General features: G+C 41.9%; 9 protein-coding genes across 10 annotated transcripts; 3 read left to right on the top strand and 6 right to left on the bottom strand.

Moving 5' to 3' along the window:
* Positions 1-55612: 55612 nt before the first annotated feature.
* On the bottom strand, positions 55613-100802 carry LOC120031864 (protein mono-ADP-ribosyltransferase PARP12-like). The gene is made up of 7 exons (XM_038977677.1): positions 100764-100802; positions 100226-100581; positions 63307-63379; positions 62958-63088; positions 62443-62588; positions 58599-58865; positions 55613-55716 (listed from the first exon to the last, which is right to left on the bottom strand). Exons 1-7 carry the CDS (start codon positions 100800-100802, stop codon positions 55613-55615), a joined length of 1116 nt encoding a protein of 371 aa, XP_038833605.1.
* A 34578-nt stretch (positions 100803-135380) lies between these two features.
* LOC120032224 (aryl hydrocarbon receptor nuclear translocator-like protein 2) lies at positions 135381-155844 on the bottom strand. The gene is made up of 17 exons (XM_038978213.1): positions 154160-155844; positions 148878-149040; positions 148735-148773; positions 148567-148608; positions 147723-147880; positions 147302-147390; positions 146493-146585; positions 145615-145732; positions 145123-145269; positions 144693-144924; positions 141566-141672; positions 141191-141338; positions 140907-140959; positions 140700-140811; positions 140425-140509; positions 139955-140060; positions 135381-136630 (listed from the first exon to the last, which is right to left on the bottom strand). Exons 1-17 carry the CDS (start codon positions 154215-154217, stop codon positions 136458-136460), a joined length of 1923 nt encoding a protein of 640 aa, XP_038834141.1. The 5' UTR covers positions 154218-155844; the 3' UTR covers positions 135381-136457.
* Positions 155845-158747: 2903 nt separating this feature from the next.
* LOC120032041 (serine/threonine-protein kinase 38-like) lies at positions 158748-166671 on the bottom strand. Its single transcript, XM_038977966.1, has 13 exons — positions 166323-166671; positions 164628-164767; positions 164209-164260; positions 163926-164048; positions 163499-163706; positions 162592-162746; positions 162339-162441; positions 162151-162212; positions 161808-161925; positions 161533-161656; positions 160951-161046; positions 160651-160742; positions 158748-160296 (listed from the first exon to the last, which is right to left on the bottom strand). The coding sequence occupies exons 2-13, from the start codon at positions 164759-164761 to the stop codon at positions 160172-160174; spliced, it is 1392 nt and encodes a 463-aa protein (XP_038833894.1). The 5' UTR covers positions 164762-164767; positions 166323-166671; the 3' UTR covers positions 158748-160171.
* An 868-nt stretch (positions 166672-167539) lies between these two features.
* On the bottom strand, positions 167540-170728 carry LOC120031989 (mediator of RNA polymerase II transcription subunit 21). The gene is made up of 4 exons (XM_038977883.1): positions 169896-170728; positions 169488-169602; positions 168797-168897; positions 167540-168307 (listed from the first exon to the last, which is right to left on the bottom strand). The coding sequence occupies exons 1-4, from the start codon at positions 169935-169937 to the stop codon at positions 168128-168130; spliced, it is 438 nt and encodes a 145-aa protein (XP_038833811.1). The 5' UTR covers positions 169938-170728; the 3' UTR covers positions 167540-168127.
* On the top strand, positions 170243-172832 carry LOC120031988 (FGFR1 oncogene partner 2 homolog). Its single transcript, XM_038977882.1, has 6 exons — positions 170243-170331; positions 171299-171452; positions 171572-171689; positions 171857-171999; positions 172112-172225; positions 172342-172832. Exons 2-6 carry the CDS (start codon positions 171318-171320, stop codon positions 172477-172479), a joined length of 648 nt encoding a protein of 215 aa, XP_038833810.1. The 5' UTR covers positions 170243-170331; positions 171299-171317; the 3' UTR covers positions 172480-172832.
* A 160-nt stretch (positions 172833-172992) lies between these two features.
* On the bottom strand, positions 172993-185796 carry LOC120031987 (transmembrane 7 superfamily member 3-like). Its single transcript, XM_038977881.1, has 11 exons — positions 185546-185796; positions 183570-183724; positions 182538-182688; positions 181907-182027; positions 180497-180668; positions 180185-180362; positions 179356-179442; positions 176045-176197; positions 175803-175900; positions 175464-175626; positions 172993-175347 (listed from the first exon to the last, which is right to left on the bottom strand). The coding sequence occupies exons 1-11, from the start codon at positions 185616-185618 to the stop codon at positions 175094-175096; spliced, it is 1605 nt and encodes a 534-aa protein (XP_038833809.1). The 5' UTR covers positions 185619-185796; the 3' UTR covers positions 172993-175093.
* Positions 185797-192365: 6569 nt separating this feature from the next.
* On the bottom strand, positions 192366-222382 carry LOC120032067 (GAS2-like protein 3). The gene is made up of 9 exons (XM_038978010.1): positions 222264-222382; positions 203161-203216; positions 199010-199187; positions 198654-198772; positions 198254-198395; positions 197530-197593; positions 196770-196911; positions 196053-196157; positions 192366-194956 (listed from the first exon to the last, which is right to left on the bottom strand). The coding sequence occupies exons 2-9, from the start codon at positions 203182-203184 to the stop codon at positions 193742-193744; spliced, it is 1989 nt and encodes a 662-aa protein (XP_038833938.1). The 5' UTR covers positions 203185-203216; positions 222264-222382; the 3' UTR covers positions 192366-193741.
* A 5328-nt stretch (positions 222383-227710) lies between these two features.
* Positions 227711-252388, top strand: LOC120031995 (AT-rich interactive domain-containing protein 2-like). The gene is made up of 21 exons (XM_038977895.1): positions 227711-228186; positions 228298-228391; positions 229249-229346; positions 237032-237165; positions 239727-239945; positions 240390-240457; positions 240700-240769; positions 241012-241268; positions 241435-241531; positions 241734-241943; positions 242322-242489; positions 243118-243196; positions 243394-243528; positions 243798-243988; positions 244240-246575; positions 249022-249167; positions 249435-249573; positions 249656-249747; positions 250396-250519; positions 250730-250821; positions 250981-252388. The coding sequence occupies exons 1-21, from the start codon at positions 228095-228097 to the stop codon at positions 251090-251092; spliced, it is 4953 nt and encodes a 1650-aa protein (XP_038833823.1). The 5' UTR covers positions 227711-228094; the 3' UTR covers positions 251093-252388.
* Positions 252389-252972: 584 nt separating this feature from the next.
* On the top strand, positions 252973-281283 carry LOC120031895 (protein SCAF11-like). Of its 2 annotated transcripts, none has more exons than XM_038977721.1 (15): positions 252973-253178; positions 261121-261184; positions 261320-261465; positions 261646-261729; positions 261868-261950; positions 273062-273138; positions 273218-273255; positions 275566-275636; positions 275871-275996; positions 276220-276320; positions 276703-278877; positions 279074-279366; positions 279577-279735; positions 279947-280057; positions 280319-281283. In XM_038977721.1, exons 2-15 carry the CDS (start codon positions 261163-261165, stop codon positions 280412-280414), a joined length of 3582 nt encoding a protein of 1193 aa, XP_038833649.1. In that variant the 5' UTR covers positions 252973-253178; positions 261121-261162; the 3' UTR covers positions 280415-281283. The 2 variants fall into 2 exon arrangements, with proteins under 2 accessions (XP_038833649.1, XP_038833648.1); XM_038977720.1 differs by having other exon boundaries at positions 279938-280057.
* Positions 281284-288358: the final 7075 nt, after the last annotated feature.

Below are 288358 nucleotides of genomic sequence, written 5' to 3'. Positions count from 1 at the left end.
AACATGACACAATCAATGAGTCTTTTCAATATTTCCCTTCACCTTTTCATTGTGCAGCTCCGTTGCCCTGTGCGCTTGTTTTTTGAGCTGTAGATCCACTCCGGTGTCCCCAAAAGTTTTCAAAAGCACAATTGCTTGTAAGTGCCCAGCCGTACTTTGGAGTCTCGTTGCTGCCTTGGTTAGACAACTCAAGTTTGCAAAGCCAGTGTGGCTCCAAACACCAAATCGATCACTTGCAAATAATAGGCATTCCCAGCAGTACAGTTTGCAGTGCTTCTCGGAGCCTGTGAGCCATTGACAGCGCTCGTAGTTGAAACTTTGAAAGTGGCTTTCCCGCCTGTGACAGGCTTTGTGGCGTCGGGCGACCTCTCCTTACAATATCTAACTTTTCTTGAAAAGTTCGTCTTGAGAATGGCGTTATAATTATATCCTCGACCAAATCGATATCTTCTCCTCCTTCCGCCATTGTGGGTTGAAAAAACAGCTTAGTAGTACGTGAATTAATTCGTTTATCAAATTCAGTTTCCTAGATCTGCATAGACCTGCCCATAGGACCTGCCTCTCAATATTGGTAATCCAATCAAAAGACGTGCACCCACTACGCCTGCTAGCTGGCTCCTGTGTAACACTGGAGCCAGCTAGCAGGCGTACAATAGCCAACTCTAAAGCTGATTGGTTGACACTAAATTTTCATTTCCATTCACTATAAGCTACAAGCGCCCGCACTGTTGATTCTGAAGGCCTGAGGGCAGATTTTAGACCCCTGGCAACACATGATGGCTGAATATGATTGGATAAAAGATCTAACATAAAGACCAGCCCTCCAAATCTCAACCTGGGGCTGGAAGCAGTGCAACCAAGAGGAAAGCTATGAAATGAAGAGTATAACTCTTACTCTGGGGAATAATTTAATACATATTTGTGGGAAAATATATTTAAAATTTTTTTTATATTCTGATGATGTTTAGGCCAGCAGAGAAGGCCTTGCAGGCCCTGACGGCCCACCACTGGGTAAAGAAAAATAAACACTCGTCTTCTTCTAACGTTTGCTAGACTACATACGGGGTCTTCTTCTTTGATACTATGGCAGTCTGCAAACAAGTGCATGCCCCCACCCACTGCCCTGGCTGTATATCAGCCCAAATAATTAACAAAATACAAATGAACAAAACCTAATGTACTCCTTTATTCAGATTCAACTGCCAATGCCCATCCTACAGTCTCTGGGGCCTGAGAAAGTAGAGCATCTTCAGACCAAATCAAATCATCAAATCAAGTTTATTTTATATAGCCCTTCGTACATCAGCTAATATCTCGAAGTGCTGTACAGAAACCCAGCCTAAAACCCCAAACAGCAAGCAATGCAGGTGTAGAAGCACGGTGGCTAGGAAAAACTCCCTAGAAAGGCCAAAACCTAGGAAGAAACCTAGAGAGGAACCAGGCTATGAGGTGTGGCCAGTCCTCTTCTGGCTGTGCCGGGTGGAGATTATAACAGAACTATGCCAAGATGTTCAAAATGTTCATAAGTGACAAGCATGGTCAAATAATAATCATGAATAATTTTCAGTTGGCTTTTCATAGCCGATCATTAAGAGTTGAAAATAGCAGGTCTGGGACAGGTGGCGGTTCCATAACCGCAGGCAGAACAGTTGAAACTGGAATAGCAGCAAGGCCAGGTGGACTGGGGACAGCAAGGAGTCATCATGCCCGGTAGTCCTGACGTATGGTCCTAGGGCTCAGGTCCTCCGAGAGAGAGAAAGAAAGAGAGAAGGAGAGAATTAGAGAGAGCCAAGATTTTCAAAATGTTCATAAATGACAAGCATGGTCAAATAATAATCAGGAATAAATGTCAGTTGGCTTTTCATAGCCGATCATTAAGAGTTGAAAACAGCAGGTCTGGGACAGGTAGGGGTTCCATAACCGCAGGCAGAACAGTTGAAACTGGAATAGCAGCAAGGCCAGGCGGACTGGGGACAGCAAGGAGTCATCATGCCCGGTTTGCCGTGACGTATGGTCCTAGGGCTCAGGTTCTTCGAGAGAGAAGAAAGAAAGAGAGAACGAGAGAATTAGAGAGAGCATACTTAAATTCACACAGGACACTGGATAAGATAGGAGAAGTACTCCAGGTATAACCAACTGACCCTAGCCCCCCGACACATAAACTACTGCAGCATAAATACTGGAGGCTGAGACAGGAGGGGTCAGGAGACACTGTGGCCCCATCAGAAGAAACCCCCGGACAGGGCCAAACAGGAAGGATATAACCCCACCCACTTTGCCGAAGCACAGCCCCCACACCACTAGAGGGATATCTTCAACCACCAACTTACAATCCTGAGACAAGGCCGAGTATAGCCCACAAAGATCTCCACCACAGCACAAACCAAGGGGGGGCGCCAACCCAGACAGGAAGATCACGTCAGTAACTCAACCCACTCAAGTGACGCACCCCTCCCAGGGACGGCATGAAAGAGCACCAGTAAGCCAGTGACTCAGCCCCTGTAATAGGGTTAGAGGCAGAGAATCCCAGTGGAGAGAGGGGAACCGGCCAGGCAGAGACAGCAAGGGCGGTATTCTTTAAAGTGTTTCGGCAGTCCTGTAAACCACCCCCTGTAAACCTAAAAACCTAAAAACATTTTTTGCAGGGGGACACTATTTGGCATGACAGGCTCTTTGATTTTTCATTTGTTTTCCATAAATGACTACTGTAGTGGAAGGATGAGAAGGTGATAATACTCCTGATTGGCTGGCGTTCCCATGGAAGTCCTGGGGTCACTGACGACAGATGAAAATGTGAATCAACAAAATGAACTGTGTGAATTAAATTGTCATGTTTGGATTGTTCAAGAGTTCGTAAAGAGCTATGAATATTGATATATTTTATTGCACTGTTCAGAGGGAATGACACAAGGGTGCGCTCCTATCATTTAAATATAGTTGATTAGATTAGAATCTGGTTGTATTTTCCTTTCTTTGACTTTTCCCTGCGCCATATGTGTACCCAATTCGGCTAAATGTAATGCTATTAATAAGCTTGAAATGTATTCCTATTATTTTGCATAGGTTAACCATTGTGATTAATAATATTCACTATCTTCTGCTTTTCATGAATAAACAGGCATTGGTAAAAACAACAAAAAGGCCCTTAGATGTTTTATTTGTTTCCCATGAATAACGACTGTAGTGGAAGAATGAGAGAAGGTGACTGGCTGGCATGCAAATCTCAGCATGATGATTCAATCACGATTTATTACATTGTCTGGATGGCAGACCATCTGTGGGCTATCACAAGGTTCAACCACTCGATTTCGTCTCTGCATTATATTGGCATCGAACATGTCACCCTCCCTAGGAGAGGGGGTGACCTTGATAATTTATTGTTAAAACGAGAGGCTGCCTGGAACTTTAATTTAAAGACCCTTGCTCCCTTCGGTCTCAACGTAGACTTTGATCTGAAGCCATTCTTGTGATTATTGTGAATTTGCCATTGTAATTGTTTGTAGGCTTATGTAGTCTAAATTGAATCTATGATCGTATGCTATCCATTTGTTTTTTGTATATTGTTCTTTGTATGTCATTTTAATATTTGAGAATTAACCAATGATATATTACATGATTACAGACACCTGTGTGTGTGTCATTTGACACTTTAAACGAGTCACCCTGCAGTGTTTGTGATTATAACATGATGAAGACAGCTTGCCTGTCGAAACGTTGGACATTACATTTTTGCATCTGAGCTCTTAAGAGCTCTCCTTTATTTTCAATTATCACGAGGTTCAAACATACCGTATCTGTGGCGATCTCTAAGAAGAGACGTTCTCACGGAAGTCCTTGGGTCACTGACGCCAGGGGAGGTGTGAGGATAGATTGAAAGGAGGTGTGAGGATAGAAAATGTGAATAAACGAAATTAATGTTACTGTGTAAATTACATTTTCATGTTGGAATTTTTCAAGAGTTCACAAAGAGCTACGAATTTGTATATATTGTATTTTACTGTAAGTGCTATGGATTTATTGTTACACAGTGTTATTTTGTTCGTCGGGAAGCCGATAGTTCAAAGAGGGAGAGACACAAGGATGCGCGCCTATCATTTACATAGAGCTGATTAGATTCGAATCTGGCTGTTTTCCTGTCTTTTGTTATAACTAGCAAAGTGCCAAGAAATGTTAATTCAGGTTGGGCGTCAGTTTCTGCTTGAATTTGGTTAAAAGGACAGTGAATTTGTTCATACTTTGAGAACTTGCTACCAAGCTCATTTTTTTATTTTTTTTATTTAATTCTACTTGCTACTCATCCCGGATCCGGGAGCACCCCCGTCAGTAAAAAAGCTGACTAGCATAGCCTAGCATAGCGTCACAAGTAAATACTAGCATCTAAATATCATTAAATCACAAGTCCAAGACACCAGATGAAAGATACAGATCTTGTGAATCCAGCCATCATTTCAGATTTTTTTAAATGTTTTACAGGGAAGACACAATATGTAAATCTATTAGCTAACCACGATAGCAAAAGACACAACTTTTTTTTTCCACCATTTTTTTCCTGCATGGGCAGCTATCACAATTTCGACCAAATAAAGATATATATAGCCACTAACCAAGAAAAAACTTCATAAGATGACAGTCTGATAACATATTTATTGTATAGCATATGTTTTTTTAGAAAAATGTGCATATTTCAGGTATAAATCACAGTTCTACATTGCAGCTGCAATCTGAAATAGCGTTGGAAGCAGCCGGAATAATTACAGAGACCGACGTCAATTACCTAAATACTCATCCTAAAACATTTCTGAAAAATACACAGCATACAGCAAATGAAAGACCAACATCTTGTGAATCCAGCCAATATTTCAGATTTTTCAAGTGTTTTACAGCGAAAACACAATATAGCATTATATTAGCTTACCACCATAGCCAGAAACACAAGCAATTTACCAGCAGCACAGGTTAGCGATCGTAACAATACAGCAAAAGATATATAATTTTGGACTAACCTTGATATACTTCATCAGATGACAGTCCTGTAACATCATATTACACAATGCATATAGGTTTTGTTCGAAAATGTGCATATTTAGCAGCACAAATCGTTGTTATTCAATGTGATCAGTGGCAACAGGTCATGCATTCTGGCCGGCGCCATCTTGGAAAGGCACCCTAATCTAATCAATAAATAATCGTAAACTTGACTAAAAAATACAGGTTGGACAGCAAATGAAAGATGCATTAGTTATTAATGCAACCGCTGAGTTAGATTTTTAAAATTAACGTTACTAGACATACAGTGTGCGTTACAGCCAGACTAGTGCCGCAATAATGGCGGACAAATGCGTTTACATTTTTCCACATAAATACGGAATAACATCATAAATAGCTCTTACTTTTGGACGAGCTTCCATCAGAATCTTGGGCAAGGTGTCCTTTGTCCAAAAGAATCGTTGCTTGGTTGTAAAACGTCATCTTCAACTTCGGAATTAGCAGCTAACAATAGCCATGTGGAGCAGACATGCCCAAATCCTCAAAAGGCAATACTAAGGAAATTCCGAAAATAGCAATATACTCGCATAAACTGATATAACTCGGTTTAAAATAACTTCTTTATGATGTTTCTAACACCTATATCGAATTAAATTACAGACGGATACATCTAAGGCCGATAACTGAGCGTTCCAAAATTTCATCCTGAGGTCTTGCTTCGCGTCATGACGAACGACAAAAAGAGAGGTCCCTTCGTTCCTTGGAGCTTTATAACCTCTGAGATCTACGTAGACACTCCATTCCAATTCTCATTGGTTACTGACATCCAGGGGAAGGCGGGTGCAGTTCATGTCGACCCATAGGATACATACAGAGTTTTAAACTGATCTGAGAACAGAGCCTCGTTTTCAGACCTTCGCAGTTCCTGTCATGATTTTCGCTGCAGAACGAGTTCTGTTTCACCCACAGACATAATTCAAACGGTTTTAGAAACTAGAGATTGTTTTCTATCCAATAGTAATAATAATATGCATATTGTACGAGCAAGAATTGAGTACGAGGCAGTTTAATTTGGGAACGCTAAATGTCGAAGTTGAAACAGCAACCCCTGTAGTGACAAAAGGTTAATTAACCAGGTAGGCTAGATGAGAACAACTTCTCATTTACAACTGCGACCTGGCCAAGATAAAGCAAAGCAGTGTGACACAAACAACAACACAGAGTTACACATGGAATAAACAAACACAGCCAATAATACAATAGAAAAATGATATATAGTGTGTGCAAATGAGGTAAGATAAGGGAGATAAGACAATAAATAGGCCATAGTGGCGAAATAATTACAATATAGCAATTAAACACTGGAGTGATAGATGTGCAGAAGATGAATGTGCAAGTAGAGATACTGGGGTGCAAAGGAGCAAAATAAATAAATAAATAACAGTGTGGGGATGAGGTAGTTGGATGGGCTATTTACAGATGGGCTATGTACAGGTGCAGTGATCTGTGAGCTGCTCTGACAGCTGGTGCTTAAAGTTAGTAAGGGAGATATGAGTCTCCAGCTTCAATGATTTTTGCAGTTCGTTCCAGTCATTGGCAGCAGAGAACTGTAAGGAAAGGTGGCCAAAGGAGGAATTGGCTTTGGGGGTGACCAGTGAAATATACCTTCGTGCTACGGGTGGAAGCTGCTATGGTGACCAGTGAGCTGAGATAAGGCAGGGCTTTACCTAGCAAAACTTATAGATGACCTGATGACCTGAGAATCGTCTCAGAAATATAACACTCTTACAAGAACTTGTGAATTCAATATACACTTTAATACAAAGTAGCAAAACTGAGCCCTTCCATGGAAGGACCCTATCACAAACGTAACAGAGCCGAGCCCCTCCATGGAAAGAGACTAAATTCTCATATTACAGAGTCCTGCCTTTATAGGATTCTGTCTTTGCATAACGTATAGAGTCCCCTCCCTCTATATGAAAATAGCTTCCCTTGACTTTTCTCCATCATTAATCTTTCCATCTCAGAGCTTGCTTGTTCACGCCCACTAACGCTCATATCTGCTTTTGGTTAGGTTATAATGATGGTAGAACCCTTTTCACGTCCTAAAAATAATTTATGCATTGCATGCTTATGTTTTACGTGTTAGTCATCAGTTATCTTGCTTCCATCTTTCTTCCTGTATCCTGCTGACCATAGTATGTCCAGCTGTCATAAATGTACGTATGGCCTTGGTTAATGTACTCTTTCAAAAATAGAGTATAGCCTGGGTGTCATATGGCCTGGGTGTCATCTTCTCTTAATGTGCATGTCCTTGCTACTTTAGCCTGGCAACTAGACCTATTTATATTTAATGCTCAGCTCTCCTTAATGGTTTGCTCCAACATAATCCCTCCTCTGAGACTAAATGGTCTCACACAAAAACACTTTAAAGAACACCAAGAAGGATAGAGGCAAAATTAACATCAACTATATACATACAAATAGAAGATGAAATGAATGTGAATATGGTACACAACCCAACTGAACCAAACATCTCCAATCAATAACACAGATAGGGGTAAAAGATCCAGTCTGAAACAAAAATAAAACACTTACAATAATCCAATATACTGTGAAGAATCAATGAGCATGTAGTATGCCCACACATCCAGAAACTATCAGCTATACCTTAATCCTGATTCTTTAACATTTCAAGAGATAATGTTACTTGAGTTATATTACCACATGTACCTTTGTGATTCACAATCATTCCTTTATCAAATGTACTAACTCCTGCAGTTTCTAACACCCAAATAGTTTAACAATTAACTATAGTGTTTCCCACATCCATCCCATTATCTCCATAGCTGTAGAAACATTTATATTTACATTTTACAATAGTAAACCTTGTAACGGCAGATTTCCTCCTCTTCGTCTGAAGAGGAGGTGTAGCAGGGATCGGACCAAGACGCAGCGTAGTTAGTGTCCATGTTTTAATAATAAACAACTGAACAAGACACCATACAAAATAACAAAAGTGAATCTAACCGAAACAGTCCTATCTGGTGCAATGAACACAAAGACAGAAGACAACCACCCACAAACACCAACACAAAACAAGCTACCTAAATATGGTTCCCAATCAGAGACAATGACAAACACCTGCCTCTGATTGAGAACCATATTAGGCCAAACAACAAACACAACATAGAAACACAACATATAGATAACCCACCCAACTCACGCCCTGACCACACTAAAACAAAGACAAAACAGAGGAAAATAAAGGTCAGAACGTGACAAACCTATCATTATGAGGACCATTCAATTTAGTTCTTATGTCATATGTTGCACATTAATGTTCTCCCAACATATTTTTATTTAATTCACTTCTGCCTTTAGTGTTACCTAATGCCAACCTGCATCTATGTTACACAAAGGAATGTAGTATGTTCTCTGAATACATTGAACATTTTACATTTAACACATTCTTCAAATGATGCAAGTTCAGGTACTATCAAAAGATCAGACAAAGGTGATTTGCTACACAAAATGCAATTGTCCATCCTATGTTTAACTGTTGTGTACTTAGCCCACTTATACAAGTCATTCTTTACTGCTTTTCTACATTTTTGGTCAATGTTTGATTCTGGGGTAGTTTCTTCATTATGGCTACCCCAGTTGTTAACAAATGTCCAGATTTTCTGCTTCAACCCACCTTCCTGTGGTCTTGCTATTGTCTTAGTTGGTGTACTAGTCTCTAGTGATAGGTGATTTTACAATTTCTTCTCTTCCTGCTTTCACCATACTGCTTGATTGTGCGTGAGTCTGTTGTTTCTGTACCAGTGTTCACTGTTGCTCTTGTCATGTCAATGTCATTATTATTTTGTTGTTCTAACTTTAATTGTCTGTAAAGGAGACCATTCAAGAGCTGAAATCCCCATTTTCTTCAGCTTGTGGGACTTTTCCTCCTCTTTGTGGGGTCTCTCCTTCTGTTCCTTGTGAGGCCTCTCCTCCTCTTTCTTCCCCTGAGGCTCCCTCCTCAGGCCGGACTGGGCTTCCGTCTGGAAAGGTATCAATTTCATTGAAGAGATGTTCCCATTCTGTAGGTGGTACTTCGGGGTCCCACTGTGGAGGGCTTCTGTCAAAGAGGTCTGCCACAACAGGTATGTCGTCAGGAGTAGCAGGCATGTTACTCCCCCCCCCCCCTCCCTGGACTCTCTGGCCCCACAGGAGAGAATACTGGTTGTTCGCAGGTTCTCTCCAGTGTTGTCTCTCCTTCGTCTTCTTCTGGGTGCATTAGGCGATGCACCTGTCGTATTTTGGCTTTCACTTGGTCTGCTGTTCTTTTGGCTCCTCCCTGGCGTCTCGATTGCTTCCTTTCCCGTTCCCTTTGGACACCCACCTGGTGTATCACCATTCTCTGCGTCTTCATGACCTAGTGGTTGTCTCTTCCTTTCCAACGGGACTTTGGTACAGTGGTTTAGATAGTACCAAGTGTTGCTTCCTTTCAGAACGTTGTTCTGGCCACCTCGTAGGGTCCTTCTCTCCTCGGTTGATCCCACTTCCTCCGGAACACTCGAACGTAGACTAGATCTCCTGATATCATTGGGAGAGGTCCTTCTGGTCCCCTTGGATCATCAGACGTGGAACCTCTCGTCCTGGTTCAGGTTTCTGCCTTCTTTCTGTGAGGCATTCAGACTTAGAGACTTATGGCCTCTGTTCTATGATTACACCATACATCCTCTTACTTCCATCACTCATCACACAACAAACTGACATTCCAGCTGAAGCTGGCGAACCCCTCTCCTTCTTGTTTCCTAACGTAAGACTTGGAAAGCAAAAGACAAAACATAACAGTATTGACAATGTTATGTGTTATGCATGAATATATTCATGAAAACTGAAATCTGAGACCATGACAATTCCCACTCTCTCTTCACCTGACTCTATGCCTCCAGGATACTTTTCTGCTGGACTTCCACAAAAATAAAAGCCCTAAAAAGCTTCCTCATGCTTCCACCCAGTCTTCCCCTTTCGGCCCCAGGTTCTAAGAGGTGTTCCCAAATCATGTCATTTTTTACTTAGTTTCCCATCTGCTCCATTTCAACTGATAAGCATGTGCATAACCTTAATCAACATTATCTCTTCTTGAAGTAATTCAACACTGTATATACTTTCACATCAATGCCTTCAACATGTTGTTTAGAGTACAATTACCCTAACATCTATCCTTTTTCACATGATGCATTAACAAATAAAACAAGTAGCCCCCAAACTCAACCCAGTATGTCTACAGTGGAATCTAGTCTTTCTCTCTCTCTCTCTCTCTCTCTCTCTGGTTCCACGTCCTCTGTCATGGTGTTGTCAAGCTCACCCATTATTCAGCTGGACCTTACTTCTTGTGAGAATTATGCACCCACCAAAGAGAGACATGACGATCTTTACCACTGCAGGTGCTGTAAGAATTATACCCCCAGCCTGGTGTATCTTGATGTACACTCAGTCTCCAGAATTCAGCCCATGCCCATCCATTTGTGGCCTCTTATGTGTTGTTTTTTCCTGAGGACATACACACTAACACATGGGTTATTTCCTGACAACAGACTTTCTTCTTATAGCAAGATCACTAATTCTTAATCTTTAAATAACAGCCCTATGTAAACATTCTGTCTCAAATACCTGGCCTCCTGCCACAGAAATATTCATAATGATAGCCAAATTATGGTCCCTACAGCAACTGCTGTAAGAATAACATGTAATCAGTCAAGTGTCTTCCAGTTGGAAGAATATCCAATCCTAACAAAACTAAGTCATAAGTTTCTTAAACTTTTGCTCTAGTGTTCAAAATGCCAACACTTATTACTTTTACCATAATCTAGTTGTGTAATGTTTAATTTACTTTAGAATTGTCCCTGTATTTTATATCCCTATATTTTACAAGGCCAACTGTCCTTCCTTTTCTGTGAGTTATCTCCTCTAATAATATACATTGTTTCTAGAAATAACACCCCTCCACTACCATAACCTTCATTTATGAGCCCCCTCATATCCCCAATGTAGTTACAGTTTTTCTAACCCATAACACATGAGTCACTACTCCTAATTTCCTTCCATAGTTTGATACATACTTAAACATTCTCAAATCAATTTTAGTCAATTTATTACAGTCCCTCCTCAGGAACAATATACATACTTATGTTCCTCAAAACAAAAACAAATTGACCAAACAAGAAAAAAGAGAAAAATAAATGATAATAACTGTATATTTGCAATAAATTACCACTATTTGTAATGTAATTAAACCTGGGGAAAACGTCCATCCGTTTCATTCTATGCCCATGTTATGTTGGTGTCACGTTCCTGACCTGTTTTCTCTTATTTTTGTATGTGTTTAGTTGGTCAGGGCGTGAGTTGGGGTGAGCATTCTATGTTATGTGTTTCTATGTTTGTTTAAATGGGTTGCCTGATATGGTTCTCAATTAGAGGCAGGTGTTTGACATTTCCTCTGATTGAGAACCATATTAAGGTAGGATGTTCTCACTGTTTGTTTGTGGGTGATTGTCTTCCGTGTCTGTGTTTGTCGCGCTACACGGGACTGTTTCGGTTTGTGTAGTCTATTCCTGTTCTGCGTGTTCATGTAAGTTTTCCAGTTCAGGTCTGTCTACGTCGTTTTGTTGTTTTGTAATATTCACAAGTGTATTTCGTGTTTCGTCTTTTACTTTAATAAATTCATTATGTCCTATAACCACGCTGCACTTTGGTCCAATCCCTACTCCTCCTCTTCAAGCGAAGAGGAGGAGAAAGACCGTTACAGTTGGTCTCTTTCTTCTTCATCCTTGGGTGTTATCGCACAACAGACTATACCTTTTATTCAATTACTTATAACATTCCAATTTATCATTACAATTCTAATGACATTATAAAAAAAAAAGAAACAAAAACCTTTAATCTAATATTCTGTAAATTCTGTCAATCATCCTGTCTCAGGATTAGTTTCCAGAGCTTCCCTAGGCCTAGTAAATTTAAACAGTTCTATATCCAAATCATAACTAAATGTTGTTTATAAATTGTCCAACCCAATATTCAGGATAACAGTCCTTAGTGCTTACTTTAACTCAAATTTGACCTTATCTATTCAATACACATCATCCTTTTAATAATTAACATTTATACTAAAAACTTTTAGTACCAGTAATATCTATTTTCCAAATAGCCCTTTTGTCTCTGTTTTTCTGTCATGAGTGGCCTGGTAATAAAAGGTCAGTACCACAATCCCCTTTAGTCTTTCTTCTCCCAGCACATATCATTCCCGCATGTCTATTTTAGATACAGTTCACAGGTCATCAGACACAGTTGTCCCTCACTATTCAGTTGGTTAGGGTGGGTTTGAGCTCCACACACACTTGTTGTGGTGATAATCTCTCCCATGCATTAAAGCATTCTGACGTCACCTTCCATGATAACTCCCTTATTCTACTGATGATCTCTCAGACGAGTTACAGATTATGTAGTTATCAACATAACCCTCGCAGAGACCCACACTCCAATAAACCATTTGGAGTAACTGTCATCCCTTTTTAAACATATATTTCCCTTTTACATGCAAAATGAACAAAGCACATTTGTGTATTTACCCAAAGACCATAACCCCAGGGAACTGATCATTTTACCTATGAACCCATGTTAAATCAAAAAATAAACCTATTTGAGTAACTAGTCAATTTAAGGTTACAACTCTACATAATTTTCCCAGGGTAATAATAGAATTTCAAAGTAATTATACACTTTGAATAGAGACTGGTGTTTCTTAATCATTTTATAATTAAATCCCACCTGTTCCAACAATTTCTAGTGAAGGTGATCAATCTTCACGGGAAATTCTTAGGATCCAGGGCATTTTGACACCATTAAAATGTTTCCACTCCCCTTTCTTTAGAAACAACTTAAATACATTTTCAAAAACATTTCCATCCTTCTGCATATCCAATTTGAAACTGAATTGGAAAAAATACCTTCCAAAATAAATCCACTAACGCATAGTCATTCCCGGTATATGGTGTGTACTTACTAGTGAACCATAGGCCAAGAACACACAGGAACTGGCCTCACTTATCTGGAATTCCATTTTTAGCCTTATCCAGATATTTTTATTTTTAAAGCGGCTGACTTTCTCTAACTGCTTTCCCCAGTATCGCAGTCTCCAATAACATTTTGACCAGAGAAAATTAAACCCCTTTTTTCTGGAAAAGAAATTGTACATTTCGTTAACATTCACAATGTTACCTTTTAGTCAGCAAGTCAATAGTTTTACTTATATATTGATTTTATTCTATAAGCGTCTTAGCAGTTTCAGAGAATGACGGTATAGAATGTCTAACACAATTCAAATCCCCTTACTTTTACTTTTTTTTATTTTTATCATGCGATAAAAGTTTTAGCCATGCCACAAAACGCATAGTTTCTTCCTGGTTGGTTATCTGTATCTTGCCCTTAGAAATTGAAAACACCAATATGTTACATTTTGCTTTTCCTCCAACTAATTTTACCAAGGTGGTGATTTCTCATATATGTTTATTTTCCATCTTTTGACGCTAATAACAAATTATCCACAGATTTATCACCACTGAAACTATTGTTTCAAAGCAAAAAGATTCCAAGTTTGACTATTTGTAAATCCCATCAGTACTCTACTAGAAGTTAGGTAAAACGTGATCTAATATTTCTTTCATCACATATAAACTGTAATCTCTATGAACCACTCATTGATCGATCAGAGACTATACACCGCCAGGTGAAAATTCCATTCTTACTAACCTCAAAACGATTAGTTGTTGTTCTTTTGATAAAGATGCAAACTCTTGTATAGCGGCATTTCCTGCTACCGTACTAAGTTCCAGTGTCACCTTACACTCATTTTTCCCATACCCATATTCCCATATCTAAAACAGGGCGCTATCTTCTTACATTTAGATATTTTCTATAGCTCTTCTAACCACTCGCACATCTGCGAGGACGAGCAGAGTCATATTTGTCCCCCATCGTAATGTATTTTCTGATGATAGAATGTTGACATCAGAACGCTTGTAAATTGAGCTTCTTATTATGGTTTTATGTGATTGTTCCAATTCCTAATTGCCTCCCTGAATTGTTTATTTTATTTATCCTGTTTACCGGGTAATGTTGTCCTACATTATCCAGTTTGCTCTTTCATATTTAATCCGAATTCGGTAGAATTAACGTGCGCTTCTTTCAGCGACTCCATGGCTTTATTAAATCCGCTATCTCTCTATGCTAGGGAGAAACAGTCATTTTGTTTTCATGCCACTATTATATATATTTTTTTCCTAAACACTCCCATCGCAATATACACCTTTTATTTACTATTTCCCAAGGTAGAGCTACCCACTTTCCCAGATAATAATTAATTAGTCACATCCCTTAATTCCTCATATTAAAGCCTACTTTATAGTGTCTGCAGCTGTATTTCTGAATACTATGGATTACTTAATGTCTTATTCTAGTACAGTACCTCAAATATCACTGTGTTTTTTCCCTTTCACAGATATCATTACTATTCATTTTATTAGTTTGCTTATTCTATTACTTTAACTTTATTCAGTGTATTAAATCCAATTTAATACATTTTTCCTTCTAATTCAGCTATTTATAACATCTACACTTTTTTACTTATTATATTCTATTCTACTGTTACTTATTGTTTTTATTCCTAATTTATCCTATCTTGTAGATTTTCTCCAGTCCCACTCTCTTCTGGCTTCTGTAACCTGACCCCTCTGCATTTCCTTCAGGCTATAATTATCCTGCGGGCTCTCCTGCTACAGAGCACTGTTTCCTCCTACCGTCCTTCACGGTGCTGTAATGTCTCCAGTATATACTCTAGGCTATACCACGTTGCTATTTTTATGCATTGGTTTTCATTATTTATTCTAGACAGCCTAGGTTTATTTTAACCACATAGTATAATTTGTGCTTATCTGTATGTTTATTCTACTTCGCATCCGTTATATACTATCTGTGCCCTGTTTAATACCTCTTTTAACACCTATTGTATTTTTACAATGGTCGTTTAACACATTATCACGTCAATGTTTTATCCTTATTTATAACTTATTTTGCCCAATTTCTATCGATTTCGTTCCTCTTTTCAGTAAGTTAAATGCACTCTCCTTCTCAAATTACACTCAGTTAACTGTCAGAGAGGCTTGCGCATTCCTCTTCCTACCAGTTGGTCACAGACACACACACACAACATGTTCTTCCTCTCTGCTCCTTATGTTCTAGCTTATTCTGATCTACTCATTTCATCACAGAGAATTCTCATTAATTCGTTTATTTTTCATTCGTTCAGTCTCTTTATTTCACATTCGTTCATACATGCCCTTCGTTTTACCTAAAACGACCTATAGTTTTTCTCCCACTAAACTTAATTCACTTCCACGACATAAGCCGGAATTATTCTATAGGATTTTTCACGGTATGACGAGACTACTGCCTAACCGGGTCAGCCTGTCTTCATACCCTATTCACCCACCCAATACTGGCCTCTATTCCGTATTAGAGCAATATCGGGGCGTGACCTACCGATTTACAGACCCCCGTTTAGCTAGACGGAGCGTTTTTATCCGCAGGATTTATTTTGCAGTTGAACCCAGCCAAATCGGGCCAGCATTCTTCCACTTCCTATTTATTCACCCGAGCAGACTCTCCTGCCGTGAATATCCCACCCAAGCAGACCCCTTTCTAATTTTCCTTTTTAAAGGGCGGTATCGTGGGCTTTCTAACTACTTATTTATGCCGCCCTCTATTCTTTAGAGCTGTATTCATAAGTAACCTGTCCAAGCTTTCCTTCTACTAATTTTATCGAAGAGGTATTACAGGATTTTCTACCTACTTTATCTGTTTTGACCGTATGGGCAGACAGCCGCAGCCCCACACCGGGCCAGGCATCTCAGCCAGAGAGCGCAAACAACTGCACCAGTCAGGCCACACATTCGAACGGTCCGATCAGAACGAGTGCAAGCCCCCTCCGCTAAACGCCCGACACGTTGTTCTGGCCACCTCGTAGGGTCCTTCTCTCCTCGGTTGATCCCACTTCCTCCGGAACACTCGAACGTAGACTAGATCTCCTGATATCATTGGGAGAGGTCCTTCTGGTCCCCTTGGATCATCAGACGTGGAACCTCTCGTCCTGGTTCAGGTTTCTGCCTTCTTTCTGTGAGGCATTCAGACTTAGAGACTTATGGCCTCTGTTCTATGATTACACCATACATCCTCTTACTTCCATCACTCATCACACAACAAACTGACATTCCAGCTGAAGCTGGCGAACCCCTCTCCTTCTTGTTTCCTAACATAAGACTTGGAAAGCAAAAGACAAAACATAACAGTATTGACAATGTTATGTGTTATGCATGAATATATTCATGAAAACTGAAATCTGAGACCATGACAATTCCCACTCTCTCTTCACCTGACTCTATGCCTCCAGGATACTTTTCTGCTGGACTTCCACAAAAATAAAAGCCCTAAAAAGCTTCCTCATGCTTCCACCCAGTCTTCCCCTTTCGGCCCCAGGTTCTAAGAGGTGTTCCCAAATCATGTCATTTTTTACTTAGTTTCCCATCTGCTCCATTTCAACTGATAAGCATGTGCATAACCTTAATCAACATTATCTCTTCTTGAAGTAATTCAACACTGTATATACTTTCACATCAATGCCTTCAACATGTTGTTTAGAGTACAATTACCCTAACATCTATCCTTTTTCACATGATGCATTAACAAATAAAACAAGTAGCCCCCAAACTCAACCCAGTATGTCTACAGTGGAATCTAGTCTTTCTCTCTCTCTCTCTCTCTCTCTCTCTGGTTCCACGTCCTCTGTCATGGTGTTGTCAAGCTCACCCATTATTCAGCTGGACCTTACTTCTTGTGAGAATTATGCACCCACCAAAGAGAGACATGACGATCTTTACCACTGCAGGTGCTGTAAGAATTATACCCCCAGCCTGGTGTATCTTGATGTACACTCAGTCTCCAGAATTCAGCCCATGCCCATCCATTTGTGGCCTCTTATGTGTTGTTTTTTCCTGAGGACATACACACTAACACATGGGTTATTTCCTGACAACAGACTTTCTTCTTATAGCAAGATCACTAATTCTTAATCTTTAAATAACAGCCCTATGTAAACATTCTGTCTCAAATACCTGGCCTCCTGCCACAGAAATATTCATAATGATAGCCAAATTATGGTCCCTACAGCAACTGCTGTAAGAATAACATGTAATCAGTCAAGTGTCTTCCAGTTGGAAGAATATCCAATCCTAACAAAACTAAGTCATAAGTTTCTTAAACATTTGCTCTAGTGTTCAAAATGCCACCACTTATTACTTTTACCATAATCTAGTTGTGTAATGTTCAATTTACTTTAGAATTGTCCCTATATTTTATATCCCTATATTTTACAAGGCCAACTGTCCTTCCTTTTCTGTGAGTTATCTCCTCTAATAATATACATTGTTTCTAGAAATAACACCCCTCCACTACCATAACCTTCATTTATGAGCCCCCTCATATCCCCAATGTAGTTACAGTTTTTCTAACCCATAACACATGAGTCACTACTCCTAATTTCCTTCCATAGTTTGATACATACTTAAACATTCTCAAATCAATTTTAGTCAATTTATTACAGTCCCTCCTCAGGAACAATATACATACTTATGTTCCTCAAAACAAAAACAAATTGACCAAACAAGAAAAAAGAGAAAAATAAATGATAATAACTGTATATTTGCAATAAATTACCACTATTTGTAATGTAATTAAACCTGGGGAAAACGTCCATCCGTTTCATTCTATGCCCATGTTATGTTGGTGTCACGTTCCTGACCTGTTTTCTCTTATTTTTGTATGTGTTTAGTTGGTCAGGGCGTGAGTTGGGGTGAGCATTCTATGTTATGTGTTTCTATGTTTGTTTAAATGGGTTGCCTGATATGGTTCTCAATTAGAGGCAGGTGTTTGACATTTCCTCTGATTGAGAACCATATTAAGGTAGGATGTTCTCACTGTTTGTTTGTGGGTGATTGTCTTCCGTGTCTGTGTTTGTCGCGCTACACGGGACTGTTTCGGTTTGTGTAGTCTATTCCTGTTCTGCGTGTTCATGTAAGTTTTCCAGTTCAGGTCTGTCTACGTCGTTTTGTTGTTTTGTAATATTCACAAGTGTATTTCGTGTTTCGTCTTTTACTTTAATAAATTCATTATGTCCTATAACCACGCTGCACTTTGGTCCAATCCCTACTCCTCCTCTTCAAGCGAAGAGGAGGAGAAAGACCGTTACAGTTGGTCTCTTTCTTCTTCATCCTTGGGTGTTATCGCACAACAGACTATACCTTTTATTCAATTACTTATAACATTCCAATTTATCATTACAATTCTAATGACATTATAAAAAAAAAAGAAACAAAAACCTTTAATCTAATATTCTGTAAATTCTGTCAATCATCCTGTCTCAGGATTAGTTTCCAGAGCTTCCCTAGGCCTAGTAAATTTAAACAGTTCTATATCCAAATCATAACTAAATGTTGTTTATAAATTGTCCAACCCAATATTCAGGATAACAGTCCTTAGTGCTTACTTTAACTCAAATTTGACCTTATCTATTCAATACACATCATCCTTTTAATAATTAACATTTATACTAAAAACTTTTAGTACCAGTAATATCTATTTTCCAAATAGCCCTTTTGTCTCTGTTTTTCTGTCATGAGTGGCCTGGTAATAAAAGGTCAGTACCACAATCCCCTTTAGTCTTTCTTCTCCCAGCACATATCATTCCCGCATGTCTATTTTAGATACAGTTCACAGGTCATCAGACACAGTTGTCCCTCACTATTCAGTTGGTTAGGGTGGGTTTGAGCTCCACACACACTTGTTGTGGTGATAATCTCTCCCATGCATTAAAGCATTCTGACGTCACCTTCCATGATAACTCCCTTATTCTACTGATGATCTCTCAGACGAGTTACAGATTATGTAGTTATCAACATAACCCTCGCAGAGACCCACACTCCAATAAACCATTTGGAGTAACTGTCATCCCTTTTTAAACATATATTTCCCTTTTACATGCAAAATGAACAAAGCACATTTGTGTATTTACCCAAAGACCATAACCCCAGGGAACTGATCATTTTACCTATGAACCCATGTTAAATCAAAAAATAAACCTATTTGAGTAACTAGTCAATTTAAGGTTACAACTCTACATAATTTTCCCAGGGTAATAATAGAATTTCAAAGTAATTATACACTTTGAATAGAGACTGGTGTTTCTTAATCATTTTATAATTAAATCCCACCTGTTCCAACAATTTCTAGTGAAGGTGATCAATCTTCACGGGAAATTCTTAGGATCCAGGGCATTTTGACACCATTAAAATGTTTCCACTCCCCTTTCTTTAGAAACAACTTAAATACATTTTCAAAAACATTTCCATCCTTCTGCATATCCAATTTGAAACTGAATTGGAAAAAATACCTTCCAAAATAAATCCACTAACGCATAGTCATTCCCGGTATATGGTGTGTACTTACTAGTGAACCATAGGCCAAGAACACACAGGAACTGGCCTCACTTATCTGGAATTCCATTTTTAGCCTTATCCAGATATTTTTATTTTTAAAGCGGCTGACTTTCTCTAACTGCTTTCCCCAGTATCGCAGTCTCCAATAACATTTTGACCAGAGAAAATTAAACCCCTTTTTTCTGGAAAAGAAATTGTACATTTCGTTAACATTCACAATGTTACCTTTTAGTCAGCAAGTCAATAGTTTTACTTATATATTGATTTTATTCTATAAGCGTCTTAGCAGTTTCAGAGAATGACGGTATAGAATGTCTAACACAATTCAAATCCCCTTACTTTTACTTTTTTTTATTTTTATCATGCGATAAAAGTTTTAGCCATGCCACAAAACGCATAGTTTCTTCCTGGTTGGTTATCTGTATCTTGCCCTTAGAAATTGAAAACACCAATATGTTACATTTTGCTTTTCCTCCAACTAATTTTACCAAGGTGGTGATTTCTCATATATGTTTATTTTCCATCTTTTGACGCTAATAACAAATTATCCACAGATTTATCACCACTGAAACTATTGTTTCAAAGCAAAAAGATTCCAAGTTTGACTATTTGTAAATCCCATCAGTACTCTACTAGAAGTTAGGTAAAACGTGATCTAATATTTCTTTCATCACATATAAACTGTAATCTCTATGAACCACTCATTGATCGATCAGAGACTATACACCGCCAGGTGAAAATTCCATTCTTACTAACCTCAAAACGATTAGTTGTTGTTCTTTTGATAAAGATGCAAACTCTTGTATAGCGGCATTTCCTGCTACCGTACTAAGTTCCAGTGTCACCTTACACTCATTTTTCCCATACCCATATTCCCATATCTAAAACAGGGCGCTATCTTCTTACATTTAGATATTTTCTATAGCTCTTCTAACCACTCGCACATCTGCGAGGACGAGCAGAGTCATATTTGTCCCCCATCGTAATGTATTTTCTGATGATAGAATGTTGACATCAGAACGCTTGTAAATTGAGCTTCTTATTATGGTTTTATGTGATTGTTCCAATTCCTAATTGCCTCCCTGAATTGTTTATTTTATTTATCCTGTTTACCGGGTAATGTTGTCCTACATTATCCAGTTTGCTCTTTCATATTTAATCCGAATTCGGTAGAATTAACGTGCGCTTCTTTCAGCGACTCCATGGCTTTATTAAATCCGCTATCTCTCTATGCTAGGGAGAAACAGTCATTTTGTTTTCATGCCACTATTATATATATTTTTTTCCTAAACACTCCTATCGCAATATACACCTTTTATTTACTATTTCCCAAGGTAGAGCTACCCACTTTCCCAGATAATAATTAATTAGTCACATCCCTTAATTCCTCATATTAAAGCCTACTTTATAGTGTCTGCAGCTGTATTTCTGAATACTATGGATTACTTAATGTCTTATTCTAGTACAGTACCTCAAATATCACTGTGTTTTTTCCCTTTCACAGATATCATTACTATTCATTTTATTAGTTTGCTTATTCTATTACTTTAACTTTATTCAGTGTATTAAATCCAATTTAATACATTTTTCCTTCTAATTCAGCTATTTATAACATCTACACTTTTTTACTTATTATATTCTATTCTACTGTTACTTATTGTTTTTATTCCTAATTTATCCTATCTTGTAGATTTTCTCCAGTCCCACTCTCTTCTGGCTTCTGTAACCTGACCCCTCTGCATTTCCTTCAGGCTATAATTATCCTGCGGGCTCTCCTGCTACAGAGCACTGTTTCCTCCTACCGTCCTTCACGGTGCTGTAATGTCTCCAGTATATACTCTAGGCTATACCACGTTGCTATTTTTATGCATTGGTTTTCATTATTTATTCTAGACAGCCTAGGTTTATTTTAACCACATAGTATAATTTGTGCTTATCTGTATGTTTATTCTACTTCGCATCCGTTATATACTATCTGTGCCCTGTTTAATACCTCTTTCAACACCTATTGTATTTTTACAATGGTCGTTTAACACATTATCACGTCAATGTTTTATCCTTATTTATAACTTATTTTGCCCAATTTCTATCGATTTCGTTCCTCTTTTCAGTAAGTTAAATGCACTCTCCTTCTCAAATTACACTCAGTTAACTGTCAGAGAGGCTTGCACATTCCTCTTCCTACCAGTTGGTCACAGACACACACACACAACATGTTCTTCCTCTCTGCTCCTTATGTTCTAGCTTATTCTGATCTACTCATTTCATCACAGAGAATTCTCATTAATTCGTTTATTTTTCATTCGTTCAGTCTCTTTATTTCACATTCGTTCATACATGCCCTTCGTTTTACCTAAAACGACCTATAGTTTTTCTCCCACTAAACTTAATTCACTTCCACGACATAAGCCGGAATTATTCTATAGGATTTTTCACGGTATGACGAGACTACTGCCTAACCGGGTCAGCCTGTCTTCATACCCTATTCACCCACCCAATACTGGCCTCTATTCCGTATTAGAGCAATATCGGGGCGTGACCTACCGATTTACAGACCCCCGTTTAGCTAGACGGAGCGTTTTTATCCGCAGGATTTATTTTGCAGTTGAACCCAGCCAAATCGGGCCAGCGTTCTTCCACTTCCTATTTATTCACCCGAGCAGACTCTCCTGCCGTGAATATCCCACCCAAGCAGACCCCTTTCTAATTTTCCTTTTTAAAGGGCGGTATCGTGGGCTTTCTAACTACTTATTTATGCCGCCCTCTATTCTTTAGAGCTGTATTCATAAGTAACCTGTCCAAGCTTTCCTTCTACTAATTTTATCGAAGAGGTATTACAGGATTTTCTACCTACTTTATCTGTTTTGACCGTATGGGCAGACAGCCGCAGCCCCACACCGGGCCAGGCATCTCAGCCAGAGAGCGCAAACAACTGCACCAGTCAGGCCACACATTCGAACGGTCCGATCAGAACGAGTGCAAGCCCCCTCCGCTAAACGCCCGACACCCGCAAGGTTCACAGCCCCTACTCACTTAGTTCCTACACATGCACATATATATTTACATTTCACAACCCCCAAAATCACACATGTATGCAGTTCATTGAATTCAAAAGCTCTTAGCATTTACTGGGTTTCTAGGAAATTTAAAGAGAGACCTACGTGACGCCCTTCTCGCTGAGACAGTATCTGTGAAGCAGCTTATACAACATTCAACTATGTAAGAGCAAGCTTACCTTTTTTATAGTTAGGTGGCCACCCATTTGCAAGATTGTCCAAAGAAACTGTCACCAGCCCGAAACGTCACTCTCTGTGGCCCCTTGATCTCCTGGCAAAGCTCGCCAAATATGTTGTGGAGAATCGTCTCAGAAATATAACACTCTTACAAGAACTTGTGAATTCAATATACACTTTAATACAAAGTAGCAAAACTGAGCCCTTCCATGGAAAGACCCTATCACAAACGTAACAGAGCCGAGCCCCTCCATGGAAAGAGACTAAATTCTCATATTACAGAGTCCTGCCGTTATAGGATTCTGTCTTTGCATAACGTATAGAGTCCCCTCCCTCTATATGAAAATAGCTTCCCTTGACTTTTCTCCATCATTAATCTTTCCATCTCAGAGCTTGTTTGTTCACGCCCACTAACGCTCATATCTGCTTTTGGTTAGGTTATAATGATGGTAGAACCCTTTTCACGTCCTAAAAATAATCTATGCATTGCATGCTTATGTTTTACGTGTTAGTCATCAGTTATCTTGCTTTCATATTTCTTCCTGTATCCTGCTGACCATAGTATGTCCAGCTGTCATAAATGTACGTATGGCCTTGGTTAATGTACTCTTTCAAAAATAGAGTATAGCCTGGGTGTCATATGGCCTGGGTGTCATCTTCTCTTAATGTGCATGTCCTTGCTACTTTAGCCTGGCAACTAGACCTATTTATATTTAATGCTCAGCTCTCCTTAATGGTTTGCTCCAACACCTGGAGCCAGTGGGTTTGGCAAAGAATATGTAATGAGGGCCAGCCAACGAGAGCATACAGGTCGCAGTGGTGGGTAATACAGTATATGGGGCTTTGGTGACAAAACGGATGGCACTGTGATAGACTGCATCCAATTTGCTGAGTAGAGTGTTGGAGGCTATTTTGTAAATGACACCGCCGAAGTCAAGGATCGGTAGGATAGTCAGTTTCACGAGGGTATGTTTGGCAGCATGAGTGAAGGATGCTTTGTTGCGAAATAGGAAGCCAATTCTAGATTTAATTTTGGATTGAAGATGCTTAATGTGAGTCTGGAAGGAGAGTTTACAGTCTAACCAGACACCTAGGTATTTGTAGTTGTCAACATATTCTAAGTCAGAACCGTCCAGAGTAGTGATGCTGGACATGCGGGCAGGTGCGGGCAACGATCGGTTGAAGAGCATGCATTTAGTTTTACTTGCATTTAAGAGCAGTTGGAGGCCACGGAAGGAGAGTTGTATGGCATTGAAGCTCGTCTGGAGGTTAGTTAACACAGTGTCCAAAGAAGGGCCAGAAGTAAACAAAATGGTGTCATCTGCGTAGAGGTGGATCAGAGAATAACCAGCAGCAAGAGCGACATCATTGATGAATACAGAGAAGAGAGTCGGCCCGAGAATTGAACCCTGTGGCACCCTCATAGAGACTGCCAGAGGTCCGGACAACAGGCCCTCCGACTTGACACACTGAACTCTGTCTGAGAAGTAGTTGGTGAACCAGGCGAGGCAGTCATTTGAGAAACCAAGGCTGTTGAGTCTGTCGATAAGAATGTGGTGATTGACAGAGTCGAAAGCCTTAACCATGTCGATGAATACAGCTGCACAGTATTGTCTCTTATCGATGGCGGTTATGATATCGTTTAGGACCTTGAGCGTGGCTGAGGTGCACCCATGACCAGCTCGGAATCCAGATCGCATAGCGGAGAAGGTATGGTGGGATTCGAAATGGTCGATGATCTGTTTGTTAACTTGGCTTTCGAAGACCTTAGAAAGGCAAGGTAGGATAGATATAGGTCTGTAGCAGTTTGGGTCTAGAGTGTCTCCCCCTTTGAAGAGGGGGATGACCGCGGCAGCTTTCCAATCTATGGGGATCTCAGACGATATGAAAGAGTGGTTTAACAGGCTAGTAATATGGGTTGCAACAATTTTGGCAGATAATTTTAGAGAGGGTCCAGATTGTCCATCCCGGCTGATTTGAAGGGGTACAGATTTAGCAGCTCTTTCAGAACATCAGATATCTGGATTTGGGTGAAGGGGAAATGGGGGAGGCTTGGGCAAGTTGCTGTGGGGGGTGCAGGGCTGTTGACCGGGCTAGGAGTAGCCAGGTGGAAAGCATGGCCAGCTGTAGAAAAATGCTTATTGAAATTCTCAATTATCCTGGATTTATCGGTGGTAACAGTGTTTCCTAGCCTCAGTGCAGCTGGGAGGAGGTGCTCTTATTCTCCATGGACTTTACAGTGTCCCAGAACTTTTTTGAGTTTGTGCTACAGGATGCAAATTTCTGTTTGAAAAAGCTAGCCTTCGCTTTCCTAACTGCCTGTGTATTTTGGTTCCTAACTTCCCTGAAAAGTTGCATATCGCGGGGGCTATTCGATGCTAATGCAGTACGCCACAGCATGTTTTTGTGCTGGTCAAGGGCAGTCAGGTCTGGAGTGAACCAAGCGCTACATCTGTTCCTGGTTCTCAATTTTTTGAATGGGGCATGCTTATTTAAGATGGTGAGGAAGGCACTTTTAAAGAATATCAAGGCATCCTCTACTGACGGGAAGAGGTCAATATCCTTTCAGGATACATGGGCCAGGTCGATTAGAAAGGCCTGATTGCTGAAGTGTTTTGGAGAGCGTTTGACAGTGATGAGGGGTGGTCGTTTGACCGCAGACCCATTACGGATGCAGGCAATGAGGCAGTGATCTCTGAGATCCTGGTTGAAGATAGCAGAGGTGTATTTGGAGGGCAGGTTGGTTAGGATGATATCTATGAGGGTGCCCGTGTTTACGGATTTAGGGTTGTACCTGGTAGGTTCATTGATCATTTGTGTGAGATTGAGGGCATCAAGCTTAGATTGTAGGATGGCCGGGGTGTTAAGGTATGTCCCAGTTGAGGTCACCTAACAGAATGAGCTCTGAAGATAGATGGGGGGCAATCAATTCACATATGGTGTCCAGGGCACAGCTGGGGGCAGATGGTGGTCTATAGCAATCTGCAACGGTGAGAGACATGTTTCCGGAAAGGTGGATTTTTATGCCATGAGGTGTTGAGGGAAAGACAGATTATCTATAGATTGGACTTTTCTAGGCCTTTAGCGATAACAGGAAATACACAAGCCGTAGGCTACACTATAGTTCAAGGTGGCTACATCGGTAGGTGGTTTGTTATGAAAAAGAATGCTATTAAACATCTGCATTTAAAGTATAACCTTTAAATGTATATAAACAAAGTGCATATAAATCTATCCATTCAAAACGAACACAATCTGAACAGCATAATAGAATATTGCACCATATCAAAGAAAAATAAATAACAATTTGCAAAACTGCAACATTCCACAAATGTAAATATATGTAAAAAAGAAGGATGCTCTTACACATGTGCATTTAAAGTACAACTATTTTAATGTATATAAACAAATTGCATATAAATGTAACAATTCAAAACGAATACAATCTGAACAGCATAATAATAGAATATTGCACCATGTCAAAGAAAAATAAATAACAATGTGCAAAACTGCAGCATCTCACTTAAAACATTAAATTGGTCCCTCTTTTCTCTCTTCTTTATTGCCATGTTATAACCAGCAGCACACAGCAATGCTGACCATATTTTGCTTTTATGAGAGATGTGCATTTATAAATGCAAGCTGCCTCACTTTCAAGGGGCTGATGCGGTTTCTTCTCTCAGTAATTATTTGTCCTGTTTTCGAGAAGACCCTCTCAGAGGGAACGGATGTGGCCACTATGCAGTCTCCCTGTCATGACTTTAGTAAGCCATGGGTAGACAGAGGCCTTGTTCTTCCACCAGCTCAGAGGATCTGCAGATCTTTGGCTCCTCCAAATAGGATCGGACCTCCATTATGGCATCTGCTGAGGGATTCCTTCATGCTGCATCCCAAGTTGCTCTCTCGTCAAACAGCATCCAAACAGCAGACGTTTGTGGCACTACTGCTGGTGTTTCTGTTCCATCTGATCCCTCTTCTTCCTGTTGCCCTGGTGCCTGAGCCAGCTGACTGCTGGGGTTGTCCCTCCCTGCTGCTGAGGTTATTCTTTGAAGAGCCTCATGAATCGCTCTGGCATCACTGAAGGCTAACTTCTTAAACCTGGGGTCAAGTTCAGCGGTTTCTGATAGCACGTGATTATATTCCATTCTGTGGAACTTTCTGTCCATTGATGAACATAGGGTGTCCATCAACTCTGTCACAAGTCCTGTGGTTACATTTGCTTCTCTCTGGCGGCTGGCTGTGATTCGCCGCAGACCCTTACACAGGAGTATCATTTCTGAGGCTGTCACATAGCTGAAAAGAGAGAACAGTAACTTATTATTTCAGGTTTATGTTTTGTCTACTGATACTACATTCTCATCTACTGCTCATATACATATATAATACTGGATTAAATAATTATGTAGTAATAATTGCTTACTGTACCTCTCTCCACTGATCTCCACAGTGACCTGCTCAAAGGGTTCTAGGACTCTGCACACCTCCTCCACCACCTCCCATTCTTCTTGGGTCAGAGCATCAACAGGTGCATTCACAATGGCCAGGGTAGAGATAATGTCATCCTTTGACTTAAGAAACCGCTTCAACATATAAAATGTTGAATTCCAGCTTGTAGTGCAGTCTTGTTTAGGCCTCAGCTCAGGCATCCCCATCTGGCGTTGTGTAGACTTTAGTTGTTCAGCACCTACTGTGCTCCTGTGGAAGTATTCCACAAATGCTTTCACTTTGTCCACAGTGGGCTTCGTCACCTCAAAGCATCTCTTACAATCAGGTTGATTGTGTGGGCACGACATGGATGATGGGTCCATTTAAAAATGTTAATGGCTTTGGTTATGTTAGCTGCATTGTCGGTAACACAACAGACCACTTTTCCATCTACATGCCATTCTCTGGCCACGCACAACAGTTCCTTTGCCAATTTCTCGGAGGTGTGTCTGTCACTGAACTCAAAGCAGTCCAGAAGACAGCTAGACATCGAAAAATCTTCAATTAAGTGACATGTAACCGACATGTAAGAAATGGCTACCCTTGATGTTCAGTAGTCATTGTTAATGCAAACTGCAATAGCTTTTTGGACTCTTCCCCGCACTGAAGCCTGTGTGCTCTCGTACAGTTGTGGAATAAGTGATTTTGAAAGGGTTTTCCTGCTTGGAATTGTGTACATTGGATTTAGACTATTGCTATAATTTCTAAAACCTCTGTCCTCCACGATCGAAAATGGCTGGAAATTGGTGGCAATCATTTTAGCCAATACAATATCAATTTGACTTTGTTTTGCTACAGACATAGACTTTGGCATAAACTGGTCCATAGAAGACTGCGTTGCTGTGGGTCGCGGAGTAGGCCTACTTGACTGAGTGGATCTCCACGTGTGGAGGTGCTGGCTCCACCACTTTCACAAGCAGGCCCGCTAGCTCCTCGAAGCTCCGCTACAGCTAGCTTCACAGTTGGGTGCACAGTTCGCATATGTCGGTGTAGGTTGGGCGTAGAACTGGCTTTATATGAGATTTTGTTTTGGCAAATTCTACACTGTGCTCTAACATTGTCTACATTAATAAAATGCATCTAAATGCTACTGTGCCTCTGACTCGTTTTCCAGCTGTTGTTTCACAGCTGTCCTTCCTCTCTCTCCTCGGTTGCTAAGTGTGTGACGGAGTGAGTTTGCTCGGCCCTCACTCACGCATCTTTGGTTCATTGGTTGACACTGCGTGTCTGATTGACAGGAACAACAGGTGAGGCTGTTAGTCTGAGCAGACAGTCAGAATGAATGTATGTGCTTGAGCATTTAGGACTATATTATTATATATATTTTTTCGTTCTTTGAATTAGTTAACTTTTACCGAACCTCAACCCCGGATCCGGGATCACCCCCCACCCCCCCCACACTGATTAGCATCGCTAGCATAGCGTCACAATTAAATAGTAGCATCTAAATATCATTAAATCACAAGTCCAAGACACCAAATGAAAGATACAGATCTTGTGAATAAAGCCACCATTTCAGATTTTTAAAATGTTTTACAGGGAAGACAAAATATGTAAATCTATTAGCTAACCCCGTTAGCAAAAGACACCACTTTTCTAACTCCATCAGTTTCTTACTCCATCAGGTGCTATCACCAATTCGGCCAAATAAAGATATTGATAGCCACTAACCAAGAAAAAACCTCATCAGATGACAGTCTGATAACATATTTATTGTATAGGATAGGTTTTGTTAGAAAAATGTGCATATTTCAGGTATAAATCATAGTTTACAATTGCACCCACCATCACAACTCGACTAGAATAAATACACAGAGCAACGTGTATTACCTAATTACTAATCATAAAACATTTCTTAAAAATACACAGCTCACAGCAATGGAAAGACACAGATCTTGTGAATTCAGACAATATTTCAGATGTTCTAAGTGTTTTACAGCGGAAACACAATAAATCGTTATATTAGCATACCACATGTGCAAACGTTACCAGAGCATTGATTCAAGCCAAAGAGAGCGATAACGTAATCATCGCCAAAATATATTAATTTTTTCACTAACCTTCTCAGAATTCTTCCGATGACACTCCTGTAACATCATATTACAACATACATATAGAGTTTGTTCGAAAATGTGCATATTTAGCCATAAAAAAACGTGGTTATACAATGACAATACTAGCAAAACTAGCCTGAAAATGTCGGGCGCCATATTTGACAGTGATCTTGTCTCATGAAAAACTATTCATAAACTTGACTAAAAAAATATAAGTTGGACAGCTATCGAAAGACAAATTAGTTCTTAATGCAATCGCTGAATTACATTTCTAAAATTATCCTTACTGTGCAATACAGGGTTCGCCAAGCGAAGCTATACCAAACAAAATGGCGGAATATGCGTTTAACATTTTTCGACAGAACAACGATTTATCATCTTAAATATTTCTTACTATGAGGTGATCTTCCATCAGAATCTTGGGCAATGTATCCTTTCTTGGGTCTAATCTTCTTTTGGTCGAAAGATGTCCTCTTGTCCGTCGAAATGCCCACTAACGTTCGACCGGTACTGGAAACGTGCCCATCGCTTCAAAGTGCACCACAAAGAAATTCCTCAAAATCGCACTAAACGGATATAAATTGCTATAAAACGGTTCAAATTAACTACCTTATGATGTTTTTAACACCTATAACGAGTAAAAACATGACCGGAGAAATATTACTGGCTAAACAACAGCTTGGAAGGAGGCAAGTCCGATGTCCATCTTGCGTCAGGCGCAGGCAGGAAAAGAAAGCTACTTCCGGTCTTTGGTGTTTTATAGAGGCTCTGATTGCGCAATCGACTCCATTCAAAGCGTCACCACGTACTGACGTCCAGAGGAAGACGTAGGCAGTGTTTGTTTCTCCATAGCATTTACAGGGACTTTACAACCGACCTGGGAACAGGGGCCAAGATTTCTGAAATCTCACTCCCTGTCATGAAAAGTGCTGTAGAAGGAGTTCTGTTTCACTCAGACAAAATTCCAACGGCTATAGAAACTAGAGAGTGTTTTCTATCCAATAATAACAATAATATGCATATTGTACGAGCAAGAATTGAGTACTAGGCAGTTTAATCTGTAGAGCAAATTATGCTAATGCGAAACAGCACCCCCTATAGTGGCAAGAAGTTAATTATATTCATTTAAATCTTTTGATTATTAATATCTTATTTTTTTTAAACATATTTGGCTCTTCTGATATGCGAGCCGGCTCCCAACGTTCACCTACAAGAGCTCTTAGAGCCGACTCATTCGCAAACGACCCATCACTAGCTTATATGTCTCTTATCACCCCCCATACATAACAGAATGCAGCGCAAGACTGAAGAGACAACCAATTTGCTATTTACAAATTGCGCTCTGGAAAGAGTGGAGAGTGGAATGGCAGTTGTAGGAGTTATTACTTAGACATATAGAGGCTTCAACAAAGTACTGAGTAAAGGGTCTGAATACTTATGAAAATTGGATATTTCAGTTTTTATTTTTAATACATTTGCAAAAATGTCTAAAAAACAGTTTTTGCCTTGCCATTATGGGGTATTGTGTGTAGATTGAGGGGGAAAAAACAATTTAATCCATTTTAGAATAAGGCTCTAAGGTACATGGATGCAAACTGGGGAGGGGACAAAAGGGTAATGTTTTTTTTTTTCACTGAAACATGTAAATAAAATCCCTGCTCGGGGGAAATGCAGGTTTTAACTAATTAAACAACAAAGAATATGATCTACATGATCAGTTTCTGTGTGTAAAATGAAGTGGTTAATGTGAACCTAACTCACAGCTAAAAAATGTAAAGTAACCAATCCAATGTAATTTGTTGCCAAGACTTTACTGCAAATTACACTTAAGTCTTGAAAAAACAATACACTAATATTGCAGTTAGCCATGACAGCCTTCATAATATAACGCTTGTGACCACACACACATCTAAATATTGCACTTGGGAAAAAAAACATATTAAAATTTAGAAATGGAATGAAACAAACAGGCTCTATTTTATGCTCTATTATAGTGGCCACTATAGTAGACATTGATCAGGTGCAAAAAGGCTACATGTGCAAAAATAACATTCACTGAGTAAAAAAAAATATAATCCCTCCTCACTCACACACAAGTGTTACTGTCAAGTTCAACACAACAAAAACAATATTTTGGCTACACTGCACAGTATTACATGATACACTTTCTGCCTGTGGACATCTGTTCTACAATGTGCCAGCAGAACATGATACCCTTTGTTGGCATAATTGATCTCTTTCAGGCAGAGTACACTTGGCATACCCCTATTTATCAACTGTATTGAGAATGAGGGAAAGTGTGTGGTGTTCCTTTCAACTCTATAGTGGCATCCAGCTTAAGCCAAAGCCAGGCCCAGCTACACTTGAATCCACTTGTTTAAAACAAGCAACGCCTCATTTTCACATTTTCACTAATTCTCTCATTCTGAAATTGACCCACATATAGTACTGTAGAGGGAAAACATTAGTTCACAGATAGTAGGTAGTTCATTAGCTAGTTAACTCGTTAACATTTCACAGATTGCCAGGGTCCAGTAAGCAACTAACGCATTATAACTTGAGGAACGGCAAGGAGTCGTAATTGGTACCATTGGATAGAAAACACTCTGAAGTTTCTAAAACTGTTAAAATAATGTCTGTGAGTATAACAGAACTGATATGGCAGGCGAAAACCTGAGGGAAATCATTCCGGAACTTTTTTTTTTGAGGTCACAGGCCTTTTCAATGCTAGCGTATGGGATATACAAAAAAATAGGCCACAGATTGCAGTTCCTATGGCTTCCACTACGTTCAACTGGCTTCACAACCGCAGACCACGTTTACCCAAGCCAGCCCAGGCTTCTTCACCTGAGGGATCATCTGAGACCAGCTACCCGGACAGCTGATGAACCTGTGGGTTTGCACAACCGAAGAATCTCTGTACAAACTGTCAGAAACCATCTCGGGGAATCTGATTTGCGTGCTTGTCGTCCTCACCAGGGTCTTGACCTGACTGCAGTTATGTTTCGTAAACCGACTTCAGTAAGCAAATGCTCACCTTCGATGGTCACTGGCACACTGGAGAAGTATGCTCTTCACAGATGATTCTCGGGTTTCAACTGTAGTGGCCAGATTGCAGACAGGGTGTATGGCATCGTGTGGGCGAGCTGTTTTCTGTTGTCAACGTTGTGAACAAAGTGCCCCATGGTGGCGGTGGGGTTATGGTATGGGCAGGCATAAGCTATGGACAACAAACCCAATTTCATTTTATCGATGGCAATTTGAATGCACAGAGATACCGTGACAAGATCCTGAGGCCCATTATCATGCCATCCATCACCTCATGTTTCAGCATGATAATGTATGGCCTCACGTCTCTAGGATCTGTACACAATTCCTGGAAGCTGAAAATATCCCAGTTCTTCCATGGCCTGCATACTCAGCAGACATGTCACCCATTGAGCATGTTTGGGATGCTCTGGATTAACATGTACGACACCGTGTTCCAGTTCCGGCCAATATCCAGCAACTTTGCACAGCCATTGAATAGGAGTGGGACAACTTTGCACAGGTCATAAACAACAGCCGGATCAACTCTATGCGAAGGAGATGTTTCGCGCCACAAGAGGCGAATGGTGGTCACACCAGATACTGACTGGTTTTCTGATTCATGCTCCTACCTTTTTTTCAAGGTACCTGTGACCAACAGATGCATATCTGTATTCCCAGTCATGTGAAATCCATAGATTAGGGCCAAATGAATGTATTTCAATTGACTGATTTCCTTAAATGAACGGTAACTCAGGAAAATAGTTGAATTTGTTGCACGTTGTATTTATATTTTTGTTCAGTTTAGTTGTTTTTAAAACCAAAAATAACCGTCATTTCGGTTCATCGCTCAGCACTATTAGAAAAGCAAGCAATAACTAAATGTACTGAATATGACTCACATTCCTTTCTGGATAACCTTCCTCAGGAGCGTCGGCACCCCCGTGCCGGAAGTTGGAGTAACAGTGGTCGAGTGCTTTAGCAGCACGAGTAGTACAGTCGATATGTTGATAGAAATTTGGCAGCCTTTTCTTCAAATTTTCTATGTTAAAATCCCCAGCTACAATAAATGCAGCCTCAGGATATGTGGTTTCCAATTTGCATAAAGTCCAGTAAAGTTCTTTGAGGGCCGTAGTGGTATCGGCTTGAGGGGGGATATACATGGCCGTGACTATAACCAAATAAAAATCTCCTGCGAGATAATACGGTAAGCATTTGATTGTGAGGTATTCTAGGTCAGGTGAACAAAAGGACTTGAGTTCCTGTATGTTATAACAATTACAATTACAATTACATGAGTCGTTAATCATGAAACATACACCCCCGTCCTTCTTACATTTACATTTTACATTTAAGTCATTTAGCAGACGCTCTTATCCAGAGCGACTTACAAGTTGGTGCATTCACCTTATGATATCCAGTGGAACAACCACTTTACAATAGTGCATCTAACTCTTTTAAGGGGGGGGGGGGGGGGTTAGAAGGATTACTTTATCCTATCCTAGGTATTCCTTAAAGAGGTGGTGTTTCAGGTGTTTCCGGAAGGTGGTGATTGACTCCGCTGACCTGGCGTCGTGGGGGAGTTTGTTCCACCATTGGGGTGCCAGAGCAGCGAACAGTTTTGACTGGGCTGAGCGGGAGCTGTACTTCCTCAGAGGTAGGGAGGCGAGCAGGCCAAAGGTGGATGAACGCAGTGCCCTTGTTTGGGTGTAGGGCCTGATCAGAGCCTGAAGGTACGGAGGTGCCGTTCCCCTCACAGCTCCGTAGGCAAGCACCATGGTCTTGTAGCGGATGCGAGCTTCAACTGGAAGCCAGTGGAGAGAGCGGAGGAGCGGGGTGACGTGAGAGAACTTGGGAAGGTTGAACACCAGACGGGCTGCGGCGTTCTGGATGAGTTGTAGGGGTTTAATGGCACAGGCAGGGAGCCCAGCCAACAGCGAGTTGCAGTAGTCCAGACGGGAGATGACAAGTGCCTGGATTAGGACCTGCGCCGCTTCCTGTGTGAGGCAGGGTCGTACTCTGCGAATGTTGTAGAGCATGAACCTACAGGAACGGGTCACCGCCTTGATGTTAGTTGAGAACGACAGCGTGTTGTCCAGGATCACGCCAAGGTTCTTAGCACTCTGGGAGGAGGACACAATGGAGTTGTCAACCGTGATGGCGAGATCATGGAACGGGCAGTCCTTCCCCGGGAGGAAGAGCAGCTCCGTCTTGCCGAGGTTCAGCTTGAGGTGGTGATCCGTCATCCACACTGATATGTCTGCCAGACATGCAGAGATGCGATTCGCCACCTGGTTATCAGAAGGGGGAAAGGAGAAGATTAATTGTGTGTCGTCTGCATAGCAATGATAGGAGAGACCATGTGAGGATATGACAGAGCCAAGTGACTTGGTGTATAGCGAGAATAGGAGAGGGCCTAGAACAGAGCCCTGGGGGACACCAGTGGTGAGAGCACGTGGTGCGGAGACAGATTCTCGCCACGCCACCTGGTAGGAGCGACCTGTCAGGTAGGACGCAATCCAAGCGTGGGCCGCGCCGGAGATGCCCAACTCGGAGAGGGTGGAGAGGAGGATCTGATGGTTCACTGTATCAAAGGCAGCCGATAGGTCTAGAAGGATGAGAGCAGAGGAGAGAGAGTTAGCTTTAGCAGTGCGGAGCGCCTCCGTGACACAGAGAAGAGCAGTCTCAGTTGAATGACTAGTCTTGAAACCTGACTGATTTGGATCAAGAAGGTCATTCTGAGAGAGATAGCAGGAGAGCTGGCCAAGGACGGCACGTTCAAGAGTTTTGGAGAGAAAAGAAAGAAGGGATACTGGTCTGTTCCCGGAGAGATATTTATTCCTGTCTGGGCAATGAACTGAGAACCCAGTTGGCTGGACCAACTCAGACAGTATATCCCGAGAGAGACATGTTTCCGTGAAACAGAGTATGTTACAGTCCCTGATGTCTCGATGGAAAGAAGCCCTCGCCCTGAGCTCGTCAACTTTATTATCCAAAGACTGGACATTTGTAAGTAATATACTCGGAAGCGGTGGGTGGTGTGCGCGCCTCCTAAGTCAGACTAGAAGACCACTCTGAGTACCTCTCCTCCACCGGCGTTGTTTTGGGTTGGCTTCTGATATTAGTTCAATCGCCATGGGGTGGCGAACAAAGGATCCGATTTGGAAAAGTCGTATTCCTGGTCGTAATGCTGGTAGTGCTGGTGAGTTACCGTCGCTCTGATATCCAATAGTGTCTTCCCGGCTGTATGTAATAACACACAAATATTTTATGGGCTAACAGTGTAAGAAATAATACATTAAAAAAATCCTAAGATTGAGAAGCGAGGCAGCCCTCTCTGTTGGCGCCATTTTAAAGAACATCTAGTCGCTTGAAAACACCCTTACCTGCAGATCTATAAATTACGTCTCCGTAATCTAGCACAGGTAGGATGGTCATCTGAATCAGGGTTAGTTTGGCAGCTGGGGTGGAAGAAGAGCAATTAGGATAGTGGAAACCAAGTCTAGATTGAACTTTAGCCTGCAGCTTTGATATGTGCTGAGAGAAGGACAGTGTACCGTCTAGCCATACTCCCAAGTACTTGTATGAGGTGGCTACCTCAAGCTCTAAACCCTCAAAGGTATTAATCACACCTGTTGGTAGAGGTGCATTCTTCTTACTAAACCACATTACCTTTGTTTTTGAGGTGTTAAGAACAAGGTTAAGGGTAGAGAAAGCTTGTTGGACACTAAGAAAGTTTTGTTGTAGAGCATTTAACACAAATTCCGGGGTGGGGCCAGCTGAGTATAAGACTGTATCATCTGCATATACATGAATGAGAGAGCTTCCTACTGCGTGAGCTATGTTGTTGATGTAAATTGAGAAGAGCGTGGGGCCTAGGATCGACCCTTGGTGACAGGAAGTGGCTGAGACAGGAGATGTTCTGACTTTATACACTGCACTCTTTGAGAGAGGAAGTTAGCAAACCAGGCCAAGACAAACAAGACCCCTCAGAGACATCAATACTCCTTAGCCGGCCCACAAGAATGGAATGGTCTACCGCAGTGGTCACCAACCTTTTCAAGCCCAAATGTAAACCAAGATCAACCACATGCAAAAAATGACCCAAAAAAACAAGGCCACAATGTAGTTTCACTTTGACATTCTTTATTTTGTTACCTGTCAGTCACAAGCAAAGTATTAATTTAATTATACAAATACTATAATCAGAAGTAAGTGCAACTATCATTCAACATTTTAGAACAGTCATATTACATTTTTCTATATTTCTACAGGCCTATTACTCATTCACCATTCATATATAACCTCAATCATCAGTCAATTACAGGCCTAAACCAATCATGTACAGTACTGTTTCACTTTCCCGTTATAAACATATTTCAAGACACTTCAAAATGACAATACTCAAGTAAGTGCAACTAGCATTCAAAATATTATGACAACAGTCACATCATTCAATTGTTAAAAAATATTTTCACACAAATTACAGCCCTACTACCATTCATTACCTCAATAATCAGTCAATTACAGGCCTAAGCCAATCATGTACAGTACTGTTTTATTTTCCATTTTTGAACAACATACAACACAGATCATATCCTTTTGTAAACAATATAGCCTACAACAGATTTCAAACTGGCAATACTCACTCACCGTGATGGCTGTGGATGAGATCCCCTCCCCACACATACTTATTCAATGTGATGGCTGTGATTGCACACTATCAGCAAGTGCTCTGTAGTCTGGCTCATAGTTTGACACAGTAAGTCTGACACTGTCTGTGAGATGTCTATTAGTTAGACAAGACCTGTTCTTTGACATTATTATTTTCAACTGTGAAAAGGCCATCTCACAGAGATATGTTGATCCAAAGTAGGCCTTCGCCTTAAGTGCGCAGGATGAAAGGAGGGGAAACATTTCAGTATTTACAAGACCCCAAAAGTCACTGTCTCTTGATCTTGCTTTTCAACTCGATGTCATTTTGCAATTCAATTATCTTCATGTCAACTACGATTGGTAAAGCAAATACTTGCTGGAATTTGGCTGACACCTCCTCAATCTCAATGGGGAGGAAAGGGTTTGAGATAAATGCAACAACCTCCCCTATGTCATTTAACTCCTGAAAACACCTGTTGAATTCGTATGCCAGTTTCTCCAGGTGGGCACAGAATTCTTGCGGGAGAAAAGCATCTTTATTTCCGATGTTTTGCAACATTTTCTCCGGGTTTGGGAAGTGCAGCAGCCTTCCATTTCTCAGCTGAGAGGCCCACACACCCACACACCGCCTTAAAGGCATTGAAAGCGCTGATCATGTGTGCCACGTCTTTGTCTTTTCCCTGAAACTCATAGTTGAGCTTGTTTAGTTTTGCTGTTACGTCTGTGAGGAAAGTCTAGCAGCCATGCATCATCACACAGTTTCTCATGCTCCTCATTTCGTGACTCCAGAAATGATTTGATCTTGGGCAGCAAGTCAACATATCGCTGCAGTACTTTCCCGCGACTCAACCACCTTACGCAAGCGTGGAGAATAGAGTCACCGTATGCGGCATCAAGCTCATCTAATAAAGATTTAATAAGCAAGCGGTGCTGAAGTCCTTTTGCGCATATCGAATTAACAATCATAACGACAAGTGTCATGACATGAGACAAGTCCACTGCTTTACTAGCTAGTGCTTGCTGATGGATCACACAGTGATAGTTCAAAAACTCGGGGAAATCGGGATCACAATGGCACAGTGCAACAAAGCCCGAATGCACCCCACGCATTGCTGGGGCCCCGTCTGTAGTGATCGTTACCAGATTATGAATGGGAATGCTGTTATCATGCACATAACGTTTAAAGTCGTTGTAAATGTCCTCACTTCTTGTCCTCCCTTTTAATGTTAAAATGGTGAGAAAAGCCTCCTTAGTAGTTGAATCCTTAAAAGCCATGCGAACAAACACCATCAGCTGTGCAGTGTCTGTCATATCCTGGGATTCGTCAAATTGCAGCGAAAAGCACTCACAAAGTGATAAATCCTTGAGCACTTGTTGATTCACATCCTCCAATAACGACTCTACCCTTCTTGTCACAGTGTCTGGGCCAAGTGGCTCACTTCTGGTAGCATTTTTAATGTCCTCTTTGTTTTTGAATTCTTTGAATAACGTCTCGGCGGCAACGGCCATTGTCTCCTTGTATAGCTCTCCATCGGTGAACGGTATCTTATGTTTAGCCAAGAGATGGCTGACGCGGAAGGATGCTTCTGTTGCAGCCTTACTTTTAGCTGTCGGTTTGGTAAAAAGCTACTGCTGTGCTTTCAATACAGACTTGAGCTCGTCAACTTTCTTTGAACGAAGCATGCTCTCCAACTTGGGGTGGATGGTGTTGTGGTGCCACTCCACGTTACCCCTTTTTTGCGAGCGCTACAGCCTTGTGACAAAACAGGCAAATCTTTTTGTCCTTAACTACAGTGAACAGAAAATCGTGTTCACATTCTACATGAAAATTATACATTTTTTGCTTTTTCCGTTGTGCCTCTGCCATCGTTTCATTAGCTTGCATATCGTTATCTTAATAGCTCGTGAGTGTTACAACAAGTGCCTGAGCTAGTGAAGGCGGGAGTCAGGGATGTAATTTGTCAGACGTTAAACCTAGAAACCGTATATGATTGGCCAGATATACCCCTCCCGCGCCCCTCATCACTACACACTCGGCTCACACATGGCGCATTTAAAATTAAATTCATAAATAATAATAAATAAATTAAAACATTTAGACATTCATGCAATCGACGGATTGGTGACTCCTGGTCTACCGTTTCAGTCAATAAAAATACCAACACAACATTGCTTAGAATCAAGGGCAATGGTGACATCATTGAGGACTTTTAAGGTTGCAGTGGCACATCCATAACCTCAGCGAAAACCAGATTGCATACCAGAGAGAATACTATAGACATCAAGAAAGCCAGTCAGTTGATTAGACAAGTTTTTCTAACACTTTTGATGAACAGGGCAAAATGGAAATAGGCCTATAACAGTTAGGATCAGCTTGATCTTTCCCTTTAAATAAAGGATGAACTGTGGTTGCCTTCCAAGCAATGGGAACCTCCCCAGAGAGGAGAGACAGGTTAAAAAGGTCAGAGATAGTCTTGGTGATGATAGGGTTCAGCAACCTTAAAGAAGAAATGGTTTAAACCATCTGACCCAGATTTTTTTGGGGGGGTAAAGTTTAAGGAGCTCCTTTAGCACCTCAGATTCAGTGACCAGCTGCAGGATGAAACTTCGTAGCGGGGCAGGGGAAAAGAGGGAGGAGCATCAGGGCTAGTCGCATTAGAAGGGGTGGGAGATGAGGAAATGTTGGATGGGCAAGGAGGCATGGCTGAGTCAAATAGGAATCCTGACTTAATGAAGTGGTGATTAATGAGCTCAGCTATGTGCTTCTTGTCAGTAACAACGACATCATCAACATTAAGGGACATGGGCAGCTGTGAGGAGGAGAAGGGTTTATTCTCCAGGTCTTTAACCATTTTCCAGAACTTCTTGGGGTTAGACCCAAAGAGAGAGAACTGCTCCTTAAAGTAACTAACTTTGGCCTTCCGGATAGACGGAGTGCACTTATTTCTGATTTGCCTGAACAAGAGCCAGTTAGCCTGAGTATGCGTGTGCCAAGCCATTTGCCAAATGCTATTCTTGAGGTGGAGTAACTCTGCAAGATCACAGTCGAACCAGGGGCTGAACCTGTTTTTATTTCTAATTTTCTTTATGGGGGCGTGTTTGTTAACAATACCACTGAAAATGTAAATAAAGAAGGTCTGGGCGTCTTCGACAGAGGGGATCAAGATGCTTCTATACCATTTTACAGATGCCAGTTCATGAAGGAAGGCTTGCTCATTAAAGTTTTTTAGCAAGTGTCTATGACAAATCAGGACAGGTAATTTCCCTGAGCAGCCATTACAAACACAGGCTGTAAAACAGTGATCAATAAGGTCATTACAGAAAACACCAGACTGATACCTATCAGGATTATTTATGAGGATAACATCGAGGATAATAGCCTTTTCTGGGTGTTTGGAGTCATACCTTGTGGGATTGGTAATAATCTGGAAAAGATTTAGGGAGTCCCATTGCTTTAGGACTTGGTCATGTGGTTTAAGCATGTCCCAGTGTAGGTTACCTAGCAGGACAAATTCGGACTTAGTGTAAGGGGCCAGGTGAGAGTTTAGGGCAGGTAGGGTACAGGCCGGTGCTGATGGAGGACAATAGCACATAGCAACAGTCAACAAAGAGCTATTTGAAAGTGTAATGCTTAAACCCAGTGTGGTGGCATATTTCTTCTTTACCAAATGTGGAGAGTTACAAACTTCACACACCAGTCAGAGTTATACTTAAACTACATCTTTAATAATAAGAGCTTTGCAATAGCCTTTGACTTTCAATGATGCGCTATCTCTAATGAACCATTGAAAGTGTCAACAGAAAAGTACAAAGATCTTTTATAGCCAAGATACACCCCTGTCAACTTACATGACAAACCACAGATCTTAGTAACTGTTCACAAAGAAAGACTTTTACTTGAGAGAGAGGAGTATCCCATAGCCAGATAGCATTCGCTTTAAATTATCGTTCAGTTTGGTCCCTAAGACGAGGTTTTAATCTTGTTCCTGGTACTTCATAGCACAAAAACATTACCTCATGTTATCTGGAATGCTCTTTAGGTTTTATCACCCAAAGACATCGTACATCTCCTCTGTCAATGCTATCTCATAGAGGCCCATCCTCAATGGAACACACACACAATAGTTAACAGAATGCTCTATTCTGTCGAATAAAACAACCATTATAATGCAATAAAAGCATTATAACATAATCTTGCAATTTTCCACGACACCAGCAAATCAAATTGTTTGGGGACAGACCGAGCACTGAAGGTGATCCTTGGTAAAGATTGCCACTCCCCCACCTTTGGAAAATCTGTATTGCTGAAAAAGGTTACATCTAGAAAGGTTAACATCAGTAATCAAAACACTCTTCCTTAACCATGTCTCAGTAATGACCAACACATCTGGATTGGAGCTGTGAACCCACACTTTCAATTGATCCATTTTAGGTAATACGGTTCTAGTGTTAATGTGCAGAAAACCCATGCTTTTACGAGAGTAGAAAGCAAATATCATAGCACAAGTCAGAATTGGGGCTAGCAACAGTAGATGGGCCAGGGTGTACATGCACATTTCCAGATATCATCAGCAGTAATACAATCAAGTCAAGGCAGAGGACAGGAAGAGCTCTGCAGTGTTAATTTATGACATTTGAATGTCCATTAGATGGCAACAAGATCATATTGTAAAGCAATTTCATCAGATAACATGAATACAAAGCCGGCGAGAGGTGGTTAGAATAGAATAGGATGGGAGGCCAAAAGTCTGTGTAACCAATAGAGAGTCAGAGTCCTGAGTGTGGGAACAAAAATAGTCTGTCCCTCTGTTGGGTAAACAAGAAAGTTCATAATCAACAAAGTATGCAGGAGTCATGAGGCAAATAGCAAATGCACAAGAAAAAAAATATATATATAACAACTTGGGACTAGCCATTGTAAGTTCAGAGTCACTCACTGTGCTGGAGGCGAGTGACAGCTAAGGAGAGAGGGGGGAGTGTGGTGGGGGTACCTGTACCAGACAGGGGAGACAGCCCAGAGCAGACAGTGAAGAGATCGCCAAGGGGAATCCAAACAGCAGTGCAGCAGGCAACGGGAGTCTGTGTCACACCCACCTGGGAGAAGCTTTTATTTCTGGAGGCAGATTTCTTGTAGAAAATGCCAGTGGATGGTCTCTGAACAGTGGGAGTGGGCTTCAAAGGCCTCTGAATTTGGGTGGGGCAGGCTGCGAGGGACTCCTGCCACTTGGTGGGCCCAAAAGCCTCGATACTTCTCACTTTACACCTCAGTGATAATTGAAGTTGTATCTGGTCTTTCCTAGCAAGCCTGGCAGCCTTAACTCAGCATTCAGTTCCCATAAAGTAAAATATGTAATTGTAATGTACTTTATTTTTAATTTTTCTTCTTCTTGTCTTTCAAAATAGCATCAGAACAAACACTACTCACTCAGTTCCAATTTGGACGGTGTCATCAGGTCTCTGTGTAACGCTCGTCGTTAGGTGGAAGAGAGGAGGACCAAGGCGCAGCGTGGTAAATGTTCATGATGATGAATTTTAATGCTAATCCAACAAACAGAACACTAACAAAATACAAAACAACAAACGAAGTGAACAAACGAAACAGTACTGTGTGGCGAACAAACACTGACACGGCAACAAACACCCACAAACCAAAAGTGAAACCCAGGCTGCCTAAGTATGATTCTCAATCAGGGACAACGATTGACAGCTGCCTCTGATTGAGAATCATACCAGGCCGAACACAAAAACCCCAACATAGAAAAACACACATAGACAGCCCACCCCAACTCATGCCCTGACCATACTAAATAAAGACAAAACAAAGGAAATAAAGGTCAGAACGTGACACTCTGCTGTTTGTTTGCCAGGGCACCAGAGCACCCTCTGTATAGCGTGGAAAAAGGAATCCTTGGTAGCAGTAATCCCTCCAGGTAATTTTGGTTAGGAGGTTTGGAGTTTTGATCTGGAGTAAAGGCCATGCTGTGGAGGGTAGCATCCTGCATATGTCCCTGCCGAAAAATGTAAGTTTATCTAACTCCAAATCTATCTTTTTGTAAAAAACATGTTGGTAGCTGAAGGCTGGGGCTAAAAACAAACACAAGATAACTAATGTAAAATATACTGTCCGTAAAATGAGGATGGAGGTAGAAGCCTAAGTATTGTTGTACATTAGTTTACTCCAATTAGGGGAGGGGTGGTAGGGTTAGGGTAAAATATTAAATAAGGAAAATAAACTAGGCAAAAAAAGAAATGTTTCTTTTTCAGGACCCTGTCTTTCGAAGATAATTCGTTAAAAAAAACAAATAACTTCACAGATCTTCATTGTAAAGGGTTTAAACACTGTTTTTCCCATGCTTGTTCAATGAACCATAAACAACAAGTCCGAACATGCCCCTGTGGAACGGTCGTTAAGACACTTACAGACGGTAGGCAATTAAGGTCACAGTTATGAAAACTTAGGACACTAAAGAGGCCTTTCTACTGACTCTGAAAAACACCAAAAGAAATATGTCCAGGGTCCCTGCTCATCTGCGTGAACGTGCTTTAGTCATGTTGCAGGAGGCATGAGGACCGCAGATGTGGCCAGGGAAATAAATTGCAATGTCCATACTGTGAGATGCCTAAGACAGCGCTACAGGGAGACAGGAAGGACAGCTGATCGTCCTCGCAGTGGCAGACCACGTGTAACAACACCTGCACAGGATCGGTACATCCGAACATCACACCTGCGGGAAAGGTACAGGATGGCAACAACAACTGCCCAAGTTACACCAGGAACGCACAATCCCTCCATCAGTGCTCAGACTGGCTGGACTGAGGACTTGTAGGCTCCCCAGGTGCTCTCATTTGTTGACTTCTGTAAACGTAAAAGCCCTGGTTTCATGATTGTTAACATTAGAAGCCTCCTCTCTAAGTTTGTTTTATTCACTGCTTTAGCACAATCTGCCAACCCGGATGTCCTAGCCGTGTCTGAATCCTGGCTTAGGAAAACCACCAAAAACCCTGAAATCTCCATCCCTAACTATAACATTTTTCGACAAGATAGAACTGCAAAAGTGGGCGGTTTTGCAATCTACTGCAGAGATCTCCTGCAGAGTTCGGTCTTACTATCCCGGTTTGTACCAGCGTGCCCTCCAAATAGACGTCTGCTGTTTCCAACCAAGATCTCAGCAATCACTGCCTCATTGCCTGCATCCGTAATGGGTCTGCGGTCAAACGACCACCCCTCATCACTGTCAAACACTCCCTAAAACACTTCAGCGAGCAGGCCTTTCTAATCGACCTGGCCCGGGTATCCTGGAAGGATATTGACCTCATCCCGTCAGTAGAGGATGCCTGGTTATTCTTTAAAAGTGCTTTCCTCACCATCTTAAATAAGCACGCCCCATTCAAAAACATGTAGAACCAGGAACAGATATAGCCCTTGGTTCTCTCCAGACCTGACTGCCCTTGACCAGCACAAAAACATCCTGTGGCGTACTGCATTAGCATCGAATAGCCTCCGTGATATGCAACTTTTCAGGGAAGTTAGGAACCAATATATACAGGCAGTTAGGAAAGCTACGGCTAGCTTTTTCAAGCAGAAATTTGCATCCTGTAGCACAAACTCAAAAAAGTTCTGGGACACTGTAAAGTCCATGGAAAATAAGAGCACCTCCTCCCAGCTGCCCACTGCACTGAGGCTAGGAAACACTGTCACCACTGATAAATCCACTATAATTGAGAATTTCAATAAGCATTTCTCTACGGCTGGCCATGCTTTCCACCTGGCTACCCCTAGCCCGATCAACAGCCCTCCACCCCCCCACAGCAACTCACCCAAGCCTCCCCATTTCTCCTTCACCAATATCCAGATAGCTGATGTTCTGAAAGAGCTGCAAAATCTGAACCCCTACAAATCAGCCGGGCCAGACAATCTGTACCCTCTCTTTCTAAAATTATCTGCCGAAATTGTTGCAACCCCTATTACTAGCCTGTTCAACCTCTCTTTCGTATCGTCTGAGATTCCCATAGATTGGAAAGCTGCCACGGTCATCCGTCTCTTCAAAGGGGGAGACACTCTAGACCCAAACTGCTACAGACCTATATCTATCCTACCCTGCCTTTCTAAGGTCTTCGAAAGCCAAGTTAACAAACAGATTACTGACCATTTCGAATCCCATCGTACCCTTCTCCGCTATGCAATCTGGTTTCTGAGCTGGTCATGGGTGCACCTCAGCCATGCTCAAGATCCTAAACGATATCATAACCGCCATCGATACGAGACATTACTGTGCAGCCGTATTCATCGACCTGGCTAAGGCTTTCGATTCTGTCACTCACAACATTCTTATTGGCAGACTCAACAGACTGGGTCTCTCAAATGATTGCCTCGCCTGGTTTACCAACTACTTCTCTGATAGAGTTCAGTGTGTCAAATCGGAGGGTCTGTTGTCCGGACCTCTGGCAGTCTCTATGGGGGTGCCATAGGGTTCAATTCTCGGGCCGACTCTCTTCTCTGTATACATCAATGATGTCGCTCTTGCTGCGGGTGATTCTTTGATCCACCTCTACGCAGACGACACCATTCTGTATACCTCTGGCCCTTCTTTGGACACTGTGTTAACTAACCTCCAGACGAGCTTCAATGCCATATAACTCTCCTTCCGTGGACTCCAACTGTTCTTAACTTCTTCGGGCTAGGGGGCAGTATTAGTGTGTTTGGATGAATGAGGTGCCCAAAGTAAACTGTCTGTTACTCAGGCCCAGAAGCTAGGATACGCATGGTATTATTAATAGCAGTATTGGATAGAAAGCACTCTAAAGTTTCCAAAACGGTTAAAATAATGTCTGTGAGTATAACAGAACTGATGTGGCAGGCGAAAACCCGAGGACAATCCATCCAGATTTTTTTTTTTTCAGCTCACAACTGATTGCTATGGCTGGGAATGGGAATATTAACTTCTTTGGGCTGCAGGGGCAGTATTGAGTAACTTGGATGAAAGGTGCCCATTTCAAACGGCCTCGTACTCAATTCTTGCTCGTACAATATGCATATTATTATTACTATTGGATAGAAAACACTCTAGTTTCTAAAACCGTTTGAATTATATCTGTGAGTAAAACAGAACTCATTTTGCAGCAAACTTCCTGTCATAAAGTGAAAAATCTCAAATCGAGGCTCTGTTCCAGGCCCTCCCTATCATTTTGCTTGAGATTTATGACTATACATGCACTTCATACGCCTTCCACTAGATGTCAATAGGCAGTGAGAGAAGAAATGGAGTGTATAGCTTGAACTGAGGTCGAATAAGAGCTCTTGGCATGACGTGACACCAATTTCCTGTTTTCAGGAAGACGCGAGAAGGAACCTGGGATTGCCTTCTGAAAAGCTGTCGTTATAGACGGCTATTATCTCCGGCTTTGATTTTATTTGATAAATGTGACAATATCATCGTAAAGTATGTTTTTTCAATATAGTTTAATCAGATTATTGAAATTTTTCGGGAGTTTTGCCGTGTTCCGTTCTCTGAGTTTGTTGACGATGGAGAGATTCGCGCCACTTGGCAAGTGTGCTTGTTAAATCGAGAGGGAAAAAGGCCGTTCTAAAACCAAACAACGATTGTTCCCGACAAAGGACCCCTTGTACAACATTCTGATGGAAGATCATCAAAAGTAGGACCCATTTATGATGTTATTCCATATATCTGTCGAACATGTGTACTATTAGTTTGCGCCCAGATTTTGGGGGCTCTCTCGCCATAACGTAAGCTGGATGTCGTAATGAAGTTATTTTTAGAATTCTAACACGGCGATTGCATTAAGAACTAAGCTATCTTTAATTTGCTGTCCAACATGTATTTTTTAGTAACGTTTATGATTAGTTATTGATTAGATTAGGTGCCTCTCCAAGATTTCTCCGGACATTGTTATTGCATTTTGCCTAGTATTCACATTGTATAACCACGATTTGTGCCGCTAAATATGCACATTTTCGAACAAACAATATATGTATTGTGTAATATGATGTTATAGGACTGTCATCTGATGAATTTTGAGAAGATTAGTGAAAAAATGTATATCTTTTGCTGGTTTATTCGTTATCACTACTGTTGGCTTGAATCAATGCTGTTGTGTTTTTGGCTATTGTGGTAAGCTAATATAATGCTATATTGTGTTTTCGCTGTAAAACACTTAAAGAATCGGAAATATTGGCTGGATTCACAAGATGTTTGTCTTTAATTTGCTGTACACCATGTATTTTTCATAAATGTTTTATGATGAGTATTTAAGTATTTCAATTTGGTCTCTGTAATTGTTCTAGCTGCTTCGGTGCTATTTCCGATTGTAGCTGCAATGTAAAACTATGATTTATACCTCAAATATGCACATTTTTCGAACAAAACATAGATTTATTGTATAACTTGCTATAAGACTGTCATCTGATGAAGTTGTTTCTTGGTTAGTTTGGTTGGTTCTTGGTTAGTAAGGTTGGTTTTGTGCAAGCTACCTGTGCTGTGAAAAATGTCTGTGCTTTTTTGTATTTGGTGGTGAGCTAACATAAATATACGTGGTGTTTTCGCTGTAAAACATTTTAAAAATCGGACATGTTGGCTGGATTCACAAGATGTGTATCTTTCATTTGCTGTATTGGACTTGTTAATGTGTGAAAGTTAAATATTTCTAAAAAATATATTTTGAATTTCGCGCCCTGCACTTGGACGGGCTGTTGTCATAAGTGTACCGGCACCGCCCTGCAGCCATAAAAGGTTAAAGGAATACCTCCCATATTGCAGTTCCTAGGGCTTCCACTAGATGTCACCAGTCTTCAGAAAGAGTTTCAGGCTTGTTTTTTGTAAAATGAGCTAGAATTTGTAGTTTTTCTAAGTGGCTCCCATTTTGGCTGTAGTGTTTGTTGGCCGTCCCGGTGAGGGAGCGCACTTTGTTATTTATCTTCGGTAATGGTTTCAGGTATTCTCCGTCTTAAATTTCATAGTTTATTTACATATTAGGGTACCTGAGGATTTATTAGGAACATTGTTTGATATGTTTGGAAGAAGTTTATTGGTAACCTACGGGATTCATTTGTATGCATTTTGAATGAGGGAAACCGGTGGATTACTGAGTCAAGCGCACCAATGAAACTGACTTTTTTGGGATATAAAGGACTTCATCGAACAAAAGGACTATTTGTTATGTAGCTGGGACCCTTGTGATTGCAACCAGATGAAGATCTTCAAAGGTAAGTGATTTATTTTATCGCTATTTCTGACTTTCGTGACGCCTCTGCTTGGTTGGAAATGTATGGAATGACCACTACCAAGTTTTCTGATGAGTATGACTGTCTAAAGGGTCTGGGAAATAAAGCCTCGGACAAAGATTGGCGCATTTCTATGCTTTTAAAACAGCTTCCAATGCAAAATATCATCACCATGCCAAATCAGAGGCTTCGTCAAGAATTAAATGAAGTTAACCAGCCATAATAGGGATGCCTCTCAGGGGAGACAACATCTTTAATACAGCAATACCCACAGATAAAGTAGACCAATCTGGCCCAAACATTATGGTAAAATTACAAGGGAAAGAAATTCCTATGTTGGTGGATACGGGTGCTACTACCTCCACTTTTGGTAAAGGTACGGGACTTGACTTACCCCTAACCAATAAAACTATAAACGCTTATGGGTTTTCCTCCAACCCAGTAAAACATTGTGAAATAAAACCTATGTCCTATTCCATAGGATCAATGAATGTTGAACATGATTTTCTGTATTCACCCACCCAACCGTAACTTGTTAGGTAGAGAATTGTTAACTAAACTTATTGCTACAATTTATTGTACCCCAGATTAAGTTTTCGTTGATATCCCAAATGATGAGTTATTAAACCAATGAGTAAGCAGGCAAATTGAACCACTCCCACAGGAGGAGTGTGGGTCTGACACTGCTTCCCAATATATTTTGTCTCAGGTGCCAGAAACCTTACGGACAGAACATTCCAATGACAGTGCTAGACCAGTTATAATAACTGTTTATCTCTCCCCTTCTGAATTGGCCGATGTATTTAATTCATCTCAAAATAATAGACATTTAATGAGTGTGAAGCAGAAAGTGAATATCAAACAGAAATTGGTAATAAACACTAAGAGTAACATTGTTAGGGTAGACTAAAATGCAAACAATGCCTTCCAATAAGGAGGTTATCATGTTTGTTTTGTTTGTTTTTTATATCTTACAATAGGGGTAAAAGCAAAACATAGTTTGAGAGTTATCGGTGTGCATTAGCAGTAGTGATTGAGAGGGTTTTTCCTATTGGGAAGAGTAGAGGGGTCCTAGTTAAAGGAAACCGATATGGAGACTAGTGAAAGTAAACAAAGACAGTGATAAAGACAGTAAAATGAAAAGATTCATGGTACTCATGGTCTGTCAGTCGTTGTCAAATTTAATGAGTGTTGACAGTATGTGAATGGTAATATTAGTGGCTTTCAGATAGCACTCTAATAATGCAATATCTTAGTAATTTGAAGAAGTAAATGTTTCAATATAAGGTCACATGATGGGATTGAGTTTTGGGGCGGATATTATATTAGAGGCTGCCGTCTGGTATTTGGGTTAAAGATAAGCTTCCTATGGACTCAGATAAGCTTCTAGTGAAAGTGAATGGTACTCACTGAACTCAGGCTGTAAGGAACACGGTGGGAAAATTTGGAACAGAGGTATGAATAATTGAATAAGATAAGTTTTTGATGATTTCCAAATGTTATTTCTCAATTCAATAGTTTGAATATACCAGTGATTTAAATAAGAAGGTAATGTAATCTAAAACAATCATCTGTTTACATTACGTGGAACAGTGTCCAAAATTGAAGTAGATCCAAATAAATGTTTCAGTACCGAATACTGAGCTGATTAGTCAGCACCAACTTTTTGAAGGCCCTATTGTATTTGATAAACAACAGGTTTAATATTTGACTAGTACAGAACAAGTCAATGCAACCCAGTTGTGGTAAGAACTATGGAAACAATCTGAGTCTACAGATCCCTTGAGTATGTGTGTGTATTTTAGATTGTAGAACCCAGAGTGAAGGGTTTGAAACGATAGAGTCTGGTTTTATATGTTGATTTTGTTTACTTTAATAGAAGTATAAAACCACCTTTGATAGAAGCTGTAATCTAATGCTTGCCTTAAAATTTAACGATAATTATCATAGAGTGATAAAAGGAGGGAATGTGAGGGAAAATGTTGTTGTCTGAAGAGATAGCATTGAATTGTAAACATCATCTCCTCTCACGCTATCTTGGTTCGTGCAGGTGACTGTGACCTCCTCCTCAGACCAATTGGCAGAATGCCCAGAACATTGGGAACCAAAAGGAGTGTCATGCCTTTCCCTCCTGGGTGAGGATCAAAGAGAGCCTCCCCCACCAGAGAAGAAGGGGGCTGTTTGATTACTTTTAATCGTAAACTTTCTCTCTCTGGCCCGGCGGTATGGAGAATGGAATGTCTGAGTGTTACAACAGAGAGACTTTGCAGTACTTTACCATCAAAAGATTGGACATTGAAACAATATTTCTAACATAAATAATGTGGGAAAGGGTTGGTGGGGATCCAAACAATAAATCCTGTCCAAAGTGTGTTGTTTTGCGATATCATTAAGGACGGTATAACTAAATAACTGTAACTCTACAAATGTATACATCCCAGTTATCAGATTTACATCTAAATGTTGTCGAACTTATATGATTAAATATTAAACTATTTGTGAGAAGATGAAATGTGATTTTAGTCCTCTAAATTAGAAAATTGTTTTTCATATAGACTTTTGCCAAGTCAGTAACCACGCGAGCACAGACATTGTGGCAACGTGATGGAACCACCCTCCAAGGCGAGTGCATAAAAGGGACTGCTCACAAAAATATACATTAGACCAAAACATGCCAGGTTGCTGCCGGTGTGTAAAGTGGCCCTAGCTGTACCCTGAATAATCAACCATTGAGACCAAGCAGGCGGACGGTGTTGAGCCAGACATCATGAATGGTTCAACTCTACCAGACCAGAATACGTACAGAGCGAGCTGAATATGTTACAAATGGTAAGACCCTCAAACTCCCTACAAGTGAAGGCGAAGACTATACCAAACATTCTCAGTCTGCTGCTGGGTAATGTAAAATAGTCTAGAACTTTGACCAAAGACACAAGGAAGATCTCATCAAATGACCATTGATGTATCCATTCTGACGAACACTTCCAGAACAAAGAAAGCCTACTACTACAACTGAGGACATTGTGACCTCTGGTGGACAACCAGAAACTTACACAACCAGAGACTTTCTGTCGAACTATTCGTCACCGACGGATCGAGTGGTTTCAACAGAGAGACGACAGACAAAGACATATACGCATAACAAGAAACTTTCCCAGGACATAAACATATCTGATTTGGGCAGAAAGCTTAAATTCTTGTTAATCTAACTGCACTGTCCAATTTACAGTAGCTATTGTTTGAGGAGAGTGCACAGCTATGAACTTGAAAGTGTATCAATAAGACAATTAGGCACATTTGGGCAGACTTGATATAACATTTTGAACAGAAACGCAATGGTTCATTGGATCAGTCTAAAACGTTGCACATACACTGCTGCCATCTAGTGGCCAAAATCGAAATTATGCCTAACCTGGAATAATATATTGTAACCTTTCTCTTGCATTTCAAAGATGATGGAAAAAACGCATGTTTTTTTCTTTGTATTATCTTTTACCAGATCTAATGTGTTATATTCTCAAACATTAATTTCACATTTCTACAAACTTCAAAGTGTTTCCTTTCAAATGGTATCAAGAATATGCATATCCTTGCTTCAGGTCCTGAGCTACAGGCAGGTAGATTTGGGTATGTCATTTTAGACAAAAATGTTAAAAAGGGTCCGATCCTTAAACCATGTCAGGGACAGGGTGACAGCTTTAAGTAGCAGTAAGACTAGCATTTAAAGCCATCTCTCTGAGACAGAAGATGGACTGATGGACAACAGCATTATCCGCACACCACTGATTTAATTACCTCAGCTAATTCATTATATTTAAACCATTGTTTTCTGGCTAACACAGCTATACATACAGTGCCTTGCAAAAGTATTCATCCCCCTTGGCGTTTTTCCTATTTTGTTGCATTACAACTTGTAATTGAAATGGATTTTTATTTGAATTTCATGTTATCGGCATACACCAAATAGTCCAAATTGGTGAAGTGAAATTTAAAAAATATATAAAAAATGGAAAAGTGGTGCGTGCATATGTATTCACCCCCTTTGCTATAAAGCACCTAAATAAGATCTGGTGCAACCAATTACCTTCAGAAGTCACATAATTAGTGAAATAAATAAAGTGCAATCTATGTGTCACATGATCTGTCACATGATTTCAGTATATATACACCTGTTCTGAAAGGCCCCAGAGTCTGCAACACCACTAAGCAAGGAGCACCACCAAGCAAGTGGCACCATGAAGACCAAGGAGCTCTCCAAACAGGTCAGGGACAAAGTTGTGGAGAAGTACAGATCAGGGTATAAACAATATCCGTAACTTTGAACATCCTACGGAGCACCATTAAATCCATTATTAAAGAAATTAAAGAATATGGCACCACAACAAACCTGCCAAGAGAGGGCCGCACACCAAAACTCACGGACCAGGCAAGGCGGGCATTAATCAGAGAGGCAACAAAGAGACCAAAGATAAGATTGTAGTATCTGTCCATAGGACCACTTTAAAACCTCTCTGGGATATTCGGGACGGTAGCGTCCCACCTCAACAACAGCCAGTGAAAGTGCAGGGCGCCAAATTCAAAACAACAGAAATCCCATAATAAAAATTCCTCAAACATACAAGTATTTCACACCATTTTAAAGATAAACTTGTTGTAAATCCAGCCACAGTGTCCGATTTCAAAAAGGCTTTACGATGAAAGCACACCAAACGATTATGTTAGATCAGCACCTAGTCACAGAAAAACACAGCCATTTTTCCAGCCAAAGAGAGGAGTCACAAAAAGCAGAAATAGAGATAAAATTAATCACTAACCTTTGATGATCTTCATCAGATGACACTCATAGGACTTCATGTTACACAATACATGTATGTTTTGTTCGATAAAGTTCATATTTATATCCAAAAAGCTCAGTTTACATTGGCGCGTTACGTTCAGTAGTTCCAAAACATCCGTTGATTTTGCAGAGAGCCACATCAATTTACAGAAATACTCATAATAAACATTGCAAAAAGATATAAGTGTTATGCATGAATGTTAGATCCACTTCTCCTTAATGCAACCGCTGTGTCAGATTTCAAAAAAGCTTTACCGAAAAAGCACACCATGCAATAATCTGAGTACAGCGCTCAGACAACAAAGCAAGCCATACAGATATCCGCCATGTTGTGGAGTCAACAAAGTCAGAAATAGCATTATAAATATTCACTTACCTTTGATGATCTTCATCAGAATGCACTCCCAGGAATCCCAGTTCCACAATAAATGTTTGATTTGTTCGATAAAGTCCATAATTTATGTCCAAATACCTCCTTTTTGTTCACGCATTTAGTACACAATCCAAACTCACGACGCGCGGGCAAGTCCAGGCGAAAGTTCAGAAGAAAAGTCATATTACAGTTTGTAGAAACATGTCAAACGAAGTATAGAATCAATCTTTAGGATGTTTTTAACATAAATCTTCAATAATGTTTCAACCGGAGAATTCCTTTGTCTGTAGAAATGCGATGGAATGCAGCTAACTCTCACGTGAGCGCGCATGACCAGCTCATGCCAGACACCTGACTAATTTATCTCCCATTCCCCCCTCCTTCACAGTAGAATCATCAAACAAGGTTCTAAAGACTGTTGAGATCTAGTGGAAGCCTTAGGAAGTGCAATATGACCCCATTTCCACTGTATCTTGGAAAGGCAAAGAGTTGAAAACTACAAACCTCAGATTTCCCACTTCCTGGTTGGATTTTTTCTCAGGTTTTTGCCTGCCATATGAGTTCTGTTATACTCACAGACATCATTCAAACAGTTTTAGAAACTTCAGAGTGTTTTCTATCCAAATCTACTAATTATATGCATATTCTAGCTTTTAGGACTGAGTAGCAGGCAGTTTACTCTGGGCACCTTTTTATCCAAGCTACTCAATACTGCCCCCCTGTCCCAAAGAAGTTAAGCGGTACACTCCACAGAGCTGGGCTTTACGGAAGTGTGGCCAGAAAAAAAGCCATTGTTTAAAGAAAAAAATAAGCAAACACGTTTGGCGTTCGCCAAAATGCACGTGGGAGACTCCCCAACATATGGAAGAAAGTACTCTGGTCAGATGAGACTAAAATTGAGCTTTTTGGCTATCAAGGAAAACGCCATGTCTGGTGCAAACCCCACACCTCTCATCACCCTGAGAACACCATCCCCACATTAAAGCATAGTGGCGGCAGCATCATGCTGTGGGGATGGTTTTCATCGGCAGGGCTTGGGAAACTGGTCAGAATTGAAGGAATGATGGATGGCGCTAAATACAGGGCAATTCTTGAGGGAAACCTGTTTCAGTCTTCCAGAGATTTGAGACTGGGACGGAGGTTCACCTTCCAGCAGGGCAATAACTCTAAGCATACTGCTAAAGCAACACTCGAGTGGTTTAAGGGGAAACATTTAAATGTCTTGGAACGGCCTAGTCAAAGCCCAGACCTCAATCCAATTGAGAATCTGTGGTTTGACTTAAAGATTGCTGTACACCAGGCAGTTCTGCCTTGAATGGGCAAAAATCCCAGTGGCTAGATGTGCCAAGCTTATAGAGACATTCCCCAAGAGACTTGCAATTGTAATTGCTACAAAAGGTGGCTATATAAATTATTGATTTTGCGGGGGTGAATAGTTATACACGCTGAAGTTTTCAGTTTGTTTTGTCTTATTTCGTGTTTGTTTTTATCTTCAAAGTGGTAGGCATGTTGTGTAAATCAAATGATACAAACCCCAAAATATATTTTAATTCCAGGTTGTAAGGCAACAAAATAGGAAAAATGCCAAGGGGGTGAGTACTTTCGCAAGCTACTGTATGTAGGAGTAGAATTTGAACCCTTGGAGGAAGGAGAGAACTGTGACTGTTTGACAGGAGCACTATCCCTCTGTGCCACACCAAAGCTTTGCTTGTTAGATTTTTGTGATTACTGTTACATGTGATTCCTATATCACAAATGAGAAGTTCAGACCCAGGATCAATACCATTGTTACACATGGGCAGTGTTTTTGTCACAGTTTTGGAATATATTGATTGTGCAGTCCAATCAAATTAATAGGCTGAGGAGAACCGTTGAATCTAAAAGACTTTAGAGCCGGGATCATCAATTAGATTCAGCCGTGGGCCAATTTTGTCCTTGAGAGGATGGTCGGGGGGCCGGAACATAATTACAAATAATTAGTAGACAGCAAATTGAGCACAAGAAGCCCAAACACTCTTTCTCTCCCACTACTCTGTCCTCTTATATCATCTCTCCCTTCTGCTAAATCTTTCTCTCTTCTGTCTCCTGATTCTACCTCTTCGACCCTACACTCCTCCCTTTCCGCATCCTATGATTCGCACTGTCCTCTTTCCTCCAGGCCAGCTCGGCCCTCCCCTCCTGCTCCGTGGCTGAGTGACTCATTGCGAGCTAACAGAGCAGGACTGTGGGCAGCTGAGCAAAAATTGAGGAAAACTAAACTTCCGGAGGACCTATCATCCTATCATCCTTTCACCAGCTTTTGCTCTGTATCCGCTGCTAAAGCCACTTTCTACCACTCTAAATGTCAAGCTTCTGTCTCTAACCCTAGGAAACTCTTTTCCATCTTCTCATCCCTCCTTCATCCTCCACCCCCCCGCTCCCTCCTCCCTCTGTGAAAACGACTTTGTCAACCACTTCGAAAAAAAGGTTGACGATATCCGCTACTCATTCACTCAGCCTATCGAGTCCACTGGTCTCACTCACACAGAACTACCCTACATCTTGACCTCTTTCTGCCGCCTGACAACCTGCCCACTCAACCCCATCCCCTCCTCCCTTCTCCAGACCATCTCTGGAGACCTTCTCCCATTCCTCATTCCTCATCAACTCATCCCTGACTACTAGCTGCGTCCCCTCTCACTTCAAAATGGCCCAAGTTGCTCCCCTCCTGAAGAAACCAACAGTCGACTCATCTGACGTCAAAAACTATAGACCTGTATCCCTTCTTTTATTTCTTTCCAAAACACTTGAGCGTGCTGTCTCTGATCAACTTTATTGTTATCTCAGAACAATATTCTTGACCCTAACCAGTCAGGCTTCAAGATGGGTCACTCAACCGAGACTGCTCTTCTCTGTGTCACTTCTCTGCCAAAGCTGACGCTCTCTCCTCTGTTCTCATCCTCCTAGATCTATCTGCTGCCTTTGACACTGTGAACCATCAGATCCTCCTCTCCACCCTCTTAGTGCTGGGCGTCTCAGGCTATGCACACTCTTGGATTGTATCCTACCTGGCAGGCCGCTCCTACCAGGTGACAGGGAGAGGATCTGTGTCTGCACCACATACTCTCACTACTGGTGTCCCCCAGCGCTCGGTTCTAGGCCCTCTCCTCTTCTCTCTATACACCAAGTCACTCGGCTCCGTCATATCCTCACATGGTCTTTTCTATGCGGATGACACTCAACTACTTTTCTCCTTCCTCCCTTCTGACACCAAGGTGGCGACACGCATCTCTGGCAGATATCTCAACCTGAATGTCAGCCCACCACCTCTAGCTCAACCTCAACAAGACAGAACTGCTCTTCCTCCCGGGGAAGGCCTGCCCACTCAATGACCTCTCCATCACGGTTGACAACTCCAGTGTCGCCCTCCCAGAGTGCAAAGAACCTTGGCGTGACCCTGGACAACACCCTGTTGATCTCTGCAAACATCAAAGCAGTGACCCGCTCTTGCAGGTTCATGCTTTACAACATCCGAAGAGTACACAGGAAGTGGAGCAGGTCTACTTTCCTCTCCCGTCTGGATTACTGCAACTCACTGTTGGCCGGGCTCAACGCTTGTGCCATCAAACCCCTGCAATTTATCCAGAACGCTGCAGCCCGCCTGGTTTTCAACCTTCCCAAGTTCTCTCATGTCACCCCACTCCTCCACACATTCGACTGGCTTCCAGTCAAAACTCACATCCACTACAAGACCATGGTGCTTACCGACAGAACAGCAAGAGGAACTTCCCCTCCCTACCTTCAGGCTATGCTCAAACTCTACACCTCAACCTGAGCACTCCATTCTGCCACCTCAGGTCTCGACCCTCCCACCCCTCCAGGAGGGCAGTTCCCGCTCAGCCCAGTCCAAGCTCTTCTCTGTCCTGGCACCACAATGGTGGAACCAGCTTCCCCCTGAAGCTAGGACAGCAGAGTCCCTGCCCATCTTCTAAAAACATCTGAAACCCTACCTCTTCAAAGAGTATCTTTAATAATCCTCCTCCTCACATCGAGCCCCCCAAACATTTTTTTAAATAATAATAATAAATGACAAAAATGCTAAGTGACTAAAATGTAAATGTAAATTAATATTTGACTAAAACATACTGTAACATTTGTATACGATCACATGTTTCTCTCTATTATGCGTGTGAATACTTGGAAACAGATTTCTTCAATTAAAATCACTTGGGAATGATGTCCTGTTGTTTTTAGTCTATTATGTCCAACAATAAAAAGTATTATTATTTTTTGCTCAGAAAACGTGGGGGGCCAAATTGGGCCCGTGGGCCGCCAGTTGGGGAACCCTGCTTTAGAGCATATAGATTTCAATCCTACAGTACCCTGCTCTTATTATACTTGAAATTACAATATGTTTTGAAAGGGTTTGAACCTAACACCTTCAAGTCTGGAAACCAAAGAGAACTCCATTGCTCCACAATAGAGACCAATTTTCAAAACTCAGATTAAGCCTAGTCATAGATGAAAAAGCATTTTCAACGGAAAGTCTCCTTTGAACATGCTTTTTACTTTTTAGTCAGGAAACAAGATGTCTTCAGACTGGTTTTGATCCTCTCACCATTTTGAGAAATAACTGGTCAGTCATGGAAAAGCAGGTGGACTTAATGTTATGTACACACAGTGTAAATAAAAAAATACATAGCAATAGGGGTGTTAGTAAGTTGACTTTTTTATTGAACTTGATAATTGATATATTACAAATGGAGAACACGAATTGTTACAAATGACAATAACAAATGAAGACAATGAGTTTGAAGGCAGATGACACAAACTAGGAGTGTTTTGTAAAATCCCTCGATCCCCGCCCCCACTGTATTCACTAAGGCCTGGTCAATCATCACAGCAGCGAACACAAATGTATAATGGCCAACGGAAAGTCCTTAACAAGCACTGAACACAACAATTAAATTCAGGTTCATCTGAATCAGAGGGATATGGCTGGGGAGCAGGGTTTGGTGGGGGAGCAGGGCCAGGCTGAGGAGCAGGGTTTGGTGGAGGAGCAGGGCCAGGCTGAGGAGCAGGGTTTGGTGGAGGAGCAGGGCCAGGCTGGGGAACAGGGTTTTGCTGAGTGTTACCAGTGGAGTTACCATCACAGTACTGTATGAGGTACTCGGGGTAAACCTGATGCGTTTCAAAAACTACAAACACTCTGGGGTCTTGAATGTTGTCCACACAGCTGTCATAGAAGCTGGATCCTCCGGTTTCTTTAGGAGGTGGTTTCTCATATCTGGAGTTTCCCACAGTGTAGTCTCCCACCAGCACCTGACAAACAAACATGGACCTCAATCCTGACTGGCTGGTGAATCTGTGTGAGTACTGAGCATCCCTAGCAAAGTAACTTCCTGAAAATAAGATATATTAGACAACGTTTAGCCCAGTGTTTAAAAACAATCTGCTTTTTATATATAGCTTTTGTCCACACTGACAGTAAGGAAAAATAAAATTACAACATTTATTAAACCAGTTGTGTTCAGAGACATTTCATTATGTAAGAATGTGTGACTTCACTTTTAGAGAAAACATTTTGAATTATATTATTTATCCCATAATGATATTCAATACACACAGACATAGAAAAGCAAATTGTCAATACAACATTTATTTAGTCTCTCTGGATTTATTGAAACTGTCACGTTCCTGACCTGTTTTCTCTTGTTTTGTATGTGTTTAGTTGGTCAGGGTGTGAGTTGGGATGGGCAGTCTGTGTTGTTTGTTCTATGTGGGAGTGTGTTGGTTAATTAGCCTTATATGGTTCTCAATCAGGGACAGGTGTTATTCATTTCCTCTGATTGAGAATCATATATAGGTAGGCTGTTTTACACTGTTAGTTTGTGGGTGATTGTCTCCTGTGTCAGTGTCTGTATGTTACGCCACACGGGACTGTTTCGGTATCGTTCGTTCGTTCGTTTTGTATGTAGTCTGTTTCCTGTTCATGCGTTCTTCACGTTATATGTAAGTTCGTGTCCAGGTCTGTCTACATCGTTTATTTGTTTTGTAGTTTATCAAGTGTATTTCGTTTCGTCTTCGTCTTGTTTAATAAATCATTATGTCTACATACCTCGCTGCGTGTTGGTCTAATCCATGCTCCTCCTCATCCGAGGAGGAGGAATATGATGACGATCGTTACAGAATCACCCACCAACAAAAGATCAAGCAGCGGTGTAACGGGAGTAAGGGACAGCGCAAGAAGGAGGAATGGACATGGGAGGATATTTTGGACGGAAAGGGTTGCTACACATGGGAGGAGATTCTGGCTGGTAAGGATCGCCTCCCATGGGAACAGCTGGAGGCAGCTCGGAGAGCGGAGGAAACCGGAGAGAGGAACCGGCGTTATGAGGGGACGCGTCTAGCACGGAAGCCCCGAAAAGCCCGTGAGTACTACCCAAAAATTTCTTGGGGGGGGGGCTAAGAGGTAGTGGGCCGAGGGCAGGTAGGAGACCTGCGCCCACTTCCCAGGCTAACCGTGGAGAGCGGGAGTACGGGCGGACACCCTGTTACGCAGTAGAGCGCACGGTGTCTCCTGTATGTGTGCATAGCCCGGTGCGGGTTATTCCACCTCCCCGCACTGGTAGGGCTAGATTGAGCGTTGAGCCGGATGTCATGAAGCCGGCCCTACATATCTGGCCACCAGTACGTCTCCTCGGGCCGGCTTACATGGCACCAGCCTTACGCATGGTGTCCCCGGTTCGCCTACATAGCCCGGTGCGGGTTATTCCACCTCCCCGCACTGGTCGGGCGACGGGGAGCATTCAACCAGGTAAGGTTGGGCAGGCTCAATGCTCAAGGGAGCCAGTACGCTTGCACGGTCCGGTATTTCCGGCGCTACCTCCCCGCCCCAGCCCAGTACCACCAGTGCCTACACCACGCACCAGGCTTCCAGTGCGTTTTCAGAGCCCTGTTCCTCCTCCACGCACTTTTCCTATGGTGCGTGTCTCCAGCCCAGTGCCTCCAGTTCCGGCACCACGCACTAAGCCACCTGTGCGTCTCCAGAGCCCTGTACACACTGTTCCTTCTCCCCGTACTCGTCCTGATGTGCGTGCCCTCAGCCCGGTGCCACCAGTGCCGGTACCACGCACCAGGCAAATAGTACGCTTTGAGAGTCCAGTGTGCTCTGTCCCTGCTCCCCGCACTAGCATGAAGGTGCGTGTCCTTAGCCCGGTGCCTCCAGTTCCGGCACCACGCACCAGGTCTACAGTGCGTCTCAGCCGGCCAGAGTCTGCCGTCTGCCCAACGGCGCCTGAACTGTCCGTCTGCCAAGCGCCGCATGAACTGCCCGTCTGCCATGAGCCTGCAAAGCCGCCCGTCTGCCATGAGCCTACAGAGCCTTCCGCCAGACTGGAGCCGCTAGAGCCTTCCGCCAGACAGGAGCAGCCAAAGCCTTCCGCCAGACAGGATCAGTCTGAGCCATCCGTCTCCGCAGCGCCATCTGAGCCATCCGTCTCCTCAGCGCCATCTGAGCCATCCGTCTCCCCAGCGCCGTCTGAGCCATCCGTCTCCCCAGCGCCGTCTGAGCCATCCGTCTCCCCAGCGCCGTCTGAGCCATCCGTCTCCCCAGCGCCGTCTGAGCCATCCGTCTCCCCAGCGCCGTCTGAGCCATCCGTCTCCCCAGCGCCGTCTGAGCCATCCGTCTCCCCAGCGCCGTCTGAGCCATCCGTCTCCCCAGCGCCGTCTGAGCCATCCGTCTCCCCAGCGCCGTCTGAGCCATCCGTCTGTCCCGAGCCATTAGAGCCGCCCGTCTGTCCCGAGCCGTCAGAGCCGTTAGTCAGTCAGGAGCCGCTAGAGCCATTCGTCAGTCAGGATCTGCCAGAGCCGCCAACCAGACAGGATCTGCCAGAGCCGCCAACCAGACAGGATCTGCCAGAGCCGCCAACCAGACAGGATCTGCCAGAGCCGTCAGCCAGCCATGAGCGTCCAGAGCCGTCAGCCAGCCATGAGCGTCCAGAGCCGTCAGCCAGCCATGAGCGTCCAGAGCCGTCAGCCAGCCATGAGCGTCCAGAGCCGTCAGCCAGCCATGAGCTACCCCTCAGCCCAGAGCTGCCATTAATCCTGAACTGCCCCTCAGTCCAGAGCTGTCTCTCTGTCCGGAGCTGCCCTTCAGTCCGGAGTTGCCCCTCTATCCTGAGCTATCTCTCTATCCTGACCTACCTCTCTGTCCTGAGCTACCTTATCCCGGTGCTGCCCCTTATCTCAACGGTACCCTTTAAATTAAGTGGGTGGAATAGGAGGGTGGTCATTCAGAGGGGAATACGGAAGCTGGGATTGACTATGGTGGGGTGGGGACCTCGCCCAGAGCCTGAGCCACCACCGTGGTCAGATGCCCACCCAGACCCTCCCCTAGACTTTGTGCTGGTGCGCCCGGAGTTCGCACCTTAAGGGGGGGGGGTTATGTCACGTTCCTGACCTGTTTTCTCTTGTTTTGTATGTGTTTAGTTGGTCAGGGTGTGAGTTGGGATGGGCAGTCTGTGTTGTTTGTTCTATGTGGGAGTGTGTTGGTTAATTAGCCTTATATGGTTCTCAATCAGGGACAGGTGTTATTCATTTCCTCTGATTGAGAATCATATATAGGTAGGCTGTTTTACACTGTTAGTTTGTGGGTGATTGTCTCCTGTGTCAGTGTCTGTATGTTAAGCCACACGGGACTGTTTCGGTATCGTTCGTTCGTTCGTTTTGTATGTAGTCTGTTTCCTGTTCATGCGTTCTTCACGTTATATGTAAGTTCGTGTCCAGGTCTGTCTACATCGTTTATTTGTTTTGTAGTTTATCAAGTGTATTTCGTTTCGTCTTCGTCTTGTTTAATAAATCATTATGTCTACATACCTCGCTGCGTGTTGGTCTGATCCATGCTCCTCCTCATCCGAGGAGGAGGAATATGACGACGATCGTTACAGAAACATTGCATACATAGTACTGGCATCCTACCTTTTCCGTAGGAAGTTCCATTTTTTCCACATATTCTCCAGTCAAAGTTGTCTCTGCAAATACTGTCAAAGTATTTGGAGTCAGTACCATGGAAAAGCTGCTTCTCATTGATGCTTGTCAAGGAGGATTTCATTTGATCTCTTTGTCTAAAAAGGAATATTCGTGAATCAACCTATTTTAGTGTGCCATTATTTACATTTAATAAGACTAACAAATGTGTAATTAAAATGGTAAATGCAGAATCACTGTACAGTTGCATAAATCAAGGCTAACATCATAAAATAACTCATTAGAAGCTGTATAGTGTTGAAAATCACTTTGTTCATTAACTGTGTTATTTCTATTTTGAATTGAGATCAGCTTCAGTAAATATCATCCACATATTTTCATAATACCAAAATGTTAGCATGATTATCAAAATATGCACTTAAAAACTGTCAATCAGAGACGTCCACAGTAAGAAGAAAAATGAATAGATTTGTATTTTGAGTGAACTATTTTTTAAAGAAACATACAGCACATAGAACTTCCACAGGGCTGGGTTTTGTACTCTCTCAATGGTGTGTATGTGAAACCCCACCACAGTTTTCTCAAAATGGGCCTTGATGTCTTCGTATTCACCTGTTGAGCTTGACAACATAACTCTCTGTGAAGAAAAACCCTTCGTAAGCTCATTCATACACAATCATACATGCTTTTAGAAGACACCGTGTGGTACTGCATGCTATACAATTTGTTCAGAACAATATGATGCTGGTTTGTATTCAAACAAGTTAATCTGATAATTTAATCTAACATCCCATCCACAGTGAACATTAACACAATGCATGTATGTTTTATGCTTTTTGGATGTTTTTCCATTACCTCAAAGCCGATTCCAGGCAATCGAGACTGGTCCCAGTAAGGTGGCACAATCGAAGAGTTGGTATTAGATGTGCTTAAGGAAGAAGTTAGGGGATACAAAGGGGTAATTTACACCTTGCATTATCCTTATACGAACAGCTGTGATAGGATTACATTCCGAACAAGGCCTTCACATTTACACCTGGGGAGCTATTTTCGGCTGGCGGTAATGAGGCGCAAGTGTCAAACGCACGTTAGATTGCAATTTTGTCATGTCAAATCTCTCACTGGCACTTTCTAGCCTTTACGCCAGGTTCTGCGATTTACCTGCCTAACATCAACGGGCTTGCGCTGAATTTCAGTGAGGGCAACTACGGATATTTAAGACTGGTCTTAGTGGTAAAGCAATTGGTTATGGCATTGATTTTGCTAACGGAGGCTGACAAAGTAGCCTTATGTGCATCATCAAAATACCACAATAGCCAAAAAGTCAGACATTCCCCTTTTTATTTATATTGAACACTATTTTTGTCCAGGTTCTGTGAAACGTTTGGACTCATTAAGTGTGATGCCCTTGAAAGGTGTCAGTAGCCATGTTTCCATTAAATTGTTCAGTGATCATTTTTTTTACATTTAGAAAGTAATTTTTACATTTTACAGTAGGCTTACACCGACTGTACAAAACATTAGGAACACCTTCCTAATATTGAGTTGCACCCTCTTTTGCCCTCAGAACAGCCTAAATTCGTCGCAGCATGGACTCCACAGAAATGCTGACCCATGTTGACTCCAATGCTGCTCACATTTGTGTCAAATTAGCTGGATGTCCTTTTTGTGGTGGACCATTCTTGATTCACACCGGAAACTGTTGAGTGTGAAAAACTCAGTAGGGTTGCAGTTCTTGACACACTCAAACCGGTGTGCCTGGCACCGACTACCATGTTATTAAAATAGAGCCCCTCGTATTAAAATGTGTGCACATCGGCCAGATTGTTTCTGCATACAAGCCACTAGGGGCAACATGAGTGCCTATGTTGTGGATGGGTTAAGGAGAGGAATAAACTGGGAGGATTGGGGGTTCAACCCCAGTGATAGGCACTCATTTAGTAATTTTACTTTTTCTGTTTTAACACTATGCCAAACCTTAACCCTTAACCACTCAAGAATGAATGCCTAAATATACTTTTTTTCTCTTCCCTTTTGTGTAGTCTGACTGGCAGCTAAAATACGTCAAAATGTGATGTAATTAAAGCAGAAACATGCCATAATCTACAGACTGCACCACAGACGGCACCACACGCCGTAATTAAAGCGTAATTAAAATGGGCAGCCATAATTCTGTTGCTGCAGTTACGGATGGTGTTTCATTTGGAGCTTGAGTTGATCATTTCCCTTCATCGCGAGAACCAATAATGATTTCAGAACTGCAATGTATTTTTACTGAAGGTTTGTATAAAAATGAAGTGTCATTGGAGTGCACTTTCCTTTTTTCACGTTAATCGTTTTCCCTTTTCCATTGACCATATCTATGCCTGTCATGTTTCTAATACATTGATATATTGTCACTCAATTAATCAAGGAAATGTTATGATCCAAAAACATATCATGGGAAAACGTCATTCTGTCACATTTTTTCAAAAAGTTAGGCATCAACCAATTGACGGTTATGTTAATTGGTCATGCTCCCAGTAGGCTTTGTGGTGCCAATGGGAAAATAAAATTGTCACAGAATTGATACTTATATGTGCAGTCAATGGGAAAAGATGAGCATCAATGAATTGATGCTTCAACACTGTGACACTTATCTTTACCCATTGACTGGAATGTCTTTAACCACCCCCTTTATTAGAATTGATTAACCACTGATCCTTATTTAGGCTATATTACAGGCAGCATATCATTTTTGATGATGTCTTCATCATCACTATCACATGCCTGTCTCTCGCTCCCCTTTAGACTTTCCCTATCAATTCATTTGATACATTGTGTCTTTGTCACGGATCCCCTGGTACTGCTGCTCATTCTGTGTACCAGTTTCGGAGGTCTACGTCACCAGTCTCTAGGCGTCACTGAACTGTCTCATTATGCACGCCTGGTTCCCGGTCCCCCTGATTAGTAATTGTATATATGTCCCCTCTGTTCACCATTGTCTTGGTCGGTTATTATTCCCGTCCGTTGGTCTTGTGAGTACCTGTGCTTTGTTGTCTCGGCTTTTGTGCTGCGTGTATTGAGTACTCATTATTACGGGCCTCGTCCCGTGTATTGTTGTGCACTTGTTATTACAGGTATGGTCCCGTGTATTGTATTTATGGGTCTCATGTTGTATTATTGGGTGGAGTATTAAAACACCCTATTACGTATTCCTGCGCCTGTCTTCAATAATTTATACAACGTGACGGTCTTGGCATTATCCTGTTAACAAAAAGCAAAGTTGTCATTGATATTTTGCTGAGACTTTTTAAAACAGTAAATACATAAATGTACTTGTCATAGCGCAGCCCCATGCAGGCTAGGCTTCCAGTCCACTGTTAAAAGCTTGAAACTCTCCGCTATTGATTAGAATACAATGCAATGAAGAATTCTATTATTGTTTTCAACTGAGTACAAAACTCTAATCTTGGCTGAAAACGGCAGTGAATAATGTAATTTGAATAACCAATCAAAAGCCTCAACGTCGTCCTGTCATGTTTTTGCAATGAGTTAGATTTAAACCCATTGAGACTAATGCCAATTGGTCATGCTTCCAGCAGGATTTGCGGTGTCAATAGGAAAAGATGAGGGTCAACCAATTGATGCTTATATCAATACATTGCAGTCAATGGCAAAGATGAGTGTCACTGGGTTGACGATCGTGTCAGTACATTACAATCAATGGGAAAATATGAGTGTTACAGGAACGACGCTGACATGTATCTTGTGTCCTGATTGTGCCCACATTTAAAGACAGGTGTAGAAGATCTAAATTATGAACTGATTGTGATAGGATCTTCCTGGCGGATTTGGATGGACAAACCATTTCAATTATCATTATCCATCCTCTAAAATCATTGACAGGTGGAAACATTGACCATAATTATTTTAAAATGAATACATTCAATAAAAAAAGCATATTAAGGAACATTAAATCTGGTCAGAATGAAGACACTGTGAATAGACAAGAGACATTAATACCATGTGTAGATGTGACACCTTGTTCAGATAGTGATTTGATCCTCTTGATCAGATGTGGAAAACCACATGTTAGTGCAAGGTATAAACAGGGCTAAAGGTACACTACCGTTCAAAAGTTTGGGGTCACTTCTAAATGTCCTTGTTTGAAATTAAATGAGTTGCAAAATGAATATGAAATAGTTACAACGTTGACAAGGTTATAAATAATGATTTTTAATTGAAATAATAATTGTGTCCTTCAAACTTTGCTTTCGTCAAACAATCCTCCATTTGCAGCAATTACAGCCTTGCAGACCTTTGCCATTCTAGTTATCAATTTGTTGAGGTAATCTGAAGAGATTTCACCCCATGCTTCCTGAAGCATCTCCCACAAATTGGATTGGCTTGATGGGCACTTCTTACGTACCATACGGTCAAGCTGCTCCCACAACAGCTCAATAGGGTTGAGATCTGGTGACTGTGCTTGCCACTCCATTATATATACCAGCTGACTGCTTCTTCCCTAAATAGTTCTTGCATAATTTGGAGCTCTGATTTGGGTCATTGTCCTGTTGCAGGAGGAAATTGGCTCCAATTAAGCGCCGTCCACAAGGTATGGCATGGCGTTGCAAAATGGAGTGATAGCCTTCCTTCTTCAAGATCCCTTTTATCCTGTACAAATCTCCCACTTTACCACCACCAAAGCATCCCCAGACCATCACATTGCCGACACCATGCTTGACAGTTGGTGTCAAGCACTCCTCCAGCATCTTTTCATTTTTTCTGTATCTCACGAATGTTCTTCTTTGTGATTCGAACACCTCAAACTTAGATTTGTCTGTCCAGTGTCTGTTCTTTTGCCCATCTTAATATTTTATTTTTATTGGCCAGTCTGAGATACGGCTTTTTCTTTGCAACTCTGCCTAGAAGGCCGGCATCCCGGAGTCACCTCTTCACTGTTGACGTTGAGACTGGTGTTTTGCGTGTACTATTTCATGAAGCTGCCAGTTGAGGACTTGTGAGGCGTCTGTTTGTCAAACTAGACACTCTAATGTAATTCTAATGTACTTGTCCTCTTGTGCACCGGGGCCTCCCACTCCTCTTTCTATTCTGTTTAGAGCCAGTTTGCGCTGTTCTGTGAAGGGACTAGTACACAGCGTTGTACCAGATCTTCAGTTTCTTGGCAATTTCTCACATTGAATAGCCTTCATTTCTCAGAACAAGAATAGACTGACGAGTTTCAGAAGAAAGTTCTTTGTTTCTGTCCATTTTGAGCCTGTATTCGAACCCACAAATGCTGATGCTCCAGATACTCAACTAGTCTAAAGAAGGCCAGTTGTAATGCTTCATTAATCAGAACAACAGTTTTCAGCTGTGCTAACATAATTGCAAAAGGGTTTTCTAATCATCAATTAGCCTTTTAAAATTATAAACTTGGATTAAGCTAACACAACGTGCCATTGGAACACAGGAGTGATGGTTGCTGATAATGGGCCTCTGTACGCCTATGTAGATATTCCCTAAAATAAAATCTGCTGTTGTCACGTTCGTTGGAATGAATGTTGAACCAAGGCGCAGCGTATGTTGAGTTCCACATATTTTAATGAAAGTGAAACTAAGCAACGACAAAAAACAAATAAACAATAAACTAACAACGAACCGTGACTACCGATATGCTATGTGCACTAACTCAAAACACATACATTCAAACAATATCCCATAACCCACAGGTGGAAAAATACAACTTAAGTATGATCCCCAATTAGAGACAATGATTATCAGCTGCCTCTAATTGGGAATCATACACAAACCCCAACATAGAAAATTAAACCTAGAACCCCACATAGAAAATATTAAACTAGACTAAAACCCCTAGTCACGCCCTGACCTACTCTACCATAGAAAATACAGGCTTTCTATGGTCAGGACGTGACAGACGTTTCCAGTCATTTACAACATTAACAATGTCTACACTGTATTTCTGATTAATTTGATGTTATTTTAAAATGGACAAAAAATGTGCTTTTCTTTCAAAAACAAGGACATTTCTAAGTGACTCCAAACGTTTGAACGGTAGTGTAGCTATTACAAATTTGGAGGCATAAACATCCCAGACCATATATTCCCCCGGCAACGGGAGGTCAAGTGTCACCTTGGTCTCTCCTGTCTGTGATCTAACATTTCCTTACTGTTTGTCCCTCTTCATATCCTCCCGATCTACTACATCTCACTACTGTACTACTACTAATGTACTACTATAAAAAAATGTATATAGGCTTATATATATTTTTATTTATTAAATTAATTAATTAAATGATCTTGCCTAGATTATTTGAATGTGTTATTAATTACATTTGCTGTATTTCACTCTTACCAAATTGCTCTCTGAACATCTATGGGAGATTTGAAGATCGGACGTCTTCTTACCCATCTTAGGGTGTGTGAGCTCTTGTTACTCTGGATCATATCTAAAAAATAATATATTTCTCAGTTCAGAAAGTAAAGCAGGTAGATACTAAAGCAGGTAGATAATATCAGCCTACCTTCCAAATTGACTTCATAGGTGTGTCGTCCAGCAGTGAACTCATACACTGAGCCAAGAGAGGGATCACTGTACACCCTCTCTAGTTCCTCCACAGTCTTAGGACACACACAAACGCACGCACGCACGCACGCACGCACGCACGCACGCACGCACGCACGCGCACACACACACACATTAGGGATACTTTCATTCTTCTTTTCTTTGTGCCATATTAGAGGGTGAAATTAGGTATCACTACATACTGATGACCAAAATGCGTTCCAGCATTCATCCTTTTCTTCCCAGTACCAAGCCCACTCGGTAGCAAGGACAGCTTCTGGTTGGTCCAGGGAGGAAACTGTAGCAAGTCGCCGAACTTTGCTGTGACCGCGGATCATGAGGATAAAGTTCACTGGTGGTATTCCATGGCTAGGGCATAAAAACACCTTTTACTTCATTTTAAACATTTTGTAATTGTCTCTCAGTTTAAAATAGATGATTTTTTGGGCATACATACCTCTCTGTCTTTGCTGGGTCACAGTAGTCTCTCTCAATGCCCTCATTATCTGGGATACGTGACCAGCCACATCCATTCTCCACCTCCCATTGATATGGCATAGTAGAATGGATGCCCATACATTTATCTTAAATATAAATCAATATCAGTGCAATAAACCCGTACCGATTAAGTCAGGGAAATTAGAACACCAATGTGAACTGATAATACCTCCAGTGTTATACTGTACCTCCTTTAAAGCAACATCCAAAAATGTAGTCATGACAAATTTCATTTTTTTCTGGAAAAAAATGTAAGATTTCACATTTCAATTTCTGATTAGTTTGCAAAGTAAGCTTGGAAGTTATTTGAAGAACACACGATGCCAAAATTCAGTTAAATAAAGTTAAATAAACAAGACATGACATTCTAGACTCTCATAATTGTGAGTTTCTCTCTGTTCTGGACAGTAGTCTCAAAATACATGTTTTTATTTACCATTAATACAAATGATTCAAGATTCTGTAATTATGTGTCAATTTATTAGCTACGGGAAAGTTATAATAAGTTATAATATGTAGATAAAGTTTGGCACATTTGCTGCACCTTTCATGATTTTATGAAATTGGGAGGTCTGTAGGAAAGTCTCAGCAAGTCCCATGGATTCATTGATAGGCCCAACGATCTCAATCTCTCGTTTATCCGCATCCTCACATATACGAACAAAACGTACAGACATACTGTGTGCAGAGATACAATAATAAGAAGAAGAACAACCACAACAACTACAAAAATTACAACAGGTCATTCAGTCAGTTTACAGGGGTCGGTATAGGTTTAGGGTATAACAGTAAACATATCAGAGGTCTAGCAATTATTATTATATACCTAATATAATATTAATATAATAATAATGTAATACATTTATAATGATGTATATATAATTATGTCATATTTTATTTATGCATAATATCAGTTACTTATGAGATCTGTGTACAGGTGTTTGCTTCAGCTGCATAATGATCATTCTTTGAGAGGGCATTGTACTCTTACTTAAATGTACATCAAATCTACCAAACAAATCTTGTCTATATATACAAGTTAAAGAAAGCCAAAACCTTGGAGAAACTGCATCTGAGCCATTAGGAGCCTAAAAACAGGAAGAAGTGAGAATGCTTACCTTGTAGTAGTAAGATACAGCCTCAAGTGTGCTCTGAGATTGTCACTAAGATAAATGCTGTTTATAGTCTATCATACAAGGAAATGGCAAATGGCTTACTGTAAATTACTATGATAAGCCAAATCATACTTTGCCCTTTGATGGTAGTAAATTAAAAAATACCTGACTCAGCCCCCTGACCTCTGACTTTATGGTTGGTTATATGCCGCGTTCACGCAGTAGTCAGAATGTAACGGGTGTCATAATCCTCCTCCTCCTCGGACGAGGAGAGGCGAGACGGATCGGACCAAAACGCAGAGTGGTTAGTGTTCATGATGATTTATTATAACGAAACTGAAACTGACTTACAAAACAAATAAACGATGTGCAGAAACCTATACAGTACCGTGTGGTGAAAACACAAACACGGAAACAAACACCCACAAAAACCACGTGAAACCCCGGCAGGGACAACGATTGACAGCTGCCTCTGATTGAGAATCATACCAGGCCGAACACAAAATCCCAACATAGAAAATCACACATAGACAAACCCACCCAACTCACGCCCTGACCAACTAAATAAATACAAAACAAAGGAAAACAGGTCAGGAACGTGACACAGAACTAGGAAACTCTGACATTTCCGACTTGCTACAACTACTGGTTGTAGTTATACACAACACGTTCAACGAATCAGCATGTCAGAAATGTCAGAGTACCGACTAGCGTGTGAAAGCGCCAATAGTCGGATGGCGCTGCTGGGAGATCGTGGAAATTGTTTCCCATTAGTACAGATGCAGAGATTTGACTGTCCGTATGCTTCCCATCCGAAACAGTTTGTGCACATTATGACATTTTGTGACGTTTTTGCTCATTTTGGTCTTCGGTGTGGGTTTTTACGGCTCTTTGTGCACAAGGCATTTTTTCTTGAGGCAAGCCGAAGTCGGTAGCCAAAGTCTACGCCCCTTCTTCAATAATTGCTCGTCAGTAAGGATTCTTAAATTGTGTTTTTGGCATTCAACGACAAGTATTCATGCACATTTTTTCACTTGAGAAATACTGCACCAAACATCTTAGATGTAAAATTGCGCAACTAAGATCTCCCGTGCAAAAACGACAAAGTTTACGACAGATTTCTTGAGTTATCTGTATAAAGAGTAAAGTGTAGGGCTGCCCAGCCCCCGAAGTGACTATTATCAACTGTGTAGATGGGTGAAATCCACATTGACTGAGGATGACAGAGAGTGAAGGCATTACCATGCTTGAATTTGGCTGGTGCCTAGTGACCTCAGCTTGGAGAACCGAACACGTGCTATAGCGTGCAATTGCAGCCCTGTATGCAGGAATCTCCCCCCCCCCCGAGTATCCCATTGGTTCCTCCATGAACCCTCCCCAACGCCCGAGCATCCCATTGGTTCCTGCATCAACGCCGCCCCTCCATCACCCCAATGGTTCCTGCATGAACGCACCCCCCAGCGCAATTATGAAGAGGCTAAGTGACAAAGAGCTAATGTTCTTGCAATCAATGTCCCAGCATTAAATTATTGAGAACCTTAGCTCAGAGCTGCACAGTTAGAGGCCACGCATTTATGCTATGTATAGTGTGAATAACATTTACCATTAGACCATTCACCAAATAATAATTCAAGAATCATTACAGTTTGCATCCATTTAAAGGTAATCAGATTTATTAGTTATGCAATAAGAATACCATTTTGAAATGGTACATAACATAATTGTTCAAAAGATGTCAAAAGATACAAATATCTAAAAGTCTATAGGCTAAATTTAAAACACACTATAGTGTAAAATAACGCTAAACCAGGAGATTGGTTTCCAAATCTGAGTGCCATATCCCAGTATCGCCTTTCATCTAATTATCATCAATTTGCATGGCACAAAACAATAAAACAAAAGGCATAAAACTTCACTCAGTCTCTAATCTAATCACCACATCTAAATGATCTGTGTCGCTCCTCTGGGAACTGACCGCCGCCCGTTGAACAGAATAACATGGTTTCTCTGTAACAATAAATGAATAGCATTTAGAGTACAATAAAATATACACAAATGAATAGCTCTTCATGAACTCTTGAAACAATCCGAACTTGACAATTTAATTCACACCGTTACATTCATTTCGGCGATTAAGGTTTTCATCAGTGTTCACACCTCTAATGGCGTCAGAGACCCCAAGACTTCCATGGGAACATCTCATCCCAGAAATTACCACGGATAAGGTGCATTTGACCCATGTGATAGCCCACAGATGGTCAGCCATCCAAACAATGTCATAAATCGTGATTGAGTCATCACTCTGTTCCTCGGCATCAGCAAGTCGCTGGAAGCATCTGCCTCTACTGGCCTACAGCACCTTTGGAAAGTATTCACACCCCTTTACTGTCTGTCACATCCTGATCTGTTTCACCTGTGCTTGTCTCCACCCCCTCCAGGTGTCGCCCATCTTCCCCAATTATCCTCTGGGAATTTATACCTGTGTTTTCTGTCAGTCTGTACCAGTTTATCTTGTTTGTCAAGCTTACCAGCGTTTGTCCTGTCAGCTCCTGTCTTTTCCCAGCCTCTCTTTTTCTCGTCCTCCTGGTTTTTGACCCTTGCCTGTCCTGACCCTGTACCCACCCGCCTGACCACTCTGCCTGTCCCTGACCCTGAGCCTGCCTGCCGTCCTGTTCCTTTGCTCCTACTCTGTATTATCGACCCCTGCCTGCCTTGACCTGTCGTTTGCCTGCCCCTGTTGTTACAATAAACATTGTTACTTCATACAGTCTGCACTTGGGTCTTACCTTGATACCTGATAAAGTCACTGCAAAGATACAGGCATCCTTCCAAAATCAGTTGCCGGAGAGGAAGTAAACCGCTCAGGGTTTTCACCATGAGACCAATGGTGACTTTAAAACAGTTAGAGTTTAATGGCTGTGATAGGAGAAAACTGAGGATGGATCGACAATATTGTAGTTACTCCACAATACTGGCATAATTGACAGAGCGAAAACATGGAAGCTTGTACATAATAAAAATATATATTTTTTAATAGTAGTAAAAAAATGGTACTTTTTTTGACCCATCTACCAATGGGTTCCCTTCTTTGAAAGGGATTGGAAAAACTCCCTCGTCTTTGTGGTTGAATCTGTGTTTGAAATTCACTGCTCAACCGAGGGACCTTACAGATGTGGGCTACAGAGATGAGGTAGTCATTCAAAAATCATGTTCAACACTATTATTGCACACAGAGTGAGTCCATGCAATTTATTATGTGACTTGTTAAGCAGATTTTTACTCCTGAACATATTTAGGCATGCCATAACAAAGGGGTTGAATAATTGTTGATACAAGATATTTCAGCTTTTCATTTCTAATTCATTTGCACACATTTTGAAAAACATAATTCAGATATGAAAAACATATCAGGTATTCTGTGGTAAGGCCAGTAACAAACAATCTGAATTTAATCCATTTGTAATTCAAGCTGTAACCAAACAAAATGTGAAAAAAGTCAAGGGGTTTGAATACTTTCTGAAGGCACTGTATGTTTTAATATTCAAATTCAGAGTTGAAATGCAGATGTTAAATATTAGTCATTGCCTGTAAATGACGTTTACAAACTTTCAAGATAAAAACATCAGTTTCATATTGTGGCAAGTTTCTAGTACAGAAGCTCGTGAGACAGTAAAATTCAAACAAAAGTGCTTTTATTACCTATTCAAGGTCAAACTTGCAAACACAGCTATCTGCTCTCTCAGGTCTCTCCTCATTAGGGAAAAACAGCAGTCGATAACTGTGGTAGCAGATTGAGTAGCTAGCCACACTGTTAACTAGCCTATGGAGGTCATCTGTATTAATTTTCAAGCCAGTGGGCGCTTTCCAGGCTGACTACATGGCTTGTGGTGCTGGTGAGGGCATGGAAATTAGAGTAACTGTCCAGTGAAAATCACACGTTTAAAAGTTAATATTCAGTTAACTCATACCCAAATATTGTTGTTGACTTGTTCTATACTTGTATTTGTAGCCGAAGCATAAAAAACACTTTAAAAAAAAACACCTGAAACTTGTATCTCAAATAGACCGTTTAAAAAATGCTTGCTATTTCTTCATGGAACACAATGCAATTTTTTGGCTCATTGGCTGAGCTGGCCAATCAGTGATCACATGAATATTTTTAATGACTGGTATCTTCCAACACTATTATGTTGTTGGGGTACGTAATTGTTTTAAGATGGTCATACTATGGATCATTTAGTTTTTTAATTTAGAATTTTAGGATCCCTTTAAGTTTAAAAAAGTATAAGTATAAAAAAAATGTAATCTTAAATTAGGCCTTCACTACTATAGCCCAGAAAAAGCATTGAATAACACGTTCATAAATGGAAAAAAAGACAGTCCAAAAACAAATAATAAGAAATAAGGTTTTGAAGTGTCTGTCCTAAATCTAGGAGATATTTAAATAAAACTCAGGAAATACATATATTTCTTTACACATATTTAACCCCTGTTTTGGCTCAAAACTACCTTCATACTTCCATTATTATTTTTAAACCGGTACCGGTTACCTTCAGACAAGTCCTGTGACACCTGTGGGGGTCGTAGAGTCTCCCCTTTCCATATAGTGGTCATAGTAGTTTTTAGGTCAAACCGTTTGGACACTACAGACATTTTAATTTTCATGAGAAGACCCAATTTTCAGGATGTCTCATGGTCTAACAAACCCTGCTCTAGCTCTGCCACCTTTCACCGCAGATGCGGAAGTGCGACACCCTGTAGGTGGATTGAGACTGACAGATTTTGATGGGGATTTTTTTCTTATGTTACTTAGATTGAATCGACTCTTGTTAATATACTTAATGACCATTTTTTGGACGGAAAACTATTTCACTCATATTGTAATTAATTATAGGTCATATTTAATAGAAATCTGGAAACACTGCACAGTTACTTTAAGTGGCTACCCCTCGAGGCTCCACACACATTCAATTTAATTGATGGATTATTTAAAACCATTAAAACAATGGAGGCAAACAATCCCAGAGGGCTTATTTCCATTTTTGTTTTAGGGTGGGGAATACAAACAATGTACATTTTTCGTAAATAAGTGCGTATATGCTATTCACAAAATAAAAGGTGTTTCTGTGCGTTTAGCCTCCACTACATCCCTGCAGGTGCACCTTAAGGGTGTTCTGTTACAGTGTAAATAAAACATTTCAAGAGAAGCTGCTCTACTGCTGTGAGTGACATCGGAAAAAGATATGCCTCTCTGTCTATGCAATAGACATGGCAGCAATAATGATTCACCAATACTACACAAAAGCCTACAAGAAACAGGAAAAGAGACAGAACAAGTGCTGTAATGTACAATTTTACTTTGTGGACAATTACAATTTGAGTGAAGTCACGGTTGTAATGTTGCAATCAATGAAAAGGTTAACAGTAGGGTTTGTTTGGACTAAAGGAGCTTGCAGGCGGAGAGCGGCAGGCGGCGCCATCGACCAGAGGCCCATCGATTTTCAATTAAGCTAAGTGGCAGGGGGAGAAACGTTCTAGGCTATCCAGGGGGTGCAGCGGCATTTCATGTGAAAACCACTGATGTTCGCCTTTGTTGACCAATCACAGTAGATTACGAAGCCTGCATGGTGATAGCCTAGTGATATAGTCAAGTCACTCAACCTCGAGTCCAAATACAAGTCTGAGTATTTTATAGTCGAGTCCCAAGTCGAGTCACGGCTCCCTTGGTACTGCACCTTCAGTCCGAACAAACCCTACTGTTAACCTGCAAAAGGCTGTGGTCCAACATTTTTTACCTATATTACGTGAACTAATATGTAGAGTCTTGCACATTAGACAGGATAGCTTGCAAAAAAAAATTATATAAAAAAAATTACACCCTTGCTTTCTTGCACTAAAACTCGCACTTGCCTTTTCTTACTTACACTGACTTTGCTGGTTGTTGCTTTATTGGGAAAAAGTTTAACTTACTATGATTGTGTTATGTGGTTGTCTCACCTAGCTACCTTAAGATGAATGCTCAGTTAGTGAGTAAGTCGCTCTGGATAAGAGCATCTACTAAATTACTAAATGCAAATGTAATTGTAATGTAATGTAATTCAGTAGCTATTGTACCTGCGAGCATGTTGAATTAGCAAGGGAGAGAGACACAACAGAGACACAACAACCTCACCATTGTTAGAGTGTAAGTCCGAGTCATCACTCGAGTCTGAGTCGTGTAACAAAGGTCTGAGACAAGTTCAAGTCCTGGACTTGAATACTACAATGTGATGAAACAACAGACCAGCTATTTTGCCCCTCAGTTAGTTGGCTAACATGACCAGTTTACAGAGTCATGTCTGACAATCAGAAATCATTGTTTTCTAATCTATTTTTGGGTAAATCATTTTTTGTTGACTGTAAATACTTTTTATACATACTTGTGTGGTTATAGCGATTCATTTTTTGCATGTCAATATTACAGTAAATGTTTACTTGCTTATGGTCACCGGCAGCCGTCGCCCTCCATGTAAAAGGCCTGTAAGGCCTGTAATAAGATGCTAATATTTGTGTAAACTCTTCAGAATTGTGTTCTGTGGGTGTCACTAAGTAGGCAGATACCCCATGTCATCAGTGCACAATCCATAGGTATGGTTGTATAGTGCATATATACACTGAGTATACAAAATATTACGATCAAATCAAATTTTATTTGTCACATGCGCTGAATACAACAGGTCAAATACTTACAGTCAAATGCTTACTTACAAGTCCTAACCAACACCTGCTCTTTCCATGACATAGACTGACCAGGTAAATCCAGGTGAAAACTATGATCCCTTATTGATGTCACTTGTTAAATCCACTTCAATCAGTGTAGATGAAGGGGAGGAGACTGGTTAAATAAGAACTGAGACATGGATTGTGTATGTGTACCATTCAGAGGTTGAATGGGCAATCCAAAATATGTAAGTGCCTTTGAACGGGGTATGTTAGTAGGTGCCAGGTGCACCTGTTTGTGTCATGAACTGCAACGCTGCTGGGTTTTTCACGCTCAACAGTTTTCCGTGTGTATCAAGAAAGGTCCACCACCCAAAGGACATCCAGCCAACTTGACATAACTGTGGGAAGCATTGGAGTCAACATGAGCCAGCTTCCCTGTGGAACGCTTTCGACACCTTGTAATGTCCATGACCTGGCAAATTGAGGCTGTTCTGAGGGCAAAAGTGGGGAGGGTGGTGCTAGATCGAATCCCTGAGATGACAAGGTAAAAATCTGTCATCTGCCCCTGAACAAGGCAGTTAACTCACTGTTCCTAGGCCGTCATTGTAAATAAGAATTTGTTCTTAACTGACTTGCCTAGTTAAATCAAGGTAAAATAAAAATATATATAATGTGGGACTTTTATATTGAAGGGGAACTGCCGATTCCACTATTGTGGCTAATTGTAATTGTGGCTCAGTTCACATACTGTAGGTCCAGCCAGGGCGTCATGCACCCCAAAAATTGGAGGTGGCACAAAGTATGTGAGGTTGGCTGGGGGGTGAAATTGGAGAATTTAGCATTTTTCAAACACCTGAAACAGCTTTTTCCTGCAAACTAGAGACATAATCATTATGCTTAATTCTATGTCAAAAATATGTTTATTTTTCTGCATATGTCTTGAGCTGTCTGTATCCTCCTCACTGGTGGTTATTTTTTTAAGGAAAGGCTTCTCTGCATCTCTGCTAAAATCTTGGTAAAAGATTTAATGGAATTTGAATCTTATTCAGTGCATCTAGTAATTGCTTGCTTTTGTAGAGTCATGCCAGCTAAGATAGCTACTCTAACTTGATTGATAGCCTGAAATAGCTTCTTGGTGGCTAGTTGAGGTTGCGAGATTGGGAACCTATCTTGGCTAGCTTAAGCCAACTTCATAAAATTGTTAGGTGGCTAGTATTACAGAGAAACAACAAAAACAAAAACACAGTCAGGTCCGTAAGTATTTGGCCAGTGACAGAATTTGCATAATTTTGGCTCTGTACGCCACCAAAATGGATTGGAAAATAAATAATCAAGATGTGCTTTAAGTGTAGACTTTCATCTATAATTTAATGGTTTTGTCAAAATTATTGTATGAACCGTGTAGGAATTACAAACATCTTTATACATAGCCCCCCCCCCCCCCCCCCCCAATTTTAGGGGCTCAAAAGTAATTGGACAAACTAACATAATCATAAATTAAATTGTTAGTTTTAATACTTGTTTGCAATTTATTCGTGGTCAATGATTGCCTGAAGTCTAGAACCCATAGACATCACCAGATGTTGGGTTTCTTCCCTGGTGATGCTCTGCCAGGCCTTTACTGAATCTGTCTTCAGTTCCTGCTTGTTCTTGGGCATTTTGCCTTCAGTAAGTGAAATGCATGCTCAATTGGATTCAGGTCTGGTGATTGACTTGGCCATTGCAGAACATTCCACTTCTTTGCCTTAAAAAAGTATCGTGTTGCTTTCACAGTATGCGTTGGGACATTGTCGATCTGCACTGTGAAGCTCCATCCAATGAGTTTTGAAGCATTTCGCTGAATCTGAGAGTGTGCAAAGCTGTCATTAAGGCGAGGAATGATTACTTTGAAGAATCTAAAATCTAAAATATATTTTTATTTGTTTAACACTTTTTTGGTTCCTACATGATTCCATATGTGTTATTTCCTATTTTTGATGTCTTCACTATTATTCTACAATCGTATGAAAAAGTTTGGGCACCCCTGACAATTTCCATGATTTCCATTTATAAATAATTGGGTGTTTGGATCAGCAATTTCATTTTGATCTATCAAATAACTGATGGACACAGTAATATTTCAGTAGTGAAATTAGGTTTATTGGATTAACAGAAAATGTGCAATATGCATCAAAACAAAATTAGACAGGTGCATAAATTTGGGCACCCCAATAGAAAAATCACATCAATATTTATTAGAGCCTCCTTTTGCTAAAATAACAGCCTCTAGACGCTTCCCATAGCCTCTAATGAGTGTCTGGATTCTGGATGATGGTATTTTGGACCATTCTTCCTTACAAAACATCTCCAGTTTAGTTAGGTTTGATGGTTGCCAAGCATGGACAGCCCGCTTCAAATCATCCCACATATTCTCAATGATATTCAGGTCTGGGGACTGGGATGGCCATTCCAGAACATTGTACTTGTTCCTCTGCATAAATGCCCGGGTAGATTTTGAGCAGTGTTTTGGGTCGTTGTCTTGTTGAAATATCCAGCGCCGGCGTAACTTCAACTTTGTGACTGATTCTTCAACATTATTCCCAAGAATCTGCTGATATTGAGTGGAATCCATGCGACCCTCAACTTTAACAAGATTCCCACTACCGGCACTGGCCACACAGCCCCACAGCATGATGGAACCCCCACCAAATTTTACTGTGGGTAGCAAGTGTTTTTCTTGGAACGCTGTGTTCTTTTGCCGCCATGCATAACGTCCCTTGTTATGACCAAATAACTCAATCTTTGTTTCATCAGTCCACAGCACCTTATTCCAAAATGAAGCTGGCTTGTCCAAATGTGCGTTTGCATACCTCAAGTGACTCTGTTTGTGGCGTGTGTGCAGAAAAGGCTTCTTCCGCATCACTTTCCCATACAGCTTCTCCTTGTGCAAAGTGAGCTGAATTGTTGAACGATGCACAGTGACACCATCTGCAGCAAGATGATGTTGTAGGTCTTTGGAGGTGGTCTGTGGGCTGTTTTCGACCGTTCTCACCAGCCTTCGCCTTTGCCTCTCCGATATTTTACTTGGCCTGCCACTTCTGGCCTTAACAAGAACTGTGCCTGTGGTCTTCCATTTCCTCACTATGTTCCTCACAGTGGACACTGACAGCTTAAATCTCTGCGATAGCTTTTTGTAGCCTTCCTCTAAACCATAATGTTGAACAATCTTTTTCAGGTCATTTGAGAGTTGTTTTGAGGCCCCCATGTTGGCACTCTTCAGAGGAGAGTCAAAGAGAACAACAACTTGCAATTGGCCATCTTAAATACCTTTTCTCATGATTGGATGCACTTGTCTATGAAGTTCAAGGCTTAATGAGCTCACCAAACCAATTGTGTGTTCCAATTAATCAATGCTAAGTAGTTACAGGTATTCAAATCAACAGAATGACATGCCCACATTTTTGCATATCCTATTTTTCACATCTGATTTAATTTCATACAACTTAATATTGCTACACTAAAAATCTTTGTCTGGACAATACCCCAGTATTCAGCTTTTATTAGAAAATGAATGGCATGCCACTGTGATCATTTTCTGTGACGACAGAGTAAATTATTATGCAGCCTCAGAGGGGTGCCCAAACTTTTTCATACGACTGTATATACACTACCATTCAAATGTTTGGGGTCACTTAGAAATGTCCTTGTTTTTGAAAGAAAAGCACATTTTTTGTCCATTAAAATAACATAAAATTGATCAGAAATACAGTGTAGACATTGTTAATGTTGTAAATGACTGTTGCAGCTGGAAACAGCTGATTTTTAATGGAATATCTACATAGGCGTACAGAGGCCCATTATCAGCAACCATCACTCCTGTGTTCCAATGGCACGTTGTGCTAGCTAATCCAAATTTAGCATTTTAAAAGGCTAACTGATCATTAGAAAACCATATGTTAGCACAGCTGAAACTGTTGTTTGAATTAATGAAGCAAAAACACTGGCCTTCTTTAGACTAGTTGAGTATCTGGAGCATCAGCATTTGTAGTGTATATTGAACATATCTGAGGGGACACGTGCCCATGGAAATGATGCCTCTGGGTCGAGCCGCCATGCAGGTGAGCATTTTTTGTCATGAATCTTGTTCTGTAGGCAGCTCTGCAGAGTGTTAACTAGCTGACACATACACAAAGTCATAAAATCTGATTTTAAATTTAACCCTAACCTTAACCACACTGGTAACCATTATACCTAACCCTACCAAAAAGCTACTTTTTATTTTCATGAATTATAATATAGCCAATTTTCACTTTGCAGCTGGCCCAGTGGAAATTGCTCAGTTCTGCCTCAAGGACAAGACTCATCCTTATAAATCCTGTGCTCCCCCTGTCATTGTAGTTTTGGCAATTAAGCAGGATTTGGCTTGGCAGTAGGGTTTGGTTAAACCAAGGGATTTGGGGTGGGAGCATAGTTTTAAAACTTTATAAGGTATTCAGGGTAAACCTGAGACTTTTTAAAAACCACGAACACATGCGGCTCTTGGATGTTGTCCACACAGCTGTCATAGGCGATGGATCCTCCTGTTTCTTTAAGAGGTGGTGTCAGACAGCTGGAGTTTCCCACAGTGTAGTCTCCAACCAGCACACGACAAACAAACATGGACCTCACTCCTGACTGGCTGGTATAGTAACTAGCATCCCTGGCAAAGTAATTTCCTGAAATAAATGAATAATGTTTAGCTTAGATTTTCTTTTACAAAAAATTTACTTTATAAAACCAGTTTTGTTGCTTGGAATATATGACTGCGTATTTGGAGAATTTATTGTTTAATTATACTATTGCTGCATTCACGTGCCCGTCGGAAGGGGGAAACTTCCCAATAAGGAAGTTGTAAATCTGACATGATTGTGTTTAATGCAGCTAGTCAGAACTTGTCAGAAATGTTCGACTTACTAGTATGATATGTTATGTTTGGTGGGGTTACATAAAACAGAGGTCACTTAAGGCAAAAATCAAGGGTGGTTGGTCCGGGTGGATGGGTAGGCTTATAATGCGAATGTCTAGCAACCCAAAGGTTGTATGTTCGAATCTCATCATGGACAACTTTAGCTAATTAGCAACTTTGCACTACTTGCTTCTTTGCAACTACTTAGCATATTAGCTAACCCTAACCTTAACCCTAACCTTGGCCCTAACCCCTAGCCTAGCTAAAGTTAGCCACAGCAAATTGTAATTTGTGACATATTTTACGTATGCAAATACGGATTATATTGTACGAATTGCAATTCGTAACATATTGTACGAATTGAAATTCTTAACATATCATACTAATTGTAATTTGTAACATATCATACTATATGGAGTGTCTCGGATTTATGTACAGCACAATATGAAATGCTTACTTAATAATTAATTTTGTGAATGTGGTGTAAGTGCTTAAGTCAGAGCAATTCTTCAACCAATAAGATTTTAGCTAGCTAGATAGAATTAGCTAGCTATATAGCATTATCTAGCTTGCTTAACATTGACTATATGGTCAACTAGCTACATTATCAACATTAATAAGTTGTAATTGTCAAACTGATTTTGTGTCATCTTTTGGTTGAAAAGGTAAAAGGTCAGCGATGAAACGTCACAAATCGGAAACTTTCTCCCACATTTTCACTTTAAGTGTTGGGGTAATTAAGAGTTGGGGTGTCATTCAAGTGAAACATACAAGTTGGAAACGTATATTTACAAAAATTCAGATAGCACGTGAACGGACCAGATTTTGCGATTTATCCATAATAATCTATATTCACAGGCATAGACAATCAAATTGTGTCAATACAACAGTTATTAATTTGGGTATTGCATATACACAGTACTGGCATCATACCTTTTCCATAGGGAATGTCATTGTTTCTGCATACTCTCCAGTCAAAGTTGTCTTTGCAAATGCTGTCAACATGTTTGGAGTCAGTTCCATGGAAAAGCTGTTTCTCCATGATGTTTGTCCCTGAGGATTTCATCTGATCTCTTTGCCTAAAAAGGAATATGTTGGAATTGATTTATTACAGTAGGCAATCATATACATTTTAGTAAGACTAACAAAGGTGCCATTCAAATGTTCAAATGCAGAATCACTGTATATCTACTGTACAGTATTTGAATACTGATATATAGAAAATCACTTTGTTCATAAAAGGGAAAGTTCACCCAAATTACAGTTTACCCTATAGTTTTTCGCACTTTATGTCCGAATCATCCTAAAGTATCTCAAATTGATTGTGCAGCTCAATTAAGTTACTTATAGATGTGGGCATGAAGCGCAAAAAAATCTAAAATTGGTACCATTGACCTGAATGGAATGCTGTCATACCTTATCCATGGACTTCATTCAGGGTAAGGAAACCACAATGTAATTTGGGTGAACTATCCTTTCAACTGTATGATTTTATTTTGCATAGAGATCAGCTTCCATCAGTTTTAGTAAATATGATCCATATCTTACATTATTTTCTAAATGTTGATAGCATAAAAATAAAAATATGAGTAAATCTGAACCAGCTAAAAAACTAAATAGAGTTGTATTTTGAGTGAACTATCTCTTCAAGAAACATACAGCTCATAGAAGTTCCATTGGTAAAGGTTTTGTACTCTCTCAATGGTGAGTATGTGAAACCCCACCGCGGTTTTCTCAAAATGGGCCTTAATGTCTTTGTATTCAGCTGTTGAGCTTGGCAACAAAACTATCTGTGAAGACATAGAAAACCCCCTCATAAGCTCATTCATAATAATACATGCTTCTAGACAACACAGAATGGTTTTGCATGCTACACCATCTTTCCTGAAGGATATAATTGCTGGTCTTATTTAAACAAGTTTATCTGATCATTCAATGTAACATCACATCCACAGTGAACATTGACACAATGCATGTATGTTTTATGCTTTTTGGATGTTTTTACATTACCTCAAAGCCGATCCCAGGCAATCGAGACTGGTCCCAGTAAGGTGGCACAATCAAAGTGTTGGTATTAGACATGCTTAAGGAAGAAGTGAGGGGATACAAATTGTCATCAATGATCATATTGTCCTCATCATGCCACAAAGGTAGCTAATACCAATCTGGAGACTCACTCAATATCACCCTTGGTGAACCAAAATCTAATTACATAATCTTGCCCAGATTATTTAAATGTAGTATTTTTTTTTAGAAAATCAATAATTCAGTTTGCCGTATTTCACTCTTACCAAATTGCTCTCTGAACATCTATGGGAGATTTGAAGATCGGACGTCTTCTTACCAGTCTTTGGGTGTGTGAGCTCTTGTTACTCTGGATCATGTCTAAAAAATAATATATTTCTCAGTTCAGAAAGTAAAGCAGGTAGATACTAAAGCAGGTAGATAATATCAGCCTACCTTCCAAATTGACTTCATAGGTGTGTCGTCCAGCAGTGAACTCATACACTGAGCCAAGAGAGGGATCACTGTACACCCTCTCTAGTTCCTCCACAGTCTTAGGACACACACACACACACACACACACACACACATACACACATTAGGGATACTTTCGTCTTTTCTTTGTGCCATATTAGAGGGTGAAATTAGGTATCACTACATACTGATGACCAAAATACGTTCCAGCATTCATCCTTTTCTTCCCAGTACCAAGCCCACTCGGTAGCAAGGACAGCTTCTGGTTGGTCCAGGGAGGAAACTGTAGCAAGTCGCCGAACTTTGCTGTGACCGCGGATCATGAGGATAAAGTTCACTGGTGGTATTCCATGGCTAGGGCATAAAAACACTTTCAAGGCTTTTACTTCATTTTTACACATTTTGTAATTGTCTCACAGTTTAAAATAGATACATACCTCTCGGTCTTTGCTGGGTCACAGTAGTCTCTCTCAATGCCCTCATTGTCTGGGATACATGACCAACCAAGTCCATTCTCCACCTCCCATTGATATGGCATAGTAGAATGGACACCCATACACCTATCTTAAATATAAATCAATATCAGTGCAATAAACCTTGCTGATTAAGTTTGGGAAATTATAACATACATTTTTGTCAAGACTGTAAAGAAGAATTTATATCACAAATGGTGCATTTCCACTGATAATACCGCAGTGTTATACTGTACCTCCTTGAAAGCAACGTCCAAAAATGAAGCCATGACAAATTTCTTTTTTTTCTGTGAAAAATTTAAGATTTCACATTTCAATATCAGATTAGGTTGCAAAGCTTGCAAGTTTTTTAAAGACTATATGAAGTTAAAGTGCAGAAATACAGTAACATAAACAATGCATTACATTCTAGAATCTCAATAATTATGTAAGTAGACCTTCAGAAAGTATTCATACCCTTCGACTTGTTCAACAATTTGTTGTTACAGCCTGAATTCAAATGTATCTAACTTACACAGTAGTGTAATTTATCTAACTTACACAGTAGTGTAATTTATCTAACTTACACAGTAGTGTAATTTATCTAACTTACACAGTAGTGTAATTTATCTAACTTACACAGTAGTGTAATTTATCTAACTTACACAGTAGTGTAATTTATCTAACTTACACAGTAGTGTAATTTATCTAACTTACACAGTAGTGTAATTTATCTAACTTACACAGTAGTGTAATTAACTAACTTACACAGTAGTGTAATTTATCTAACTTACACAGTAGTGTAATTAACTAACTTACACAGTAGTGTAATTTATCTAACTTACACAGTAGTGTAATTTATCTAACTTACACAGTAGTGTAATTTAACTAACTTACACAGTAGTGTAATTAACTAACTTACACAGTAGTGTAATTTATCTAACTTACACAGTAGTGTAATTTATCTAACTTACACAGTAGTGTAATTTATCTAACTTACACAGTAGTGTAATTTATCTAACTTACACAGTAGTGTAATTAACTAACTTACACAGTAGTGTAATTTATCTAACTTACACAGTAGTGTAATTTATCTAACTTACACAGTAGTGTAATTTATCTAACTTACACAGTAGTGTAATTTATCTAACTTACACAGTAGTCACACCCCTGAGTCTATACCTTGTAGAAGCACCTTTGGCAGCGATTACAGCTTTGAGCCTCTCTGGGTCTCTAAGAGTGTGCAACATTTGCCCATTATTCTTTTCAAAATTCTTAAAGTTCTGTCAAATTGGTTGTTGATCACTGGGTGTATTGATACACCGTCCAAAATGTAATTAATACCACACTCAAAGGTATATTCAATGTCTATCTACCAATAGGTTCCCTTCTTTGCGTGGCATTGGAAAACCTCCCTCGTCTTTGTGGTTGAATCTGTATTTGAAATTCACTGCTCGACTGAGGGACCTTACAGATAATTGTATGTGTGGGGTACAGAGATGAGGTAGTCATTCAAAAATCATGTTCAACACTATTATTGCACACAGAGTGAGTCCATGCAATTTATGAAAAATTGTACTCTTAAACTTATTTGGGCTTACCATAACAACGGGGTTGAATACATATTGACTCAAGATTTTGAATTTGTAAAATTTTATAAAAACATAATCCCACTTTGACATTATGGGTTATTGTGTGTAGGCCAGTGACAAAAACATCTAAATGTAATCAATTTTAAATGCAGGCTGTAACACAACAAAATGTGGAAAAAGTCAAGGGGCTTGAATACTTTCTGAAGGCACTGTGTATCCGTTGTGGCAAGTAGGCTCAAAATAAATGGGTCATTCGACAAATAGTGACTTTAATGTCATTTAGACAATACGTCTGTAAATAAACCACTCAATTTAACAGTTGGATCACATACATCTACACTCTAACTAAACTAAACCATGTTAAAATTCCAATAGCAGTGTTTTTTTTCTGAAAATCTCTATTTTAACCCACTTGACCCCAAGATCTACCCATGTTTTCACCATCATTGTAAAGCCCTAGTTATTTTGTCATTTTTGGGAAAGTAAAAACGGAAGATTTGAGCTTATTTAATGTGATTAGTAAATAATTTACTAGGTTTAAATTCAACCTTGTAATGCGAACTGGACTCTCGTTTTAATATGGTAAAACTATTCCTTTAAAAATATGTTTTTCAAAACAAACACTGAATATTAATAGTTAAATCATAGTTAAAAATCTGGTTCTACGCTTTGGCTATTTTCTGGTGTTTTGAAGTGGAAAACTGAGCATGTAATACGTCAACCCTGTTACCCATAGATAGATAGGCTTAACAAGTTCAAATATTGTTGTTAAGCTTGCATTCAATTTCCCCTCACTGTTACATAGAACAAGCTTCCAATCCCCCAGTCACAAAGTTAATTATGGCTGATTTAAAATTAAATTGTCAACCTTGTTGACTTGCCTAGTTAAATAGAGGTTACATTTAAAAAATTAAATTAAATAAAAATTGTAATGGTCAATCCTGTCACTTTTATTGAAATATATTTGACAGATTACACTACCCAAAACACACTCTAATCTAGGAATGAACCAAATATTTATATTTAGCATTACTAATAATGTAATGAATGATTTTGTAATTATGTGTAAATGCATTAGCTAGGGGGAAAATGAAACAATATTTTGATAATGTCCCAAATTGGGCTCATTTGCAGCACCTTTCATGATTTTACGAAATGGGTAGGTCTGTAGCAAAGTCTCAGCATATCCCATGGCATCATTGGTATTCCCAGTGATCTCAATCTCTCTTTTGTCCGCATCCTCACGTATATGAATATGGCAAGCCATACTGTGTGTAAAGAGACAATAAGAAGAGAAATAACAACAACAACAACAGGTCATTTACTCACCTGTTTTTTTGCCATTACATTTTTTTTTTTGCATGCGCTACAAAAGTCTATATGTGTTCGCTAATACAGGGCTAGTAATGTGTGTATGTGTAGGACCCTCGGCTATGTGTAGAACCCTCTGTAAAACCCCAAAAGGGTTTTGCATGGAACACAAAAAGGTTCTACCTGGAACCAAAAGGGTTCTACCTGGAACAAAAAAAATGTATCCTATGGGGACAGCCAAATAATTGTTTTAAGGTTCTAGATATCACTCTTTTTGTGTACAAGATAAAGTAATATAAAGTAAGCCTCAAAACAAGAAGTGAGAATGCTTACCTTGTAGTAGCTAGTAAATTAGTGTGCTCTGAGACTATGACACTTAGAATATGCTGTTTATATCGTACAAGGAAATGGCAAAGGGTTTACCGTAAATTACCATGATAAGCCAAAGCATAATTAACTATCAATAAAGGGGCAATGTCCCTGCACTTTGCCCTTTGATGGAAGGAAATAACGAAATACCTGACTCATCCCTCTGACTCCTGACTCTATAGTTTGTCAATTTCTTCAAATGTAGGTGCCACATATATACAGTATTGGCTAAGGTAGTCACAGGGACCTGGGTTTGAGTCCAGGTCAGTACCCTCTGAATTAGTTACAATGTGTACCAGAAGTGGGATGGAGCTGCTGGGAGGACATGAACATTGTTTCCCATCAGTACATGCACAATAGACTTAAGAGTAAAGCGCAGGCACTCACTGTCCAAAGGAAGACCGTAGTGTAAGCAGCGACAATTAAACTTAAAGACGTCATTTTTTAACTTTTCCTGTTGAGAAGCGATATCCCAAGTTTAAATACAGTGTTTTGTAGACACAACTGCAAACTTAAGACATAGGGCATTTTAGGAGTTGGTCCGATGGTATGAAGTGATGTCATTGGCCTCCCACCTTGCTTGAGGAACAATAATCCCCCCCCCCCCCCCTTGTGTCAGGTCATGTCATGCCTTTTGTTAAGTAAATCAGGTGTTAAATAAGGTGAAAAGGAGACTGGATTAGAACTTTAATAACTATGCTATTGCATTCAGAAACCTATTTTATATTCAAATTCGGAGTTGAAATGTAGTACCCATATTGTATTAACGTCATCGCCTAGAAATGACATTTACAAACTTAAGATAAAAACAATCGTTTAATTTTAAACTTTGTTTATGTGTTCAGATTTGATATTTAATGTTTCATTCCTAACAGTCTAAAGAATATCAACGTTTTAAATGCAGCCTATTAATTTGCTTTTCTGTATCAGAATACTTAATTCTATGCACACCATGTCATGATCATACCTCACCCAAGAAATCAAAGAAAAACCAACACTAGAGGAGTGCACACAAATCAAATAAAATTGTATTTGTCATAAGCTTCGTAAACAACAGGTGTGACCTAACAGTGTACGGCAGCACGGCAGAGACAGATGACTGGCGCCAGCAGACCACATACACCTGGATGAACTTCCAGGGCAAGAGAGAGATGGATGTGCAGAGCTCTTCAAGGCAGCAGGCTGTGATGGAGAGGCACCCAAGCCTAGTTCTCTTAAACTCTATTCATATATTCGACCCAGCACAATTGGAAGCATCCAGGAAAGAGAGGAAGAACTGTGTGCACAAAATCCCTGATGTCTGAAGAGGATTAACACAGGTGCAGTGCCTTCAAAAAGTATTCATACCCCTTGACTTACTCCACATTTTGTGTTAAAGCCTGAATTCAAAATGGATTAAACTTGTAATGAATTCTCAGAGAGAAAAAGTTGTAGATTCATGAGCAGAGCGTGGCAGATGTTTATTATACCTTCCCAGAAGGGAGGAATCGAGGTCACAGGCCATGGTCAAACACAGGTAGGCAGTCAAAAACAAACAATATCGCACAACCATACAAACAGAAAGAACTGAACTAAATAGGGAGCTGATGAGACCAGGTGAGAAACGAACACAGGTGAAATCAATGAACAAAAATTAAAGACAGGGCTACGTTCAAGAACACAAAGAAAAAGAACACAAGGTTGACTAAGAAAAGAAAAGCAGAACATTACAAAACTGAGATTTTGTGTTACTGATCTCCACACAATACCCCATAATGTCAAAGTGGAATTTCGTTTGTAGAACATTTTAGAAATGTATAAAAAAAAATAAAAAAAAGCTGAAATGTCTTGAGTCAATACGTATATAATACCTTCTGAAGGCACTGTACATGTCAATAGACAAAACTGATGCCACTGACAGCAGTGGACTGGATACAAGACAGGCTGCCAACTCTGGCCCGCATTACTTCTCTTTACTTGAGGCTCCCCACCACCTACAGTTGAAGTCAGCTTTTATTTATTTCATCACATTCCCAGTGGGTCAGAAGTTTACATACACTCAATTAGTGTTTGGCAGCATTGCCTTTAAATTGTTTAACTTGGGTCAAACGTTTTGGGTAGCCTTCCACAAGCTTCCCACAATATGTTGGGTGAATTTTGGCCCATTCCTCCTGACAGAGCTGGTGTAACTGAGTCAGGTTTGTAGGCCTCCTTGCTTTGTAGGCTTCCTTGCTCGCACATGCTTTTTCAGTTCTGCCCACAAATTCAGGGCTTTGTGATGGCCACTCCAATACCTTGACTTTGTTGTCCTTAACCTTTTATGGCTGCAGGGCGGTGCCGGTACACTTATGACAACAGCCCGTCCAAGTGCAGCGAGCGAAATTCAAAATATATTTTTTAGAAATATTTAACTTTCACACATTAACAAGTCCAATCCAGCCAACATGTCCGATTTTTAAAATGTTTTACAGCGAAAACACCACGTATATAAATATTTATATTTAAGCTCACCACCAAATACAAAAAAAGCACAGACATTTTTCACAGCACAGGTAGCTTGCACAAAACCAACCTAACTAACCAAGAACCAACCAAACTAACCAAGAAACAACTTCATCAGATGACAGTCTTATAACAAGTTATACAATAAATCTATGTTTTGTTCGAAAAATTTGCATATTTGAGGTATAAATCATAGTTTTACATTGCAGCTACAATCAGAAATAGCACCGAAGCAGCTAGAACAATTACAGAGACCAAATTGAAATACCTAAATACTCATCATAAAACATTTATGAAAAATACATGGTGTACAGCAAATTAAAGACAAACATCTTGTGAATCCAGCCAATATTTCCAATTCTTTAAGTGTTTTACAGCGAAAACACAATATAGCATTATATTAGCTTACCACAATAGCCAAAAACACAACAGCATTGATTCAAGCCAACAGTAGTGATAACGAATAAACCAGCAAAAGATATAATTTTTTTCACTAACCTTCTCAAAATTCATCAGATGACAGTCCTATAACATCATATTACACAATACATATATTGTTTCTTCGAAAATGTGCATATTTAGCGGCACAAATCGTGGTTATACAATGTGAATACTAGGCAAAATGCAATAACAATGTCCGGAGAAATCTTGGAGAGGCACCTAATCTAATCAATAACTAATCATAAATGTTACTACAAAATACATGTTGGACAGCAAATTAAAGATAGCTTAGTTCTTAATGCAATCGCCGTGTTAGAATTCTAAAAATAACTTCATTACGACATCCAGCTTACGTTATGGCGAGAGAGCGCCCAAAACCTGGGCGCAAACTAATAGTACACATGTTTGACAGATATATGAAATAACATCATAAATGGGTCCTACTTTTGATGATCTTCCATCAGAATGTTGTACAAGGGGTCCATTGTCGGGAACAATCGTTGTTTGGTTTTAGAACGGCCTTTTTCCCTCTCGATTTAGCAAGCACACTAGCCAAGTGGCGCGAATCTCTCCATCGTCAACAAACTCAGAGAACGGAACACGGCAAAACTCCCGAAAAAATTTCAATAATCTGATTAAACTATATTGAAAAAACATACTTTACGATGATATTGTCACATTTATCAAATAAAATCAAAGCCGGAGATAATAGCCGTCTATAACGACAGCTTTTCAGAAGGCAATCCCAGGTTCCTCTTCGCGTCTTCCTGAAAACAGGAAATTGGTGTCACGTCATGCCAAGAGCTCTTATTCGACCTCAGTTCAAGCTATACACTCCATTTCTTCTCTCACTGCCTATTGACATCTAGTGGAAGGCGTATGAAGTGCATGTATAGTCATAAATCTCAAGCAAAATGATAGGGAGGGCCTGGAACAGAGCCTCGATTTGAGATTTTTCACTTTATGACAGGAAGTTTGCTGCAAAATGAGTTCTGTTTTACTCACAGATATAATTCAAACGGTTTTAGAAACTTGAGAGTGTTTTCTATCCAATAGTAATAATAATATGCATATTGTACGAGCAAGAATTGAGTACGAGGCCGTTTGAAATGGGCACCTTTCATCCAAGTTACTCAATACTGCCCCTGCAGCCCAAAGAAGTTAAGCCATTTTGCCACAACTTTGGAAGTATGCTTGGGGTCATTGTCCATTTGGAAGACCTATTTGTGACCAAACTTCCTGACTGATGTCTTGAGATGTTGCGTCAATATATCCACATAATTGTCCTTCCTCATGATGCCATCTATTTTGTGAAGTGCACCAATCCCTCCTGCAGCAAAGCACCCCCACAACATGATGCTTCCACCCCCGTGCTTCACGGTTGGGATGGTGTTCTTCGGCTTGCAAGCATCCCCCTTTTTCCTCCAAACATAACAATGATCATTATGGCTAAAAGGTTATATTTTTGTTTCATCAGACCAGAGGACATTTCACCAAAAAGTACGATCTTGGCCCCCATGTGCAGTTGCAAACCGTAGTCTGGCTTTTTTATGGCGGTTTTGGAGCAGTGGCTTCTTCCTTGCTGAGCTGCTTTTCAGGTTATGTCGTTATAGGACTCGTTTTACTGTGGATATAGATACTTTTGTACCTGTTTCCTCCAGCATCTTCACAAGGTCCTTTGCTGTTGTTCTGGGATTGATTTGCACTTTTCGCAACAAAGTACGTTCATCTCTAGGAGACAGAACGCGTCTCCTTCCTGAGCGGTATGACGGCTGCGTGGTCCCATGGTGTTTATACTTGCATAATATTGATGAACGTGGTACCTTCAGGCATTTGGAAATTGCTCCCAATGATGAACCAGACTTGTGGAGGTCTACAATTTTTTTCTGAGGTCTTGACTGATTTCTTTTGATTTTCCCATGATGTCAAGCAAAGAGGCAGTGACTCAAATGATGTCAATTAGCCAATCAAAAGCTTCTAAAGCCATGACATAATTTTCTGGAATTTTCCAAGCTGTTTAAATGCACAGTCAACTTAGTGTATGTAAACTTCTGACCCACTGGAATTGTGATACAGTGAATTATAAGTGAAATAATCTGTCTGTAAACAATTGTTGGAAAAATAACTCACGCACAAGGTAGATGTCCTAACCGACTTGCCAAAACTATAGTTTGTTAACAAGAAATGTGTAGAGTGGTTGATGACTCCAACCTAAGTGTATGTAAACTTCCGACTTCAACTGTATGTGGATGTCGAGAAACTCTTTTAACTCCGAACAGGAGAAGCCTCAATGATAAAACAACGTTAAGAAGGCAGCGCTGAATAATTAACTCTCACATCTCCCTTTTTAAACTTTGGACAGTATCCCTCTCTCTTGCTCTCCCTCTCTGAATTACTGTAAAACATACTTACGTCAAATCAATATTTCAAGTAATTTTTTTTTAGTCACATGCGCCGAATACAACAGGTGTAGTAGACCTTACAGTGAAATGCGAGACCCTAACCGACAGTGCAGTTTCAAAAAATACGGATAAGAATAAGAGATAAAAGTAACAAGTAATTAAAGAGAAGCAGTAAAAAATAACAATATATACAAGGGGGTGCCGGTACAGAGTCAATGTGCGAGGGCACTGGTTAGTTGAGGTAGAATGTACATGTAGGTAGAGTTAATTAAAGTCACTATGCATAGATGACAACAGAGAGTGGCAGTGATGTGGAGAGGGGAGGGGAGGCAATGTGAATAGTCTGGGTAGCCATTTGACTAGATGTTCAGGAGCCTTATGGCTTGGAGGTAGAAGCTGTTTAGAAGCCTCTTGGATGTGGCTGTGCTTCCCTTTGTAGTCTGTAATGGTTTGCAGGCCCTGTCACATCCGACGAGCGTCAGAGTCGGTGTAGTACAACTCGATCTTAGTCCTGTATTGATGCTTTGCCTGTCTTTGACAATTTTTAGGGCATTCCTCTGACTCCGCCTGGTATAGAGATCCTGGATGGCAGGAAGCTTGGCCCCAGTGATGTACTGGGCCATTCGCACTACTCTCTGTAGTGCCTTGCGGTCGGAGGCCGAGCAGTTGCCATACCAGGCAGTGATGCAACCAGTCAGGATGCTCTCGATGGTGCAGCTGTAGAACCTTTTGAGGATCTGAAGACCCATGCCAAATCTTTTCAGTCTCCTGAGGGGGAATAGTTTTTGTTGTGCCTGCTTCACGACTGTCATGGTGTGCTTGGACCATGGTAGTTTCTTGATGATGTGGACACCAACGAACTTGAAACTCTCAACCTGCTCCACTGCAGCCCCGTTGATGAGAATGGGGGCGTGCTCGGTCCTCTTTTTTCTGTAGTCCACAATCATCTCCTTTGTCTTGATCACGTTGAGGGAGAGATTGTTGTCCTGGCACCACACAGCCAGGTCTCTGACCTCCTCCATATAGGCTGTTTCGTTGTCATCGGCAAATTTAATGATGGTGTTGGAGTCGTGCAGTCATGAGTGAACAGGGATTACAGGAGGGGCTGAGCACGCACCCCTGAGGGGCCCCTGTGTTGAGGATCAGCGTGGCGGATGTGTTGTTACCTACCCTTGCCACCTGGGGGTGGCCCATCAGGAAATCCAGGATCCAGTTGCAGAGGGAGGTGTTTAGTTCCAGGGTCCTTAGCTTATTGATGAGCTTTGAGGGCACTATGGTGTTGAACTATGAGCTGTAGTCAATGAATAGCATTTTCACATAGGTGTTCCTTTTATCCAGGTGGGAAATGGCAGTGTGGAGTGCAATAGAGACTGAGTCATCTGTGGATCTGTTGGGGCGGTATGCAATTTGGAGTGGGTCTAGGGTTTCTGAGATGATGGTGTTGATGTGAGCCATGACCAGCCTTTCAAAGCACTTCATGGCTACAGACGTGAGTGCTATGGGTTGGTAGTCATTTAGGCAGGTTACCTTAGTGTTCTTGGGCACAGGCACTATGGTGGTCTGCTTAAAACATGTAGGTATTACAGACTTGGACAGGGAGAGGTTGAAAATGTCAGTGAAGACACTTGCTAGTTGGTCAGCGCATGCTCGCAGTACACGTCCTGGTAATCCATCTGGCCCTGCGGCCTTGTGAATGTTGACCTGTCTAAAGGTCTTACTCACATCGGCTGCGGAGAGCGTGATCACACAGTCTTCCGGTACAGCTGGTGCTCTCATGCCTGTTTCAGTGTTATTTGCCTCGAAGCGAGCATAGATGTAGTTTAGCTCGTCCGGTAGGCTCGTGTCACTGGGTAGCTCTCGGCTGTGCTTCCCTTTGTAGTCTGTAATGGTTTGCAGGCCCTGCCACTTCCGACGAGCATCAGAGCCGGTGTAGTACGACTCGATCTTAGTCCTGTATTGATGCTTTGCCTGTTTGATGGTTCGTCAGAGGGCATAGTGGGATTTCTTATAAGCTTCTGGGTTAGAGTCCCGCTCCTTGAAAGCCGCAGCTCTATCCTTTAGTTCAGTGTGGATGCTGCCTGTAATCCATGGCTTCTGGTTGGGGTATGTACGTACGGTCACTGTGGGGACGACGTCATCGATGCACTTATTTGATGAAGCCAATGACAGATGTGGTGTACTCCTTAATGCCATTGGAGGAATCCCGGAACATATTCCAGTCTGTGCTAGCTTGTAAGCAGGAATCAGGAGGATGGAATTATGGTCAGATTTGCCAAATAGAGGGCGAGGGAGAGCTTTGTATGCATCTTTGTGTGTGGAGTATAGGTGGTCCAGAGTTCATTTCCCTCTGGTTGCACATTTAACATGCTGATAGAAATTTGGTAAAACTGATTTAAGTTTCCCTGCAGTAAAGTCCCCGGCTACTAGGAGCGCCGCCTCTGGGTGATCGTTTTCTTGTTGGCTTATGGCGGAATACAGCTCATTCATTGCTATCTTAGTGCCAGTCTTTGACTGGGGTGGTATGTAAACAGTTACAAAGAATATAGATGAAAACTCTCTCGGTAGGTAATGTGGTCTGCAGTTTATCGTGAGAAACTCTACCTCAGGCGAGCAATAGCTCGAAACTTCCTTAGATATTGTGCCCCAGCTATTGTTTACAAAAATACATAGACCGCCGCCCCGTGTCTTACCAGACGGCGCTGTTCTATCCTGCCGGTACATCGTTTAAATAACCAACCAGCTATATGTTGATATTGTCGTCGTTCAGCCACGACTCCATGAAGCATAAGATGTTACAGTTTTTAATGTTCCGTTGGTAGTTTAATCTTCCTAATAACTTGTAAATTGTATTGTCCAAAGATTGCATGTTTGCTAGCAGAATTGAGGGGAGTGGGGGTTTATTCGATCGCCTCTGGCTCCTCAGAAGGCAGCCAGCCCTCCGGCCTCTCTTTCTCCCTTCTTTCTCGGCCTCTCTTTCTTATGCTTAGAGTATATTGTATAGGATCTTGCTCACCTGGGAGGTGAGTCTTCTGATGAATGCTGTGTCAGTTCAACAGGTTGCAAAGTTCTGGAATGCTATAGGCAGAAATGTATTGTGTTGAACAGGTATTTCAGAAATTATATTGGCCCTGTCACCTCTCTAGGTTAAAACCTCTACTTCATCACCCTCCCGGATCCGGGATCCTCCTCATCAAAAAAGCTGACTAGCATAGCCTAGCCTAACGGGACAGGGATATCATAAAATATAATTTTCATGAAATCACAAGTCCAATACAGCAAATGAAAGATAAACATCTTGTGAATCCAGCCATCATTTCCGATTTTTAAAATGTTTTAAAAATTTCTAATAGCCAAACACACAACCGCATATTTTCACCATGTTTCCACCGCATAGGTAGCTTTCACAAAACCGACAAAATAGAGATAAAATTAGTCACTAACCAAGAAACAACTTCATCAGATGACAGTCTTATAACATGTTATACAATACATTTATGTTTTGTTCGAAAATGTGCATATTTGAGGTATAAATCATAGTTTTACATTGCAGCCACAATCACAAATAGCACCAAAGCAGCTAGAACAATTACAGAGACCAAATTGAAATACCTAAATACTCATCATAAAACATTTATGAAAAATACATGGTGTACAGCAAATGAAAGATAAACATCTTGTGAATCCAGCCAATATTTCCAATTTTTTAAGTGTTTTACAGCGAAAACACAATATATATTTCTATTAGCTCACTACAGTAGCCAAACACACAACGCAATTTACTCCCCGCAAAAATAGCGTGCACAAAACCGACAAAATAGAGATAAAATTAATCACTAACCTTGAACAAATTCATCAGATGACAGTCTTATAACATCATGTTATACAATACAATTATGTTTTGTTCGAAAATGTGCATATTTATAGCTACAAATCCTGGTTATACATTGTGAATACGTAGCATCGATTCACCAGAATCTCCGGAGATATTTTGGACACTCACCTAATCTGACCAAAGAACTCATCATAAACTTTACATAAAAATACTTGTTGTATGGCAAATGAAAGATACACTGGTTCTTAATGCAACCGCTGTGTTAGATTTTTAAAAATAACTTTACCATAACATACAGCTTGCGTTATTGTGAGACAGCGCTCACCAAAACGGCGGAGAATAGGAGTCAACATTTTACAAAGAAATACGAAATAACATCATAAATGTTTTCTTACTTTTGTTGAGCTTCCATCAGAATGTTGTACAAGGAGTCCTTGGTCCAGAATAAATCGTTGTTTGGTTTTAGAATGTCCATTTCTTCTGTCATTCGCGCCACAATGCTAGCCAAGGTTGCTAACATTCCCATCCTCTCTTGACGCAAAGAACGGAAAACTCCAAAAGTCCCAATAAACGTTGAATAAACTGATAAAACTCGGTTGAAAAAACCTACTTTATGATGTTATTATCACATGTATCAAATAAAATCAGAGCCGGAGATATTCGCCGTGTATACCGAACGCTTTTCAGAAGACAATGTCGAGCTCCCCAGCGCGCCGTTGATGACAAAGAAAATACCGGACCCGTCACTCCAAAAGCTCTTGTTCGGCCTCAGATCAAGCTAGACACCCCATTCCACCTTCCACTGCCTGTTGACATCTAGTGGAAGGCGTATGAAGTGCATGCATATCGATAAATAAAAGCCAGTTGAATAGGAAGGCCCTGAAACAGAGCCTCGTTTTCAGATTTTTCACTTCCTATATGGAAGTTTGCTGCCAAATGAGTTCTGTTTTACTCACAGATATAATTCAAACAGTTTTAGAAACTTGAGTGTTTTCTATCCAATAGTAATAATAATATGCATATTGTATGATCTAGAACAGAGTACGAGGCCGTTTCATTTGGGCACGATTTTTTCCAAAGTGAAAACAGCACCCCCGTATTGACAAGAAGATAACTCTATTGTGTCTGTGTGAACTGAAAGTGGGCCTCTGGGAGATGTATCACTGACAGGAGATTTACTATGTCTTTGGGTAATACCGCATTTCAGAGCATGAGTTAATGTTTCTGTTCAATACAACTGGCCTTCTTTAGACTAGTTGAGTATCTGGAGCATCAGCATTTGTGGGTTTGATTACAGGCTCAAAATGGCCAGAAACAAAGAACCTTCTTCTGAAACTCGTCAGTCTATTCTTGTTCTGAGAAATGAAGGCTATTCCATGCGAGAAATTGCCAAGAAACTGAAGATCTCGTATAACGCTGTGTACTACTCCCTTCACAGAACAACGCAAGCTGGCTCTAACCAGAATAGAAAGAGGAGTGGGAGGCCCCGGTGCACAACTGAGCAAGAGGACAAGTACATTAGAGTGTCTAGTTTGAGAAACAGACGCCTCACAAGTTCTCAACTAGTAGCTTCATTAAATAGTATCCGCAAAACACCAGTCTCAACGTCAACAGTGAAGAGGCGACTCCGGGATGCAAGGGTCAAGGGTCAAAACCGAGAGGACTAGAAAAAGGAGAATAGCAAAAAGCAGGAGAAAAACGCTGGTTGACTTGGTAAAACATACAAGACGAACTGGCACAGAGAGACAGGAAACACAGGGATAAATACACTGGGGAAAATCAGCAACACCTGGCGGGGGTGGAGACAATCACAAGGACAGGTGAAACAGATTAGGGCGTGACAGAGGTCAATAATTCAGGGAGGTGTGACAAGGTAGAGAACGGTAGGCAGGCTCAGGGTAAGGGCAGGCAGAATTGTCAAAACCAGGAAAACTAGAAAACAGGAACTAGAAACAGACAGGATCAAGGGGGAAAACGCTGGTAGGCTTGACAAACAAAATGAACTGGCAACAGACAAACATAGAACACACGTAGAACACTGAAAACAGGAGACAAAGGGCTGTGAGACATGGGTTTGATTTTTAACACATGAAAGTGTGATGTATACGGAGGTTACGGGGCAACAAAAGATGAACAGCAGAAGGGCTAATGACCTTGGAGATGGGGAAAGGGCCGATAAACCGGGGAGAAAGTTTGCAGGACTCCACCCGGAGGGGTACATACCCTAGGTGGACAGCCATTCCTTATGCCGAAGACAATACCGGGGAGCCGGGGTCCGGGGGCGGTCCACTTGTCGTCGATACCTGAAGGTTGTCTTGAGAATGGCCGACCGGGCTCTCTTCCAGGTACGACAACAGTGGCGGACAAACATCTAGGCCGAAGGTATGCCGATCTCTTCCTCTTGCTCAGGGAAGAGCGGGGGCTGATAGCCCAAGGAACACTCAAAGGTTGAAAGACCCGTGGCAGAGCAAGGAAGGGTGTTGTGGGCATATTTGACCCAGACTAGTTGCTGGCTCCAGGTGGTGGGGTTAGCGGAGACCAGGCAGTGAAGAGTCGTTTCTAAGTCTTTATTGGCTCGCTCCGACTGGCCGTTGGACTGGGGGTGGCACCCGGAGGACAGGCTGGCCAATGACCCAATGAGCGTGCAGAACACCTTCCAGAACCGGGATGAGAACTGAGGAACCCGGTAGGAGACTATGTCCACCCGGAGTCCATGGATCCGGAAGACGTGCTGCAACATGAGCTGGGCCCTCTCTTTGGCAAAGGGTGGCATGGGGACAGGAATGAACCGGTTCAACATGTCGCAGAGAACATCATTAACCAGAACCTGGAACATAGCTGGTGCGTTGGTAAGGCCAAATGTCATGGCCAGAAACTTGTTGTGACTGCTGGCCGTGTTGAAGACAGTCTTCCACTCGTCCCCTTCCCGTATCTGCACCAGGTGGTAGGGGTTCCGTAGCTCCAGCTTGGAGAACACAGTGGCCACTTGGAGCGGCTCGAAGGCTGAGGAGATGAGTGGTAGTGGGTAACGGTTCTTCACCGTGATGTCGTTGAGGCCCTCAGTTGTCGATACACGGTCGCAGGGTTTTGGCCTTCTTCTCCATAAAGAAGAACCCTACACCGGCGGGGGGAGGCAGAAGGACGGACGATCCCTGCAGGTAGGGAGTCCTCAATGTAGGTCTCCATAGCCTTGGTCTCCAGACCCGACAGAGAGTACAGTCTTCCTTCGGGCAGAGTGGTGGCTGGGAGAAGTTCAATCCCGCAGTCATAGGGTTGGTGCCGCGGAAGCATAGTGGTCCGGACCTTACTGAACACCTCCTGGAGGTCCTGGTACTATGCGGGAATGGCGGAGAAGTCCGGGGCAACTTCCAAGCCCACAGGAAGAGCCCCCGGGGCAGGCTGTGCTGACTTCAGACAAAAGGCATGGCTGTCCATCCGGTTTGATTTCTATTTGCCATATCTTTCAAACTGTGCTCTTTCAAAAAAGTTCTTAACCTATATACGTTTTACGGGCACAGTATGTTTTACATTAGTTATGCTGTTGTTATTAGTTCTTATTATTCAGGGGGCATTGTCATGCTGAAAGGGCCTTCCCCAAAATGTTGCCAAAAAGTTGGAAGCACAGAATCGTCTACAATGCCATTGTATGTTGTAGTGTTAAGATTTGCCTTCACTGGAACTAAGGGGAATAGTTAGCCCGAACCATGAAAAAAAGCAGCAGACCATTATTAGTCCACCACAAAACTTTATAGTTGGCACTGTGCATTAGGGAAGGCAGCATTCTCCTGTCATCTGCCAAACCCAGATTCTGATGGTGAAGCGGGATTCATCACTCTAGAGAACGTGTTTCTGCTGCTCCAGTTCAATTACGGTGAACTTAACACCACTCCAGCCAACACTTGGCATTGAGCATGGTGATCTTAGGCTTGTATGCGGATGCTTGGCCATGGAAACCCATTTGATGAAGCTCCCGATGAACTGTTCCTGTGCTGACATTGCTTCCAGAGGCAGCTTGGAACTCGGTAGTGAGTGTTGCAACCGAGGACAAACAATTTTTACATTTTACGCACTTAAGCACTTGGCGGTCCTATTCTGAGCTTGTGTGGCCTACTACTTTGATGCTGAGCCGTTGTTGCTCATAGACTTTCCAAATCACAATAACAGCACTTACAGTTGACCAGGGCAACTCTAGCAGGGCAGAAATTTTATGAACCGACTTGTTAGAAAGGTGGCATCCAATGACGGTGCCACGTTGAAAGTCACTGAGCTCTTCAGTAAGGCCATTCTACTGCCAATGTTTGTCTATGGAGATTGCATGGCGGTGTGCTCGATTTTAATACGTCAGCAACAGATGTGGCTGAAATAGCCAAATCCACTAATTTGAAGGGGTGTCCACATACTTTAGGCCATATAGTGTATAGCTAATGACAGAAGAGAAGCTTCATGTATCCAATTATAGACAAGTTGACTAATAAATAGCCTACCAAAATTTGAAGAATTTGCTATGAAGAGACAAAATCATGAATTAGTGTATTGCCCCCATGTAGCTTGTTTCTGGTCACAGGTTCAGGAATGGTTGAAAAAAATGTAGAATTTCTAATTAATCCTACCTAGAGCAGTGTTGGGCAATATGGAAAGCCATAGTCAATCAATAAACAATACTCTTAGGAAGAAAAATTATATTCAATTAACCCCTTTCAATTGTAGGAATTGCCTATATGGATAGGGCTAAATTGAAATGTTTCTTACAGAAGAAATATGGAATGCATATACTGTACATAACCATGATAGCAATCAAAAGGGAACAGTTTGGAAATTATTGGAAAAAGGTGAGGATAAATCAGTTAATATGACACAAGACTGAATCCACATATTACACTGTTGATTTTATGTGCCTTTTACATTTACTGTACTTTCATAGCATTTGTTGACAACAAAATCTGAAAATCCTCTGGATACATTCAGTGACATGATAACAATATTCATGGAAACTTTGGGGTATGTGCAACATAAGACCAAACAATTACATGGGTTTGAATGAGAGGTCTAACTGGTGTCTCCAAGTGGCCACATACTGTACCTCTCCAAAGTGTGCACAGTTCCTACATTTCAATGCACTTATTACTCAAAGAAGAGTCTTCAACTATAAGGTGCCATTTTGAGCTCTCCTAACTGTGCTGTTGAGGAACTAGAGCAAGCAGACTTGTAGTTGTTCTGTTTGGAACACAGCCCTGCATCTCCACCAACACACCATTACTGTTGTTTACGCATTCCAAAAATTGTCCATTATAAATCGCATTCTGGTCAGGTGTACATCATTTGAAAGTGTGTTCTATTGCCAACATGGCTAGCTAAGTTACAAAATACGATCTTACTGTGTTAGGCTTTCACAATTCAAAGAATTGGCAATTCAGAGATGCAGATCGTATATTTGGTGCGCATAGAATAGTCATGAGCAATGTTCCCTCAAATTTGTCCCCTCAAACTTCAGGTCTGCTGAGCACAAAGCAAACTTGAGTGTTGTGAAAATTCAGTACATCTTCTAGCATGCATTTACTTTGAACACTGACGCTTTACGTTACAGTTAACAGTGGCCATGTAAGCTACTGTGGCTATTTGATCATAATGTAGGCCTACCAGAGGGGCCTTTCTCCAATAACCATGGAGAAAATGCATCCCATAACATTATACAGTAGCAGACAATGTGTGGTGTTCAATGTAGGCCTACATTCCATGACTTTTGAAAAAAAACATGCAGGGCTTGACATTAACCTGTTAATCCACTTGTCCTTCAGACAAGGAGGTGACTGAAAATACTGTTATGTTGTTTGATGCAAGAAACCACTTTACAAAATAAATACATTATTATTCTCATACTATTATTCTCATACTATTATTCTCATTACAGCGAATCAGACAAATTATGCTACCCTCTGCCTATTGGCTATTTAGGCTTGAATAAGCTGTCTCAAAATACAACACTGTCCCTTTAAGAAGAAAAAAAGCTCTTTACCTGACACGTTTTTCAAAGGTGTATAGAAATGTACACGTTTTGTGCTCTTGTAAGAAGCAATCACTACCCTATTGCTGACTACAAATTATCTATAACTGGGATAATAACTCACAAACTGGCGAAGGATATGAACAAAATGTGCACGTGGCTACATACAGCTCTCGCTTTGATCTCAAAACAAGCTCATCTACTCATGACCGCTCATGCTGTAAACACAGTCCAGTTCAAATTAAATGGCCTACTGCAGCTCTGATTGTTTATGCCGCATTGCTCTGTGTAGAGTACGGGCTGAGTAGTGCGTGTCAATGCAATAGAATCCTACTCCGATGCGTTCTGCCTAGAACAACATTTCTTGCATAGTTCGGTTTGTTATATTGCATTGAAATAGCTAATATTCGATCACAATTGCCACAGTAAAGGGAAGTGTAGATAGTGTTGACAGGGAAAACTCTGGTACAGTGGTCACCAACCTTTTCTGAGTCAAGATCGCTTTCTGAGTCAAAATGCAATCCGAGATCTACCACTCAGATTATTTTTTCACATGACTTTTCAAACATAAGCAACATTAACCAATTACAACAGTCCTGTAGCAATGAGGTTAATGCAGTAAGCTATAGGCCCAATACATTGTCACCGCATATTAGCTTTGCTTGAATTGCCCTGCCAATGCATTGCTGTTCTGGTAATTTTATTTTGATTATATAAAAAAAAATTGAGGTAGGCTATATGATCACATCGGTAATAGATCCATTGCTGCTTTACTTGTGAGGCACAGCTGAGTGAGCATACATTTAAATATGTGCTTTTTATTATTTATTTTACTGGGTTGATGGTGCCTGCATCTAATGGTCAGTCTCAGCAGAAGGAGAGAGCAGCAGACTGAGGGTCTGCCTCTCACCATCCCTCCGCTCTCCCTTTCCTACACTGACACTGACCAAAAAAGAACACATCTTCCATCTGATGGCGGAACTCGAGTCGCACCACATTATTTCTGCCTCATGCATAAATTCATGTTGTTAGTCCTATGAACAGAGAAAAAGAAATATTCCTTGATATTAAAAAAGATCCAAGCCGCTTATAATAACAACAATGCAAGTCTATAGATACACTTTCCTACTCCTTCATTACTGCTGCAGTGCTTGTTGTACCACTGAGTGGAAATATGAAGAACGCACATTTTATGGTTTATAAAAGTGTTGAATACTGTCAAGGCTCAGGAGAAGACCCAGATGCAGACAGTTTCGAAGTAACTAAATGTTATTACAAAAACAGGGGGCAGGCAAACAACAGGTCAAGAGCAGGCAGAGGTCAGTAATCCAGAGTGGTGTGACAAGGTACAGAACGGCAGGCTCAGGGTCAGGGCAGGCAGAATGGTCAAAACCGGGAAAACTAGACAACAGGAACTAGAGTAAGACAGGAACACTGGAAAAAATGCTGGTAGGCTTGACGAAACAAAATGAACTGGCAACAGACAAACAGAGAACACGTATAAATACACTGGGGATAATGGGGAAGATGGGCGACGCCTGGAGGGGGTGGAGACAAGCACAAGGACAGGTGAAACAGATCAGGGTGTGACAGAATACAAAGTGTTGACAGTGCTGAGTAGGAACTTAATAAACATGAACTCACTCATAAAATCAGCAGCTAATTGTTGTATTCGTTAACAGTCTCTCTCTGGTCATGGTTTTAAACGTTTTGAAATCTCAGCCTATCAACTTTCCTGTAGCTTTCTTTATTCCTGCTAAGTTACTGCAGACACGGTAATCTGAGCCATCCGATTGGCCAGCGGTGGGCCTATAGTGCACTTGATTAGCTCTCTGGAACTCCGGGAAGGCAGGGTTTGTACCTTCAGACACATGAAATTGTTAAAAATAGCAACATTTCACCTACCCGGGGCGCAGGGCAGCTGAATCGGGTGCACCTACCGCCACCAGCCCGAGACAAATAAAAACAAATAGGAACACAAGGCTTTATTGTTTTTTACAGAAATGTTTGGCAATCGACTAGGAATACCTTGGATATCGACGAGTTGATCGCAATCGACCGGTTGGTGACCACTGCTCTAGAAAGTTGAGTGAAATTCAATCTTGTGCTTCTCTCTGTGGGCTGATATTTCTGTGTGGCAATCCCGGGGTATGGAGTGAGATAGCTGCCAAAAGGTTGAAGTACGTATTGTTAGGATCGTAAGAAAATCCATACGTAAATTGTTAGGATCGTAAGAAAAGCCATGCATGAAGCATGAAGTGTAAACGTTAAATTAAATGTGTTACGACTATGAATGAACATTTACATATTCAATTCTTACATTACGTCTCCCTTTACTTGGTTACATGTCTTTTTTATACATACAAACTTTTGTCAGTAATGTGGCATCTGCAAAGCACATGAACCGAATGTAGCTAGTCAAAGTTAGCTAGTCAATCAAGCTACTCTACGCCAGACGTTAGAGTTGTTTTGCAGCTTCCGGTTTCATTTCCAAAATAAAAGTCTAGAGCTTGTTTTAGAACTGCATTCAATAACAATGTTATACCAGTAGATTGCATAGTATAGGCTTGGGCCTTCAGCAAATGACTTGTCTGAGAATAATAAAGACACAGAATAACTACCTGAGCTGAAAAATATAAAGTAAATATGGTTTAGGCTAGGCCTATTCCACTATCTAAATATGTAATGGCAATATGTAATATAATTGCATCATTTATTTTTATAGCCGCGTGGGGCCACTGTGGTGATCATGTAACCTAATGAATCATACTTTTTCTCATATTTGGGAGCACTGACTGTAGGCCTTATATTTTTACATTTTGACAATGTCGGTATAGCCACCGAGATTCTTTGTGCGTCGCGCCAACAGGAATAAACATCTCTGCGGGAAGAAGATTGGTGGGGGTGTATGCTTCATGATTAACGACTCATGGTGTAATTGTAACAACATACAGGAACTCGAGTTCTTCTGTTCACCTGACCTAGAATTCCTCACAATCAAATTCCGTCCGTATGATCTCCCACTAAAGTCCTCGGCAGTTGTCACAGCCATGTATTTCCCCCCTCAAACCGATACCACAACAGCCCTCAAGGAACTCAACTGCACTCTATGCAAACTGGAAACCATATATCCGGACGCTGCATTTATTGTAGCTGGGGATTTTAACAAAGCAAATTTGAGAACAAGGCTACCTAAATTCTATCAGCATATTGATTGTAGTACCTGGGCTGGCAAAACCCTGGATCACTGCTACTCTAACTTCCGCGATGCATACAAGGCCCTCCCCCGTCCTCCGCTTGGCAAACCTGGCCACGACTCCATTTTGCTTCTCCCCTCTTATAGGCAGAAACTCAAACAGGCTGTACCCATGACAAGGACCATTCAACACTGGTCTGACCAAATGGAATCAGCGCTTCAAGATTGTTTTGATCACGCAGACTGGGACATGTTCCGGGCAGCCTTAGAGAGTAATATAGATTTATACGGTGATTCAGTGAGTGAGTTTTTTTAGGAAGTGCATAGGAGATGTTGTACCCACTGTGACCATTAAAACCTACCCTAACGGTTTCTGGATAGATGGCGGCATTCGCGCAAAACTGAAAGTGCGAACCACCGCATTTAACCATAGAAAGATGACCGAGAATATGGCAGAATACAAACAGTGAAGTTATTCCCACCTCAAGGCAATCAAACAAGCGAAATGTCAGTATAGGAACAAAGTGGAGTCGCAATTCAACGGCTCAGACACGAGACGTGTGTGGCAGGGTCTACAGACAATCACAGACTACAAAAAGAAAAATCAGCCATGTCACGGACACTGACATCTTGCTACCTGTCACAATGTTCGTAATAATGATGGTCGGACCAAGGCGCAGCGTACTTCGAGTTCCACATATTTTAATGAAAGTGAAACTTAAGCTAATACAAAACAAAATAAAGAATAAACGAACCGTGATGACAATGTAGTGCGAACAGGCAGCTAAACATAAACAATATCCCATAACCCACAGGTGTAAAAAATGCTACTTAAGTATTATCCCCAATTAGAGACAACGATTACCAGCTGCCTCTAATTGGGAATCATACACAAACACCAACATAGAAAAATAAACCTAGAAGCCCACATAGAAATAATAAACTAGACTAAACACCCCTAGTCACGCCCTGACCTACTCTACCATAGAAAATGCAGGCTTTCTATGGTCAGGACGTGACACTTCCAGACAAACTAAAGACCTTCTTTGCCCGCTTTGAGGATAACACAGTGCCACCGACGTGGCCCGCTACCAAGGACTGTGGGCTCTCCTTCTCCGTGGCCAACGTGAGTAAATCATTTAAACGTGTTAACCCTCACAAGGCTGCCGCAGCCCAGCAGACATAATCAATCTCTCCCTATGCTAGTCTGCTGACCCCACATGCTTCAAGATGGCCACCATTGTTTCTGTACCCAAGAAGGGAAAGGTAACTGAACGACTATCACCCCGGTAGCACTCACTTCTGTCATCATGAAGTGCTTTGAGAGACTAGTCAAGGATCATATCACCTCCACCTTACCTGTCACCCTAGACCCACTGCAATTTGCATACCGCCCCTGTAGTAACCTGGTATATTTATGTTTACCAATAGATTGCAGTATTGACTCAAGACGGGGGTTTGCTTTCAGCTATCCATAGCCATTTCCTATGTCTGCCTATATAACCGTGATTTAAGAAAGCTTCAGGTAACTTAAGCCAGGTGCATTGGATAATGTAAGGGAACTCCCCCCTGAATTGTACAAAATAACATGGCAAGTTATTGGCAGAGAGCTCACCATATACACGATGGACAAGTACACTCATTCTGGCGGTGTTTCATCCAAAGTTGATTGCAAACGCCATATTGCAAATGAGCTGTGTAACACTCCAAAAATCCTATAGGGGGCGAGTGCGCTCTAGCCTAATTTTTCATATTCCTATTGTAACGCAAGTCAAGACCCAAGAGTAAAATTTTGAAATTTTGAAAATTTTGGCAAAAACTTATCACCCCCTTAAAAAAGTGCTTTCTGGACCGTTTTTCGAAATTCTTCCGATTTTTATGTCAATTACACATGTATAAGAACTGTATGAAAATACTTTAGTCACATTTTATTATCATCATTTTTTTTTAAATGTTTACTTGTACTTAAGGAATATGTTTTGTGCATTTGGAATGTGATTTCATAGGAAGTCAAAAGTCAAAAGTCAAAAATGTTAAATTTGGAAAAAACGTATCACCCCCTTTAAAAAAGTGCTTTCTGGACCGTTTTTCAAAATTCTTTCGATTTTTATGTCAATTACACATGTATAAGAACTGTATGAAAATACTTTAGTCACATTTTATTATCATCATTTTTTTTTAAATGTTTACTTGTACTTAAGGAATATGTTTTGTGCATTTGGAATGTGATTTCATAGGAAGTCAAAAGTCAAAAGTCAAAAATGTTAAAAATTTGGAAAAAAACGTATCACCCCCTTTAAAAAAGTGCTTTCTGGACCGTTTTTCGAAATTCTTTCGATTTTTATGTCAATTACACATGTATAAGAACTGTATGAAAATACTTTAGTCACATTTTATTATCATAATTTTTTGGGAAATGTTTACTTGTACTTAAGGAATATGTTTTGTGCATTTGGAATGTGATTTCATAGGAAGTCAAAAGTCAAAAGTCAAAAATGTTAAAAATTTGGAAAAAAACGTATCACCCCCTTTAAAAAAGTGCTTTTTGGAATTCATAGTCGAAAATAACATTTTTTTTTTAAAAGGCCAAAATGAAGCATTTAAAACCGTATTGAAAATCGTGCGTGGTAACCCAAAACATGAAAGATAGAATATTTTTTGACTTCCGGTTGGTCCAGGTAGCTTAGAATCAACACAGGTAGACCTGTGGCCTGATGGATTGTCATCAAAAACAGGTTCATAAGACATTCATAACCCACATAGGCTTCAGGTTGAATTTAGAGGTGCAGGCAATGTGTTCCTATGGGAGAGATGTCATTGTAAACTGTTTGATGTAAACACCTTCTTTTAACTGTTAAGGGTTAATGCCACACAGTCAAGGTTAGGCTTGCACAGATCGGGAGGACCTTAGGAACGTTCCTGAGGTCAAATTGTGCTTCTAACCTTAACGGTTCTCTCTCTGTCTCCCAAAAGCAAATAAAATTGAAATTGAGGTCAAAGGGTCATTTGGGTCCGTCTTCTTGTAACGGTCGCTGCGCTCAGACCGAGCGAGCTACGGTTAAGCGGGGCATCTCGTTGAACTTGGCACGGCCTGGAGATAATGGTAATGCCATTGCAGGCTTTGTGTGTCTTTAAGCACCGTACTTTTTCACTCCATCCTTGTGTGTGTGTGTGTGTGTGTGAGAGAGCTTTTCTTTGACATCTGTTGGGAGAAATGACTGATTTACGGTTCATGAGGGTTGTCTAATCACATATGAAGTTTTGAAAAGTTCTGACCTTTTAACCCTTCAAAACAGCATCTATGACACCATCTTAAGGCACTTCCGGTTGTCACAGGAAGCTAAAAGTAAATACATATCCTGATCGGGGTATGCTTTTACAGAATCCTGAGTTTTAAGTCTATACGTTAAGAACTGACTGATTTACACAGGGTTGAATGCACTATATATCACAAACTGCTGGTTGGGTATGGCAAAACACTTTTAGGGTGATTTTATCACTTCCGGTTGCTCCAGAAAGCTTAGAATCAACACAGGTAGACCTCATAGTGGCTTGATGGATTGTCATTGACGACAGGTTCATAAGACATTCATAACCCACATAGGCTTCAGGTTGAATTTAGGGGTGCAGGCAATGTGTTCCTAGGGGGTGAGATGTCATTGTAAACTGTTTGATGTAAAGACCTTCTTTTAACTGTTAAGGGTTAATGCCACACGGTCAAGGTTTGCACAGAGACCTTAGGAACGTTCCTGAGGTCAAATGGTGCTTCTAAACCTTAACAGTTCTCTCTCTGTCTCCCAAAAGCAAAAGTCTTGAAATGTAGGTCAAGGGTCATCTTCTTGTCACTGTTACTGCGCTCAGACCGAGCGAGCTACGGTCAAGCGGGGCATCTCGTTGAACTCGGCACGGCCTGGAGACTATGGTGATGTCATTTTTATCTCAGAATGCTATTTTGGTGGTATGCACGTTACATTTGCAATATGATTCAACAGTGAAAAACATCACATCATATTGCAAACGTAACATTTGCAATATGATTCAACAGTGAAAAACATCACATCATATTGCAAACGTAACAGTGTGCGTTACGTTTGCAATATGATGTGATGTTTTTCACTGTTGAATCATATTGCAAATGTAACGTGCATTCTTTAAATACTTTAGAAATGCAAAATTGAACGGCTAGATGAACTTGGGATGGCCGGGCAGTGATTTTGGTTCCTCTCCATCGCTCGTTGTGTAATTTCATCATGTCGATTTTGGTGATGGTCCTCACTGTTGAAACATATTGCAAATGCACAAAAGTCAACTAGCAAGTCAGTGTCCATCAGTCAATTGGATATTTTCAGACACCAAACTGATACCATCTGACTCCAAACTCACTTTTTCCAACTCCTTTAGAAGCCAACTATAACATATTTCAGAGCAGGCCCAAAATTCACAGCGCCTTCTATTTAAACCATAATAAAACAAATAATACGTAGTTATGTTCTAGCTGCGGGTCCAGTTCTCACATTATGTTTAGCCCTATGTGAGGCGACCTCGAATCCCAAGTTTCGGCTTGATAGGTCATTCGGTGCACGAGCAAAACCCTAATTGGTGCTGAAAATCCACTTTTTTCCATGCCTTGCTACGGGGTGCTTGAATGAGCAATCGGACAGAATCGTTGGGGTCTGTCTCTATGAGCCGAGCCAGTTTCAATGCACCTAGTCTTGAGACTCTGGGACTTTTCTAAATGTCGCCGTTTTCGTAATGCTCAAAATGAATTGAAGTCATTGCAAATACGCAAGGCTGTTTATCGGTCCGAGAACCTTCTAGAGCCACATAACTCACCGTGCACAATCAACCTGAGCTCTAGAACAGGTTTCCAAAGTTTCAGAACTCTAGGTCTGACGGTTCTTTAAAAGTTTGAACAAAAGTAACTACTGCAGGCACTGTCTGCCTCTAAGCCCCTCAGTATGTCCCTCCATCATTTCTGTGTGGGTGTGTAAGTTTTTTTTTTTTTTTTTAAATCTGATGGGATGAATGACTGATTTACAGTTCATGAGAGTTGTCTATTCACATATATGAAGTTTTGGAAATATTTGACATTTTTAACCCTTCGAAACAGCCCATTTGACACCAATTATGGCACTTCCGGTTGGCACAGGAAGCTGAAAGTAAACACATATACTCACTGGAGTATGCTGTTACAGAATCCTGAGTTCTAAGTCTGTATGTTAAAAATTGACTGATTTACATAGGGTTGAATGCACTATTTCTCTCAAACTGCAGGTTGGGTATGGCAAACACTTTTAGGGTGATTTAACCACTTCCGGTTGCTCCAGGGAGCTTAGAATCGACACAGGTAGACCTCATGGTGGCCTGATGGATTGACATTGAAGACAGGTTCATGAGGCATTCATAATCAACATAGGCTTCAGGTTGAATTTAGAGGAGCAGTCAATGTATTCCTATGGGGCGACATGTCATTGTAAACTGTTTGATGTAAACACCTTTTAACTGTTAAGGGTTAATGCCACACGGTCAATGTTAGGCTTGCACAGATCGGGAGGACCTTTGGAACGTTCCTGAGGTCAAATTGTGCTTCTAACCTTAACTTCTTGCCACTATAGGGGGTGCTGTTTCGCATTAGCATAATTTGCTCTACAGATTAAACTGCCTAGTACTCAATTCTTGCTCGTACAATATGCATATTATTGTTATTATTGGATAGAAAACACTCTCTAGTTTCTATAGCCGTTTGAATTATGTCTCTGAGTGGAACAGAACTCATTCTACAGCACTTTTCCTGATATGGAGTGAGATTTCAGAAATCTTGGCCACTGGTCCCAGGTCAGTTTTAAAGTCCCTGTGAATCCTATGAGGATACAAACACTGCCCACGCCTTCCACTAGATGTCAGTAAGAGGTGACAATTTGAATGGAGTTGATTGCGCAATCAGGGCCTGTATAAAAGAGCACAAGGCGGAAGTGGCTTTCTTTTCCTGCTGCGCCTGACGCACGAAGGACGTCGGACTGGCTCTCTTTCCAAGCTTTGGTTTAGCCACTTATATATTGCCGGTCATGTTTTTACTCGTTATAGGTGTTAAAAACATCATAAGGTAGTTAATTTAAACCGTTTTATAGCAATTTATATCCGTTTAGTGCGATTTTGAGGCATTTCTTTGTGATGCACTTTGAAGCGCCGGGCACGTTTCCAGTACCGGTCGAACGTTAGTGGGCATTTCGACGGACAAGAGGACATCTTTCGACCAAAAGAAGATTAGACCCAAGAAAGGATACATTGCCCAAGATTCTGATGGAAGATCACCTCATAGTAAGAAATATTTAAGATGATAAATCGTTGTTCTGTCGAAAAATTTTAAACGCATATTCCGCCATTTTTTTTGGTATAGCTTCGCTTGGCGAACCCTGTATTGCACAGTAAGGATAATTTTAGAAATGTAATTCAGCGATTGCATTAAGAACTAATTTGTCTTTCGATTGCTGTCCACCCTATATTTTTTAGTAAAGTTTACGATTAGTTATTCATTACGCCAGATCACTGTCCAAAATGGCGCCCGACATTTTCAGGCTAGTTTTGCTAGTATTGTCATTGTATAACCACGTTTTTTTGTGGCTAAATATGCACATTTTCGAACAAACTCTATATGTATGTTGTAATATGATGTTACAGGAGTGTCATCGGAAGAATTCTGAGAAGGTTAGTGAAAAAATTAATATATTTTGGCGATGATTACGTTATCGCTCTCTTTGGCTTGAATCAATGCTCGGGTAACGTTTGCACATGTGGTATGCTAATATAACGATTTATTGTGTTTTCGCTGTAAAACACTTAGAACATCTGAAATATTGTCTGAATTCACAAGATCTGTGTCTTTCCATTGCTGTGAGCTGTGTATTTTTAAGAAATGTTTTATGATTAGTAATTAGGTAATACATGTTGCTCTCTGTATTTATTCTAGTCGAGTTGTGATGGTGGGTGCAATTGTAAACTATGATTTCTACCTGAAATATGCACATTTTTCTAACAAAACCTATCCTATACAATAAATATGTTATCAGACTGTCATCTGATGAGGTTTTTTCTTGGTTAGTGGCTATCAATATCTTTATTTGGCCGAATTGGTGATAGCACCTGATGGAGTAAGAAACTGATGGAGTTAGAAAAGTGGTGTCTTTTGCTAACGTGGTTAGCTAATAGATTTACATATTTTGTCTTCCCTGTAAAACATTTAAAAAATCTGAAATGGTGGCTTTATTCACAAGATCTGTATCTTTCATTTGGTGTCTTGGACTTGTGATTTAATATTTAGATGCTACTATTTAATTGTGACGCTATGCTAGCGATGCTAATCAGTGTGGGGGGGGTGGGGGGTGATCCCGGATACGGGGTTGAGGTTCGTGAAAGGTTAACGGTTCTCTCTCTGTCTCCCAAAAGCAAATAAAATTGACATTGAGGTCAAAGGGTCATTTGGGTCCATCTTTTTTGTCACTGTGCTCAGACCGAGCGAGCTACGGTCAAGCGGGGCATCTCGTTGAACTCGGCACGGCCTGGAGATAATGTTAATGCCATTGCAGGCTTTGTGTGTCTTTAAGCACCGTACTTTTTCACTCCATCCTTGCTGTGTTTGTGTGTGTGTGTGTGTGTGAGAGCTTTTCTTTGACATCTGTTGGGAGAAATGACTGATTTACAGTTCATGAGGGTTGTCTAATCACACAAGTGAAGTTTTGAAAAGATCTGACCTTTATTACCCTTCAAATCTGACCCTATGGCACCATTTTAAGGTACTTCCAGTTGACATAGGAAGCTGAAAGTGAACACATACCCTCCTTGGGGTAGGCTCTTATATAATATTGAGTTTTAAGTCTTTATGTTAAGAACTGACTTATTAACAGAGGGTTAAATGAGTGTGTGTTATTTCATAAAATCACATAAAATCACAGAATTCTCGCAGAGCTTCGAGACCCACTTTAAAAATGTTCGTCTGAACACACTGCAACTGGATCTGAGTTTTTTGGAAAAAGAATTCCTCTTTGTGAACATGACCAAATTGTCAATGTACGATTTCTCTTAAATTACGATAGATATATGGCTGGTTCTTTTTTTCCTGACACCGTATGCTTATGTACTTTGACGTGAAGCGGTCAAATTAGCACCCTACTTTGCGTTTTTTGACCTTTAATCCCAGAAAAATGGCCATAACTCAAAAAGCGTTGAGGCCTCGATGCCATCTTGTTCGGGGCCAACTGCCCATTACTCCAAACCTACGCTCGGCAAGTTTCGTCTTCGAAAAAATTTCCGTTTAGGAGAAAAGGCCGCACGCGTTTGCAATGTGCTCGTCGCGTTTGCAATATGATTTATTTTCCCTCGTAGGAATTTTCGAGAATGCGGAAAAATGTCCAAAATTTGTTATTTTTATAAAACGGAAACCGAACGTCCGAGACATTTTCTTTGATGACTTCCTGAAAGATCTCTCCCCCGCCTACGGCCTGATGCCGTCCGCAAATTTTGGAAACGTCGCCGGACGTCTAGTAAGGGACCGTACATTTGCAATGTGACTTTTCTCACTAACCATACGGCGAATGCTAAAATGTTCCCTTAAGGTATGTTATTCTAAGTTACAATTGAATACTAAACCGTACTTACGTGTCATGAGTCATCAATCTAAGAAGCCTCTAAGGATACTACAGCCCCAATAGGTCCACAGACGATGCAATCGCCATCACACTGCCCTATCCCATCTGGACAAGAGGAATACCGACGTAAGAAGGCTGTTCATTGACTACAGCTCAGCATTCAACACCATAGTACCCTCCAAGCTTATCATTAAGCTTGAGACAATGGGTCTCAACCCCGCCCTGTGCAATTGGGTCCTGGACTTCCTGACAGGCCGCACCCAGATGGTGAAGGTAGAAAACAACGCATCTGTCACCCTGGTCCTCAACACTGGGGCCCCACAAGGGTGCGTGCTCAGCCCCCGCCTCTACTCCCCGTTCACCCACGACTGCGTAGCCAAGCACGTCTCCAACACCATCATTAAGTTTGCAGCTGATAACAATGGTAGGCCTGATCACCGACAACAATGAGACAACCTAGAGGAAGGAGGTCAGAGACCTGGCAGTGTGGTGCTAGGCCAACAACCTCTCCCTCAATGTGAGCAAGACAAAGCAGCTTAACGTGGACTATAGGAAAAGGAGGGCCGAACAGGCCTCTAACTTCTTTGGGCTGCAGGGGCAGTATTGAGTAACTTGGATGAAAGGTGCCCATTTCAAACGGCCTCGTACTCAATTGTCGCTCGTACAATATGCATATTATTATTACTATTGGATAGAAAACACTCTAGTTTCTAAAACCGTTTGAATTATATCTGTGAGTAAAAGAGAACTCATTTTGCAGCAAACTTCCTGTCAGAAAGTGAAAAATCTCAAATCGAGGCTCTGTTCCAGGCCCTCCCTATCATTTTGCTTGAGATTTATGACTATACATGCACTTCATACGCCTTCCACTAGATGTCAATAGGCAGTGAGAGAAGAAATGGAGTGTATAGCTTGAACTGAGGTCGAATAAGAGCTCTTGGCATGACGTGACACCAATTTCCTGTTTTCAGGAAGACGCGAGGAGGAACCTGGGATTGCCTTCTGAAAAGCTGTCGTTATAGACGGCTGCTATCTCCGGCTTTGATTTTATTTGATAAATGTGACAATATCATCGTAAAGTATGTTTTTTCAATATAGTTTAATCAGATTATTGAAATTTTTTTCGGGAGTTTTGCCGTGTTCCGTTCTGAGTTTGTTGACGATGGAGAGCTTCGCGCCACTTGGCAAGTTTTGCTTGCTAAATCGAGAGGGAAAAAGGCCGTTCTAAAACCAAACAACGATTGTTCCCGACAAAGGACCCCTTGTACAACATTCTGATGGAAGATCATCAAAAGTAGGACCCATTTATGATGTTATTTCATATATCTGTCGAACATGTGTACTATTAGTTTGCGCCCAGGTTTTGGGCGCTCTCTCACCATAACGTAAGCTGGATGTCGTAATGAAGTTATTTTTAGAATTCTAACACGGCGATTGCATTAAGAACTAAGCTATCTTTAATTTGCTGTCCAACATGTATTTTTTAGTAACGTTTATGATTAGTTATTGATTAGATTAGGTGCCTCTCCAAGATTTCTCCGGACATTGTTATTGCATTTTGCCTAGTATTCACATTGTATAACCACGATTTGTGCCGCTAAATATGCACATTTTCGAAGAAACAATATATGTATTGTGTAATATGATGTTATAGGACTGTCATCTGATGAATTTTGAGAAGGTTAGTGAAAAAATTAATATCTTTTGCTGGTTTATTCGTTATCGCTACTGTTGGCTTGAATCAATGCTGTTGTGTTTTTGGCTATTGTGGTAAGCTAATATAACGCTATATTGTGTTTTCGCTGTAAAACACTTTAAAAAAATCGGAAATATTGGCTGGATTCACAAGATGCTTGTCTTTCATTTGCTGTACACCATGTATTTTTCAGAAATGTTTTATGATGAGTATTTAGGTATGTCACGTTGGTGTCTGTAATTATTCTGGCTGCTTTCGGTGCAATTTCTGATTGTAGCCGCAATGTAAACTATGATTTATACCTGAAATATGCACATTTTTCGAACAAAACATAGATTTATTGAATAACATGTTATAAGACTGTCATCTGATGAAGTTGTTTCTTGGTTAGTTTGGTTGGTTCTTGGTTAGTTTGGTTGGTTTTGTGCATGGTACCTGTGCTGTGAAAAATGTTAGTGCTTTTTTGTATTTGGTGGTGAGCTAACATAAATATGCGTGCTGTTTTCGCTGTAAAACATTAAAAAAATCGGACATGTTGGCTGGATTCACAAGATGTTTATCTTTCATTTGCTGTATTGGACTTGTTAATGTGTGAGAGTTAAATATTTAAAAAAAATATATTTTGAATTTCGCGCCCTGCACTTGGACGGGCTGTTGTCATATTGAGCCCGACACCGCCCTGCAGCCATAAGAAGTTAACAGCTTATACCCCCAAGCCATAAGACTGCTGAACAATTAATCAAATGGCCACCCAGACTATTTACATTGACACCCCCCCCCCCCCTTTGTTTTTACAAATGACCTCAACTAACCTGTATCCCCGCACATTGACTCAGTACCAGTACCCCCTGTATATAGCCTCGTTATTGTAATGTAATTTTCTTGTGTTACTTTTTTAACGTTAGTTTATTTAGTAAATATTTCTCTATTTTTAATATAACTCTCTAATATATTTCTTGAACTGCATTGTTGGTTAACTTCTTTGGAGTAGGGGGCAGTATTTTCACGTCCGGATGAAAAGCATGCCCAGAGTAAACGGCCTGCTACAAAGCCATAAAAGCTAAAATATGCATATTATTAGTATATTTTGATGGAAAACACTGAAGTTTCTAAAACTGTTTGAATGATGTCTGTGAGTACAACAGAACTCATATGGCAGGCAAAAACCTGAGAAAAAAATCCAACCAGGAAGTGGGAAATCTGAGGTTGGTCGATTTAACTCAGCTCCTATTGAAGATACAGTGGGATATTGGTAATGTTGCACTTCCTAAGGCTTCCACTAGAAGTCAACAGTTGTTAGAACCTTGTCTGATGCTTCTACTGTGAAGTGGGGCTGAAGGAGAGAGGAATGAGTCAGGTCTATCATGACCTGAACATGTCCTGACCATGCGCGTTCACGTGAGAGCGAGCTCTCTTCCATCTCACTTCTGAAGACAATGGAATACTCCGATTGGAACATTATTGAAGAATGTTAAAAACATCCTAAAGATTTATTCAATACTTCGTTTGTCATGTTTTTACGGACTGTAATACAACTTTAACTTTTCGTCCGTACTTTCCGCTGGACCTGCCCGCGCGTCGTGAGTTTGGAAAGTGTACTGAACGCTAGAACAACAAGGAGGAATTTGGACATAAATGATGGACATTATCGAACAAAACAAACATTTGTCTAACTGGGATTCCTGGGAGTACATTCTGATGAAGATCATCAAAGGTAAGTTAATGTTTATAATGTTACTTCTGACTTCTGTTGACTGCATAATATGGCGGATATATTTGTGTCTTGATTGGGCTCTGAGCGCCCACTCAGATTATTGCATGGTTTGCTTTTTTCGTAAAGCTTTTTTGAAATCTGACACAGCGGTTGCATTAAGGAGAAGTGCATCTAAAATTCCATGCATAACAGTTGTATCTTTTAGCAATGTTTATTATGAGTATTCCTGTAAATATGTGGCTCTCTGCAAAATCAAAGGATGTTTTGGAACTTCTGAACGTAAGGCGCCAATGTAAACTCAGATTTTTGGATATAAATGTTAACTTTACCGAACAAAACATACATGTATTGTGTAACATGAAGTCCTATGAGTGTCATCTGATGAAGATCATCGAAGGTTAGTGATTAATTTCAGCTATATTTCTGCTTTTTGTAATAATCTCTTTGGCTGGAAAAATGGCTGTGTTATTCTGTGAATAGGCACTAACCTAACAATCATTTGGTTTACTTTCGTCATATAGCCTTTTTGAAATCGGACACTGTGGCTGGATTTACAACAAGTGTATCTTTAAAAAGGTGGGAAATACATGTATGTTTTAATTATGGGATTTCTGTTTTGAATTTGGCACCCTGCAGTTTCACTGGCTGTTGAAGAGGTGGGACGCTACCGTCTCACGTACCCTAGAGAGGTTAAGGGCTTGTAAGTAACCATTTCACAGTAAGGTCTACCTGTTGTATTCGGCACATGGGACAAATACAATTTGATTTTTGTATAACGTCCCACAGTTGACATTGCATGTCAGAGCAAAAACCAAGCCATGAGGTCAAATTAATTGTCCGTAGATCTCCGAGAAAGGATTGTGTCGAGGCACAGATATGGGGCAAGGTACCGAAAAATTTCTGCAGCATAGAAGGTCCCCAAGAACACAGTGGCATCCATCATTCTTAAATGGAAGAAGTTTGAAACCACCAAGAGCCTTTCTAGAGCTGGCCGCCCGGCCAAACTGAGCAATCAGGGGAGAAGGGCCTTGGTCAGGGAGGTGACAAAGAACCCGATGGTCACTGACAGAGCTCTAGAGTTCCTCTGTGGAGATGGGAGAACCTTACAGAAAGACAACTCTCTCTGCAGCACTCCACCAATCAGGCCTTTATGGTAGAGTGGCCGGATGGAAGCCTCTCCTCAGTAAAAGGCACATGACAACCCCCAAAAGGCATCAAAAGGACTTTCTGACCATGAGAAACAAGATTCGCTAGTCTGATGATACCCATATTGAATTCTTTGGCATGAATGCCAAGAGTCACGTCTGGAGGAAACCTGGTACTATCCAGGGAATCTAGTCAGGATAAGCGGAAGGGAGACTAGTCAGGAGGGGGAAAGAAGAACGGAGCAAAGTACAGAGAGATCCTTGATGAAAACCTGCTCAGGACCTCAGACTGGGGCGAAGGTTCACCTTCCAACAGGACAACGACCCTACGAACACAGCCAAGACAACGCAGGAGTGGCTTCGGTGCAAGTCTCTGAATATCCTTATGTGGCCCAGCCAGAGCCCGGACTTGAACCCGATCAAACATCTCGAGAGACTTGAAAATAGCTGTGCAGCAACGCTCCCCATGCAACCTGACAGAGCTTGAGAGGATCTGCAGAGAAATGGGAGAAACTCCCCAAATACAAGTGTGCCAAGCTTGTAGAGTCATACAGAAGAAGACTCAAGGCTGTAATCGCTGCCAAAGGTGCTTCAACAAAGTACTGAGTAAAGGGTCTGAATACTTATGTAAATGTGATAATGTTTTTTCTTTTTAACATTTTATGGCTGCAGCCCGGTGTCGGTACACTTATGGCAACAGCCCGTCCAAGTGCAGGGCGCGAAATTCAATAGATAATTTTAGAAGTATTTAACTTTCACACATTAACAAGTCCAATACAGCAAATGAAAGATACACATCTTGTGAATCCAGCCAACATGTCCGATTTTTAAAATGTTTTACAGCGAAAACACCACGTATATTTATGTTAGCTCACCACCAAATACAAAAAAGCAGACATTTTTCACAGCACAGGTAGCTTGCACAAAACCAACCTAACTAACCAAGAACCAACCAAACTAACCAAGAAACAACTTCATCAGATGACAGTCTTATAACAAGTTATACAATAAATCTATGTTTTGTTCGAAAAATGTGCATATTTGAGGTATAAATCATAGTTTTACATTGCAGCTACAATCAGAAATAGCACCGAAGCAGCTAGAACAATTACAGAGACCAAATTGAAATACCTAAATACTCATCATAAAACATTTATGAAAAATACATGGTGTACAGCAAATTAAAGACAAACATCTTGTGAATCCAGCCAATATTTCCGATTCTTTAAGTGTTTTACAGCGAAAACACAATATAGCATTATATTAGCTTACCACAATAGCCAAAAACACAACAGCATTGATTCAAGCCAACAGTAGTGATAACGAATAAACCAGCAAAAGATATTAATTTTTTCACTAACCTTCTCAAAATTCATCAGATGACAGTCCTATAACATCATATTACACAATACATATATTGTTTGTTCGAAAATGTGCATATTTAGCGGCACAAATCGTGGTTATACAATGTGAATACTAGGCAAAATGCAATAACAATGTCCGGAGAAATCTTGGAGAGGCACCTAATCTAATCAAATAACTATTCATAAACGTTACTAAAAAATACATGTTGGACAGCAAATTAAAGATAGCTTAGTTCTTAATGCAATCGCCGTGTTAGAATTCTAAAAATAACTTCATTACGACATGCAGCTTACGTTATGCCGAGAGAGCGCCCAAAACCTGGGCGCAAACTAATAGTACACATGTTCGACAGATATATGAAATAACATCATAAATGGGTCCTACTTTTGATGATCTTCCAACACGCCAAAACTCCCGAAATTTTTTTCAATAATCTGATTAAAAACATACTTTACGATGATATTGTCACATTTATCAAATAAAATCAAAGCCGGAGATAGTAGCCGTCTATAACGACAGCTTTTCAGAAGGCAATACCCGGTTCCTTCTCGCGCCTTCCTGAAAACAGGAAATTGGTGTCACGTCATGCCAAGAGCTCTTATTCGACCTCAGATCAAGCTATACACTCCATTTCTTCTCTCACTGCCTATTGACATCTAGTGGAAGGCGTATGAAGTGCATGTATACTAATACATATCAAGCAAATTAATAGGGATGCCCTGGAACAGAGCATCGATTTCAGATTTTCCACTTCCTGTCAGGAAGTTTCCTGCAAAATGAGTTCTGTTTTACTCACAGATATAATTCAAACGGTTTTAGAAACTAGAGTGTTTTCTATCCAATAGTAATAATAATATGCATATTGTACGAGCAAGAATTGAGTACGAGGCCGTTTGAAATGGGCACCTTTCATCCAAGTTATAAAATACTGCCCCTGCAGCCCAAAGAAGTTTTAATACATTTGCAAAAAAATTCTAAGAACCTGTTTTTGCTTTGTCATTATGGGGTATTGTGTTTATATTGATGTGGGAAATAAAACAATTTAATCCATTTTAGAATAAGACTAAAGTAACAAAATGTGGAAAAAGTCAAGGGGTCTGAATACTTTCCAAATGCACAATGTCATACACCTGGTCTGCGGTTGTGAGGCTGGTTGGATGTACTGCCAAATTCTCTTAAACGATGTTGGAGGTGGCTTATGGTAGAGAGAAATTAACATTAAATTATCTGTCAACATCTTTGGTGGACATTCCTGTAGTCAGCATGCCATTTGCACATTTCCCTCAACATTTTTTGTTGCTCAGAAAACTTGGGAGGCCAAATAAAAGCACTCAAGGGCCAAATTCTGTAAAGTCACTGCGTTCCAATTTAGCGCAATTATCAGTGTCCGAATCTGCTATTTTGAACCTGTGTATGAGTGTAAAGAGCTACCTCACAAGCTGTGGATACTATGCGTTTAGAAAGTTAAGACATCACAGCACAGTTTAAAAATATATGGCACATAGAAATAAAGAGGGTCGTCTACAGATATACTATAATTGGGATGGGTTGAAGTAGCTGAAGGGTGGGATTAAAAAGCTCATGATTGGTAATAGATATATTACCAAAAACAAACTTTATACTGTATAATGTTTACCGGAGATGTCTGAGTATTATCTATCCAAAATAGAATGTGTATATACAAAATAAAATATATATTTTATGTTAATGCTGTGTATTAAAGTCCCATGTGTGTGTAATGTGAGTAAATTGTATATGTAACAAAATATGTATATATATATTTTTTTTTTAATGATTGTATCTTACTCAGCATCCATTGATTAACCTAAGCATGTGCAGTGGGGGTCAACTCCAACCTTAGTAAGTTCTTACTAAGCCTTCGTGAAAAAAAAGAACATCACACCAATGACACATGTTGACAAAAAAAATGCCCCCAGAGAGATGGGGTCAGAGCCAGGGTCAGCCATACCAGCGTCCCTGGAGCAATTGGGCTTAAGTGCCTTTTGAGGGCCCATGTATTCACCAAGGCCTGGTCAGTCGTCATCGTGACAGAAACAAAAGTATATGCCACATGGCCAACAAAACATACAGAATAAACACTGACAACAATTCATTGGGATTTTGCTGGGAAGTACCGTTTGGTTGGACAACGGGATTTGGCTGGAGAGTAGGGTTTGGTTGGTGTTACGAATCCCTTTTGGCCCGACAGTCTAGGGGGGATGGTAACGAGACCCGTAACATAACTCATACAAATTACAATAGTGAAAAAGTAAGAGTGAGAACGAAATAACCACAGACAACTAAATTACCGTCAAACACTCATGGTTTATTTGAAAACACACGGTAATGGGGGGAGCAGGAAAAGGGGCTGAGCTGGACCCAAGGAAAGAAATAATAAGTATCCAAAAACACCCCTGAGCTAGACTAGCCTACTTCACCAAGAGCTAACTAACTAACCAAGAATACAGTGGGTGGTCCGCCCAGTTCTAACTAGTGTTTTTATACAAAGTATTCCTACGGGTAATGTATGTCCATGGGCGACTTATCTTGGTACCCCCTTTTCCCACCGTCAAACAAACACCATAACAAAACCAATACTCACAGGTGGGGACAAAGTGACATGTAGTTGCAAAAACCAAGAGATCTACATACAGATGACATTGACAGAGAGATTGCGCTACAGAGAGACTGAAACACAAAGAGATTGAGCTCTAAAGAAAACAACTGACAGGGTTTTTAAACCAAGGGAAAGGGAATGTGATTGGGTAAGAGAAAAGGAGCAGGTGTCTTCTGATTAGCGACTGATTGATGACTGATTGGGGAATGATGATTGCCACCTGTGAGAAGGGGAGAAGGAGAGAAAAGAAATACACACACAGAATACTTGTATCTGTAACAATTGGACAATGGGATTTGGCTGGGTAGCAGGGTTTGGTGGAGAAGAATTATCACTGTACTCGGGGTAAACGTGATACTTTTGAAAAACTACAAACACTTTGGGGTCTTGAATGTTGTCCACACAGCTGTCATAGAAGCTGGATCCTCCGGTTTCTTTAGGTGGTTTCTCATAGATGGAGTTTCCCACAGTGTAGTCTCCCACCAGCACCTGACAAACAAACATGGACCTCAAACCTGACTGACTGGTGAATCTGTGTAAGTACTGAGCATCCCTAGCAAAGTAACTTCCTGAAAATTAGATGTATTAGACAACATTTAGCCCAGTGTTTAAAATATATGCTTTAACTTATTAAATATTAGCTATGAATTGCCTTTGTTCTTACTGACAGTAAGGGATAGGATATTACAAGCTTCATTAAACCAGTTGGACATTTTCCTATGTAAGAATATGTGACTGGCCATTTATCCATTGGGCCTACTCTATGATATTCACTGGCTTTGTTTGTGCCAACAGTTATTCATTTGTTAAACATTGAATGCACAAAGTATACTACTATACTGGCATCCAACCTTTTCCAAATGAAGTTCCATTTGTGCCACATAGCCTCCAGTCAAAGTTGTTTCTGCAAATGCTGTCAACATGTTTGGAGTCAGTTCCATGGAAAAGCTGCTTCTCAATGATGCTTGTCCCTGAGGATTCCATCTGATCTCTTTGCCTAAAAAGGAATATACTTTGGTCAATCAAAACCCAACTAAAGAAAAAAACGAAATAACTTTGTATTTTAATATAACTGCCTTTAAGAAACCTACAGCACATAGAACTTCCATAGACCAGGGTTTTGCACTCTCCCCCCTAGAAAATCAATCACTGATTGAGTTTGCCATATTTCACTCTTACCCAGTAGCTCTCTGAACATCTATGGATGATTTGACATCGGACATCTTCTTACCAATATTTGATTGTGTGAGCTTGTATTTATCTGGATCATGACTAAAAATATGTATTTATCAGTTCAGAGAATTAAACAGGTGTACAAAAATGGATGAGTAACCTACAGACACAACATAACAAGGTACTCTCTATCAACAATGACATCTGACTATCCTGTGAGTTTCAGATGGGACAACATGTTTCATTGTTCAATCTTTAGTGTTCTGCAAACCTGTTTTTATGACCAGTATTTTAACTGTACTGTACCTAAGCCATACTGAATCCACATTTGATATGCCTCTCTTCCAAATAGGCTTCATAGGTGAACTGTCCAGCAGTAAACTCAATCGCTGAGAGAGGGATGCTTGTACACCCTCTCTAGGTCCTCCACAGTCTTAGGAGACACACACACACCTTATTTTCTTTGTGCCATAACAGAGGAAGAAAGTAGGTATCATCACTACATACTAGTGACAAATATGGAGTCCAGCCACCATGGTTTTCCTCCCAGGTCCACTTGGTAGCAAGGACAGCATCTGGCTGGTCCAGGGAGGAAACCATAGCAAAGCGGTGAACTTTGCAGTGCCCAAGGGTCATGGTGATAAAGTTAACCAGTGGTATTCAAATTCTTATTTACAATGACGACCTACCAAAAGGCAAAATGCCTCCTGCGGGGACGGAGGCTGGGATAATTTTTTTTTTTTTTTTATAAATATATAGGACAAAACACACATCACTACAAGAGAGCCAACACAACACTACATAAAGAGAGACCTAAGACAACAACATAGCATGGCAGCAACACATGACAACACAGCATGGTAGCAACTGTAGGACATATAAACATCTTCAATGCTTTTATTTAATTTTTACACATCCCCATTGTCTCACGGCATCCTAACAACACATTATGGACATGCATACCTCTGGGTCTTTGCTGGGTCACAGTAGTCCCCTTCAACCCCCTCATTATCTGGGATACGTGACCAGCCACGTCCATTCTCCAACTCCCATTGATATGGCATGGTAGAATGGACGCCCATATACTTGGCTTAAATAGAAATCAATATCAGTTCAATAGATCTTGTTGATTTAATTCTGGGAAATTAGAACATTGTGTTATTCAAAATACTGTAAAGAATCATGTACGGTGTGAATGGTACATTTCCACTGATAAATCACCAGTGTTATGAGTTGGTAACTGAGTTGGATTGAAAACCTCACTCCTCCAGCCACACCACTGAATGACTAACTTTTCAGTGTTGCAACATGCTAAGAAGTTGTCAAGTGGGCCATCTCTTGTGTTTGCAAGACAGAGGATCTGAGATCACAGACCGTGAGAAAGGAAGCTATACTGTTAAGCAAACAGTTACTGTACCTGAGACACTGAGAGCAGTGTCCAAAAATGAAGTCATGACAAATAAAAAAAATTCTATGTAAGATTTCACATTTTAATTTCACATTAGCTTGCACAGTAAGCTTGTCATTTATTTGAAGACCACATTAAACCAAAATGCAGCAATACAGTTGAATCATTTATTTATGACATTCTAAACTCTCAACAGTTATGCAAGTGGCCAATAGGTTCAACGTAAAGGTTTATACAGTATTTCACAATAATGATTCTGTGTATTGCATTACCTCATGTGGAAATTAAATATTATTTAGATCATTACCAAAGTTGGGCACATTTGCTGAACCTTCCGTGATGTTGAAAAATTGTCAACTCTGTTGGTAAATCTCAGCAAGTCCCATGGACTTTCTGTCCCATTGTAGGATAAATAACTACAGGTATACTGTGTAAAGAGAGGAGGAGGAGGAGAAGAAGATTCACTCCTCCTGCAGCCGTTGGATAGGCTATAGTCTAATTTACTATCACTTGCCCACTGTAGCCTACTATTACAGGTTAGGGTAGCTTACTCATCTACGCTCTTACAAATTAAAAGGTTCCAGTTGGAACCAAATAAAGTTATTCAGAGCGATTCCATAGGGGAATCATTTTAGGTTCTCTGAAGAACATTACATGGGATGGTTCTTTGAAGAATCATTTTTAAAATCAATTTAAGGTTCTACAAAAAAAAACTTGTATGGTTCTTTGTGGAACTGCACTGATAAATGCAATTGGGTGTTTTAACACTGGAGGGTGTTGAGCATTATTTGCATATTTCCCATGGTGCCTTTCGAGTGAATTTTAGAGTTACCAGTATCACCCATGACTGTTTGCTAGTGACAGAGAAAGGGTTGTTACATTCATTCCTGTTCAGTCCTGTGACCTTCACCAAGTGAGTTCCTAAGTGAAAATGGTTTGAGGTGTTTTTAAAGGAAATGCAACAACTTTTCCAAAAGAAAAAAAGAATTCATTAAAACACCTGGTTCAGTGGTGATGGCACCAGAGCCTCTCACATTTACCTGTGACTACCCCCCCAGCTGATGCTAGAATAACCCCTGCTTTCTTCTCAGATCACGTAATGCTGACGTGCACCCTTTCACTAACTTTGGGTGTGACTGTAGGAGGAGGGCCCTGGAAACTGAACTGCTCCCTTTTAGAAGATGATAGAGTAGTTAGTCAGGGAGCAGTTCAGCCAGTGGCAGACGCTACAGGACTTCTTTGACACACAAGCACAGTGGTGGGAAATGGTGAAGGGTAGGACGAAGACCTTCTTTAGAGAGATAAAAAAGCAAAGAAAAAGATTGACGCATGGTGGGACTGCAGATGCGACTGGAAAGGTATTTTAATTCAACAGGGTTTTTATTATAACCATGAAATTGAAGTAAAGAAAGAGATGGCATTTTTAGCAGTACAGAGGAGCAAGGGGGTTGTTTTAAGAAGTAAAGGAGTTAGAGGGGGAAAATTGCACAAGGTACTTTTTAAAAGAAGATAGCAAGGTTAATGACAGGGTGCAAAAACAAAGATAGGGTTTTAAAGACAGAAACAGAGGGAATCCATGAAGTAGTTGAGGATTTTTATGGGGAACTGTTTGGGGTAAAATATATGTGTGAGGAAACTATAGGGGAGGTTTTAACATGCATCGACAGGACTATACCAAATGCAGACAACCTCACAAAAAACTTGACAATGACAGAACTGGACAATGGACAAACATTTTAAGAGGGGAAAATCACAGGGGGAGGACGGCCTCCCCTTGGAGTTTTATCTGACCTTTTGAGATGTTTTATCCAACAAACTTCTGACTGTTTTTACAGACTTTGAACAACTCAGACTGCCTGACAGTTTTAGAGTAGGAATCGTGAATCTTTTACAAAAGAAAAATGACAGGACTGACCTGAAACTGGAGACTGATTACCCTTTTAAATTGATTGTAAACTTTTTACTAAGGTTTTAACACTCAGAATGTCTTCTGTTTTAGGGGAGGTGATCCTTCCAAACCTGTGCCATTCCCAGAAGGAAGATCACGGACATCCTGGTACTGATCAGAGATGCCATCTGTTATGTGAAAGACAGAAACATGGGCCTTGTCCTAAATTTTGATTTTGAAAAAGCTTTCGATCAGGTCTCACACCAGTACCTCTTCAAGTGCTGCAAAAAATGGGCTTCCTGGAAAAGTTCCTATCTGGGTGGGACTGCTGTATGGGGATATCACCAGCAAAATCCTTGTAAATGTGCATCTGTCAAAAGCAGTGGGAGTACACTGTGGCATCTGTCAGGCCTGTCCATTATCTCCTCTTCTGTTTGTGGCCTGTATTGAACCACTGGCACAGGTCTTGAGAAGGGACCAACGGATCAGTGGGCTGGGTATCCTGGGGAGGATAACCACCAAGTGTGTTTTTTTTTATATGGACGATGGCAACATTTTATTCACTGACCTTTTATCCATTGACAGGACTCTGGACAGGACTGACTGGTATGGACCAGCCTCTGGGGCGAGACTGAACAGAGACTGAACAGAGACAAGACAGAGGCCCAATTTTTCAAACCATGGGCAGACCCAGACTTGACCAGACTACCACTGACTGTTAAAACAACGGACATAAGGGTACTGGGTGTAAAGTTTGAGCGGGAAGGAGGAGGGAGTGGAAACTGGAATGGGATTTTAGGGATAGTGAGACTGGGATTTTGGGGACTTCGACAGCTGACTTTTGAGGGCAAGGTTTAAATCATTAAGGCTGTGATTTTGCCAGGGCTTGTATTAATTAGTTCTGTTTTTATCCCCCCAAGAGCAACATTTTTAGCCCTGGACCGGATGCTGTTTCACTTCCTGTGGGGAAGCAAGTGGGAGAGGCTGAGGAGGGAGGTGGTCAAGAGACCCAGGTCCAAGAGGGGGGGGGGTTAAAGGCTTGCCTGACCTCTTCTTGTTCCTACATCATCTAAATAGGCTGCGGCATACGCTTGGTGCGGTTTTAGGACCTTGTCCATTAGCCGTTGAAAGGTGGTTGGGGCCCCATGTAAGCCTGACGGTGTATTGAAACAAACCGTCAGGGGTTGCAAAGGCTGTTTTTTCTTTGGCTCTCACCATTATTTGACCAGGTAGGCTAGTTGAGAACAAGTTCTCATTTACAACTGCGACCTGGCCAAGATAAAGCAAAGCAGTGCGACACAAACAACAACACAGAGTTACACATGGCATAAACAAGTGTACAGTAACACAATAGAATAAAAAAAGAAAGTCTATATACAGTGTGTGCAAATGGCGTGAGGAGGTAAGGCAATAAATAGGCCATAGTAGCTAAGTAATTACAATTTAGCAAATTAACACTGGAGTGATAGATGTGCAGATGATGATGTGCAAGTAGAAATACTGGTGTGCAAAAGAGCAGAAAAGTAAATAAAAACAATATGGGGATGAGGTAGGTAGATTGGATGGGCTATTTACAGATGGGCTATGTACAGCTGCAACGATCTGTTAGTTGCTCAGATAGCTGATGTTTAAAGTTAGTGAGGGGAATATAAATCTCCAGCTTCAGCGATTTTTGCAATTCGTTCCAGTCATTGGCAGCAGAGAACTGGAAGGAAAGGCGGCCAAAGGAGGTGTTGGCTTTGGGGATAACCAGTGAGATATACCTGCTGGAGTGAGTGCTACGGGTGGGTGTTGTTATCGTGACCAGTGAGCTGAGATAAGGTGGAGCTTTACCTAGCAACGACTTATAGATGACCTTTTAGGGAGTGTTTGACAGTGATGAGGGGTGTTCGTTTGACCGCAGACCCATAGCGGATGCAGGCATTGAGGCAGTGATCGCTGAGATCCTGATTGAAAACAGCAGAGGTATATTTGGAGGGCAAGTTGGTCAGGATAATATCTATGTTGGTGCCCATGTTTACTGATTTAGGGTTGTACCTCTTGAGTTCCTTGATAATTTGTGTGAGATTGAGGGCATCTAGCTTAGATTGTAGAACTGCCGGGGTGTTAAGCATATCCCAGTTTAGGTCACCTAAGAGAATGAACTCTGAAGATAGATGGGGGGCAATCAATTCACATATGGTGTCCAGGGCACAGCTGGGAGCTGAGGGGGGTCTATAACAGGTGGCAACAGTGAGAGACTTATTTCTAGAGAGATTCATTTTTTTTAAATTAGAAGCTCGAACTGTTTGGGGATAGACCTGGAATGTATAACAGAACTTTGCAAGCTATCTCTGCAGTAGATTGCAACTCCTCCCCCTTTGGCAGTTCTGTCTTGACGGTAAATGTAGTTGTGGATGGAAATCTCAGAATTTTTGGTGACCTTCTTAAGACAGGATTCAGACACAGTGAGGACATCAGGGTTGGTGGAGTGTGCTAAAACAGTGAGTAAAACAAACTTAGGGAGGAGGTTTCTGATGTTAACATGCATGAAACCCAAGCTTTTTCGGTTACAGAAATCAACAAATGAGAGTGTCTGGGGACACACAGGGCCTGGGTTAGCCTCCACATCACCCGAGGAACAGAGGAGGAGTAGGATGAGGGTACGGCTCAAGGCTATCAAAACTGGTTGTCTAGTGCATTGGGGACAAAGAATAAAAGGAGCAGATTTCTGGGCGTAGTAGAATAGATGCAGGGCATAATGTACAGACAGGGGTATGGTGGGGTGCGTGAACAGGGGAGGTAAATCCAGGCATTTTGTGACGATAAGAGAGGTTGCATCTCTGGACGCACTAGTTATGCTGGGTGAGGTCACCGCATGTGTGGGAGGTGGGATGAAGGAGGTATCTGAGGCATGTTGAGTGGGACTAGGCGCTCCGCAGTAAACTAAAACAATGATAACTATCCTAAACAACAATATACAAGGCATATTGACATTCGAAAGAGACATAAAGCAATCACAGGTGTTGATTGGGAGAGCTAGCAAAGACAACAGCTAATCAGCTAAGACAACAACAACAGGTAAAATGGCAATGAATGGGCAGAGAGGGTCAGTTAACTACACACAGGGCCTGAATTCGAGGCTGGGGCCGACAGATAAACAAAATGGAGTACCGTGATTAATGAACAGTCCAGCAGGCATCAGCTATGTAGCCAAGTGATCATAGGGTCCAGTGAACAGCAATAGATGAAACAGGGAAGCCGCTGGGTAGTCGTTACTACCTAGCAAGCGGGAGACACGGCGTTTAAAGTTAGCAAGCAGGGGCTAGTAGAAGCGCCAGCTCCGACAAAGGCCGGTTGAGGGTACAGTGGATGGAGTTACGTCGGCAGACCAGTCGTGGTGGAACGGCGGGGCTCCTTGTCAACAAAGGGTCCAGGCCAGTTGGCGAAAGAGGTATTGTAGTTGTAGTAATTACGTTTGCTAGCCGGGAGATGCGCCTGGCTCGCGGCTAACTGGTGCTAGCTTCGGGGCAGGGGCGTTAGCCACTATAGCCACTCGGTAGCAGCTAGCTAGCAGCGATGATCCGATGCAAAGGTCCAGAGCTTACGGCAAGTATCAGGTGGAGTAGTGGATTCTAGCTGTGTTGGGGAAGAGTCCGGGAGGCATCAGCTGAGTAGCCGAGTGATCACTGAGCAGGCCGGGAGGTGGACCTGGCTCATAGCTAGCGTCAGGGCTGGGCCACTCGGTGGCAGCTAGCTAGCTGTGATGATCAGGAGTAATGGTCCAGGGCTTACGGCGGGAATCTGGCGTTGTAGTAGAGAAAACAGTCCGATACTGGTAGGGAAACAATATCATGAGCCGTAAACTCAGTTCGGCCAAGTACCTCTGAAAACACATCTGTTTTTCTGGATCAGGGTCTTTACTTCCTCTACTTGTGCTAGGGACAGAGTAGGTGAAATGTTTACTTCGGTCTCCTGAGTGGGTGTGGGGTACGTGACCATTAGTGTTTCTCTCTCTCTCCATGCTTTTAACAGGTTTTAATATGATAGATCTGTTCCGGGGGCCGTCGACCTGGCTGTCAGAGCCGATAATGAACTTATCCTATTCTCTCCAGTACTTCATATGGCCCTTTCCATGTGGCTAGTAGTTTGCACTATCGTGGGGACCAGCACTAACACCTTATCGCCCAGTTGAAATTCCCTCAGGGTAGCCTGCCAGTTATAAGTGTGCCGCTGGTGCTCTTGTGCTTGTCTCATGTGCTCTCTGACGATGGGCATGACTGTGGCTATCCTGTCTTGCATTGCCGTGATGTGCTCTATAACGCTAGTATACGGGGTGGATTGGGGCTCTCAGGTTCCCGGGCGAGGTCTAAGATTCCCCGGGGGTGCCTCCCATATACCAGCTCAAAGGGGGAAAACCCCAGCGAAGCTTGAGGAACCTCTCTAATGGCAAACATCAGATACGGCAACATGCAATCCTAGTTTTTCCCATCCTTATCGTTTACCTTCCTGAGCATTGACTTCAGGGTGCAGTTGAATCTCTCAACCAGCCCGTCCGTCTGAGGATGGTAAACCGATGTCCTCAACTGTTTCACCTGCCACAATTTACAAAGGTCCGCAATAAGGCGGCACATAAAGGGTCCCCTGGTCAGTCAGGATCTCCTTTGGAACCCCTACCTTGGTGAACAGGAGCACTAATTCCTTGGCAATATTTTTGGAAGCCATCGTCCGAAGGGTAATGGCTTCTGGGTAGCGAGTGGCATAATCTCGAATGACCAGAATGTATTGGTGGATTTGGGTAGTGGGCCCACTATATCCATCGCTACCCTCTCAAATGGCATTTCGATTATGGGGAGTGGCACTAACGGGCTTTTAACAGCTGGTCTGGGAGCTGTTAACTGGCACTCCGGGCACTCTCCACAATGCCGAGCCACTTCAGCCTGAATTCCTGGCCAGTAAAACCTCCTTACAATCCTGTCTCGGGTTTTATCAATACCAAAAGGTGTCCACCCAGAATGTGCTCGTGAGCTAGATCCAGTACTGTCCTCCGGTACCGGGTGGGGACCAGCAACTGTTCCACCACATCAACCCCTATTTTTGAGACTCTACACCAAACCCTTTTTCACGATGAAGTGGGGAAAACTTTTAGGCACCGTCCCATCATTTATGGGAGTACCATCTACGACCTGCACATCTGCTCTGGCTTGCTGCAGGGTTGGATCCTGAAATTAGTCAGGGACCCTGCCAGGTCTGTTGGTTCTAGATAGTCGTCCTCTGGATCCAGATCTACCCTGGCCCCACTAGTACCGGGCTGCTCGTTATGGACGAGGTCTGCCACTTCTTCCTCATCCTCCCCTACAAGCACCTGTGACGTTGGCCCCTGGGAGACCATCTCTTTTCTTGGCTTTGGTTGAAGGCTACATGCTACTTCCTGCTTGGTCAGGGTTGTTGGCTTCTCAAAAATGCCATTCTTTTGGCCTAACTTCGCAAAGTATCGACCCAGTATTACATCATATGGCATCTTTGGGACCACGCCGACCTCATAATCTAGCAGCCCGTTCTCGGTTTGTATGCTCACTTAGGCTGTGGGGTATGAGCGGGTATCCCCATGAATGCACGTAACACTGATATCCTGACTTGTATCCAGTTTATGAGTCGGCACTAGGTTTGCAATGACCAGGGTTAGCATACTGCCGGAATCCAACAGTGCTTCAACCGCTTTCCCTTCAACCTTCATCATGCACATGTTTGTTGTGCCTGCTCAGTTGTTCCTGCCGTACAATACCGTTCAACCAGGCCCACGAGATGGTCGGCAGAAAGTACCTCATTCTGGCCAACCCATCGTCGAACTTCTTGGGGTAGACCTCGCTGAAACTGGTTGAGTAAGATGATCTCAACGATCTCGGCGGATGAACGGGTCTCCGGTCGCAACCATTTCCGTGCCAGGTGAATCAAGTCGAACATCTGTGTTCGGGGGTTGTCCAGGTCGGTAGGACCACTGGTGGAAGCGATGTGCCCTCACGGTATCGGTCACTCCCAGTCTAGTCAAAATCTCTCCCTTTAGTTTATCGTAATCATGTGCATCAGGTTTTTTCATCCATATGCTTCCACATCATCCTGCTTTATCATTTTCTGAAGAAAATGATTGGCCCGCCTCTGGGTATTTGCAGCTGGTAACTGAGCCCCAATTTGGTCCGCTAGCCCCTTTAGGCCTTCTCTTAACTCCCGGGTATTTCTCTCTTGCTCCTCTCTGAGCAGCTGGTTGGTGCGGTGCTGGACCTGTAACGTGTCCTGATACATTCGCATTGCATCCTGATGAGCTATTTGTTGAACTCTAGTTGCCTCATACTCCATACTTATTTCCCCGAGCAAACTGTCGTAACCAAACAAAGCCACAAAAAAACCTGACTCCCCTTTCGAGTGCTAACTGAAAAAAATATATATTCTACCTAACCAGCAGTATGGTCAGTCCATATGCCCGCATTCTCCACCACGTGTAACAAACCTCTTCAAGATTAGGAGAGTTTGTTGCGAATTAAGCGTGGATACATTGGTCAGAGCCAAAGAATATCAAAGTTTGACATGCAGCCAATTAATTTGCTTTTCTGTACCAGATTACTTGATTCTTTGCACATGAAGCCATGATCTTCCCTCACCCAAAAAGTTCAATAATAATCAACACTGCAGGAGTGCACACATCATTACAATTCAAGTCTTTACGGATTCACTGATATTTGGTTCTGGGACTAAAGAGTCTTTTGCAATAGTTTGCTGAAGCGAGGTTCAAAAGGTTGTTTGCAAGCATTATTTTCCTTGTCTGGATTAGTTTCACACCTCCACATTTCAAATCAACTAGGATGTGTTTGTATAAGGCAGATACACAGGGATGAGGTAGTAAAGAATTAAAGTGGTTAAGCGCTGAATGCTGGTTGTGGTGATGGGCAGTGAGAATTTTATTTGATCATTAAAAAGTTGAAGACCAGATACTTAAAACCATTGAGGACAAAACATAATAAAGCCTGAGAGCTTATTTCCATTGTGTTCCTCTAGGATAGGCAACACACACGCTATTGCTAACAACGCCAACGTTGCATAATAAATGTGTAAATGCTTTTCACAAACTTAAAAAGTGTGTGCGTTTAGCCTCCACTACATCCCTGCAGGTGCATCTTCAGGGTGTTCTGTTTCAGTGTAAATGAAAAAATTTCAAGAGAAGCAGCTCTACCTCTGAGTGACTTCAGAAAAAGGTATGCCGCTGTCTTTACAATAGACATGGCAGCAATATTGATTCACCTACACAGAAGCCTACAATGCAAGAGCAAAAAGACAGAACAATATACAATTTCACTTTGTAATAACAGACAATGACAATTTGAGTGAAGACACAGTTGTAATGTTTCATTTCAAGTTATTCACACAAGTGATCAGTGTTCAAAGTTAATATACTTTGTAATTGATTAACCTATGCCTTCGTCCACTCCCTTGGAATTTGAGTTGATCACTTTCACACCGGCGGGAACCCCAAGAGTACCGAACTGGTATCGATCTGTGAGCCCCCAGATATAGGCAAACTCGGGTGGTTTTTAGTATACATTCAGTTACATTGAAACATTGATCAAAAAAAATCCCCACCAATTGAACCAGCTGTGCAAGCCACAAAAGAGTTAGCTGGTTTTAGCGCAGGCTGGATATCTCTTGCTGAAACTTAAACAGAGAGCTGTAGAAGTCCCTCAGAAGCACATAAATCTGTTTTCTTGGTAGCCGAGCTAACGAAAAGAGTCCCTGGATGGAGTTTGTCTAACCATAAACTACAGAGTTAAGGACTGATGGAGTTGAGGGTCAATTCCATTTCAATTCTGGAAATGAATTGAAATCCCAATTCAGGAATTGAAAGAAATCCTCTTTGAAAATGCTTAAATAAATAAATGAAGTAATGTCGATAAGAATAAATATAATTTTTCAAATCTTGAATTGGAATCTAAATTCTTCTCCTGAATTCATGGTATCTGAATCTCTGCTAGTGAGACCAGTGCATGTTGTCAAAGTCTACTGCGTCTCCCAGGTTGGCATCAGTCTCCAGCAGGCTCATGATGACGGCCATGGCAGCCTCATCGTTGCTCAGGATACCGAGGCCTGGTCCCACCATGCTGTCCAGGTCCATCTGGGAGCTCTCTCCTGGGGGAGAATGGGCTGTCATCAAAATCAACCAATACACAAAGTTATGTTAGTCATACAGTTGAAGTTGGAAGTTTACATACACCTTAGCCAAATATATTTAAACTCAGTTTTCCACAATTCCTGACATTTAATCCACGTAAAAAATCCCTGTCTTAGGTCAGTTAGGATCACCACTTTATATTAAGAATGTGAAACGTCAGAATAATAGAAGAGAGAATGATTTATTTCAGCTTTTATTTCTTTCATCACATTCCCAGTGGGTCAGAAGTTTGCATACACTAGTATTTGGTAGCATTGCCTTTAAATTGGTTAACTTTGGTCAAACGTTTCAGGTAGCCTTCCACAAGCTTCCCACAATAAGTTGGGTGAATTTTGGCCCATTCCGCCTGACAGAGCTGGTGTAACTGAGTCAGGTTTGTAGGCCTCCTTGCTCGCACACACTTTTTCAGTTCTGCCCAAACATTTTCTATAGGATTGAGGTCAGGGCTTTGTGATAGCCACTCCAATACCTTGACTTTGTTGTCCTTATTAAGCCATTTTGCCACAACTTTGGAAGTATGCTTGAGGTCATTGGCCATTTGGAAGACCCATTTGCAACCAAGCTTTAACTTCCTGACTGATGTCTTGAGATGTTGCTTCAATATATCCACATCATTTTCCTCCCTCATGATGCAATCTATTTTGTGAAGTGCACCAGTCCCTCCTGCAGCAAAGCACCCCCACAACATGATGCTGCCACCCCCGTGTTTCACGGTTGGGATGGTGTTCTTCGGCTTGCAAGCCTCCCCCTTTTTCCTCCAAACATAACGACAGTCATTATGGCCAAACAGTTCTATTTTTGTTTCATCAGATCAGAGGACATTTCTCCAAAAAGTACGAACTTTGTCCCCATGTGCAGTTGCAAACCGTAATCTGGCTTTTTTATGGCGGTTTTGGAGCAGTGGCTTCTTCCTTGCTGAGCGGCCTTTCATGTTATGTCGATATAGGACTCGTTTTACTGTGGATATAGATACTTTGTTACCTGTTTCTTCCAGCATCTTCACAAGGTCTTTTGCTGTTGTTCTGGGATTGATTTGCACTTTTCGTACCAAAGTACGTTCATCTTTAGGAGACAGACCACGTCTCCTTCCTGAGCGGTATGACGGCTGCATGGTCCCATGGTGTTTATACTTGCGTACTATTGTTTGTACAGATGAACGTGTTACCTTCAGGCCTTTGGAAATTGCTCCCAAGGACGAACCAGACTTGTGGAGGTCCATCATTCTTTTTCGGAGGTTTTGGCTGATTTCTTTAGATTTTCCCATGATGTCAAGCAGAGGCACTGAGTTTGAAGGTAGGCCTTGAAATACATCCACAGGTACACCTCCAATTGACTCAAATGATGTCAATTAGCATATAAGAAGCTTCTAAAGCCAAGACATCATTTTCTGGAATTTTCCAAGCTGTTTAAAGGCACAGTCAGCTTGGTGTATGTAAACTTCTGACCCACTGGAATTGTGATACAGTGAATTATCAGTGAAATAATCTGTCTGTAAACAATTGTTGGAAAAATGACTTGTGTCATGCACAAAGTAGATGTCCTAACCGACTTGCCAAAACTATAGTTTGTTAAAAAGACATTTGTAGAGTGGTTGAAAAACGAGTTTTAATGACTCCAACCTCAGTGTATGTAAACTTCCCTAACCAAGGGATCACTCTAAGTATAACTAAGTAACCCAAACATACACTTAAAAAACTGTCTGATTGATTACAGTCTAGGTAAATGAAAGATCATGTAAATTGCTTCTAAGATTGCAATCTGGTTTCCGAGCTGGTCATGGGTGCACCTCAGCCACGCTCAAGGTCTTAAACGATATCATAACCGCCATCGATAAAAGACAATACTGTGCAGCTGTCTTCATCGACCTGGCCAAGGCTTTCGACTCTGTCAATCACCTCATTCTTATCGGCAGACTCAACAGCCTTGGTTTCTCAAATGACTGCCTCGCCTGGTTCACCAACTACTTCTCTGATAGAGTTCAGTATGTCAAATCGGAGGGCCTGTTGTCCGGACCTCTGGCAGTCTCTATGGGAGTGCCACAGGGTTCAATTCTCAGGCCGACTCTTTTCTCTGTATTCATCAATGATGTCGCTCTTGCTGCTGATGATTCGCTGATCCACCTCTATGCAGACGACACCATTCTGTATACTTCTGGCCCTTCTTTGGACACTGTGTTAACAAACCTCCAGACCAGCTTCAATGCCATACAACACTCCTTCCGTGGCCTCCAACTGCTCTAAAATGCAAGCAAAACTAAATGCATGCTCTTCAACCGATCACTGATCAATATTAGACTGTAAACTCTCCTTCCAGACTCACATTAAGCATCTCCAATCCAAAATTAAATCTAGAATCAGCTTCCTATTTCGTAACAAAGCATCCTTCACTCATGCTGCCAAACATACCCTCGTAAAACTGACTATCCTACATATCCTTGACTTCGACGATGTCATTTACAAAATAGCCTCCAACACTCTAATCAGCAAATTGGATGTAGTCTATCACAGTGCCATCCGTTTTGACACCAAAGCCCCATATACTACCCACCACTGCAACCTGTATGCTCTCGTTGGCTGGCCCTCATTACATATTCATCGCCAAACCGACTGGCTCCAGGTCATCTATAAGTTTTTGCTAAGCCCGCCTTATCTCAGCTCACTGGTCACCATAGCAGCACCCACCCGTAGCACGCGCTTCAGCAAGTATATTTCACTGGTCATCCCCAAAGCCAACTCCTCCTTTGGCCACCTTTCCTTCCAGTTCTCTGCTGCCAATGACTGGAATGAATTGCAAAAATCACTGAAGCTGGAGTCTATATCTCCCTCATTAACTTTAAGCATCAGCTGTCAGAGCAGCTTACCGATCATTGCACCTGTACATAGCCCATCTGTAAATAGCCCACCCAACTACCTCATCCCCATATTGTTATAATTTTTTTTGCTCCTTTGCACCCCAGGATCTCTACTTGCACATTCATCTTCTGCACTATCTATCACTCCAGTGTTTAATTGCTAAATTGTAATTATTTCACCACTATGGCCTATTTATTGCCTTACCTCCCTAGTATTACTACATTTGCACACACTGTATATAGATTTTTCTATTGTGTTATTGACTGTACATTTGTTTATCCCATGTGTAACTCTGTGTTGTTTGTGTTGCACTGCTTTGCTTTATCTTGGCCAGGTCGCAGTTGTAAATGAGAACTTGTTCTCAACTGGCCTACCTGGTTAAATAAAGGTGAAATAAATGTTTTGAATAAAATGACTTTGTATAGGATTTTGAATGGTAACTACCTGTGTCCATATGTGTGTCGCTACCAGCGTATGTGGCCCCCTTTGAAGCAGACTCTGATCCAGACTTGCTCACTGTATCTGAGTCAGTCACCTCCTCATTTGGCATCTGCAAGAGGACAAGTGGGTACATAATAATACATAACATCTTTACTCTATAGATTTTTTGATAAAAAGTTCCATTCACAAAACAATTCAAGCGCACCTATTAAGAGGGGTAATATTTACCCTGGTTATTGATAAGTTAAAGTACATCAAAATATTAATCAGTTTAAAAGTTTGTAGTCTATGCAAGGCATATGTTCATAGGGAGAACTCCAGGGGTTATGGTCGTGACCTGCATGTAAAAAACACCATGCGCTCTCCCTTTATGCTGTAATGAAAATAGTTTTTTTTTTTTAATAGTCAACATGCAACTACTGCCTCCCTAAAGACACTGTAGGATGAGAAGGGAGGTAGGTAAGGCGACTCACGTTGGCATGAGAGGAGACCATTGAAGACCTGTCCTGAGGTGGACAGAAGGGACTGGAGGTTCCACTGGATGGAGAACAATTGACCCTGCACAGACACAGAGACATTGTCTATGCAACGGAGACATTTTGGCGGTGGAAGAAAGCAGAACTAATGTAACAAAATGTTCAGGAGCCAATAAAACAAAAAACGATGTAAGCTGACTGTACAAGTACCAGCTTCCTCCTGGTGGTCAAACAAAGCTCTGTAAAACAATGCCATAATACACGCAACACACCTGTTGGAGTCCAAGAGCTCGTTTGCTATCTGGGTCCCTATGCTGCCAGCGTAGATCATAGTGGCCATGCCACTGGAGATGCCAGGGATAAGGATAGTACGTTTGCTCTCTTCTGTAACAGAGGGAGGGGTCAGGACAGTGAGCTGAGGTCGGTCCACACACCCAAACAACATCCAGAATGACCAGGACAAATATTCCTTTCCGTACCGTCCAACAGCTTGGAGCTGCTCGGCTGTTCAGTTTCTGTGTGACCGGGTCCCCTGTGTGTGGAGAGGGAACAGACGACAAATCATTGTACATCCCTTGTATGATGTCATTAGTACAACGCTGAGGACTCTTGAACAACAGCTACATTTTGGGTCCAAAATGGGACAATTTTGACTGTAATTGTGTCTTGACTCGAAGCAGATTATTAAATGAAATGTATTTTACTGAATATCATTATAGATTGTTCAAACCACATTCTAGACCTAATGTGAAAAGGCACTTACAAAACTCGGTTTGTTGACACAATAAACTCCACTTCTTTGGTCCACGGGTTTATAAAACTAAACCACTGACTTTGAAGCATGACGAAGGAGCCATGTTTTGTTTTGAACTTGTAGCAGCTGGTCTCAATCTTCTCTTTACTGTGGAGAACTGTTGAGACACAAAACAGCACTTCTATCACTGAAATGTGCTTGAATCACCCCCCACCCCCCCAATAAAAAAACAAGTAATGTACAGGTTATTATGGTGTAATTACCATTTTACCATGCGACAAAGGTAAGAACCTGGTCATTTTCTGTAACCCAAAATAAAGTGCAACCGAAATATAATTCATATCTGTTTGAGATACGAAAGACAACCAAACTATTCAAAATTACCTTTCCTATGTGTCTCTGCGAGGTGTTGCAGGTCGTCCTGGTGGAAGTACTCGTAACAAGACGTCCCCAGTAGTTCCTGTGGCAAGTAGCCCAGAACAGTAGTGGCTCTGAAGGACAGAGACAAGGAGGCTGTTATTCTCTATAAACCCACGACAGTACCAGGTTGATATCTTCTGTCCACTTACCAGCTCTAACTATGTACATCATTTCAGAAAGGCACAATAAATACTAACTATAATCATCAATATACATGATGCAGCCTTTCTGTTTCTATGGAAAAGAGTAACTGGAATGATTGTCAAACATTCGACCACGGTAAAGTGAGCTTGGTTCTTGGTCTCTGAATTGGGATCAAATGCCAAAGTAGAAATGATCTCACTCAAAAGTAACAAAAATAAAATCACTTACAGATAATATGAATTATACTGTAAACATACAGTTGAAGTTGGAAGTTTACATACACTTAGGTTGGAGTCATTAAAACTCGTTTTTCAACCACTCCACACATTTCTTGTTAACAAACTATAGTTTTGGCAAGTTGGTTAGGACATCTACTTTGTGCATGACACAAGTCATTTTTCCAACAATTGTTTACAGACAGATTATTTCACTTATAATTCACATTATCACAATTACAGTGGGTCAGAAGTTTGCATAAACTAAGTTGACTGTGCCTTTAAACAGCTTGGAAAATTCCAGAAAATGATGTCATGGCTTTAGAAGCTTCTGATAGGCTAATTGACATCATTTGAGTCAATTGGAGGTGTACCTGTGGATGTATTTCAAGGCCTACCTTCAAACTCAGTGCTTCTTTGCTTGACATCATGGGAAAATCTAAACAAATCAGCCAAAACCTCAGAAAAAAAAGTGTAGACCTCCACAAGTCTGGTTCATCCCTGGGAGCAATTTCCAAACGCCTGAAGGTAACACGTTCATCTGTACAAACAATAGTACGCAAGTATAAACACCATGGGACCATGCAGCCGTCATACCGCTCAGGAAGGAGACGTGGTCTGTCTCCTAAAGATGAACGTACTTTGGTACGAAAAGTGCAAATCAATCCCAGAACAACAGCAAAAGACCTTGTGAAGATGCTGGAAGAAACAGGTACAAAAGTATCTATATCCACAGTAAAACGAGTCCTATATCGACATAACCTGAAAGGCCGCTCAGCAAGGAAGAAGCCACTGCTCCAAAACCGCCATAAAAAAAGCCAGATTACGGTTTGCAACTGCACATGGGGACAAAGTTCGTACTTTTTGGAGAAATGTCCTCTGATCTGATGAAACAAAAATAGAACTGTTTGGCCATAATGACTGTCGTTATGTTTGGAGGAAAAAGGGGGAGGCTTGCAAGCCGAAGAACACCATCCCAACCGTGAAACACGGGGGTGGCTGCATCATGTTGTGGGGGTGCTTTGCTGCAGGAGGGACTGGTGCATGTGGATATATTGAAGCAACATCTCAAGACATCAGTCAGGAAGTTAAAGCTTGGTCGCAAATGGGTCTTCCAAATGGACAATGGCCCCAAGCATACTTCCAAAGTTGTGGCAAAATGGCTTAAGGACAACAAAGTCAGGGTATTGGAGTGGCCATCACAAAGCCCTGACCTCAATCCCATAGAAAATTTGTGGGCAGAACTGAAGAAGTGTGTGTGAGCAAGGAGGCCTACAAACCTGACTCAGTTACATTAGCTCTGTCAGGAGGAATGGGCCAAAATTCACCCAACTTATTGTGGGAAGCTTGTGGAAGGCAACCTGAAACATTTGACCCAAGCTAACCAATTTAAAGGCAATGCTACCAAATACTAATTGAGGGTATGTAAACTTCTGACCCACTGGGAATGTGATGAAAGAAATAAAAGCTGAAATAAATAACTCTACTATTATTCTGACATTTCCCAATCTTAAAATAAAGTAGTGATCTTAACTGACCAAAGACAGGCAATTTTTACTAGGATTAAATGTCAGGAATTGTGAAACTGAGTTTAAATGTAGTTGGCTAAGGTGTATGTAAACTTCCGACTTCAACTGTAAATCAAACTGGACTGACGCCTTCAATGCACTCTCTGCTGTTGGTCAGAAGATCTCACCACCAGTGTTACATTTTAGGACAGCCTGGGTCACAATAACAAATTCACATACGTGAACGTGCTCCCGTTGTGAAATGGAGCTGCCTATTTGTCAATCGATAAGTTAGGTCTTTATCTTGACATGCTTACTATATAAAAAATGATATTTCCAACACAATGTTCCAAGTAAACATTTTTCAACTTATAATCTGTATTTCAAACCAATAGTATTAGTATTGTACTGTTGCCATCTCTTGAAATAATCAGTACAGTCATCTCTTCAAGGGGTATATTGTCTCATTTGGAATGCATTCAGACCAATTACTGGAAAACTTGGGGTAACCCCATTACACTTACAGCCACTGTGGTATGGGTAGGGGATGCCATGGCAAACCCTATCCAAGATGACTGCCTGCCAGGCCTGCCTTAACCAACGTCATTGCTTTTCTCTTTATTTGTTTCTTTCGCTGTTAATACAAGCACAGGTTGGGTTACCCAGGGTATAACTGTAATGTTAACCAAGGCCAATTTAACATTACAGTATGTATCAAAACATACTCAACTCAGCAGAAAGAGATAGAATCTGAACAAAACTCTGAGAACAATACGCTATGAAAGTTACCAGGAAGTGACTGCCCCTCAGCCTTGTAGTTTTTTAACTTTTGTAGGCTTTTTGAATGGTCTACAATGGGCAAAAACGTAGTGCAAGGGTCTTAAGTGCAAAAATTCGGTAAAAACAAATATAACTGTATATACTGTATATATTACGAATTTGATTATATAATCGGTAAGCCTGTTCAAAAGATTAGCGGACTTGATCCAGAAGTAAATTGAAAGGTATAGAGTATATAGAGTAAATCGAAAGGTATATTACTTTCACAGGGTATAGATTCTGTTTTATTTTCCTCCCAGTGTTTTTCACCACGTGAAGGCTATGCCCACAATGCCCCCTTATGAACAATATTGGTTCAAAATTATGCCAACACTTGCCAAGAATATTTGATAATGAGCGAAAATCGCAAAAAGGTTTGTGGAGGGAATAAGAGGCCCAACTTACCGTTGGTCCACAAAGGTGAACTTGCCGTCAATTGCAAAGCGAGTGACAAACTGGGTGGGTTTGACCTTGACCTCTCGTGAGGGCTGACAGGCATTGTTAGGGTGAACGCGGCACACAGCAACCAGGCAGGACAGATGGGAGGACTCGTTATCGTCGCTCTCAGCATCCAGCTGGGTGGAGGGCCAACTCCGCATGTAACCAGTGCAATGGACAGTGCAGTATCGCTGAGACTCTACAGGGGGAGACAGTGTACATAAAACTTGTGTTTACACTTAACCCCTACATGCAATTCCAATCAAGGCCATATCAGGGCTAACCTCAGTGAGGTGGAATCAAGAAAAATAAATTGTGCTTCTGGGTTGATGACCACTACATTTTGCTCTGTTCTTACGATGTATTGAGTGAAGGTGTCTCTGCATGGCTCTCTCACCCTTTTTCTTGGGGCTGCTGGGCTGGATGGTTTTGTCTTCTGTCTTCATAACTGTTCTGCTGTGCTTCATGCGGCAGAAGAAGGAGCGCCGTGCCCCTGTACACAGATGAACTGCTCCCACAGGAAGGTCCTGCACCTGTAACCCTGCTAAAGAACCAGGAGAGCCTATGATTCAACAACATCATATCATATTTATAATATAAAAAAAAACACATTGAAGACAGAACATAATAAGAAAGTGACTGTGACCTCAAAAGAGAACGAGGGCAAAGTGTAAACCAGTAAAGCAACAACAAACAGAACGCAGGCTCTCTGCTCTTTCCCCTGTGCTAATAGAACTGAGATAAAAGCTGCAACTTTCTTTAAAGTAATACCGTTATAGTGGTGACATAGCTTTAACTGCATCTCAACAAGACACAAACAAATCAAAACAGAGAAATAGATATGAAAATCCCAGAAACAGATACATTTAAATAGTCTTTGCAGACTTACTTTTGGCATCTATGAGCCGTTCACGAGGGTATAATCCTGAGGCTGACAGCTGCTCTTTCACTTTACTAATGTCCTTCGGGTGGACATAATCAAAAAGACTCTGTCCAATTAGTTCCAACTGTAAACAAAAACAGCACTTTAATTATCAGAACCAAACTATTAATCTAAGAACCCGGAACCAAATATTGTGTGAGCTAGCTAGCTAGCCAACTATACTTCTGAACTAGGGGAAACAACTGATTCAGATCCCCACTTCAGAACCACCTGAACTTTCTGATTAAACCTCCGGTCTCCACTTCAAGCATCATCTCCACAATATAAAGCATGAAACAGATTCAGATATAACTTTACTTTGGTACAGAAATTATAAGGTATTAAAAGGGAATTTCAGTATTTTACATTTTGATGTTAGATAGTTCCTCACCATGTAAGTAGTCTATGGGCCAGGAGAATACATGGTTCAGTTCTCTTTAGACAGCCACTACAAACGTCTGCTAACTTTAGCCACCGCTAGCTAACAATCAATGAGAGTGGTAGGGGCATGGGGTGCCTGTTACAAATGGCCAAAGAAAACCAAACCATGGAACTAAATGAATGGGATAGCACTGTTAAGTAATGGACTTTTCCTAAAGTTGTCATTGAGAGTATTTAAGTGGATAACAGATAGGATTGAGTGATAGTGACATTGTTGGAATCCACCACAATAATTAGCTCAATTTAGAATTAAGTAGTAAATTAAGACTGCCAGACCTGCTTATCGTATATTATAAACTGGGTGGGTCGAGCCCTGAAAGCTGATTGGCTGAAAGCCGTGGTATATCAGCCCGTATACCACACCCGCTCTGGCTTTATTGCCTAAGTATAACCAGTTCACTGACCCGACTGTAGTTGAGGAACTTCAAGACGGATTCTGAGGTAAAGAGGATCTTCCCCCTGTCACAACTCACCACGAACAGGAACCCATCTGCAGCCTGGGGAAATGAGACACGGCACGACCTCAATATATTTCAATCTGGATCCATGAAAACACTGACACTGCTACAGTATTTTGAAACCATCAGTGTGTATCCACTCTCTCTGTTTACTCTAAAATGGCAGACTCTGTGTGACAAACATGCACACTTGTGGGAGATCAGAGCAGGCAAAGGTTAAACAACAGAACACTCCAAGCGAGGGGAAAGAACTGGCTATTTCTATATGATTTAATTCTACATAGAATTGAGCGGTTGACACATCCTGTTCTAATTAGGGATTTTCCAGAGTAAAGTTAGTTAATGACTGAATGGAAAAATACTGTAGCAAACCCAGAGGGTATACCTGTGTTACTGTCCAAGAAAGAAAGTGTATACTTAGAGTCTGAAGAAGAAACATGCCCACCGCGCTCTCATAACTTTGGATAAAATGTAGCACTTTGAAGATAAAAACCACACAATTGTAGATTTCACCTCATCATTGTAATCATAAAGGAATAATCCTAGGTCACTATATTATTGGTTAATATTATATTTCCCATATCAATACCAAAATTATCAGCTATTTTTGGAGCCTAGAAGACTCAACACACAAAAACTGAAATTGACAGACCACATAATCCTACCCCACTGTTGTGACTGCTGCCACAATACCAAATGGGATTGATTTTGGTTGATTGGAGAAAGAGATTGAGACAGATTGAAGGGCGGCCTACCGTGAGCACCAGGTGCTTGAGATCATCCTGAGGCAGAAACGAAGGCTTGCGTTTGTAGTTAACGTCAGTAAAGGAACTGCTGGCACCTGCTGACGAGACGAACACAGCACTGAGCTGTTGTCTGTGTTGTACCTGTCCCTTAGGAGCTCGACATTTCTATCATAAAGTTTTTTGAGTTAAAAAAATATAGAAATATTAAATCTATATATATATATATATATATATATATTATCAGCAATGAACGCAGCAAAGAACCAAGCTATTTATGCACAGCTGTGTATTTTACGGCCACAATGTGTCCTAGGCTCTTACTGCATTAGTATAGCTTCATGAGACCTACCTTAAAGAGATGTGTGGTGCTGCACAGATTGCCTGGTGTGATACTGTATTGTAGGGGCAGTTTTGGAATGATGAGGCCTACCTTTCAGGGCTTTGAGATGCTGCACAGCCATTCGCAGAACCGTGAGTTTGTCAAGCTTTTTGGCCATGGGGTTCCAGGAGGGGATCATGGCTGACAGCTCGTCAATAAGGATGTTCATTTTGTCCCTCCGCCGCTTTTCAATTTGGCTGTGTGGCTCCCTGTGAGTGAGGGCACAAATACACTTATTTGTCTCTCTCACACATATCTCACACACTTAAGTATACAGGTGTCTGATGGGTTGCTATCAAGTCAGCATGATATCATTTAGGGTGTGTGTGTTATTGTTATTATTGGCGTTACGTTGATGTGGTTGCTCGCATCGTACCACCAGCTTCAGTATTGGTATTAGTATTACTAATACTGTAGTATTATGTCATATATAATATTAAAGTATCCTCCTGTTTGCTAAAGCCAGTTCAGTCAAAAATGGGATTTTCCTGTGTTTTATATACATTTCCGCAACATGGTGTTGGAATAATACTGTGAAATTGTGAAAATGACGATAATACCCTTTTAGTGTAAGAGTTGTTTGAAATGACAACCTGAAATTTCAGCCAGTTTTGGTGGGATGGAGTTTTGGCCTGCCTGGTGAATCTGCCAAACAGCTAGTTTTCAGTTTTCCCCTGGACCACTCAGACAGTCCTAGAGAAATTCTTGCTCGAGAAACTGCTCTTACTAAGAAGCTATTTGTGTTTCTTTTGACCATGTTGATTGAAAACAGTCAAAGTAAGGTACTTAATTGTTACCCAGAAGTGATTTGACATTGAGATTTTTTTTAACGGCTGCATTTGGCCTTTAACTCCCTTTCAATATACCAAATGAATATGTATGCCCAGGCTCTTACCTGAAGCATTTTATTGTCACCTGTTGATCATCGTCTTCCGATCTGAATTGGAATGGGAAATAGTTATGATTATTTAAAATGATTCATTTCAACACTTGGCCTGGCTCTGAGATATCTTGCCAAGATTAGTGCTGAAATAAAATTCATTGCTAAAGAATCTTCAAATACCTGCTCTGTTGCTCCTCCATTTCAGCATCACCATTTTCCCTGCATAGAGAACACAAAATATAAGTCCACCGGGTAAGAGACAAAAATAAGAATGTTGTTATTTTTATGCTGATTTATGAAAGGTGAGGTCTCTCTGCTCTTACCTGTTGTCTATATCCCCCTTCCGTTTCCTAGACAGCTCTTGGATTGGCATGGCTCCTGCCTTGTGGGGGGTTATGACATTAGGCATGGCTCCTGCCAGGTGGGGCGTTATGACGTCAGGCCGAGAAACAGGAAGGCTATTGGTTTCTCCTAACTGCAAGGGTCCTAAACCACAGGCACAAGAACCATACAAAACTGACACATTAGCTTAGATTTCTCATCATTTGTAATTCACCCACGGTCAAATCGATGCATTATTGTAGCACTGACACCATTACGGAGACAAAATGGGTTGGTGTTTTGTTTAATTCCCGAGATTATTATATTTGCCAATGTTGGAAACCTCCATGAATAACATTCACATATCCCCGATAATCAACTGAAACCCTCAACTGAGGACTGACAAAATAAAATAACGAATGAATGCAGTTACTTGCTTTCCCCAGAAGATGGCCCAAATACCAACTCAATGGATGTTGACCTCAAGCATCCTATACACATGGTTGGAACGTTGTATCACTACAAGCTGCCTGGGAGTGTGCAAAATATTGTGTCAAAAGTTTCAAAATAAAAATACTTTTAAACCGTCTTAAAAATATAAATGTTCTTGTGTTGATCAGTCACATAATACGTGTGTATGCACTAACTAACATCCACTTGAGAGGACCGTAAATAAACTCTCAATTGTAAGCCTATTGACAAATGTTCATCAGTGTAAATTAGTTTTAAGTTCAGCTAACTGGAAATTGCCTTACATCTTGTAACTGATCATCTTGAAAGCCATAAATCTGGCAGGTGAGGTGAATGAACTCTCCAACCTAAATCAGCCTACCAGACACCAACCTCTGGCAGACATTTTCTCCCGGCTGTCGCGCAGCACGTGATGAGTTACCATTAGAGGGCGTCTAACCACTGGCTTTATCCCAGTTTTCCCCCAGCATGTGTTTGACTGATGGTTTCTGCTATCGCCTTACCTCACGGCTTATATAATGCTGTAACATTGACCTACTTCCTGCACGTCTCCCCATTCTACGGTGACATTTTATTTGAAATATTGTTTAAAAGGTGCTAGATGTTTTGGGATTCTAATGCTTCTAATGTAACAAATGTTTATAAATAATGGTTAATGAACTAACCTAGACTATATCTAGGAATTTTGGGGTAATTTCTGACATTGAGGTGGAATGCAGAAAATATTCCAGCCCTGCCCTCTCTCTTCCTTTTCCTGCAGGCATCTCACCATGCATGAGAAATTGTAGTAGCATAAAAGCAAAACAAGTGGAAATATCCCACAGGTAGAGATGGTAGTGGAACTACGGTAATTTTTTATAATTTTGCTAATTCTGTAGTTGTATCATCATGTAGGGTTAATCTCCATTTAGTTATTTTTCAATTTTCATGAAAATAGTTAAGACAAATCTGAAAAAGTTTGTTGCACAATCAAGTAGAAACATTGTGGCTTTTTGATGTTTGACAAAGACAGTGAGTAGCTCAGGGTTGAGGTACATTTAGAATGCTTTGATACATTAACATTTATTAACTGAAAATTGATATAAATGATGTTCTAATCATACATTTCATAAAATCCAACACAATTGTAAAGCGAAGAGTGGAGATCCCTATTTTGCAGTAACTAACTAAAGGGGAAGACAATGTCATATCAAATACAATTAGGCAGTTATGTGGGGAACTAGTTGTGCTACACATTCATTTGGTTGACCTACTTCGAATCAAAGTTCATCAAGGGACCAGAGAAACCCCTGGTAAATACGCAGCTGGCCAGGCCAGCCTCTCTATGTCATCTCCTGCTGTTGTGCCTTTGAACAAGACAGTTAACCCTTATATGCTCAGTGTGCTTCCAACCCCTTAGGGTGTGTGTGTCTTAGGGGGATTGGGATACAAGCAGAAACTAATTTCTGTTCACTGAAAGAAAAAATTGACAGTATTCTTCTTAAATGTTGATCCAGTTCTTGTCACTAATAGGAGATGCAGAGGGAAACACAAACTCACTGACAACTGGGAACCAGACATCAACAAGTTCCCTGGTTGTGCAGGACATGAGTGGGTGGTGCAGAAACCAGGTAAATTGAATCACCTTGAATGATACACTAAATTACACCTGGCTTCCTAAGAGATGACAAGTAAGGCTTGTGTGACGGAGTGAATTGGAGCTTGCTAATACAGCTTCTGAACCTTCCATGGATGATGCCCTCTCCTGGCTGGATAAATGTGGCGAGGATCGCACTACTCCATTGGACCAAGTCTTCAGCTGATGATGATGATAATGATGAAAACCCTGGCAGTCACAGCCCATATAAATGAATGGCCCCTCAAAAGGACTCTCCCTCATCAGATGAGATTCCTGTGGCTGGTGCCTCATAATAAACCTCCCCTATCCCTCACTACTCACGTGCCACTCTCACACAAGAACCCCAGTGTGTTGATAGGGTTATTGGTACAACTAGAACATTAATGTCTAAAAGTTGATTAGACAGCACAGCAGTATGATGTTATGGCAGTATAAGGTTATGGCAGTATGATGTTATGGCAGTATCTAGTTAAAGCAGTATTGGTGAGTATCCGAGTTCAGATTCCCTATCCCGATTATATTCACTGAAAAAAATGCATGTAGTTTATCACCTGATAAACAAGGGTACTTATACTAATTACTAGTTTACATTACACACATCTTTCTCCATTCAAATTCTATATTATACTTGTAGGAAATCGTAGACACCCGATAGGCTAGTTATTAGTGTCCAGGTTTACATGATGCACTTTCTCATCTCCCCATAACCTCTCATGGAAAAAGGGAGGTTCCAGTGAAGTTGTCCTGCACAAACGTCATCAATCTTACATGTAAAAGCCTAGAATGAATTATGCGTTAATCATTAATTTATTTAACTAGGCAAGTCAGTTCAGAACAAATTCTTATTTTCAATAACAGCCTAGGAACAGTGGGTTAACTGCCTTGTTCAGGAGCAGAACAGCAGATTTTTACCTTGTCAGCTTGGGGATTCGATCTTGCAACCTTTCGGTTACTAGTCCAACGTTCTAACCACTAGGCTACCTTCCTCCCCAGCGAATTATGGCTAATCATACCTCCTTGTGTTTGCACATTTTCTGTCAGAGGAATGTTAGCTTTACACTTCCATTAATTTAAGGAAGATTGTTTTTATTATCTGAGAATAGTTCCAATCCTTTGGCCGTCTTTTAAGCCAACGGGGAGGCAACTCTACACCTGTCACACTGGCCAATCTGACTAGTTCACCCGAGGACAGCCATTCCCCTTTCACTCCCACAGGAATCACCCCACCCCCACACCAACCTCTGCATTGGTTTTGAATAATACTAGGGGCCAGACAAAACGGCAATATCATGTTGGACACATGCATACATGAGATGAGGTACAATACTAAGAAAGAGGGCTGACAGTAGAATACATTTTGTTTATTCAAATATACAAAACAGAGGGAATACATCTTGTAATGGGGGAATCTATGCTATTCAGGCGAAGTACAGTTGACTGTTGGGCAATACGGTTTTAACAATTGGTTGCCTAACAGAGTACTATGTAATACATTATTTCCTCTGTCCATTCTCTTTATCCATTTCTGTGTAACGTTTGTCATCCTAGAACACCTTTAGGTCTGGTACTACTTTAAGATCAATAATTATTAAGGTCAGGAATAAATAAATATTGTTACAGTAATTGGGTGATAAGCCTACAACACCATTAAGAATTGTCAACCAATGTCCAGAGCAAGACTGTCAGTAGTCTCCCAAAAAGGATAATGTTGTTATTGATAAAGGAAAGTCACACCATATTTGCTTATTGTGTCCCTTTGCTTTTCATATTGTTAACGTGAAACTATAGTCCTATATAAACCAACCCAGGACATGTTATTGGGGTATGATGGTAATGCATAAAGACTAGAGGCAAGATTTTTCTTTTTTTAATCCCAAGTGTTGCAGCTTGATTGACCTACAGTTTACCTCTTATATAAGAGTCCAAACGCTCACGTGCAGCTTGCGTTGAATAGTTATCAAGTTATAGGCTCTGGTATTTTACAAAATAACTGAACACAGGCCTACATAGCCTAAACAAATTACATATTGGCCAAAGCGCAGCTAGCCTATTTGATGTAGCATATAGGCTCAATTAAAATGTGCCAGGCAGGCCTATACATTTTTTACAAATGTTTTATGCTGCAAATAGGTATTATTTTCAAAGGAGCGACATGAGTGACCATATTCAAACTACATTCATAACATGTACATTATTGGATGTTATGTACAAATTACAGAATGGGAAATGGTGTTATTAAGCATGCATGCTGCATATTAGCCTAGCTTGGACGTTCGGGATCGAACAATAGTTGTTTTGGGCTGCGTTCTAATAAATCCACCCACCCACCTTGAGAATTTGGAAACTGTTTCATAACCCACTTATTGAAAATATTCTTTAACATTTTACCATGCATCGCCAGAATCACAATGCGGTCATGGAGATCAAGTTACGAACATGTGGCAATGCATCAGAATGCTTTAGACATAGGAAATTCCCCTCCCCAAAAGTACAAATTTGCTGCGATACATTGAAATTCTACAACTATGAAAACATGTAGGCTAGGATATGACTTTAGGCTACCCAAACACATATATAAAACACTATTTAGGCTATACGTGCGACTGAACAGGATATGGTGCAAACTTAATCCAAGCATAAATTTCGTGATTGGTGCCATTTTATTTGATTAACAGGCTAACCGACATTGGTAATTTTGCCTATACTAATAATCTAAGGCATGAACAGTATCTATTTTACACTAGGTTTACCATAAATACAATTCCACCATGCACATATTCTAATAAAATCACGCCAACTCCTACCTGCGAAATTACATGGTAGAATGCCACAAATATGTTCAAAATTATTAAACTTCCACGAGCGCGTCCCAGGACTTCCTCGAGTGTGCTCCACTGATCTACTGACCTACATTTTGGGGGAGAACCAAAATTGTTTTTCAAAGCGAAAGACATGGAAACAGCTCCCCTCAATCCCACCCGGCGCATAGCATCAACTACAATAAACTATTATCACCTCATAGCCTAGAGAACTCACACGTGGTGCTTTCAAGACAACTCGGAAAGATCAGAACCTCCAAGTGAGAATTTGCGTACGGTTTTTGCGTAGTTTCCTATTGGTTGATTTTGATCCTTTTCAACCTGGAGCTCAGTTTCCGAGTTGTCTTGAACGCGGTACAAATATGTAAACCGGTACCTGTTCGTTTGTCTGCGGTCCAGTCATTGCCGCCGGCGGCTAAATTCTCTTTGGACATGGCTGGAGCCGGTCAGCAGCAACCCGGCGCCGCAGAACATGCGGAAGTGGTAGGGTAGCCTAAATGTGGTACAAGTAGCCTACTGTAGGAGAGATGGGGAGAAGAGGCGGGGGATTGTTGTATAAATTAACTTTATTTTTTCGTCCCCTCTCTCTGTACTAAGGCGGGGAGGGGGTAGACATACAAACGTAGACCTACACGTGCAAGGATAAAGTAGCCTCCTGGGTAATGAGGACACAACTCCAGGAAAACGCGGAAGAGGTCAATCTGTCTTCCCCTCTATCACCAGTCACCACTACACTCGCATTCATTCACTCAAACCACCCGTGAAGGGGACACTCTGTTCATTGCATTCACACACAATCGTTTCGTGGGCTATAGTCTAGCCCAGAGCAAGTAGGACAACCATTCATGAAACACCAAGATTTCACTTTCATTACAATTTTAATTAAAGAGTATTCTGCATGAGTCCCTTATCAATAGGCTATAGTGTAGCTCATATTTCAGCCTGATTTAGGAATGAAACGTTCATTTTATCCTCTAAATGATAGGCTAAAGTGTAATTTTGCATCTATTTGAGGGAAAAGTGATTGTCTATATAGGCTACTACACAGGCTCCCTATAATTGAACGGTTTCGTGTTGTGAGTGAAAACACTGCTTTCTCGTGTAAATATCCGTGTCCAACCTGACAAATTACCATATATAAGTAAACTCATTCGAGTGGTCTTTTTCCCCCTCTTTCGAACATATGTTTCTCACCTGTTATTCGAGACATCTGCACGAGACTTTATGCAAGTGTAAGTATGCACTTGCCAAACAAGAATCGCGTTGACCTAAATATTATTGCGTTATACAACCATATAACCGTCACGTGTAGCAGCTGTCTCATTACCCGTCTGAAGCCCGGGGTGAAATCATTAGTTCAAACAGTTGCATTCCGTTTTGCAACTAAAACGAGTTTCTATTGGACAAATTGAGGCAAGTCAATCCACGTTCGTTCCGTTTGCTTTCTTTTAAGAAACGGTTTGCAACATAATCGGCAGAATTGAATACAGCCTGTCTACAGCGAAAGTAAACGTGCGTCTCAGAGCACTTTACAGCACCACAACGTTATATAAATGTGTGAAGAAAAAAATAGCATTGTATAGGTTAGTCTTGAGCGTCATGGATTGAGGACATTTACAACGAGTTGTCTTTTACGCATGACCATTTGTCACTGTGATATCTTAAAGTTGTCACGACACTGCGAATAAATACATTGCACCACAAGTTTGCCTACATGTATTTACGCTATTATCTAGCCTACAAAACATTGTCATAAGTCTGTAAAATAGGCTGTATTTGGCAAAACGTCTTGCCTTGGCGAATAATAGGCCTATGCCTCTGAGTGACAATAGGTAAATCCAATGGATGGTAAAACATAGGCTACAACCGTGAGACGTTATTTATTATTGTGTAGCCATAGCATTGTAGTTCTACATGCGATGTCACAACATCCGTGTTACACGTAACCCAAACCGTCTGTGCGCGTGCGCCATCGGTACAAAATAAATGTATGCACCCCACACCAAACGCGATCACTACATGCAGGCTAAAATATCAAAACAAACTCTGAACCAATTATATTAAATTGGATGACAGGTCAAAAAGCATTCAACATGTATGGCATTTTAGCTAGTTAGCTTGCACTTGTTAGCTAATTTGTCCTATTTAGCTAGCTTATTTGGCCTGGGATATAAACATGGAGTTGTTATTTTACCTGAAATGCACAAGGTCCTCTACTCTGCCAATTAATCCACACATATAACGCTCAACCGAATCGTTTCTAGTCATCCCTCTTCCTTCCAGGCTTTTTCTTCTCTTGACTTTATATTGCGATTGGCAACTTTCATAAATTAGGTGCATTACCGCCACTGACCTCATTTGTCTTTCACTCACATGGGTATAACCAATGAGGAGATGGCACATGGGTACCTGCGTCTATAAACCAATGAGGAGATGGGAGAGGCAGGACTTGCAACAGGATCTGCATCAGAAATAGAACTGATTTCTATTTTAACCCTTGGCAACGCAGACGCTCATTTGCGCGCGAGCAGTGTGGGTGCAATCATTGAAAAACAGATTTCTACATTTATTTTGCAAGACGCGAACGGTGTAGTCAGGCTGTTAGACATCTTGGTAAGTGTTCAGTTATTCCATTTACCATTCAGTAACACTGGAGCATAGTCCTGAGGCAACAGGTAATGGGCATGCAAAACAATGACCGATTAGAACCTATTGAATAAAACAAAAGCTACAAAACTAAGGCTGCATTTACACAGGCGGACCAGTTCTGATAATATTTTCACAAATGTGTCTCCCCCCAATCAGATCATCTCTGATAAATACCTGATGTGAAAATATCTAAAATGTGTGGTCAAAATACTAATTAGTGGGGGGAAAAATATTAGAATTGGGCTGCCTGAGCAAGACCTTGTGAGACAGAGGCCATTTGATCAAGTTAATTTGGTTTTGGCGAGGTACACTGTCATTACCATTGATCTTCTATGGAAATATATACATCACGGTAGGCTTCCAGTTCAGTTATATCTATGTGGCTCCCTAACTATAATAAAAACAGCGATTATAAATGTAACAAACAAGCAATCTATTGCAGTTATACAATATGCACTACAATCGCTTAGTCCAACTGTCTTCAAGACCATAATTCAAAGTAGCCTATATTATGAGATTGTACCTGGAATATACTGCTGTGAAAGACAGTTGAACTACTGATTTACTCTGATGGATATCAAGTCTTCCATCCAAGGAAATCCTCTTCCGATCTCAAACAGGCTTCATTAAAACATTAGCACATAGGATTGATTTTTTGTGGGGGAAATAATGTTACTAACCAGGTTTCCATCCCCCAAAAACGTGACGACGCATTTGTCCGTACACTTTCCAAATGTCGACAAAACAAAACAAGGTGCAATCTTTGCAGAAATGAATTACGCTATAAATGGTGGTGGAAACTCCTTTATGGGCATGTATTGCTATAATAAACATATCGAAGTAAACTTGGGAGTTACGCGATGTTGTGTGGTCGGGAAAACATGCAGTTTATTACACTGCAGATTAAATAAATTAGGATGAATTTCACCCGTAGTGAAAGTGAACAGTGATGAGCTTGATGCTCCTTTCCAATAAACAACGATTGTCTTATTCTGGTGACATGATCAATGCTTGGCTGCCTTTTCACAAAAAGTTTGCTGGATCGAATCCCTGAGTTGACAAGGTAAAAATCCTTCTTTCTGCCCCTCAACAAGGCAGTTATCCCCCTGTTCCCCGGTAGACCGCCATTGTAAATAAGAATTTGTTCTGAACTGACTTGCCTAGTTAAATAAAAACAAATAAACATTTACCCATAATAATCTCATCATGTAGGTAGACTTCCCGCACCGTATATACGAGCTGTTGGCTACAGCGCACGTGCTAATACCAGAGTGGGCACATTGACTATATAACGCAATCTTTTTGTGTAACAAAACCATCAGTAGAGTTAAATTCGATAGCAACCCATCTAGCTTGTCTTTTTTATTCGGTACATTGGAATTTAACCGCAAAAGTTTTTGTATGTGCACTGCGTCATCACGCACAGACTTTCATCCACAACAAGTCAATTTGATGGAAACCTTTCTGGTAGGAAAATGCACATTGTTTTTATACAGATTTTAGAATATTCGCATAAATCTGTCACCAATTGGATGGAAACCTATCAGCATTTTGTGCAAAAACATTAACATTTGGTAACAAAGCATAGACTGCTTAAAGGATATAAAACAATGTGTAATTTTGTCATTTGGGTGAACTATCCCTTTAATATATTTTGTAACATGTTCTGGTGAAAGTCAAATGGAGTTCAGAATGAACAAATGCATCAAATAATGAATTTGAGTTAAGTTAACTTTTATGAAAAGTAGTTTCTCTTCTCTACGTAAACAATGTTTTTATTTCCCTTGAATAATTTACAAATTAAAGGGATACTTTGGGATTTTGGCAATGAGGCCCTTTATCTACTTCCCCAGAGTCAGATAAAGTCCTGGTTACCCTTTAGGTCTGTCCAGTATGAAGGAACTTAAGAGGTAGTTTTGCAAGTTAATGCTAACTAGCGTTACCCATAGACTTCCAGTTATTGCGCTATCTTTCTGCATTGTTATATTTTAGGTATTTTGTTTTAGTCATCAACACATGATGCACCCTAATTTGTGGTGTGTTTACTACTGCAAACATTTGGGGATTTATCAATTTGTTCATTGACAAAATAAATAATTTAAAACATTGAATTTACACCTGCTCCAGATCACATAGCATTTGAACTTTGACCTGTGCCAGATAGCCAGGGCAACATTACATGAATTTAGTTTACTGGATATGCAAGTTGTGCTAACCACCTCTGCACAACTAAATCAGAATCGCTGAAATGTTTGACTCCTAAATTTGAATATCTATATTTATGACATCACACACAGCGGGTGTTCACTAAAGGGTGACTATAAAAAGGTACATTTAATTCAATGTTGTTCCTAACTTAAATGGATGCATTTTGGGGAGCGATGTGAAGTGGAGATCAAACATGATTTCCGATGTTCTTAAAAAAAAAAAGGGCACCATCTTTGTCAATAAATTTGAACAGAAATGTAACTCCTGTAAAATTAGACTCAGCGAAATGACATTGCCACGAGCAGCATCGCAGATATTGATATGATCGAGATGCAAGACATTGCTCTCCCGCAGTCACACACAGCATGCTTCATACCGTATACAGCGTGGTAGCCACAGGACCAAAAAATGCATAGAAGTTGAGTATCACGCTTCACTCTTAGTTGTTGCGGAAATTGACCCAATATGCCTTCTACTTTCTGCATCATATTGCTACCTTTAAGGATTAGTAGAATTGAATTTATTGACATCCATGACTCGTCCTCTAACTTGCAAAAACTAATCTGATTCTACATTACCGTTTACCTCAACCACTAGAAGACAACACTTTTCTATGCATCTTTGACACCATTAAATCATTTAGAGCTATTAATTCCAGATTATCAAGGCATTAAATAGACACCACAATGTATCTATGGCTCTGGGATTAATCCATGTATGGATAGCTCACCATACTCCATGTTAGCAGCGAACGTTCCATGACGGAAGGATTACTATTTGCATTGTAACTAGAATTAAACTTTTTGGCTAAAATGGCACCCATAAAAGACTTGAACTGTTAGAACTTTTTATACCTACAAGTTTAGAAAACAACGTTTACTTTACATGAACTATATGCATTTTTCTTCAGTCATGAGGTCACTAGGATAACCCCCAACGAATACCCTGTGTGGGGCAGTCCTTCTACAGTGTTTTAGACCCTGCAAATCAGTGTGTAAACATGCAGATATGATGGTCGCGTTCCCCTGCTCAGACGTTGCATCAACCAATGGTTGCGTACCTCGTCATCGACTCCGCCGTCGGGCACCAGATTGCTATAACATGTGGTTAGCCAATAGGTAAAATACCCATCCAGGTGTTGTAAGATCTGGCATACTTCAGCAACGCCTGGGCAGAGGAACGCGCCCGTTGATTTAGTCACCTATTAGTAGTCATTTCAAAAGGGGAAGTTCCGTTTTTTTCAGGTTGAGGAACCATCGAACATTAAGTTGTAAAACAAACTTCCCCATTAACAGCCCAAGCAAGGCCTAAGACGATACATGTATTATTTATATCCCTGTTCCTCTTGCCATTGGTGCCCCAATGGATCTGACCAAGCAGGAAAACCCCAGTGAGGCATGAAACCAAGAACCTCATCATTCTTGATCCTGTGCTTTCAGCACAGCAGGGGTTTACCGCCCAACCCTGGGGTTTACCGCCCAACCCTGTGTCCACATTGTCTCTCCCATTTTCTCTCCCATTTTCCCTCATCTCAGGCCTTCCCTGCCTTCATGTATGTGGGGATGGTGCCTCGCTGAGTCAGCCCCTCAAACCTCTTGTAGGTGTAGTTCAGGAACACCCAGTCCTTCGATTTGTCTGGTTCTGTCACGTTGGAAACTGAAACAACAAGATTGTAAATGATATACAACAGTGTATTAAGGTTAATACCAGTGTTATTGTCTCCTCCTTGCCACTAGAGGGCAACACTGAATGGGAAATTAATCTAGACCTCAGAACTGTAGGAATGTGTGAATAATAGGACTATGGGTCCTATTTAATCGAAATTGGAGTTGCGCCAGAGATGATGACTCAAAAGATTCCTGTACACCAAAGCAAACCGGCACTGCAGCACAAATGTTTCTTCTGCTTTAATAGTTTTTACATTTTTATCATTTCATGCTTATTGTGAAGAACTTTGAGCTGCATTTCATGTATAGAAAGTAGTAATAGAGACAAAGTGATTATTATTACCTGGCTGAAGGATGTCCGATTCTGGGAACTCATCAAAGTTCGATGTGTCATCAATGCTCTTGATCTCAATGGAGATGGCGGCTGGTCTTTCCCTATGGAAGGAAGGCAAATGTGAGCCGTTGGTCTATTTAAAACCTTTTTCCAAATGCATTTTGCTGAAACGCATCAAAGACAACCCAATAAAGGCTACATGACTTGGCTTTTTTGGGGGATGTGATTGCATGTTATACCTCCTTTAAGATATTGCCATCACACATGCTTAGACACACACATGTCAGTACTGAAGAACACAACACATACCTGATGTGTTCCCAGTCCACAGGCTCAAAGAAGGCGTGACTCTTCATCTCCTCAACGCTCACAGCACCAACACGGTTCTCAGCGTCATTACAGTACCTGAAATGGGTTCATGTTGTTGGAGCACCAAAGCCTTTGTTTCACAAGAGGAAATCCATTGCGCTGAAATAAAATGTCTACTTCACTGCAGTTTGATACGGCATGTTTTTGTGGATGTGAATGTAATAATTATTGTGATAATTTTGGTAACTCAGCCTGCAGATAACTCACGATCCAGTTATAATGCATTATAAGACATGACATTACCATGTATGACCATCTTATGTCTTATTAACATCTCATAATGATCATGACTGAGTAACAGCTATTTTGAGTTAGCTTCAATTTTTCTAAATTGGGAGACATTGGCCTAACATAAGACTTACAATAAGATATTAAAAAAGGTTCATACATGTTTATAACAAGTACTAAAGAATTATACCAGTAAAGTGCTATAAGAATGTTTTCCTAAAAGGACAATACACTCTGATACATACACACACACACACCAGTGGATATCCTATAAGGTATCATATGACCACAAACCTGAGAATCAAGTCCTTGGCCCGCTCTGAGATGGGCACCTCGGGGGGGAAGACCAAGGTCTCCTTCCAGTTCATCACCTTCCTATACGTCTCCTGGGGTGTTTCAGAACAGAACGGGGGGTACCCTGAGAGACACACCAGGGGAGAATGTCAGTATGTTACAAAGTAGGAACAATGAGTTAGCCAGCTAACTTTCTGAAATAACGTCCTATCTTTGAGTTCATAATGAAACACAGACTTGGGCATGTTGTAATTGACTCGGTTACATAGACATACCTATCAGCATCTCATACATGATGACCCCCAGAGACCACCAGTCACAGAGCTTGTTGTATCCCGTCTGCAGGAACACCTCTGGGGCAATGTAGTCTGGTGTTCCCACTGTGGAGTAGGCCTGTTGGTTAAACAGATGGGGAGACACTAGTAAGTAAAAACAACCCAAAGGCTACAATATTGGGTGTGCTTGTTTCACAGCCCATGGTCTGTGGTGCTCAGAGGATCCTTAACAAAAACACTCATGAGATCCCTGAGGGATCCTACTCAAAGAACCAATGGGAAGGGCGGTACCAAAGATATAATGGGCAATAAAATATAGTCTCTCACATGCACAAACTCTTACCAGTTGCCTCCGGTTCTTCTTCCATGTCTCTGCTTTTCTCTTTGAGTTCATGTTTTGGAAGGCTGTGGAATATTGCAAGTTCAAAGACATGGCAGTGTTCCACCATAAAAACCACTGAATAAACAAATTATATTTTGTCTGAGTGAAAATAAAAATGAATGATTCACAAGTTGTAAAGAGTGACTCACAGAAGTCACTAGGAGGGTTGTGTGTGAGGTTCCTGTAGAACTCTGTACGGTGGGCCTTCTTCAGTCCTGTACACAGACCAAAATCAGACAGCTTTACATGGCCCTGCAGAAGAAAAAAATAAAAGACTCTTCATCACACCTTCAATACAAAACGGTTATTATATACTTTAATTGGCCATCTGTAAGTGAATGCTTCTCTGAGCATGTGTCTGTTTGTGTACAGGGGTAGGCCTGGACCAGGCCCGTGTCTCACCCTGGAGTCCAGAAGCAGGTTATCAGGTTTGATGTCTCTGTGGATGAAACCCAGCTGGTGGATGGAGTCGATGGCCAGGACTGTCTCAGCTATGTAGAACTGGGTAGCCTCTTCAGACAGGGTGTCCTTTTTCATCAGCAGGGTCATCATGTCACCTGCACATTGAATTGATATTAATGACACTATGCCAATAACCCCCTGTTTTTTTTTTTTACATGATGTGAGTAACAGATGACCAATTAAATTAAACAATATACACTCAGTGGCCAGTTTTAGGTACGCCCATCTAGGCACACCCATCCCTTTGCCTCAAGAACAGACGGAATTCATCGGGGCATGGATAGTACAAGGCGTGGCGGTCAAATGTTGCACAATTGGTATCAAGGGACCTAACGTGTGCCAGGAAAACATTCCCCACACCATTACCACCAGCCTGTACCGTAGACACCAGACAGGATGGGTCCATGGACTCATGCTGCTTAAGCCAAAACCAGATGCTCCCATCAGCATGACACAAGAACCGGGATTGGTCGGACCAAATTACACTCATTATTGTTAATTACACTCAATGGAGCTGCTGGTAAACTTTCTTAACTTGGACATAGATTTTTGGCCAGGTTAGAGTTCACACTTCCCTCTTTCAATTACAATGTGGGGAGGTTAAAAATGAAAAACTATCTACCAATCTATTAATTGATTGCTTCTCCTTGAAATCATCATTCACCTGATAAGATGTGAAAATAGTTTATTACTAACATGATGGGAAAGGTTAAAGATCCCTGCTCTAGATGGTCTCTATGTACAATTGTGTAATGTCACTATATGTATTCCCAGTAATTATATCTAATTTAAAAAATGGTTTGATGTAATTTGTGGAGTCAGACTGTGGCCAACAAAAGAAACTCACCTCCAGGTAGAAATTCCATGATGAGGTATAGGTTCCTCTTATCCTGGAAACTGTAGAACATCTTGACCACCCAGGCCCCGTCCGCCTCCACCAAGATGTCCCTCTCTGCCCGAATATGAGCCACCTGCTCCTTCTCTAACATGTCAGCTTTCCTCAAGATCTTCATGGCATATATGTGCCCGGTGTCTTTTTTCTGCACCAAGCGGACCTGAGGACAAACGTAGGAGTCACACATGAGTATGCCACATTTGAGGCTTAAGTGTAATTAGTTGCTAACTGCTTTATAAATGAGTGGTCAGACCAAACCATGCATTGCAAACCTTGAAAACTTCAGTAAAGACCATATTAATCCACAATCAATACCAGCATACACGCAAAGGTCTATATAAAGAAAATAAACTGAAGCGAGAGAGATATCATAACACACCTCTCCAAAGGCGCCTCGACCAATGACCTTTAGTGACTCAAAGTCGTCCAGGCCCAGCCGGGTCCTCTTCAGCCGCAGGAACTCTGTCTCCTTCCTGGCGTGCTGGGAGCGTCGCATGACCTTCTGTTGAAAAACATAGGCACAGAGACACCAATAATCAGGTATATATGGTTTCCTCTAAAATAGTAGATGTGGCAAACATGCAAAGAAAGTGCTACCAACGACATTGATTCCAATCCATTATTGGAATTAAAGCCATCGTTCCACACGAGTGGAGGTTTACCTCTTCATCTATCAAGCCTTCCTCATCCATGACTTTCTCCAGCTTCTTCTGCCTGGAAAAACAGAGGGGAACATGCAGGTATTCTGAAACAGTCCTCCCCAGTCTAGTTCATCTGAAACCAGTCTAGTTACTCTGAAACCAGTCTACCCCAGTCTAGTTATTCTGAAACAGTCTGGCAAAACAGTTGTGATTGTGACGCTAGCTCACGAATGTGAGGATGCTCGGGTTGAAATAAACCCCATCCATTTTATAAAGAACAAAGTCTCTCGTTCTCTCAACATAACAACCCACTATTTGGGTCCTCTTAAAAATGTAGCCTAAAACAAGCTTGCATTGCCAAATGCAAATATTCAGAACACCTGGCTGTCACATGCATGGTTGGCCTATAGGAGAATGGGTGGCCTATAGGAGACACGCACCTCGTCTCTCGCTCCTCGTGTTGTGTCAGCAGAGTGCTGTAGAAGTTCTCCACTGTCAGCTTGGCCACGGTCACCCTCTCCCGGGTGTGGTTGCTCATGGGAAGGGCAGCTGCAGTCCCTCCCGTCATGGCCATACTATCCTGTAGTGCAAAGGGAAACAAAGACAACACTGACTGACTGAGGCCCAATACACATGTACTGATATTCATCATAACTGTACATTCAATAGCTTTTAGTTCCAGTTGAGTAATATCTGAGAGACATTGTATTGCTACTGTCTCTTACGAGCAGTGAGGCGCCTGTTTAAACTGGTCTTTGTGTAATACAGACCAGTGATGCCCACTAACACATCTACTGTTACTGCTGTACTATTCTTAGTATATCTTATGTAAATTCATCCAGTGTAGATGGGTATAGATTGCATTTGGATGACTGTTAGTGCTATTTGGGTTGTTAGGTTAATCAGATATTTCTTGATTAAATCTTGTATTATTTATGTTCTTGCTTGACATTTTACTGCATTTTTAGGAGCTAGTAACATAAGCATTTTGCTGCACCCGCTATAACATCTGCTAAACAGTGTACATGACCAAAGAAAACATTGATTTGATGCAAGTTCACTCTTTCTTGAAAGACAGGTGCAGAGAGAGGGGCCATTGTGTGCAGTGGGGGGGGGGGGGGGGGGGGGGGGGACATTAACAAACATGCAATCAAGAAACCAAGTGGTCTCCACCCTGCGAGTCAGCACCGGACAGGAAGCAACTCCCCTTCAGCATGAAAAGACCCAGTCATGATGCCAGAGGGAAGGGGGCTGTCTGGGACACATACACACAGCCAAGAACAACACCAAGCTACATGCCCTCAGCTACATCTCAATAGGCAGTGAGGAAGAGTGTCTTGGGGAACTGGTCACTAGGGTTGAGCTCATGTACCAGGCCAATGAATCACAACACAATTTCCTTATGCCTGTTTTCATGAGTTGTGCACCAGGCTCCTGCTGCCTAAAACTTCAACCTTGAAGTTTCTTCTGCTTCACCTATGCAAAGGCCATCTTTAGTTATACTATTAGGTATGCCAATTTAGCAACAACAACATATTGTATTTTCCTGAGATTTAAGCTAGTAGTAATGTCCTTTGTTGTGTGGATTTCAGACATTCTGTATCTCATCACTACTCAGGCATAATTGAAATAAGGCCATCAGAAATAGCCCTACCAAAGCTTGTGAATTGTGATGTTTGATTTGAAACCAGTGTTTCGAAGGTTCCATTTTTATTTTAGAATTTTTAACTATTGAATTTGATACCTAGCTAGATCCAAAATTATTGGACTTAGACGCAAAATTAGAATGGAATTGAATGAAATAACATGTCCTTACAATGACTCAATGTCTATAAGAAGATGCCCATGATGAGGCCGCTGCTTATGTGGCGCCAGTGTTTATAATAAGGACAGTACGAGCAGGTGATAATGAATACGTCATTGTCATGATTTGTGCATTGGGGTGCGTAACAAACATGACAAAACCACAGGTATGCATGCAACGAGACAAGTCTGCCAAAAAGAAGATAACTGTATTGAATGCTGTCATTCTTCATAGTTGCTGATCGGCGTTGACCATAATGTCAAAACTATACCGAAAAGCCCTCCCACCAGACAGACAGACAGACGTGGGTTTAATAATAGCTTTTACCTACCTCTGTATCCTGCTCCAGATTCAATTGATGGCTAGGCTAGCTGCCTAGCCCTGCTCCAATATGACAGAATTTAGGTCCGTAAATTTGGCTACGGGATGAGGGGAAAGACTCGACGTTCGGTACTAGCTATCTAGCGTGAACTAGCGTCACACATTACAAACACGGACGGTGTATGGAGAAAATAAGACTCGAGTCAATGACAACTATTTCTGATATTTAACAAGACTATCAGTACACGGGTTTGGTATGCGTTGCTCGTCTCCTTTCATCCATCTTCGACCTCGAACCCTCCCTATAAATAGTAAAATACCCAATTAACGTTACTCCCGGAATGGATGCATTAAAAACATAATGCTCTCACTCCACGCAAGTACTGCTACATGAATGACACCTAGATTAGCCAATAGAAGAAGAGAAAATGAAAGGGATGTTTATTTTAACCAATCGCTCGTGGAAATATTGGGGGACGTAACCTAGCTTTCTACCAATCAGAGGAAAGTAATATGCCTTTTTCAGTTCGGTCCACGGGTTTACCTTGAGCATGCCTGCGTTCCAAGCCGCCTACGTTGTAGTAATTGAAAATACAGTATAATACAGGAAATGATTTAACGATCTGACAGGACTGCAATGTAGGACGCCTCGGGAACACTTCTCACGTCTATTAAACGTTGAAGGCCGGTTTCCCAGCTAGTGAAGGAGTTTAATTATGTGCCGGGGGAATTGGGTTAGCGTTGTTTGCATTCGTTTTGAAACTGGGCTGCCTCCCTGTGGTGAGCCAGGTACCAAGTTTGCTCAAAACAAAAGTGATGTAGGTTAAGCATGTGTAGTAATGAGTAGGATTGTCTTTTCACATGCAAAGGTATTACTTTTGATTGTAAGGGTTTATCTGCCGTCCCAATGAAAACTAGTTCAATTCAAACATGTAATTTATGGAAAATAGCATGTTTCTGAATGATGCACAATGGTGACAATATCACCGAGCTGCACAGATTACCGTTCGATTTGAGCAGGGTGCACCTCCCTCACTGAGTTCGCCCAGTCACGTGATGGGCCATAGCCCGGTTCAACCCGGGCTGCTTAATCGAATCCACTCAGTATATAAGACTTAAAAAAACCGGAGCATTCTGAAACCCATCTTTCTGTGGGGCCAAGGTTTGTGTGTGTTGCATATCAAAATGTGCAGCACTAACATCCCACATAAAATGCAAACACTTGACTTAATTTTAAAATGCCATTTATGCCTTGAAATAAACAGTTGATAAAAACATTGGTATGAAATACAAAGCATTACTTTCTAAAACACAACAGGGCTTGCATGTAAAGCGTTATTATTTACTGGCATGCAGCATGTAAAATGGGCTTCTATCAATTTAGGATTGTTGTTATTTTTACCAGTTTCTTTCAGTATGTACAAAAATGTCTACCAACAGCAGACCCTTAACTAGCATCCTCAAAATAACCAGTGTTAAGAAAATGACAGCAGATGTTGACGCCGGAGCAGTGCTGTTTAATCCAAAATAGAGTGTGCTAAGAAAAGGACAGAGTAAACAGTTCCTTGCTGGCAGAACTCAAGGTCCTTGTGTAAAGGAACATGTGAGTTCATGGCCTCACTGAATTCCCCAAGCACCAACTTCCCAATGTCCCACTCACATATTGCGAGAAGTATTTTCCATAGATTCACCTTGAGAGGTCAGCTGTTCAGATGGGCTCTTTATTTGATTTCCTGCACACATTTGCACCCTCTGGTGAGTTTATGTGAGAAAGTGATGTGATGTGAGAATGTCTTTGCCCCATGTTGTGTGGGGTCATGATTCAGGCGGTGTGGTCTGGCTGGGCCCTCCACTGCGAGTACGAAGTTGTGACTGAGCAATATCAGCCAGGGCGCTTTGGATCTTCTCTAGTAGCAAGTCCCCTCGGTATACCACCTCTTCGAGACGTGCCGCTGCATCATGATTCTCCTCCTCCAACTGCCGCAGACTGGCCGCCTAGGGAGAGGGGCAGGGAGTAAGATAAGAAAGGTGAGAGAGGGGGTGAGGGGAAAAAGAGGAAGCAAAGAAAGTTGATCAAATCTCCATACAAAATGCATAGAAATTGTAGTTATTTGAGTGTGAACTCATTGAAGTAATGTGTGCCAAAGTGAGAGTGGAGTCAATATTCCCACCTACACTTCTTATAAGGTGATTTACCAAAGCTATTTGTTTGTATGTCCGGGGCAGGGCTATGGTAACCAATGCTAATGATAGCCACTTGCAAGTCTGACTTGGATTGCAACCAAAGTAGTTACAGATTCCAGCCAATCCTCCCCAGGCCCCACATGCTATTTCCAAAGTAAGAGTATAGCAATACAGAATTAGAAGTGAACTATCGCTTTCACTTGAAAGAACGTACTATAATAATTATCAACATGGGAATGGCACTCTAGTTGGTGGTTTTCCACTCCCGTTGAATCACAGGAGTAAATTCAGCCTCCATACCTGTAGAGCTGCCGTGGACTCCTCACTAGGCAGTGAGTCAATCAGCACATCCACATCCTTAGCTGTCCGGGCAATCAGTGCAGCAAATAGTTGGGCATACTCTAGGGAAAGAAAAAACAACCACATTTCAAATTAAAAGGTGTAATCCGTAAACTTTTCATATGCAAATAGTGCTGTCCGGTCAATGTCATGATTTCTGACAAATTGTAATATATTTGTGCAAAATTAGATTAAATTTGTATCAGTCAAATGATTCACATTGCTAGTGGCTAACATAATGTAAGCTAATGGCAAGAGTGTGTCTATCGAAATTGGGTCACCCTGTCCTAAGGCAAACACACTGACCACTGCTCCAACTTGGGGAAGGTTTTAACAGACTTACATTGGCTAGGTTCGTTATACAAACCCCAAAGAACTGGAAGCACTCCAACTTTCTTTCAAGTGCCTTCCTATGTCCGTCCTTACCTCCAACAGCATCACAGGAGAGTACATCATAGAAATAGAATCAAGGATTCTATTTCTGTGGAGTAGAACCCACTTCTGACACCAGTGCATTGCTGGTTAAGGGCTTGTAAGTAAGCATTTCACTGTAAGGTTTACACCTGTTGTATTCAGCGCATGTGACAAATAACATTTGAATTGTAGCAAACGGTGGTATCCAACTTGGATCTGATATCTGACAGATCCTTACCCTCAGTGGGGTTCGATGGCTGGTCCTTGTTGATTGCTGTCTGTATGTTGCTGAACGAAGCTGGCGGCGCACACTGCTGCAGCACCCCGATTGCGTTGCAAAACTGATCAGCAAGCTGAATGACATCAAAAACACATATCATGGACATATTGTCACGAGAGAATATTGATTTAACACAATCATAAGACATTAACGTGATTATTTGTTAGGTAACTAAAGTTAACTCAGCAAACTTTGCAACCGAGATACCAATAAAAGAGAACTTAGCCAACTAGCTAGCTGTCATTATTCAGCCTAGTCCACTTCCAAATACTAAGAAGTCAGTCAATCTAAACGTAACATGACAATTTGCTGAGCATTAAATAATTTGTGGGGTGTACTAATAGCGAAATGAAAAATGAATCATACAGAATTGACTGCATCTTGAAGTTGCGTTAGCCTGTCCGCCATCTTTGTTGTTTCTCCTTCGCCTTGGATTTCCGGACAGACAAGACGTTTCTTAGCGTGTTGTTGCCATCCGCAGGTTGGAGTACACAACGAACAGTGAAAGAAAATCAAACAAAACAAAACTGGGAAAGGAGTATCAGATATGTTATATATATATATATATGATCATTATACCTTTTTTTATGTAACCTTTATTTAACTATATAATGTGTATAATAAAATCAGTATCCGAATGGGGAAAAGTGTCTGATAGACCTAGTTATTCTAACTGGAATTATAGGAGGCGATAAATAAATAAATAAAAAGCTTCTGATCTAAAGAACGTGCCCATACTTTTCCCAGACTGCAGCAGTAACAACAGGAAGTGTGCCGCTTGGCTAAGGAGTTTATCGCTAAGGTAAATCTACGAGTATTGGTTTGTTTTATGTGTAATTTCACTTTTCTTCTGACAGCTAAGTATATCAAATTTCAATTAAATACAATGCCAACATTAGACTCTTTCAGCTTTTGTTTGCTTGTATTTTCAGTGACTGATTCACCTGATTTCCGTAACATTTAAATAGCTAACGTTAACCTTGTTGATCCGCTAGCTGTAACGATAGCTAGCTAGTATCTGACTGACAACTGCCTAACGACATCATTCCGATTAAGCGTGCTTGGAAGGAAAGGTAGGTTATCAGCTAGCTAAAGTACTCCGTTCGAATATTTTGCAAACATCCTTCTGATGTCCACTGGTCAGAGACAAACTCTGAAGGTTAGCTGTACCAGGGGCATATTCATTACGCCGATTATATTGTAAAACGTTTCCTAAACGGAAGCAAACGGGGCAGGACCTACCTTAACTTGTCCAGTAGAAACTCTCGTTATTCTCTGTTTGCTTCCGTTTGGTTCTTAAAGGGTAACGGTTTACGTAATGAATACGCCCCTGCTGACCGGGAGATACGAGTTAGCTAGCTACTTAGGCAGTAAAGGTACATGAATGAGGGTCCAGATCATGATGTTTAGTATTGTTTGGATATGGTGACTCTGTCAGAATGTTAGTCCATGCATTTTGAAAAGCTCAGGACCTATGTGCCAAGATCTGAGTCAGGTATTTATGTAATGGATTCCAAGATGTAGCCTTGCATAATGAGTAACTTTGCCTTAGATCTTAAGTCTTCCTCTAAGTTACTTTAGGACTGATTTGATAAATATGGTTGGATCTCCCTCTAGTCTAGCACATTCTTATACCAATCCAATGCTTTCAAATCCTTGAGGGGCAGTGAGCAAGTGCACATTCTAGGGAGAAGGGGGAGAAATGTAATGATGTATTCATGTTTGGTGAGGCTTTAGTGACATCTTAACCTTTTTTATTTTCCTTCCAGTGTAATTTTTCAAACGGGGATGACGTGTTCATTAGAAAATGTATTGTCAGACGCCAAGTCGCTGGTGGAAAGACTTCGCAACCATGACAATGCAGCGGAGGTACTTATCGAACAGACAACGTCCCTTAACAAGAGGGTGGAGGCCATGAAACAGGTAATGCCAATGTCACTGGTGGTGCAGCTCTTTTGATTGGTGTTGGAAAGGGTACACACTTGCCTTTAACTGACCTTTGTTGAGCTAAGTTGACTGGAGTTCTGTGTATCTGTTTGCAGTATCAGGAGGAGATTGAATCGCTGAACCAGGTGGCCCGGCATCGGCCCCGTTCCAGCCTCGTCATGGGCATCCAGCAGGAAAACCGGCAGATCCGTGACCTACAGCAGGAAAACAAAGGTAGCGCAGTGTGTGAGAGAGAGTGCGATAAGCTGAAAAACAAATTAAGCTACTCTGTTTATTGGTTTCATAATACAGGCATATTACCAGTTGAAAAAGTAACCTGTCTGGATAAATCCACAGAAGTGCGAGTATAATGTGTGTATCCATGTCTTCTCTCCCTGCAGAGTTGAGAACATCCCTGGAGGAACACCAGTCGGCCATAGAGCTCATCATGACTAAATACAGGGAGCAGGTCTTCAGACTCCTCATGGCCAGTAAGAAGGATGACCCAGCCATTGTCACCCAATTAAAGGAGCAGCACACCACTGTGAGTGACCCACCCTCTTCTAGTGTCACATCATACTCAGGAGCTACCCTTTCCTCTTGTATCGAGGAAGTTCAAAGCAAATATTTATATAGTTTCTATTTTGACTCTGCAGGAAATGCAAGCGCACATAGACAAGATCAACGAGATGGCTACGGTGATGAGGAAGGCTATCGAAGTGGATGAGGGGAGGTTGTGTGAAGACGAGGAGAGGATCAAGCAACTAGAGGTGAGTCACACAGGTTGTCTGTATTCTCACTGTTTACTAAAAGCATTGACTGAGTACTAACAGTACTACTATTTCAAACATACTATTAAAAATGTATACATGTTTTTTTTGGGCAGCTGGAGAACAGTGGTCTTCGCGAGCTGCTAGGGATCAGTCGAGAGGCCTTCCTAGTTCTGACGAGAGAGGAGGTCTCGGATAGCACATCCCTGTCTGCCCTGTTGACCAGCGCCGACATCAGCCTCCGGAAGAGTTAGGCCCACACCAACACTAGCTTGAAGAGACTGTGTGTGTATGTATATATATATGCCCCCTTGTACAGCCCCCCAATCACCTACAGCCACAGACTCCCAGAGGGCACTCAACAATGAACGATGCCCCAGGTCATACTGCCGCCCACCTGTCACACTACAATGGAGGTATACATTAGGAAGCCTCTGAGACAAATGGGAAAATCCTCCAGCGGTGTAGTCTGTCATGCATTTTTTGTTTTGGCACGCATTGTGCTATCTGATGAGCCTGTGGGGTTTTAAAGTGTGAATGAGTTAAAGTGCTGCTGTTGAATGACAATAAAACACGTTAAAGTTTGGCTAGTGCCCTCCAGCTGAAACCCAGAGGTGGAAATACCGTATGCGTGAACAGGACTCGTTTGAATGCACAACTTACTGTATGTAGACTAAATTGGACCTAATGGTTGCACCATGATACATCACAACTTAACTGATGACACATTTTGGGAACAGAGGAGCAGAGAAATGAACAAGTGATTTTTAGGAAAAACAATTTATCAAATAATTTCTCACACAACAAAACAGAAACACAGACAAACAGCCCATTTTAAAACATGACACGGTAAGTACCTAACAGCTGCAGTGAAAAATACTGAAAGGCAACCTTAACCTTTAAGAAAGCTTCATCAGTAATCTTAGTGCATAGAAGCATTTCCTAGTGAGGCATTTCAACAGTATGGCTATAACTTTACAATGTCGGCCTCACACCCCTGTGTGTTTTGGTTTGGAAACTGAGAAAAGTAGAACTTGAAATGCAAGTAGAAATGGCCATCTTTCATCCTTGACACTATTCCTAATCTGAATCCTGTCAGGTGATAATCATAAAAGATCAATTCATTTCCTATCAAATTTTAATTCAACATCCTGTCGTGTGCAAATGGCGAGGATTTACAAAATCACTGGTGGGATATTACACTGCATCTGAGGATACCTTGTTTTGCACAAGAGGAAAAATAATCTCTTAAATTATCCACTTAATCAAGCTTCAATATTACATCTGGAGGAAAAACTGACATTGGTCATGGAATGCATTAATAAACCATGTCATGTGACTGCAGGCAAACTCCTGTACACATCATTAATGCCTCAAGCCAGCTTTTCATACTGAGTGGGTAATGAGAGACAAAGAACCTAAAGAAAAGTCTCAGAAGACACATATTGGACTCCCTTAAAATCAGTGTTTCCCCTAGGTTCATTTAGCGGTGGCCCACCGCTGCAATAAATTGCCGAGGCGTGCTTTTAAAGGAATAGTCATTGGCTCAAATGATTGGAGGTCTATGGGAACAGCTGGCAGGACATTGTGCTTACAATACTAGCAATGCACCCACCCAGCTACCCTTGCACCACTGCTAAAAAAAAGGCATAGGGGAAACACAAATGCTTTACCAAACAAAAGCTGGCAATAGAGAACATAAGCAGCAAGCCCACTTTAATGAAGCGTTAGGCCACCTGACAGAGCAATAGAGGCTGTGGCACTTGTCGTTTGCTCTTCCTGCTACTGCTTAACACTTCAGGAAATACTGAAGGGCTTGGCTATATCACCATTTCCTATAAACATCAGTGCTCAGGATCCACCTACACCTACCACTTGTGGTTTATGATTTGAGAGTGCTATCAAACATGTCCATGAAATCAAGAGGATACATTTTAGGCTGCAAGTTCCCACCCATACCACTAATAGTGTTTGATTCAACAACTACGTTTCACAAAAAGGGTCCCCTAAACACATGCATATTTCAATATAACAGCTCTCATATTTCTTAAAAATGTAATTGTTTATATTTGTAAAAAGCAAAGAAAAAAAAAGTGGCCTCTAAATACAGTTTTACAAAACATGGTGTAAAAGTGACAGTTTGCATATGAAAATGTTTACAAAACATTAAAAACAATTTACAGCCATTGGAGCCTAAATGGGCATACCCAGAACTCCCTGACAGTGGTGTCATACCCATTAAAACTGGGGGGACATATGCCCTCCAATTTCATTGAGTGGTATTAAGATAAACAAAGTATACTTACTTTTACACTAAAATGAATACCTACCTACCAAAAGTTGCTGTCAAAGCCACCTCAAAATGACTGGCTGCATGATGCGTCTCCATCTTACTGTTCCAAATGTTTTCTTGTGCTATTCAGTGCTATTAAAACACATATGTTGCCCATACCGGTATGCTGTAACCCTAGTTGTTTAAAGGAACTGTGATGTACTAGGAGAGATGGTGCCCAACTATTTTGGTACAATATTAAGTGGCAGCGGTAACAGCTTCCTCAGTACCCTCTAAGAAAATGCTTCCAAATACCACAAGACTGAGGAAGTGAAACAAATCATGCTCAAAAATAATGCTTTGAAAATTCTGTGTGCACTTTGTGGCAAAGTTCCTCCCAGAGCATATATAAATAATACCTTAATGAACTGTTACCATCATCAATGGAATCAAAACATCCATAACCTGGAATAGAAAGACTCCAAACGCAATGATGCTTCCCTGTAGATAGAGAGCCCATGCCCCATAGCACCCTCCTAGTGGGGTGAATCTGTCTACCTGGCTGGGTAAAATGGGTCTAAGTTGAGTGGGTGGGTTTAAAGGAGGAGGGGTGTACGCTCGCCAGCGGACTCTCTCCTGCCAGTCAGCTGTCGGGCACGGGCGAGGAGACGGGAAGGGAGTGAGGAGGTGTGGTGGCTTGGGTCGAGAACATTGGTCTTGCGGCGCTCCCGCTCTTGCAGCCACATGAGGTAAGGGCTGGGGGGGAAGAAGGGCCGTGTGCGTTCCCGGTAGAGCTGTAGCACGATACCAGACACACCCAGAACCACCCACACTGTGATCATGATGAAATCTGGAATACCAAGAGGACAAAAATATGTTAGGTTGAAAGGTCAAAATCAGGTGCCCAACATAAGTCCTGCCTGCAGGTTAAATAAAACAATAACTCTCTGAAGTGATTTTACTCACCAATGTCCTGGAAAGGCACATCAGTAAAGGCCTTGCTAAAGTTGTCGTTGAGGAAGCGTTTGAGAATGTTAAGAGTGATGTAGGATAGGCTGGTATAGATGTAAGCATTCACAGTCAGCACCACAGCATAGGCTCCAGCTACACCACACGTAGTGATGTTACCCTGCAGACAGATAACACCCACACAGCAATATTACCCAGAGGCTCCATTTCCACATTTGTCCTCCCAAATCTTTGAAAGTTCTAAGCCCTTCTTGAGTTTAAAGTGGGAGGGGACTATGGCGTTGAATTGGACAGCCACTGTAAGGAAAGTGCAGAAGGGCAGGGATCAGGGCCTACCTCTCTTGGCCAGCGGACAAAGAAGAGCGGTACCACCACCACGATGCAGCTGAACGTCACCCAGAACACCACATTCGAACGGAACACCTGTATGTCACCTGAGGAAGTGATGAGAATTTTTTTACAACGTTGTTACAATATTTTCTGTGTCATACAACATTCATCTGATTGAGCATTATCCTGCTTGAACTAGTAAATCAAATAAATTATAATCTGATGTAGGTATTTTTTGGTTCTTTTACCGACAGGCGTGAAGAAGACAATGGAGGCGATGAGGAACCCCAGCATGAGACCGACGACGACGACACAGGACATAACTGAGCCGAAGCGCCACCAGCTCATCACCAGGATAACTCCCCCCACTACGCCAATCACTACTGTCAGGGTCAGGCGGACTGCAGGGAGGAAACACAGACACTTCTGTCAGGGTCAGGCGGACTGCAGGGAGGAAACACAGACACTGCTGTCAGGGTCAGACGGACTGCAGGGAGGAAACAGACACTGCTGTCAGGGTCAGGCGGACTGCAGGGAGGAAACACAGACACTTCTGTCAGGGTCAGGCGGACTGCAGGGAGGAAACACAGACACTGCTGTCAGGGTCAGGCGGACTGCAGGGAGGAAACACAGACACTTCTGTCAGGGTCAGGCGGACTGCAGGGAGGAAACACAGACACTGCTGTCAGGGTCAGGCGGACTGCAGGGAGGAAACACAGACACTTCTGTCAGGGTCAGGCGGACTGCAGGGAGGAAACACAGACACTTCTGTCAGGGTCAGGCGGACTGCAGGGAGGAAACACAGACACTTCTGTCAGGGTCAGACGGAGAGGGAGTTGGACAAATATCTTTATTTTTCATAGAGCCATAGAAGAATGATAACCTGAGCTTCTGGCAGGGGGTCCAACTCAGACTGACCCCAAATAAATGAAAGCAAGTCCAGGAATTTCTCCATCAATTCTAAACTCAACTGCTCTACAGATAGATTAACATTCTTTAAATTGTCTTTACACTAAACCATGTGCTCTTCAGCATGTTGGAACCCGTGCGCCAACTTAATTACTGGAACGTGCTTTTACAGTGAGATGTTTGTTCTATGCAGAAATGTGTTGTTTCAAACTGAACTGTGTGTTGTGCACTGGGGAAGTTTCCCATTGCATCCTGGATGAGTTCTGACATCCATCCATCAGCTCCACCATTGACCAAATCACATTAGGGTTCGAGTGTGTAATTCTGAATTCATACGCTCACCGCCATCCTCTATGACTAACACATACAGTGAGGGAAAAAAGTATTTGATCCCCTGCTGATTTTGTACGTTTGCCCACTGACAAAGAAATGATTAGTCTATAATTTTAATGGTAGGTTTATTTGAACAGTGAGAGACAGAATAACAACAAAAAAATCTTTAAAATGTTATAAATTGATTTGCATTTTAATGAGGGAAATAAGTATTTGATCCCCTCTCAATCAGAAAGATTTCTGGCTCCCAGGTGTCTTTTATACAGGTAACGAGCTGAGATTAGGAGCACACTCTTAAAGGGGGTGCTCCTAAGCTCAGTTTGTTACCTGTATAAAAAGACACCTGTCCACAGAAGCAATCAATCAGATTCCAAACTCTCCACCATGGCCAAGACCAAAGAGATCTCCAAGGATGTCAGGGATGTCAGGGACAAGATTGTAGACCTACACCAGGCTGGAATGGGCTACAAGACCATCGCCAAGCAGCTTGGTGAGAAGGTGACAACAGTTGGTGCGATTATTCGCAAATGGAAGAAAAACAAAAGAACTGTCAATCTCCCTCGGCCTGGGGCTCCATGCAAGATCTCACCTCGTGGAGTTGCAATGATCATGAGAACGGTGAGGAATCAGCCCAGAACTATAGGGGAGGATCTTGTCAATGATCTCAAGGCAGCTGGGACCATAGTCACCAAGAAAACAATTGGTAACACACTACACCGTGAAGGACTGAAATCCTGCAGCGCCCGCAAGGTCCCCCTGCTCAAGAAAGCACATATATATGCCCGTCTGAAGTTTGCCAATGAACATCTGAATGATTCAGAGGACAACTGGGTGAAAGTGTTGTGGTCAGATGAGACCAAAATGGAGCTCTTTGGCATCAACTCAACTCACCATGTTTGGAGGAGGAGGAATGCTGCCTATGACCAAGAGCACCATCCCCACCGTCAAACATGGAGTTGGAAACATTATGCTTTGGGGGTGTTTTTCTGCTAAGGGGACAGAACAACTTCACCGCATCAAAGGGACAATGGACGGGGCCGTGTACCGTCAAATCTTGGGTGAGAACCTCCTTCCCTCAGCCAGGGCATTGAAAATGGGTCGTGGATGGGTATTTCAGCATGACAATGACCCGACACACACGGCCAAGGCAACAACGGAGTGGCTCAAGAAGAAGCACATTAAGGTCCTGGAGTGGCCTAGCCAGTCTCCAGACCTTAATCCCATAGAAAATCTGTGGAGGGAGCTGAAGGTTCGAGTTGCCAAACGTCAGCCTCGAAACCTTAATGACTTGGAGAAGATCTGCAAAGAGGAGTGGGACAAAATCCCTCCTGAGATGTGTGCAAACCTGGTGGCCAACTACAAGAAACGTCTGACCTCTGATTGCCAACAAGGGTTTTGCCACCAAGTACTAAGTCATGTTTTGCAGAGGGGGTCAAATACTAATTTCCCTCATTAAAATGCAAATCAATTTATAACATTTTTGACATGCGTTTTTCTGTTGTTATTCTGTCTCTCACTGTTCAAATAAACCTACCATTAAAATTATAGACTGATCATTTCTTTGTCAGTGGGCAAATGTACAAAATCAGCAGGGGATCAAATACTTTTCCCCCCTTCATTCCAAAATACTGTATGCTTTGGAGACTAATTAAAAACTACAGAGGGAGTACAGAGAGAACTGAGCAAGCATATGACCAAATAAACTGAAGCCAATGTTTACTATAGAAAAAACTACATAATTAATAACTACAACCTGGCTGACAAGGTCAACAATCTTCTTATGTTCATTAGAAATCACTTAAACTTACTGTCATAGTCCAGTTTTGTAGTTCTTGTGATCAGGACAAAAAAAAGAAACGCTGCAAAGCCAAAGCCCATACAGAATAGCTCTAAGAGAGAGGAAGATAGAGAGGGGAACAAGGGAGGAAAGTTTCATACGGGAGAGCAACACAGTAAACACACATTTTCTAGCATGACATCTACAACTGGTTTCCCAGACCCAGATTAAACCTGCTACTGGACTAAAAACATGACCAGCGAAGAGTATTTATTATTTTTCTTTCACATTGTTTTTGCATATTATGTGGGAGCAACAGTTTACAACAAGACCTTTAACCTCCAGCCCATATTTTCATTAGCTGGCTGGCATGAACTTTAAATGAGAGTTGGACTTTCACAAACCATAAATACAGCTAGTTGGGAGCGGCTATTTAATACTGGTGTTCTATAGGGAGGAAAAGCCCTCGACTTCCCAGACTTATCTTCCAGTGATGTAGTGGAAAACTTGGTAAGTCAACACTTGTTTCCCCCTACTCACCACATTTGAAGAAGCAGTGCCCAAAGAAGCACACGAAGAGGCCAGCTAAACCAGCGATGGTGAAGAAGATCCTTGTGGATATCTTCCCTAGAAGAAAAGAAAGTACATCAGCCTTTAGTCATTCTGTCTTTCCCCATAGTTGGTCTAACTTGTTGTTGGTCAAACAAGAGACACTGTGTCAACTGTTTGTCTTCTTTCTCCTGCTCTGAAATTGCTTATTGCTCCGTTACAGTTTGTTACTGTTGACGAGAGTTGACATCTGGGTTCATAAGTCAGTTGCTAATCAAAGTAGAAACTGAAATCAGCTGACAACATATTCCCAGGGGACTGGGGTTGATCTTCCCTGGTCTAAAATGCATGCTGTCCTTCAAGGTGCATTCCATAAGATTTCCACGGAAATAGCCCTCAAGGTCTCAGCCAGAACGATTGCAGTATAGTAAATGTCGTCTGTGTAGAATGACATTATGCTCTCGTTCCACTCAACAACAAGTCTCATTGAAAGCCAACACGTGGTCCCGTGTGGCTCAGTTGGTAGAGCATGGCGCTTGCAACGCCAGGGTTGTGGGTTCAATTCCCATGGGGGGACCAGGGTTCAATTCCCACGGGGGAACCAGGATGAATATGTATGAACTTTCCAATTTGTAAGTCGCTCTGGATAAGAGCGTCTGCTAAATGACTTAAATGTAATGTAAATGTAAATTGAATAAGGCCCCGGGAATTCAGCAGGAATACTCAGATATCTTTGGAAATGTCTCATTTATAGACATATATTGACTGACGTTTCCCTGCAAAAAGACCCTTTTGGCCCAGTGCTGGTTGTCCCACTTACCCAGAGTGTCACAGCCATCCAGGGTGGAGGAGAAGCTGCAGGCATAGGTGTGGACAGGGATATACAAGGAAGAGGTGTTAAGCACTGGGTCTCTGACTATGACAGAGTAGATAACACCCTGGCCCGGGATGGAGCTAAACACTACCTCTGTCTTATCATTGGATGATAGTGTCATGAGCTACAGGGAGAAAAAAAAAAGATAAAAGCTCACCATACCATTACACCACAACCAGCAAGTTCACAGTCTACAATCACAATCTGTATTTTTATACATGTCCATTTTGTACTACATTCACACTGTTATCAACTCACCCTTTTCCCATGCTCTCTCATGGTCTGCACACTGGCCACACTCTGGATGCTGGTGATGAGGCTCTGCTCTGATAGGTCGCTCTCAGGCAGGAAGTACTGGTAGATGTCGTACCTCAGGCGCCAGCGAGTGTTTTCACCCACTTCAGTGTCACAGGCAGGCGGATTGGAGCCCCTGAAGAGGTGCCAACAGAGGTCAGTTCACAATGGATTCTGAAAGTTTGCTTTAAAGTACGAATGTGCATTTGGGGAAACAATGACACTGTTCGCCCCAGTGCCTTTGTTATTGTTTTGTTGATGACAACAGAGAAGAGTCTGGCAGCGTGGTAAAAAAAATTGCGCTGCATACTTGGCTGTTCTATCACTGCGTGTGCAGTGATGTCAGATGAGAAAAACAGTGGTTGTTTACAGTAACTTCGTTGTTGTTGTAATATCCGAAACGGACATGGCACTTTCACCTATTAAGGATTCTAGCTTTAAAACAGAAATGTTGATTTTTTTTTAATAACAATTTTTTAACATATATTTTTCACAATGAAATAAGATGGCTCAGAAGGGCTGTTACAAATAATAATAAACACAGCAATATGAAAATGCAACAGAAAGGGCCGTAGTCTCTTTCTTTAAAAAATATATATAATTTAGAGACTACGCAAAAGAAGTGTTCCCATCACTTTTGTCTCATTCAACAACAACAAAAATGTTTTGCCACAGACCACCCCAGACCTCCCTGGTCTTTTGCTTTTCAAAATATCAGTTTATTTTTGTTCCAGGTAAATTTAGATACAGTTCAGTCTACAGACCACTAACATTTTAACAGGAAGATTGTGGGTGTTTGTTTCCGCTCTGCAATCTGCTTGGCCCTGACAAAAGTGCGTGTGTGTTTCCGCTCTGCAGTCCGTGTAATGCGAGCCAGCACTTCCCATAGCCTGGTCAACAGATCTGTTTGGGCTGTCTTGCCAACTCTTATGATAATTTTCACACCATAGCCAGATTAATAGCAACAAAGTATTTTCTTTATTTACATATGAAAATATCAATGATTTCCCCATCCAAAAATTCTGAAGAGGTTGGGTTCCAATCACTGTACCTCACCACTTGTGGGTAAATCTATTTTCTCTACTAAAGCACATTCCTAGCCAGAGCCCTAGCATTAAGAAATGTCTTACTCTGCTTCCACCACAACGAAAGCCACACAAATGTAGGACAGCACATAATGCACTCATAAGATTGCATTGTCTTTCAGTCACAGGACTATTTCTTTGGCTAATTGTTGGCTTTTCACCGGGGTTAACTTTAAAACATATAATCAAAAACATATGCAGAGTGTGCCCTGCCTCACATTTGTTTGCAGTGAGACAGAAGTGGTTAAATCCAAGATGCTCATATATAAACCCTCTAATGTGTTGTTACCTTGAATATCCAATATTTGCAGGTGCAAAGTGGATAGTAGTCTCAAAAAGGTTGTAGTGGAGATAGACATTTGGGTCAATGTCCAGGTCAAACTCCAGATTACAAGCTCCAGGGACTGGGTCTGCAGAGAGAGAAAACACGTAATTAAAACCAGCCAATCAAAAGTCACTGTTTTTTTCTTGAGGTCCATTGACAGTGCAGTAGTAGACTGTTGAGAGTTTGTACCATTGGTCTATGCAGATGGCCTACTGGTGACTGTGGAGAAATTGTAGAGTGCAGATTACTCTACACAGATACAATCAGTTTGGTGGATGGCAAAACAGCTTTGAAATTTGTCCTCAGTCGACGATTTGTTTTGTTCAATAATCCAACTGACATTCTTTGTTTTGGGGTTTGTTTGAAACAGGTTCCACATCTACAAGATACTCTTGCTATTGTTTTGACATGGTATATTGAGTGGTTAAAACAATGGTGGATTGAGGGTGAGTAGTGAGAGGTAAAATATCCTGGAATGCTAACAGTGATGTAAAGTAACATACTGTAGCCCCTTGACAGATAGTGGGAGGCCACCTAAAACTGTAGAGGAATTGGTGGATTATTTTGGGAAGCGGAGATGGAAGGGCATACATACCAGAGCTGGTGTAGGGGAGGATGACCCCAGTGCCGGCCACAGAGTCCCCATCAGGGGCCAGCAGGAACCAGGAGATCTTGGTCTGACCGGGGATCAGGGGTGAGAGAAGGCCTGAGTCCACCGCTGTTAGAAAGAGGCCCAGCCCTGGCATCTGCCCAAAGTAGTCAACCAGACAACCAGAAAATCACTCAAATAGTCAGTCAACAACACAGCCCTAATCTATCCAAATCAGTCACCAAATTACTGCTTTATTCAGTCCTGTAATGTAAAGTAAAACTGAAATGTGCACAGATACCCAGCTGACCACCTCTTCTCACCTAGCTGTAGGCTATACCTGCCAGATGGTTTTGACAGTGGAGAAAGAATGACTTGTAGTGATATTCACTTCCAGATGACACTCATTAACTGTCTATGCTGTGTTTGGTACATTTTCCCCTTAACAGTTGGGGACTGTTTTCATTGTTGACTTCACTACAGTCAGAGCATGTTAACTGCTTTAGCCTATTCTCACCATTAGTTAGGACTACTTTGAGTTAGGACTACTTTGAGTTAGTTCAAAGCGTTTTCAGTAGTAAGAGGGAAAGGCGTTCAAAGTTTTCCGTCAGCACCAAAGAGCTTGTGACCAGCCTAACACATGACCACAGCTCTACTCAGTCAGAGTGTCTGCAAATCTCACAAGACTCTGTCGCAAGTGGGTCACTAGAAACGGTGTGTGTGTGATAGGGTGATTGGCGACTATTTCTTCACCCAACCCTAAGGATCTCTGGGACCAAGGCCAGGATTGGTCAACCCATCTTACCCTTGCCTCATGCCCCGTCTTCCTCCCATGATGAGCAACCAGTCTGGTTCCACATCATCTGACTTCCCTCCACAAGTCAGTGGACCAATCAGTGCCAATCGTGTGTGTTTGTTCGTACATGTTTGATAGGGTAATAGGTCATATTGAATGAATGAACACTGACCTGAATTAGACTATTACAAAAATCTATTTTACTGTGAGCATGTGTGTTTGTGCGTGAGCCAGTGTCTTACCCTGGTGTAGGACAGCGTAGCATTGCTGTGCTGTGTGTGGAACTGGAGGGTGATAAAGGACACTTCAGGGGGGATTCTGGAGACCACTGCCTGCACTGTCTCGTTCTCATTCACATTCACATTCTGAAAGGTGTTGAACAGGAAAACCACCCGATCTGAGAGAGGAAATATATGTTACAGCATTATCATCCCAGGCTATCCACAACCTGTTACTAGGGTCATTTATATACAGTGGGGTTCCGAAATTATTGACACTTGATAAAGATGAGCCAAAATGACTGTATAAATTAAGAAATTCAAATACTGAGCTACAGTATATTCTATACTCAACAAATTTGGAAATTACATAATTTTATACGAATACAATTGCTCAGAGAAAGAGATGAACAAGTAATACTTTTTTCCCCAAAAATGTAGGGGTAAAATATATTGACACCGCTGTTTTCAATACCTCACCTTGCAAGGATAACAGCACTGAGCCTTTTTCTAAAATGTTTTATGAGTTGGTTCACCCGTAAGTGTGAATGTCTTTCCAGTTCTGCTGTTCTGATTTTCGTTGACGGCCCACTGATAAATCTCGCACAGGGTGCTGTGACTATGTGGTTACGCCTGTGGTTGTGACAACATCATCCAGGATGTGAGCCTATCGTAAGTACATCTGAGAATGACACCTTCAATCCACAACATATACCAAAAACAAGGCAGGCCAGATCCTCACACAACATAACTATTGTATTGTAACTGTTGTGACACTGCTTAGCTAATCTCCAAATAGGCAACTGGATGTTCTCACTGATTGTGTATTACATATGGATTTTTCACTTTCTACTCTCTTGCTCCCCTTCATTTGTGCAGCCTTCTGTCTACTTTTCTGGTCTCTCTGTCTGTCCATACCTCCTGAATTGTCACCTGTCTTTCTCACTGGTCTCTTGTCTCTCTCTGTTGAATCTTCCAACACATGAGATGGTTTGTCAGGGTACAAGGGTAATTTGCGCAAGGGTATACTGTATTCTCATCGTGACCGATACAAAGGTTAGACTGAAAAAGAAGCATGACTGCCACGTTGGGTTCTTTTCCTTTCGTTTAACATGTGATGTGGGGGGGAAAACGTAAGCAGCCAATTCCTAATTCCTGCTGCTTTCACAAGCATTAAATGTCAATGGCATCCAATCTGTTCACTAGGGCCAATCCGAAGATGCCTCACTAGCGACCATTTCACTTGCAGTGTAATTAGCCCTACATTTCAATTATATGTAGTAGTAAAGGAATTAGAGTCCATGAGAGAAATATCTATTTTTGAATGCTGTGCATACTGGCATGGCAAGAGTGGGTGTATACAATCAGCATGTTATCATGTTTGGTGTATCATTTACATAGCCTTTACAACCTGGGTATGAAATTGAGGGCAAGATAACTGTTTTTACCATGTACAATAATAGCCTATTTTGAAATCCCAGACTAATTCCACATAACTATTTTACTGTTGAAGACATATTGAATACTGCTATGCTTCCCCTTTTCCAGCAACTAGTACAACTGTCTTCACCTCATCATACCCCAAACAATAAGGATGTTTTACTCCATTGTTTGTTTTTGTTGATAATTGAGTCTTTGTAAACAAACAATGCCATTTCAAAATACAACTAGTTAACGTTAGTTCATGTCATGGACTATCAGCCCGTGCATCCACAGTTCCATCTATGAATTTGAGAGTGGTTAAATTTCTCCAGCCTCAATGTGAAGACTAACTGCAACAATAGGTAACATCTCCAAACATAGGAATGGTTAACAATTCATTAAGTTAGTGGAGTTGATATCTCTGATTCAAAGAAGGCGTATATATCTTCTTCATATAAAACAATAAGACGCTAGCTAGAGTATGATTGGCTTTCAGCCAGCAACCTTGATGTAACCTAAAAGTTATACAAGTTCATCAAATGGCAATTTTATTTTAAAAGATTAAAAGCACGACTTACTTTCCAGTTGTGCTACAACTCCATCACAGACCAATACATACACAAATATGTACATTAGCCAGGAGGACATCATTTTCTTCAGGCCCACGATCCTACTTCTAGTCTGCTACATTCACTTGCAATACATTTGGTGAGATATTCAATAAAGGCTTTCCTGCGACAGGCCAGTGCAACATAGCGTGGCTACAAATTCGTTTTAATTGCTGTTGTTGCTTCCGCGGAACAACTCCAACCACGTCCTGTCGCTCAAACGTACTACGAATTTCAACTGCTGCAAGCAAGCCACTTCCTTTCTCCAGGAGACGTCAAATCAAACTGGGCAGGTCCCAGTCCCTAGTCCTAGTGTACGTTCCAGAGCGCAGAGATTGTAACCTCGCACTGATTTTAAATTTAATTAAATCACTGAACAAAACAGCAACTGGGTGATTATCATGAAACCAGTTTTAAACATATCTGTAGCAAATTCAGTTACAAAACCATGATGCATCTGCAAAAATCAACTATCATTCTAAGGACTAAGATGTATAGTTTTTGGCAAAGTGTATATTTTAATCCATGTTTAATTTTCGAAAGAATTTTGTACATTTTCATACCAAATTCTCATTACCCGAAATGCATCCAGACTAAATTCTCTGGTCCAAAATTGTATACAATTTTACTTTAGAAAAAACAATCTTATTTGAATAAAACACAAAATATGTTGCTGTAGTTTGTCCATAAATCAAAAATGTAATACAAGTTGACATTTACATTAAACTATCATATTTAGTTTTATTAACCTATGATGCATAATTCAGAGGAGTAGTTAAGGTTAAATTAATTTATTCATTTAAATGCCTTCAGATAGAGGTTCTTATTCTCAATCACCCACTTTACCTCACTTGACCTTCTCACTACCAAACCGCTAAAACACTCAAATTGGAAAAAAGTCTGATATAATTTTATTATAATTTTATAATTTAATTTATTTTCAGTGTTATGTTTAACTCAGGTTTTTTCATTTGGCGAGAAATGTGAACAAAATATTAGAAATGTATTGGTTTATTACTTTTTTGGACTGTTACGATAATGAGAAATTTGTGAAAATGTTGGTAAAATGCACAATATCTGATTTAAAAAAAACATAATAATAATTATGAAACAGATAGAGTGCCCTCAGAAAGTATTCGCACCCCTTGACTTTTTCCACATTTGGTTGTATTGCAGCCTGAATTTAAAATTGATTAAAATTAGATTTATTTTGGTCTCTGGCCTACACACAAAACCCCATAATTTCAAAGTGGAATGATATTTGAACGGTAGTGTATATACAGTTGAAGTCGGAAGTTTACATATACTTGGGTTGGAGTCATTAAAACTTGTTTTCAGAACTGAAAAAGCGTGTGGGAGCAAGGAGGCCTACAAACCTGACTCAGTTACACCAGCTCTTTCAGGAGGAATGGGCCAAAATTCACCCAACTTATTGTGGGAAGCTTGTGGAAGGCTACCTGAAACGTTTGACCCAAGTTAACCAATTTAAAGGCAATGCTACCAAATACTGGCTAAGGTGTATGTAAACTTCCGACTTCAACTGTATATACACTACCTTTCAAAAGTTTGGGGTCACTTAGAAATGTCCTTGTTTTCCATGAAAACATGCATGAAATGAGTTGCAAAATGAATAGGAAATATAGTCAAGATGTTGACAAGGTTATAAATAATGATTTTTAATTGACATAATAATTGTCCTTCAAACTTTGCTTTCGTCAAAGAATCCTCCATTTGCAGCAATTACAGCCTTGCAGACCTTTGCCATTCTAGTTGTCAATTTGTTGAGGTAATCTGAAGAGATTTCACCCCATGCTTCCTGAAGCACATCCCACAAATTGGAATGACTTGATGGGCACTTCTTACGTACCATATGGTCAAGCTGCTCCCACAACAGCTCAATAGGGTTGAGATCTGGTGACTGTGCTGGCCATTCCATTATACCAGTTGACTGCTTCTTCACTATATTCACTATATAGTTATTGCATAGTTTGGAGCTGTGCTTGGGTCATTGTCCTGTTGTAGGAAGAAATTGGCTCCAATTAAGCGCCATCCACAGGGTATGGCATGGAGTTGAAAAATGGAGTGATAGCCTTCCTTCTTCAAGATCCATTTTACCCTGTACAAATCTCCCACTTGACCACCACCAAAGCACCCCCAGACCACCACATTGCCTCCACAATCCATGACAGATGGTGTCAAGCACTCCTCCAGCTTCTTTCCATTTTTTCTGCATCCCAAGAATGTTCTTCTTTATGATCCTGACACCTCAAACTTAGATTAATCCGTCCATCACACTTTTTTCCAATCTTCCTCTGTCCAGTGTCTGTGTTCTTTGGCCCATCTTAATCTTTTCTTTTTATTGGCCAGTCTGAGATATGGCTTTTTCTTTGCAACTTTACCTAGAAGGCCAGCATCCCAGAGTCGCCTCTTCACTGTTGATGTTGAGACTGGTGTTTTGCGGGTACTATTTAATGAAGCTGCCAGTTGAGGACTTGTGAGGCATCTGTTTCTCAAACTAGACACTCTAATGTAATTCTAATGTACTTGTCCTCTTGTGCACCGGGGCCTCCCACTCCTCTTTTTATTCTGGTTAGAGCTAGTTGTACACAGCGTTGTACGAGATCTTCAGTTTCTTGGCAATTTCTTACATGGAATAGCCTTCATTTCTCAGAACAAGAATAGACTGATGAGTTTCAGAAGAAAGTTGTTTGTTTCTGCCCATTTTGAGCCTGTAATCAAACCCACAAATGCTGATGCTCCAGATACTCAACTAGTCCAAAGAAGGCCAGTTTTATTGCTTCTTAAATCAGGACAAAAGTTTTCAGATGTGCTAACATAATTGCAAAAAAGGGTTTTCTAATGATCAATTAGGCTTTTAAAATTATAAACTTGGATTAGCTAAAACAACGTGCCATTGGAACACAGGAGTGATGATTGCTGATAATAGGCCTCTGTTCGCCTATGTAGATATTCCATAAAAAATCTGCCGTTTCCAGCTACAATAGTCATTTAAAACATTAACAATGTCTACACTGTATTTCTGATCAATTTGATGTTATTTTAATGGACAAAAAAATTGCTTTTCTTTCAAAAACAAGGATAATTCTAAGTGACCCCAAACTTTTGAACAGTAGTGTATATATATTTTTTAACAAATTAATTACAAATGAAAAGCTGAAATGTCTTGAGTCAATAAGTATTCAACCCCTTTTTTATGGCAAGCCCAAATAAGTTCAGGAGTAAAAATGTGCTTAATTAACAAGTCACATAATAATTTGCATGAACTCATTCTGTGTGCAATAATAGTGTTTAACATGATATTTGAAGGTAAGGTAACACTTTTTTAAATTCACGCTGTAAAACAATAACATGTGGAATAAGTCAAGGGGTATGAATACTTTCTGAAGGCACTGTAAGTACATATCCTAAGAGGAAATTTAGCAGACAATTACCCTTGAGAATATTGGGGTCAAATGTGACCCAGCTACAGTTTATGGGGAAAATAAGTAAAATTATTTGTGTAAAATATTATTTTGTGCAATATGTTTGAATTCTTGGAGTATGATAAATAGGAGTTTGTATTTCACATTTTTCTGTCACAATTTTAGTCCTGTTTCACCACCAATTCAAGCCACCAGGAGGCCTGAGTGTAACGCATATAGAACCTTACAATTGGGAGTTTCATTGACTGCCCTGTAAATTTGTTTCAGTTGTGTTGATTCAGACAGTCTGTTGTTACACTATGGACGTTTGCAAGATTATTATATGGTTATCAGGGTCGTATTCATTAGGGCATGCATACCATAGCAAATGTGGATGGCTTGAATCTCATCACTTTTAAGAAATGGCACTGGGTATTACATTTACATAACATTTGATTTGTTTAGCAGACAATCTTATTTGCGATTTACAGTTAGTGCACTCATCTTAAAGGGGTAATCTTCTACATCCATAGAAAATATTTAATTGCTACATCAATTTTTGGACTTTTAAATTAATGATATGTACCTATTGATTGTTGAAGAATATAATTTATACACTGAGTGTTCAAAACTTTAGGAACATCTGCTCTTTCCATGACATACAGTGCCTTCAGAAAGTGTTCATAACCCTTTACTTATTCCACCTTGTTGTGTTAAATCCTGAATTCAAATTTTAGCAAATTTGTTGAAAATGAAATTCAGAAATATCTAATTTACATAAGTATTCAAACCCCTGAGTCCCCCCTTGCAGAAGCATGTTTGGCAGCGATTACACCTGTGTCTTTCTGGGTAAGTCTCTAAGAGCTTTCCACAACTGGATTGTGATTTATTTTCAAAAATCTTCAAGCTCTGTCAAATTGGTTGTTGATCATTGCTAGACAAACATTTTCAGGTCAAGCCATAGACTTTCAACTAGATTTAAGTCAAACTGTAACTCAGCCACTCAGGAACATTCACCGTCTTCTTGGAATGCAACTCCAGTGTAGATTGGGCTTTGTGTTCTAGGTTATTGTCCTGCTGAAAGGTGCATTCATCTCCCAGTCTCTCGTGGAAAGCAGACTGAACCAGGATTTCCTCTAGGATTTTGCCTGTGCTTAGCTCCGTTAGTTTTTTATCCTGAAAAACTCCCCTGTCCGTAAGGATTTCAAGCGTACCCATAACGTGATGCAGCCACCACTATGCTTGAAAATATGAATGGTGGTACTCAGTAATGTGTAACATTTTGTATTCAGGACAAAAATGTAATTGCCACATTTCTTGCAGAATTACTTTAGTGCATTATTGCAAAGAGGATGCATGTTTTGGAATATTTTTATTCTGTACATGCTTCCTTCTTTTCACTGTAATTTAGGTTAGTATTGTGGAGTAACTACAATGTTGTTGATCCATCCACAGTGTTCTATCACAGCCATTAAATTCTGTAACTGTTTTAAAGTCACCATTGGGCTCATGGTAAAATCCAACAACTGAGTTAGGAAGGCCTGTATCTTTGTAGTGACTGGGATTGTTGATACACCATCCAAAGTGTAATTTATAACTTCACCATGCTCAAAGGGATATATATATATTTTTTCTGTACAGGTATCCTTCTTTTCACTCTGTTATTTAGTATTGTGGAGTAACTACAATATTGTTGATCTATCCTCAGTTTTCTCCTATCACACAGAGATGAGGTAGTCATTCAAATATCATGTTAAACACTGTTATTGTACACAGAGTGAGTCCATGCAACTTATGTGACTTTTTAAGCACATTTCTACTCCTGAACTTATTTATGCTTACCATAACAAAGAGGTTGAATACTTATTGACTCAAGACATTTCTGCTTTTCAGTTAAAACATAATTCCACTTTGACATCATGGGGTATTGTTTGTAGGCTAGTTACCAAAAAAAATCTATATTTAATACATTTTAAATTCAGGCTGTAATGCAAGTCTCCCTTGACAAATTATATTTAAAAAAAAGTTGTATTAGATATAATTACTGGGAAAACAATAGGTACATAACACATACACAGAGACATCTAGAGCAGGGATCTTTAACCTTTTCATGCCCAGCGACACCCACCCCATCATATGTTAGCAACACATTTTTTCACGTCTTATCAGGTGAATGTTAATGGCAAGGAGAAGTAATAAACATATTAAAATGAATGGATTTGGTAGACCTGCTCTTTCCATGACAGACTGACCAGGTGAAAGCTATGATCCCTTACTGACAGATTTTTAAGCCTTGAGACAATTGAGACATGGATTGTGTATGTTTGCCATTCAGATGGTGAATGGGCAAGACAAAATATTTAAGTGCCTTTGAACAGGGTATGGTAGTAGGTGCCAGGTGCACCGGTTTGAGTGTTAAGAACTGCAACGCTGCTGGGTTTTTCATGCTCAAGAGTTTCCTGTGTGTATCAAGAATGGTTCACCATCCAAAGGACATCCAGCCAAGTTGACAACTGTGGGAAGCATTGGAGTCAACATCCCTGTGGAACACTTGACACCTTGTAGTGCATGAGGCTGAGGCTGTTCTGAGGGCAAAGGGGGGTGAAACTCAATATTAGGAAGGTGTTTGTTTTTAACACTGAGCTTAGTTCAACTGTCCTACCCCATCAGAATCCAAAATACAAGCTTGTTTTACTCCAATGTTTGTAAACCAAGTAAATGTAAACACCATTTAACCTCAAACCATGGTTAAAACTATAATTTGTATATTACAGATGGTCACTCCTTGCAACCATTGCTCTATGGATTTCAGTGGGTACATTTCTCCAGCCCCAGTAGTCAGCTTTTTACCAAAACAGGGAGGACAATTTGTTATCGTTTCAACTGCCGATTGCTGCTTTAAGGTCCCCAGCTAAGACAACCAACCATCACAATGTTCCTCAATAAAGCAGCCATCACTGAGCTGATCAAGTAAATGAAGTGGTAACCAAGGACTATAGTGGAAATGATATGAATCCATACTGAACTAAGTATATGGCTCTAATCTGACTGCACAGATCTCCACTTTCAATGACCTTCTAGTACTTCAGCTGCACATCTACTCATACCTTTTTCACACTACTGAGCCAAACCCTAGGATTATTCTAGGCCAAGCCACGCTCTACTGTGCCAGCCTGGTTACGCATCCATTGTAGTTGCTAAAACTATGCTGGAAAGGACAATGTGAAAGCTAGCGCAGTATGGTTTGGGTTAGCACAAGAGTGTGAAAAGGGTATGAGTATGCTTAGTTCCTGGAAATTAAGTCAATATCATTTCCACTGACTTCAAATGTTACTGTCAATTATGAAGCGCAGACATGTTTTGCAGGAAGTCTGGCAACGTTTGGCCTTTTATTGGACAATGTAACAAAGGTAGATCAGACAACACAAATCAACATTCAAATTGACAAACACACCAAGAGGTTTTAATAAAGTGCTGACCAAGAAAACAGATAAAGTAACTTAGACATGAAGCCCACATAGAAAAGTAAAAATATGATCAATAAAAAGAGAATCAAATTAAAATCTACCTCACGATAACTTCCCACTCCGTAAAATTATTAAGGGCTTCGCTTGTCCCTTAGTTGCAATCGCCTACTACGTGTTCAAAGGATGTGTTACAGGCATATTATTATCAGTAGTAATTCATTTGAGATTTGACCATGTAATAATTTTTAAAAAATCAGTCAGAGTGCTTGTACTTTGTGCAATTCTCATTTGTAAAAACAAATATTAAAACCCTAGTTTCTAGTACATTCTAACGCCACTCAGCAACAACAGTCATTTCTAAAGGCACACGAGAAACATTACAACAGTGCTTAATTTGACCTCTAAAATGGAAAACACACCATTCATCATCCAGTCTGTGACAAAGAAAAACAAACGTCTATATTCAATCAAACCTCCATCAATGAAATGCTTATCCACACAGAGGACAAACATTCAGTCCAGTTATACTTTCTGTCAAACATGTGAAACTTTGGTTACAGTAACCTGCTTGTAATGAATATTAAAAACTCAAAAAGCAAATGTTCAAAGTGTGCTGCCTTACTTAGCTCTGCACAGAAATGACCCTTTCTGAAAAGAAAATGTCAACGTTAAAAAGTCAAACATTTATATGCAGAGAAATAATATGGATCAGATCAGATGGACAAAGATAGAGCCCTCTCTAGGGAACCTCAAGACATACGAATAGATGTTAGAAAGCTTTCAAAAACACTCAAATGATGGAAAAAGGATACGAAACAAAAGGCTGTTGATGGGATGTTGGTTTACAACACTTCCATTGAGTGTTTCTGTGTTAGGCTAAAGACTGAATTGAGCTGACCTCAGATAAAATCAGTATCATTCACTTCTCAACCCATTCAAAGACTGTGTAAAAATGTACTTCTTGTAAAATGCTATTGAAGCATGAGCTTTTGACAACAGGACAATAAAAGGAGACAAAGTAACATAAAAAAAATCTAACCAACTGTAAAATTGGTAGCGGTGCAAATGGCGTTTTGAAAGTTCCACACTGGCGTGTGTCTTGACAGTTGCTGCATCTGTAACCGGTTGGGTATATATTTGTGTGGACATTGGTGTTCTGCAGAATCCTGGTTGGGGACTTTTTCAGACAAATACCGTGATGGAAGCATTAATGTTCAGTAGGACAGTACAGTCCCTCCCCGTCACGTTACTACGTCCCCCAACTACGTCTCACGTCTTTACGTCTTCTGATGCCTTCTACCGTTCATTTCAAAATAAGGGTCCTCATTTTTGTTCTTGAGTTGGGTCTTCTTTGTGAGAGCAGTGTTCTTTTGGGAGGGGAGGGCTTTGATGTTGGGGCTGGTTTTTTGGGGGGCCGTTTTGGTGGGCTCCGGTTTGAGAGAGGGGGTGTTGGTGGTAGGCGCTTGCCTCCGTCCTGCCCTCTGTGCAGTTGGTACCGTTCTCTGGTTGGTCTTGCCAACAGCGGAAGAGCCACTAGGGGCCCCTGGTACCCGCCCAGGGGTGCCACCACGTGGAGGCACAACCACTTTGGGGATGGCCCTGGTTTGGGCCTGGCTTTTGGCTGTGGTGTCTTTGCTCTTGGGGAGCGAGATGGTGGATTTGGGCAGGACTGTTGTGGCAGTCCTGGAGGTAGGGGTTAGTGCCCTGGTGGGTTGGGCCGTTGTAGGCCTGGGTGTTGGCACAGTCACACGGGGGGTTGGACGGACCCGTCTTGCAACATCCAGATGAAGGCGTGAGGCCGGGGAGGCGGGCCGCCTCTGAGACAGGTGGCGTTGGGTGGCGCTGGTTGGGGGTTGGCCCTCTTTCTGGAAGGGGACCCTCGATGGGGCTGTGGCGGGGCGAAGCACTGTGATGGAGGTGTGGGTGGATGGAGTGGAGGGTTTAGGACATTTACAGGAGGGCTCGGGGCACACAGGGCTACGGGGCTGAGAGAGGGCGCCGCGAGGGGACGGCCTGAGCTTCAGCTTGGGGGCAGAAGAGTAATGGAGCAGTGGTGCCGTCTGCTGGCTTGGGCCCTGCTGCGAAGACAGGGTGGGTGACACAGTAGCCACCTTCTTGGGGATTGGCAAGGGCTTCTGAGTGGGCTTCTTGGGGGAGGGAAGGGGCATCTGCAGGATCTTTTTGGGTGCTGCGGCTGCTTTCCTGGGCAGAGTAGGGGTCGAGACGGGGGTGCAGGTGGCTTTGGAGGCCGAACCAGAGGAAGACGAGGAGGAAGACGAGGGGATAAGGTTGACTGCAGCAAGAGGGTCCATGTCAGGTGGAGGGGCCGCTGCTGCAGAGCCGTGGCCCGGTGGCCCCTTCTGGTATGCCAGGATCTTCTGCTCCAGAGTGGTGAACTGGAGCACCCGGCCAGGGTCGTACTTGAGCAGGAAACCCCTTAGGGTGTCCCAGCCACCCCCCACACGCACCATCACATGCTTCCCATGCAGCATCTACCACAGTGAGAGAGGGAGAGACAGGGATAAATGTGAGACATTTCAGTTGTCTCTTTAAAGTTAACAGTGAAGTGGTGACGCAGGGTACCATGCTAAAGGAAAAATGACCTCTAAGTCCCGCGGTGTAAGCTCACAGCTTTTAAAGGAGGAACCAGTATACCACCACTACTAACCGCTCACTACTCACTCCTACTACCACCAACTAATATCTACGGTGCTGCCAACTACTATCTACAGCTACCATCTATTTTTTCAGCTGCTGTTTGATGGAAGTGTTAACACTGGTCCTTGGCCAATATAATGTAATCCCCCCTGTAGGTCCAGTACTAATGAGATCCATTCTGCTTCCCTAATGAGTTTAGGGAGTGATCTGCTGCTGTGTGGAACCATGAGCAACTGAGACAGACCTTTCCTGCTTCCTTTACCCTACACCGCTGCTTTTTATACTTAGCACGGTTTTTTACTTTCCAGTTGTATCACCATTTTATCAGCCTTAAATACCCAACATCGGTACTAAGCTTACTTGACTTTTCCAAAATGCTTTGTCTCAAGTCTACAGACCTATCTAGTCTATGTAATAGGTTGGTCTCAAGTCTACAGGACTCTCTAGTCTATATAGTAGGTTGGTCTCAAGTCTACAAGACTATCTAGTCTATATAGTAGGTTGGTCTCAAGTCTACAAGACTATCTGGTCTATATAGGTTGGTCTCAAGTCTCCAAGACTATCTGGTCTATATAGTAGGTTGGTCTCAAGTCTACAAGACTATCTGGTCTATAGTATGTGAAGGTCTAGGTCTAAAAGGACCAGACGACAGGTACTGACCATAGAATTACATCAAGTGTAGTAATTTAATTTCTACGGTGCTGACACAGCCAAACTTGTGCCAGGCACCGAGACTGAACCTTTGGATTAGTGGCCAGGTAATGAATGAGGTTACGATATAGAGAGGTTTCCTGGTCTCTTGGCAGAGGACAGAAAGGGTGTGTCACTAGCTACAGGTCTAATGCTCACTTAGCAATGGAATTGACTCCAACACTGGTGTTCAATGCTTGGGAGTGTTCAGTGTGTCACTATACAGTGTGTGCTGCTCACCCGGATGAAGAGGGTCTTGTCTCCCAGTCTATAACGGCCCTCTGACAGGTATTCAATAGATACTCTCTGGGAGCAGTTACACGGCGGCTCGTCCATCAGATGTTGCTCCTGTAACACAGAGGGAGAATTAACATGGGCCTATAGAGTCCTGGCTAAGGAAGCAAGAACATGGGAAAGACACTTTCTAAAACGTTGAGAAACCCTGTTTCATTAACCCATCGCCTAAGGATAAAGTAGAGTTGCTAACAGGAAAACGCAATGAACCGATGAACTCAAATTAACCAATTTTAAGTTGCAAAGACTTGAAAGGCTATAGAACAGCATTCAGTAGCAGCCTCTGAATACTGTAGTTGAAGAGGACCGCTTTGGCAAACACACTAATCATCAAAGGCTAAGTGTCATGCAGCTTAGGCTGTGGACACAGGAAGTGTTCTGATGTTTGTTGATGTTGTGACTGAGCTGCATTGGTGCCACAGGCTAGTGTCACATGACCCCAGATGGATGGAGCATCACGAGGACCATGACGACTCATACAGCCCTGAGCAGTGAGGCAACTAGAGCCACCGCTGCCGCCATTTTGGATCTGATGAACTGGGTCACTAACTATTTTAATAGAACAACAAGAGAGATGAGAGGAGAGGAAAGTGGAGAGTCGAGTCCCTATTTAGTCAGTAGAAATTTGACATTAGCACAGTTTTAACTCCTGGAGTGACTTGCCCCAGGCTGGTAGAGGCCCCCATGCTGGCAGCACACAGTGAAGGTTTTGACTGCAGGAGCAGGCTCTGTAGTCTTCAGCAGGGTCTCCTCCAGCTCAATCTCCTTCTCCAGTTTCACCAGCACCGGAGGCTCCACACCATACCTATGGAGAAAAACAGATAAGTCCAGTGCTTTAAAGGGACTGTTAGGAATGGAAAAAAAGATGCCACACATTTCACTTTTGCTGCCTTGTCCATCTTTCTATCCCAAAACAGCTGCAACATACCACATTGCATTACATTTACATTTAAGTCATTTAGCAGACGCTCTTATCCAGAGCGACTTACAAATTGGAAAGTTCATACATATTCATCCTGGTCCCCCCGTGGGAATTGAACCCTGGTCCCCCCGTGGGAATTGAACCCACAACCCTGGCGTTGCAAGCGCCATGCTCTACCAACTGAGCCACACGGGACCACATTACTAGTATTGCATAACTACAGGATCAGTGAAAGGTAAAAACAAAACGTGGTGGTCATGTTCTAGAATGATCTTAGCTTACATTTGTCACAGTGCAACATCTACAGCACATACAGTGCAAGTCAAAAGTTTGGACACACCTACTCATTCAAGGGTTTTTCTTTATTTTTCAAAACTATTTTCTACATTGTAGAATAATAGTGAAGACATCAAAACTATGAAATAACACATGGAATCACTGTAGGCATGTCCAAACTTTTGACTGGTACTGTACATCATCTATCAACCAAGGGAAACTTACTTGGAGACGATGCGGCCAATCTCTAGCAGACACAGACACACCTGCCTGGGATCCTTGTGCAGAACTGCGAGACAGAGAAAATACATACCGTAGAGACGACATGGTTGTATAGTATCGCAGCAGTGTCACAAACCCATTACTTATAATGAGGAGGTGTCCACATAGAGATCTTATGTTAATTGCTCTCTATGGTGGATCCTATTATGTCATTAAGGAGGATGGCTTAAACAAAAGCCAGACAATGGCTGCAGTGGAGGCATCTGCTCCGTTCAGTCATTAAAGGCTTACAACTCAGCCCATGTTCCTTTGAACCGATTAAGCTAAGGAGCCATTAAGCAACTCCAAGGGTAATGTAGTAATGTATCAAACTCCAAGGGCAACGTAGTAATGTATTAATCAACTCCTGAGGTAATATAGTAACATTAATTAACTCCAAGGATAATGTAGTAATGTTACAAGAGTGGTGGGATGGAATGGAGTTGGACCCTACCTCAACTGTACATCCATGGTTCTGCTCCACTGATTACACAAGACTGAATGGGTTTTGGTTTGATTGATACCTGTGGATATTCATGCTAGAATGCTAAGCTAACTAGAGGCTGCCGGAAAAAAATAACCCAAATATACACTTCAAAACTGTCTGGAGCGATGGCCGTTTGTGATTAGCTCCTACTTGCTGTGCCTACTGGTCAGTACAGCCTCCCCACCAAACTAAAACACGTACCTAGGCCCTCTGATTCAAACAGGTACGTCTCCTCCACGCCTATGCGGCGACACCAGCCCAGGAAGTTGGCAGTGTTGTCGCGGGCAAAAAAGGACCCTGGAGAGGCATTGCACTTACATGCCACCTTCTTCATGGGAAACAACTGCAGGGAAAGGCATTCAAAAAGTACAACAAATTAACCACACATGCATTGTATCACAGTTGACATATGACCATTCTTGGTTAGGTGATATTTTCAAATGGACAGAAAAACGAATAATTTCAGAACCAAACGCACCAACTCGTTTCAGATGGGGAAACAGACCACCAACTCAAACTACCCTATCCATACCACTCTCCCCACTCGCCTACTTTTCCTTAATATCCTGTTCCCCCTGCCATTCCTCTCATCACAGCTCACCTTGCCCATATCCGAGGCCCCGCTCTGAGAGATCCTGCTCTGCAGAGCTCCGATTAGCCGACAGAGCTTCACCCCGTTGTTCAGCTCCGCCATGAAGCTCTCCGCTCTCACCTCCTCTCCTGTGTATCAGAGACAGAGAGGAAAATATTAGCATGAGTGTGTTAGTGTGTATTGTTGGGAGTGATGGGTAAGTGACAGGGCGAGACATTTAAGGCCAAATGATTAACAAAAGGAAGAATTCTAGGCTGCACATCCAAAAACTTCCATTGCCAGGTTCAGGGGACAAATAATGCCACAGGAACAAGACAACGACACACTTTTTGAATTATTCCCCCCCATGACCCGCCTGGTCTTACCCAGCATCCCGGTGAGCCAGATGGCCAGGTCCTCTTGCATGGGTACCAGTGTGGCTTCGTGGCGCACGGCCAGCCACTGGTCATACTGGAGGACATCGGCCAAGCCCGGCCCATGGCGAAGCGTCAAAGGGCTGCGTGGACTCTGCAGGGGCGTGTCAAACTTCTCCCTGAACCACACCTGCAGGGGGGGGGGGAGAAAGAAAGAGAGAAAGAGAGAGAGAGCACATTGAATGACAAACTACCACCAGCTTGTGCCGTTACTATGGGGAGAGAGGGCAGAAAGGTTTTGGGGTCTGAAAATTAAATGCATAGCATATCGCTTACATTCATCCGTCATTCAACCCTTCCATTATATTACAAGTGGTGTCAGCTTGGCAAAGGGTGTCATATTTTCAGAATAGATTCCAGCACGATAGTGATTGTATCCAAATGCTTGTAGACTATAGGAGCTGCACGGATCACTGGAAGTGGGTTTAGACTCTGTTGGCAGTGAGATAGGCCGGGGGGAGAAATCCTTCACTCACACAGGATACTAGACCTCAGCCCCTGGCACACAGACCGCGCCTTCGTCAGGGCAAGAATAACATGATTCAAGCATATCAATTTTCAAACATGTTGATATTTATCAGTATACAATTTCGACATTTGGCCCCCCAAAAAAACTATCCAGCTACACTAAGATTGAAGTGCAAATAGACGGAGGAAAGGTTGCCTTGGAGATTGAGCAGCGTTTTGTATGACTCTAAAATGGAAGAAGAATAGAAATGGGATATTGTCGAGACAACCAAGTCCTCTGAGACGGCCTACTAGATGTCTGTGGTGATATTCCAATCGCAGTGAGGGAAAGGAAATCAGCTGAGGGGAGGAGAATTCCTGGAGGCTGGAACAAGCCTTGTATCCTACAGTCACATCAGATTAACCTCCAATCATACACACAGCTGACAGTATATCCGCTATCGCTGCCTCTCTCCCACATCCTCACTGGTATATCATGATTGAGACTTTCCCTGGGTTTAGCCTCACAGAAAGGTCTCGGTTGTTCTTTGGGAGTTTTTTTCACGACCCCATTTAAGTGACTCCCAAACTTCAGTGGAGGTAGAGAACGAGGGTGAGTCAAGTTATCACTGTTGGAGATATCGGACGTCACAGAAAACATCCCAGACTGACAAGAGAGTATGAGAGAGAAAGTGACAGAGAAAGAGAGCGCGAGAAAGTGAGAGAAAGAAAGTGAGAGAAAGAAGATAAGAGCAAGAAGGTGTGAGAAAGAAAGAGTGAGAGCATAAATGGCCCTGCTCAGTAGAAAGCATTTAAAATTCTGTCTGGTTGTCAAAAAGAGGTGCATTTAATTAAAACACAGAAATTAGAAGAAATTCTCGCAACTCCCCAACCCCCTCTCCCTTGCATAACTATGTTCTAAGGATAAGGTGCCTGGCTTTTGCTCTGGGCAAGGCAACCCCACAACATATGTTGTTTTCCGTCTTACTCGCACTGAAAACAGCTAATTAGAGAAAAGGCGACGAGGAGGGGAGTGTTTTGAGTTACATAAACATGTGGAGATTACCACCATACCATTGGGGATTACCCGTGGTGACCTCTCCGGCATCACCTGACGATGCAGGTTTCACAGAAATTAAAGCTTTAGTAGCCCTCACATGGGCTTATTCTAGTTAGACATCAATTCAACTTATCCTTTATGGTAGTCCTTGTGCAGTAGAAAACCTAACACCTTTCCTGTGTCCAAATCAAATAGCTAAATGGTTTTGGGAACTGTGAAAACTTTAGACTCCTCCCAGGTATACGTTTAGTTTTCAGAATAAGGGTGTAGGGGTAGCCTGTGTACATGCAAGTAGACTAATTGTGTAAACAAATACAGCATAATCCTGGTAAATCTGGCACATAGGGGAGGGAGATCGTAAGAGTTTTAAACATTGGACTTTAAAGCTCCCTCTTAATGGAACATAGTTAGGAAAGGGATTTTAAACAGAAAATCTACATTCCTAACTCGTTCTTAATGAAGCCACCAAATAGCCATTCAGGATGATGTGGATCGCATATATGTACACATACTAGGCCTCTCGATTGCATGTTGGTGTGATCACAAGACAGACACCAAGCCAATGAGTTTGAATACTTCTCAAATGCATCCTTTCACCCTTCCTTAACGGAATCACATGATTTTAGTGCAAAAAACTGTTTCCACTACATTGCTTTCACTAATAATGTCACATCAGATTAGTGATGGGAGAAAAATACATATCACAATAATATTTTGGACGATATTATCATTTATATTTTCGCTGTGCCTGCGCCAAAACTCCAGTATTTTTCATCCTATATCTTGTTCTCCATCTTCTTTTTAAAATAGTGAGCCAACATGGTTTCCGCACTTTTATTTCAATGACTGATCACTAATTTTGTCATGGTTCTCTCGTCCCTCTGCAGCAGACATATTGTGAGCAATATGTTTGGAACATCAAAGCATAATAAAATCACAGTATCGAATCGCAATTCATATTGTATCGGCACCGACATATCATGATAATATTGTATCGCGAGGTCCCTGGCAATTCCCAGCCCTATTTCAGATCAGTGATAACGTCAAGGACGAGAGGAAGGAAGGATTCAAACAGGGCCAAAGTTACACCTGCTAGTCCTTTATGCTCCTCTTAGTTGTGAAATCTTCCCATGGTTCTTGTTGACCTTTGACCCAGGGAGGAGAAACCCCACAGGCAGGGCCGTAACCAAGGTCTGAGTTTTAGTGAGGTCTGGACAGGGGGGGAAAGTTGAAGCTCATTTACTGCATTTCTATACCATTTAAAAACTCCAAAGTGCTATTTGAAGAACAGCAAAAATAACCCTAGCCATTATCACATTGGTTGCTGTTGCTTCATTCACCTCAGTCCATCTACAAACACATAGCCTATTAGCTATGCAATTAGCCGCTACACATTAACCCAGCACCGTGATTAAAAACTATAATTTAATACGTACAGAGGGATGTTTGCAGCAAAAGTATTTTATTGACAAAAAGTAAACAAATGAGTTTGCTTTACAGAACTTTAAAAAAAAAAATCCAGACGATTTTTTGCTGGAACACATTTTGCCACAGGGTGGGGATATTTTTTGGTAGGTTTAAAGCACATTTTTTACAATTCTACACATTCTGCAATAACTTATGCCTTGTTAATATAATATCTGAGTGAGAGTGACTAACAAAATAAAATACATGAGGGCCTCCTGGAAGTCAGGGCCCCTGGGCACACACAGGGTGTTGGTAATTCAGCCATGATTACTACAAATTTAGAGTTGGCTAAACTAACTAATTTACCAATCAACACATTTTTACTGGCGTTGGGTGACTATCAAGTGAGTAACATAACTGTAAAACTGCTTATGCACAAAATGGCACCTAGTGTATTCTAATATCTTAACTCAACAGTAAGTTGAGACCCTGACTGTGGGTTCCCCCCCCAAAAAATCGAATAGTTTATTTCATTTGTTTTATTTAAAAAACATGTATGAAATCCAGACCTCTGTGTCCTCATATGTAGTTACGGCCCTGCCCACAGGGTTTATTGGCCTCCTCAGATATCAGACGGCCTTGAGAGCAAACAGATTATGTTGCTGGAGATAATAGACCAGTAAAAACAGTAAAGCGATTGGATTGGTGTCAATCCGCCTCCTGAATAGACTAACTCAGGGCTGCCCAACCCTCTTTCTGGAGATCTACCGTCCTGTGGGTTCAGTCCAACCCTACTTTAACACACCTGATTCTACTAATTAGCTGCTCAACAACACCTTAACTAGCTGAACCAGATATGCTAAATTAGGGTTGGACTGAAAACCTCCAGGACAGTAGATCTCCAGGAAGAGGGTTGGGTAGCCCTGGACTAGCTAAACCAGGAAAGCGTGAAGGGTCCTAAACTGGCGAGAACGTCACGATTTTGCTTTGCCATTGTAGCCGAGACGTTTTGCTAACACCTGACTGCTACTCCTATCCTTTAGATATGTAAATACAGCAGGGATAGTGGCCACGGTATGAGAAGAGGTCTTTGGACTGGGCCTTTGAGGGAAAAGGAGTTACCCCTTCTGAACAACAAAAAACGTTCCAAAAATCCTTGTATGTTCATGATAATAAGTCATTTTCTTACCTGTATGCCAGCCTGCACTGCCATCGCTGCAATCAGAGGAGATTCACCTTTTCATCCTGAAACAGACACGAGGCTATTAAGTATAAAATATATAGAAAACAAATGTACAAATTAAACTAATATATATATACACTGCTCAAAAAAATAAAGGGAACACTTAAACAACACAATGTAACTCCAAGTTAATCACACTTCTGTGAAATCAAACTGTCCACTTAGGAAGCAACACTGATTGACAATAAATGTGACATGCTGTTGTGCAAATGGAATAGACAACAGGTGGAAATTATAGGCAATTAGCAAGACACCCCCAATAAAGGAGTGGTTCTGCAGGTGGTGACCACAGACCACTTCTCAGTTCCTGTGCTTCCTGGCTGATGTTTTGGTCACTTTTGAATGCTGGCGGTGCTTTCACTCTAGTGGTAGCATGAGACGGAGTCTACAACCCACACAAGTGGCTCAGGTAGTGCAGCTCATCCAGGATAGCACATCAATGCGAGCTGTGGCAAGAAGGTTTGCTGTGTCTGTCAGCGTAGTGTCTAGAGCATGGAGGCGCTACCAGGAGACAGGCCAGTACATCAGGAGACGTGGAGGAGGACGTAGGAGGGCAACAACCCAGCAACAGGACCGCTACCTCCGCCTTTGTGCAAGGAGGAGCAGGAGGAGCACTGCCAGAGCCCTGCAAAATGACCTCCAGCAGGCCACAAATGTGCATGTGTCTGCTCAAACGGTCAGAAACAGACTCCATGAGGGTGGTATGAGGGCCCGACATCCACAGGTGGGGGTTGTGCTTACAGCCCAACACCGTGCAGGACGTTTGGCATTTGCCAGAGAACACCAAGATTGGCAAATTCGCCACTGGCGCCCTGTGCTCTTCACAGATGAAAGCAGGTTCACACTGAGCACATGTGACAGACGTGACAGAGTCTGGAGACGCCGTGGAGAACGTTCTGCTGCCTGCAACATCCTCCAGCATGACCGGTTTGGCGGTGGGTCAGTCGTGGGGTGGCATTTCTTTGGGGGGCCGCACAGCCCTCCATGTGCTCGCCAGAGGTAGCCTGACTGCCATTAGGTACCGAGATGAGATCCTCAGACCCCTTGTGAGACCATATGCTGGTGCGGTTGGCCCTGGGTTCCTCCAATTGCAAGACAATGCTAGACCTCATGTGGCTGGAGTGTGTCAGCAGTTCCTGCAAGAGGAAGGCATTGATGCTATGGACTGGCCCGCCCGTTCCCCAGACCTGAATCCAATTGAGCACATCTGGGACATCATGTCTCGCTCCATCCACCAACGCCACGTTGCACCAGACTGTCCAAACAGACTGTCCAGGAGTTGGCGGATGCTTTAGTCCAGGTCTGGGAGGAGATCCCTCAGGAGACCATCCGCCACCTCATCAGGAGCATGCCCAGGCGTTGTAGGGAGGTCATACAGGCACGTGGAGGCCACACACACTACTGAGCCTCATTTTGACTTGTTTTAAGGACATTACATCAAAGTTTGATCAGCCTGTAGTGTGGTTTTCCACTTTAATTTTGAGTGTGACTCCAAATCCAGACCTCCATGGGTTGATACATTTGATTTCCATTGATAATTTTTGTGTGATTTTGTTGTCAGCACATTCAACTATGTAAAGAAAAAAGTATTTAATAAGAATATTTCATTCATTCAGATCTAGGATGTGTTATTTTAGTGTTCCCTTTATTTTTTTGAGCAGTGTATATATATCAGAATGTTTACAAAATGTAAAGCTCTCCCTCTTCCTCCCAGGATGTAGGGGATTACCCAGAACCAGACCCATCCCCTTGGCCCAAAGGTGTGTGTGTGTGTGTGTGTGAGAACGAGAGAGGGAGAGCGAGAGACAATGAGCTGCACTATACTAGCCTCGGACACTGACAGTTTAGTTAACAAGAAACACAGCTCCCCCCAACATATACACACCCCAAAACAGCTTCCTTTCTCCCTCAGCAATCCACCCAATTTAAACTTCTCTACTGGGCTGAGCTCCAGTACTCAAACACAAATGTCACCATAGACCCAAGGGGCAGGCAGCACAAACTAAGACCCCAGAGCTATGACCACATTTCAATATCATAGATAGGGTTGCAAAATACTGGTTACTTTCAATAAATTCCATGGTTTTCCCCGAAATCCCAGTTGGAGGATTCCCGGAATCAGGTGGGAAGAAGCAGAAAATCCAGAATCCTCCACCAGGATTTCTGAAAAACCAGGGAATTTATTGAAAGTTCCCGGAATTTTGCAACCCTAATGATAGATTCACATTGCAGCTAGTTAATACCCTGTTGTCATCTGATAGACCGCTCCTTACGTGCACAAAAATGTGCATTCAGTTACTCTGACACAGCATGAAAGAAATCAATCCATGTCTCATCTGTGATGCGTTGCTCTCGGCAGAGGACAAGATGACAGCAGCGCAGACAAGCAGAATTACCTTAGGACAGGAGGAAGACAGTAGTCATGTACGAAAAGAGCTGCGTAGAACCCCCAGATAGTCGGAAAAACCCGTCTCCACCCTGCTTCTGACCGGAAAGCAGAAAGCGCAACACAAACCACGCAGGCTTCTACTGGCTGGTTCCAGACTTCAGAGTGTGTTATGTCGACAGCGAGCGAGAGAATGACAGAGGGAAGAGAGAGGGAATGGAGGGAGGAGGGAGAGCCTTGACTAATGAAGTGGCTCTGCTCAGCGCTGCAGAGGCCCCCCACTCCTGCCACGGCCAGTCCTCCTCTCACAAAGCACCCATTGTTACACACCACCCCTCTTCCAGGCCCCCCACGCATCCATCATCCCCCAACTCTGCTCTACCCTGGGAGCTCCCTGCGATGAGCTAGTGGAAATGGAGCGCTAGGGGGCAGGGGAACCAGCCACTTCCTCATCTCACCCCCCCCCCCAAAAAAAAACATGATAGCAAGGGGAAAGTTTGGTGTGGGGAAGACAGAAGAGAAAAGGACAAGGGCCAGGGTTCAAATTACACATTGTGACTGTCCCTGATCTGGGATGGCTGGACCAAAGTGTTCATTGTCTAATGCTTATGTGGGTGCTCAGGCCAGTGCACATGTCCTGATTTGCTAAAAGGTGACACGCACTGCCATAGTTGGAACCCTGGCAAGACTTGCTCCTGGAGGAGATCAGTAGGCCTAAACTAGTGGACAGTAGACAAACAAAGTGGGGGAGAAAGAGAGAAGGGGGTGACTTTTAATTTGAGTAGAGAGGAGTATGTGGCTGACAGCAGAGGACAAAGGGAGCACTCGTCTCTAGAATGTGCTGCATCTGGGGCCCCAATGCGCGAGCTGAGAGAATGCCTCCCTGTGGGGACCAAAAGGGCAGCATGCGCGTCCACACCACCACCAAATGTCAATGCGAAGGAGGGAGCGAGAAATGAAAAGAGGCATTCAAAAACAGAATGTGTTTTATGCTGCTGGGTTAGCTGATAATAATGTGCGAGTGTCTTTGAGGAAAGGGCAAGGCTCGACACTTGCACATTCTCCAGAGGTTGCTGAAACACTCGAACAACGCCCGTTCTCTCTTGGCAGCCTTGTTCAATCAAAACCGGTCTTCCAACAATGACCTTTGGGTCCAGCAAAAACGACTGTTTGAATGAATATGCATTGGAGCTTGTTATTGCTTCACAATGTAAACCTTGTTTGGTACATTATACATTGGTACATTGTTGGGTAAATTCATTAGATTTTATATCTTATCTTTAACTCTGCATTGTTGGAAAAGGACCCGTAAGTAAGCATTTCACTGTTAGTCTACGACGCATGTGTAAAATAACATTTTACTTGATGTTGATTCATGCGTTTTGTTTCTGATAGAACCGGGATGTAAAATTACAACCTGCTTCCTACCAAGACGGCCCTTTAAATGAATTGAAATGGTGGGTCTCCCTTTGTGAGGAAGTAAATGGGAAGGTTTAATGAAGTAGAGGGACATTAGCCAAGCCTATCTGTAGTCCTGAAGATAAACACACAGATGGATGAGGGAACAGGGGTAGACTGGCCACATGTTCCCCACGCAGGTCATCATCTTGCCTCAGTAATCATTTAAGAGGATCAGGGGCTATTCCAGACATGGACGAGCTACCCTCACTGATCACAATACTACAGACAGCACGTGGCACATGAATGGAGCTGCAGTTGCTGTACATCATGTGTTTGATTTGCATTCAAGCGCACAGCGAGAGACCACACAATGTTGGGGGGGTTGCATGTTCATTTGTTTTACAGTGCATTGTAAAGTGTGTGCGAATTATTGAGTTGGGGGGGGGGGGGGGGTGATTTGCTTATTTACCAATAGCATGGAACAGCTGCGCTAGTCTAACGTAAGAGTGTAAAGGGGCTGTAAGCCAGCACATGGGGCCATAGGCTTTTTATTTTTAACCTGCTCTCCTGCCAAACGGAGTCTGCTCCACTCTCCCCAGAGACTACTAACTCCTCATTCATTCTCCTGCTGAGCCCTTTGTGTCTCAACTTAATTGGCCTGTCAGTTGAAGGTTTCATTCGGTGCCTCTCCATTGGAAATGGACCTTGTATTCATTATGGGAGTAGGTGCATTCAGGCAGGATTAGGCCTAAATGTAGCATACAGCGTTTAGGCTCAACCCATGTCCTTCAAGAAGAGTTGTCCTGAAGATGACTGGTCGCCAGGAAAGCCCCTCTTCGACTTTTAGGTGTGAACTGAGGAGACACCTGCCAATCCCACTTCATCTTGGTTTGATTAGTCTATTTCTGCTCCACAGCATGCACTTTACGAGGCAGCTGGGAAGTTTGTCTTGTCCAAAAAAACAACAAAAACAAAAAAAGGTATTGGAGACAATCGACACTTCTGGTAGGGAGTAAAAAACGAGTGGATTTACTGAAGTCTGAAATTGAGGCAACCAAATGAAAGCTGTCAAAGGGAGCCGGCATGGAGGTAGGCCTCCTATAGGGTGATTGTGCCTGTTAAGCTACGGCAGGCAGGACTGGCAGCTTGCCCATTCATCTGGAGAGTTTGCTCGCTGATTAACATAGGCTAGGTCACTGAATTGCAAGCCAACGCAGATGACATCATCCCTTCAGAAAACAATATCCCAAAAGTCCCAACTGAAGTACCTAAGAATGTCCCGAAGACCGCCAAGAGCACTGATCTAACCTGGCAGTGTCATAAATGTTGACGTTTGCTTTAAATACATTTTCCAGAATGAATAGGGTTCCATGGCCATACTGACAAAGTCATCAGGAAGAGATTCTTTGATTATCAAGGAGGGTTGTGATCTGATCATTGCAGTGATGGCAACAACTGCAGAAGCTGCTGTATTCAAAAATGGGTCAGTTGTAAGGACAAGGCCGTTAATGACCTCATCTGAAACTATGACTGGATGATGTCAACAGAATAGAAAAAGGGCTTTGGCTTAAAGAGGGTGTTGAGGAAATGTTATGTGTGTATTAGGGTATGCCGAAATGCTCTTATGACAGGAACATACTTTTTTTTATCTTATGGTATACAAGACTAGTTGTACCTTTCAAATTGTATGACTTATTGTCTTAAAATTCAAAAAAGAAAATCCTGGAAGGAAAGAGAACACAATGCGAACACCAAATATGGGCCTAAAAGGTGTCAGCTAATTTGTAACCGGCTTTATCAAAGTGGTCAGATAAGCTGCAAGACGTCCGAGGCCCTGAAGAAGACCCTCGCAGAAGGTCAGGTAAGGAGGGTTATTTGCCTGTATGATAATCCCAGGGATAGAGGGGAGGGGAGTGGGTAAACCTTTCACCTTAACATGAAAGGCTCAGCCCTCGGTAAAAACAAAAGCTACCATAGATCCTGTTGTCATTAACTAATGACCTGCTGTCATTAACAAAGACCTCCAAACACCCTTTCAGCATCCTCCTCTCATCCTGTTCTTTGTTTTGAAACTGGACTCATCATCTGTCGTAGAGGAGTCCAAAGACCTCTAGAATTAAACTGGATATATTCACAGGACTAAGGTTGCAAAGGGTCAAAAACTGTCCGGTAAATTTTTTTATGGGAAGTTAAGCGAAAGTCCCCAAATTCCCAGGCTTAAATTCATTTAAAAAAGTTAGCTTATAACAGTGAACCTTTTTTTGTGGGATACACATAGGGCAATACTAGGTCTTGTGGCATATTTTGGTTAAACTATCCCAAATTCAATGGAATTGCATCCCTCTGCATGCATTCTTCCATCACATGTGCAGTGCACTCACCCATCACATGGACAGCTGATTCTCAAGATCTTGCACAGAATGAGATGCTATTTAGCCCACACTACCACACTGACTGAGGCAAGGACTACATGCTTTCTGGTAAGTTTTGATTACAATACTGGGTGGGGTGAATATATTTTATATGACATACATGATTTTTTGTTAACTAGTAAATAGTAGTCTACAGCAAAGTGTGTTTAAATAATTTCAAACTTGTTAACAATTTCTGCTAGTTAGTTTTTGATACCATGTGGGTTTTAACTTGCTTGAGCCTGCCAATAGAGGAGTCTTAATTCACCTGTTTCCATACATGTTTCATTAAAAAAAAAGAAATCTTACAAAGGAGTTGTTTAATCTAACTGTTTAACTATTTATCTGTACCTGGATTATTCTTTTTTTTTTAAACTAATTTCTTCTAATCTTTACAGGAAAATGCCACTCTGATGTGTGGAGACATTTCACCACAGCTAATGTAGAAGGACAATCTGTGTACATTTGCAAATACTGTGCCAAATCATATGTGAAGAATGCAACAAAGATGCAGAATCATCTGGCTAAGTGCATAAAGTTCCCTCAGCGCTCACAACAAGCAACCTCTGACAAAAGTCACTACTTCTATTTGAGGTGAAAAGGATGAATCAGACACCTTATCAATAGCAACAGCTCATGGTCCTCCTGGAATCAGAAGTTTTTTTTGACTCAATGGAGAAACGTCGTCAGAAATGCTGATGAATGTCTTGCTTGAGCTGTGTATGCAACTGGTTCACCTCTGACGCTCACAGGCAATGTGTATTGGAAGAGATTTCTGAATTTCTTCGCCCAGCATACACCCCTCCAACCAGACATGCTTTATCTACTCATTTGCTGGATGCCATCCTGTCTGATGATCAGACTCTGCTTGAAGATGTAAGAGAAGAAACCCATACTGCCCTGCCCACTTCACTGTTGCTCCAAGTAGAGGAAACTGCAGTTCTGAAATACATCAAAAAAGCTTGAAGACTTCTGCCTGAAGCCCATACACGCCGCAGCGTACATGCTGGATCCCAAGTATGCTGGCAAGAGCATCCTGTCTGGTGCAGAGATCAACAAGGCCTATGGTGTCATCACTACCGTGTCTCGCCACCTTGGCCTGGATGAGGCAGTCTGGCGAAGTACACTTCCAAGCTAGGGCTTTGGGATGAAGATGCAATATGGCAGTCGTGCCAACATATCTCATCAGCCACCTGGTGGATCTGAGGCTCTTTCCCCTGTTTGCTTCCATCATCCTCCAAATCCCACCAACATCAGCCGCCTCAGAGTGCAACTGGTCCTTGTTTGGGAACACACACGCCAAAGCACGCAACAGGCTGGCCAATACAAGGGTTGAAAAATTGGTGGCCATCCGGGCAAATTTGAGACTTTTTGAGCCTGACAACAAGCCATCCTCAACAAGGTTGGAAAGTGACAGTGAAGATGAGGCCTCAATCTGATGTTCAAAAGGTGGACATTGAGGAGGTCCAGGGAGAAGACATGGAAGCCTGAGAGGATGACAACCAAAGCCTTCGTTTCTAGACTATCATTTTGCAGATGTATGTTGAAACTGTTTTTGGGAGATGCGATGGATCATTGGGGATCATTCAATATTCCCTTTCTTTTGTTGTTCAGTGAAATCATCCCATGTGAAGAGTCAACTCATTTAATTAAAGTTCAATTCGTAAATAAATATATTTTTTTATTTCTATTGGAAGGATTTAATCATTTGCAATTATGTCTACTTATGAAAAGGTAAAAGGTTTATGTCTCCATATGATATGGTAAATATATCCAGTGAAAAAAACATCTACATTTAAATGGTATTAATATTAATTTGCATATATTTCCGTTAATTCCTACAGAGCATTTCCTCTGAATATTCCCCAAAATGTGTAACCCTACACAGGATGCCTAAAAGATAGACCCCTCTCACTCTGTCAATGAAATGATTTTCATTGAGTCAGGTCAGCGAGGTAATTTCTGTAAGGCCCTACCTATAGAAGTATGTCAACTCTTGTGATAGAAGACTCCATGAAAATACAACCCTCTAATCGTGTTCGTTTTTATATCAGAAGAACTGAAATATTGAATGAGGTCATTAGCCATGAGGGTTCGGCAGGTAGAGAGTGAGAGCATGGAGACGCTGTTAGCCAGACAGGCCACAGCCCAGCTGAAATCTGGCCAAAGGAGAAGACATTTAAGCCAACAGAGAAATTTTTGTGCTGGGGACACTATGAAATATTCAAACCCTTAGTGAATGCATCCTTTGAATGTGTACTTTGAGAACCAGTAGCCTAGCATGCCATATGTTTGGCAGAAAGAGAAGAACTGCTGCGGAACAAAGTGAGCTTAAATGACTGCCCTAGGGCAACACACCAGAGTTATCACACCAACCAACCTATCCTGGCTAGGAAAACATTTAATAATCATGAATGTATGTATCACTGGGGGCACACTGCCTGCCCTCCAGAACATCTACAGCAACCTGTCACATCAAGGACCGGAGCCACGGCCTGTTCAACCCGCTACCATCTACAAGGCGGAGACAGTACAGGGGCATCAAAGCTGGGACTGAGAGAATGAAAAACAGCTTCTAACTGCAGGCCATCAGACTGTTAAATAGCCATCACTAGCCGGCCTCCGCCCAGTACCCTGCCCTGAACCTTAGTCACTTTACTAGCCGGCTGCCCTATGTACAGTTGAAGTCGGGAAGTTTACATACACCTTAACCAAATACATTTAAACTCAGTTTTCACAATTCCTGACATTTAATCCAAGTAAAAAATTCCCTGTCTTAGGTCAGTTAGGATCACCTTGTAAGTCGCTCTGGATAAGAGCGTCTGCTAAATGACTTAAATGTTAAATGTAAATGTAAATCACCACTTTATTTTAAGAATGTGAAATGTCAGAATAATAGTAGAGAGAATAATTTCTTTCATCACATTCCCAGTGGGTCAGAAGTTTACATACACTCAATTAGTATTTGGTAGCATTGCCTTCAAATGGTTTAACTTGGGTCAAACGTTTTGGGTAGCCTTCCACAAGCTTCCCATAATAAGTTGGGTGAATTTTGGTCCATTCCTCCTGACAGAGCTGGTGTAACAGTCAGGTTTGTAGGCATCCTTGCTCCCACACGCTTTTTCAGTTCTGCCCACAAATTTTCTATAGGATTGAGGTCAGGGCTTTGTGATGGCCACTCCAATACCCTGACTTTGTTGTCCTTAAGCCATTTTGCCACAACTTTGGAAGTATGCTTGGGGCCATTGTCCATTTGGAAGACCCATTTGTGATCAAGCTTTAACTTCCTGACTGATGTCTTGAGATTTTGCTTCAATATATCCACATAATTTTCCTCCCTCATGATGCCGTCTATTTTGTGAAGTGCACCAGTCCCTCCTGCAGCAAAGCACCCCCACAACATGATGCTACCACCCCCGTGCTTCACGGTTGGGATGGTGTTCTTCGGCTTGCAAGCCTCCCCCTTTTTCCTCCAAACATAACGATGGTCATTATGGGCAAACAGTTCTATTTTTGTTTCATCAGACCAGAGGACACTTCTTCAAAAAGTACAATCTTTGTCCCCATGTGCAGTTGCAAACCGTAGTCTGGCTTTTTTATGGCGGTTTTGGAGCAGTGGCTTCTTCCTTGCTGAGCAGCCTTTCAGGTTATGTCGATATAGGACTCGTTTTACTGTGGATATAGATATTTTTGTACCCGTTTCTTCCAGCATCTTCACAAGGTCCTTTGCTGTTGTTCTGGGATTGATTTGCACTTTTCGCACCCAAGTACATTTATCTCTAGGAGACAGAACGCGTCTCCTTCCTTAGAGGTATGATGGCTGTGTAGTCCCATGGTGTTTATACTTGCTTACTATTGTTTGTACAGATGAACGTGGTACCGTCAGGCGTTTGGAAATTGCGCCCAAGGACGAACCAGACTTGTGGAGGTCTACAATTTTTTTTCTGAGGTCTTGGCTGATTTCTTTTGATTTTCCCATGATGTCAAGCAAAGAGGCACTGAGTTTGAAGGTAGGCATTGAAATACATCCACAGGTACACCTCCAATTGACTCAAATGATGTCAATTAGCCTATCAGAAGCTTCTAAAGCCATGCCACCATTTTCTGGAATTGTCCAAGCTGTTTAAAGGCACAGTCAACTTAGTGTATGTAAACTTCTGACCCACTGGAATTGTGATACAGTGAATTGTAAGCGAAATAATGTCTGTAAACAATTGCTAGAAAAATTACTTGTGTCATGCACAAAGTAGATGTCCTAACCAACTTGCCAAAACTATAGTTTGTTAACAAGAAATTTGTGGAGTGGTTGAAAAATTAGTTTTAATGACTCCAACCTAAGTGTATGTAAACTTCTGACTTCAACTGTACATAGTTATTGAACACTGGTCACTTTAATAATGTTTACATAACCACTTTATCCACTTCAAATGTATATACTCTATTCTAGACAAGGCTCATCCTATATAACTACTGCTGTACACACCTTTTATATTCATATACTGTCCACACACACACACACACACACACACACACACACACACACACACACACACACACACACACACACACACACACACACACACACACACACACACACACACACACACACACACACACACAGAGTAGACCAAACATTAGTAGTAGAGGTCGACCGATTAATTAGGGCCGATTTCAAGTTTTCATAACAATCGGTAATCAGCGTTTTTGGACACGGATTGTGGCCAATTTTTTTATTTTTAAATTACCTTTATTTAACTAGGCAAGTCAGTTAAGAACACATTCTTATTTTCAATGACGGCCTAGGAACGGTGGGTTAAGTGCCTTGTTCAGGGGCAGGAAGACAGGTTTTTACCTTGTCAGCTCGGAGATTCGATCTTGCAACCTTCCGGTTACTAGTTCAACGCTCTAACCACCTGCCTTACATTGCACTCCACGAGGAGCCTGCATGGCAGGCTGACTACCTGTTACGCGAGTGCAGCAAGAAGCCAAGGTAAGTTGCTAGCTATCATTAAACTTATCTTATAAAAAACAATAAACCTTAACATAATCACTAATTAACTACACATGGTTGATGATATTACTAGTTTATCTAGCGTGTCCTGCGTTGCATATAATCGATGCGGTGCCTGTTAATTTTTCATCGAATCACAGCCTACTTCTCCAAACGGGTGATGATTTAACAAGCGCATTCGCGAAAAAAGCACTGTCGTTGCACCAATGTGTACCTAACCATAAACATCAATGCCTTTCTTTAAAATCAATACACAAGTATATATTTTTAAACCTGCATATTTAGTTAATATTGCCTGCTAACATGACTTTCTTTTAACTAGGGAAATTGTGTCACTTCTCTTGCGTTCCGTGCAAGCAGTCAGGCTATATGCAGCAGTTTGGGCCACCTGGCTCGTTGCGAACTGTGTGAAGACCATTTATTCCTAACAAAGACCGTAATTAATTTGCCAGAATTGTACATGATTATGACATAACATTGAAGGTTGTACAATGTAACTGCAATATTTAGACTTAGGGATGCCACCCGTTAGATAAAATACAGAACAGTTCCGTATTTCACTGAAAGAATAAACGTTTTGTTTTCGAAATGATAGTTTCCAGATTTTACCATATCAATGACCTAAGGCTCGTATTTCTGTGTGTTATAATGTTATAATTAAGTCAATGATTTGATATTTGATAGAGCAGTCTGACTGAGTGGTGGTAGGCAGCAGCAGGCTCGTAAGCATTCATTCAAACAGCACTTTTGTGCGTTTGCCAGTAGCTCTTCGTTGTGCTTCAAGCATTGAGCTGTTTATGACTTCAAGCCTATCAACTCCAGAGATTAGGCTGGTGTAACCGATGTGAAATGGCTAGCTAGTTAGCGGGGTGCACACTAATAGCGATTAAATCGGTGACGGCACTCGCTCTGAGACCTTGAAGTAGTTGTTCCCCTTGCTCTGCAAGGGCCGCGGCATTTGTGGAGCAATGGATAATGATGCTTCGAGGGTGGCTGTTTTCAATGTGTTCCTGGTTCGAGCCCAGGTAGGGGCGAGGAGAGGGACGGAAGCTATACTGTTACACTGGCAATACTAAAGTGCCTATAAGAACATCCAATACTCAAAGGTATATGAAATACAAATGGTATGGAGAGAAATAGTCCTATAATTCCTATAATAACAACAACCTAAAACTTCTTACCTGGGAATATTGAAGACTCATGTTAAAAGGAACCACCAGCTTTCATATGTTCTCATTCTGAAAAGTGTTAATTCAGTATTGTTGTAATTGTCATTATTACAAATAACAATATATTTTTTGAATAAAAATTGTAAAAAAATTGTAAATAATTTTTATAAATACTTTTTTTTTTTTTTTTTTTTAAATCGGTTGATTAATCGGTATCGGCTTTTTTTGGTCCTCCAATAATCGGTATCGGAGTTGAAAAATCATAATCGGTCGACCTCTACTTATTGGCGCCGTCCTAATATGGAGTTGTGCCCCCCCACCCGCCTTTGCCTTCAGAACAGCCTCAATTTGACAGGGCATGAACTCGACAAGGTGTCGAAAGCATCCCATGGGGATGCTGGCCCTTGTTGACTCCAATGCTTCGGTTGGATGTCTCCAATGCTTCGGTTGGATGTCTTTTGGGTGGTGGACCATTCTTGATACACACAGGGAACTGTTGAGCGTGAAAAATACAGCAGCATTGCTATTCTTGACACAAACCAGTGCGCCTGGCACCTGCTACCATACTCGGTTCAAAGACAAAGAAATGTTTTATCTTGCCCATTCACCCTCTGAATAGCACACATGCACAATTCATGTCTCACTTGTCTCAAGGCTTAAAAACTCCTTAACCCGTCTCCTGCCCTTCATTACACTGATTGAAGTGGATTTAGTGATATCAATAAGGGGTCATAGCTTTGACCTGGTCAGTCTGTCATGGAAGGCGTTCTTAAAGTTTTGTATACTCAGTGCAGGGTGAATGGGCAAGGCAAAAATATTTAAGTGCCTTTGAACGGGGTATGGTAGTGGGTTCCAGGTGCACCGGTTTGTGTCAAGAACTGCAACGCTGCTGGATTTTTCACACTCAACATTCTCCCGTGTGTATCAAGAATGGTCCACCACCCAACTTCACACAACTGTGGGAAGCATTGAAGTCAACATGGGCCAGCATCCCTGTGGACTGTTTGACACCTTGTAGAGTCCATGCCCTGACGAATTGAGGATCTTCTGAGGGCAAAAGGGGTGGTGCAACTCAATATTAACATTTGGTATACTCTGTGTATATATTCCAGACTCTGACATGGCACCTGCTGATATTTCTTAATTGATTTGTGTGTATTGTTAGGTATTATTGCACTGTAGGAGCTAGAAACATAAGCATTTCAATGAACCTGCCATAACGTCTGCTAAACATGTGTTCACGACCAAAAACAATAATTGATTTTATTTCGTCTCAGTCCATTCTCCCTCTCCTGTAACCATTCTTCTATCCCTCTCTCACTGGTCCCAGTCTTCCCATTAGTCAGCGGTACCCTAAATAAATGAGGGGAAAACCAAGATGTCTTCATGATCTCCATTGCGTCCAGGGGAGATAGCAGCACATATGGGCTCATGTGGGGGTTTAACCCATTAAGCTGTTAATTTCTTGTCTGTGGCACAGGGTTTTATTTGGTTTGGCCTCCTTCTGGAGACGCCACTTCCCCAAAATGTGAGGCATAATGCCAGAGATCAGACAGATGGTGTTTAAGGGGTAGAGGGGCAGAATCAGGGCTGTTTTGGGGCACACTCCTCCTCACACATGCATGCATTCATTTGGCTCCAGTCCAGAGCTCAAGTATGACCCTATGCCTAAATGTTATTATTTCTGCCACACAAGCTACCACAAGAGGGTTGTCTGACAAAAGCAGCACAAGGGGAAAAAAAAATAACAATCTTTGTGTGATAGTCCTACATATGAGAAATGCCTATGAAAATGATTTGTTTTCACATTACAGCTCAATTTAGATGCAGAAAATGGTCTGTTAAAGAAATAATAAGCAGGTCTACTTGAGTTTCTAAAATGTGTATAGTACACTGCACATGCACATTTGTGGCCTGCTGGAGGTCATTTTGCAGGGCTCTGGCAGTGCTCCTCCTTGCACAAAGGCGGAGGTAGCGGTCCTGCTGCTGGGTTGTTGCCCTCCTACGGCCTCCTCCACGTCTCCTGATGTACTGGCCTGTCTCCTGGTAGCGCCTCCATGCTCTGGACACTACGCTGACAGACACAGCAAACCTTCTTGCCACCGCTCGCATTGATGTGCCATCCTGGATGAGCTGCACTACCTGAGCCACTTGTGTGGGTTGTAGACTCCGTCTCATGCTACCACTAGAGTGAAAGCACCGCCAGCATTCAAAAGTGACCAAAACATCAGCCAGGAAGCATAGGAACTGAGAAGTGGTCTGTGGTCACCACCTGCAGAACCACTCCTTTATTGGGGGTGTCTTGCTAATTGCCTATAATTTCCACCTTTTGTCTATTCCATTTGCACAACAGCATGTGAAATTTATTGTCAATCAGTGTTGCTTCCTAAGTGGACAGTTTGATTTCACAGAAGTGTGATTGACTTGGAGTTACATTGTGTTGTTTAAGTGTTCCCTTTATTTTTTTGAGCAGTGTATTTAGGATCCATTTGTTGCTGGTGAAATGGTCTTCCTCAAAGGTAGCAGAGGTAGCAGTACACACTTAAGCAAAGGGAAGCACCTGCACAACCGTGCTATTACGGTATTCCTCTAGCAGGAAAGCAGGAACAGGGAGATTTAAAATGGACATAAAATTAGGCTGTAGTCAAACATGTTCTATCCATCTCAAGTTGTAACGGTAGGCTACATAGCTAGAGCCATATATTTTCTGGTATTGCTTAACATTATGTAGGCTAAAAGTAAGCAATAAAATCAAGGGCATCTCCTTTCCAGACATGATGGGTGGATGGTTGCCAGAAGATACCTCAGGTATCTTCTGGCAACCATCCACCCTCTGCAACTGGATCCTGGACTTCCTGCCGGGTAGACCACAGGCTGTGAGGATTGGCAACATCACCACCCTGACTCTTCACACAGGGGCCCCCCAGGGGAGTGTTCTCAGTCGTCTGCTGTACTCCCTCTTCACCCACAACTGTATGGTTGCACAACACCAACGTCAACAAGTTTGCTGACGATACCACGGTTATAGGGCTGATAACCAACAACAACGAGTCAGCCAATAGGGAGGAGGTAAGTGAACTGGCATTGTGGCGTCATGATAACCTCTCCCTCAATGTGAGCAAAACAAAGGAGTTGATTGTGGACTTCAGGAAGCAAAGGAGGGAACATGCCCCGACCCACATCAATAGGACTGCAGTAGAGAGGGTCACAAGTTTTAAGTTCCTCGGCGTGCACATTGGACCAACACCACTCTTGTCAAGAGGGCGCAACAGTGTCTCTACTTCCTAAAGGCGTCCATATGCTTCCCAGCTGAAACAGTTCGGTAGAGTTCATACATATATAATGATGACATTTTGTGGGGGTTTTATCACTTTTTGGACATCGGTGGGTGTTTTTTTTGGGCAGTTCGGGCACACATTTTTTTCTGGAGGCAAGCCAAAGGTCAGAGCCGAAGTCTACGTCCCTGCGATTGGTTATCAGAAGGGATTCTTCAATAAAGTATTCTTTTGTCATTCAATGAGACACTCGTTTTCATGCAAATTTCTTCCATTGAAAAACACTTCAAACATCTTAATTAGATGTAAAATCTTCAGCAAAATCAGCAAAATTAATGACTGATTTCTTGACTTAGATTAATTCTTACTATTTTGAGGAAGTGTATACTGGTTACGGTGTCTCAAAATGGACAAAGTACTATTGCCACTTGTTTATTGTTTTAAAGCGAAGGTCTTTTAAGGAAGTATGCGAGCACACTCGTTCGGTTAGCCGAACTGAAGCATGCTGACATCGAGCAGATAGAAATACAGCTGGAAACTGCCCTTTTCGTCCTCATGCTAGCTACCAGTAGATACAGCAGCCATTTTGAAATGGTAGTGTCAGCCAATCAGATCCTTTGTTGTTCAACATCATGTGCCATTCCATAATGGCTGCTGTGGCTACTGGTAGCTAGCATGAGGACGAAATGGGAAGTTTTAGAGGAACACAAGTAGTATTTTAATCTTATCTATGGAGCAGTGTGGATAAAGGTCAAATTTGTAGTACAGTGGCATATCCAATTCCTGCATTGAGGTACATTTTCCGACCCATATCTCACACCGCCTCAACTGTGTCAATGTAGCCAGGACATAAACATTAATAAAAGAGAGTCACACACACTACATACAAGCTCCCAGTAATATTTTGGGTGAACCAACAACGTTTCGGCATCACTGTGCCCTCTTCAGGATCATGAATGTAGCCAGGACAAACAAATCTTTTCATGATTTCACTAATATCATGAAAATCAATAAATCATAGCACGGTTTTGGGCTCATTCGGTAGTTTTTACCTGATAAAGTAGAATTATGTCAAAAGTACCATTTATATTCATAAAAAAACAGGGGTCACCAACAAGTGGATCGTGATCTTCAAGGTATTTCTAGTTGATCGTCAAACATTTCTTTAGAAAAGCTAACGATAAAGGCATAATGGCTCACCCTGTCACGTTCCTGACCTGTTTTCTCTTGTTTTTGTATGTGTTTAGTTGGTCAGGGCGTGAGTTGGGGTGGGCATTCTATGTATTGTGTTTCTATGTTGGGTTTAATGTGTTGCCTGATATGGTTCTCAATTAGAGGCAGGTGTTTGACGTTTCCTCTGATTGAGAACCATATTAAGGTAGGCTGTTCTCACTGTTTGTTTGTGGGTGATTGTCTTCCGTGTCTGTATGTATGTTCGTACCACACGGGACTGTAGCGTTTGTTTGGAGTCTGTACCTGTTCGTGCGTTCTTCGTGTATTTGTAAGTTCTCATGTTTTAGGTCAGTCTACGTCGTTTATTTGTTTTGTAGTTTGTGTAAGAGTTTTCGTGTTTCGTCGTTCTGTTAATAAATATTCATTATGTCTTCATCACCCGCTGCGCCTTGGTCCGCTCATTCACCACAAGACGACCGTTACACACCCATTATGCAACTAGAGTTTTGCCATCAGGTGGAAGCCTGTCCCCGCTCTCTGATCAGTCTCACTGGAGGAAGGAGAGAGCAGGGACTGTGAGAGGCGGACCCCTCTGCTGTTCTCTCCCTCCCTCCTCTGAGACTAATGCCGTATTCGAAACAACTGGGAACTCGGAAATCTACAGCTTCCGAGCGTTCAAGACAACTGGGAATTATGAGAAAAAACGAGATCCAACTGGGGAAAATAGTTTTTGAACGGTCATCCAACTCGGAAACTCAGGCATCTTTATAGCGCTCCGACTTTCCGACCTGAAGTTCACTGACTTCATGATTTGACCTCGTTTTTTACAGGATAATGTCAATGAATCACCACCTCACATCAGTTTCTAAATAGTGATAGGTGTGATAAATTAATTAATGGATTTGAGGGTTAAGCTGAGGCCAGAGACTTTTATGGGAGGAGCGCGCAACTTATTTTCAAGCCACCATGGCCTGAAAATGAGATGCGTTATAAGTCCGGCTACGGACTGGCGTTTGACAAACACTGGTACTAAACCAAAGATAATGATCTGATTTAAGTAATAGATTTTGTGACTTCTAGATTTTTTAATTTTTTTTTTTACCTTTATTTAACTAGGCATGTCAGTTAAGACCAAATTCTTATTTACAATGATGGCCTACCCCAGCCAAACCGTAACACAGTCAACACTGTGCCAATTGTCCACCGCCCTAAGGGACTCCCAATCACAGCCAGTTGTGATACAGCCTGGAATCATACCAGAGTCTGTTGTGACACCTCTAGTACTGAGAGGCAGTGCCTTAGATCGCTGCACCAATCTGAAGGCCTATAAACTGTGTGCACAGTTATAGTCATCATAAACGGATGACTATAAACTTTAATACCAACATCACCAATCTGAGGTAAAAAGGATAGGTATTTCCTGTAATTCATGTGGTGAAAACATTAGTCTTATAATGTAGTAACACACTATTTCCACCATGGGTAAATTTCAATAATATAACATAATTCAATGCCAAAGTAATTGAACACTTTAATATATGATCATACTACTTTAAGCATGGACAGAGTTTAAAAATGCCTGTAAACGCAATTTAACCAGGCACTCTAGACTAGAGCGTCCATAGGGTCTGTGCAGCAGTATGAACGTTTGACCACTAAACTTAATTAATGTAACCATGATTGTGTTCCGACCTCAGTGTAGCTCAGTGTAAACAAGCATAAAGGTAGTGTCGGTATCTTCTGGCAAGGTGGATGTTTGTCCAAGGCCAAGCATGTCTGTTCCATGCAGTTTGTATCCAAGGCAACATTTTCAAACACACGGTCATTAGTAGGGCGTCTATAACCTGTGTGACATGATGATGCTCATTATGCAGGTTCATACATGGCCCATTTCGAAATGTGTGTTTAAAACGCTTTCCCACGGATTTTCAGAGATGTCGGCCAAATTGTACATTAAATGTAAAACAAGTTCAGTCATCTAAGCAGGCTACCAAATTACACGCATTTCATTAAAAAACATGAGGCCAAATCTAGTCTATTGTTCAGACTATAATAAGGTTTACGAACTTAGAAACTACATGAAATACGTTAGCCTTCTACTCGGGAGAGTGATCAGCCACGGGCACTTGTTGCTTTCTCGTGGGCTGGAGAGAGGAAAGGACAGATTCGTTCACGCCACGGAAACAATTATGTCTCGCGTTAACTCACCAGCATATAAATTACCTGTTCCGTCTCTCGTCGAGTTTTCCTTTAAAATTTCCACAAGTTTGGGTTCACTGTCATTAATGGTCAATTATAGCTCTCGCCAAACGTGCATGCACTGTTCGAAACAGCCAACCAGAGCACAGCCGAAGCTCTTCATGGAAAAGGGGCGTGGTGAAGCTCCTGCTGGAAAAGCAGGTAGGCGGACCCAAATGACGCTCCAGGTGGAGTTTGGCTAAACTCACAAATACGCAATCAATATTGATATAGACAAATAAATTGTGGTTTATGAATATATCGTGACAAATCAAACACCATTTATGTTATTTTGTCATATTTGTGTGCGATATTTTCAGCTCTCAATTACTTTTCCATCATAGGCTAACTTTGGACGTTTATGGATGACTTCTGGAATATTTATTATAATTATTGTTGTTGCAGAACTCTTGTTGCACACATCTTCAAGTCTTGTCAATGACAAGTTGTCACAGATCTGTAATACTGTAAATTACACACATAGTGGTTAGAGCGTTGGGTCAGTAACCTAAAGGTTGCTGGATCAGATCCCTGAGCTAATAAGGTAAAACATCTGTCGTTCTGCCCCTGAGCAAGGCTGTTAACCCACTGTTCCCCGGGGCACTGTGGATGTCGATTAAGGCAACCCCCGCACCTCTCTGATTCAGAGGCTTTGGGTTAAATGAGGAAGACACATTTCAGTTGAAGGCATTTGTACAACTGACTAGGTACCTCTCCTTTCCCTTAATTGAGAAAGAGAGAGACACTGAGAGAGAGACACAGAGATAGAGACACTTGAAATGTCTCTATTCCTTTGGAACTTTTGTCATGTTTACTGTTCATTTTCTATTGTTTATTTCACTTTTGTTTATTATCTAGTTCACTTGCTTTGGCAATGTAAACATATGTTTCCCATGCCAATAAAGCCCTTTGAATTGAATTAAGAGAAAGAGAGAGAATAAGGAACTTCTGTGAGTGGAATGTTTACTGTTCATTTCACTTTTGTATATTATCTACCTCACTTGCTTTGGCAATGTTAACATATGTTTCCCATGCCAATAAAGCCCCTTGAATTGAAGTGAATTGAAGAGGCAAAAGTTCTTCCTCTGTCTCTGGATCAAAAGCAGATATATACTACCCCTCCAAGGCTGTTAGTCGTTACTACAGGCTAAAGACTGTTTTCTGGGGGAAATTTCAACTGAGTGAACTCAATAAACAAATTACATATTCTCTACTTCTTGCCGTATTAGCTTTTATATGTTGTTTTTGATGTCAACCACAAGAAAATATGTACCCTTGGTTAAAGATAGGCTAAGATAAAAGATATTGAAATTGGGCCCACCAATTGTGTGTGTGTGTGTGCGTAAGAGAGCGAGAGAGAGAGCGAGAGAGAGAGAGAGAGAGTGAGAGAGAGAGAGAGAGAGAGAGAGAGAGAGAGAGAGAGAGAGAGAGAGAGAGAGAGAGAGAGACCACTGGAACAACTACTGGGACTTGAATCAGGCTCAGCAGACATCTAGTTTGAAGGGAGACCTAATTTGGACAGGGAATTGAGCCAGTGTGGCTGGATGGGCAACGAGCACTTTTACACAGTGCAGAGTGTAGACATAATGATTCTAGATGGTGTACTGTCTGTACAATGACACAGGCATCGGATCAGGTTGGGTAATGTCTCCACAAACACCCATACAAAAGAAGCATCCTTCACCCTTACGCAAAACTGAATAATTCCAAGATTTAATGTCACATTCACAAGTACAGTGAAAAACCTTTCTTGCAAACTCAAAACCCAACAATGCAATAATCAATAACAATGTAATACTAGAAGAAAAAAACACGAGAAATAAGAAGATACATTTGATTTCCCATAAAATATGTCAAAATGTAATTCTATACATAACATTAAATATAGTGTAAAGAAAGTATACCCAAGCATGCTTCAGCCCAGTTTGAACAAAAAGGGAATCAGGTGATGAAGGACTTGAAAATGTATGTCTCATTAATACATTTCTGATCTATCCAGAAACAGAGTGCACCTTTTTCTTAATTTTCCTGGATAGTCACCCGCTGAAGTGTCCAGGGATATGGATTTTTTGGGGGGATGAAATATAGTGTGTATTATATACATTTTTGCATATATTACAGGTTTTCCATGACAAATACACATGTGACAGATGGCCTTTGTAACTGTACATTTCCCTGGTATGTTTAAAACAAATCAATACATTTTTGCTAATTATTTGTTCCCTGATAATGTATTGGTTTGCTCTTTATTAGTAACGTTTCTTACATAGGACATAGAACGCCTCATATTTTTTAACATGAAACACAACATATTACAAAATATTCAACGCATCTCTTGCAAGTAAAATATCCACAAGGGGGAGCTATTTTTTCACGTTATGGGTTTACCAGCAGCAATAAAATGTATTCCAGTTGAGATCCAGGAAATGTCAAGGACCTGGAAGACAAGAAGGACGTTACATGCAATTAGAACCCTGCTGAGATATTTTGTCTAGGTGTGCAGAGGCAGCGTGGACCATGGCCCCTTTTGCGCCATATGCTATAAAAGGTCTGTCAGACCTAATGAAGAGCAACATGTGACATCACAACTGACCATGCATGCAGTTCATCAGTGGATAGACACTGCTTTCAGCTTTATGTCTCAAACCAGTGATGTATTGCAAAATATTGCACCTGAATGTATTTATTGAAACCCATACAAAGCTACAGAGCAGTGCTCATACGGTACATAATCACATTAGAAACGTTGGTAATGTCAGGGATTTTGAGGAGAATTGTATTTATTTATTTTATAAAATGGCTAGATATTGCTGACTGTATCACTGTCTGTATTCTCTTTTAAAATTATATTGGCATCTGAAATATATTTTTTAAGCAGTATCCTGTTCAACAGGAAATTATTGTTAAAAACATTCATGCCTAGGATAACAGGCAGTTGTTTGACTGAATATATGCATCTTATTTTAAGTGATTACGTGTTATAAACCCTACAATGTGTGCCTACATGTTACAGAACATTTCATTTCCAAATTATTGCGTTATAAGGAAGTTACTGAGAAATAATGAAATAATATAACATTTATTGTAAATAAAGGTTAAATAAAATAACATGTACTGTAGTGAAATGGGGGGTGCCAACACGAAGGTCTTACTGTGCCTTGTCTGTTTCGCTTGACTATAAGGCTGCTTCTTTATACAAATGTTTTTATAACAGTGATTAGGGCCCAACACAAACTACAATAAATGTTCACATGGCCTTACAGGAGAAAATGTGGACATGTTCAATGCCTCTTGAAACATTTTTATGACATTATCCTGATCTGAGCCCCCCAAGCTGACACAATGGACATTTGCTGTGAATACTTTGTTTCTGTTTGTATTTGAGCTTGATCCAGTATTCAAAAGTAAATTCCAATACTGATCCATCTGCTATGTGAATCGCTTACAATGCAGCCACCAATACACATTTTTAGCAGGCCTTTCCAAGTAGCTAGATATGACTAAGTATACAGAGCCCGTGCTGCTAGCTAACCGCGCGAAACTTTGTCTTTCAGTTTATCTTTAGCTAGCCAGTCTGTGGGAGGACACGTCCATGTTGTGACTAGCAACTGTCTCGTTTCAAAACGTGAAATAATTTGCTAGTTGTTTATATTGATTGTGAGATTATAGTTGGCTAGTCAGTACGAATACACACATACCAGCAATCAACAGCTTCAGCGAACATTAGCTAAATTAGAAGATTGACAACTGTTAGCCAGCTAGATAACATTAACTAGCTAACGTTAGCTAGTTTCCGGTGAGTAAAGTCGATATGGTTGTTAGATAAATTAGCTAGTTAACGTTAGCTGGACAGTTGAAATAAAGTAATGGGTATACTATTTAAATAATCCCTCGGGGTTAGCAAACTAACCCTGGGTGGGGGATTATTCGTTGAGTTTTCAGGAACGTTGACGTAGTTAACGTTAGCTGTTCAAAAACAAAATGCCTCAGAATTGGCTAGCAAGATAGCTAGTTGTAACGTTACCTGTCCAATAATAGCTAGCTACGTTGCCACCATGTCAGCAAATAAAACCCTTCTGCTCATGGAAGGAAACACGGAATATTTGCTTAATTCCAAACCCATTCATAAACTGTCCTGGATCTAAAACTGGCTAGCTATGTGGCTAACGTTAGCTGCTGGCTAAATGTGGCTGACTAGCTAGCAGCCACCGTCAACTAGTAAATCCGAAATCGAATGCCTCAATGTTGACGAGCCGCTAATGTCAGTATTGTTGCTATTTATTTAGCTGAATCGTTGATATCCAGTGGGTAAAGTTAGCTGCACCCATAGACTTTCTACTCCACAAAATGGGGTCTATTAACGTTTGTCTCCGCCATTTTGTGACAGAAATTTCTCTGAGCACAGGGGTACGTGTAATGGTTGAATGTAGTAACCTCGTCAAGTAGATATCCGTCTGGCAGTTACAGAAAAGGGATCATGAGCAATTTCCATTCATCCCAGGAGACAAAAGTAATTTCTGACTGCTAGGCTATTGGGTCCAACACCGGTGATAACCTGGTAGCCGGTTGCTCTCAGGCAAGGGCTGCAGATACTGGAATAAAGTTACATTACTAGCTATCTCCTATTAAAATATTACACAATATGGCATTTTCACTTTGAAATTGTAGCTAGATTTGGTAGAAAGGAGAGTTGCGGCTATTGAAACAGCCAGATGATTTCGTTATCACAATATAATCAAGAGAAAGTATTTGTGAACAAACAGTACAGTTATGATAGCTACATTATTATAACTTGTCTTCATTTCTACATTGACCGTTTAGAGTTCCGCTCTGGGTCTAGACAATTTAGCTAAGAACTCACAGCTTTGATACAGGTGTAAAGCAATGTGGTGTAATGGGATACTGTTATTGGCACTGAGATAATTAATATCATGAACCACTCATTTTTGTGGATGAAATGAGCAAAACTGAATTTACTGTGGTGACTTTATAAACTGTAATGATTAGTCTACTTAGTTAAGAATATTCAGAGAAAGCAGTCACTTCACCAAACTTTACAATTTAGATGAAACCATTACACAAATTAATTGCATGTCAGTTGCATCTAATATTGATCAACATATAGCCACATTTGAGAATAAAGTAGGGCTATCACAGCACAGGAAAATATATGTGGAAACTCTGAATATTCTATTTTGAATGGTTGTCAACTTGTCATATTAGAATTCTTATAATATATCCAAAAGCTCCCCTCCCCCACGAACAGTAGTAATTTTGTTCTGTTTGAACGGGTCTTGTAAATTTCAGATGAGCTCTAAAAAAGACAACACTGTCTATTGTTCCAATAAAACGCTTTGGAGTGCAATACCGTTGTTTCTAGTAGAGGGCGCTGCGTGGCAGTACTAGCTCGAGGCCTCAGATCTTTTTGTCTGGAACTGGATCCCGCTGCCGCTCTACAGTGTGTGCGATTGCTTGGAGCCGCGTCCGTAACACACTGTCAAACCACTCCAAACGAATACATTTGCTACCAAAACTATTAATTTAGCATATTTTACAATGGAAGTTTTAGTTTGCCGTTGAAATCGGTCGTTATTCTGGCTAAGTGTTTATTACAACTTGCAGAATCGGCTTGTTTTCTGTGTATAGCTGTGCATCAGTCTTTATTAGCGAGCTGGCGCTCTTCTTTCTATTAGCTATTTCTTTAACTTTTTTAAACACTCAGCTTCGCGAATGACTGAGCGCCGGCGGAGTATGGGATCCTTGGTGTCTTAGGAAGCGAGTGAGTGGGGTTTTAACCGTTTTTACATGCAAAAACAATGGCAAATTCGACGGGGAAAAATGTACTAGATCAGCGAAGGAAAGGACTGGCTTTCCTGGACGAGCTGCGGCAATTTCACCGAAGCAGAGGGTGAGAATGGGGCGTTTAAATACACCTTTAAACATCATGTACACATGACTATGGATGCTTACAAACTATTAGTAATACTATTCTCCATGTATTTCATTATTTTTCCTTCAGATCGCCGTTCAAGAAGATTCCTATCGTGGGTGGGAAAGAACTGGATCTTAATGCTCTCTATATCAGAGTCATTTCGTTAGGTGGATTTGCTAAGGTGAGTGCAACTAAAAGTGCATTTTCGCACTCTCGGTTTTCAGTGAAGTCTTCAGTGAACCGCTAGAGAACTCTCTTTCGGCATCCCGAAGAGCTATTTCATACTAAAACGGCTGTAGGAGAAAGAGGGTTGCGGTCGGCCTTGTGCTAGTTTGCCATCTATGCAATGTGGTGGCTTGTGTTGTGTATGGTTTGAATTGAAAGTCCGTAAGGTAGCTGCACTGCTCGGAGTCTGAGTGCAGTTAGAGCAACTCAAAATTAGCGGGCACGTTTAACATCGATTATCCGCACAGAGCACTGGCTAGGATGAACTATTCGCCGCGGGGGATAGGTAACATTTTGTGCAAGTAGATTTTTTACGATAATTTGGGGGAAACTAGTTATTCGCATTAGCCATCTTTGGCTCTATGGCTGAAGACAAATGTAGGCCGCACACAGGCCTATTTATTGAAAACTGTAAACGTGAAAAGAATTCCCCAAATAAAGACTGCTCGCCATCATTCCATCATTGCTACTAGCATTGTGCTGAAGCAGGTCATAGTTGTCTCGAGCTTTGGTAGCTACCACATTTAGCCTGCACGCTTGGCTTGCCAGAAAAGTAATGTTAGCCAGATTGCTAACACTAGCTAGTAAGTAAGCCATCCAGTTCAAGCTGTACCTAGCTGTGAGTTGTTGCTTGCGGTGATAGCTTGCAAACAGGGAATTAAATACACAGTTCTAGCTAATAAAAGTAGCTAACATTAACATCTTATTACTAGATGCTAATCAGATTGTTTATGATTCATCTAATACATATTTTATGCATCCTGGTATTGCTTAATTGAAAAATGTATAATAACATCCTTATTTACTTTACAGGTTTCTGACAAGAATCAGTGGTCAGAGCTGGGTGAAGATTTTAACTTCCCAAGGAGTTGTTCAAACGCAGCATTTGTTTTAAAACAGTACTACCTTCGGTAAGTGGCATGGTCTTGTATTAGCTACTACACTCAGACAGCATGTGGCAAATGTTTACAAATTGTGAGAGGCTAGAAGCAGGAAAGGACCATGCAACAATCCAGCATTGCTGACAGTTTTAAAGATGTTGAACACGGAAAACAAAAACACCATACTGGACCTTACCCTGGCTGCAATATGTATGCCTCATAACAGTATGTTTTGATGTAACATTTACTAAACTTTACTGGGTTAATGCAGATCACTATTTATATATATATATATATATTTAAAAAATATATATATATGCCATGTCTTACTGCTGGGGATTCTGCCATACATCTTCTCTTTGTAGATTTAAACTCTTAGTAAGGGACATGAGCTGGGAATGCTTTTTAAATGGTCCATGATTTGTGTGTTACTGAATGCTGGCTGGTCATTTTGTCATTGAATAGGCTAGCCGTTGCCATAACTATGCAATCAGCAGCACGTTACCCTAAACACCTTTGCCCTCGGTGTAGCTGTTTCACCAGCAGCAAGCCTGTGGCCAGTGTGGAGCTGCTTCTCTACTCAAGTCTCCTTTTCCCTCCAAAATATTGCCATCATTGACACGGTCACCTGCTTTTAAGAGGAAGGATCACATTCACCAGTCTAGCCTGGAGGCTGCTTATATGACCCTGCTTTGCCAGTTAGTCGAAACAGCATATCTTTAATAATCCTGTTGCATTAATCACCTTCACATTTTGGGAATGGTTGAAAGAGCACTAGGTCAACAGTCTGCAAGTAACCAATCATGTAGGCATGTCAAATTCTTAACAAGGTTCACACAGACTCTACCTAAGTATCATACCTGCCTACTGATATGGCTTATGAATTTGAACAACTTGGCATAGACCTAAAGATGTTATTGCCTTCCTCTCTTAAGTCATCATGGGATTTTATATAGGCCCTACATGCAGAGCCAATGATAGGCCAAGCACTGTAATGAAGTGTTTCCAAATGGTCCTGGTTATTCCAGCATTTTTAGCAAAGGATTTCATTCTAGCTATCAGATGAACAATATTAACGCTTGATACCCTATAAGAGTTTGTTGAATTCAAATATTTTAACATTAACTTCCCATGCAAAGACAATAGCAGATTTGATACTGGGCAGGCGATGTTACCCTGCGAGGTGTGGGTGCAGGCTGTTCTAGCCCAGCTGCAACACCTGATTCTACCAATCAACAAGGCCTACATGGTCTTCAACCAAGAAACAGGTGTGTTGCTGCTTGGCTGGGAACAAAAGCCCGCACCCAGTGAGACAATTTTTCCCCCTTTCAAATTGTCATTTGAAGAGTCATAGGCTAATTTATGATAAAGCCTAATGCAGGGCTCTACAATGTGACCATTTTACTCACATATACAATGTCGTCACAGCTCGCATATGTGTATCGTCACAGCAAATATGTTGCTGTGACGGTACAAGTATTGTGATATTTTATTTAGGAGCACCAGTGCGCCTAGAAGAATGAAGGATTCTAACATTATTACTTGAAATATTTTTTGGTGCGCTCCTAAATTTATTTTTGTGCACCTGGCTACATTTTACAACTTAGGAGCACATGTGCTCCTTGTAAAAAAAAAAAAGTCAGCATAGAGCCCTGTAAAACAATGTTTGACTGAAACACAGAGATATAAATAGCCTAACTGACAGCACATCAGCAGGTTGGAAGGAGCTGTTGGGAGCTGCCCAGATGCATGCTTTATTTTGCTTCATATTTTCAAACAAATGCACAGGCCTAACCCATTTCAAGCCTGCATTTGACCTGACTGCCTGAAACTTCTCCTGGGTTTTACCTCATGACACAGCCCACTGGGATCACATGGTAGTTGTAGACCAGAATGGTCAAATTTATATTCCTTTGAATATTTTTTTCACAGCTTATATAGGTCGTTTATTTTACCATACTCCTGTGTCTTTACCAAACAAAAAATTGAATTGGCCATGTTAAGACAGCCTTCTACCGTCAACACAAACTGGTTTAAGGGGGAGATGTAGCCCAATGCCAGGTCTCTCTTATAGGGCAAGCAAGCCTGTAATGGGGAAACTTATTGGAACCAAAGAGCCCTTTGGTTTAACTGGGAGGTGTAGCTCAATACCAACGCGGTCTTAAGGGCAAACGCTGAATAGTCAGAAATGTATTGAAGTAGGGAGTCGTTTGCTTGTTGGTCTTGTACCACTACTTAAATTAACGTTTCCAAGGGCAAGCCACTTGTCAGTGAAAATAGTAAGTAATCATACAACCTGGGAACCTGAGCAATAGACTCAATAGTTGACCTCTGATTATCGTTTAATAAAACTGGAATAAAAATTCTACTTATGTGAAAGACTTGTCACAAACATGGAATAAATTAGGAGTTGTTGTAGTGACTTGAATTGAGCTGCAACCATCATGTTGAGGCACAAGTTCAACAGTCTAGTGGTTGCTTCCCCTTGTATCCTTTTATCTGCATTGGTTTGAACCTGATACATGTGGGTAAGCAATATTGATGTTGTGCCTACTGCTTTTGTCTGTCAATTTCCTTCACCTTAGTTCAGGTGCAGGAGAGGAGGTCTCTTAAGACTGAGATGCAGCTTGTGAATAGACTGTACCCAACATGATGATGTTAGCACTGTGATGCCCATGCCACAATAAGAGCTGGATTAGAACTACCTCAATGTTTTCATGCATAAGTGAAGTCCGAGGCAAACAAGTTGTCTCATTCACACATCGTTTGCTAGTGAGATTAGCCTTGGCACCTCAACAAAGGTAAAACGCGGCCACGGCGTTTAGAGATCCAGTGTTACCCCGATGTCCCCTGATATCTGTATGTCTCTTTCTGATGCTAAATAGAGGGTGCTAAAATTATGTAGCAAAACTCATGTATCAGCGAGCTACAGAAAACGTAGTCTGCAAGCGAGTCTGCTGAAACTTTGGAAATGCATGTTATTTCGACAAGAATTTGCAGACAAGGTCAACAGTTTCCTGGTGTAACCCAAGCTGTGCATACCATATTCATTTTTATGAAAAGTCGGTTTGCGTTCTAAACCAGTGTCTTATAAATTAGGGCTGTGACAATACAAGTATCGTGATATATTTTTTACATGGCAAAAATGAAAACACGAAGCAGTCATCTCTTTGGTCCTTTATTAAAAACTTGCTGTATGTTAAGTATTGTGTTTTGTAGCTTGGAAAACACAGTGAACAAAAATATGAACGCAACAGTGTTGGTTTCATGAGTTGAAATAAAAGATCCCAGTAATGTTCCATACGCACAAAAAGCTTATTTCTCTCAAATGTTGTGCACAAATTTGTTTAAATCCCTGTTCGTGAGCATTTCTCCTTTGCCAAGATAAACCATCCACCTGATAGGTGTGGCATATTAAAAAGCTATTTAAACAGCATAATCATTACACAGGTGCACCTTGTGCTGGGGACAAAGGGCCACTAAAATTTGCAGTTTTGTCACACAACATAATGCCACAGATGTCTCAAGTTTTTAGGGAGTGTGCAATTGGCATGCTGACTGCAGGAATGTCCACCAGAGCTGTTGAAAGAATTGGATGTGCATTTCTCTACCATAAGCCGCCTCCAACGTCGTTTTAGAGATTTGGGCAGTACGTCCAACTGGCCTCAGACCGTGTATGGCATCATGTGGGCGAGCGGTTTGCTGATGTCAACGTTGTGAACAGAGTGCCTTGTGGTGGTGGGGTTATGGTATGGGCAGGCATAAGCTATGGACAACGAACACAATTGTATTTTATCTATGGCAATTTGAATGCAGAGGTATCATGACGAGATCCTGAGGTCCATTGTCGTGGCATTCATCTGCCGCCATTTCGTGTTTCAGCATGATAATGCACATCCCCATGTCGCAAGGATCTGTACACAATCCTGGAAGCTGAAAATGTCCCAGTTCTTTCATGGTCTGCATACTCAACAGACATGTCACCACCCATTGAGCATGTTTGGGATGCTCTGGATCGCCATTTTTGATATCGTGTTCCAGTTCCCGCCAATATCCAGCAACTTCGCACAGCCATTGAAGAGGAGTGGGACAACAGGCCACAATCAACAGCCTGACCAACTCTATGCGAAGGAGATGTCGCACTGTATGAGGAAAATGGTGGTCACACCAGATACTGACTGGTTTTCTGATCCACATCCCTACTTAAAAGAAAAGGTATCTGTGACGAATATCTGTAATCCCAGTCATGTGAAATTCAAAGATTAGGGCCTAATGCATTTATTTCTATTGACTGATTTCCTCATATGAACTGTAACAGTGAAATTGGTGTTTTCTATCTTCAGATGTAGGCCTAACAATAACAATCCACTAAAGTTGAATCACTCCATAGTTCCCCACTTAAGTCGATAGGACAAACTGCTGCAAATGATGGGCAGCAGAAGCTGTTCACTCTATAAAGAAGGTACACCTGGGAACCACTGTTTAAGAACAGCAGCTCTCCCTACTCCAAATCCTATTTCTAATGCCTGGCATACATTACAAGACTTGACTGGTAAGTAGGACCTAACTTTGTGTTGGACAAAGAAAACTATAGAACGTCTGCTTGTTTGCAATTTGATTACAGGTGAAGCGCCATGGTTATTTGCTTAGGTTTTGTTCTGGTTTTCCGCCACAGCGTGAGGCCACAGCTAGCTCTCCCTCAGCATGCCCCCTTATTTTGTCACTGGTTATCTTTTTGCCATGCCTTTCTCTACTATTTTTGAAATTGTAAAACCTTGTCAGCAACAATAGCTAGGAGAGGTTTTGAATCACAGATATAACAGTCCAGAGGTGGGGATTGGAGATGTTGGGACTAGCGAAAGCTAGCCGAGGTAGGCAACACTACTACTGCTACTGGCCTAAGACTGGGCATGCTGTCCCAATGTTCTTTGATTGTGGTACGCTCTCTGCAGATCACACAAAGAAATGTATGAAATTAAATGTTTCTGTTGGATAGAAAGTGAGACGGACTTTAACTTTGCATCAAGCAAACTACACTTGTGGAAAATGTATTTAGGGGGCTGACAAATTAAACTTAGCCACCATTCTCATTATGTTATGTATGGTCTTGAGGCCAAAGTGTTTTATTTTTTGTCTAATGGCATTATTTTATCTTTTGTGATTCCCACCTTGATTGTGGTTGTTAGCTTTCTTCTCAGTGTAGTTTACCATTGTCTCCCCCAGACCAGTTTCTTGTCCACAACCTAGTACTTGGATTTCACCCACCCCCACTCTCAGTAGTGGCCTGTATATAGTGCTTCCATTTATTATTTTATCAGCCGTAAAACCAGCCTATCAATTGACATAGCTTTAGGCTACATAATCTGGATTTCTAATGTTGCTCATCGGCCTCTGTTGTATGCCCCCATGTTTAATAAGTTGTCTCTGTCTACTCAAATGAATCTGCAAGCATTTAATTTAAAGGTACAATAATATATATTCACCTGTTTATAGAACAGTAGTAATGCCAGTTAGTTTACTCAATCTGATTGTGTGTTTGTATGTGTGCTTGTCCAACAGGGGGCACCCAATTTTCTCTCACACTCACTGAGACAGCCTTTATTGAGAGGGTTGCTCTTATGTCCTATCAGCTCTTGTATGATCCGGACGACTTTAAATTACATCAGTTCACAAACAGTCACCATTTGCCGTGGTCGATCTATGGCTTCAGTTGCCTACATTTTTGTGTGCCGTTCAGATTCATTGAAAAAATGTGATAAAAAAAGAAAGAAAGTATATATATTTTTGTTGTTGTTGCTGGGGACAAAAAAATGACAGTTTAAGAGCCCTGTTCCACCTTAATTGCTTGTTTTTTTCCCTGCTGATGGTATGAAACATGCGATGACATTATTTTTAAATGTCAACTTGATTAGACACTGATAATGAGAAGGCCTCTTAATTCTGTGTTGCTTTTCTGTGGCACTCTGGCTGTTGTCTTGTCAGTGCGGCCTCCCGGGTGGCGCAGTGGTCTAGGGCACCGCATCGCAGTGCTAGCTGCGCCACCAGAGTCTCTGGGTTCACGCCCAGGCTCTGTCGCAGCCGGCCGCAACCGGGAGGTCCGTGGGGCGACGCACAATTGGCATAGCGTCGTCCGGGTTAGGGAGGGTTTGGCCGGTAGGGATATCCTTGTCTCAGTATGTAAATGTAATAAAATGTATGCACTCTACTCTAAGTCGCTCTGGATAAGAGCGTCTGCTAAATGACTAAAATGTAAATGTAAATGTCAGAAGAATGGGAGCTTTTTGCCAGCCGTGTATGAAAAGGGAAGTACAGACATGAGCAGCTGCAACAGAACCCATCTCCACCACCACCACACATCCCGCCTCCCCTTCTGCCCGTGCCCAAACAAGTGTGTGATGACGCTGTGCAAAGCCGGGGCCTCTCCAAACGGAGAGTTGGTGTATTTATAGTCCAGTGTGTCACGCGCCGTGGACGGGGGATTACCTTGGTCGCGGCGAACCAGCAGCAGCACTGGGACTCCGTTCAGAATGGGGCTCTCACTCTGACTCACGGCAGCACACACACTCAGCGCTTAGCCAGGGCTTTCCGCGTTACCACTGGTGAGGTATTTTCTGCTGCCACCACTGCAGCATGTGTCTGTGTAAACAAATATTCAATGTGCAGATGTGTTGGTCCCTCCCTACCTAAACATGTGAGAGAAGGCTGCAACACTTGTTAGACATTCTCAACTCAGGTTTTGGAGGTTTTTTTGTAGACTTTTTTGGCTTTAGACAGAAAGCTATCAGTCTTTTTCTTTCATTGAAACTCCCTCTGCTTTTCTGCACTCCTCCCCAGCTGAGCGGGTGGTCATTTGAATGAAGACATCACCCCAGTGTCTAGAATATTCTGTCTGTGCTGGTGATAAGGTCATATCATCCCCACCTGTGTCACATCCGAGATTAATATAAACATATTAAGGAAGACTGGTATTGGTTGTGACTCTTGATAAACTAGTTTTCCCTAAGCAATAGGGCACAAAGGATTCATCACTTGTACTCTGCTTAAACACTTGCACTGTCATGCAGATGGTGTAACACATGTCTTTTGATTCTTGAGTCAGCTAGGTGTAAACATAATTATTTCATCATAACCGATGGTCTCTGTCAAACTTGGATTGGATTTTTATCCCCCTCTGGCAGTATTTTTCATTTCATGCTTTGTGTAGTCATTCATGTTCACTCTGTAGATTTTAGAAGTAGGCGAGAGACATTGGTTGTGTTGTAAGCCCCGTTTTGTAGTTTGTTCCAGTCTGCAGCGGCTGAGTAGTGGAATTGCTTTGCGACTGGGGTTGGAATAGGATGTGGGCACAGATAGCCTGACAAGGCTTGTGAGTCTTTATAGGCCGGAGTGTAGCCTACCAGTTTACTTGTGTGATTGCAAGCATTAACCAAATTCCTCAGAGTGGCTGTCATAGAACTCCATTGGAAAATTATATGGTGGGAATGTGCCAGGGAGTTCAGTTTTGTTATCGGGGATTTGGAGGCACAACAGTTGATGGTGAAGCCACAGTCTAAGGATACAGGACTTATCCTAGTTAGGGAGATTTGAGGATCGGGTGAAACAGGATTATTTGCTATAGAGAGGCCATTCTAAATTCGATAATGGGGGGGAGAGTAGGAATAGGTGGGGTCTTGGATCAGTCACCCTCTGAGCGTTAAGTTCTCTTTTGTCTACAGATATTTAGAAAAGTATGAAAAAGTTCATCACTTCGGCGAGGATGATGACGAGGTGCAGCCTGGGAACCCGAAACCATCTCTTCCAATTGGTGCAATCCCCTGCTCCTATAACTACCAGCAACACACTGTATCAGGTAAAGCTTTCCCTCTCTTTTACAAAGTGTCTTCAAACAACCACAAAGCAGTAATTGGCTACATAAGTTCGGCCAAAATCTTGTTGGTTGGGCTAGGGCTTGAAATACAATACAAGATTCTTGAAGGGATGGCCCCATATTTTGCTTTCGAGCTAGTTCTTAAATGGACAGTGGTATTTCAGGATGGTGGCATATTCCAGGAAACAGATGCAAGTATGATAAAATCTGAAAGTTTGTTATTGACACTTTGAGAAGAGGGATTTTATTGGACACGTATCTGTGAAGTAGGGCTGGGTAATTGCTAGTCATGGGGGAAAAATAGATTGTTACATATTGGGGTATTATTTTTGATTTATCGTTTTGACAATATTGCAGTATTCATTTTGCGGTAGTTGGCTGTACCTGCCCCAAAACTCCAGTATTTTTCCTTGATGGCTTGTTCTCATTTTCTTTTCAGCTATTTTATTTCCTTGACTGATCAAAACTAGTTTTCTCATGGCTCGCTCTTGTCCCTCTGCAGCAGACATAAGGTGAGCAATATATTTGGAACATCAAATCACAGTATCTGATCGCAATACACATAGAGTAATGAGAATCGCAATACATATCGAATCGGCACCTAAGTATTGTGATAATATCGTATTGTGAGGTCCCTGGCATTTCCCAGCCCTAGTAATTGCCTTGGACCTCACGATACGATATCACTATACTTAGGTGCCGATACGATATGTATTGCGATTGTATATGTATCACTATTCTATATGTATTGCGATTTGATGTTCCAAACACATGCTCACTATACTGTATGTCTGCTGCAGAGGGACAAGAGAAAGCCATGAGAACTAGTTGTGTAGGTTAAAGTGCTCATGTTGTTGGTTCAACATGCTTTCTTTTTTTTCTTTTTTAAAATAAGATGGAGAAAAAGCTACAGGATGATAAATACCTGATTTGTGGGGCAGGTACACCTGACTAACGTTAACAACCAGCTAACGTTAACAATATAGTCACAGTAACGATGTAAAACCGGCAAAAATGATATTGTGATACTCTACTGTATCCATACTGTGAGGTAAAGTAACCACCCTTTGGTGGATTTTGGGATGCTGTGAAATAAATAACAGTACTCTTAGGTCAGAGGACAACCTTGGTGTGTGTTTATCAAGGTGGATATTTCTTCAAGTATCGAGTGATGGGGCTGTTGAAGAACACCACTAACTCTGAATTTGAGTTGAAACTTTACGACTCAAATGGAGAAAACATTATGGCTACCTTCTGCACTGAACTTCCTCTCAACTACGTCTCTACTCACAGCACACATTTGTTAGTTATCTGAATGTGCATATACTGCAGGCTTGTTTGCTTTGTCCTTTCAGACAGTTTATTGCACCGCATAACATAATCATAGATTCATCAAGATAGAATTTGGCAGCTGTTCTCCAAATGTTGCCATTTAGTTAGTCATAATGGTGCTGCTAGCCTGCTCCTACGGTAAAGCCTGCTCCTTAGGTGATAACTTATGGTAATACCGTTATACAGTTGCTTGAAATGACCAAGTGGTTGCTGAACATTCATTCCTCCGTTTTTGGGTAATGAAAGCTCAACAGAGGAGGATGTTAGCAAGACAACAAGATCTTAAAATGTATGATGAAAGTAGCCTATATTCCAAGAGAGAGGAGTTGTACTAGGATTTGTCTTTGAGCTGTTTCAGAACTGAGACGCAATGTACTTCATACTGTATTTGGGCTGCTACATTTATACTCCTTTTGTTTATGCGCAAACATATGGGCCTTTAAACCAGAGCTCTGCCACCAGAAGCTCATATCCTCCCTCACATGGCTGTTGAGATAATTGTTTGAATAATCTTGACTTTGTATTACAATTTTTGTCCAATCTTGCCCAGGCCTGAAAGACCCCCATCAGTAAGAGTGTATCTGAACTGATGTTGTCATGTCCCCAGGCATGCAGGCAATTTGCAACAGTGTGGTGCTGTGTGATGGTGCATTACCACCATACCCACTGTGTGTGAAGTAGCTCTAGTTCAGGAGTCCTGACAGCTACACACACACACACACACACACACACACACACACACACACACACACACACACACACACACACACACACACACACACACACACACACACACGTGTGTGAAACAGATGCAAAGCTGCCGGCTGTGAGGAGTTGGCTATTTATATCCCATTGATTGCACCGTAATCAATTTCAAATAACTGAAATATGCCATACAATCATTGCCATGCCAGCAAAGTTATGCCAAGTGACTGAGGCTTCAGGAAGTTGCACTTGTTAACCCCACCCCCTGCATGTGACTTTAATTACCATTTCCTATCTTTGAATTCATATTCATTATCATGCAGGTGTCCCAGTGCATTCAGTTGCAATCATTTTTTTAAACAGCCTAAATAAACTCATAAATCATCATTTCTCAAGGTCTTTATAGCGCAACATTGTAATGTTTTTGTATGTTTTCAGCAGGCTTTCTTTACATTCACTTTGAGGTTGAAATTACAACTGTATTTGTGGTTGTTTTTTGTCCCCAGACTATCTTCGCCAAAGCTATGGACTGTCCATGGAGTTCACGCCCCCATGCGACTATAACAAACTGGTGCTCTCTCTCCTGTCGGGCTTGCCCAATGAAGTAGACTTCGCAATCAACGTTTGCACTCTCCTCTCCAACGAGAGCAAGCATGCCATGCAGCTGGAGAAAGACCCCAAACTCATCACGCTGCTACTGGCACATGCAGGTGTCTTCGATGACTGTACGTCTTCAACACCTTTAAATATTCTTCATTAGTATCCAAATCTATTTTTGCAGGACAGTATTTAGAGATGTGTGTGTGTTTTTGTATTCTTTATCTATCATGGGAACTTGGGGGAAATGTTGAGACACTCGCACTACTGTGCTGTGTCCCTTTTTGTTAAAGTGGAAATAGGGAATAAACAACTTTCTCCCTTTCATTTGCCTGTATGGAGACTAGATGAGTTATTACCTCCTTGGTAAACTTGTTCATTTAGAGTCCGAAGAAGGTTGTGTTCAATGCAAAAATCCAGGCTTTAACACAACAAAATGTGAACACCTTTTCAAGGCACTGCCATTGCAGAACCTTTTTTGTTATTGTGATCCCTCAGGTGTGAAAGTACCTTCTGTCTCAGAATGTAAGGGTTGGAATGTTCTCTCTAACGGTACTCTTGTGAATTTGCAGCACTAGGCAGCTTCTCCTCTGTATTTGGGATGGACTGGAAGGAGCAAACCTCCCGGGACTTCATGCAGGTAGATTTGACTGAAAGACTCACTATATATGTCTACTATAGGTTTGTAACTTGCAAGGCTTTTGGTCAGAGGGAGAAAAAAAAACGGTTGCCTCGCCTCCAGCCGTTCAGGGATCTTCGTGAATACGGTGTGATGTCTGGCCTCGCAGGAGTACATCAGCCTTAACCGCTCTTGTTTTTTGTAGCAATGCATCTTTTCGGCAGTCAGTATTTCAACAATAATCTGTGAATATGATTCTACAGTTCTGGAAGGATGTGGTAGAGGATTCTGAAGTCCGGGACCTCAACTGGGACAAGACCAGCCTGACACAAGGTAAGCAATTTATGCTGACAGACCCAATTTTAAAAGACCCATTGCACAATAAAATATATTTTGCACAACAATGGGAAAAATAGCACGTCAAATAAATATTACGGCAACATTGTTTTGTGGACTTTTTGTGTAATAAAGTATTTGAAGATTTCTCATAAAAAAAGACTCTTAAAAGACCTTGCTCAGACCCTCGATGTCCTTGGTGGATCAGACATTCATTGTTCTCTCTGCTCTTCTCCCAGTGACAGACACTACGTCGGGGAATGAGCGCTGGGGCGCCCTCTTCCACCCTCCACGCAACCTAGGCATCGGCGACATCGAGGGTCAGCGGGTCCTGCAGGTGGGAGTCATCCTCCGCAACCTCTCCTTCGAGGAGGCCAACGTCAAACTGCTGGCTGCTAACCGCACCTGTCTGCGGTTCCTCTTACTGTGCGCCCACTGCCACTTCATCTCCCTACGGCAGCTGGGATTGGATACACTCGGCAACGTGGCCGCAGAGGTGAGGTGTTTTTACTGTTATTTATATTTATGTTCTGAATGTTATTTCGTGCAGTATTGAGCTAATTAGTACTATTCAGTATAGTGTTAGACAAGGCTGTAGCTGTTCCAGAGCATTTGTGTTATTGATGATTCTATGAGTTAATGTCTGTTTTCTCTCCCAATAGCTTCAGTTAGATCCTGTTGACTTTCGAACAACCCACCTAATGTTTCACACCATCACCAAATGCTTGATGTCAAGGGACAGGTTCCTGAAGATGAGGGGTGAGTGTCAGAGCCCGTACTTTATCTTTGTCAGTGTCTGGGTCTTTTTATTACAAATTCAATGTCAGATTTATTTTTATATCACTGGCCTTGTAATGCGAATGCAACTTCATGTCTGTATGTAAAAACAGTAAGCATAAATTGTGATAAAAGTATAGATGATTTTCCCCAGAGCCTGACTATTTGTTCCTCCTCCCCTCAGCCATGGAGATCCTGGGTAATCTGAGCAAGGCGGAGGACAACAGCGTGCTGATCTGTGAGTACGTGGACCAGGAGTCATACCGGGAGGTGATCGGCCTGCTGTCGCTGCCTGACCTCATGCTCCTCATGTCCTCCCTGGAGGTCCTCTACCTGCTGGCCCAGCTGGGGGAGATCCCCTGCAGCAAGATCGCCTCCGTGGACAGGAGCATAGGTGAGATACCAACAACCTAGCCCTAACCAGGGTACTAGTAACCTAGACACTAGTCAGGATTGAGGATACATGCAGTAGTATAAACAACCAAGCCAGAAGAGAGGGGATGGAGAACCGTCTAACCAAGATAAAGTGTAGGTATAGCATTAACAACTAATGGAGTGTTTTGAATACAGTTTGATTAAGTATAGTCTCTTAGCATGGCACAGCAACCAAGTTGCATGAATTGGGAAACAAACTGGTTGCACAGAAGATATTTGTCATCTCTTGGAGGAATAGGAAATTCAATGATTTTCAGAATTGGGAAATCAAAAAGAACCGTCATGCAACAATTTAGACGTTCGTTATTAAACGGTGTATATGTGTGTCCCTGGGCAGATCTGCTGGTACGGCTGGTGTCAGTGGACCTGCATACGTTTGGTCCGGATGCTCTGACGGCCGTGAGGCTGATGGAGCACCAGGCTGCTGGGCAGAGCCAGGTGGCTGAGGTGCGGCCGCAGCTTGTAGAACAGCTGCCTGCTCCGCTGCAGGGCGCACCTATCCCAGGTGAGCATCTTAACACTTAAACCCTGTTCCCTGATCTTCAGATGCACATAGAAATTAAATGAAGCCAAGTTATATTCATGTTGTACATAAAATCAGAATTTAGAGCAAGCTGTGTGAGGGCAATAATTAGCCATATGGTATAAAGGAACAGTTCCTTGAGACAATGGCCTGAGATTATAGGCTCAGCTCTGTGGAGCCTTGCTCCTTGTCGTGTACGTTAGAGACTGATCGAAAGCTGACAGCTCATCAGTTTACGCCTCCCATAAGCCTCTGCATCCACTCTTGTCTGTAGAGACTTTCCATCCGTTGGTGATTTAGAAACATGGATGATCAGGGAAACTGGTGTAACCCGTGTTGTATGCAATCAATCAGCTAAAGTTGCTGGGAATAATTCAAGCTAGGGTAAACACAGTAGTCTGCTTGTACAGTACTGTCGCTGCTCCCTAGTGGGCAAAATGAGGAACCGCACACTAAACACACCATGTACAATAGGAGCACTGTTCTGCAGATTTGACAGTTCAGTATCGCATCAGAACAAAAGTGTTTTCAGCATAGAGAATGGGTTTATTCAAAAACCTTTGTAAATTGATCAAATTAGACTCAATAATGATGTCATCTCTCACTTCAGCAGCAAGAGTCCCTGTCCAGTCCACTCCTCCTCCTCCTGGTATTGTTGAGCTAGATGGGGAGAAGTTTACAGTGCAGTGGTGAGTCTCTCACTCACTCACACACACACACACACACACACACACGCTCTCACTCATGCTCTCTCTGTGACACATCTTAGCTCTTCAGTTTCTCTGTAAGTTGAACGGTAGTTCTCGGGTCAAGCAGTCAGCTTGCTGGTCACAATTGACACCTGAGTAGCTTATAGATACATTCTGAGTCCCTTTGTCTCCACCAGGCTGAACGCCCACTTCGAGGTGAGCGGCGAGAGCTCCGTGTTGCGCTCAGAGATGTACTCGGAGTACCTCACCACCTGCAGCAAGATGGGACGCGCTGGAATCCTGGCCTCCCAAGGCTTCCTCAAATGTCTACGGTTGGTTGGCATAATCCCATATTAAATCAATAGATTTCATTGAAAACCGTCATCATTTGGAGAACACACAACTGGAAGTTTATACCGTTTTTTGAATTTCCTAATTGTGGTCCTGGAAGCTTTATATTCATTCATGTTGTGTTTTCAACCAAGAAATCACTCTATGGACAAGTTACAATATAGTGGTCCAAATTCAATGACTTTGAGAAACATGATTGACAAGGTTTTAGTGTCAACTGCACTCACACCATGTCTCTATCATTTTGTAGGACAATCTTCCCAAACCACACAGTGAAGCGGCTGGAGGACACCAAGCCCAATGCGCAGGCACACATACACGTGGTGGGGGTCAAACGGAGGGCCATCCCACTGCCCATCCAGCTGTACTACCAGCAGCAGGCTAGCCCCACACCAGGGCCCAGGCACGACGTCCCTGTCGACCCACAGGCATCCCCGTCAGGTAAACTCACTGTACAACTTACTACATTTTTGTAGTTAGTGGCATTAAAATTCAAGTTTCCACCTACCTTGATTGTTATCACAACAAACGTCAGAAGACATAGTTGCTATACATGTTGTCTTGGAGTATGGTGAGACATACTTTGCAGTTGTGCGAATTAGACCTCAGTCAAGGATTCTAATGTGTTCTTTGTTGTATCTCTCTCTGTTTACGCTTTGTTCCTGGGCATCCTGGGTTTGCCCGGTCTCCAGTCCCCAGCCTTACTGCTAACCCGGCAGCGCCACAGGTGGCCTCCACCATGCAGGATGGTGTACCTCACCCCCAAGTGGCTCAGACTGTTCCTCGGCTCCCCCTTCACCCCCAGGCCTCACCACATCCACACCCCCACCCTGCTCAGCAGGCCAAGCCAGGGGATATCCTCAAGACGGCCATGGTCCAGAGCTCCATCCCCACCTCTGGCCAGGTGGTCCAGAACCACAGCCCCAACATGGCCCAACAGCTCCACCATCAACAAGTCATGGCGCCTACCGGGACCCCCGTCACACTGTTCCAACAGGTACAGCAGGGCCACATCTTCACGGCGCGGGTTCAACGGCCACCCCTGCCACACACTCCCTCCTCAGTACCCCAGGCCCTCTCCCAGGGCCCCCAGCAGGAGACGGCTGTATTCTCTGCCCCCCCGCACTACGCTGCTGTGTCGGCCCCCTGCTCCTCGCTGCAAAACTTCCAGGTGGGCGGGGGCCAGGTGTTCACCATCGCCGGCGTGTCCAACGCCCAGGGCTCCCGCGTCACTTTCCAGAACATCGCCCCCAAGCCTGCACCCTCGCAGGCCAGCGGACCACCTACAACCACTCATAACCAGCAGCAGCAGTCCAGCGTGGTCATCGTCAGCCCCAACCTCCAGCAGAACCAGGCCTATGCCCCGGCTATCCATCAGATCGTTCTGGCCAACCCCTCCACCATGTCTGGTGGCCAGGCCATCCAACTGGCAGGACAGCCTCCCACTACTTCCAAACTCCCACCTTGCCCTTCCACCATCGCTCCACTGCCCCAGGGCCTGCCCACTCCTTCCAACAACCAGATCCCAATGCAGGGCTCTGCTTCTGTCAGTCAGATGCTGTCGGTCAAACGGCAACCACAACAATTGAACCCTCAGCAGCAGTTTCACCCCCAGCAGCAGTTTCAGATTCAGTCCCAACCCCTGCCTCAGCAGCAGCCGCCCCCCCAGCCTACCTCCACAGAGTCCAGCCTGATCAAACAGTTACTGCTTCCAAAGCGGCCCTCCACGCCGGGCGGAAAGCTCATTCTGCCCGCGCCCCAGGTGCCTCCCCCTAGCAGCACGCAGCGTTCCCCCAGCCCACAGGTGCTCTACCAGGTGGCCTCACAGGGCCAGCCTCAGCAGCTCAATGTACAGCTGGTCCCCAGCCAGCTCCAGTCCCCAGGGGGGCCTCTCCAGACGGTGCAGCTCATCTCCACCAGCAGCCCCGCCACCATCATCCAGGGCCAGGCTCCTGGTGGTCAGGTCACCTTCACTGTGGTGCCCAACACGGGCTTCACCACTTCAGCCTCTGCAGCCGCCGCCCAGGTCAGCCAAGGAGCCGCTGCACCAGGCCTGCCAGCGGTCCAGACAGGCAACACCCTCCACGGGCCACCGCCGCCCTTCAGGGGGGACAAGATAATCTGCCAGAAGGAGGAGGAGGCCAAGGACGCCACGGGTCTGCACATCCACGAACGCAAGATCGAGGTGATGGAGAACTCCTCTCTGGCCGATGGGGCTGGCACCAAAACCAGCAACGGGGACCTGGCAGGGGCCGACGCTCCAGGGGCCAAGCTGCTTAACGGGAGGAAGTGCATGGACTCCAGTCTACCTCCATACCACTCAGGGAACAGCCAGGGGGCCTGTGCCAATGGACCGGCCAGCGAGAGTTGCCCCACCAACGGGAAGCAGACCTCTGGCCTGGCTAACCCACAGGAGGGCCACGTCGACCCCAAAAAGGCTCTCGTCAACGGTGTCTGTGACTTTGAGAGAGGGGATGCCTCCACCGGTGCCCACTTGAGCAAAAACATTCCAAATCACTTCGCTTCCAAACACTTGGGGAACGGGGAGGTGGGTCCTCTTCAGAAACTGCATGGGGCTCCCCAGGAGCCCTCTGTCCCCCAGCAGGATACTGCCAAAGCAGAGCAGGCAGAGCGCCTTGCCAATGGCCCTCAGGCAACAGGCCCCTTCTCTAACGGACCTATGGGGCCGGGGCCTAACTACGCCCTGCCTGCTTTCAGGCAGCAGCTGTTTCCCACCGTCACTGTAAACTCCCAGGGCGCCACGGGGCCAGGGACCCTGCCGGCCAATGGTTTGAGCGGCGAGAGCCGTGCACTCAAGAGGCCGGCAGAGGAGGACAAGGGGGCGTCTGTGATTCCCTGTAAGGTGGGAGTGAGGATCATCACCATCAGCGACCCCAACAAGGCGGGCTGCAGTGCCACCATGGTGGCCGTTCCTGCTGGAGCCGACCCAAGCACAGTAGCCAAAGTAGCAATGGGGAATGCCACGCAGCAGAGGAACTGCTCGACCATACAGGCATCCAGCTCTACGGTGAGTTTCACATAGCTCAACAATTTGTTTCTTGTCCCAGTTTTGCAAGACGTGCCAACTTAGTTGGCTAGCAAGCTCATTAGATTGATGACTTATCTTGAATACTTCATTGGATCATTGGCATTCTTGCCCTGCTCGTAAAACATGTGACTACGTTTTTCTTCACAAACATAAAATGCAGGGCTCGACATTAACGCTTGTCCTCTTGTCCGGGACAAGTAAAAACAATGCTCGGACAAGAAGAATATAGATTGAAGTTCGGACGAGTAATAAAAAACTTTTTTCACATCAAACATTTACTCAGATCAGAATTGGATCAGAGGCCGACATTGGAATAATATTACAATCTATGTTTTATGCACATGAATAAAAAAGCCTACATGTCAAAGTGTAGATGATATGCATGTTGGCTACAGCCTCACGTCCAAACCGATGCTGAATGCTGACATGGAGGCACCAGAAAATGTAGCCAAACTTTAATGAGACTTTAAATTACATAAATATAGGTTGAACACCAGTCATTTTTGACATATAATGAAGGATCATTAACGTCTAAAGGCTTGATTCGACATACTCAAGGCACGGTTCGTTCAGATCAAATGGTCACAAGAACGACCTGTTGCGCACCGCACATCACCCACCTTGAATCTGAATGGAGGGGTCTGCATTTTTAAGCTATTTAAAGGGCAATTCCACCACTTTTCGACCTCATTTATCATTTCCAATCTATACATATGTGAAATCAGCACCTTTTTACAATCTGTAGTTACAAAGATGAGAAGGAAAGTCCTAAAGAAATGCTTCTCTGTGACATCAAAGGGTAAGATTAAAAGTTGAAAAAATGTAAATCAACCTGCAATGTGTTTTTAGCCCAAGGTGGGGAGCAAGAGAATACCTCCATCACTGAATCTGTGTTTGAAAATAACTAATGTATTCTAGTATAACTTTTTTAAACTTTTGTTTCTTTCCTACAAAACGTATAAATGCACTGTTTTCACATATGTTGACACTGGTTTTGTGCTGGAGATGATGAACAAGAGGTTGGTGGAGTTGCCCTTTATCTATTAACGTAATTGTTTGAAACCTGGATGTTTTGTAATTTTATGAAGCACGTCTTACCTTGTTTCAAAGTAGCCAAGCATAATCCTAGTCATTAGTAACCCATGCTAGTTGATGCATCTTTAGATCTCCCCTTGCTTTATTTCTAACAGATATTTTCATATCTCATGCGGTGTGCTTTTGAGAACAATGTTTTCCTGCAAATTGCATTTTGGAACATTCGCGCATAGCCTACAGCCAAGTGCGCATTGAGTTTATAATATAAAGAAATAAAACGTTATCAACATTTTAAGCTAAACAGTCTGATCTGATGCATCAGCCTCATTGCTTTTTAAAGTGTTTTAATGTGCAGTGGTTGTATGAATTTGGGATCTGTCATCCCCAAGTCTGTTATGAACCGTAGACATATTTTTTTTTATCGTTCCAGGGACGACGGGAAGCCCTTAATTTCGAGCCCTGGGGGGAATTATTTTATAAAGAAAAGTGTTTGGTTGTAATTGTAATGTTGCAATATTTTATAGGCTGCAAAGGGTGGCCAACCAATCTCCAGGACAGCCTTAAAGGGGCAGTGTTGTAAATCCAGATAGGCTTGAATATGCAAAGAAGCCTATAGGCAGAGTGTAGCCTACATTTGTCTGATTCTCTATGGTAAAAAAAGGTAGTCGTGCATTTTATTTTGTCAAGTGGATCTGTCAATGATGGAAAGATTGTGTTATTTTTGGGGGGGGGGGGGGCTTGAGTTTTTGCAAGTAAAAAATCTGACCTTAAATGTCTAGTTGTAGGTGGAGGACTGCTATCCATCACATGCAACTACAAGGCTTTTCTGTTGATGTTATTTGGGAAAATCAACTGCATTGTGATGAGTAGGGTTAGAGGCCATTTAATGATTTATACAGACTGACTTTGAAAAGACGCAATTGTGTTTTATATTGCACTTATTGGATTGGCAGGTGTGTGTGTGATCTTTAATTTCATCGTATAACAATGCAAGGCTTACAGTTGTTTTTTACAAGCAAATGACTTGCATAAAACAAGATCAACGATGAGTCTTCAGGATCTAGGACCTTGAATAATTTATTCAAACGCTGTTCATATTTTTGTTTAATTCATTTCTGAAAGTAACTAATAAGCAAGTGGTAGGTTATTCATATTGTATAATTTATTGTAAGCAGAGGGTAGCTAGGGTAGAATCTAAATGTGTTTCTTCAAAATTAGCTTAATTTACCAATTTATCTTGTCATACTTTTTAAAAAGGTAAAAGAAATGCAACAACAAAAAATTGTGACTTGTTTGTTTTATTTGGGAAATAGTCAAACACAATCATACAACACAAAATATCACTTATTTGGTCTGATAAAGCTTTGCCTCTTTCCCTGGTTTTACGCAGCCTCCGCCAACAGTGGCTCAGCCTGTGCAGGGTGGCAGCGCCAGCCCCAATGCCTCCCTTTCTGGGCCACAAGCTGTGGTGGCACCCCCAGAACAGACCAGGAAAGCGGGACAGAACTTCAAGTGTCTGTGGCAATCCTGTAAACGGTGAGTTAATCTCTGTCCATATTGACTTGACATACTTAAAGAGAAGTCCTTTGTTGTGAAAGGTGTGTTCATATCATGGCTAACTAAAACTGCATTTAGACAGGCAGCTCAATTCTGATATTTTTTCCACTAATTGGTATTTTGATCAATCACATCAGATCTTTTTCAGAGCTGATTGTTCAAAAGACCAATTAGTGGAAAAAACATCAGAATTGAGTCTAAGTGGCCTGTTCATTGGCTGTTCCATTTATATTCGTGTTCTTCCAGGTGGTTTGAGACGCCGTCTAGAGTGTTCTACCATGCAGCCACGCAACATGGTGGCAAGGAGCTATACCCAGGCCAGTGCCTCTGGGAGGGATGTGAACCTTTCCCCCGACAGAGACTGTCCTTCATAACCCATCTACAGGTAAGACTACACCCTCACCTCTCAATCAATCAGTCCATGTTTGTGGGTTTTTGCTGACAATTATCCTATTTTCTTCCTGCAGGATAAGCACTGTTCTCGAGATGCCCTATTGGCCGCACTAAAACTGGAGCAGGAACCGACACCAACGCAAGACCCAAATCAGAAAACTTCCAAGTATGTACCCTCTGGTTAGCTTAGTGTAACAATATAACTTCAGACCGTCCCCTCGCCCCGACACGGGCGCGAACCAGGGACCCTCTGCACACATCAACAACGGTCACCCACGAAGCATCGTTACCCATCGGCTCCACAAAAGCCACGGCCCTTGCAGAGCAAGGGGAACCACTATTTCAGGGTCTCAAAGCGGGTGACGTAACCGATTGAAACGCTATTAGCGCGCACCACCGCTAACTAGCTAGCCATTTCACATCCGTTACACTCACCCCCCTTTCGACCTCCTCCTTTTCCGCAGCAACCAGTGATCCGGGTCAACAGCATCAATGTAACAGTATAACTTTAGACCGTCCCCTCGCTCTGACACGGGCGCGAACCAGGGGCCCTCTGCACACATCAACAACAGTCACCCACGAAGCATCGTTACCCATCGCTCCACAAAAGCCGCGGCCCTTGCAGAGCAAGGGGAACCACTACTTCAGGGTCTCAAAGCGAGTGACGTAACCGATTGAAACGCTATTAGCGCGCACCACCGCTAACTAGCTAGCCATTTCACATCCGTTACACTAGTATGCTAGTGCTAATGTCCATTCTAGTGGTGCTAGAATGCGCTATGTGTGGCTGACTGTCTTTTGCATTGTTCCACAGGCCTCAGCCAGTGGCAAGCAGCACTCCAGCACCGCGAGCACAGAAAGCTATTGTCAATCATCCAAGCGCAGCCCTTATGGCCCTACGCAGAGGCTCTCGGAACCTGGTGTTCAGGGACTTCACTGTGAGTATGGCTGAGCTTAGCTGTTTGTTTACACTGAAGGTGTCTGGCTGACTTTTGACAGAAATGTATGATTTTATACCTGGAAATAAGATTTAAGATGTTACACATTGCAGTCCTTGACTACTCCATATTTATCATATATTCCCACTTGGAAATATTTTGTTGTCAATATATCTTGTAACTGATGAATTTCACAATCCTTTTCCTTAGGATGAAAAAGAGGGACCAATGACCAAACACATACGACTAACTGCTGCCTTAACGCTAAAGAACATTGCCAAGTATTCAGACTGCGGTCGAAAGTAAGAACAATTTTTTTGTATACATTCACAATTACAGAAGGGTTATCTGAGGACTCCTCATGCTGTGTTTGTTCGGAGTGATGAATCATAATCAATTAAACAAATGTTTACTGTTTGATGGAGTGTGTGTAATGACCGCTTCCTGTCTTATCTTCTCAGGTTGGTGAAGAGGCATGAGAGCCACCTCTCTGTGCTGGCACTCAGTAACATGGAGGTCTCCACAACGCTCGCCAAATGCCTTTACGAACTGACTCGCTCTCTCCAAGCTTGAGCCCACAAGAGCAACCCCACCCCCCCAAAATTGGAGAACCATCCTTCAGGGGTGTTATGACAATGGGTCACACAGGTGGGCAACACCAGACTATGCCCTTCGGACTCCCCTCCCTCACCCCACTGTGCTCAAATCCCCCCATCTCCTTAACAAAACAAACTGCCACGGGGTCTTCCACCAGCCGCCCAAGAGGGGGAGCTCTTTAGACTGCTGCCCTGAGGGACTCTACTAACGAAACCCTAAATACGAGCACATTTTTGTAGTCCTGGGACTATTTGCAGACAACTTATTTGAGTAGGAGCGGCAGTACGTTGAGGTTTTGCTGTGCCGAGGGAGGGGAATGGCTGGAGAGGGGGAGGGAGACGCAGCTGCAGGAGACTGGCTCGATTGTTTTTCTTTAGAACTTGGTAGCGTGGTTTTCTTACTTGAGTCAATATATTTTCACTTATTTATTATTGAAATGAATACCATTACAATTAATGAAAATAATCTTGTAAATATTTGTGAATATATATATAAAGAAAATCCTCTTTCATGCCGATACAGCCACTGGGGAACTTGCGCTGTGGAGTAATAGAAGCATTACTTTGGTAGAACCTTTTTTTTTCTTTTTTTTTAATGATCCCTGGTTACTTGTATCTAATGTGATTCTATACTCAGCAGTGGATGAATGTACTTAAAACCTGTAAATACTTCTGCAAAGGTACTGATGCTGTAAAGTTAAGGGGGAAAACAGTTTTTTTGTGGAACTGTGACTTTTTTTGTATAATAATACCTTGTAGAACTCATTTTGCTGGCTGAAAGAGTATGGAATAATATATCTCATGTCATTTTGTAGAAGAAAATAATATTGAAGGTATTCTCTCACCCCGAACATGTATCCACTGTAAACGTTTGTCATTGTACGAGCACAGTGCGCGTACATTTTTTTTTTGTATTTGTAAATTGGTTTAAATACATGGAGTTTTATACAGGTTTTCTCCTGTGTTCTTTGCTTTATGTGCAGGTATATTTTCTTCACAACTTTTTTTCTATGTTAATATAGTGTGGAGTTTTATTGTACTATTTTTTTCATAATACCATGCCACATTCCGGCTCACGTCCTCAGACTATCCTCTCTATGGAGTGTTGTGTAACATTAATGACTGCCTGTTAGCGTTCGAGCGGGGCAGCCCACCCATCCTCATTTCTGCAGTGTCAGTAGGATGTGCTATTATACATAGACATAAGTCTGTTAGATTGGCTTTATTTACTTTGGTGACTGTTTATAGTTTTTAAATAAAAGACTGAACTATTTGTCTTTGTTTTGGGGCTCTTGTTTTGTGGTGTGAGGAGGCAATGGGTGCCTCTGTTCTACAATGTTACATGGCTGTGATCATCCCCTTTTAAATACACGTTTAATGGATATTGTTTTTCCCTAAATGTGTATATTCTATTGCTCAAATTATGACAGTTACAGGAAGTTGAGCTGTTTTTAGAAAGTTTATTTGCGAGATCATCTCTCCCAGTGGAAAATGGATCAGAATGGTTTTCAATCTGAAGGTTTGTCCACCCAAACTACCTTAATTGGGTATATATGGCTCTGAGTGTTACTTACCTTTTACTTGGATGTCCTGTTGATGCCCTGTCACTAAAATTGTCAGTCTCCTGCTACTGTTTATGAAATTAGACTTTCAGCCCCCATGACAGTTACCGGTATAATTATGTTTCTTGTAATTTTATTGCATATACATTCCGTTCAATGGAAAGGCAAGGAAAATATCAATGCTTTCTTGAAAATATTTTAATTTCATTGGCTACAAAACAGATTACGGTTATATCTGGGACCGGAAACAGTTCAAGGATTTCTTCCCTAGTGTAAAATGTATTGCAGCGACACTGTGCGGTGCCTTTTCAACTTCACAGTTTTCAGACATCGAGACATGTGGCCGAGACGTTCTTAAATGTATAACGAGTTAGCAGTGCAATCTATTCGGCTATGTTCAGGTTCTCTTCTAGCTTTGGAGACTAACCAATACACGGAAATAAGTGGGACAACAAAAAATAAACAACCAGGCCAATTTTCTAGCTATTGATTTAGCTTCGGGTAAGTCAACAAACACGTAGCTAGCTAACCAATTTAGCAAGCAAAAGTATCGTTAGTAAAAAAAAAAAAAATATCGTTAGCTGCTAGCTAGGTAGCTGTTATCGTGGCTAATATAGCGTCTGTACTGTAGGCCAGGCCAGTCTCGTTAGCCAATAAAGTTGAATAATTAACTAGCTAGCTATGAACATGTTTCTTGTTACTGACCTAAATACAATTACGTTGTTACTAGCCAGCTAACAGCTGACTAGCCTATATCAACCAAAAGTAGTGAGGTAAATTAGCTGACTAGCGCCTGATCATGACCATCTTGTTACTGTTATCTGAATTGCAAACTAGCCAGCTAACGCTAGTTAACTTAGTTATCAAACTAGTAGAAAGAACAAGTAGCTAGTTAACCAGCGAAACAGAAGTTAGTTGACGTTTGAGGGGGACTAGTACACACTAATAGTAGAAGAAGTTGAAGGGTCGTGTTACATCACACATGGGCCACATCAAAGTTTAAATTGTTAACGTCAGCGACCGCAGGACATTCCATAATGTTTACTAAATTAAATGGTAACTTAAGTGACAGCTAGCTGCGTGGTATTTGGTTAGCTAGCTGGACAGAAAATAAAATACAAGACCACAACTCGCCAAATTTACTATATGGTAGGAAGCTAGCTGACTAGCTGTTTAAATTAAATAATCCAAGATGGCATTGGATGATAAAGAACATGGCTAGTTAACGCTTAGTTATTTTAGCAGCTGACATGGTAGAGAGTGTTGGCCTCAGTGACCAGTGTAACCCATTTAATTTGAATCTCTGTGCCTCTGTCCAGGCCTGCCTGTATTTTAGCCAGAGCTGACAGACTGGCTAAGCAAGGCCTTTTGTGGTACCCTTGCCACTGTGGTAAACCCGTTTGCTCTGGCTTTCACTGGACGGTGTTGTTTTGCTTCCTGATTGAGGTTAAATGCAGAAGACAAAATTAAGTTGACTGCATTCACCGGTACAAACTTTCCTGTTGCTCCACTCACCAAGTAGACGTTGACTTATCAACTGGCTATGTACACTTTGTGACTTTGTTTATTTAATTTAACCTTTATTTAACTAGGCAAGTCGGTTAAGAACAAATTCCTATTTACAATGGACGGCCTACCCTGGCCAAACCCTAACCCGGACAACGCTGGGCCAATTGTGTGTCGCCCTATGGGACTCCCAATCCAATCATGGCCGGTTGTGATACAGCCTGGAATCGAACCAGGGTCTGTAGTGACGCCTCTAGCACTGAGATGCAGTGCCTAAGACCGCTGTGACACTCGGGAGATCTCCTGACATCTCCAGTCTCCTGCTTCATCTGCTGGTCAGGAGCCCGGTTAGCTAGCGATCCACTATTCAAGTATGTTTGTTTCTTCTATTGGACGCGGAGACCGAGAGATATCCTTGGCCAAATCAGCCTTTCATTCAAGTAGTTACTCGCCAGACACATGCTGGCTTAGACGAGACCATTTGTTCACATTTGCTGGGCTTATGCAGATGCAGTTTAAAGTTTTGTCATATGTGCGGGATAGGCATGGTATACATCGTCCAACTTAAGCTCACTTGCAGGTTCCTTCTCGACAATGCAACAATAAGAAATGGTACAAAAGGGGCCTCCCGGGTGGCGCAGTGGTCTAGGGCACTGCATTGCAGCGCTAGCTGCGCCACCAGAGACCCTGACTCTGCGTGCAATGAACGCAAGAGAAGTGACACAATTTCACCTGGTTAATATTGCCTGCTAACCTGGATTTCTTTTAGCTAAATATGCAGATTTAAAAATATATACTTCTGTGTATTGATTTCAAGAAAGGCATTGATGTTTATGGTTAGGTACACGTTGGAGCAACGACAGTCCTTTTTTGCGAATGCGCACTGCATCGATTATATGCAATGCAGGACACGCTAGATAAACTAGTAATATCATCAACCATGTGTAGTTATAACTACTGATTTATGATTGATTGATTGTTTTTTATAAGATAAGTTTAATGCTAGCTAGCAACTTACCTTGGCTTCTTACTGCATTCGCGTAAGAGGCGGGCTCCTCGTGAGGCAGGTGGTTAGAGCGTTGGGCTAGTTAACCGTAAGGTTGCAAGATTGAATCCCTGAGCTGACAAGGTAAAAATCTGTCATTCTGCCCCTGAACAAGGCAGTTAACCCACCGTTCCTAGGCCGTCATTGAAAATAAGAATGTGTTCTTAACTGACTTGCCTAGTTAAAGGTAAAAAGAAAAAACGTCCAAAATTACCAATTTCCGGTTGTTATGAAAACTTGAAACCGGCCCTAATTAATCGTCCATTCCGATTAATCGGTCGACCTCTAGTATGTTTGGCAGCATGAGTGAAGGATGCTTTGTTACGAAATAGGAAGCCGATTCTAGATTTAATTTTGGATTGGAGATGCTTAATGTGAGTCTGGAAGGAGAGTTTACAGTCTAATATTGATCAGTGATCGGTTGAAGAGCATGCATTTAGTTTTGCTTGCATTTTAGAGCAGTTGGAGGCCACGGAAGGAGTGTTGTATGGCATTGAAGCTCGTCTGGATGTTTGTTAACACAGTGTCCAAAGAAGGGCCAGAAGTATACAGAATGGTGTCGTCTGCGTAGAGGTGGATCAGAGAATCACCAGCAGCAAGAGCGACATCATTGATGAATACAGAGAAAAGAGTCGGCCTGAGAATTGAACCCTGTGGCACTCCCATAGAGACTGCCAGAGGTCCGGACAACAGGCCCTCCGATTTGACACACTGAACTCTATCAGAGAAGTAGTTGGTGAACCAGGCGAGGCAGTCATTTGAGAAACCAAGGCTGTTGAGTCTGCCGATTTAGAATGAGGTGATTGACAGAGTCGAAAGCCTTGGCCAGGTCGATATAGACAGCTGCACAGTAGTCTTTAATCGATGGCAGTTATGATATCGTTTAGGACCTTGAGCGGGCTGAGGTGCACACATGACCAGCTCGGAAACCAGATTGCATAGTGGAGAAGGTACAGTGTGATTCTAAATGGTCGGTGATCTGTTTGTTATCTTGTCTTTCGAAGACTTTAGAAAGGCAGGGCAGGATGGATATAGGTCTATAACAGTTTGGGTCTAGAGTGTCTCCCCCTTTGAAGAGGGGGATGACCGCGGCAGCTTTCCAATCTTTGGGGATCTCAGGCGATACGAAAGAGGTTGAACAGGCTAGTAATAGGGGTTGCAACAATTGTGGTGGATAATTTTAGAAAGAGAGGGTCCAGATTGTCTAGCCCAGTTGATTTGTAGTGGTCCAGAATTTGCAGCTCTTTCAGAACATCAGCTATCTGGATTTGGGTGAAGGAGAAGCAGGGGGGGCTTGGGCAAGTTACTGCGGGGGGTGCATAGCTGTTGGCCGGGGTAGGGGTAGCCAGGTGGACAGCATGGCCAGCCGTAGAAAAATACTTATTGAAATTCTTGATTATCATGGTGACAGTGTTTCCTAGCCTCAGTGCCGTGGGCAGCTGGGAGGAGGTGCTCTTATTCTCCATGGACTTTAGTGTCCCAAAACATTTTGGAAAATGCACATTTCTGTTTGAAAAAGCTAGCCTTTGCTTTTCTATCTGACTGTTTGTATTGGTTCTTAACTTCCCTGAAAAGTTGCATATCGCTGGGGCTATTCGATGCTAATGCAGTACGCCACAGGATGTTTTTGTGCTTGCTGGTCAAGGACAGTCAAGTCTGGAGTGAACCAAGGGCTATATCTGTTCTTAGTTCAACATTTTTTGAATGGGGCATGCTTATTTAAGATGGTGAGGAAAGCACTTTTAAAGAATAAACAGGCATCCTCTACCGGGATGAGGCCAATATCCAGTTGTGCTAAGTTGTGGAGAATCACAGCAGTCTGATGGCTTGTAGATAGAAACTGTATCTGAGCTTGTTGGTGTCAGACCTCATGCTCCGATACCGTCTACCCGACGGTAAGGGAGAGAACAGCGCGTGTGTGGGATCCTTGATGCTGCGTGCCTACCTCAGGCACTGTTTCGAGTAGATATCCTGGATGAGTGAAAGCATCAGTGATGTACTGGGCCGCCTTCACCCCCATAGGATTATAGTTTATTTACATTTGTCATTTAGTAGACGCTCTTATCCAGAGCAGCTTACAGTTGGTATATTCATCTTACGCTTGCTAGGTGGGACAACCACATATCTTAGTCATAGTTAGTAAATTTTTCCTCAGTCAAGTGATCTTGTAGTGGATGCGAGCTTCGACTGGAAGCCAGTGGAGCGTGCAGACGAGCGGGGTGACATGGGACAACTTGGGATGGTTGAACACCAGGTGGGCTGTGCCGTTCTGGATAAGTTGCAGGGGTTTGATGGGACAAGTGTGGAGTCCAACCAACACCGACTTGCAGTAGTCCAGACGGGAGATGACAAGTGCCCGGATTAGGACCTGTGCCGCTTCCTGTGTGTGACAGTGTCGTACTCTACCGATGTTGTAGCATGAACTTGCAGGAGCGAGTTTCTGCTTTGATGTTTGCAGACAGAAATGATTAATGACTGGGCAGGAATATAGTACAGTTGAAGTCAGAAGTTTACATACACTTAGGTTGGAGTCATTAAAATTCGTATTTCAACCACTCCACAAATTTCTTGTTAACAAACTATAGTTTTGGGAAGTCGGTTAGGTAGGACATCTACTGTGTGCACGACACAAGCAATTTTTCCAACAATTGTTAGACAGATTATTTCACTTATAATTCACTATCACAATTCCAGTGGGTCAGAAGTTTACATACACTAAGTTGACTGTGCCTTTAAACAGCTTGGAAAATTCCAGAAAATGTCATGGCTTTAGAAGCTTCTGATAGGCTAATTGACATCATTTGAGTCAATTGGAGGTGTACCTGTGGATGTATTTCAAGGCCTACCTTCAAACTCAGTGCCTCTTTGCTTGACATCATGGGAAAATCTAAATAAAATCAGCCAAGACCTCAGATAAAGAATTGTAGACCTCCACAAGTCTGGTTCATCCTTGGGAGAAATTTCCAAATGCCTGAAGGTTCCACGTTCATCTGTACAAACAATAGTACACAAGTATAAACACTATGGGACCACGCAGCCATCATACCGCTCAGGAGGGAGACACGTTCTGTCTCCTAGAGATGAACGTACTTGTGCGTAAAGTGCAAATCAATCCCAGAACAACAGCAAAGGACCATGTGAAGATGCTGGAAGCAACAGGTACAAAAGTATCTATATCCACAGTTAAACGAGTCCTATATCGACATAACATGAAAGGCCCCTCAGCAAGGAAGAAGCCACTGCTCCAAAACCGCCATAAAAAAGCCAGACTACGGTTTGCAACTGCACATGGGGACAAAGATAGTACTTTTTGGAGAAATGTCCTCTGGTCTGATGAAACAAAAATAGAACTGTTTGGCCATAATGACCATCGTTATGTTTGGAGGAAAAGGGGGGAGGCTTGCAAGCCGAAGAACATCATCCCAACTGTGAAGCACGGGGCTGGCAGCATCCTGTTGTGGGGGTGCTTTGCTGCAGGAGGGATTGGTGCACTTCACAAAATAGATAGAATCATGAGGTAGGAAATTATGTGGATATATTGAAGCAACATCTCAAGACATCAGTCAGGATGTTAAAGCTTGGTCGCAAATGGGTCTTCCAAATGAACAATGACCCCAAACATACTTCCAAAGTTGTGGCAAAATGGCTTAAGGACAACAAAGTCAAGGTATTGGAGTGGCCATCACAAAGCCCTGATCTCAATCCCATAGAAGATTTGTGGGCAGAACTGAAAAAGTGTGTGCGAGCAAGGAGGCCTGCAAACCTGACTCATTTACACCAGCTCTGTCAGGAGGAATGGGCCAAAATTCACTCAACTTATGGCTTGAATAAATAAATAATGAAATGGAACACGCTCAAGAAAAAACGAATTGCTTATGCTAACTCTAGATGCAGAAACAAATAATACTTTAGTGAAACTTTCCTGAACTTGCTGCAAATGATGTACCAAACACCAAATGTCAGAATAAGGGTAAATGGTACATTATTCTCTAGGGTTCCCGCCACTATGGATGAAATAAAACCATAGTGTCGTATCTGGATACAAACTAAATACAGGGAAATCAGAACTAATTACTGTAGGTCAACCAATATGCCAAGACATCAAAACTAAGTTTAAATTTAAATGGGATCAAAATAAACTGAAATACTTATTGATTACTATCCCCAAGACTTGACTTTGCAATTCTGGGAAACCAGTTAAACAGGAACTACCTACAAATATGGACATTGGTGCCTTTTAACAATAACAGGAAGACTTTAAACTATTAAAATGAATGTCCTCCCAAGATTTTATTCCTGTTCCAGAATCTATCAAACTATTACTCAACACTTTTAAACAGTAGGATAAACTCCTGAGTAAATTCATATGGGGAGGATGAACAGTCCGTGTCCAACTTAAAACAATCAAACAATGTAAATAAGCAGGGGGACTAGCATTACCAAACCTAATGAATTATTATATAGCTGACCAACAAAAATACATTTTTGTTTGGATAAACCCGGCATCAACGGCTAAATGGAATCCACCAAATGGAAAAACTATAAGTGCAACCATATTTATGAAGACAATCAATGCACACACTAGGAAGATAGAAAATACCTGTATAAATAATACTATAAAGATCTGGACAAAGATCACCAAAATAAAAGGCATCTAAACAGATCTGATCTACCTGCGAGAAATTGTAATGGACGGCGACTTTAAGCGAAGTATGATTGATGATACATTTAAATTATGGGCTGCCCGGGTATCATTAGATGTTCACAGACAAGGGGATAGATACATTTGAATACCTATAAAAATATATATATTTTACAATTACTTACAAGTGAGAAGTTCTTACTAAAGCAGTGGGACCAAATAAAACACTTAGTGATAAAAAGGACATTCTCAAATGCAGGAAAATTAAATGAAAATCGAGGACTGTTTAATTTTATCGCTTGATCTCAATGACATCCCCAGTCAATTCTATATTAAACCAAAAAATTATTTAGCTAGCGTAACGTTACGGTATTTTAGCCAAAAGTATTGCATATATCTATAAATAGGGTTGGCTAGACTTCCAGAATTACAAGTTGGCTAGCAAGGTACCTTGGCGTTTTTTTCTTTGGACGATCTGATGAGAATCTGAGGAAGATGGGTAACTTTTTGTAACTTGTTAATTATTTGATCAAATATTGAATTTGGCCTTTAATACGATAGCCCATAGAAACGCATTGAGTAACACATTCATAAAAGACAGTCCAAAAAGAAATCATAAGGACTGTCCTATATCTAGGAGATATAAGAAGGCTCAGGAAATATTTTTTGTTTTTTGGATGCATAATTAACCTCTTATATTTGTTGGCACAAAACTACCTCCATACTTCCATTAGTTTGTATGGGCCACCTTCAGACGAGTCCTGTGACACTTGTGGGGGTCGTATAGCAAAACAGAGAACATCGCCGTGTTCTTGAGAGTCTCCCCTTTCCATAGAGTAGTAATAGTTTGTTGGCCGTTCGGACGCTACAGACGTTTTCGTGAGAAGAAAGATTTTTGGGATGTCTCATGGTCTGACAAACACAGCTATAGCTCGGCCACCTTCCACCGCAGATGCGGAAAGCCGACATAGTCGGATGCGGTGGATTGCGACGCAGGCCATGCAAAAATACTGATATCTCTAGTTTAAACTGACAGATTTAAAATGTTTTTTAGTGTTACTTAAATTGACACACAGGTGTGTCAATAGACTCTTAAGGATTAAGTTGGCCATTGTGTAAATAATGCATTAAAGTTGATGGAAAACTTGCTTGACAATTTGGTTACACACACATCTCAAGTTCAATGTAATTAAGTGATGGCACAGTGACTGGGTTGTTAACAAGAATCTCTCATACATTTTTATTTCCAGGGGTCATCTGGTCATTAGGGACAAAGCAATACTGTGCCAAAGATGACGGGTGAATCGGGAAATGGTAAGTAACTGCCAGCAAGTCATCATGAATAAGATCTATCAGTGGGCTTTGGCACCATGGTTTAATTTAATCGTCTCTACCCTCAAGTTTGTTCTTGAATGACAAGCTGTTGTGCCACCTCTCTCTGGTTGTCAGACGGACAGACCCCAGAGGGCGACCCGGAGCCGGAAGAGGCGGAGCGGTGTCCTATCTGCCTGGGCGCCCTGGGCCGCTGTGTCCTGGCCATGCCCGACAGCTGCTGCCATTTATTCTGCCTCAGCTGCCTCCTCAGATGGGCAGAGGTAAGCACCATGTACTGTCCTACCCCCTAGACACATCACTCTCATTGGCAACAGATAGTGCTGCAACTGGCAAGTTGTCTATTGTGATAAGCCATGGTCTTACTCCCGGTGAGGCTCAGGAGACGATACATGGCTAAGATGTGTGTAGACTGATGTTTTTGTTTTGTCTGTGTTTTTAAGTTGCAGGCAGTTCCATCCTGCCCAGTGGACAGGCAGCCTTTCAATGTTGTCTACAAACGTGACGCTGTGCTGGGATGTGTGACGGTAAGCAGGGGTTTCTCCACTGGCTCTACCTTCTATGTTTCACGATTTATAAATGACATTCACAAGCTATATTATAGCTTTAGTCACTATGCAGGGAGAATTTACGTGCTGTGACTTCAGTTGTGATGTGAATCTCAGGTTCCTGTGAAGAAGAGAGTCAGCCAATCAGAGCCAGAGAAGTGTGGCTGCACAGACCCGGAAGCCAGTGGCTGTTTGTTAAAGTGAGTAGAGGTCTTGCGTTAGTGAAAAGGTTGCCCTGCTGCAGAGTTAACCTGACAAAGACCCTTTGTGGTCGAAACGTTGTCTTTAAACTTGGGGAGCATTCAAACAGTGTGTAGCTTAATGGCAGTCACTTTGCAGTGCATTATTATATTCATTTTTTACCACATTTTCATTTTTTTTGTCATTTTTTTGTTGGAGGTGGGGGTTACAGGTACAATATACATGTTAATTTAACAACTTAGTTTATACCACATGTACCTGTACTCTAAAGGATAATAACACTAAGAAATACATACAGAGAAATTATTATATTGATCACACAGGATTTTGTAGTAATACAATTGGTATGTAAAGAAACAGAGGTGCCCCCCCACCACCCAAAATCATGTTTTCCACCCCTTCCCACCCAGCCTATCAACACAGGTTGGGTGTCAGTTCCCCCCCATATCTCTATCTGTAGTTATTTGGCGAATTTAGTTGTGACTGATACAAACCTTAGAATTTCTTAGAAATCAAAAAGTTGCACAAAAAGCTTGCACTCTGTTCCTTGCCTCAGGCTGCGTACCCTGTTCTCACAAGTGTTCATATTTTCACCCATCAGACTATTTTCAATTTTAATTTGTTTTTACTAATATGTCAAAATAGTTTTGATTTAGAATGGCCCATTATCAAATGGGTAGGAAGGAACAGGGGCAGGGGAAAAACACGTAATCCATATGCACTCAAATAGCGAATGGAGGCCGCGCGTTCCCGCAGGTTAAATTATGCCGGGTAGGCTACTTTGGTTTTATAGCGGAGCAGCTGAGAAATAAATATAGTAGCAGCTGGGATCCTCCTTTTTTTAGTGGCAACCATCAAAACTCTGCTTTTACACAGGATTGCATATAGAAATGTCTGGGCTTATAAGAACACTTATTTCACTTTGCGGATCAACCACTCTTTGAGGAGTATGCATCCTCGCTGCGTGGCAGGTGATATTCCGCCGAAACTCTTTATGCCACAGGCTCTCCAACCAACCATGTTCCTGCAGCTAGGGACAATACAGCCCTGAGTACCAGGCCATTAGCGACCTGATGGTTGTAAGCAATTTGGGTACTACTAACTCATGTCCAGATTGCATAAAAGGAGATTACTGTGACCCCACGGTCACGTCGAATTTAACAACCCTAGTTGGGAGTTGGGGCCAATTTCATCGTAAAACTTTTCCTTGGTGTTCAGACTGTATTTAACAAACTTAAAATGTATAAGTTAATGGTTAGGACACCAAGGTTGTATTTTTCTATATTCAATTCTTGTTAAATGGTTGTTCAGATTCACTTAGCTCTTTGGACCATACTTTTTTAATGGCGAGCACAGAATGAGCTTTCCAAAAGTTGTTTATGTATTATATAGATTAATTATTTTTGGGAACCCAGATCATTTATTTATAAATCTTGTCATTGGCATAGCTGACCTAAATTTGTAAATATAGAAAAAAGGAGTCGCTTGGTAATGTGTATGTCTTTCAGATCTTGAAATGTTCTCAAACCATTGCTGTCCATGATATCGGCAAGGGTAGTGATTACATATTTGGACCATTAGGGGGATGCAAAAGGCCGCCCTCCAGATCACAAGGCATTATTGTGAAATAATTGAGTATGGGCATGCCATTTTGATTCACAGTTGCATTGTTTTTCAATTTTGCTGCAAAATAGAAATTGTGTAAGCAATAATAGGACCAAAGCGTAGTTGACATTAAGCGATATCAGTGAAGACCACCTCTTCCGGGGCAATGGGATACACCATATTTGTCTCTCTACTCAGCCAGGGGGTGGAAGAATCATGTCTAAACAAATTTAGGATGGGCTGAAATGCTAGTGCCTGGAAATACAATTTAAAGTTTGGTACAGTTATAGAGGTCGACCGATTAATCAGAATGGCCGATTAATTAGGGCCGATTTCAAGTTTTCATAACAATCGGAAATCTGTATTTTTGGACACCGAATTGGCCTATTTTCTTTTTTTTACACCTTTATTTAACTAGGCAAGTCAGTTAACCTCTCTGGGATCGTTTGGGACGCTAGCGTACCACCTCGCCAACAGCCTGTGAAATTGCAGGGCGCCAAATTCAAACAGAAATCTCATAATTAAAATATACCATTTTAAAGGTAATCTTGTTGTTAGTCCCACCAAAGTGTCCGATTTCAAATAGGCTTTTCAGCGAAAGCACCACAAACGATTATGTTAGGTCACCACCAACTCACAGAAAAATTCTGCAATTTTTCCAGCCAAAGAGAGGAGTCACAAAAAGCACAAATAGAGATAAAATTAATCACTAACCTTTTGATGATCTTCATCAGATGACACTCATAGGACTTCATGTTACACAATACATATGTCTTGTTCGATTAAGTTCATATTTATATCAAAAAACCTCCGTTTACATTGGCGCCATGTTCAGAAATGCCTCCAAAATATCTGGAGAAATTGCAGAGAGCCACGTCAAATAACAGAAATACTCATCATAAACTTTGATGAAAGATACATGTTTTACATAGAATTAAAGATACACTTGTTCTTAATGCAACCGCTGTGTCAGATTTCAAAAAGCTTTACGGCAAAACACAATATTCAATAAACTGAAAACATCGTTCAGCCACAAAAGCAAGCCATACAGTTACCTGCCAAATTGTGCAGTCAACAAAACTCATAAAAAGCATTATAAATCTTCACTTACCTTTGCTGATCTTCGTCGGAATGTACTCCCAGGATTCCCACAAGAAATGTTAGTTTTGTTCGATTACGTCCATATTTATGTCCAAATACCGCGCGTTTAGTTCACTATTCCAAAGGCATAATGCGCGAGCGCAAAATCCAAACGAAAAGTCAAGAGTTCCATTACGGTTTGTAGAAACATGTCAAACGATGTTTACAATCAATCCTTAGGGTCTTTTTATAATAAATCTTCAATAATATTCCAACCAGACAATAGCGTATTCCACGCAGTAAACAACTCATTGGCCTCAGCCTAGTCCACTTGTTGAAACAGCTCTTATTTGACCCCCTTCCACAATAGAAGCCTCAAACAAACTTTCTAATGACTGTTGACATCTGCTGGAAGCATTGGGAAGTGCAATCTGGCCCCATAGACACAGCATATTGGATAGGCAATCACTTAAATGAAACTACAAACCTCAGATTTCCCACTTCCTGGTTGGATTTATCTCAGGTTTTCGCCTGCCATATGAGTTCTGTTATACTCACAGACATTATTTTAACAGTTTTGGAAACTTTAGAGTTTTCTATCCAAATCTACTACTTATATGTATATCATAGCTTCTGGGCCTGGGTAACAAGCAGTTTACTCTGGGCACCTTATTCATCCAAGCTACTCAATAATGCCCCCCTTTCCCAAAGAAGTTAACTACACATGGTTGATGATATTACTAGTTTATCTAGCGTGTCCTGCGTTGCATATAATCGATGCGGTGCGCATTTGCGAAAAAGGACTGTCGTTGCTCCAACGTGTACCTAACCATAAACATCAATGCCTTTCTTAAAATCAATACACAAGTATATATTTTTAAACCTGCATATTAAGTTAATATTGCCTGCTAACATTAATTTCTTTTAACTAGGGAAAATGTGTCACTTCTCTTGCAACAGAGTCAGGGTATATGCAGCAGTTTGGGCCGCCTGGCTCATTGCGAACTGTGTGAATACTATTTCTTCCAAACAAAGACAGCCAACTTCGTCAAACGGGGGATGATTTAACAAAAGCGCATTTGCGAAAAAAGCACAATCGTTGCACGACTGTACCTAACCATAAACATCAATGCCTTTCTTAAAATCAATACACAGAAGTATATATTTTTAAACCTGCGTATTTAGCTAAGCAGTTAGCAGGCAATATTAACCAGGTGAAATTGTGTCACTTCTCTTGCGTTCATTGCACGCAGAGTCAGAGTATATGCAACAGTTTGGGCCGCCTGGCTCGTTGCGAACTAATTTGCCAGAATTTTACGTAATTATGACATAACATTGAAGGTTGTGCAATGTAACAGGAATATTTGGACTTATGGATGCCACCCGTTAGATAAAATACGGAACGGTTCCGTATTTCACTGAAAGAATAAACGTTTTGTTATCGAGATGATAGTTTCTGGATTCGACCATATTAATGACCTACGGCTCGTATTTCTGTGTGTTATTATGTTATAATTAAGTCTATGATTTGACAGAGTAGTCTGACTGAGCGATGGTAGGCACCATCAGGCTCGTAAGCATTCATTCAAACAGCACTTTCGTGCGTTTTGCCAGCAGCTCGTCGCTGTGCTTCAAGCATTGCGCTGTTTATGACTTCAAGCCTATCAACTCCTGAGATTAGGCTGGTGTAACCGGTGTGAAATGGCTAGCTAGATAGCTATTCACTCGCTCTGAGACTTGGAGTAGTTGTTCCCCTTGCTCTGCATGGGTAACGCTGCTTTGAGGGTGGCTGTTGTCGATGTGTTCCTGGTTCGAGCCCAGGTAGGAGCGAGGAGAGGGACGGAAGCTATACTGTTACACTGGCAATACTAAAGTGCCTATAAGAACTTCCAATAGTCAAAGGTATATGAAATACAAATGGTATAGAGAGAAATAGCCCTATAATTCCTATAATAACTACAACCTAAAACTTCTTACCTGGGAATATTGAAGACTCATGTTATAAGGAACCACCAGCTTTCATATGTTCTCATGTTCTGAGCAAGGAACTTAAACGGTAGCTTTCTTACATGGCACATATTGCACTTTTACTTTCTTCTCCAACACTTTGTTTTTGCATTATTTAAACCAAATTGAACATGTGTCATTATTTATTTGAGGCTAAATTGATTTTATTGATGTATTATATTAAGTTAAATTAAGTCAGTATTGTTGTAATTGTCATTATTACAAATAAATAAAATAAATCGGTATCGGCTTTTTTTGGTCCTCCAATAATCGGTATCGGCATTGAAAAATCATAAATCGGCGACCTCTATACAGTGAGTCCTCCTACGTATTTCCCTCTTTGTAAGTTTGTTAATTTTAACCGGGATCGCTTACCTTGCCATATTCATTTTGCAACCACACCATGAATTTTATCCAAATAGCCAAAAGGGCGAGACATGGGAAGCATTGAACTACATAAATTCAGCCGTGGCAATATATTTTGCTGGTTAATCTACTGAGGTTGGATTGACTTGATTTGAACGTTCTGTAAAAATGTCTAGCAATGGTTTTATCTAAGGAAGGAAATATATCTCCTCCCAAATGTTTAAAATGGGGAAACAATTGTGATTTCACAAGTAGAGCTGGAGTCCTCCATCGTAGAGAACGGCCGAGCCGATATATAATCAGACTAGCAAAGACCAATGTCGTTCCATCGGCCCTTCTCTATCGGCTTTGCCTATAGTCCCTTTACATAGCAAACCTGCTGTTACATTCAGAGATGTACAGTTATTTATCGAAGAATCTTTCATTAATTTGGGTTCTGATAGTAATTCCCGTGTTTCAGATTCAATAGTTGCTATATCAGCTACTTGATCATAGCTTGTTGGCCAGTAAACGACTGGGACAATTGCCATGGAAGTCATGGTTGAGTCAAACTCGATGGATGGCAAATTCTGCTTAATCTTGTCAATAAATTAAGTTCTGTCTTGACTTTGGAAATAGTAATAGGTACCTGGTCTGAAAAAGAGTTTGAAAATGCAGCTAACATTTCCCATGATGATATCTTTAATTGTGATTTATTCAACCGAGATGCAAATGCAGTTGCATTATTTTTATAAAACCTTTAATGGCATTCCATAGAATTCTGACATTTGTAGTTGGCAGTAGTAAGCGTGATGATCAGACAAGCTCATACAGTGCCTTCGGAAAGTATTCAGACCCCTTGACTTTCTCCACATTGTTACTTTAAAGCCTTATTCTAAAATGTATTCATTTTTCCCCTCATCAATCTACACACAATACCCCATAATGACAAAGCAAAAACCGGTTTAGACATTTTTACTAAAAATAACAAACTGATATCACATTTACATAATTATTCAGACCTTTTACTCAGTTCTTTGTTTAAGCACCTTTGGCAGCAATTACAGCATCGAGTCTCATTGGGTATGACGATAAAAGCTTGGCACACCTGTATTTGGGGGAGTTTCACCCATTCTTCTCTGCAGATCCTCTCAAGCTCTGTTGGGTTGAATGGGAGAGCATTGCTACACAGCTATTTTCAGGTCTCCCCAGAGATGTTGGATCGGGTTCAAATCCAGGCTCTGGCTGGGCCACTCAAGGACATTCAGAGACTTGTCCCGAAGCCACTCCTGCGTTGTTTTGGCTGTGTTCTTAGGGTCGTTGTCCTGTTGGAAGGTGAACCTTCGCCCCAGTCTGAGGTCCTGAGTGCTCTGGAGCAGGTTTATATCAGGGATCTCTGTGTACTTTGCTCTGTTCATCTTTGCCTCGATCCTGACTAGTCTCCCAGTCCCTGCCACTGAAAAACATCCCCACAGCATGATGCTGCCACCAGACGTGACGCTTGCTATTCAGGCCAAATAGTTCAATCTTGGTTTCATCAGACTAGAGAATCTTGTTTCTCATGGTCTGAGAGTCTTTAGAAGCCTTTTAGAAAGCTCCAAGCAGGCTGTCATTTGCCTTTTTTTCCTGAGGGTCTTCCGTTTGACCACTACCATAAAGGCCTGATTGGTGGAGTGTTGCAGAGATGGTTGTCCTTCTGGAAAGGTTCTCCCATCTCCACAGAGGAACTATAGAACTCTGTCAGAGTGACCATCGGGTTCTTGGTCACCTCCCTGACCAAGGCCCTTCTCTCCCAATTACTCAGTTTGGTCGGGCGGCCAGCTCTAGGAAGAGTCTTGGTGGTTCCAAGCTTCTTCCATTAAAGAACGATGAAGCCCACTTTCTTTTTGGGGACATTCAATGCTGCAGAAATGTTTTGGTATCCTTCCTCAGATCTGTGCCTCGACACAATCCTGTCTCGTTGCTCTATGGACAATTCCTTCGACCTCATGGCTTGGTTTTTGCTCTGACATGGACTGTCAATTGTGGGAACTTATATAGACAGGTGTGTGTCTTTCCAAATCATGTTCAGTCAATTGAATTTACCACGGGTGGACTCCAATCAGTTTGATGAAACATCAAGGATGATCAATGGAAACATGATGCACCTGAGCTCAATTTAGAGTCATATAGCAAATGGTCTGAATAAAAACTTCTAAAAACCTGTTTTCACTTTGTCATTATGGGGTATTGTGTGTAGATTGATATGGGGGGGGAAATGATTTAGTCAATTTTAGAAGATTGTAACGTAACAAAATGTGTAAAGTCAAGGGGTCTGAATATTTTCTGAAGGCACTACGTTGAATTTCTATTTTCTTAATTTTAGAAAATAAAGGTGTAGATAATAAGAGAAATCGAGTACTCTGAGTAGAAAGTGCACTCTTTTGCTTTAGGAGTATGTGCTCACCGGGCATCAATGAGGTTATAATCAGAGAGTATATGTTGGAGAGCCTTGGTTGCGTGTGGATTGTAGTTGGTCTTTATTAGATCTGTCCTAAAAACTAGTTGGATTTCAGTTAATTCTAACAATAGGCTGTTCAGAGAATCAAAAAACTTGGGATCAAACAAAGGTGGAGCATACATATAAAGGCAATTTTATTTCCATTATGGATACATTTAAGGAAAGGGATTCTGCCGTCTTGGTCTTCGCCTTAACCAAGATGGTGTTTTTGAGTGTGTATTAATATGATTACACCTTTAGGGCTGATGGAAAAGCAGCCAGTTTCTACAAATGGTTCTGTATTCTATCTGCATGCTTTTGGAGTAGGTGTATTTCTTGGAGCGTTGCTATATCGATATGGTTTCTTGCTAGGATATCAAGACAGCTGGAACATTTGATTAGTTGAGTAGGTATCCACTTTAGAAGTGAGCAGTGCAAGAGATTGATTTACCAGTTTTAATTGCAAGTCGAGGGCAGAGGTCATTTCCCCACAAACAATCTCTTGCATAGTAGCAGCCAACTCTTTCTGTTGTCGGGTGTCTTTCTGTACCCACCTTTATTTTTTATTTCACCTTGATTTAACCAGGTAGGCCAGTTGAGAACTAGTTCTCATTTACAACTGCGACCTGGCCAAGATAAAGCAAAGCAGTGCGACACAAACAACAACAGAGTTACACATGGGATAAACAAATGTAGTCAACACAGTAGAAAAAGTCTATGTACAGTGTGTGCAAATGTAGAAGAATAGGGAGGTAAGGCAATAAATAGGCCATAGAGGTGAAATAATTACAATTTAGCATTAACACTGGAGTGATAGATGTGCAGATGATGATGTGCAAGTAGAGATACTGGGGTGCAAAAGAGCAAAAATAACAATATGGGGTTGGGGTAGTTGGGTGTGCTATTTACAGATTGGCTATGTATAGGTACAGTGATCGGTAAGCTGCCCTGACAGCTGATGCTTAAAGTTAGAGAGGGAGACATAAGTCTCCAGCTTCAGTGATTTCTGCAATTCATTCCAGTCATTGGCAGCAGAGAACTGGAAGGAAAGGCGGCCAAAGGAGGAGTTGGATTTGGGGATGACCAGTGAAATATACCTGCTGGAGCGTGTGCTACAGGTGGGCGTTGCTATGGTGAAGACTTATTGATGACCTGGAGCCAGTGGGTTTGGCGACGAATATGTAGTGAGGGCCAGCCAACGAGAGCATACAGGTTGCAGTGGTGGGTAGTAAATGGGGCTTTGGTGACAAAACGGATGGCACTGTGATAGCCTCCAGCAAACTGGATGTAGTCTATTTTGTAAATGACATCGCCGAAGTCAAGGATTATTAGGATGGTCAGTTTTACGAGGGTATGTTAAGCAGCATGAGTGAAGGAGGCTTTGTTGCGAAATATGAAGCCGATTCTAGATTTCATTTTGGATTGGAGATGTTTAATGTGAGTCTGGAAGGAGAGTTTACAGTCTAACCAGACACCTATATATTTGTAGTTGTCCACATATTCTAAGTCAGAACTGTCCAGAGTAGTGATGCTAGTCGGGCGGACGGGTGCGTGCAGCAATCGGTTGAAGAACATGCATTTAGTTTTACTAGCATTTAAGAGCAGTTGGAGGCCACGGAAGGAGTGTTGTATGGCATTGAAGCTCGTTTGAGGTTTGTTAGCACAGTGTCCAAAGAAGGGCCAGATGTATACAGAATGGTGTCGTCTCCGTAGATGTGGATCAGAGAATCACCAGCAGCAAGAGCGATATCATTGATATATACAGAGAAAAGAGTCGGCCCGAGAATTGAACCCTGTGGCACCCCCATAGAGACAGCCAGAGGTCCGGACAACAGGCCTTCCGATTTGACACTATCTGAGAAGTAGTTGGTGAACCAGGCGAGGCAGTCATTTGAGAAGCCAAGGCTATTGAGTCTGCCGATAAGAATGAGGTGATTGACAGAGTCGAAAGCCTTGGCCAGGTCGATGAAGACGGCTGCATAGTACTGTATTTTATCGATGGCGGTTATGATATCGTTTAGGACCTTGAGCGTGGCTGAGGTGCACCCATGACCAGCTCGGAAACCAGATTGCATAGTGGAGAAGGTACGGTGGGATTCGAAATGGTCGGTGACCTGTTTGTTAACTTGGCTTTCAAAGATTTTAGAAAGGCAGGGCAGGATGGATATAGGTCTATAACAGTTTGGGTCTAGAGTGTCCTCCTTTGAAAAGGGGGATGACCACGGCAGCTTTCCAATCTTTGGGGATCTCAGACGATACAAAAGAGAGGTTGAACAGGCTAGTAATAGGGTTTGCAACAATTGTGGTGGATAATTTTAGAGAGGGTCCAGATTGTCTAGCCCAGCTGATTTGTAGTGATCCAGATTTTGCAACTCTTTCAGAACATCAGCTATCTGGATTTGGGTGAAGGAGAAGCGGGGGGAGGCTTGGGCAAGTTGCTGCAGAGGGTGCTGAGCTGTTGGGTGAAGGAGAAGCGGGGGGGGGGGCTTGGGCAAGTTGCTGCAGAGGGTGCTGAGCTGTTGGCCGGGGTAGGGGTAGCCAGGTGGAAAGCATGGCCAGCTGTAGAAAAATGCTTATTGAAATTATCGATTATCGTAGATTTATCAGTGGTGACAGTGTTTCCTAGCCTCAGTGCAGTGGCCACCTGCTAGTTGTTTCTCCACCTTAATATGGTGTTATATGTTAACAATTATTTTAAAATATACTCCGTGGCCAGTTTATTACGTACTCCCATCTAGTACTGGGTCAGACCCCCCTCTGCCTCCAGTTCAGCTGGAATTCTTCGGGGCATGGAAACGTTGCTCAATTGCTATCAAGAGACCTTGTGTGCCAGGACAATAGTCCCCACGAGTTGTGTGTTCCGAGATGCCGTTCTTCACACCACTGTTGTACTGCGCCGTTATTTGCCTGTTTGTGGCCCGCATGTTAGCCTGCACGATTCTTGCCATTCTCCTTTGACCCCCTCATCAACAAGCTGTTTTTGCCCACAGGACCTGCCACGGACTGGATGTTTTTTGTTTGTCACACCATTTTCTGTAAACCATAGACCAGGGTCCCCCACACACACACACACACAGTTTTCTTAGCACAAAAATGTAAACAAGGTTTGAAATGATTATGTTTAGTCAAATATCTGTTTGGGATTCTTGCAGTTAATTTTCAGTCTACAAATGAGTTATTATGTTCCAGCCCCCTGTTCTGGCCCCCTGACCATCCGGTCAAGAAAAAAATAGTCCTGTGGCTGAATCTAGTTGATGATCCCTGCCATAGACACGGTCGTGCATGAAAAGCCCAGGAGGCCGTTCGTTTCTGAGATACTGGAACCGGCGCGCCAGGCACCGACGATCATACCACGCTCAAAGTTACTTAGGTCACTCGTTTTGCCTATTCTAATGTTCATTCAAACAGTAACTGAATGCATCCATACCTGTCTGCCTGCTTTATATAGCAATTTCGTGAACCTAATAAACTGGCTAGGTGTAAGTCTGTTAATGTGAAGTTTCTTTGCAAAAGAAATTCACGATAAAGCCACGCGTTTCAATGCATGCCTCCTTTTATGACAAATGTAAAAAACATTTATTTTTTATTTTTAAGGAAACAAGGAGGAAGATGGAGGAGAACGAAGACGGAGAGGACATCAGAAGCCAAAGTCAAAGGCCTTATTCGGAAATGTATGTGCTTATTCTTCTCGCATAAATCCTCTTTCCTTCATTTGTTAGTATTTTATTCATGGTAAATTGTTTTCCCCAGGCAGCGATGATGAACCCTCTGTGTTGAGCAAGAAGAAGGTTAGTAATTTCAGACCCTTTGCAGGGGCATCTATTTCATAATAAATAATATGTACGGTTCTTGCAAGATTATATCGGTTTAGAGTCCAACTGTCCAGATATGTAATGCATGCGATGCAACTAAGATACAAAAGTTTCACACTACATACGCACACACGCATACCAACACAACACAAACACACATACAGTGCATTCTTTAAGTATTTAGACCCCTTGACTTTTTCCACATTTTGTTACGTTCCAGCCTTATTCTAAAATGGATTAAATAAATTGTTTTCCTCAATCTACATACAATACCCCATAATGACAAAGCGTAAACAGGTTTAGACATTTGTGTGTGTGTGTGTGTATGTATATATATGTATGTGTGTATGAAAATACCTTATTTACATAAGTATTAAGACACTTTGCTATGAGACTCGAAATTGAGCTCAGGTGCATCTTGTTTCTACAACTTGATTGGAGTCCACCTGTGGTGAATTAAATTGATTGGACATGATTTGGAAAGGCACACACCTGTCTAGATAAGGTTCCACAGTTGACAGTGCATGTCAGAGAAAAAACCACGCCATGAGGTCGAAGGAATTGTCCGTAGAGCTCCGAGACAGGATTGTGTCGAGGCACAGATCTGGGGAAGGGTACCAACACATTTCTGCAGCATTGAAGGTTCCCAAGAACACAATGGCCTCCATCATTCTTAAATGGAAAAAGTTTGGAACCACTAAGACTCTTCCTAGAGCTGGCCGCCTGGCCAAACTGAGAAATCGGGGGAGAAGGGCCTTAGTCAGGGGGGTGACAAGAACCTAATGGTCACTCTAACAGAGTTCTAGAGTTCCTCTGTGGAGATGGGAGAACCTTCCAGAAGGACAACCATCTCTGCAGCACTCCACCAATCAGGCCTTTATGGTAGAGTGGCCAAACAGAAGCCACTACTCTTTAAAAGGCACATGACAGCCTGCTTGGAGTTTGCCAAAAGGCACCTAAAGGACTCAGCCCATGAGAAACAAGATTCTCTGGTCTGATCAAGATTGAACACTTGCCCTGAATGCCAAGCGTCACGTCTAGAGGAAACCTGCCACCATCCTTACGGTGAAGCATGGTGGTGGCAGCATCATGCTGTGGGGATGTTTTTCAGCGGCAGGGACTGGGAGACTAGTCAGGATGGAGGGAAAGATGAACACAAAGTACAGAGAGATCCTTGATGAAAACTTGCTCAGGCCCTCTCACTGTGGCAAAGGTTCAGCTTCGAACAGGACAACGACCCTAAGCATACAGCCAAGACAACGCAGGAGTGTATTCGGGACAAGTCTCTGAATGTCCTTGAGTGGCCCAGCCAGAGCCCGGACTTGAACCCGATCCAACATCTCTGGAGAGACCTGAAAATAGCTGTGCAGCGACGCTCCCCATCCAACCCGAGAGCTTGAGAGGTTCTGCAGAGCAGAATGGCAGAAACTCCCCAAATACAGGTCTGCCAAGCTTGTAGCGTAATACCCAATAAGACTCAAGGCTGTAATCGCTGCCAAAGGTGCTTCAACAAATTCCTAAGTAAAGGGTCTGAATACTAATGTGAATATATTTCAGTTATATTTAATACATTTGCAGTAATGTCTAAACAAGTTTTTGCTTCGTCATTGTGTGTGTGTGTGTGTGTGTGTGTGTGTGTGTGTGTGTGTGTGTGTGTGTGTGTGTGTGTGTGTGAAAAACGATTTCAATTTTAGAATAAGGCTGTAATGTAACAAAATGTGGTGAAAGTTGAGGGGTCTGAATACTTTCTGAATGCACTGTACATAGACATTACACACGCCTACTCACACACTTACACATCATTTGCTGCTGCTACTCTTATTTATTTGACTCTTATTGTTATTTATCCGGATGCCTAGTCACTACCCTGCCTTCATGTACATATCTACCTCAAATACTGGTACATTGATATGGTACTGGTACTCCCCTGTATATATCTCCTTGTGTATTTTATTGTATTCCTCTTGTGTTACTACTTTGTTTAAACTCTGCATTGTTAGGAAGGCCTAGTAAGCAAGCATTTCACTGTAAAATCTACACCAGTTGTATTCGGCACATTTGACATAACATTTGATTTTAGATTGTTGGTTAGAAATATGTTCAGCAGATCTAGCCTTTCCCATGTTCGTATTTGTTCAGCCAAGAATTTTTGATAATACTCTGACATAGAATAAGTAGTATCAACGTGGCCCCCTGTCCTCATAGGCCCATTTGTTCCCACTGGGTGCTTGTCTGGTATTTGCAAACAGCCAAGCCTCCTTTTGAACGGTTTTCTCTCTTTTCCAGGTGAGAGGACCTCTGTGCTCTTGGTCTGCGGCCCAGACAGGCACAGCAATGGGGACTATGACACAGTGCATGTGAGTAGGCCACTTCGTTAACATTTTGTTTTGCAGCTCACCGAGCAGAGACACAGTAACTACTTCTTATGGTACTTCACAATTTGTTGGAAACCCTGTTCTAATCATCATTGTCCTAACAAAGTTGAAATAGATGAACTCTTTCTCAAGTTAATGTTTTTGACTTAAAAAAAGACAACCAGTGAAAGATGTCCTTTTTCTGTGTGTATATTGTGTCCTTTGTCTACTCTGCAGTGCAGAACCCATTTGGGTGCCCGAGGAGGAGCCGTCTGAGGATGACTGTAAACAGTGTAGCCGCAAAACACAGGACTGCCGATTTCTGCCTGTTGCTGTACCCGTTCCTGCCAGTGGCAACTCGAGGTGAGTTGGTCCACACACAATTAATGTATGTAGATGGAGTGTGTGTATATATTATAGAGGTTGTAGGCTGAGTTAAATACCCTGTGCAAGGGGATAGTTTTTCAATAGAAACAGTGATTTTAAGTGTGTTTTTGTGAGTAGTGATTTTGAGTCCATTTTTGACAGTATGATTGAAATTGCTCAGTGTAATTTGTGGAGCTCTGATCTGATATTTCCTTCCCAGGCAGTTGTTCCATCCCTCTGAGTGGAGTAGCAGCCCCTTTCCTCTGAGACCCCTCTCACCGTTCTCTACTACTGCTTCACCTCTCGGCTCGGGGCATTTTGGTGAGTCCTGCTTTGAAATGCTTATCAACCATTTAGTGAGTCTGTTCAAAGGAAACCTTTTGCATTTTTCCCCCCCTCCCAAAACCCAGTATAAATGTTAGCTTGAATCATGGAGTGTGAATGAGATCACGCAAGGTGACTGTAAGCTGCTTTGCTACACTAAGCTACATTGTGGCAGTAAGCTACTTTTTCTGAATAATTTCCATCATGCGTGTGGGTTGTGCAGTACCCTGGCATCAGGGTACTGCACAAGGGTACTGTTTTGTGAAGGCACCAAAACCCAACCTTTTAATCCATAGGTTATGCCTAATTTTATGCTACATAAGACCATTGTTAAGTTTCTCACAATACTTCTAAAATTCATGATTATGTCTCATAATAGTCTTTCAGGGAAGAGTTTGCGCAGTCACCTGCCCCAAAGGAGAGGAGAAGAAGGGCACCTGTGGATCTGGCTCCAAAGGCCCCTCCAAACAGACAGAGGCCCTGACGACTAGGCGCTCTGGCCGCCACAGCAGGGCTGAGGAACAAGCTCCTACACAAGACCCTGCATCTTCGCAGTCCCATTCTTCAGATTCCGACACTTCCACAAACCCACCCACAAAAGCGGGCAAAAGCACCACAGCCGCTGGTAAGAGGAAAGGCAAACAGGCAGCTCAGCGAAAGCCCAGCGCCAAGAGGAAAGCCCCAGCTAGAAAAAAGGCCTCCAAAGTCGTCCTCAGTAGCCCAACAGGAAGTGAGGAAGAAGAGGAAGCCAAAGAGGAGGAGGAATTAGAACAGCAGAGGACAGAGGTAGAGGAAAGGGAGCACCTCTCAGACACTGCAGTGAGCCCACAGGCTGTGCAGCGCAGCTCCAGCCCTACCGAGGAGGAAGGCCGTCCCGAACCTTCTGCTTGTGATGCCTTGAAGGACACTGAGGACCAGCAATGCGAAGATGATGATCTTTCTGAGGAAGAGAATTGTGGGAAGGAGGAAGAGGAGGATGGTGAGAAAGAGGACCAGAAATCACCGTCGTCAGATGTAGAGCTGAATACCCCTGGGCTCTCCCCCGACAGGGATCACGGTGCATGGGAGAAACACCCGGACCAAATAGAAGACCCAGAGAAAAGCAACTCACCCACCTCTTCCAAGTCACCAGAGAGACCATTGGAGAGCCCCCAGTCTGGACAGTCAGGACAACTTGGGGAGGAAGATGCTGACGCTGTGGAAGCCACTGCCGATCCAACAGAAGTGAAATCAGATGATGAAGCCTCAGTGGAGGAGGAGAAAGCAGAGGCCTCTCCCTGCCCCACTGCAGAGCCTGAATCTTGCTCTGGCTCTACTCGTTGTGACTCTCCAGATGGGAATGCGTCCCAGAAAGTTCAAGGCGCCTCAGAAGCAAAAGTGTCCGAGGAGGACAGGCATGATCCAAAGGATGTCAAAAATGAAAAACCAGCAGCCGGCAGCAAAGAGGACGGTCTGTCTGAGGATGGCACAGAAGCAATACCGATAGACTGTGATTCACCCAGCAGTGAGAGCAACACCAACCTGGCCTCTGATCCACCAAAAGAGACTGAAAGTATAGCTCACGAGTCCACAAGCCAGGCCCCGGAAGACAAGAGGAATGGTAGCAGGCAGGAGCGGGAGAGCTCGGTCGGAGAGGAAAAGGTAGAGGAAAGGAAGAATGGCAGGCAGCGCAAGTCGCGCTTCCACTCTGCTGCCACCACTTGGTCTCCCAAGAGAGAGTCGAAGCAGGATTCGTCGAGGAGGTCGCGGTCCAGATCTCGGGAGCGCAACAAGGAGCGCCAGGCCTCGGGCAGCCGCAGCAGGGAACGGGACGCTGAGAGGGATACCCCCAGGGCGGACCGTAGCCGTGACCGTAGCCGTGAGAGGAAAAACAGGAAGCGCTCTAAGAGTCGTTCCAGATCTAGTTCCAGGTCCAGAAACAGGTCCTACCGAAGAGGGGCGTCCCCGGAGCGCCCGGACTCAGGGGGACAGTCACCACGGAAGAGGAATTGCTGGACTGGAGATGGATGGAGGGCTGGGCCGGGTAGCGACTCCTCTCGAAGGAATTTCCCAGAGAGGCCGGCCAGAGACGCGGGCCGCTCTGAAAACGGCGGCTTTGCAGATGTTTCCCCCAGCAGGGAAAATCCTGACTGGGTTATGGAGAAGGCGCGTGCTGACACAGAGGCCAGGGTGACAAGTGGCCCTCGCTGGGAAGATAAAAGCTGGGGCGGAGATCGTGGACGAGGCACAGGACGAGGCCGGGGCGCCTACGGAATCTCCAACCAACAGGGGGAGCAGGCAGAAAACCGCTGGCAGCCCAGAAACGCATTCTCAGGGACCTCAAACAATTCAGGGAGCGATGCATACAGCCGATTCAACGAGAACCATGGCGGCCGCAGGAAGGAGCCTGAGATGGGCGAATCGATGATGGACCGCTCCGGCTGGTCATCAGCTTCCAGCTGGGCTGTGCGGAGGACACTCCCGGCAGACGTGCAGAACTATTACTCCAGGAGAGATCGAGGGGGAGGTGCAGGCTCTGGCAGCTGGAGCAGGCAGGAGGAGACGTCAACAGCAGGTCAGAACCCTTAGATTGTGTGCCATGGAGTGTATGCACTCATTACTGTTACTAGTTTCGCTGTGCATATCGAAATGGTATTGCTGATGTCTGTTGCGCAGTTGATGTGGATCCCACTTCTGCCACCAATGTAAAGCTTAATGATGTACATTAGGTAATCTAATATTATTCTTGATATTTGTTTTTATCTATTCAGACCCAGCTCAGAGTGAGTCCAATGCCCAAGGAGAAGCTCCACCCGCCCTGAACGTCATGCCACCCCAACTGAACGTCCTGCATTACCCAATGGGCCCCCGAGGCCCACCTGTCAGCCTGCAACCACCCCCCTTCGGGATGCCTCCTCAGGTCCCCATGCACCTCCACTCCTCAGTGCCTCTCCTGCAGGTCCCTGTGACAGCTGCCCAGGGCCTCCCGCCACCACCTCCACCACCACCTCCCATGCAGCAGGGCAGCATGACAGCCATACAGGCAGATAGCCGTACAACACAGGTAAGGACAGGAGTATTTTGTATCCTTTGTCAAAATATAATCTCCTGGACCCAATCAATGTTTGAGTATTTTCACTTCTCTCATACTTAGCACTATCTACAGTTGATTGAATTATCCCGGAAATACACTTTCAGAAGTGTGTTGTATTTGCATAGTAGTGTGTCCCGGTTGGAGGGAATTGTCCCATTGAATACCATGTCTCTTTCCCAGATGATGAGCAGCATGGCAGGCCATGGCAAAGCCCCCTTCATGCCCACCATGACCAAAGTAGGTGGCGCCACCACAGCCCAGGCCCACAGCATGGCCATGCCATCCTCCACCACCCAGCACAGCAGGGCCGCCCCCCCAGACAGCTCCAAGAAAGAAAAGGTAATGTCACCGCCACTAATAACAACCACAGCACCAGGCAATGTTCTCAATATTCTCAAGTGGCTTCCTATACTTTCTGTTTTGTATGTACTGTGGGGAGCTACTTTGCTAGTGAATGATTTGTGTTTGCATTCTGACCCAGATGATTAATGATCCTTTTATTAGATTAGAACTAGATTTCTTAACTTGATATCTGCTTTAGAAACAACAGATCCATGAGAGAGCCGTCAATGAAGTGAAAGCAGCCATGAAACCCTACTACCAAAACAAGGACATCACCAAGGACGAGTACAAAGAGATTGTACGCAAAGCAGTTGAAAAAGTGAGTGGTTAAAAACCTCCAGTAACATTTTGACATTGGTATTTGAATTTAGCTTTCAGGAGTACAAAAACTGCTTAGCTTTCAGGAGTACACTTAGATTTTAGTAGTATAAAAAAGACTTCACTTTTAGGACTATCAAAAATACTTAGCTTTTAGGAGTATTAAAAATAAGATAAATAACCTAGCAGAACTTAGGGTGTCCAACAAATCAAAACAGTCTGTTTAGAATTTTTGATTTGCTGAGGGCATTTTACATTTCAGGTCTGCCACAGCAAGAGTGGAGAGGTGAACTCTGGGAAAGTGGCAAACTTGGTGAAGGCCTACGTGGACAAATACAAACACGCTCGCAAGAAATGAACCCTGACATCTGCTGAGGGGGAAACGATCTCAGCCCATCTGCTTAAGTGCAATTTCTACCAGGTGTAACACAGCCTCCCGGCTGACAGACTGGAGCCCGACTTTTGATATCTCTTACCTTGAATGAAGATTTTTCTATAGATTTCATATTTTGTTTAGAAATAATCCAATCGGAAACTGTAGTGTGAGAAGACCGTTATTTCAAGTAGATCTTGTGGCTTGGGAACTACTATGAAATAGATGCCCAGAGTAGCTGGAGCAGTAAGGTTAGCACCTGTTCTCTGGTGAGATGGACATGGTGCTATGGGTAGTACAGAGCAGAGCACCCTCTCGTGGAGCCAGCTGGTATGATGAATGTCTCCACCGGGGACCTCCTAATTACTTCTTAGTTAAAAAGTATTGTCATTGTTTCTCATTTTGTTTTATTTTATAAATATTATATTATGATCATTCTGGAGAAAGCCTAGGTAATAGTGCATTGCCTTTATGACTGTCTAGGCTGCATCACACGTGCAGCCCAATTCTGATATTTTTCCACTAATTGGTATTTTGACCAATCAGATCAGCTCTGGAAAAGATCTGATTGGTCAAAAGACCAATTAGTGGAAAAAATATCAGAATGCGTCCTTAGTCGTCACAGGTCAAAGCTTGTAGACTGGATATGTCTTTTTGAGTGTAATTGTATCAGGGACTTCATTGGTTGAGAGTTGGAGATGAGTTGTCCAATCAGCAGTGAATTTGTAGCGTACAGTATGGGTCTGGCAGATCAGGTGAAAACGGCCATGTCCCTTACTTGTTAAATGTGCTGCGTAAACATTGTGCGAAATAACCAGAGAGCAATGAAATAAATGAGCTGCTTCATGTCTGGCTATGTGTGTATGTTTGTGGTCAATCATGGAAAAGTTATTGACCTCATCCATCGATTTTAACATCAGAATTTCTATTTTTTAAAGGTCCAATACAGCTGTTTTTCTCAATATCAAATAATTTCTGGGTAATTTTTAAGTACTTTACTGTGCTTGTTTAAAACATTATTTAAGAAAATATACATAAATAGCTTATTGGCAAAGAGTAATTTCTCAATTAAGAATTTAACTAGGACTGTCTGGGAAGAGGTCTGTGTGGGGAGGGGAAAACTGAAAGGTAGCTGTAATTAGCAGGCAGGCCAACACTCTATTCCACTAAAACAGACTGAAATTTCAGGTTGACCTCCAGCAGGCCACAAATGTGCATGTGTCAGCATATGGTCTCACAAGGGGTCTGAGGATCTCATCTCGGTACCTAATGGCAGTCAGGCTACCTCTGGCGAGCACATGGAGGGCTGTGCGGCCCCACAAAGAAATGCCACCCCACACCATGACTGACCCACCGCCAAACCGGTCATGCTGGAGGATGTTGCATGCAGCAGAACGTTCTCCACGGCGTCTCCAGACTCTGTCACGTCTGTCACATGTGCTCATGTGCTCAGTGTGAACCTGCTTTCATCTGTGAAGAGCACAGGGCGCCAGTGGCGAATTTGCCAATCTTGGTGTTCTCTGGAAAATGCCAAACGTCCTGCACGGTGTTGGGCTGTAAGCACAACCCCCACCTGTGGACGTCGGGCCCTCATACCACCCTCATGGAGTCTGTTTCTGACCGTTTGAGCAGACACATACACATTTGTGGCGTGCTGGAGGTCATTTTGCAGGGCTCTGGCAGTGCTCCTCCTTGCACAAAGGCGGAGGTAGCGGTCCTGCTGCTGGGTTGTTGCCCTCCTACGGCCTCCTCCACGTCTCCTGATGTACTGGCCTGTCTCCTGGTAGCGCCTCCATGCTCTGGACACTACGCTGACAGACACAGCAAACCTTCTTGCCACAGCTCGCATTGATGTGCCATCCTGGATGAGCTGCACTACCTGAGCCACTTGTGTGGGTTGTAGACTCCGTCTCATGCTACCACTAGAGTGAAAGCACCGCCAGCATTCAAAAGTGACCAAAACATCAGCCAGGAAGCATAGGAACTGAGAAGTGGTCTGTGGTCACCACCTGCAGAACCACTCCTTTATTGGGGGTGTCTTGCTAATTGCCTATAATTTCCACCTGTTGTCTATTCCATTTGCACAACAGCATGTGAAATTGATTGTCAATCAGTGTTGCTTCCTAAGTGGACAGTTTGATTTCACAGAAGTGTGATTGACTTGGAGTTACATTGTGTTGTTTAAGTGTTCCCTTTATTTTTTTGAGCAGTGTATATATATTTTACAAAACTTAGTCAGATAATAGTTAACCCTTTACCATTATAAATCAACATACATGCCAGTTTAATTCAATTTAATATTTGTAATTCATTACCTAAAAAAATGCTAGTGCTGCCTTTTTGTCACTGGCATTACCTATATTTTAGATGACAATTCAGGCTTTCCTGAATGTAATTTCACATTTAATTTGCATATATAATCAAAGACCGAAAAGGTTCATGCAAATATTCATGAATTGTTTAGATTTGTAATAATTTACTTTAAATCTGTATGTATAAAGTTCTATTGTGACATTTTTATATTTCTACCATGTGTTTTGTGTTGTAACATCAGAAATAACTGAGGTTGAGTTATCAAAATTTGATTATCATATCCTTAAAATGCTTACTAATGCATGCAGCAGCAGTTGGGTAGATACAAATAAAAATTATATGAAAATGGGCAACTAAGATGCCAGAACACCAGTGTCCATGCACTAACACCAGTGACACTATGTGACACCAATGACATACGATTATTAAACACAACATTGAACGTAAACTAAGACTTCCCAAAAGCACTGATATAAACCTATTGTATGCAGTAAAACATGTTCATGGAACAGACCTATTTCCTGTAATAACTTTTCCTGTACTAATTATTTCACATTCTAACATCACTTTTACTTGAGATGTGTTTGTCTTTAGAAAAGTTTGTCCATATGTTTGTCTTTGCCATGTTATTGTGTCATGTCCATCTGTTAGCATCTCCGAGCCAGTCTCCCTTGCTTTCTAACCACTGACGCTTTCTTCTCTGGGAGCCAGTTCACATCTGCCACTTTCACACATTCAGGTGCTCCTCCAAGTACTTCCAGATACTGTTGCCAATCTGAGCTGATCTTTTGTTCACTGGCAGTGGCTTTGGCATCAGACACACAATGTGGTCATCCTTATACCAGTTGGTATCATCTCTTGGATTTGGCCAGAAGAACTTGTTGACTTCATTCCTGTGACATTCATTCCTTTGACGTTATGTTCTTTGACCTCCAGTATAACGCCAGGGTATGGTGGTTCATCGTGGTTCACAATGCACCACTGTCCAGTGTGGTGAGCCTCGACGACATCTGGACAAAGTGGAGCTGAGGTATCCGGGTCGATGACATCTGTTTGATGTGAAGGTGAAAGACCATGGCCATTAGCCGGCACTGTCGGGAGAGTGATTTCTTGGAGTCCATGACATAGGCAATCCCACACGCTTTGCGCTGGTTGACAACTTATGTCTCTGTATTTTAGGATACCAGGCGTGATACTCAGAACCTGGTGCATTGGTATGGTTCCTTTTATGGTTACCCCATAAATATTATGTGCCTTACTTTCCACTTCTTCCTCACTGACATAATGCAACTGTATTTCATATCAAATCAAATTTCATATCAAATCTGAATTTGATTTGAGTGCCGGAGTCCCTTACCTCCTGATCGAAAGACATTGCATCCTTTGTCTTTCCTGTGTTGGACCAAGAGGTCAGCTGTCTTCTTTAGTGAACCCCCCACTCCATCTGGAGCACCCTTTCCGTGACTGGCCTCAAAAAAGTTCCACGTACTCCCCTGGAAACCCTTCTTGAAAGGTTCAGTGCCAACCATATAGAAGTTGCCCTTCTGTTTATATTGGGTGGCATGGCCATTACTGAAGAAGTGTTGCACGGTAGGGTACTGCTGTTTAATCATGTCCAGGATGGGGTCCAGGTGAGCCCATATGGCTGTGCGGTCATGCCTTCTGCTGGATGAGATGGTGCAGAAGGAAATGAGGGACTCATCTGCCACATAGAAGACATCAGTGTGGAGCGTCACCTGCTTGTGAAGTTTTCACTCAAATCTATATGGATCAGGCAGTTATTGGTTAGGTTCTCTCTCAAGGTCCGGTAGCTGTGGTACTGCCATCGGCTGTTGAACAGATGTTTCCTAAATTTAAAGAGCCTATACTGGAACTGGGTAACCAGCTCTTCCTCGGTTATGGCTATATCCTTCTTCACAGTGATTAAGCTACTTTTCTCTTGTTTTTCATTTGCTCTGTTGTGCTCTGTCTTGTCCAGACACCACTGTCGGGAGAGTGATTTCTTGGAGTCCATGACATGGGAAATCCCACATGCTTTGCACTGCTTGGCAGAGACAACTTCTGTCTCTGTATTTTAGGATGCCAGGCGTGATTACTCAGAACCTGGTGCATTTGCATGGTTCCTTTTATGGTTACCCCATAAATCTTCTGTGCCTTATATTTCACTGCTTCCTCACTGACATAATGTATTTGAGTGCCAGAGTCCCTTACCTCCTTATCGAAAGACATTGCATCCTTTATGTCTTTCCTGTGGCGGACCGAGGTCAGCTGTCCACTTTAGTGAACCCCCCACTCCACCTCTTCATTGGATTTGCTGTCTAGCCGGCGGTGCAGCGGAGTGTTCACATTCTTGGCATTCGTCATAGGTGCATGTGTAACCGATGTGAAATGGCTAGCTAGTTAGCGGTGGTGCGCGCTAATAGCGTTTCAATCGGTGACGTCACTCGCTTTGAGACCTTGAAGTAGTGGTTCCCCTTGCTCTGCAAGGGCCGCGGCCTTTGTGGAGCGATGGGTAACGATGCTTCGTGGGTGACTGTTGTTGATGTGTGCAGAGGGTCCCTGGTTCGCGCCCGGGTCGGGGCGAGGGGACGGACTAAAGTTAAACTGTTACACATGCCTTTGAATTGTTGCAAACTGCTATCTGCAATCTCCTCCAGGTTGCTGGACTGTGAAAGACCAAGTTTGTGCATTTTATCCATCGTAACCTGCAAGTTCTCAGGAGTCTTGCACTGGCAAGTTTCTCAGTTTCTCTCCCACGGTGTCACCACCCAAAAGGGTTTTTCCCTGCAAAAGAAGTGTTCTCTCTCTCCTGCTCTCAACATCTCTCTGTTTTTCTGACTGACCCGACATTGCTTTCGCTACTGTCTTGTTCCTCTTTCTGTGAGATCATTCACTCTCTTTCTTTTTTGACTCTCTAAATCCTTTAAATAAGTCAGTTTTTTTATGGGTTCATCTCTGTGGCCTGGGCGGCATCTCTCTGGCCTGGGCAGCATTTCTGCGGTCTGGGCAGCATCCCTGCGCTCTCTGTAGAGCCTTTGCTTTTCAGCAGCACTTACTTCTTTATTTGCTGTATCTATCGAAAGGAAAGCCATACAAATTACAATATTGAAACAGTATAAAACCTTACGTTGATATAAATAGTTAGCAGTGTGATTGATTGTCACTGGTGTTACCAGCAGGAACAGTAACACCAGGGACGTAACACCAGTGACAAATCTGCTGACAAGATGGCATATCTTAAATGGGGGCCACAGTAGCTCAAACCACACGTATTAAATTGTAAATAAATAACTTAATAATGTGATCAATTATTGTAATTATTGTAATTATTGTAATTGTAATTATTTCCCCATACTATAACACCAGTATAACACCAGTGAAGGTTTAAAAAAAAAAAAAAAAATATTCAAACTTTATTTTAAAGCTTTGCACCATGTGCTCTTTAAAACAGCCCCGCCTCCAACGAACCTTTGACCCAGGAAGTTGGCAAGGATGTCATTTTTTTCAAAGTGGTGTTTTTTAAAATTTAGGGTAACACCAGTGACATGACATTGAGGGACAGTTATTTCCTGTAAATTATTTATAATATTTAGTTCATATTTTAAGTAATTCCCTAAACAGCTATAATACTTTAATTTGTATTATGACATTTAAAGTTGAAGAAAAAAATATATTTAGACTCGATATGTCACTAAACCATGATTTCTGTCTCGAAGTCATTTTCATGGTGCTGAGTGTGTTCTACTATAATATGGAAAATATAATTTGCAATATAACTGTCTTACATATGTTTATTAACACAAAATATATTTTTTTGTTTTAATTGTTATCTGATTTATTTTTATTTTATCCCTGGTGCGCTAGCCAACATCGCGCAGATAACGCTGTGCACGTGCCAATACCAGAGTTTTTTTGTGAGAAAACAATCAGTAGAGTTGAAAATACGATGGAAAACCATTTAACTTGTATTTTTTATTTGGTACGTGAGAATTTAACCACACAAGGTATTTTATGTGCAATACGTCATCACTCACAGCCTTTTATCCACAGCAAGTCAATTTGATGGAAACATCTCTGGTGGGAAAAAGCACATATTGTTTTTATGCAGATTTTAGAAGATTCGCATGAAAATCTGTCGCCAATTGGACGGAAATCCAGCTACTGACAGTCACTCAATTAGCCATGTCAGCTAACAATTTTTTCATTGGTAGTTAGCCAGCTATCTAAACTTGTAGTAATCATGGCTGAATACCTACCTCCAGGAGGCACCCATTGATTTTGTTAGTCATTCTCACTCAGCTATCATATTAACATGGCGTAAGTCATTACTAAAGTTGTCGAAATATTGCTTTAAAACTGCCAAAATATCTCTCCACCCTATGGCAATTTATTATTTTCTATACGCCCCATGGCAAAATGTGTAGATGTACATTTTTCTCTCCACCGTCACGAGGGGGGCCACTAAAATCTTTTGCTGCGAGGTGGGGGGACCCTCAACCAAATCTGGTTTAGGGCTCCCAAAATAAAATACTGTGTCTGGAACACACTGGCAGGGACAACCCATAAAGGGATTGGGTTTGATCGTATGGCCTTGTGGTTGGTTTTGTAGTGTTATTATGCAATTTCAAGGTAAATGACCCCACTTGACTGTCACAGTGATTTAGTTTCATTTACAGAAATAATTTCAAATAGCTAGGTTTCCATGCAATTGGCGACATATTTTCATGCGAATATTCTAAAATATGCATAAATAAAATATTCAAATTTTCCCACCAGTGGTGTGTTTCCACCAAACGAATTCCTTGCGGATAAAAATCAGTGCATGTTGACATAGTGCAACAAAATGTAAATTTTTTGCTTAAGTTTTCATGTACCCAATAAAAATTTAATGTTCAATGTGTTTCCATCGCTTTTGCATCTCTACCAATAGTTTTTGCACAAAAAGTGTTGCATTAAATAGCAAATGTGCCTAGTCTGGTCTTGGCACATGCCCTTTAGCTAAACAGCTTGCAGATACTGTGCGGGTAGGCTCAGCAGGTAGGATAGTCTACAATACAAGATGAGATTATTAATGATAAGAGCGAGAATATTTTTATTTGTCAAACGGCAGTCAAGCATCGATCATCATGTCACCAGAATAAGACCCTCAATATTTATTGGAAAGGAGCATCAAACTCATACTGGTCCGTGCACTTTCACCACCCTGTGAAGTTCATCATCATTTATTTCATAGTGGGAGGACCACACACCATGTCATCGCCTGACTCCAAGTTGATTTCAATATTTGTATTTTATTATGGATATCCATTTGCAGCTGCAGCAATATTAAGGCAATTTACATATACACACATTAATACACACTACTACAACATATCTACAATACAAAATCCATATGTAATGTGTGTAGAGTACATGTGTTAGCGTGTGTGTGTATGCGTGTGTCTGTGCCTGTGTGTGTGGCTCTTCACAGTCTGTGCTGTTCCATAAGATGTAGTTTAATCTGTTTGTTTTTTTAAATCTGATTTTACTGCTTGCATGAGTTACTTGATGTGGAATAGAGTTCCATGTAGTTAGTCATGGCTCTATGTAGCACTGTGCGTTTCCCATAGTCTGTTC

The sequence above is a fragment of the Salvelinus namaycush genome, chromosome 38 (assembly GCF_016432855.1).
Source record: "Salvelinus namaycush isolate Seneca chromosome 38, SaNama_1.0, whole genome shotgun sequence".
NCBI classification, from domain to species: domain Eukaryota; kingdom Metazoa; phylum Chordata; class Actinopteri; order Salmoniformes; family Salmonidae; genus Salvelinus; species Salvelinus namaycush.
This window is presented reverse-complemented; position numbering and strand designations above follow the sequence as displayed.

What these genes read in the sequence shown, in the direction of transcription:
- LOC120031864 (XM_038977677.1), bottom strand. Translation starts at nt 100,802, where the DNA reads ATGGAGACCTACATTGAGGACTCCCTACCTGCAGGGATC. An exon ending in TGCCTGGAATCGGCTTTGAG is followed by an intron (nt 63,089 to 63,306) that starts GTAATGGAAAAA and finishes TTTTCTTCACAG; the next exon opens with AGAGTTATGTTGTCAAGCTC. An exon ending in CTGTGGAAGTTCTATGTGCT is followed by an intron (nt 62,589 to 62,957) that starts GTATGTTTCTTT and finishes ATTCCTTTTTAG; the next exon opens with ACAAAGAGATCAAATGAAAT.
- LOC120032224 (XM_038978213.1), bottom strand. Translation starts at nt 154,217, where the DNA reads ATGTCCAAAGAGAATTTAGCCGCCGGCGGCAATGACTGGACCGCAGAC. An exon ending in TCAAGCACCTGGTGCTCACG is followed by an intron (nt 146,586 to 147,301) that starts GTAGGCCGCCCT and finishes TCATTTCCCCAG; the next exon opens with GCTGCAGATGGGTTCCTGTT. An exon ending in AGTTCCTCAACTACAGTCGG is followed by an intron (nt 145,733 to 146,492) that starts GTCAGTGAACTG and finishes TTTTGTTTACAG; the next exon opens with TTGGAACTAATTGGACAGAG.
- LOC120032041 (XM_038977966.1), bottom strand. Translation starts at nt 164,761, where the DNA reads ATGGCCATGACGGGAGGGACTGCAGCTGCCCTTCCCATGAGCAACCAC. An exon ending in CACGAGGAGCGAGAGACGAG is followed by an intron (nt 164,261 to 164,627) that starts GTGCGTGTCTCC and finishes CTGTTTTTCCAG; the next exon opens with GCAGAAGAAGCTGGAGAAAG. An exon ending in AAGGCTTGATAGATGAAGAG is followed by an intron (nt 164,049 to 164,208) that starts GTAAACCTCCAC and finishes GTTTTTCAACAG; the next exon opens with AAGGTCATGCGACGCTCCCA.
- LOC120031989 (XM_038977883.1), bottom strand. Translation starts at nt 169,937, where the DNA reads ATGGCGGACAGGCTAACGCAACTTCAAGATGCAGTCAATTCT. An exon ending in TTCAAGATGCAGTCAATTCT is followed by an intron (nt 169,603 to 169,895) that starts GTATGATTCATT and finishes GATGTCATTCAG; the next exon opens with CTTGCTGATCAGTTTTGCAA. An exon ending in GCCATCGAACCCCACTGAGG is followed by an intron (nt 168,898 to 169,487) that starts GTAAGGATCTGT and finishes TTCTTTCCCTAG; the next exon opens with AGTATGCCCAACTATTTGCT.
- LOC120031988 (XM_038977882.1), top strand. Translation starts at nt 171,318, where the DNA reads ATGACGTGTTCATTAGAAAATGTATTGTCAGACGCCAAGTCGCTGGTG. An exon ending in CCTACAGCAGGAAAACAAAG is followed by an intron (nt 171,690 to 171,856) that starts GTAGCGCAGTGT and finishes CTCTCCCTGCAG; the next exon opens with AGTTGAGAACATCCCTGGAG. An exon ending in AGAGGATCAAGCAACTAGAG is followed by an intron (nt 172,226 to 172,341) that starts GTGAGTCACACA and finishes TTTTTTGGGCAG; the next exon opens with CTGGAGAACAGTGGTCTTCG.
- LOC120031987 (XM_038977881.1), bottom strand. Translation starts at nt 185,618, where the DNA reads ATGATGTCCTCCTGGCTAATGTACATATTTGTGTATGTATTGGTCTGT. An exon ending in CTACGCTGTCCTACACCAGG is followed by an intron (nt 182,689 to 183,569) that starts GTAAGACACTGG and finishes TACTTTGGGCAG; the next exon opens with ATGCCAGGGCTGGGCCTCTT. An exon ending in TGAGAGAGCATGGGAAAAGG is followed by an intron (nt 180,363 to 180,496) that starts GTGAGTTGATAA and finishes TTCTCCCTGTAG; the next exon opens with CTCATGACACTATCATCCAA.
- LOC120032067 (XM_038978010.1), bottom strand. Translation starts at nt 203,184, where the DNA reads ATGGCAGTGCAGGCTGGCATACAG. An exon ending in CTGGCTCACCGGGATGCTGG is followed by an intron (nt 198,773 to 199,009) that starts GTAAGACCAGGC and finishes TCTGATACACAG; the next exon opens with GAGAGGAGGTGAGAGCGGAG. An exon ending in GGGCCTCGGATATGGGCAAG is followed by an intron (nt 198,396 to 198,653) that starts GTGAGCTGTGAT and finishes CTTTCCCTGCAG; the next exon opens with TTGTTTCCCATGAAGAAGGT.
- LOC120031995 (XM_038977895.1), top strand. Translation starts at nt 228,095, where the DNA reads ATGGCAAATTCGACGGGGAAAAATGTACTAGATCAGCGAAGGAAAGGA. An exon ending in CAATTTCACCGAAGCAGAGG is followed by an intron (nt 228,187 to 228,297) that starts GTGAGAATGGGG and finishes TTTTTCCTTCAG; the next exon opens with ATCGCCGTTCAAGAAGATTC. An exon ending in TCGGCAACGTGGCCGCAGAG is followed by an intron (nt 241,269 to 241,434) that starts GTGAGGTGTTTT and finishes CTCTCCCAATAG; the next exon opens with CTTCAGTTAGATCCTGTTGA.
- LOC120031895 (XM_038977720.1), top strand. Translation starts at nt 261,163, where the DNA reads ATGACGGGTGAATCGGGAAATG. An exon ending in GCCAGTGGCTGTTTGTTAAA is followed by an intron (nt 261,951 to 273,061) that starts GTGAGTAGAGGT and finishes TTTATTTTTAAG; the next exon opens with GAAACAAGGAGGAAGATGGA. An exon ending in ACAGCTCCAAGAAAGAAAAG is followed by an intron (nt 279,736 to 279,937) that starts GTAATGTCACCG and finishes TATCTGCTTTAG; the next exon opens with AAACAACAGATCCATGAGAG.